The 288,358-nt window shown below is 39.1% G+C and overlaps 2 protein-coding genes across 5 annotated transcripts; one reads left to right on the plus strand and one right to left on the minus strand.

The window, feature by feature from the left end:
- The first annotated feature begins 29,240 nt into the window (after nucleotides 1-29,240).
- Nucleotides 29,241-60,161, plus strand: LOC104477658 (vasoactive intestinal polypeptide receptor 1). Its single transcript, XM_086742175.1, has 13 exons — nucleotides 29,241-29,273; nucleotides 38,962-39,061; nucleotides 42,765-42,872; nucleotides 43,573-43,682; nucleotides 47,505-47,602; nucleotides 49,144-49,276; nucleotides 49,706-49,859; nucleotides 52,066-52,126; nucleotides 53,280-53,349; nucleotides 54,228-54,319; nucleotides 55,367-55,496; nucleotides 56,851-56,892; nucleotides 59,973-60,161. The coding sequence occupies exons 1-13, from the start codon at nucleotides 29,241-29,243 to the stop codon at nucleotides 60,159-60,161; spliced, it is 1,320 nt and encodes a 439-aa protein (XP_086598301.1).
- A 14,322-nt stretch (nucleotides 60,162-74,483) lies between these two features.
- ADCYAP1R1 (ADCYAP receptor type I) lies at nucleotides 74,484-205,822 on the minus strand. 4 transcript variants are annotated; one of them, XM_086741451.1, is made up of 17 exons: nucleotides 205,123-205,822; nucleotides 174,729-174,895; nucleotides 153,643-153,748; nucleotides 125,959-126,066; nucleotides 113,896-113,931; nucleotides 113,207-113,248; nucleotides 111,320-111,423; nucleotides 110,669-110,766; nucleotides 110,062-110,194; nucleotides 107,717-107,870; nucleotides 104,379-104,439; nucleotides 100,082-100,151; nucleotides 98,982-99,073; nucleotides 85,048-85,131; nucleotides 77,968-78,097; nucleotides 77,717-77,758; nucleotides 74,484-74,867 (listed from the first exon to the last, which is right to left on the minus strand). In XM_086741451.1, the coding sequence occupies exons 2-17, from the start codon at nucleotides 174,777-174,779 to the stop codon at nucleotides 74,679-74,681; spliced, it is 1,500 nt and encodes a 499-aa protein (XP_086597577.1). In that variant the 5' UTR covers nucleotides 174,780-174,895; nucleotides 205,123-205,822; the 3' UTR covers nucleotides 74,484-74,678. The 4 variants fall into 4 exon arrangements, with proteins under 4 accessions (XP_086597577.1, XP_086597576.1, XP_086597579.1 ...); XM_086741450.1 differs by having other exon boundaries at nucleotides 74,484-74,880; XM_086741453.1 differs by lacking the exon at nucleotides 85,048-85,131.
- Nucleotides 205,823-288,358: the final 82,536 nt, after the last annotated feature.

The following is a 288,358-nucleotide window of genomic DNA, read 5'->3' on the forward strand; positions in this document are numbered from 1 at the left end:
GTGAAGTTTCTCCACCCCATGCAACTTTCTGAAGAAGGAAGTGAGTAGTTCTGCCCAGGAAAACTCCTCCTGATGACATGAACTGGAAACTAGGAGAGCTTAATGTGTTTCTCCATATTCCCCATTTCTGAGGTGGAACATTTGTACTATGTTGGTGCAGGGTCTAAAATTCATCACCCAGGGCAATGTAATAACTGCATGTGAGTAGAGTCTGGGACAGTGCTTACTCTGAAGGTTCAGATTCAGTTACTTTTCACGGAATTACTAACATTATTCTGTGCAAGCCACTTGGGACAAGGGTTTTAAGAGATTATACAGTGCTTCCTCACACAGTATTACAAGACCTGAGTAATCAAAATGCTTAAATCCCATTTCCCAAATACACTTTTTTTTTCTTCTTAAACAAGATTTAGAACCTTATTTGCAATAAATTTCATGTAAATATTTCACTATTGTATCTTTTGCAAATCTACTCTTCCTTTAAGAATCTGCTTCCTAGTTGGACTATGGTCCCTAAATGAGTGAATAGCTGAGTCAGAGAAACACAGTAGATTGAACATTGCCTAAAATAAATTAATAAATCCGGGCTTTATCTTACGGGTTTCAGCCAACTGTAAGAGAGAGACTATATTAAGGCCCTATCTCTTAAGAGAGCTGTCAAGATAAAAAAGAATTGAAAAGCTCAGATCTTTCATTAACAGGGTCATGGAAGTGTCAGAATTAGATAAGGAGGACTGACAATTTTGACAAACTATATAAAGATTGTATGGATATTTCAGCATGTCCCTAGAGATCCATTTAAGCAATACATGTATTTTCCTAGTGTTGCTCTCAGTAAATACAAAAATCAATCTAGCAAGATCAAATTGGATTTAGATTACTTGGATAAGTAGCAATATTAAAACAAAAGACAGAACAGAAAAAGGACGTGCAACTTCTGCTTTGTAACATTAAAAAGACAATGAAAGCAATGAACAAACAAATCTTTTTAAAATAGTCAAGCCTGAAGGTCTGAAAATGTAGGTTTCCTTACTTTTTGCAGAGCAAAATGGATCTGAAACGGAAGTAACACATTTCAAGCCTAAGAGATGATGAGAAGAGCGTGATTGTGCAATCTGTGTGCCATTTACCTATGCTAACTAGTTGCTTCAAAAGCAAAAGTGTTTGACACCTGTGGGGGTGTAGCAATACAGGAAACTCTTGAGGCTGTTAGCTCCAGCGGAGGGGAACAGGGAATGGCATAGCGATAGCAATAAACTAAGTCCTGCAGGAACAAGAACCACCCTCGGATTTCTGAGCCTTTTGTACTGTCAAGTTCATTGCATTCATCTTCACCGACAGCAGCCTCACCTGGGACAGGCAGTATTTTCAGTTACAGTGCCAAAAAGATCCAACCATATGTAAATATTTCTGTCAGCTTCCAGAGGAATAAAGTAATAATTGCACTGTAGTAATGTTAGTAGTTGTACCAGTTGTATCTAAGATCCTCAGTTTAAAAGCTAAATGGAAACTCCAAAATTCCTTGCTGAAGTGGTAGTGGAAACCAGTAACGCCTTTCCTAAAAGATCTTTTGGACCATAGAAGCTTCTATGTGCCTCAATCAACATCCAAAAGGGCAACATACAGATTAAGTTATATAGAAAATATAAGGGTCAGGGTACATCTTTTAGACCAACAATTATTACAACCCACACTCAGAAACCTATAATAACACACTGCCACCTCTGAAGCAGCATTAAACCTGCTTAGCAAACACTCATACATCTTATCTTATTGTAGTCTTAGAGACAAGAATAAAATCTGAGTTAAAAACAAAGACTCAAACTCACCCTTTACAGAACAAGAACCTCCCTGTGAGATCAGCTGTTATTTATTTCACTTGATCTAATCAACCAATTTGCAAGTGCTAACAATCCAATCAATACATATGTAACTTGGAATTAACCATCATACAGACTGTGTTTTCCTAGCATTTAGCAAGTAGAGGCTGGGAGGTATGGATAGAGGATTACAGTGAGGAGAAGTAGGTACTGTTGGAGCTGTGGATAGTCAGGGTTGAGGCAGAATCATGAGAATTAGCTCCATTGTTTAGGGAGAAAATTATTTTAAGCAAACAGGGGGAGTGCCTTGAAAGACAAATGCAGTAAAAAATGTTATTAAAAGAAGAAATAAATTTCTTATTCAGTATTTAAGCCCCTAGAAAAAAAAAAAGAGGTGTCCGTTAAATTAAAAAGCAGATGAACTACAAGTTACAGGGCTGTAGCTCAAGGTATTTCAAGGCTGAAAGTTTTGGCTTAGATTAAGGCACCTTGAAAGTGTCACTCCAGGTTTGCATAGAGCAGCAGAGACACACAGCAATACACTGGTGTCTTTAGCGCTAGAGAAAAATGTGAAAGGGATTTCCATAGCAAAACAACAGAAGCTTCTTCAGCTCCTATCCTCTGCAGCATTTTCTACAGAGATGGGAGAACAGATTCAAGGAGGCATAGTAGGGAACCAACCACACTGTGCCCCTGCGAACTCATGAACTCCTTCACATTGAGGGGAGAAAAAGGGACGTTCATGTAGTTATAGCCTTGTTTTAGAACATGAAACTGAGACACCATTTGACATGATGGATAATCTAGGAAGTATCCGATGTGCATTTCCAGCAAGCGCTTATCAGATGAAGCCTGTCAGGAGGAAAAGTGGGGTTTAAGACAGGCACAGTTCTCAGCACTGTCAAAACTGAGATGCTCAGGGAGAGACAGCCCATGAATGTAGGTGCCTGAGGCATTTCAGCATTGAAAAGTAGATTCAGGTTAGGCGGCAGATGTGCAAGTGTTTTCAGGGTGGCTGTTTCAAACCTGGGCACCCAGATGCTGCTGAGGTTCCGTTTCAGAGCTGTCCTTTGGATCTTAACTTTGCCAAAGGGTGAAAGCATATCAGGAGTCCTCACGGATCACATCCCTAAAATTAATCACGGGTATCATGACCACAAATGATTTATATTCCACTTGATTTCTGTCAGGACTTAATCCTCTGTGGAACCGGCCTTTCTTGCCTTTCATAGAAGAAAGTGCACAGCAATGTTTTGATGGAGATGACAATTATTTAACTGTCTCTGTCTCCTCTCTCTCTAAGTTTCCCTTGGGTAACATCCCTCTGCCTCTCAGAAATCAACCACTCTCTCCTTTCAAAATGTCTCATTGACCGACCTACTTGATTTAAACTCAGAGCAATTGCTCTTTGTTTGAAGTTTGCTGCTCCTCAGACCCAGAGAAAGGCAGGAGTGTCAAACACCTCTCCATCTATCTCAGATGGTCTGATAAAAAGCTAATACATCTCTATCCAAACCTTTCCTTGCATAAGATAGCCCAATGTTCCCCCTGTGAATCCGGACAGAACGGCACTACTGGATTTATTCAAGGCAGGTAGCACAAGTTTCTGAAAAGTCCTTTGATCTTTACAGTTATGTCCAGGAGCACGATTAATCCTGTTTGCATCAGTCAAGGGCTGAAATGGCTCCCTCACAGAGATGTTCAGTTTTTACTATGGTCCTTCTGATAAGGGCAGAAAAACTGTACAGATGCACAAGGCTACTGGTATTTTCCAGGAAGCACTAATTAGGGATGGCTGACTAGGATATAAATCACCAGAGGGAAGGAATATAGTTGTCTTACAGATTCTGACGGCTGCTTAGAGGCAAACAAATCAAAAGGCATGTTAATTGGTCATACAACAGATTCTTTCACACAAGTAAGATTTCTTTTTTCACTTACCTTGCTTTTTAGGCCATTTTCTGACAGCCTTACCATGCTTCGTTTAAATCTCATCTTTGTGCCTTCACCAATACAAGAAAAAAGAAGTTTAATAAATATTTCTAAATGTAATTAAATTAATGAGACTTAGGAATTTGGATCAAATTTAGAGCTAGTGTTCTTGCTGCATAACCCTTCTACTCTTTCCTACTTGGATTCGGTGGGAGACGAGAAGCCCACTCAATTCCTGAGCACATGGAGATTCAAGTAAGTCTTATACATCAGGGTCCATCTGTGTGGGGGAAAACAGTGAACCCTTGTGTCCTAGTTCCTAAATTGATGTATAAAATGTTTTCACAAGTGTAATTATGCCCTCTTCCAGTCTTTCTTTGATGGTATAAGACAGTTTCATGTTGGATTGACATTGGGCTGTATTGAGCCTATTGAGATTGGACTTCAAAAGAAGCTTGGCCAAGAGGTTGAGGGAGGTGATTCTGCTCCTCTGCTCTGCTCTGGTGAGACCCCACCTGCAGCACTGCATCCAGCTCCGGAGCCCCCAACATAAGGAGGACGTGGACCTGTTAGAGCGAGTCCAGAAGAGGCCATGAAGATGATCAGAAGGCGCCACAAAGATGATCAGAGGGCTGGAGCACCTCTCCTATGAAGACAGGCTGAGAGAGCTGGGGCTGTTCAGCCTGGAGAAGAGGAGGCTCTGGGGACACCTTATAGTGGCCTTCCAGCACCTAAAGGGAGCTGCTAAGAAAGACAGTGACAAATCTTTTAGCAGGGCCTGTTGTGATAGGACAAGCGGTAACAGTTTTAAACTAAAAGAAAGTAGATTTAAACTAGATCTAAGCAATATTTTTTTTTTTACAATGAGAGTGGTGAAGCACTGGCCCAGGTTGCCCAGAGAGGTGGTGGAAGCCCCTTCCCTGGAAACGTTCAAGGCCATGTTGGATGGGGCTCTGAGCAACCTGATCTGGTTGGAGATGTCCCTGCTCCTTGAGGGTGGTTGGACTGGATGGGCTTTGAAGGTCCCTCCCAACCCAGACCATTGTATTATTCCATGATAATAGAAATAGAATAGAATAGAATAGAGTAATAAAAATCTTTTCATGATTAAGGCAAAGAGGCAGGGACAATGACTTCTAATGCAGGAAAAGTTTGTTGATGAAGCTAATGTTTTTGGTTTTGGTTTTTTTTTTTTTTTATTAGAGCAAAGCATACTGAAGTCCTGAAGAGCTTCTCTATTTTTCCTTATTATAATATCCAGTCTAATAAAATTTTACTGCCACCCAAAATAAACCCTCAGCCTACAAACCTTCTACTGCTTCTCTCTGTAGAAAACCATAGATATAAAATGTTGCCACTATGACTTTAAACTTGTTTTTCATTGTTCCTGCTTAGTAATGATGTGATTTTGAAGCTGGTCACTGAACACCAGATTTTTAAAGGCATTTGTGTGCCTAATCATGCACATGTAGTGTAGATCATCATTAAGTAGATTTCAGAATTATGAATACACCTAATGTTTGGCTCCCATTGATTCCGAGAATGCTTAGGCAGCTAAATCCTTTAAGTTTTGTAAAAGTATCTTGTATTTTTAAATGCATGTCAGATTTGAAAGGCAATTCTGTGCAGATCAGCAGATAAAGTTTGGCATTAACACTAGCCAGTTTTGCACTTTTATGTGGATCACCCAAGACAGATCAATGTGTCAAAACAAACAAACAAACGAACAAAAAAATCTGATTATTAAAATGTTAAAATCCTGTAGATTTCAATATTAATGAAACATAGGGAATAATTGCTTTGACTGTCTCAAGTGGAAACCACTGGAGAATGGCAAAGAAAGAGTAAAGACATATTATAATTGTTTTTTAAGCATATTATACATCATTTCACTGAATTCTCTTCATCTTTTTTCCTTCTGTGCAACATGCCACAGATGAAGAACTCTGCTCTTCATCTTGTTCAGAATTTGCTTGCATCTTGCTTGTATTTGGACAAGGGTGAAAGCAATCTCCTGCTACATTAGTAGACACTTAATTCTATTACCATATTCATTGTTAATTAGTGGAATTACTGTCAACATTTGCTTTCCAGTGTAATTAAACAGGCCATCAAGCTATAAGTATGTGCAACAATAATTTTCAACCTATGGTCCACATATCTGTGAAAATCTTAAACTATTTCTAAAGGCTGCACAAGAAGTCAGGCACGTTGCAAGCTCGCTCAAATTCACTAATTAAAGTAAACACTCAGGGATGGCAAATCAGAAGCAAACAGAAAATGCAGAACAGAGACTTGTGGCTGTTTCCCAAGCAGGACACAATCTCAGCAGAGGAAACAAAACTGTGGAATAAAATTCAGATAAATAAAATTTAAAATAACAAAAATATAAAGGAATAAAATAAATAAAATTCAGTGCAGCTGTTTTAGAGGCAAGCCACAAAGATTATCAGGCCAAGTGAGGCCCTCACTTAGGGGCTAAATTAGAGTGCAAGGGAAGTTATTTAACAGGCAGAGAAACGTGCCTATCATTCCAGTGAATTTAATGCTACCTCTATACCCTCATTAATTGTTCTCAGCTTTAGAAAAGCTTATTTCAGGTTTGTTTTTCTCTACAGAAAACAACATAATTTCCTGAAAACAGCACAATGTTTAGACTTTCTTCTGTGTTTCCTGTGACACTGTCTAGAATACTTCATCTGGAGTAGCTTTCATTACCAACATTTAACTCCTGGAGTTACTATCAGGAAAGTAAATGCTGTTCTCCAAGAGGACAAAAAAATCTTGGATAAAATAACATAACATTGTGCTGTGAACTTAACAGGTACCTGGACCAAGAAAAGTCCTTTAAGAGGGGTACCAAAGTCAAGTCAAAGCTCAAGTTTGGTTCTTCTTACTCTTACCTGGCCAAGGTCAGACTCCTCTGTATCCTTGGGCATCTTCCTGAGACTCATACGGGGTTTTGCCCTCGTAGTCAGTATTTGTAATAGCAGATACTGTAAGGTGGGAAAAGAAAAAGAAAAAGAAAAAAAGGCAGCAAACACCAAAAAGTCTGACTGCAGCAAATGTTTGCCTGTAAACAAACATTTCATATCTTTATACTGTTCTCCAAGAAGTAAAGAGGAAAAGAAAAGAATTAATTCACTATTTTGTCTGTGATGTGCTAAACAGCTATGAACCGTACCCAAATCTGGAAGGAAACTAGCTCAGCCTCTGGCTGGGGCAGAATATAAACTGTGGAGATCTGAAAGGAGAGCTGCAAGGGGAAGATTCCTGGGTCAGAGATGCAAACACAACTTGTAATTGGAGGGGAAAAAATCAGAAAGAGCTGGAAATGGAGCAAGTTAACAACAACAAAAAACCAAAAACCAAACCAAAACAAAACAAAAACAAAAAAGGAGCACATATTAAACATTATTAAGATCCCCTGGGCAGCAAAGACCATTTCCCTGGCTAAATGAGCTAGCTAAGGAAATTATTATTATGACAATATGTAGCTGATAGGTCCGTCTCCTCACCATAAAAGCCTCAGGCAAGACTTTGTATGCCCATAGCCTAATTTAGAGCTGTCTCCTAACTCCCCGTGTGTCTCTTCTCACTAAAATACTGAATGCCTTAAACCAGTATGACCAAAACCCTGGAGACAGTTCACTGAGTAGAGCAGATCCTGTAGCTGATGGAGCTTTACTAAGAGAAGCCTAATGACCTGATAAATGACCCCGCTCTCCCCTCATAGCCAAAGCTCTCATTAGCGTCTGCGAGTGGATAGCCAGTAGGCAGCAAGAATTGTGGGGTGAGAGAAATAGTAATGGCAGCACACAGAAGGAGCAGGCTGGGATTTAAATGCCAAGGATGGATGTGGAGGGCTCAACTTTAAGTATGCAATGGAGTAGGGGTTGTCTGTTTAAGTCTGCTTGTTTTGAAGCCACCTATTGAATTAAAGAAAGAGTGTCCACATCGCAATGGCAGGGTGTAAATCATTACCACCCTCCCTCAGCCTCACTAGGAGACTGGGCACAAACTATCAGGCCTAATATCATTATTTATAGTCTAAAGCACTGTGGACATTAGTGCCAAACACTTTTCCTGCACTGACCTACTGCAAGGAGCTTGAACCAGTCACAGTAAGCCTTCTTTCTCTCTTTAGTGGGTACTCTATAGGATTCCTTGTTGGTTTTGTCTCAGAGGCGATGAGGCTCTAGAAGTAGTCGTAAGTTGACCATGCTGCTGCTTTTCTTGTCTGTCCCTGACAGCTCGCAAGCAACTTGTGCTAGAGGGCTGGCTGTGCTCACACATCCCTGGATCCAGGGATTCGGAGTCCCATGGGCATCCTCTTACAGTAGTAATAGGTTAATGAGTTATTAAGAGGCCATTAACCGTTTTTTTCATTATGGTGTGTTTGATCTTGAGGAAGGCATTTAGCTTGTAGGATACATTCAGCTAGTGACCCAGCTGAGTCAGATCCATACTTTTTTTTTTTTACACCAGAACCACATGTAAGTGAAGTGGTGCATGAGTGTAGAGTCTTTTTGTATCTGTTGCATCCCTGATGGTTATTTCTCATTTTTCCTGCCTCTGGTTAGACAGAAAGGATTATTCTGAAAAAGGCTACTGGATTTAATCTGGGGGAAAAAAAACTGTGGCTAGTCTTAGAAAGTCACTACAGCCCTCAGCAAAAGCCTTCTTTTCGCATTTGGAAGAGGAGAGAATGCCCTCAGCATAACCGGATATTTCAGGCAAGTGAGGCAGAAGTGAGACAAACCTGGGAGAAAGCCAGCTAATCTGGGTCACCAGATGGGATGCTGTAAAGCAAAAGGCACAGTAGCAGGAATTATCTGAATGAGAGCAAAACAAAAGGATGTAGCCATTATCAGCAGCTTTAATATTTTTAAACTAGTGAGGATGGCAACAGAAAAATCTGTAGCAGGCTTGTGTGTGCTTATAAAGCAACAGATGTTTAAGAGAACAACGTTGTACAAAACAGAAACAGTGTAGGCTATTTATTATCAAGGCAATAGTAACAAGATAGGAATATTTAGTTATTAGAAGTTGTAAGCCAGAAAAAAACAGCCTTTGCTTTTTAACAGATCTTGTAATTTTCTCCTGTGTGTGCCTTTTGGCACTCAGGCCAAGCTGACATATGTCCATCTTGGCAGCTTTGGGAGTAGAGAGCAAAATCCTCACTGTGAATTTCTGTGCAGGCATGCAGCATAAGTCGTCTAACAAATCTGCTGGACACCTTTTTCAGCCCCAAAAGTTCTTATTTGATTTTGTCTTCAAAATGAGGGTTGAAGGCACACATTTAAACAACAAATTCTGCACTCATCTCAAGAGCAGGTGATGGGTCTTGAGACCTTCTGACTTCCTTCTAAGGTGCTTCAAATTTCATGCTCTGTCTGAGCTGTTGGAAGCCTATCATTGAGGCTTTGGCATTAGTCAAGAAAATCCTCCTGTCATGGCTACCAAGAAGTCACGGGACACATCTGGATCTGATATGTTGAGTTACTCGGCTTGGCTGGAGCAAGTGTGCTTTTGGCGCTAGTGCAAGAGGAAATTAGCACGTAGAAAGATTTTACGGATATAGATTTGATAGATATGGACCTCACCATCCTCCAGCTAAGACAGAATGACTGCTGCATCAATCGTCTCCAGATACTTGCGCTTGGATGCGATGCAGCAATGATAAGGATTTCAACACTTATGTTGCAAAATGGAGATACGCAAATGTGTTTAGCACACAGTAGAATTTGAGTTTATTTGAAACACACTGGTCTAACCGCTTATTTTGGACATATGGGTGCTTTCAAGGATGCTTGGATTTGTCCATCTGCAGACATAAAACACGAAGTGCGAGGAGGACCATGAGAACATAAATGTTCAGACCAAGAGTTAATTTAACACAGCAGTCTGTTTCCAATACATAGGGAAAAGGGCACAAGAATTAGAAAAGGTTCCTTCCAGCGTCCAGTATGTTCACTGATACAGCTGGAAAAAAAAATGGACAAGCTTCCATCTATCTTCATCACAGCTGGAATAATAAATACTACTACTTTCCTCTAAAGACCTTGCATCCAGATATTATCCTTGGTACAAAACTGTTACTATTGCGTAAAACAAAGAGCTGAAATATGTCCTTCAGTATTCCTTATTCATTCCATTCATGTGAGAGGATGACATTTATCCCTGGTGATTTTTGGATAGAAATTGTCTATTTTTGTCCCAACTCTATTTTTCAAAAATAACGTGTAAACAGATCAAAATCTTCCAAAAATAATTTTTAAAAAAGACATTAACTGGGCCTGACTTCCTGCACCCCTGCCCAGTTTTACACAGTTTTGACATAGTTTTATGTCTTTCTTTGATGGTTACTCTGCAGGACTGATGTAATTCATATCTTGTTTTGGAGCAGCAGCTAACGGCTGCTTCATGGTTGTTTCACAAGATGGACTTGGTGTGAACTTTCAAGGTCTGCTCACATCTGACTGCATAAGGCTGTAGATACGATAACTGTTGGCAGCAGAGACAGTGCACATGAAAGCGGCACCAAAGCACTGAGAAAGACAAAAACGTTGGCTGGGGCTAAGGACATGAACCTTCACGGCTGTCAATAAGGGCTGCCGTATACATTAATTCTGCTTTTCCATTCTACTACTCGAACTACAGAAACATGTAGGCTTGTTTTGGGGAAAAAGAAATTCCCAATTATGGGCTAGCTGGACAGATTTAGGTTTCTTTGGCTTCAGTTCAGTGAGAAATGAAGATGTAGAGGACAATGTGGAAGACAAGCCTGGGCTTGGGACTCTGCTTTCAACGTGAATAGGAAGTTAAGGTCTGGCAACATAAAGGCAACGTCTTGAAGGGGACTTCACTAAGGAAGGAAATAAGCTGTGATGATCCATTTTTGTAGTATAACATTGTAGCTATGATGGTGTTGGGATGTGACAGAAGGGCTTTTGTCCTTCTATGTTAAAATATACAGTAAAAAATGTTACATCTCCATAAAAATATCAGCTTCCTGAAAACATAGGGCAGATGTGAAGGAATAAAAAAAAAAAGGAAAAATCAGCAAGATTGTAAAATTGCTTGCTCTTACAAAAAATTTATAAAAATAATAATGGTTAAATAGAAACATTTCATTGCAGGTTTTACAAAATAAAAAAAAAAAAATCAGTCCTCAAAGGCCTTGTTTTAATCAACTGTGCTAGTTTATGGATTTAGCTTGTCAGCCTCATCTCTTTCTCAGTCCCTTCTGCCAACCTGCCCTTAATCACCAGCAGGCTAACGGAAAAAAATAAATGATCTCTGAGAGACTTGCTTGCAAACAAAATCAGTGCCTGCCACAGTGTGAGATTATTGTAACTAGGGACTTAATTCCACTCCTTCTGTGATCAGTGGTCACCCTAGATTAAAGCATAAATGACTGTTTAATTCAAGGAAAGACTCTTAAACCAAGACGTTTTCCCACCTCACCAGCAAGCAGGTATACAAAAGATATTCAAAGGAATCAGGTGGAAGGTTTGAAAGAGAGAGTCGGGGCAGACATGTACGATTAGAGTTATAACAAACCATGACATGTTCCCAGATACATCACTTATTTGGTGGACCCTTCTGCCCAAAGTCTCTAGTACCCTTGTGTTTTGAGCACATCCTGTCTAAGTTTATTAAATCATTCCTTTAATTAACTTGATAAAATGAACTCATAGTTGGACTTACTGGTCAGAGTTGGATTTTGTTGTTTAATGTTCAGACAGTTACAAGAAGAAAACTGGGGAAAAAAAGTTCTTTCATGTTGAAGGAAGATCAAACAATTTCCAAATATTAGCCAAGCTTATTATGTAAAAGGCATAGGTGAAGTGTTCCAAAGACAAACAATATTCCTATACACACATGCAAATAAAACTAAGGCTCTGCTATCTGCTTGGCCCCAGAAGGGCAGAAGCTGGAGTCACAGGACCAGCCCTACAAGAGGGACACAATGCATTTCAGTAGTCCTTGCTACATTGCCTCAGGAGGACCTTTCCTGTTCTCCAGGAGCAATAGGAATAAAAACCCCAGTTTTTCTGAATCTCCCTCCGTCTGTTTCTTGGGTCTGTCATGCTGTGCTCCGTTTGAATTAGTTATCAGGCTTCGATCCTTCAGGAACAAGAAAAAACACCTGATTTTGATTGTACTACTGATGTGCCTTCAGCAACGCATGTGGCTTTTTAATGGTGTACTAGAGCAGTAGAGAAGTTAAAGACAGTAAACCAGTCTGTCATTAGTAGTTCATTAGTGTCTTTTTCTTTTTTTTTCTCCCTTTCCCTTTTTCTGTAGTAACTTTGTTTCTATGATTCATAGTTTCCTTGTCCAAAGGGCTTTACATAATGGAAAGGTAAATACGGCTTCAGTTGGTACAAACCAGCCCTGCAAGACGGGCCTGGAGACCAAAGTTGGGTTGATTTAAGACGAGTAATGACATTATCTTTTCTAAATCGAAAACAAAGATGAACACACTTGAGGAAAAAAAAATTCCAGGCATCTGATTTACCAGTAAGTGAATAAAGTAGTGCCTACAGATTTACATAAAGAATAATGATTTTTCTCTTTTTTTCCAGGGCCTGCTGCTGCACGCATTAAGGCTGATGCCTTAACACAACTAAGTTAAACACAAAATTTGTCCTCAAGCTCTGTTTAGGCTGAATATTGCTGCTACTTCTGTTCCAGACTTGAAGAAAAGAGGGTGCGCTCAGAACTGTTTTTTCCTGTTGTATTTGCCATTCTAATGGAAGATATCATCTCTGTTTCCAGACTTTTCTTCATTAAAGCTGGAAGTCATCTTGCTGTGGAATAAGGTCAGATTTTTAGTGTTGCCATCATACACAAAGTAGATAATGGACGTGTGAGTCAAAGTAAGTTACTCACAAATATGCCCTTTTCAAAGTAAGGCCTATTGGATCTCATTAAGGCAGAGACCTGTTGCGTATGAATCAGTGGAAAAAATGTCCTGAATGCTACTAAAGGAAGATTCTTCCAAAAATTAAATTGGAATCATGCTGTAAACAAGAGTAAAAGAAAAACCAAAAGTCTTCCCCAACAGCTGTCATATTGGCCTAGCTTTATTGCTATGGTAGACAGAACAGTAAAGAGTCAATTAATTCTCTTCCACAAACACACCTTCTAATTAGTGACTACGGTTTCTAAACTGAATAGGCTGTAAACATGGCAAAGTTTGTCTTCACTGAAAGGTAAATACGTACAAACCTATGAATAACAACACAGGGAGACATATATTCCCCCTCTACTCTGCCTGGTGAGACCCCACCTGGAGTACTGTGTCCAGTTCTGGAGCCCCCAACACAAGAAGGACATGGACCAGTTGGAGAAGGTCCAGAGGAGGGACACAAAGATGATAAAAGGGCTGGAGCACCTCTCTTATGAGGACAGGCTGAGAGAGTTGGGGCTGTTCAGCCTGGAGAAGAGGAGGCTCCGAGGAGACCTGATAGCGGTCTTCCAGTACCTCATGGGGGCCTACAAGAAAGATGGGGAGAGGCTGTTCAGTAGGGCCTGTTGCGATAGGACAAGGAGTAATGGTTTTAAAATAGAGGTGGGTAGATTTAGATTAGAAATTAGGAAAAATTTTTTTACACTGAGGGTGGTAGAACACTGGAACAGGTTGCCCAGAGAGGTTGTGGAAGCCCCATCCCTGGAAACGTTCAAGGCCAGGTTGGATGAGGCTCTGGGCAACCTGGTCTAGTTGGGGATGTCCCTGCTCCTTGCAGGGGGGTTGGACTAGATGACCTTTGAAGGTCCCTTCCAACCCTAACCATTCTATGATTCTATATATAATTTATATAGGCTGTATTCTATATAACTATTTACGCAAAGTGTATGGCTTACCAGGGTCATCTGCCATTAAATCTCATCACAGAACTTTTGTCATCTGATAAGGAGGAAGTACATCTGTTTAATTTACTTCGGAGATAGGGAATAAACTTTAAACATTGCTGTAGAATTGCCATTTTGTGTATTATTATCCTCATGCAGGATGTTATTAGGACAATACTTGGAAGCGTTGATCAATTTGTGGTCCCCCTGTTGAAGCTGCTCCACCTTTTATCCAGTTCCCTTAACTACACGGCAGGGACACTAGAAATGGAGCTGAGTGATAAGCAGCTATTTGCTTCTGGAAATGAGCAGCTCTGGTATGGTTCAGTCTTTAGCTGGGAGAGCACCTGGGATTTCTGGAGACCTTGTGCACAGGTGAAGGAGCTGAGGGTGAACATTAGACCACAGCATTGCATGAGCTCATTCTGTAGTTTGGTAGGAAGTGGCAATTCAGGGCTGACCCATCAGCCATGCTGGTGGTAGGAAGCAAGGAGGAGGGATCTGTCTGCTTCCTGCATTTCTGCAAAGATGTGGCTTCTCAAAAGCCATGATTTTAGCAGTATTTGCTTTCTGATCTTGTTTTCTTAAGCTTGGGAAAACATCCCGAAGCCATGCTTATAACAGATACGTTACACTGACAAACTGCTGTGCACCTTATTGACTGTTCCCATCTCTGCCTACTTCCAAAAACTTGGATTACTCAAGACCCAGTATAAAAAAAAATTCCCCCTTGAGGCCATCGTTATTCAGAGGGATTGAATTGAACTTGTTGCCTGGCTGACCTCTCCAAATCTCTGACTCATGTCTCACGGGACTGAATTCACCTGTTCTTGATCCCCTGCTAGGACCGGACCTACGAAGAGCTTGGGTGCTCTCTGCGGGCAGGAGGAGAGACGGAGCCCGGTGCCTTCAGCAGATCCACAGCTCCATCTACTGTCACCCAGCCGAACAGCGAGGGAGCGAGCCAACAGCCGGAAAGCGAGGGAAATACCACAAGGAAACCCTTTGGTGTGTGAAGCACGACTTAACAACAATAGAAAGGGTTTGCTCTTTCGGGAAGGGTTGTCGTGTTAACGTATTGCAGCTACAGGTCTTTTTTTTTTTTTTTTTTTTTTCCCTTTTTTTTTTCCCCCCACAGCTTTGCAAGGGATAATTGATGTCTCTGGGAACTGGAGATACTGAGCGGTTCATAGGAGCGCTGTACCATCGGGGATGAGCTTTCCGAGCTGAGGGAAGGGCTTTGGTCCTTTGGTGGAGAGTACGACAGGAGAACTCAATGGGAGTAAAGCTGAGTACTTGGGTTTTCCTCTCCAGAGCTGAGTATCTTAAGTATGTTCCAGAGAGCTGCATTTCAAAGAAAAATATTGTAAAAATGCAAGTACCAAAGTCTGAATTACAGTTCTAAAAATCTCTGCACAGTATGAGTCAGAAGGACATATGATTTTTTTTTTCCCCTGCTTTTAATTATTCTTCTGGTTCCTAGAAGCACTTAGCCTTCATGTGTTGTGGGAGTTTTAGCCTTCCTCACAGTAGTCTTCAATCAAGACCCCAAACTTGACACCTCTCTGACACTGGAATTTCTTTGACATGATTCTCAGAGGCTTCTAGTGGTCTTATTCCTCTGTTCTCCCTCCAAGTGCCCCCAACAAACTGGATAGAGGAAAACAACAGTGCCTCAGTGCAAACACAAATAAAATAATTTCCATCATTTTCAAGTAACCAAATATTTAATGACTAACAAGGGTGTCTTTACAGACAGAGCTTTATTTTCTGATGTATATGATACTGATATGTGATATTTTCTACCCCAGCAGTGTTCCCTGGCCAAAAAAATATCGCCCTTTACTCAGTCTTTAGATCTTTTAGATCCTAAATAACACAGATAGTTCTATGACTAGTGGAAACATTTCTTTTTTTTTTTATGAAAATGAGCCTGAAAATTTGAACTCTCATGTTATTTCTGTGATTTCTAAGTTTGGTCTCGTGCACTGTTCTTTCCCTCAATAAGAAGCGCTAAAGAGGTCATGCTCCACTACACGATTCCTTATTTTCATTAAACTGGACAAAAAGTAATGCTATTCAGACTCTGTTTCTTTGTCAAGAGTGGCTGGAATGGGACATTAGATTTCAAAATTTTGGGGGGAAAACAGGTAAGAGCACACAAGTAGATAGCAATCATGCATTTCATCTTCCATGGCACCACTGAAGCGACCACAGAGCAATTTAGTTTTAAGATGCTTGATACCACTGATTTCAGCACTGAATTTTGCTGTTGCCTCATGGATTTTGTTCTAGTGTCTGGAAGTTATTAGAAGGTGTCGTGTTTTAACCCCAGTCAGCAATCAAGTGCTACACAGCCACTCACTCACCATCCCCCTCCCCAGTATTATGGGCGAGAGAATGAGGAAGAAAGGAAAACTCATTAATTGAGACGAAGAGTGTTTACTAGGACAGCAAAAGAAGATTATAAAAATAACAAAATATGCGGATAATAAAATATACATAATGAATGATGCACAATTTCTCACCACCCAGCAACCTGATGACTGATGCAACCTCTCCTGAGCAGCAACCAGAGCAACGAAACAACCCCAGAGTGATCCTAAGCAGCAAGAGAAATACCTACCCACTGGCCAATCTCTCCTTATATGCTGAATGTGATGTCCATGGTATGCGAGACTTCCTTTGGTAGGTTTGGGTCAACTGTGTTGGGAACACCCATCCCAGCTTTTAAATTAGTCTGTGTGATTTCTGTTAGCAAGTGCATGCTAATAAACGACCTAACTATTTTCTTGCACTTTTCTGAGCTCAGAACACCTTTCTGAGTGCTTGACTTCTCTCAGTTTTGCACACATATGTAGCATTTATGTTCTAGCACCTTGCAGTATTTGGCCCTTACTTTCTTGTTCTAGCTTTTGCTGAGGTATGAGGAGATAAATTAAGGTGATGGATATATCAAAAAGGATTTTTAAAATGTTTTTTTTTCATTTACAGTATGTTGATATTTATCATGCAACATTTGGCATGTTGTGATTTCCCATGAACTTTACTTAAAAATAGGGAATTAATGAAACAAACTATTCCTATTTGTTCTGACCTGGTTTGTTTGTTGGTTTTTTTTCGGTTCACTGGTATGTTTAAAGGGGAAAAAACAACAAGGACAGCCTGACTATCTTTTCCATTTATAAGAATTAATAGTGAGCTGAAAAATCAATTGTTCCTGCTCCTCCAATTCAAAAATCTTGGTTCAGGAGTGCACTGACTTGCACACTCTTTTTCTTTTCCTTCGTAACCAACAGCACTTGCTCAATTCTCATATGAAGTCAGCTCCCTGTCAAAGCTAAGACCTTTGTCTCTGCACAGGCAGATGAGTACAGAACAGCACAAAGCTGTTAACGAGGCCATACCAACCCACCTGCCTGTCAGGTCTCACTGCAGAAGATAATGTATGGGGAGAAAGCACCTTGAGTAGCATTGAGGGAATCTGCATGTGTTGCCTGCGTTATCAGCATCTTTAAAGGTTATCAGTGACTTTTGCCACCTTTTTCTCACTAGATCCTTGAATCCTCTGCCGTATAAATCTCTTCACCATTGCAGCTAGTACACCACCACGACCAACGCATGGCACATACCACCAGCCCCTCAGATGCTTCAGGCCGCTATTTAGTTTCGCATTCAACAAAAGAGGACAGTCTTCCTGTTGCCGCTTCGTGTTTCGTGAAATGTCTTTTTAATTATGATGATTCTACCTCGATAGCTTTTCCACTATAATTAGCCCTCCGCTGTCAGGAGGAGAAAGAATAACAACAACAAACCCTGCATTAGGAGGAAACATTTAAGTCCTCGGTACAAAGCTCACTGCCATCTATTAATTAACAGAGGCCACAGGAGCTGTTTTTGTTGTTCTCAGAAGAGAATTGTATTTGCAACTGATAGTTACATCCCTTGTAATAGGAGGCTGCAGAAATAACCTCCTAATCACCTGATCATTTCAACCTGAATTAAGGTGGTGATGTTTCCAAGAAAAGATCTGAGGATGTGTACCCAGGCAAGACCTGGACTCAAGGATGTAATCATAGATCTTTTCGGGATTCATATGCCCATCTGAAAAGCAATTCTAAGAACAAACTAACAAAGCAGAAAAGCATGTGTTGCTTTGCGCATTCACCTTCACCTACCTTTTGCTTCTATTTAATTTGATTTACTGGTTAGAATTTGCATCAAGAGTTTCAGATTTAGTAGCAAGTGTAAAAAAAATTGTTGTTTTATTTCCTTAGTAATATCTCAGAGAAAAAGTCAAGGTCTGTTAATGGCAAACATTAACATAATAAAACATTATTGCTCAAAGAGCTTTTATTTAAATAGCAGAATCAACCTTCCAGTCCTGAAATATTTAAAATGAGAACATACATTGGCTTGTTGTTTTTTTATTTTTCTGTTGTTTGTTTTTTAAAGCTTAAGAGCATGAAAAACAGCCGTACCATTCAGCACAAAGGCATTAATAGCCAATTATTTTCTCTGACAGTGGCTGTAGCAGAAAGCTCAGTAAAGGTATAAGAGCACAACAACTATGCAGTAATTCTTCCAAGAATATCTGGCTGACTTCCAACAATCTGCAGCTCAGCAACTTCTGAAAAATGTTCTGGGCCAAATTGGTCAATGGCTTAATTATTCACTACGCAAGTCAATCACTTTAAACACAAAGTACAAAGCTCAGCTGGCCAAATTTGAATGCCTCTTGACCCATTTGCCCCTACAAACAGACAATTGACTGCCATTAAGAGTAGATATTTTTTAAGGATGATATGTCATTTCAGTTTTTTTCATCTGTTTGCATCATCATCTTCATCATCTCCTCTGGTATTTTAGCTGACTTGTGTGTAAATCTTAACTCTTCTTACAGCTTAGATCAACATCAGAATTTTTTTTTCACCAGCTCTATTGTAAGGATTTTGTGATGGATTTGTTTTCTATTTTCATTTTTCACAATTAGTTTCCCTGGCAGAGAAAGAAAAAGCCAGGAAACAATCACTTTCATGATCTCTTCAGGTGAGTATTGAATTTTACAGACACACACAAAAAAAGCCCAAGTATTGAAATAGTCACTGTATTTCTGCATCAGGAAACTAAGACCAGAAGCTAAGTCAATGTGATCAGAGAATGTAAAGGTACCGTATGCCTGAAGCTTCAAGTCAAAGTTATGTTGTCAGTAAGCAAGTATTGTTCACCAGTTTTTCAAATAATTATTCTGGGAGAATTAAAACCTGTCTATAAAAAATTAAGTAACACGAAAAAGGAGTCAGTGATTATGTATAAATGATGAGCTTTTCACCATGTTCAGCACAGAAAACTAGCTGTTATAAATATAAACAGAATTGTCCCTGTTCAAGAGGAATTATTTTTTTTTATGGTCGCTGGCATATTTTTTTTGTTAGAGTTAGGCTTTAATTTATGTTAACACAAGTGTAGCAGCACCAGATAATTATCATCTTACCCTCTGATACTTAAGTGCAAGAGGAAAAATAGGATTCCGTATTATTTTTGTCATGGATTTTTCAGGAAGAGATATTCTGCCACTAACAAATAGACTAATTTTATATTAATTCTAATAAAAATATATAATTATTAACCATTCTTTGATTATTAGTTTGAATTATCATTTTAGCTAGATAAGTTTTTTGAAATACAGTTTTCACCAAATCTAAAAGCAGTTATTTGAAAACCCTTTGGCAGCCCGAGTTGTCTTTCTCAAAAAAAAAACCAACAAACCAAAATCACCTAGCTGTTGAATTACATGAATCCATGACAACAGACAACTGTACAATAGTGAGTGTATTGCACAATTGTATTCAGAGAATTAAGTTTGGCAGCCATAAGATTTTTTTTTATGTATTTAATCTCTTCTGGGAGGGGAAATCATTTATACCAGTAAAGGAAAGAGAAAGAAAGGTAAGGAGAGAAGTGGGAATAAAGAAAAGAAAAAAATGAGAAAAAAAAGACTCCCTGTAGTAGTTTTCATAGCCAAAGTTGATGGTGGTTTTTTTGAATATATTTTATAGTTGATCCTTTTCATTATTAGCCTGTCAGGTACTATTTGTGAAACTGGAACCAATTCAGCTCCTAAGAGTCTGAAGGGATTACTGTTTCGGAGATGTGAGGTAGCGTAGATTGTGTGGTTACTTACATGTGCTCCTCGGGGTAGCATTTAGAGAATACACTTTGCAGCATTCACTTTGTCAAATTTTAGGTATGTTACATAGGAGAGGGTCTCCCTAGGTACCCCGTAGTCAGTAGAAAAGGACAGACACCCTTCCACAAAGTAGTTCAGAGCAGAAGCCTAACTTTGACATTCCTGGGGATTGAGTCCCATTGGAGAAAACCAGTACAAGGCTTTCATCCAAGATTAATGTAATGGAGATACTCCACAGTTCTTCTTCCGTAGGCCAAATATGTATGTTGAAGGGAGCAGGCTAGTGTTGATATGTTTTACATAGATACCGAAAGAATTATCTTTAATCCTAGATATTGACGGCCCTTCTGTTTTCCTGAGGTAGTTATTTTTTTTTAGGGCAAATACTAGTTCACTGATAACTACAACTTTAGCTGAAAGACCTACAAGAAAGTTTCATCTGTATAAGACTCAATTCTGTCCCATTTGAGAGTTGTGACTCAGAAATCTTTAGCTACAGTATTTTACAGTCCCAGAGATCGAGTCAGCTCATTTTCCCCTACACATAGCTTGCAGTGTTTGGCCTTGAGTACACAAAGTTTCCCTCACAGGAAAGCTTTTGGTTCCTGTTATGATTTCATTTTTCTTTAGTTCTCCTTTTCCAAAATGCCAGGACTCAGAACAATGAGTCTTCAGGGGCCGGATCACATAAAGGATTTGTGTGTTGGATTCATTTAATCAGTATAGTCAATGTCATAGAGGATGCAATTGGTCTAATATTAAAATAAAAATATAAGGAAAAAATCAGAAAAAGAGACGCTTGGGCATGTCTGCTTTTCTTTCATTACAAGTAAATACAATACTTTCTCATGGCATGAGAAGCTAAGCTGTATATATTTACAACATAAAAACTTAAAGAAGGTGAGAAGAACCTCATGCTTTCTAGGATCTGGGATGAATTAATCACCTAGGAATGGTGGCTGAATATATCTCAGAGTTGTGTCTTTGTATTTGTTGCTATTTAGATATTTTGCACTATTTTTCTAATAGCTAGTGACTAAAAAAAAAAAAAAATCCATGCGTTTACACAGTGTAATCTTGTCCTGTGTGTAGTTCTTAGCCAGTCATCCTCCTAGATGGCTTTGCTTTACACTGTCCTATGACTATTAAGAAATTGGCCAACTCATCAAAATCGTACACACCCACATATCACCTTCTTTACACTGTTGCTCCCCGAAGTGATGCTTCTTCTAGACATTAAAAACTTCTGTGAATATATTTGCACCCTTATCCTCTCCCAAAAACACATGGGTGTATTTGTCTGAGTCAATTGGCTGAGTAGTAGCAGCACACGCGTTTGCCGCAATGCTCACTGTGTTCCTCTGTCTCCCTCCACAGGCTTTGAAGGGTGTAATAATTCTGCATCCGCTTCAGTCTCCCTTTATTGATTCTTTGCCTTCACTTCTGGCAATGTCAGATTAGGAAGGCATTTTTTTCAGAGCAGGGCGTGAAATAAAAAAAAATAAGGAGGGCCAGGGATAGACAGAAGCATTGGTGTGTTTGTGACTTCTATGTTGTTTCATTGTTAGCATGTACATGGCATGATTTGGCCTAGCACGTTTCTAAATCACGCTTGGGCACAACTCAGGTGACAGTACAGTCTAGAGACTGTGTCCAGTGGATGGGAAGGATGAGGCTGGGCTCTCTGTAGGGGAAAGTGAAGCTTGCTATATAGACAGAAACCGTCTATACCACTTCCTCCTGTAGCCACAGAATGGGCTTTTGCCCATTTTGATTTCCCAGGGCAGATGGAATCTTTGGACCTGATTCAACTCTCAAAAAGCCTTTCCCATCGGGTTGAGCTTTGGGTTGAACTGAGTGCGATATGATACTTCCACAAAGCTGAGAGACTAGGAAGAGAGGCTAAGAAGATAATGTTGAATGACAGGAAGAACTGGAACACATGAAGAACATTTTTGTTGTTTAGAAAAATTAGTAGTGGAAATAGTCTTCTGTTCATTGTTCAGAGAAAGGTTTGTCTCTTGGTGTATATCCATAGCACAACTGACCACATTTCCTTATGTTTAATGTGAAGAGTAACACAGGAAAGCACAGCAACAACTGTTTTACCATAATTTTTTGACAGCAGAGAGTCCTGGCTTGCCATGGCTGGAAAAGTTCTGTAGATCTCACAGATTGCCTGATTCTGGCTAGGATGGAGTTAACTTTCACCTGGGCTGGGAGAGGAACTGGAGCTGGTGGCACCTGTGGCTGAGAGATAGTTTACTAATTAGCCAACAGCTGGGATAGTTTATCCAAATAGCCAAAGGACTACCCAATACCATGTGACATCATGCTCAATGTATTAAGTGGGGATTGTGCTGAAAGAAGGTTCCTGCTACTCAGGAGGAAGCTGGGCATCAGGATCCACCGTGAGCTACTGCATTGTAAATTAAATATTTAAGTATTTTGTGGTTTTGGTTTGGTGGTTTGTTTGTGTTTTTTTTTTTTTTTTTTTTTTTTTTAACTTTCCATCTCTGTTTTCTTTTCCTCTGTTGTTCTCTTAAACTGTTTTAATCTCAACCCAGGAGTTTTGCTTTCTTTTCTTTCCTGATTCTCCTCCCGGTCCCACTGAGGGGTGCAGTGAGTGAGTGACTATGTGGTTTTTTAGCTTCTGAGTAGGGCTAAACCACAACACGGCTCTTGTGACAGATCTGCTTTCCTTATTATCTACTTTTACAAAGCTTGTTTTAAATAGCCTTAATGCATTGGGCTAGCAGTGAGGTCATTAGAAGTATGCAGTAATATCTTCCATAGAAATAATATAAATTAATGACATCAACAATACTTATTCAACTGCTGGCATTTGTATTAACATCCATGCATCTTTAAAATCTCCACAGAATCTACTTTCTGTTATGAGTGGGTATTTTACCACACCTAGGAAGCTGAAGAAGAAAATGCAACTTTGGGACCCTTTACATGTTTTCAGCTCTCTAGTATATATGAAGAGATTAGCAGTGTGCTCATAAAGTCATGGACATCACCCCTTTCTTATTGGGACTCCAACTGTGAGGAGCACAAAAATTAGTTATACAGTTCCTTGTAATATGCAGAAATACATCAAGCAAGAAACAAAAATCTCATTATAATGTTCCTTCATCAAAAGACTATATATATATATATAAACATAAGATTAAAGGATTTGCTTTAAATAAAGGAAGGAAAATCTTTGAAGTGTAATATAATCAGATACAACCATGCAAGAAGCTTACCATCCTAAGGAGAAACAGTTTGTGATAATGTGAAAAACAGGTTTAGGTCAAGGAGTGCAGCCAGGTCTTCTTGCAATTCAAATCATTTTTGAGAAATATATAACATGGGATTCATCTTACTGAAGATGAATGTTCAAAGTCAGCCAAAATCAGATGTCTAGTCTGGCTCAGATTTATCTTATTTGATTTCAGGACTTGATTAATTTGGCCACGCAAAGGACTCTAGTTCTATACGCCCGTGTAGCCTCAACCTCCCAGGCTTTCAGTGCCCACATTTCATATCTGCCAACTTCCTGTGAATGTTAAATGTATTAAGGCACCTTAGTTGGCACTGGTCACTTGGTATTGGGCAACTTAAATGAGTCTTGAAGTACTTGAGGTATATGAAGTTGTACGGAATCTTAGCCAATACAGTCAATGGAGTTCAAAGCACCATTCAACAGACTAAATGAAAGTACTATTTTAGATTATTATTGACTCCAAAGGAAGCTTAAGCATCCAATCTGCATCTAGACAACTAGATGTTGATATCTAAATACCTCAATATCTTTAACAAACTCCACCTCTCATCTCCCTTTGAAGTCACTTAAAAGAGATAGAATGGCTTAGGACTCTTTACCTCCCACCACAACATAGTACAAATGAGTTTCTAACAGGAACTTTCCGTGTCATTCCCATAACTGTAAAGAAAGCCTAGCTAATTAGTCTGGAATGGCTATTAATCACAGTGGGAGCTCACTTTTTCAGCTTGCACATCCAGATAGATGCCTACATTAGGTATCCATAGCAGTGCGTGGAATTTTACCCCAAAGTAAACATCTACATCTGAGTGATTATTCTTTCCTCCTTTCAGAGATGCTGGAGAGGAGCACACCCTGAGGAATTGATTATCTTGTCCTCTGTAGACATCTAGGCTATGTCAGGCAAATAGCATTCAACAGTGTCTGTGACTGTGAAAATAACCTGGAATAATCAGTTCACATTTGTGCTCTTAATGTCTGAAATTAGATGAATCAAGTGCTACTACAAGGAGGTGAGATGAGCAAGCTGTCTGAGCCCCCTCTACAGCCAGTGGAAAAACTGGCACAATCAAAGGGAAAAGTCTGGATTAAAAATATCCTTTTCTCTGTTAAACAGAAAACAAGTAGAGACCAGCATACACTAGTAAGTCTTTTAACAACTATGTTGTTCAAAATAAGCCACTCATGTTTACCTCTCTCGTATTTCGTAGGCTCAACCTATACCTAGACAAAACATGGATCTTTTTTTGGCTCTTATAAGGGGAGCAAACTTAGTCTTAAAAATGCATTTTAGTGAATAAAAATCAGTGTTGTTCTACTCATCTTGAAAAACAAGCAGAACTGAAGTTGAGTTGAAACGGCCAGAGGAAAGCAAGAAAACTGATGAATAATATAATGCATAAAACTGTTTCTGAGGACGGGAACAGCTGGTTTGTCAACTCTTTACAGGCTTTTAATAGGAATGAAGATTGCATTGTGTGTCACTGGGAAAAGTAACTTCCCTTAGGTCTGAAAAAATGACTTTCTTACTCAACAGATAAAATACAATAGAAATAGAGAAGGGCTCACTGACAGAGTTATCTTTTTTTTTTTTTAAGTAGAAATAATGAAAAGCTGAAGGAGTTTATTTTTAACAGAATCAAAACAGTATGTTTGTGGTAGATAAGTACAGACAGGATACGTTTTTCAAATTCAGAAAGCATCTTAGATGCTTGGGTGGAATTAAGTTTACAGATTAAAACATGTGGTACCAAGTTCACATGAGCCAAGTGTCCATGACTGCGTGACAAAACTGGACTGCATCTCTGTGTTTTTGTGTTGTCCCTGGAGTAAGGCCAGGTAACAGTAACAGAATACAGGTACATATGGCATCAGTGCCCCAGGACAGAGCAGGAATCAAAAAAAGTAATAAGCAGATAACACAGATAGTGTATAGAAAGAAAATGAATTGGACAAACTATCCTCATACAGCTCTAAAGTACACGTTTTCTGACAATTAGTGCTTTACCTCTTTAGTATCTCAAAAATATCACATTTCCTTAGTTGTTTTATTTTCCTGCTTTCACCTCTGTCTCTCAAACATCACACAGAGATCACCCTCAGGAATAAACTTCCATCCTTTTTACATACCCTCCATTTTTTAAATGCAGTGGAGTTTCAATTATAGTTGTAATGTGTTTTTCAGTAACGTCATGTTCTAACTACTGGGTTACTAGTTTTCAGTAATTCCAGTCTTCTTCCCTGTTGTAGTTCAGCCCCGATTGGGACCAGATTATGCAGTCTCTCTCTCGCTCCCCCCACCCTCCGAGAGAACAGGGAGAGATAATATAAGAAAAACGGCTCAAGGTTTGAGATAAGGACAGGGAGAAATCCTTAAAGTTAACGTCATGGGCAAAACAGACTCGACTTGGGGAAAAACACTCATTTATTTCTAAAACTAGCAGGAGAATGAGACGGGGAACAAGATAACCTCCCCCCACCCCTCCCTCTTCATGGGCTTAACATTATCTCTACTTAGGCCCCCCCTCACCAAACAAAACCAGAACATTCCCATACTCCCAGGGTTTTATGCTTTGCATCTTTAGTCAAATTTATCAAAAGATTGTTCAGAAATGTCAGTTTACCTTTATTCTCTGGCTGATGGCTCATTTTGCAATGTGGTGCTGGTATTTGTTGTCTAAGAAGGTACTCGTAGAGGAAATGTAGTTGCATTTCAGAAAGATTTTTGTTATGGAAAAGCCTTATTCAGGTAGCATCTGGCATTAAAAAAAAAAAAAATTCTCTGTCTTCTACAAAAGTTCTAAGCAGCTCAGTAAATGTCAAGTCATTTTCATTAAATGGCATCAAGTGATTCAAAATATCCATGGTGGGGATTAGAAAGAATCTCAGGTCTATTGCTTCATTGATTAAGTTTCATATCATCACGGTAGCTAGATTGTTTGTTGATGCTAACAAGAGGACATTTTTATGCACATCAGAGTTACATTCTGAGCCCAGGTTCGTGTTGTAGAGCAGCAAGAAAACAGCTGGTCCTTGTCTTAGATTAGTTATCCTATAGTTGCTGAAGAAAAAAAATAGTGGCTTAGTAATAGCTAGTTTATCAGTCAAGGAACTATTTTTTGATAAAAGGTAGCAAAATGCGTCAAAGCATACAAGAGATTCTGAGAATTATGGTTACTTTCCTGTATTGTTCCTGTATTTTGGATCTTCTTTGGGTACATACAGAGAAAACAACAAAGAGTAGAAGGAACAAAGTAAATTAATATAATAACCATAAATTAGGTTTTAGCCTAAACAAGGTTTTAGCCTACAAAAGGATCTATTTAAAGTAATGAAGGGATATAAGTAAACCAGTGAACTCAGATCCTTTAATGTAGGTGAGGTTTATAACATTAACTATAGTGAGATGTTACAATAACTGAACAAGAGCAGGCTTTGTTTTCTTTATTAGCGCAGACAAAAGTGGAGAGACTATGCCTACTCAAAGAAGCAGTGCCTTCTCTCCGCTTATGAACACTCATGTGAAGGAAATACACAAAAAAAACTAGCAAAAAAAATATTATTCTCGCTTGGTTTTGCTCCAAACTGGGAGATTGGTTATGATGACCTAAAAGACTTCATCAAAGTGACCTGAGAGGCCTTAAATAATGGAATCCAGTTGAAATACTGTGGACTGGAATATCATGCTGTTATTAATTTAATTGCATCTTTATGTTTACAGTGTGACTACTGAGAGCAATTTTTTTTTGGAAACACAGCAACCAAATCCCTGAGCAACATGACCCGACTTTGAAATTTGACCTGTTTTGATGGGAGGGGGTGATTGGGGCCAGATCTCTATAGGTCCCTTCTGACCTAAATTATTCTGTTATTCTATGATCTCGTATACTCAATTTGTTTGAATACTGTTCAGCAGGAATTATAATCTGCTCCTATCCTGGGGATATTTGGTAGGCCTCTACTTGACATTTTCCTTCACGTTAGAATTGGGAACTGCCTCAAACCGTGTGGTGCCTGCCTTGTAGCGGGATCCTAAAAATTATTCCAGTGTGACGAGGACCACCTTATTAGCTAGTGAGAGTTGGCCACAGCTTTAACTCATCCATTATAGATGGGGAAAAACAGTCAAAATCAGACTTCAAATGAGGTTCTTTTTTTTTAAGGTTTTAATCTATTTCATAATACTTGATTTTTGGAGTAGCATTTGAGGCTTATCTGTGCAGGTAAGTGATCAGATGCCATTATGCACTAATGAAAGAAAAGGGGAGGTAAATATAGAAAAGGGGAAGTAAATGAGAATTAAGTTACAAATGTTATCCCACAAATCTATGCCTTTGCCTTCCTCTTTATTCTGTACAGGTTCTAGAACTGACTGTCTCTCTAGCATGAGCCTGGGAATACTATTTGATTTTATACCAAATTTCCTTTGATTTCCAAGACTAAGGTGGGGTACATCCTGATACCAAACATCCGCATTTCAACATTTTAATACGACTTGCACACATGTACAAGTTGTCTAGATTCCCACAACAACAGTGTGATTTGGTCAGGACTATCAGGGTACAAAGAGAGAATTTAATAGATACAACAGACGTGACTCAGTTTCTTAAACATAACTAATTCCACTCAAGGTGCCTTTGTGTATCTGAAATATCTAGGTGCAAGCTGACAAATACGATGTAAGAGTTACGAGAGAGCTATACATATATGAAGAAAGCTGAAAAAAATGTTTCCTCAAATGGCATTAGATGCTTATTTTGGGGTAACTTAGCTGAGCCCTGGATCTCCTCTGACTATCCAGAACTCTTATGCTTAACACCATTGGGAAATAATGAGTGATAAATAGGATATGAAGTAGCACTTAAACTTTATAGAGAAAAAATGCTTTTGTCATGTCCACAATTCCTGCTCTCCCAGGCCCTGGAAATAGCTTGGTGCAATATTTACTGTGGCAAAACCCAGAACTATTGCCTAGGTCCTAAGAACGTTGAAATTTGAAAAATTAATATCATTCCTTTTTTTGTTTTCCCCCAAAAAAATCCAAGCATAGGCAAGAGGGGCTTTAGCTTTTATCTATTGCACCAAGAAATAAAGCTACATTTGAGGTATCTTTGTAACACAAGGGCCAGAAAGACCTTATGCAGTTTGCAGAGGAAATCTTCTGTTACTGCTCAAAACTTTCCATCTGAGTGGAGGAAGATGCCAAAACCCAGAAACTCCATCTCTAAGAGTCCCCAGGGAATAACATGCTGTCAGACACACTGAAAAATCAGATCCTTTGAAGACGTGCTGCCACCGCCACAAGCATGGGCCCGTTACCAGGAGGGAGTGAATTCTGTTGGAGCGAGTCCAGAGGAGGCCACAAAGATGATCAGAGGGCTGGAGCACCTCTCCTGTGAGGACAGGCTGAGAGAGCTGGGGCTGTTCAGCCTGGAGAAGAGAAGGCTCCGAGGAGACCTTAGAGCAGCCTTCCAGTACCTAAAGGGGGCTGATAAGAAAGATGGGGAGAAACATTTTAGCTGAGCCTGTTGTGATGAGACAAGGGGTAATGGTATAAACTAAAAGAGGAGAAATTCTGACTGGATATAAGGAAGAAATTTTTGACAATTAGGGTGGTGGAACACTGGCCCAGCTTGCCCAGAGAGGTGGTGGGTGCTCCATCCCTGGGCAACATTCAAGGCCAGGTTGGACGTGGCTCTGAGCAACCTGATCTGGTTGGAGATGTCCCTGCTCCTTGCAGGGGGATTGGACTGGATGGCCTTTCAAGATCCCTTCCAACCCAAACCATCCTGTGATTCTATGATTCTGTGAATGTAACATCTCTTCTCACACAGAGAACATCTGCTTCCAAATCCGCCCTAAAAGACCAGTCAGTGCTTCAGCTCCCTGCAGTTTTACAGGTGGCCGGAGAACAGGTTCCTAGAGGTGCATCCAAAATCCCAGGAGGATGCTGGAGAATCTCCTTCCCTCCTCTGCAAGCCTGATGCTTCAGGGACACGAAGATGCCGGGTTTCCCCAGTAGGGAGCCGGCTGTCCGGGAAGGGAGGTTCAAGGCTCTCCGAGGCGGGTCTTGGGCAGGTGGAGGCGGGCTGAGCCTCAGCTTTTGGCAGCTTCACAACAGGCAGAGAGAGCGGGGAGGACTCGGCGGCTGCTGCGGAGAATGCTAAGTTTGCACTGGCTGCTGCTGCCGCTGGTGAGTGCTCGGTGGTGGGGCTGGCAGCGGATTCGGGGTGGGGGGCAGGGCACTGCACATCTGACTCCTGACACTGTTGGTCACAGCTGGATGGCTCTGCAGCTGCAGGGTCTGGGGGTGGCGGTGGGAAAGGTTGGGGCAGGGGGGGTGTCCACAGAGGCAGGGTAACTTTTCTCAGGAGAGGAAGCAGGTAGAAAGAAAGAAAAATAAGGAAATAGTTTTTAAAAGGGGATGAGGATGTAGAGAGGGGTAGGGAAAAAAACATTTCTGAGTTAGAGTTTCGACCCAGCTCTTTTGTTTAAAATTTTCCAGCTGTAAGATGCTATGACTAAATGTCTTTTCATTTACACTGATTAGAATTGCAGTTTCCAAAGGACAGAAAAGCATCCTGAAACCAGGCTAGCTGTAGCATGGCTTTAGAGGGACAGAAAGGGACAGTGTGCTGTCCCAGTTGTCCTGAGAAAGGCAACTTTGCTGAAGAAGGAAGATAACTAAAAAGGCATAGTTCCTCCTGATGGATTTGGGACGTTGACCTCTTTGAAAAAGCACTGATGTTTTCACTGCTGAAGGCATCTGCTTGTAGTAGTGCCAAGCAGCAGCATGAACTGTTTTCTGTCTGCTGTTCACTGGAGGCGGCAGGTGAGACTGTGACACGAAACATCAGGGAAGATGTACGAGCACAGAGAGATGATGCAGGCATGTGCATCCCTCCTAAGCCCCATGGTCTTCTGCTGGCATTGCCTGGGCTGGTTAGCGATAGCTAGTCGTAAAAGCTCTTTCCCCTCAATCTCCAGCCTCAGAGGAGTGCTTGGAAAGCTTCCCGTGGTTAGGATTCCTGGGGACTCATTAATTCTAACTTTAGCCATTTCACAGTTAAATGTTTAGTGTAGGCTGGGATTCAGACTCCTGCTGTAGTCAACAGGAAGACAGTCACCTTCCCAGGAGGCATCTCATCTTGTCCTGAAGAGACAGACGGGGTGAGCTTTCCTCTAGGACCTGTTTTCTTCCTATGATAACAGTGAGAGCCTTGGCGGTTACAGACTGGTCTTGACCCTTCAGCTTTAAAAGGTAAAAGATGGGATGTAAATTTTCACAGCTGCACCTCACATCCTCTGGAACTCTATTTTTCCTATCTGTTCACACAGCTTTATGTACAAGTGATAGGATATAAGTCCTTGCTATGTGAACCTTATAGAATCATGACATCATTTAGGTTGGAAAAGACCCTTAAGATCACCAAGTTCAACCATTAACCTAACACTAACCTTGTCACTTACAGTTATTAGCGTATGTAATACACTTCTTTCAGGGAAAACTAGTCACCTTAAAGTGTTACATTTCTACAAGTAGAATGACTTTGGGATCTGGACTGGACTTTTTACACATAATAGAGGCACAACTTATTTTTGCGGCTGTCAACAGAGTGGAGGTAACCTGAAGTGATGTATCGTGCACATCTGTGGGCTGCCACACATCATTTTAATGTTTTAGCATATTGCAGCAGTCTGTGCCCACAATAAAAGAAATCCCTGTTTTCAAACTGCATGCTGTACATAGCTTTTGACCTCAAACTATTGCTCATACACGAACTCCAACTACATGTCTGGTGAGAGTCAGTGCTCTAAATATCAGTGGTTTTCACATCTCAGACCAGGTCTCGTGGGAAGCTTTGCACCCTAAGTTAAACAGTCAGGCAAGGCCAGAGACCTGGAGGATGTATTGAGCAAACAGTCCCTTCGTATTTAAAAGGATCACGTCAGAGCAGAGAAATAATTCTAGTGTGGATTCTGCAAATAATCCTTTATTCAGATATGAAAATAAACCAGAAGGGTAATTTTGAAAACCTCTGTGAAACTGGGTACTTCTACCTGCTAGCAGCTCCACAGGGAGCTGTATGTTGCAGGATATATGTTGTGCCTTGCAGAATAGAGTCCTTGACATTAAAAATTACCATTTGCTTGTAAGTGACAAAGAACAGAGAGCAGTGGGTGCTGAAATGCATAAAAAATGTCTTTTCCTGTCTTAACGAGTTCAGAGTCTCAGGATGAGGATGGGGAACATAAAAGACTCTGCATTCACTGTCCTTCATGCTGAGCTAAACTACTTTCTTCTTCAAACACCTAACAGCCTTTCATATTTCTGGGGAAGGAGCTCAATCTGATCTAATGAATGGAGGTGAGAAAGGAAACATAGACGAGTTATCGTTGAGCTGCACATTTACTTTAACATGAAGTTTCTTGTGGTAAGCGTATGGATCAAGATAAGGCATAAAAATGTATTATGCATATGGTTCTAAGTAAGGCATATGGATCCAAATTCGAGGCAAGATGCTGAGGTCCCAACAAAACAGAGTTAGATGCCTAAATTTCTGATTTAGCTACTATTGACTAATTTGTGTTGGAGGGACATACATACTTCTTCTAGGGATCCTATCCCTGCAGACCTTAAATTCCCCTCTGTAGGGAACTGGAATTGTGGAAGGATCAGTCTGTTTAGGCATTTTGTTAGCCTGGAGGGAGTTAATGGAGGGAGACAGGCTCCTGTACGGTGAGTCACTCTGTCCTCAAATAGGTATCTGAGAGAGGTAGGAGGGATTCTTCCCTGGAACTGCTCATCTGCCTTCATTGATCATTAAGGGAGGCTTGATGGGGGAGTTTAGATTAATCATCTAAAATTATCTACCTAAAATTAGGAATCTTGTCTAAAGCTACTCATTTATCCTCCTTCAGTACTACTGGGAAGAGGTGGAAACACTCCAAGAACAATGGCTATGGCCTTAGTTGAGTGAACTTCCTAATGGACTTTGACATCTAGGTTCCAGTTCTTTGGGATTAGGTGACATTAACCCCATCTTTAGGCAAACATACTACACGCGCAGAAAGAGAGAAATTTCTCTTTAATATGAAGGAATACTTGCAATAGTGGAAAATGAGGATCCTCAGTTACTACTGTTTCACTATTCTTTAAGTGTTAGTGATAATTAAATGTTCTACCAAATTTAGCATACCGCTGATAAATTAGTTTTCATTTTTCTCAAGATGATACTAATTGCATAGGGTTTTTAAACAAAATAAAAGAATATGGCTGTATTGTCATGTACATAACACCTACGAGTAAATACAAATATTGATATACATGGAAATGTATGTATAGCAAGTGCTGTTCTGTATAAGGCTATGCAGTTCAGTACAGTCAGATAAATACAATCCAATACACAGAGGAGCATTCAAACATTACTCCAATGTCTTAAAAACAATCTTGAGAAGATATTCCTCTAAATGACTGTAAGGCAATCAGCATCTCAGCTTCTCTTGTTCCATAGGTAATTGAGTTAGAAAGAGAAAACAAACACTGAAAATGTCCTCTAGGTAGTCATTTTTAGCCAAAAAGACTCCTGAAATAATCTATTTAACTGGCTGAAGAGAAAGATTGGAAATAGGTGTTTACCTCTGGGGTTGAAAGCTTCTGGGATCAAGACTATCAGAGCTTGCAAGTTGAGGGCAGGACTTTCTATGATAACTAAATAAGTTGCTGGTGACTGAAGTCATGTCACTGCTGTGGTGCCCTCGTGCTTCGCAGTCAGTCAAATCAAGAGTGGCAGACATGGCTTGGATATGGCAGAAATAAACAGGTTGCTCATTTATTTTTACAAGCATGTTTGAGCGGTGGACTTTTTTGCTGCATAAGAAATCTGTGCTTATTTTTCATAGTTTCTTGTAGTTTTCTGTCAGAACATAGTACTACACTTATTATATTCCATTATAAATATCCCAGAATTACCTATAGGGCACAGTGGACTGGAAGATCCTTACTATGGTAATTGTGGATGCAGTTGTATTGTAATGGGCAAGAGCTTATGGAGCTCAAGGGTGATCCCAACTCCCTTCAAAGCACATGTGAAAATTGGCCCTGACTTCAGTGATCTGTGCTTCCCAGTCTCAAAGCTTTCTAATTAGCACTTGGCTTTTTGAGAAAGGAATTAAGCAGATGTAAGGAGACAGTCCTTATGGAAGATTTTGATGAGATATATTCAACAGACTGAGAAGTTTATGAACAAGGCTGAAGTTTTTTCTGTTTTCTTCAGCTAATCAGCCTGTGTTCTACATTTTTCATGAGCCTTCTTCCATCCTATAAGCCTTTCCCATTCGTCAAAATTTCAGTTGAAAAAAGAAAAATATGCATTTCAGAGCTTATCCTGGTTCTCTGCACTGTGTCTTTGGCATCACTGGCCAGCTTTCAGGACTGACTTAACGTTTCATTTCACAGGTAAAAATGGGCAGGGGATGCAGGAGTTTCAAATGTCTTTGCTGTGCCTTTCTGTGTCCTAAAATACCACATGTGCTTTAATCCTCCAAGCTGGGAGCCAGTGTATGACATGAATGCCAGCCAACTCTGGTTTTGTGGAAGGGAGAGCTAAAATATTCAGGCATCGGAGTCATGTCAGAAAAACTGAAGAGAGGACCCACAGACAGGGAGAACAGGGAGCACAGAGATTATTTCAGAGCAGACCTGAGATGTGATCTGATACACAAATGCAAGCTGAAGAGGCAGAGGCAAAAAGAACACTGACAAATACTCTTAGCAAATGATTTATGCACTTGATGTAAAACCTATTTGTGAGGTTTTAGGATTGAACGGCGTTGGAAACTAAACCGGGTCACTGGAAAGACCATTCAGGTTCTTAAAACCTTCCCATCTTGCCAATGAATTCAGCCACTTCTTTGATTTTTTATTAATTTTCAAAAAGACTAAGTGTTACCAATTTACTGCTGGCTCTTCAATCCCATTGAATTGCTTTTTCAAAAGTGACTAATATATTTGGTGCCCGGCTTTGAAGCACTTGCCTTGTTTCCAGAGAGCGTAGAAAATGTCCCTACTTTTCACCAAGTGTGCTAATGGACTTCTTAATGAATGAAGACCTGTCTTTTATGTGACATCTAAATTACAGGTTTTCTACCACCACAACAGCCTAGGGGCACTATCTTTAGATAGTCTCTCGGGAAAGATTGCTTTTAACTAAGTTGCATTAAGCGCGGCTTGAGGATGTTGCTAGAAATATTCTCTTTGTCTTGCTTGCTAAGTCTGATGTTGTTCAACATGAGCAAATCAAAGCCCAAAGCACCATTAGCTTTTTTTTTTTTTCTATTCAGATTTGAGCAAATAAATAAACTACTGTGTAACGGAGGAAATAGAAAGCAATGTTATACTTACTGTCAGTGAGTGTACCACTAAAGGTTTCAAGGCAGCAGCCTTACAGGTGTTAAGGAAAGGAAGGCTGAAAGTAAGCAGAGTAAACTGTCTCAGGTTTTTAGCATGTCCGTGCCTGTCATAGGTGACTTTTTACCATTCACTATGTGATTGCTTTGTTCCAGGAAAGATTGTTTCAGATGTTAGGACTTAACAGTTAAAATGCCCCTGTCAATTTTGGCCTGTTACTAATGTTCAAGCCAGCAAAAACATCTTCGTGTTATGATGCTCAGCAATGCAAAGCTCTGTTCCTTGAGTGCTGTCTGCAACACTGCATGAAACCTCTAAGTTTTCTCTAGGAGCCTTGGGGTGAAGGCACTGCACTGTGATTTTCAGTGAAGTTCATGCCAGGTTACTGCCTAGCTGCTAGGAAATGTTGATCCAAAAAAGTAACATTTTAAATCAGCCTTTTACATTTATTACTGTGACAGGGAAGACTCTGCCAGATTAGACATCCCTGCCTCAGACATCTCCACTTTGTTTTGGTTCCTAAATTATCCCTTTCTAAGGTGAACAGGAGCTACTCTTTTCCTACAAGAGCTCAGTCGTTGTAGCCGATGTCTCTCAAATTGCAGTACTATGTCCCTGGAACAAACACAGAGCCCCTGTTTTCTAGAAAGCCTCATCACCTAACCATTGTAGGTAGAGAAGAGCAACAACATACCCTTTTCTCCCAAGGCATTGTGAGATTAATATAAAAAAAAAATAAGTAAGCCATAGCCAAAAAAACACAAGTAATATTCTTCCCAGGAGGCTTTTCTTTAACCATAAAATGGTGTAATGTCTGTCTTTTTCTTAAAGCCTGAGGAAAACCAACAAATTGAAGCATCATCACTGTTCTCAATTTCTTGTATATATGTCATTTTTTTCTTTTTCTTGTTTTTTTTTTTTTTTTGTAACAATATTACTTCCAATGAGGCTGCACGATTGTAAGTTAACAATGCCAACCTCATTTTTGTTTGTTACAGGATAGTCCGTAGGTTACATCTGCAATTGCACTTGGTGTTGATTTTCAGACACTGAAGTGTCAGTAATATTTAACCTATAACAAAAACTCTGGGTTCTAGTGGCTATAGGCACCCCCATCTTAAATCCAGGAACTCAGAAGCAAAAAAAATGTGAGCATGCTGATCAATTGCTTATCTATTGGTGGCAGTGGGATCGGCTACAGTCTCACTATTGGTGAGCATCACCAGAGGTTGGTCAAGATTTGTAGAATAAGTTGTGAAATCATGTTTTCCTGTGATTCCTCACTGCTTTCAGGGGCATGAGTATGGACTAAGGATCTGATCTCTTATACAAATTCCTCCATAGTGTGTAAAGCCAATACAGTACAACTTCCCAACGGGTAGGGTATGCGCTTCCCCAGCCATGGTAAACAATAGCACTCCACTGATTTCAGTGCAACTGTGCTGAATTATGGTGACTGAGGGTCTGGTTCAGCAGGTGTAGATTTACCAAAGGAGAGAAAAAAGGAGATGCAGCCTACTTTGAGCAGAGGCAGTCTGGCACACGTATTCATTGTTTGATGTACCATTAGGGAGAGCTCAGCTGCTTAGTCCCTCATTTATGTTCCACCTGCATCAGCTGCATGTGTTGCGTAAGTTGACTTTTGGGGAAAGATAGCTCTTCCTCCTCTGAAACTTTTCAGAACTAATTATGTGTCTGTTTCCACCATTCCCAGAACCTCTAGCATGACGTGGGAGTTAAGCTAACCCATCTCTCCCAAGTGCTTGTTTCTCAAAGGCATTTCAAATCTCCTTTTGTGGTTTTGATTTTGTTTTGGGTTATGGCTGACCTTTGCTTTCAAGTCTTTTACCAGAGGACTCAGTATAGATGGAAGTTGGATAGTATCATGTCAAGTTGTCATGACTTTTAAATATCAAGCCTAAGAATATTCCCAATACAAAGTTTCTCAGCAGTAATAGAGTTCAGAAACTCCAGAAAGTAGAGAAATTACTTCTTTCCTGTCCATCTGAATCTGTCTTTATAAATTGAAATGGCGAGGGATTTATGTAGCAATCATTTTGTTACTATTACTTAAATCACCCATTTGTTATGTAGGCCAAATACAAAGTGAAATCTATGTTAAAATATAAAGCTATGAGCAGGAATCTTATAAATACCTGAAAAATTTCATTTCAGAATTGTGTTACTATAGTTGAAGAGTAAGAAGTACTATTTTAAGAGTCACTCATGCTGATTTATAAAATGCATTTGAAATTACCCACTAGAGGAATATAATGCATGAAAAAGCCATGTCTTAATTTTGCTTTTAAACAGTGTCCTTAACCCTCTTTCTATTCTAATATTAGGATGTATGAACCATCTCTAGGACCTCGTAATTAAAAGTAGTCTGTCTATGCTACTTTAAAACGCAAATATAGGCAGAATTTTTAAAGGTTTTTAAACATAAAGTTGTTTCGTTTTTTTCCTCTAGGCAGATATGATGCTAAGATGTAATAGTCTACGTCACTTCCAGTAAAGTTTCTGTGAAGACTAAAAGAAGTCCTTGTTGCACTGCTCACTGAAAACATTCTAAAGGCCAATAAATCAACTTCCTGAGACTGCAAAGGCAATATAGCAGTGATTTTTCCATCTGTACAGTGTTTTCAAAGTCATTAGAGCTTTAGAATGGTCTACAGTCTTCCTCAGAAATGTCTCAGAAAGCCTTCAATCCATCATTTCAGTTAAAATCACTACCCTCTGAGCCCCTGGCTTTGCCTTGAATACCACAGTTTGCAAAGGAGCATATCCCCTGCTCTATTCCATGCAGGACTCACTATCTTGAAGATCCCAGTATCCCAAAGGAGGCTTTGGTGCAGTATTTGTTTGTCTGAATGGAGTACAGTTGTTTTATAGACTCTATTAACTGTGGGTTTAATTCAGTTATCTAAACATGGGGATGTAGAAATATCTGAGGCATCAAATAATTCATTTCAGACTTTTACATGGGGCTGGCAAAATTAGTGTGTAACCTATACAAGAGGGTTGAGATACCCTATAGCATCTCAAATGGCACTAACCATTCCTGGGTGAGTGAGATATTCTGTAAATTTCCATGGACTGCACAAGAAAATAACAAGATTGTACGTAGACACTGACATTGTAGATTCTTTCTCAGAATTTAATTGCCTTTCCAGAAGCAATAATTTTGGGATGTTCTAGGGTATTAGGAACATCTTAACAATCACAGCAGATATAATGCAGGGCTATACGGGACATGAAATCTGGAGAGATGGCCAAGCAAAACACATAACAGCACCCAAATGACACCAAGTGTCTGTACTTAAGAAGATGAATATGGACCTTATTCAACAACTGATGTCTAGAAATCCATTCAGCTGTTTAATTGTAGGTATCTTAATCTGTGAGACAAATGTAATTCCTTAAGGTCCTGAAACAAGTCATTGTTTTATTCTCATTTCTTCATCTGGTAAAATGGTTCCTCTGTCTAAGTAGTGTGTAGCATCCTCAGGTAACATGTTGATAAAATTTTATGATAACTCAGATTGAACTATGGTCAAGGCTAACTTTTTTTTTCTATTTTGTCTATATCATAGACTTCAGTATTTCATATTTAAACCCCAATGTACATAATGTTTCTGCTCCTATTTATTGCTCCTGTTTTTATAATTATACCAACTGCATTCAAAAGGGAAGAGCTTACACCATGCTCTCTCAGCACAGTGATTTGTATGGTATTATAATCTCAAGATTTCAGAGAAGATCAGGATCCAATTCTCTTAGTGTCGGCATCAAACCAGAGTAAGCATACCCTCCTCAAGAGTAGTTAAGACTTTATTGTCGCGCTTAGGATTAATTCCTCCAATAAAGAAAAGTCGATACTTGGGGCCTCCCAAGAATCACAATAGGAATATTTTGCCAATAGGTAGTTCTGAACACCCAAAATAATTAACTAAAAAAAACCAACCCTCCAACATATGTATTTAAAGAAACGTATTTATTTCTATTTGTTTTATGGGGAAGACATATGTACGTGGTCAGACTGCATATATGTTTGGGGGACTCAATGTGAATATTCCAGTAGTTGATGGATTCATCCAGTTTTGGCCAGTTGACAAAGAGGTGGAGATTTAAAGACTGTGAAATCCATTTAAGTTTTCTGAAAAACATAGGCATAAAGGAGAGATTATATAAATGTCCAGATTGGAGAAAAGGTGCTATATGACCTTGACTATTATGATACACTGAAGAAATCATGTGAGTATACATATCCAGACACATAAGCACGATGATAAATGTAGGAAATTACAGCTTCATTCTACTGTTTAAACATCCTATTTGCAGAAAAATCTTCAGCTGGAGTTTTCACATTCTTAAACCTCAAAGTGTTAGCCACAAGGTGCAATCTGGAAGGAAACTTGGCTTTTCTCATTCCGATGATCACAGCACTTCTTGGTTTGTTTCTCTCACCGAGGTTGCGGGAATCCATCCGGAATGCAAGATATTCCAGCAGGTGGTGAAAGAGGAGGCTCTGTGCTTGGAAAAGAACGAATCAATTTCACAAGATCTTAAAGGTATCGGTCCTGATTGTCAAGCTCTGAGATGAATATCCCTTGTATATAATTTCAGGGGCACAATGTCAAGATACCTTTTGTTTTCCTGTGTCAAGATTTGATTCCTGCTTAATTTAATTTCTTAATAATTGGAAGAGTTTCTTCTGTAGGCTGGGGCTTTACCTTATTTCACTTTAGACATCTTAAAAATCTCAATATCTAAGTCAGGACTTCTCTTCTTATACTCCCTGAAAGTAAAAGGAAAAGATAAATGTCCCTAGAACATGTTTCATTGCCTCTGGTTTAGACGCTTACTTGAGAACAAGATGAATAATTTTCTGGGTAGTATTTCTCTTTACTAACTACAGAATGAAACTCAGATCATTAGTTTAGATCCTGACTAGTTTAGATACTTAGTTAAGCCAGGAAAACCCTACTTTGAATGTCTTATATTCCTGAAGTATTTGGTGCGTTCTTTACTTATACCCAGAACTCCAAAGAAGCTTCCACGGAAGACATTGAAAAGCATGCTGAAATTATATTGTGCTGGGGATCATTCAAATCTGATGAAAATGTTCTTTGCAAAAAAAAAAAAAAAAAATGAAACCAGCTTCTTAAAAATTATATTTCTACATTTTTGGTGGTTCTTTGTTTCTTTGATTGTTTGAAAAGATTTATGGTGGTGATGTTTAGAAATCTATTACATGCTCAAATATAAATTTTGAAAAATAAAATTAGTATTTCCAAGAGCCTGTAAAATATTTTTTAAATGCTGTATATGGGGTTCTCTTCGGTGGAGTACTGGCATTGCGGAGACATGTTTTGAATTGATTCAAAGTGAGATTTCAAAATGTTCAAATTCTTTTGAAAGTTCAGTCATATTTTTTTTTCTGACCAACTTTACTTAGAAAAGTATGAATTGACCTCAGTGAAATTTTTCAGTTACATGAATTATTGGATGTTTATTTTCTACAAAAGAGTTCTGAAACAAAGATGCCTCATGCCCTTGGTATGAAAAGAGGTATTGCAGCCACCTGGAAGTCTGCCTTTAGCAGCCTATTAGAATTTAGAAACTAACCCCCAGGATATTTCCTTTATCTTCTTGTTTATTTTTCTGTAGCCTTTACAATAACTCTGATGCCTGATATCCTTCTTATATTTGCTTACTCTATTTTAGTAGTATTTTTCCCCCCTTTAATCAAATCAACAGTATCTCTTGGACACATTTTCCTCTTGGAACACCCAATATCCCACCCAAAAATGTTCTGCCAAAAATCAGGTGGTTTTGATAATGATTTATTATATGCATTGCAGTATGACATCTCAAGTATTTTTATCCTTACAAGAAAAAATAATTACATGATTTTGGAATCCTCTTTGTAGCAGGGGCTTATCTAAGAAATAAGAATCCATCAAAGTTCTGATAAACTATTTAAAAATCTTTGACCTTGTAAACTCTGGTCTTCTCAAAGCCCTCCTTTCCACCTTTTGTTCTCTAGAGATGGAAAGACTTTAATGAAAATGCATTCTGGTATTTACAGCCTTTCTCAATATATTTAAAAATGAAACATTAGATCTGGAAAAACAATTCATCTCCAATATTTTATCTGCAGTATTCTAAAACTAGGCTAAGTTTGGTAAAAGTCCCTAGCTTGCATTCCTTCCAGTTTTCAAGAACTGAATGAGAGAAACTAAAGGGTCATAGTTTGTACACTGTTACTTCTCAGAAGTCACAGAGAATGTGTGCTGGAATTAGTCTATGTTGCAGACTTTAATCTAAAGTAGTTCCACATTATTCTCATTGTACAGAGCAGCGTCTAATGAGTGTCATCAGAAGAGTCCAGGCTGCAATTCCTCTCAACTTGAAGTAGATGTGTAAGATAGGTCAATAGAATCAAGTACTAAAAATGTTTATTTTTCTCCATTGTCTAAAAAAAAAAAAAAAAGAGAGCCCTGGGTTACTGAAAAAGAGTTAAATATTTATGATGTTAGCAGTACTTCATATAATTCCTACTACAGTTGTCTTCATGAAGTCGCAGGTGACTTGGACAGTCACTAGTCTCTTGAAAACCTCGGTGTGTAAAACTCTCTGTCTGCCTCTGCTCTCAGCATCTTCTTTGATATAAACTGTAGAAGACACTGGAAATTATCTAAGAAAAACATAAAAAACCCCTGAAAACATATAATTTCCACTCCTACATAAGGTCATCTCATTATTGTTTTTAACCCCACACTGCCAAATACGATAGATTTTCAGACCCAGCTCCTCAAAGGTACTACAGTCCCTCTAAGAGGGACCCTTCAAGTTCCTGAGTCTAAGTGTGTGGGCCACTGCGTGTCTAAGTGAGACTCATATTACCTGACTTTATTAATTTGAAAATTAACAGCCTGGTTTAGGTTATAATCATCAGAGAGACCTAGGTATTTGCAGCGAGTGATTCATCCTGTCCTCAGAAAGGAGCCACCAATATACAGGATGAATCGTGCTGGAAGTCCCTGTCTCTTCCTACTGATTACAGAGGGAACATAGCTAAGATCAGCTAACATATTTTAGACATTTAAAATTAGAGATAATGAGTCAGGGCTTCTATTTTCCCATCTGGCAAATTGGGGACACCGGGAATTTCGTCCGTCCAAGGGTGATGTGAGGATAACGCTGTGGGAGATTCTCAGGACTATCCTGCCGGAAGCCAGACAGTAACTTTGCTCAGCTACAGGCAAGTAATATTGCTTCCACATTTCAGCTCTTGACAATTTTAGATTTGCCTTGTCATCAGTCACAGAGGAAACAGAAAAGAATCAGTGCAAGAAAATAACACCTCCCAATCGAAACTCATGCACTGCTTTATATCCACCTTATGACCATCTAGAGATCAGTTTCATTTACAGCACAGTGCCTTTTTTTTATTGGTTCAGGAACCTTTACACGCTGATAATTTTTCTGTGTTACACCCACACCTACTTGCCAACAGACGCTGTGTGACCACAGCCTGAGTCTCGGTGTGATGCATCTGTGACAAAGCTGTGATTAACTATAACTTGTGAAAACCCTTTTTATCGGACTCATAGCTAGCAGCATTCCCTATGTCATTAGCTGTCAATCTTTGGCTTAGGAAACCTCGTGAATGCCAGCCAGTCAGACCTACTCCTGATGATGGTTATTTTATAAGATGCTGGGAGATGTTCTTCTCATTTGGGATGAATCTAATCCCCGCTGAAATCCATTGTAAAAAATGCCATTAATTGCCTAAGACTAGGACTTCAGCCCTTATTTCCTTTAAGCCAGGTGAAACTGGTAGACCTTAAGTATGGAATCAAGAGACTAAGGCTGAATTTTTAAGTCTGATGTTTTTCAGTTAGACTCTGAAACCAGTAATGAGAAATCTCAAGTACTAATAATTTTTCAGTATTTTGGTTTTGGTGACTATTGTTTTGACGATACAAAGAGCTACAGTTGATTTGACTTTCAGATTGTGTGTGCTTAAATTTCAGGTGCATTCTCCCATGAGATAAGGTAGGGGAAGGTCCCTATATGTATAGGCCCTGCGTGTATATGTGAGCGACGATGTATTTGAGGGGAAGAGGAAAACAATATAATCCTTCGTTTGCAGAGCCACATGTCTTGTGAATTACAGGGAAAGCCACAGACAATCTGATTATGGAAGATCAACTATGATGTTCTGTATGTGTTTCTTTATTTAGAGGCACTTTTTTTTTTTTTCAGGATGTGCAAGAGATTGGGATGGTCTAACCTGCTGGCCCAGAGCCACTTTTGGGGAAGTAGTTAAAGTTCCCTGTCCAGGATTTTTTGAAGAAATCACCAATATCCATGGCAAGACTTTTTTCCTAGTCTTTTTATCTCTACATATTTTTTAAAATAAATTCTAATAGTTAACGATTCAGCAACTTGCATATTTTCTTGATTCACAATGCTGTCTTATGTCAGTCGACATACAGTAATTATCCAGATACACATCTTGGCTGATGGCCAATATTTGGCACTCTTGCTTTGTGTTATGCTGTACTGAATTGTCTAGTCTCTTTCGTGATCTAAAAAATATAAGTAATTGCACTACATTTCTATGGATATAAGGGAATATAAGTATGTCATAGAATCACAGATTTATCAAGTCATATAATAATTAATGTTAGAAAGGGCCTCGTGAGGTCATCTAGTCCAATGCTCCAGTCAGAGTAGGACCAAGTAAAAAAATTTTATCTAACTTCAAAGCTAGATCAGCTGGATCAGGGCTTGGTCCAGAAGCACAAATAATGCTGTAAATGCAAGATAGACTGCACAATTTGTAAAAGTTCCACTGCATCTTGAAATGAATGGGAACATCTGTCTCAACTTTTTGAACAATAGATATATAGAATATTATAACTCTATACCTAATCTTGTTGAACATGGCTGGACCTGAAAGTGCTTAATTTAAGAATCAAAGTAGAAATAAAAATTTGTTGTTTCTCATCAAAACTTAAAGAGCACCTCCTCCCTATAATTCATTCTCTGATGTATTTTACCATTAAAGGCTTCCTTCAGAGAAACTGTACACAGGAAGCGTATTGGTCAGAACCATTCCCACCATACACCATTGCCTGTGGATTTGATGAAACTTCCAGCAAAGGCCCTGAGGATCAGGTGAGTTCTTTATTTTCTGCTTATGGACATCTCCAGAGCACCCTCTTCTGATGCTCCCACACATCTGAGTACTGTTAGAATCCAGTAATTACCCATATTCAGTGCTAAGCTCAAATCTTTTCGGTATATTTAAAGCCTGTTTAATGAATTAGGCTTAATAAAAAGCAAGATAGTAGTAGGTAGCATTTTCCTCTCCATCCAGTTGTCTCCTCTTGGTGTTAATAAGTAGACTCATGATTAGTTTATTTCTCCTTCCGGTAAAGACTTTGTTTCTTTGACAGGTGATTTGAATCCTCATCAAGCACCCATCTCCCAGAGAAGACATACCAGTCTGTCTCAGGGGAATTATTCTGCGAAAACTCCTTTGGATCTCTCCTGTTGATTTTTTTTAGATTTTCCTTGAGTCAGAGAAAAAGATTCCTTAACTTTATAGCATGATGGTCAGGGCAGATCTTTAGGAGGGAACTCCCAGAGGCCACTGAGTACTTCCACACTTTATCTCTGGTGTTCAGTGCGGTGGGAAGTGAACCTCTAGTTTTACTATCTCATGATATCTCATTATACTATCCCTCATGACAGCATTGTCTCTAAACTGGAGACACATGCATTTGATGGATGGACCACTTAGTGGATAAGGAATTGTCTGGATGGCCACGCTCAAAGAGTTGTGGTCAACTGCTCAATGTCCAAGTGGAGACCGGTGATGAGTGGTGTTCTTCAGGGGCTGGTATTGGGACTGGCCCTGTTTAACATCTTTGTCAGCGACATAGACAGTAGGATTGAGTGCACCCTTAGCAAGTTTGCTGATGACATCAATCTGCGTGGTGTGGACAATATGCTGGAGGGAGGGGATGCCATCCAGAGGGATCTTGATGGGCTGAGCCCATGCAAACCTCACGAAGTGCAAGGTCCTGCACATGGCTTGGGGCAATCCTAAGGACAAATACAGCCTGGGCAGGAAATGGATTGAGAGCAGCCCTGAGGAGAAGGACTTGGGGGTAATGGTGGATGAGGAGCTCAACATGAGCTCGCAATGTATGCTTGCAGCCCAGAAAGCCAACTGCATCCTTGTCTGCATCAAAACAAGCTTGGCCAGCAGGTCGAGGGAGGGAATTCTGCCCCTCTACTCTGCTCTGGTGAAACCCCACCTGGAGTACTGCGTCTGGTTCTGGAGCTCCCAACATAAAAAGGATATAGACTTGTTGGAACTAATCCAGAGGAGGCCACAAAGATGATAAGAGGGCTGGAGCACCTCTCCTGTGAGGACAGGCTGAGAGAGTTGGGGCTGTTCAGCGTGGAGAAGAGGAGGCTCCAGGGAGGCGTTGTAGCAGCCTTCCAGTACCTAAAGGGTACTGATAAGAAAGATGGAGAGAAACTCTTCAGCAGGGCCTGGTGTGATAGGATGAGGGGCAATGGTTTTAAAATAGAGGGAGGAAGATTCAGATTAGATATTAGAAAAAAATGTTTTACAGTAACGGTGGTGGAATACTGGCACAAATTGCCCAGAGAAGTGGTGGATGCCCCATCCCTGGAAATATTCAAGGCCAGGTTGGATGGGATTCTGAGCAGCCTGATCTGGTAGGAGATGTCCCTTCTCCTTGCAGGGGGGTTGGACTAGATGGCCTTTAAAGGTCCCTTCCAACCCAAACTGTTCTGATTCTATGATTTTATCATCATACAATAGTTCTATGATCATAGAATCACTGAATTAAGCTCCAGTAGCATTTCTTTTTCACCCACATCTTCATAGGATTCAAATTTCTATGTTCCTCCTCATCACACTTGGCACCAGGATAGGAAAGCCTCACACTACGTTGGTGGTGGTAGTGCCTCAGTGGTGAACTTTGCCTTATTGGTGAAAGTGGTTGATTAACAGAGACATGATCACTGCCTCTGCTTTTGAGTTCTGACCTTTGCTAAATGGGACAATTCCAGCCAGAAAGAACAGAGGTATCTCCATCCCCTCATCTCCAGTCTGTATTGGACAAGGCTTATACATCTTACATAACTGAAAATGGGGTACCTCACTGCCTCCTTCTCCTGTTGTAGTGTTTTGAAAGCAGCGATGGACTCCCTCCAATCTGTGAAAGAAAAAACTAACTCATATAGCGCGTTGTGAGTGTGCAATCGTGACTTAACAGTGGACAATGGTCGTTTGTCACAGGCCAAAGCAAGACATGGAAAGAAACTCAAGCACAGCTGCTAGAGGCAATATAGATATCTGGAGCTCAATTCCCCACCTGTGAACTAATATTTGTACTTTTTTACACTGTGGCGAAGCTAGAAAGATAAATGCTTAAAAAAACTGCTAGAAAGATGCTGGAAACCATGCAAACAATTCAGAAGGGATGTAAGAGTCATAAAGTGGCATGTATTCTGGAGTACAGCTCCAGGGCCAGCTGTTTGTGGCATGGCTCCCACCCACAGAGCTAAACTCTCTTTCTCTCCAGGGTGGCTCTCTACAAGCAGTCCCTGGCTTGTACTAAGCCAGGAACAGTTTCTAACTGGCCTGGGCTGAAGTCAAGCAAGAGACTATATTTACATTTTAACTTTATGGAAGACTTCATGGCAGAGCTCATGTCTGTGCTGCATCTGTGTTTAGTTTGTTATTCTAGATCTATTCTAGATAACAAGATCTACAAAAGAAAGATAAGATCAGTAAGTTCTACTGCATTGTAAACATAGAGAAGTAAGTATGAAGAATTCCACTTATGCTCAAGGAGAATCACTTGTTTTGTGTTTTGCGTCTGCAGAGGACTTATGATATCTTCTGCATACAGTGTTGTTTTTCTAGCTACCCTACAAAAACAGATAAAATGCATCAAAATACTTAATCTTTCAATTGAAGAACCTATTTTCTAATTTCCACCTATGTTTTGAAAATACTGTATAAAAGATTAAGACTATTTCAGAAAAAAAACCAGGATAATTTCTAGGTTGTCAGAGTTGCATGATTTATTTATGGATCTACGTAAAATTGCTAATTGATTGTCTCAACCTAGAATTGTTGCCTTTCGGATAAAAAGAGTTGAGATCAATTAGAGAACAAAGCATCCATTGCATATGCAAGGAGGAAATTTGCTTGGATTCAGAGAATTTAGGCTTCCTGGCATTTTAAATAATTAGGTGATTTTGTAGCGAATCAGAAAAAAATCTGCATAGATAAAGTAAAGTAAGTGTGCTTCATTTTTCTTAGGACATACGGTGTTTAAGCACAAAACAAATGAATAAATGAAATATAAAGAATTTATAGTGCTACGGTATAGGGCAATTGAATGAATTGTTTGTCCAAATAGCAAGATTATTGTCTTGGCTTTGACTTTGCTACTTCCACAACACGGTGTGACTATTTCAGTGTTTCAATTTCCTCACCTGCAAAATGCAAGTTTTATTTCTCTTTTAGCTATAGCTGTTTATGAAAACCAATACTTATCAAATCTGGCCCAGGTCTAAAATGACATATTCACAAATCACCCATCAGCAGGTTTCAGTGCCCTAGAGTCTTTATGTACCTATAGAAGAAAATGTCGTTACTTAACAAGGTTAATATTTTCCTGTTGAACACACTCAGAGGAGTCACTATTGCAGATGAGCCTGTGGGCTCTGAAACCTGCCTCATGTGTAAGGTTAACTAAGATTCAAAAGAAAAAAAAAGGTGTGTTAGTGATGGAGCGAAAAACCTGAAGCAGATCTCAAGCACACAAAGCAGTGCATAGGTGATGGGACGGACTAGTAAGGGAAAATGTATCTTAGTGAAATGAGCACACCCGCATGCATGCTGCATAACCACTAGCATTGGTCTGTGTTCTCTTTTTCTCATAGAAATCATATTATTCTGCATTTTGGGGAGTCTACACTGCTGGCTATGCAGCATCAGTGACTTCACTCATCACAGCTCTAATTGTCTTTGCTGCCTTCAGGTAAAAGAAAAATGATCTCTTTTTCAGGATGCTTAAGTAAGTCTCAACCTAATTCCTCTCAAACCCTCTGCATTTTTGTTTTGTGGGATTTTAAAATTATTATTTTCAAATCCTTCTCAATCATAACGCCATTGATGGCAATGGGTCCTTCCCATGGTTCATGTTACAGCATTTGCCTGCCGATATTAAAACAATAAAACTGGCTGGGCAGTCTGTCTTAGTCTCTTTAGTAACACCACACAGTGGAAATACTCCAACCTGTTATCACTATTAACATAAAATAACTATTCCTCCGGCGCGTAGCAGAACATACTGTGCAGAAACAGTGTCCCGTGCCCCTGAACCAGCAGTAACTCCAAACTATCTGTTCCCTCTGTGAAATACTGTGCTCTGTGATTCTATTCTGTTATTGCTTCCATAATTGGGAGCTATAGAAAGAGTTTTAAAGAAATTTAAATGTCATGGTTGATGATGCTGGATATTATGGAATGGATCCTGGTTTTCATTGGTTGCAATGCACTTGGACAAAAACCTTAAGCTTACTCTGCAGGCTGAAGTGCAGAGCAGAGAAGCAGCTCTCTAACTGGAGTGGATTGGCAGTTTCAAAGGTCATATCACTTACAGAGGGACCCAGGACCAAGAGGCTGACATGTCCAAACTTTGAAGGAGATTCCTTCAGCTGAAGATAAAACTGTGAACAAAACCTAGGGAAATAGAATCATAGAATTATTATGGTTGGAAAAGACCTTTAAGACCATCAAGTCCAATCGTCAATCTAGCACTACCAAATCCACCACTAGACCATGTCCCTAAGCGTCATGTCTACACATCTCTAAGTACCTCCAGGAATGGTGACTCAATCACTTCCCTGGGCAGCCTGTTCCAATACTTGATAACCTTTAGGTTAATAATGTTTTCCTAATATCCAACCTAAACCTTCCCTGACACAACTTGAGGCCATTTCCTCTCATCCTATTATTTGTTGCTTGGGAGAAGAGACCAACACCCACCTGGCTACACTCTCCTTTCAGGCAGTTGTAGAGAGCTACAAGGTCTCCCCTCAGCCTCCTCTTCTCCAGACTAAACAACTCCAGTTCCCTCAGCTGCTCCTCATGAGACTATTGCAGCCTAGGGTAAGGCAGCCATCCCACAACATGTGACAGACACCCATTCAATACTCTTCTCCTCTGGACAGAAAGTGAATGAAGAATCTGTTACACTTCATTGTTTAGTGAAAAATGTTATTTAAAATAATTTAAAGGCATTGTTGTAATACAGCCCAAGCGTCCCAGAGTTACTCTCTGCTTCTGGAATCTCCTTTAAATGTGTGGTGATTCAAGGACAACTATATTAGCACTTTTATTAGCTTAAAAATACAATAACTGCTCTGCTCCCTTGTGTCTAAATCCCTCTCAAACAGTGATAGATCATTTATTTGCTTTGGAAAGTGTCTGCAGTCACGTGTATTCCAACTTGAGTTTTGATGAGACCATGAAAAATTTCTCTTGAAGAACAACTTTTATTTTCTCTTTCCATGTCAGAAAATTCCACTGTACACGGAATTATATCCATATGCACCTGTTTGTCTCCTTTATCCTGAGAGCAATTGCTGTTTTCACCAAAGATGCTGTTTTGTTTGCAGATGAAACCGTGGACCACTGCCAAATGTCAACGGTACTAAACTTCCTCTCTGTCTTATCCTTGATTCAACTTTTAATTCTTTACCTGAAGACAACATGGAAATTTTTTAATACTACTTCTCATTAGTTTGCTAGAACTGAAATCTTAAAAGAAACAATACTACACAAATCCAAAGACCAGTTGCTATGGCTGCATTCAGCTTTGATGTATAATGGACAGGTCTTTCAACTCTGATGTAAAAATTTCTATCAGTAAAGAATTTCATCTATGAGAGAGGGCCAAAGTTTCCTTTCCAAAAAACTGCAGTAAAGTCAGTTGAAATTATGGAATTCCAAACCTACTGAAATCTTGTAATAGTTTCTTGATTCTTGTGTGGTGACGTTAACTTTTGCATATACTTTTGGAGAAACCAGACACAATGGAGAGTAGACCTAATAGTTTTTTCTTCCTCTGCATTTCCAGGTTGCTTGTAAGGCTGCCATGGCATTCTTCCAATTCAGTATTTTAGCCAACTTCTTCTGGCTTCTGGTAGAAGGCATATACCTACAAACACTGCTTTTGCTGACCTTTGTTTTGGACAAGCAGTATGTATGGTGGTTCATAATTACTGGCTGGGGTTAGTACTATTTTCCTCTTTGTGCTGTTTAGTATTTCCATTTACTTTCAGAACTAGATAAAATATTTGTCCTGAAATAAAAAGTACCTGTCAAAGGTACCACCTTTCTGATGAAAGTTGCCCATTCATCCAGTACTACTACATCAAAACCATACCATTATACTGTCTGTCTTCTTATCTTATTAGATGTTTATACTATTCAAAACTTTGAAGGAGAGGACAGTATGGATTACTAGAAGCACTATGATACGCGTACTTGAAAGACTGCAGCACTCATCTACGTGACTGGAATTAATTTCATGTAACTACAATAATTTAAACTATCTCCCCAGGTTTCTCCTGCAGTCAGTAGAGTGAGGTATGCATGCCAGGGTGGTGATTAATCCAGTCCTCACGAAGATGACTAATATGGCTGGATAACGTCCTGGAATCATGTTGCCTTCCTCCACTGACTAAAGAAGTTTGGGTGACTAACTTTAAGAATATAGTTTGATTTAATAAGCAGAATTCCATAGATTAATCTTAAATCATTTGAGTTCAGGCCTGGGAATCAATTGTACTTTTTTTACAGAGACCTTTTGGCTCTAAGGAATCTTTTGAGTTTATATAGCAATTGAAATTTTCTCTGGCTGTCAGAATATATGCACATAATGCATAAAATTTCATTCACTGCAGAGAATTATTTATTGTGACTCTCAGATATTCTTGTACCTCACCTTAACCTATTCTAAAACAGAGGCACCCAAGTGGAGTGGTTACATTGACATTTTTGGCTTAGGAGGGAAATCCAAGTTATCTTGAAGTAAATAGTAATTTATCCTTCATTTTCAGATTCTCAGACTTTTTCTTATGTAATTAAATTTTAAAAGTCTAAATTTTATAAAAGGGAGGTTGATTTGGAGCTATTCCAATTATGATTGCCTGAAACTAGATGCTTAGACCTTGATTAATCACAGCTAACTTGAGACAACAAAGGAAACACCTATATTAATAACGTAGCAATCCTCCTTCTATAATCAATGACAAGTGAGAGACATCTCAGGGGCAGCTCAGCTCTTAGGTGATATGGATGTAAATATTTCTCTTCGTTAATTAAAAAGACAACTTAATTTGAACATGGTCCCAGGCTAAAGGCCTTGAACAAAGGTCTAAAATTAGGAAGGGCAACTTCCTAGCCTTCCTATAGATCTCAAATGATACTTAGAAAGCTATTACCTATATTTCTACAGATTTATCTGTGAAAAATGTCACCTGCTTCAGATTAGAGTCCCTTTTATGGCAGCTTTGAAAGTCACTTAGTCTTTGGGAATTCAATTCCGCAGAAGGAGAGCAAAAGTAATTGCTAATTTATAGGCCTGATTATAAAAAAAAAAAAAAAAAAAAAAGAAGAAAAGAAAAAGAAAATAACTACAATAACTATTCCGTCATAAAAGTAGAAGGATAAGCAGTGACAAAGTCAGGCTAGAAATCACCAGTTCCTGAATTTATCTTAATTTTCATGGAATGCTAATCAATTGATGGCTCCTGTGGTGGATTGACGCTGGCTGGACACCAAGTGCCCATCAAAACCACTCTGTTACTCCCTCTCCTCATCTTGACAGGGGACATAATATGTAACAAAAAGTTTATGGGTTGAGATAAGAAGAGAGGGATCACTCACAAGTTACCATCACGGGCAAAACAGACTCAAAACAGACTCAACTTGGGGAAATTACTTTATTTTACTACCAATTAAATCAGGGAAGGGTAATGAGAAATAAACCCAAATCTTAGAACACCTTCCCCCCACCTCTCCCTTCTTCAAAAGTTTAACTTTACTCCTAATTTTCTCTGCTTCCTTCCACCAGCAGCTCAGGAGGACAGGAAATGAGGGATTGTGCTCAGTTCATCACACGTTGTCTCTGCTGTTCCTTCCTCCTGGGGGAAGAACTCCTCACACTCTTTCTGAAAACATAGTTTCATAGCATCTCCTATTCTCCTTTGTTTTGATTTAATTATCTTCCTTTTTTTTTTTCTTTTATAATTTGTTTTTCCTGAACTGTAAGTTAAGTTCTTTCATAAAGTTATTTAAAATTGTCTGGCCCATTGTCTTAACTTTATTGTGCATCCAATCTGTTGCACTGTGAACATTCTTGTAATAATGTTTCCACAGGGCATGATAATAATAATAAAAAAAATGTATTGTGTTCCATGTTGATTTTTCCAGGAGCTCCCACTGCTGTGATGTTTGCTTGGGTCCTCACAAGAATCCATCGACAAAATACTGGGTAAGTCAGAGCTTGGGTAAGGGGATCAAGGGTGTCCTATTTTGATTTACTGACAGGGAAAAAAATAGAGATTAAAAACACATCAGAAAAAAAATTTCTTCTGAAGTAGTTCCTCTAACCTTTACACTTCATATGAAAGCAAATGAGAAAATAATTTTTAGTCTTCCGATTTTGATAGAGTAATAAAAGCCAGAAATATCATAGTAGGTTTTGAAATTTCATTTAGTTTCCTAATGTTCAGTCCCTGAAATAGTTATATTTTAAGAAAATCACTGCTTCTTTTTAAAATTGGCCGTAAATTACCAACTTTAATATCTTCAAATAAGTATTTCCCAAATGAAAACATTATGTCCTGGTGAGTAGTTTCTTCTTTCATTTCCATTCAGTTCCTTGAGTCTTCTTTTATTTTTTTTTTAATTTTTGTCTTTTAATGTTGGATCCAGGTCCAAAGCACATAATTTTTACTAAGAGGTACCCTGAAGCTCTTCAGGTCATTTAATGTGGATGATAGGTATTATTCTACACCTACTTGGTCAGGACTCAGATTAATGATGTAGAAGCAGTAAGTTCTATGGTCCACCACATTTGGCAAATCCTATTTTGCTTTCTTCTTTTTTTCAGGAAGAGGGAACATGATATAACATAATATGTATGGCGCTTGACTGGAGTGAGCTAAAATTGGTCTGGTTTTGATGTTAAATACACGCACAACCTCAAAGCAAGGACCAAAAGCCCACTCTGCTCTCTCCCTTCAGAGTACCTCTACTAGGGGTCTGGATTTTTCTTGCCTACTTTCCTCATTATCTCAAAGTCATTACATCTGTGGATGCGCTGTAGCTGAGTCTCTGATCTTTAACCCATAAACCAGCCACTTTTTCAACAGAAGAGCAGGAAAGAAGTTTGCAAATACAAATGTACATTCCTTGACTTCACTTTGCTTCTTCAACTGTTGCCTTTTGCTGAATAAACTTCCTTTAGATTGAGCTGCATGGAAACTTTTAGGGAGGTATCGGTACTGACAGAAGCATTTAAATAATGGTTTAAAACTTAGTGTCCATCACTTTCCTGTTCTGTGACCGAAATACTTTTGTATGTTGTGAAAAGCTCACATAGGACAGATAATATAACCAGGTTTTTTTTTTTTCCGTTTCAGATGCTGGGATGATGATGAAAACGGAGTAATGTTATGGATCATCAAAGGCCCTATTCTGCTAACTGTATTAGTAAGTTTTTTTTTTAATTTTGTCTTGAGTATCTTTTGAAATGTGAAAGTTAAGTTAGTGTCTCCTTTCAGTAAGTCGTAAGAAAAGCAAGAGCACATGTTATGGTATTGAATTTCAAACAACTGGAAATTATTGTGTAGCATGTAGTTTTGTTGTTGTTGTAGTTTTTGCTAGTTTTGTTGTTTTTGGTTTTTTTTCCCCATAAATCACATCCTGAAGGGTAAATTCTGTATTTTCTGAAGTCTTGCTAGGGCATAAAGGAATCACCTTGACAGCTCCGTTCCTCTTACCACAGACATGTCTGTGTCTCTGTAAGTCAATTCTGAAGAAAGGTGATCTATACTGGCAAGATTATTAGAATATGAAGCTAGTTTAATACAAGAAAGACATATAGATCATTATATCTAGTATATTTTTAAAATTAGGTCTTAGGATGTAAACTGAAGGCAAAAAAACATCTCCCTTATGCACACATTTATTCCTTCTAAATTTAGGGTGGAAACATTATGTTATTTAGGACTTTATCTGTTATAATCCTTGTCATAAACAAGGAAGGGAACAGGGGAGACTATTTAGATCACGTAAGATCTGCTAGGTGCTGACAACAAGCACAAGGAATTAATATCAGACATAAACCAACATTGAGATATGTAGGTCTACAATAATTCAACATAACCTTCAGCATATCTGTATGCATAAATATGTAGTGGTGGGAAAGACAAATACTATTTCTAATGGTATTGATTTGATCTGAGAGTGGATTTGCACCGGTTTATAGTAGTGTAATTTCTGTGACTGGAGATTTTTTGGTGATTTGTGTCAACTGAAGATATGTCCAGATTTGTAGTAAGTTTACAGACTTTGTCTTGTCTTTTCAGATTAACTTTATTATCTTTATTAATGTGATCAGGATTCTAGTCCATAAATTGAAATCTCAAGAGAGAGGAGGGAGCCATTCAAGCCACTTTGTGTAAGTATTTCTGGGTCACTTGATATTGACCCACTCTAGCCGCTAAATAGCTATTTTATGGGCAGGAGCAGAAAGTGTTCTACTCCTTACTAGCAGAAAGAGAAATCCCTAGAATAAATATCAGTGTAAAGTTTCTTTTTCATCCAAAATATTGCATCTCTCTTTTTCTTCAGCAAAAGGAGGGTGGGGTGGATGTGTTGGGCACAATGACAGAAGTAAAATACAAAGTATTACAACCCCAACAGGACCCAGCTTGAAAGTGTAAACATGTGAGGTAGTGCATCAATCTTGCTTCCAGTCCTTTCCACACAAATGGCCACACATAGAAAGATTTAGATGATTTTCTTTAAAATCTTAGCAGGAACATGATGCTGATGTTCTGGTAACTGAACCTAGTCCTTCCTGTTTACAGTCCCCTTCACAGCCAATGGGGATCTCATCAATGCAGTCAGAGGACTCTAGTGAGCTATTTGACTCATCCTAAGATATGCAGGTATGGCTGTTAGCTATCGCACAGGACCTAGTGTAAACCTGTCCCTTCTGGAGGAGTTGAAGGTCAAGTAGGATACCCTAGAACGTCATTGACGGCTCTCACACCACTGATTAAACAGTTGAATCAAGACAGTGACCATTAGATCTCCACAGCTTTGGAAGTTGAGGCACTTTGTCCTGATTTTGGCAGGGATGGTCTGGTCCCAATCAGGGCTAAACTATGACACACTTACATGGGGATACCTACATGTAATTGAGATTAGTCTCAGGAGAGTAGATCAGAGTACTTAGTTTGGTGCCTTTGGTTTTGCATGCATAACAGGGAGAATAATCCTTTAAGGTCAATCCAGAAAACTTGCATGCTGATTTGTTCATCTTTGTTCACCAGGTGTTGAGAGTGTGGCTGGCGGAAAGTAATCTTCCCTTAACTTTGTTGGTTGTAGTTGATTCCATTATGGAGCTGTCCTCTGTATTAAAATTTGTTACAACATATAACTGTTATCACTATTTCCATATTTCTAATGATACATTTTTCTTTAATTCTTTGTTTATCAGGAGACTTGCTAAATCCACATTACTCTTGATCCCCCTCTTTGGAGTGCACTACATTGTATTCGCATTTTTCCCAGAAAGCACTGGTCTGGAAGCTCGCCTTTATATTGAGTTGGGCTTGGGTTCTTTTCAGGTAAGCTGAAGAAAATCTTTACCAGTCCTAAGAGCTTTGGACTGAAACACCACACTATCAGGAGTTTTACATTTTAGGTTGGTTATTACAGCAGATGTTAATAATGTGTCTAAATTCAACACACACATTCCATCTTACTCCTTCACAAGTTCTTCCTGTTAATTATTTGAAATCTCACACTAAGTTTGAGTTCTGACTCAAATTTGACTTTAATAATCACAAAAAAAAACTTAACAAAAAAAAATCTACCTTTATTGAATAGAAATGACTGAGTACCATGAAGACCAGTCTACAGAGTAAGGTGAACTGACTGAAGCTAATTCCACATACAATAAAGGTGATCGTAAGAAGAATGAAAAAAATAATGTGTATATACATTAATATATAACAATCTGTTCTACTCTTATCCTTTATCAGTAATTAATCCATCATGTTGATACTTCTTCATTTCTCTTATTTTGCTATACCAGTGTTCAGAACAGTATCTTGGATTCGAGAGGGCCAGGGCCTGGGTATGGTACACATTGTCATAAATAGTTGAGGTCTTTTTTCTTCCCCTATCCCCTGTACCCACAACAGCTTGTCCACATTGATATGTGTTGAAAATAGTCGCTCTTCCATGCTTATCTCTCAACTATGGCCAGATATTTTTGGGGAAAATACTTACTGGGAATATACTTTGGGAAAACACCCAAGCCAAAGTTGTGTCACAAACCATCTTGACATTTTGAAAACATAGAGAAGCAAAGGCCAGTATTCAGGGTTGTGCCTTGTTTGATTTACAAGTTCCCATGTAGTCTAGCGCTGTTCAGTGATTGCATGTGTTAGCACAGTCTATGAAATGGCTTGGCTCCTGTCTGACTAACACTGCCCCAAACAACACGTGACTGTGGTTCTGGATGAGTATGAACCCAAGATCGTTCCCAATAGGTTGTTTGAGCACAGCCATGGTCTTGTGAGTGAAAGAAGGTAGTTTAGCATAAAGATGTAAAACAAGAATAGGTCCTCACCCAGATTACTCACTACTGTAAATACAGACTGGAACAAGACAGAGGACGCTAGTACCTTATCTGAGGAAGAACTTGTTTGTAGGATACAGTAAACAGAAAGTTAGTCCTTAGTGTCTCCATACAAGGGCAATAATACACATATAGTGTCACCAGTCCATTGAGGAATTTAATCTTATTATGAAAACCCAATAAGTAGTGCCACATCACCTAAATTCCAGTGAAATAATGAAATATATGTGTTTTTTGCTGTCTTACTCAAATTTCAAATGAAATAATGTCTTTTTCCAATTCTATGCTTTAAATCCTGATGGTTGACTCTTTTCTCCCTACCTTCCTTGTCCTAGGGTTTTGTTGTCGCTTTTCTATATTGCTTCTCAAATGCAGAGGTGGGTAGCAAATACGTAAGTTTATCAAAACCTTTTAAACTCATGGGCCTCTCTTGTTTTTTACTTTTTTTTTTTTTCCTATTTCTGGAACAGATCTGTGCTTTGATCTACTCCTGAAAGCATGAAATACTCATATCATTTTCTGCCCTGGTACTTTTGTAGACTTTATTTGTATTCACACAGTACTGACAGAAGGGCACAAAATAAGCTTTGAAGCAATGACCCGTTAGAAACAGTTGGTGATTTTCCTATCAGGGACTTTTTCCCAGCTTTGTTTCTGTTAGTTGTCTTGATGATATCTCAATGAAAAACTTGTAACACTCCTTATTTTCTTTAGGTTGATTTTCTCCTAGGGAGTTTCTTCCCTTTCTCTTTCACTTTGCCTTTGCCTTTCCTTTTCCATGTTCCTTTCCTTTTTCCATGACAGCCTGCACATTTTCAGCACTTCTGTTCAAATATTTTCTTTCCTATTTTTGTAACATTGTTAGAATTTGGATAAATTCCCTGTAGTACATTTTAGAAAGCCTATAATTTAAAAAAAAAAAAAAAAAACCAAACCAAAAACCAACTAAATTTGTTCGCCTTTTCCCCAAAAGAGCAGAATGAAACAAAGCAGTGAGAAAATGCATCTCATCCTCAGAAAAGTGGGTAGGTTAGCTGAGAAGGATGACCCACTAACAGTGCCTCAGTCTCCTCACTAGCTTAGACTGGACACTTCTCATAGAGATGGCCTAATGTAGGTGAAATTAATCCTCCCCAAGGATGAATGATGCCTAAAAAGCATTTGTTACTTAGAAAAACAGTTTAACATGGGCATCCTAGTGCTGTTCTGAGGGAGTGCCTTCATGACTAATTGTAAATACAGAGCGGTCTACTTTCCACCTGCCTTCTGTCTGCATAGACTCCTTGCCGACAGCCTTTAAACAGCTTGCATATTGTGTCTTCCAACACACAATTCTACTAGGTGTTAAAAAAGGGACAAGCAGAGAGTAATCTCCGGCCCCAAGATTAAGTGGCATGGGTTGGCTTGCATCCGAGGTGCTTCTGGAGCAGATTGGCCACTCATTACAACTTGGCAGTGGATCCTTCCTGCATCTGTTATGGTTCCCTGAAATCATAAAACCTAATTAATGTTTTTTTGTAGTGTGTTTCTCCAGTTTCAAGTATCTGCAATAATGTGAGAGACTGTGCTGCTGCCAAGCAGGGCAGTATGTATAGGAGGTGAAAGTGAGGGCTGACATTGTATGTTGTGTTTTTGGAATAAGGTGCACAAGAGCACTGAAGGGTCTTAGAGCTTGCTGGGATTGTACTGGAGTACTGAGCTGGTGAAGGGAAACCTCTTTTATTTACCAGAGTCTTGAAAGCTCCAGAGGGCATGTTCTGTCCATACTTGAAGTTACATACAGGGAGATGTCACCTCAATGATAAACATTGAGAGTGAATTTCAGGGAGCCCTGATGTCCAAGATGTACTTCTGCATGTCCCACCCTCCTTTCTGTATGTCGCTGTAGAGGGTTAGATAACAGAATTACCGGATGAACTTCTAAATTCAGAGTATTTAAATCACATTTGTCCTCAACATATGTCACCTATAAGAATTAATAGTGTCACTTAACGGTTTATTTCAGCATTTAATTTGGAGTGAGTTTGTGCTAATGATGCTATAGCCATAACAATGTCATTGATTCCCAGTACTAATGCCAGCCACAGACAATGGCAGCTGTGTGGTTAGAAGCATTTGGTATATTTTCTTAGTTTAGGATAACATTTGTAAATTACTTCATAGACATTACGGAGACACACCCCCCCCTCTTGCAGGAGAACCAGATGGAAGTGAACAGAGGTAACAGGGCACAAAGAGCAATTAATCCATAGGAGCAGACTGCTCATGTAAACGGTGGCAATGACTTAGTGTTTCTTCTCTCCCTTTGCTCACACTCACCTTGAGTGTGAGCTGGTTTATGTAGACCAACAGAACCTACTTTCCCACCGTCCTTTCCCCTTGGTCCCAGTAATGTCAATAACAGGCTGTGGACCTTCAGGGTTGTTCAACCTACCTCTTAGTTTTGTGTTAGATGGAAAAATTCAGGTTTGCCTATGCTTTGGAAAATCCCCAAAACCTCTTTCAAATGTGATGTGTATTCAAGGTGGTTCAGTAATTTTAAGAGTCAGTAAGGGATCTTTAAGAGGGATTTCAATCTAGATAAACTGAAAACCTGGAGAAGGACCCTGATTGTACACAGCAGGTCACAGCAGGAAGAGACAGAAGACTTAGTATGAGGAAAAATAGGAATTATACAAAATGGTAGAAATATTTATGAAATAGACCTACAACAATAAACAAAGAAACTGCATTCAAAAACTTACTTCTCATCCTCTGAATTTTGGAAATTAGAATCATGGAATCGTAGAATGGTTTGGGTTGGAAGGGACCTTTAAAGGCCGTCTAGTCCAACCCCCCTGCAAGGAAGAGGGACATCTCCAACCAGATCAGGTTGCTCAGAGCCTCGTCCAACCTGGCCTTGAACGTTTCCAGGGATGGGGCATCCACCACCTCTCTGCGTAACCTGTTCCAGTGTTCCACCACCCTCAGTGTAAGAAATTTTTTTCCTTATATCCAGTTTGAATCTGCTTCCTTCTATTTTAAAACCATTACCCCTCATCCTATCACAACAGACTCTGCTACAGAGTTCCTCCCCATCTTTCCTATAGGTCCACTTTAGGAACTGGAAGGCCGCTATAAGGTCTCCCTGGAGCCTTCTCCAGGCTGAACAGTACCAACTCTCTCAGCCTGTCCTCACAGGAGAGGTGCTCCAGCTCTCTGATCATCTTCATGGACTCCTCTGAACTCACTCCAACAAGTTTATGTCCTTCTTAAGACCATTAAGTCTGTTTATTTTCAAAAGTGAATGTGGACATAGTTTAAGTTCTAAAGTTGTGCTAAGGCTTAATCCTGATTGATTTGGGTACCTTTGTCCCTCCAGGTTAAGTAGTCAGGCAGACATTTTGGCATATCTTACCTTCAATACCCACTAAGTCTGTATTTTCTGCTTCTTTGTTTTTCAATACCTTTTCTACAGGTTCAAAGTGAACTGAAGAAGCAACTGTGCAAATGGCAGTATCAAGAACACCTGAACTTCACATACAAACATAGGACTTTGTCCAGAGAAAACAGTCCGGTCAATTATGTCACTCAGTTATCACTGCTTGAGAAAATCAGTCCAAAAAGGAAAACATCTGTGTACCAGAATGGCGTAACTTCGGTCTGAGCTCTTCCAGCAGGATGAGTTACTGTGACATTGTAGCATACTACCTAAGAGATGGCCAACTTGGATCCTTTATGGCTTTCCATAGTGTCAAGAGCCTTCTGCGAATTTCTTGTCCTGAATGTGAGCTGCTTTTCTCACCTGGTACTAATCAGTCTCACAATCATGGTTCTCTCTCTCCTTAAGCATGTAAAATCCACCTGTTTTGCTGTGAAAAAAAAACAAAACAAAACAGACCTTGAGCTAGTGTGAAACAGGCTAGCACCCCCCAAAAAAAAGAGGAACTATGTTAATTCCTCCCAGGCCCAGCACATTTGTCAAGTCTTTGTCAGTGTTTCCTGAAATTTCCAGTTTTCAAGAGCACTATTCTGAATCTTAATTTGAAACAGTTATATGGTAGCAAAGGTTTGCCATAATGATTAGCAATGTTTTACTAATTCTTTTGACACAGCTTGAGCAGACATAATGGGAATTACATACAGAATCTTGCTAAGCACCTACCTGTGGATCAGTAACCTCCTTTAAAAGGGATCTTAAGGAGTCTCAAGAGTGACACAAAAAACCAACAAGTTACATTATCTGCTTGGTTTCATTTTCTTTCATGTCTGTTGAACAGAGAAACTAAATTAGGCCAGAGGACCCCAAGCCCTTTCTTGTCCATAGGAAAACATAGAGTAGCTGAACGTTAGGCAGATTATGTGTGTGTGAAGGAAGAACATAGAGCAAACCCAATGCAGTATGCCAACTGGGCTACCTTGAGCTCAGAATAATTTACAGACTTAGATTAGTGCCTACACGCTGGTTCTTATGTAGCTGGAACAGACCTTCTGTCACCGTAACTTTGAAGGCTGGCTGGATCCTGTGCTTTTGTGCTTTGTTTGGGACCTCTTTTTGAGGACGAATCTGTCATGATTTCTGTGGTTATCTCAGTCCTGTCCATCATTTCTCAACTTATTATCACTCCACTGAATGATGTTTCTAGGATCAGATTTATCAACACAGCAGTGTGGTCTAGTAAAACAGAGAGAACCAGTGTTGTGCTTGCATCACTTCTTTGGGTGGCCTTCCGCTTTCTTCAGGACTGAGTTGGACTCTACCTCAAACTCTCCAAAAGTAAAGAAAGGGCACACAAGGTACACCAGATACAGTTATAGTTCCTTTCAAGATAGGACCGTTCCAGGAGAATTTACGTTCAGACTTGGAAGAACTGCTAGAGACTGTGGCCATTCAAGTGCATCTTGGCATTCTGTAAACTGCAATGTCAGTTTAGCTTTAAAAAGTAGTGCTCCAGTTCCTCGTTTTACTCTATTATTGGTTAATTATTTAAAGCAGGAGACATTTTACTTCATGGAAACCTCTTTGCTGATTTTAGGTTCTTCATCTCTAGTTCCATAAATAGAGCAGAGATGAATCATTCAGATTTCTCTAAATATGATTCGGATTAGTCCTTTATTAATTAGGCATTTAAGCCATTTTCCCAACGAATCAGATGTCCTCTATAAGGTGTCATTTTGTCTAGTCTGACCTCCCTATCAGTTTTCCTTGTAAAAGTAACCTTTGCTCCTGTGTTAAATTTGTTACCTAGCACAGTGATGTGAACACATTTGTATGATGTATATCTATAAATTGCAAGCGATAATTACAGCTGTTGTGAGTTTGTAAATTTCAGTTATGGCAGTTTGGATATTTCATTTTAGACTTTATTAAAAAAGGACAGTCTAACAGTTGTGTTTACTGTGGATACTGTTTTGAAGCTAATGGATGTGTATAATTTTGACCTTTTAATCCAAGAAAATATTTGTATTACATGAACCTGCAGCCTGAGTTAATGCCCCACTCCCCTTCCAAGGCACTGTCACTGAGACATAGGTCTGTGATACCCTGCTTCTATCCATTTTTGAGAGAAAACTGTTAGTTCACGTATCTGACTACTTCTGAATGTTTTTGGTTTGTTTTTTTTTTTTAAGGAAATAGTTGTGATAAACGTTACTGAGTTGTCTATATGAAGGCATTGACCCATATCACTTCATCTGCCTTTGGGGAGGAACAAAGTTGAAGTGAATTCTGCTTCTGCTTTTGGCTGACCTGGGAACACGTCTTCTGAAAAAAAATCTGGCCTAAGGCTTTATATTATGGAGACTTCTCCCAGTACAATCTCCCTTTTACTTTCTCTCCTATCTAACTTCATCATTTATTTGGTGCATATATCAGCTATCTTGTGTCACACAGCAACTGCCACTTCCCAGCCAAGATCCCAGGATGGCCTGCGCTCGACTTTAAGATCACTCATCTCACTATATGTCCTTGTTCTTTATTACTGGGAAGATTCTTTACTGGACCAAGGATCCTGAGGAAGGAGAAATGATAGTAAAGAAAGGTGATAGGTCCCAGTATACCATGAAGGATCTTCCCATCAGTCATCCAGTGTTCAGTCTCCTCATAAAAATTCAACGGCTCTAGCAACCCCACCATTCCTACCAGACCTCACAACCTCGAACCCGTTAATGTGCACATTCAGCTTCACTCCCCGGATACCCCCTTTTGCCTCAAGCTCTTTCTAGTTACCCTCACAACTCATCTCACAGATATCCAACTCCATGCCTCAAAAGTTGTCCAGCAACCTCAGCAGTACACCGGCTACCAGCTCTGCCTGTCCTTTGTCCAAAGTGTGTCTGCATCCCTCCCAATGCTATTAACATTTCCAAGCCTTTTACTTTTGAAACTTTTTGGCTCAGGATGTGTAAACCACGAGCTGGAGTTCAGGCCTATATGAAGATATTCTGCATATGCACAAAGCCACTATTTACATAATTTGTATAAAGGGCACACTTGGAACAACCTGGTGATGAAGTTAATAATCCTGGGGAGTGCAAGAATTTCTCAGATCAAGATTTTTTTTTGGGCTGTGAAAAAGCTGCTGATCCCTTCCTGATGGCACATCTGAGGACATGATGGTGTGTGTAGGAGTAGGGAATGCTTCAAGGGTATATTGCTTCATAGCAGGCCTGCGAAAGCAGTAAAGACGTTGTCAAAAAATGATGTCGAGAAGTGCAGAGTGGTCTGCGTGGAGGCACTGCCATCTCTTGGTGTGTGGTGTGGGCTGGGCAGGCTGCTGGCCTGGCTGGATGTGTGCAGTCCAGAAAGCCAAGCAGTGCTCCCAGCCAGCACGCCTAATGTGAACCTGAGATACGCCCTCTCCGGAGTGAGATTTAAATGATTACCAAAGGACATTTGCAATATATCATTAAGTTATATCAGCTAGGGAAAGTTGCTTTCTGGCTTAACTCTTCAAGTACTATTTTTAAACCCCTTTACAAGCTGCATGACAACCTGGAAAGATTAAGAACATCTGTTCCAGCTGTTTTTCCTGATGTTGCAGCAAAGACATGTTGCTAAGGTAGCTGAAATTTCTCACCAAGAACAGATTTTTAACTCTTACGGTGTCAGTGTATTTTTACAGAAAGCTTGATTGTGTGGACCCCAGATAAAAAGAAACCCTTCCAATGGGCAGCTTTGCCTGCTTTGCCAATGCTGAGCTTCCCCAAGGCTGCCTAATCCAACTAGAGCTGGATTTTCAGAGCAGTGCAGAGTGATACCCTTTCTCTAATGCAAAGGTGGTGTTCAGCTCACAGGTTATGATAGCAAAATTTAGGCATCTGTATGTTGCAGGCTATGTATGATCTTGATGTCTAAGCCAGTGGACATATTAGCAACACAGTTAGTGAAATCCATGAGCCACTCAGCTCTCCTAAAAGTAAGCACCTACATTTAGTCAACTGTACAGCTGTCTAAACATCACTGACTATTGATCTGGAGTCAGTTTCTGTTGCATAAACATAGCTACCAAATGCCATTTGAGGTGTTTTGGGGCATCCAAGACATCTGCACTGTCCTGGAGATACAATTCAGATTTTTGGACACTTATAACTCCCCAGAAAAGTAGCTGGAGGCCAGGCAGGACACCACAGAGCTCCTGAAATCACACTAGCTACTTGCATTTAAGCATGCAATTCCTGCTCTTGGTGTCTATTATCTGTAATGAAAGCTTGGCCACCCAGTCTCTGTGTGCATGCCTTCCTATTCCTTCAGTCTTACTCCATGAGGTAAACTCCATTCTATATCTAAAGCGTAATAAAATAGAATCATAGCTTGATTTGCTTGTATCCAGGCTACCTATGTGGTTGCATCACAAACACATTATGACCTTCTTGTCATTTACTAAGCTGCTGTGCAAAAATGGCTCCCCTCCAGCAAACTCAATCTCAAGTCAGGTCGTACGAGTGAACAAAGTTGATTGAATCCACACCTAAGATTAAAAACTGACTTGAGAGAAGCCAAACCCAACTAATGGATGAGTAACTAAATCTTAAAATGCAGAGATGGGTCCAACGTTTTTGGAAATCTAGTGGTTACTGATTGCTGAACTGCTGGAACAGTCTGCAGAAACTGCAAGAAACAGTTTGATGGCTGTGCCCCACTACATAGAATTTGCCAGAAATAGTCCTTTGGCACAGTCACAGATTTAACCTGTAAGTCTTGATAATGTAAGGTTTAAAAGTGCTTTAGAATAAATTTAAACCAGAGATAAGGATTTTTTTTTTAAAAGGAATTATATGAGTATCTGAGTGAGAATTTTTTTTTTATTTCAGAAAATATAGCTGGATTCAAAGCAAGACTCTCCTTGGTGTCTTGACAGACACCTCCTACCTCAAACGAGGATGCAGCAAGGTGGATGTCAGTCTCTTCTACGAGTAACAAGTGGCAGGATAAGATGAAATGGCCTTGAGTTGCAAGGGGAGGTTTAGATTGGATATCATAAAAAATTTCATGAAAGGGTTGTCTAGCATTGGAACAGTTTACCCAGGGAAGTAATTGAATCACCAACTCTGCAGGTATTTAATAGACACTTGGATGTGGTGTTTATGGATATGGTTTAGTGGTGGATTTGGTAGTGTTAAGTTGACATTTGGACTTGATGATCTTGAAGATCTCTTCCAACCTAAATAATTCTATGATTTTATGATAGTGATGTAGTGTGCTAAACACCTTCTTCACGTAACTCCACTGGTTGATGGTGAAGGAAGAGTGTGCATGGCCCACTAATGGCAAAGACTTCATACCTGGTTCGTCCAGGACTGACTTTGCCCAGCAGAATCCAGGGACTCCTTCCCACAAAGAAGTAAGCTAACCCTTTTAGCCTAAAACAAATCCATTCTGCTGTCAGGAAGAAATATGCTACCCTGTAACTTCATGGACAAAATTTCTCTTTGGTGCAATTTTATATCAGAACAGACTTATACAAAATGATAATACATTTATTGTGTCATCTACAGCAGTATACATGTTAAAAACAATTTCTCGAAACACAAAAAAGGTTAGAAAGCAGCAATTTATATCTGTTTCCACCTCATAACAAAGCTGAATAACCCCAGATCCCATTACCAATTAAACCAGTTTTGACCAAAAAAGGTCAGTATTAGACCCAACAGGCCAGCAAGTTTGTACCTTGACACAGTCAAAAGCCAAAATACAGCTTTCCATCCAATAACTCGGTACTTCTCAGAGCTACAGCATGTTGCATTGCCACTAAATTGACAAGAAGAAGGGAAAGAGAATGGACACACCAAATATTCATTTTTACAGGTTATACTAGTACACAAAGGCCTCTTGAGACTTCTCAGCAATCACAAAGTCCATTGGAAAAGGCTTATCCAAAAGCCTAAGTTATTCCAGACACTGAAGAGTGTCATATCCCACAGTGTCATATCACACAGTAATTCTTTACATAGATGAATTCCCCAAAAGAATGACAATGGGAAATTGTAATTTTAATTGTAAGAAGGTGAAAGACCACGAGGTTCAAAACATTGTTCAAGCTCTGCTGGTGTGTTCTCATACACAAAGTACAACGTGTATTCAGCTGGAGTTAGCTCTTTAGTACAGATATGCATGGAGCTTAATATCAGAGCATCATTATTTATTCAGTATACTCCGTATCTTCCTGATATTACTCTTAAATGCAATTCTGAACTGGTTGCATATGCCTGGCCGCTAAAAGCACAAGGATAAAATCCTAACCTTTTTTCACTGCATGTGCACCATGATTTATTTCTGGATGCAGAGGCACTGGACGTATAGACACAATCTGACAGAGAAAACAAGACTTCCTGAAAACTACACTTGGTGGGAGCTACTAAGCCTTTATCAGGCATGCATCTCCCCTGAAACTGGTTAGTAATACCCAGCAGAAACCACCCTTAAGCTTTTAGAGTCCATTATTTCTCAGCATGCATGAAACAGAACAATAGCGGCTGGGCAAAGTTGCCAGGGGAAAAGTCATATACATGTAGACTTCCACAGTGTCAACATCTGTCTCTGATCTGGTCAGCTAGACTTCCTGGTGGAAAGAAATAGACACTTGCAAAGAATGAGTCATCTTGCCCTTGAATAGACATCAAAAATATGTTTGATGCTTGTACTCTAAAATTGCTCATTTCTTTCCTGTGAGTACAAAGGCAAAGTAGAGAAACTAGACCAAAGGAAGGTATCTTCACTGTTGACGTTGAAAGTTAAGTGATGTGGGTATCTCCTTAGTTGCCTACTTAGTGACAGAGCATCTTTTCCAGGATTTTGCCTATGAGCCAGAATGTCTAATGCTGAAAGTGCTGGACGTTGAAAGGGATCCATATTTAATATAGCCCTTGATACTTAACTCTCTAAGAGAGACAATCAGGTAAAATCAGATATTTGGTTGTATCTTTGCTTTATGTACATTTCTACAGTTGTAGACTCAGATGTTGCCTTCACATATGTATAAAAGTCTAGCTATCTCAGTTTGGAACTAAATCTCACCCGGTGAATTTAGCTCAGTTTCCTAGATATTCACACAGAGCTCATAGATATGACATATGAACTACAGGAGACACTGATCTTCTCTGGCAGTTGGAGACCAAGCAGGATCCCATGTGGTATCCCATATATCCTGCGTTATCTCTTCTGACTGCTGTGTCTCGCTTCCCTTTAGAGCTTCCATGCTAAAATAGCTTTGCTGAAGTCATATTTATTGCTCTGCAGTGTCATGTGGCAGATGATTTTAAGCATCCTACATTTTTCCGGAAGCCTTGCCCACAGGAAAAAAATCTCAGAACAAAAAGGAAAATCTTAACATAATGAAATCACATAATCAAACCAAGGAGGAAAAGCTTCATTTGTTGAACTTTGTAGGTGCCTTCAGCGAATGTGTAAACTATGAGGATTACCTTTGGCATTTGGATCTTATGCTTTGTTACTTAAGAAGGCTTCATAAGACTTCATAGCAGCTGTGAAATCACAGTTTGTGTGTTTTTGTTCATGTTGAGGACACAGAGGAGTAAGAACAGTAGCTTCATCCATGGTGCAGTATCTGTTCTACATGTGTCTTCTCAAACCAATCACTCACTGTGAAAAGGCTACAAAGAGACCTTTACACTGCTCTTTCAGTCAAAAGGATAGGACACTCTCTTTCAATCTGGCCCTTCCGTAATACTGAGATGTAGATACCCCTTGTGATTATAGCTGGCTTACAGTGGCCATACTTTCCTCACCATCTCCTCGCTATCATAATTTGTCAAAGTGGGTGTTGGATGCAAGGCACTGAGAGGTTCATCAAAGACTGGATGACACTATGTGCAGAAAGCTGGAAAAACACAGTCGTCTAGATTATCCTAGGAGAATAGCTTGTAGTAACTTACCCTCAGCTGTTTACAGCTGTACTTTTCAACCTTTTTTTGATCTATGGAAGCCTACACATAACTACAGATAAGACAAAAGACCTTCAGGAACCTTAGAAGCATATATTGCTATGAGAATGAACTTATCCTTAATCACCTTCCATGGTGATTTTCATCATTATCATGTTCAATAATTGTCTTTGAGATCTGAAGTCTCCACAGACCACAGGCTGACAACCTCTGCCATAAGCAACTGTTTCTGAAACACTACTGAAAACCAATTTCAAATTGCAAGGCAAATAAAGGCAATGAAATGATTGAGTTTTGCATTTATTTTATTGCCATGGTTTACTAAAGTCATTCTGGACACTTCTTTTTTTTTTTTTGCTATACTCTGAATTTTTTTATATCTAATTTCTGGCAGAGGTGGACTGGAAAGTTAACATGAAGTTAGTTATCTACATGGTTCACAGGTGAGATTCAGTAAGGGTTTAGTAGCAGTGTCAGACACATGAGCACCAAAACCTCCAAGCTGACACAATCATTATATTTTTGCCCATTTGAATGTTGATTCCCTGCAGCATGTTGACTAAATGAGTGTCTTATCCTTTTGATTGCAAACAGTGGCAATACAGCATCTCTTGCAAGACTGTAACTGAAGCCAGAAAAGGACTGGAACTCTTTCTTTTAGTTTTTATTGTTATTTTTTTTTCAGAGTGCTTGGCACGCTACTTTCAGTTAATTTTCCTGCTGTTCTCCATGGCTTTGGATGTGTCTGTTATTCACTTCTTTGCATTGTTTTTGCTGCCTAAATTGAGATTAGAGCTAAAACAAACGCATCTTAACAGCATGATTATTTTTAGTCTTATCTTTCAGATGCGTGATCAAAGACAAACTGTAAACTTGATCAGAAATAAAGCTGTTCATATGTCAGGAAGGGAGAAAGGAACTGGAAGCAAGATTAGTATGACAAGAAGCATAAGTGAGCCAAGAGTATTTTAATTTTGAATTCAGAAGAAGATTTCTAAATGCCAGAAGAGTGAAGTTTTACAATAACTTTCCAGTGGGAAGAGAAGGTGAGAAAAAGAAAACCCTACTGAATTTTAAAAGGGAAGTTAATCAGTTAAGGAGTGGGAGTAATACGCTGTGAAAAAAATAGCAATTACAGAGTTTCTTTGAGATTAATTGTCCTTATGGCACTGTGTTGCTCTGGAACACCTGAAGATCAGAGACCAGCAGCTCTAACTCTGCTAAACATGTTTTGTTCTTGATAATTTTGGCTTTGCACATTTTTAGTTACTGATTTCTTTTGTCTGTGGGATTTATGAAAGAAACTGAATATTTGAGCTAACTAGAGGTCATGCATAGCTCTTCATATGCAAGCACAGAAGTTATAACGCTATGCAGAAGTAGAGTTTTGTCTATCATTGATATGACAATATTATGAAAAGCCACAATTTTGGAAAATGACATGAAGAAGGCAAATTATGGCAACTAATCCTTTCATCACTGCTGAAGAAGATCAGATTCTCCCAGGTCAGGTTTTGTGCAGGGGTCTAACAAATACTATATTGTGTCCAATTCTGGTCCCCCCAGTTCAAAAAAGATGCGGCCAGACTGGAGATGGTCAAAAGTAGGGCCATGGAGATGATAAAAGGGATGGACAACTTGCCCCATGAGGAAAGACTGAAGGAGTTAGGTCTTTTCTCCGTGGAGAAACTCAGAGCAGGACCATATCACAGTCTTCCAGTACTAAAAAGGTGGCTACAAATAGGATAGATGCCGTCTCTTCACAAGGATCCACATGGAGAAGACAAGGGGAACAGATACAAGTTGCACCAGGAGAGGTTTCATCTCAATATAAGAAATAATTTTTTACTATGAGAACAATCATTCACCGGAACAATCTCCCCAGGGACATGCTAGAGTCCCCATCACTTGAGGTTTTCAAGATGTAATTGGACAGGGTGCTAGATAATCTCATCTAGGCTCCCTTTCTCAATAAATTTTGGACCAGATGGTCATTGGTCTCTTCCAACCTGGACTGTTGATTCTACAATTCTATGAATTGCTCTGCATTCCCTTCTGGAAGGTATCTCACATTTGCCATTGATGACAGAGAGAGTCTACATTTCTGCAAATGTATTCTCAAATTATCAGCACACTCGGTTCCTGCCCACTTCTGGTTGTTGTTTAGCCTTGTAATTGCAAGACACATTTCTTTAGTTGCAATGATGGACAGATGCTGAAAAGGAGGAGCTAGACACCAAATACCGTGTCTGAATTTAACTTCCAAACCGCACCTTTTTCACATTTCACTCTGGACTCACCTACCTTCATCATCTCTTTTCCTCTACCACCACCCCTTTTTAACATCTGATTTTCAAATACAAATACTTAAATGAAACAGCGGAACCTGGGTATTTTTTCCTCTAAGAAATAAAAACTCCCACAACTAAACATTTAAGTGTCATTACCTGGGCTCTGAGTTCCAGATATACTAAATGTAGGTGAAGGCGGAAGGAGGTGAGGTCACCATGCAGCAATGAAACTAGCCTTGTCCTTTGAAATACAGATTGCAGTTTTCATTTTGGGATGTTAATTATCCTTTAGTACCAGCACTCCTCATCAGAAAAAGTCAATAATCAAACAGTGGTTAGTCACAAAAGCTGCAGCACAGAAACTTTTTGTGCATTTAAAAATGCAAAATAAGAAAGTTAGACAAGAAATACATTACAGACATGGTAGAAAAAAATGGCTCAAGGAGCACTGCACACTTGGGTTTTTTTTTTTGATTATGTATTGTTTTTAATAACATAGCCTTTCTAGCTCCAAAAATATATTTCACAGTGAAAAAATCAAAGAAAGCACTGTTACACTCAGTTGATATCTACACACACTTAGAAGCAAACCACCTGTTGGTTTCTTCCATCCTGAAACAAATAGAAATGACAGCCACTGTGAATGGTGGCCACGCATGTCTAGCATCTTCAGCTTACATTCAACATAAAGGTTTCTTGAGAGCTGATTTGTGCGACAGCATCAGAGTTTAGATAACTATATACACCTGAAGTATGATCTTTCCAGTAACACTGAGAAAATTTGAGTGACTAAGGAGAGCCACATTTGCAAGTGCATCAACACCACCAATTAAAACAAACAAACAAAAACATAATAGAAGGCTTTGCTTGTATAATATACTGTATATTAAATATGCCGAGAGATACTATTTCTTATAGTAAATTCAGTGCTGGTGAAAGGTACCAAAGACTTCAATTTGTCCACTAAACAAGAAACACAGCGATTGCAACAGCAGAATTTCCCCCTCCACTGCCCTTCATCTTGTCTTGCTCCTGAGCATTGGCTCTAGGAATTTAAGGGGCAAATCCAAATTTTCACGACTATGCAGTCATTGCTCTCTCTTTCTGATACTACCAAAAAATAATAATAATAATGTTCTGAGGCCAAATCCCAAGACAAAGTGAAATAGCTTTGTTCTAACAATAGCAACAATTTTCTGTACTGATTTTAATTTAGCTGAGGACCTGGTCTCCAGTGTGCGTGATTGGAGGGTGGTTTTGGTGATGTGGACGTTTGCCCACGAGGCACTGGACTGAGATCCACCAACTCACGTTGCAGGGCACTGCAGGACAGCCAGGAAAACAGCAGAATCCAAAAGTAAGCTCAGAAAATGCCTCAACAATGACAAAAAAAAAAAACCAAACACTTTCTTGTTCTGGACTGAAACATGATAAAAAGTCTCCAACTAGAGGCAGTTATTCAACACGTTTTTCTCAAAAGTTGTAATTTATTAATGTTTGAAGACTGGTTACTAGCCATTCATGCAAAATACGCTTTTTGATTTTTTAAAATAATGAACTTACAGTATTGTCAGTGTAATACCTTGTGAAAGCTTGTACTGCAGAAAATACAAAAGTAAATGCTATCTGTTCATCTAACATTAGATCATCTCATTTAAAAAATATCTAAGTATGCATTTATCTGATAGATCTGACTTTCCCCACCTCCCATGTCTTTCTAGACTGCAAAGTGCATGGATCCTTGGGAAACTTTCTAAAATAGCTTTTGGCAGCATCTAATGAGAGAGGAAGCTCTGATCTATCAGTTAAAAATACTTCACTGACTTTTGAAGAGAGTCTGGTAGAGGGGAACAAATTTTGCTCTCAGAGGAGCAAATCAGTGCTGAAGACTTAAAAAAAAAAAAAAAGGTGTCTGGATCATTTAACTCCCACTTAAGATACTGGAGTGTGATGCAAGTGATTTAAACCTTTTTGCTGGTCCTCAGTGCAAGGATAGCTTTCACCTGAACGAGGTGTAAGCATCTCAAAAGAGCATGATTCTGTACAAATATGAAGTCAATCTTAACATTTCTGCCTATTTGAAATTATTTTTACATTCATTTACACTGCTACAATTGAGAGCAGATTATGTTTCATAAAGCACTGTAGAAATGTTAAGTATTATAATCAGTATTTTTTTCACAACTTTCTGAGACCTTTTTTTTCTCCTTTTAAAAATAAGGAAACTAGCATTGTTTTTAAAAATCTATTCTTAAAATGACATTCAAACTTTTTTTTTTACCTAAACTAACAAAAACCAGTGAAATTAAAAGCTCACACTTAGCTGACACTAAAATTCTGAGTCTTCCCTTTTTTTTTTAGTTCATGATCATGTCAACTAACACAAATAACAAGCCTGAATTTTGAATTTCCTGGTTACTATTAGTTTCAGTTCAAAACTTCACATTTAAAATGTCATTTTCATTTTTGTTTTTTTAATATATGCATACACATACACGCACATATATATATATATATTTGTGTGTATATATATATCAGTTCATAGATCCAAAATGAAGTGAGCACTAGGATGATCCTTTATGCACTGTATAAAGACTTAAGAATTGACATCATCGACATTTGATTGAAGTAGATATGCACCAGTCGTGGCTTTAACTACAAGGCAAAGGTAGAAAGAACATTTTAGTTCCTCTCAAAGAAAAGCAGTAAGACCAATGGTGGTTAAACAAATGGACTATCCAAAGACAGAGAAAACTGCCAGGTCTGGGAAGGCATCCAAAGTCTTTATCTTTTCCTTCCGTACCATCTTATTGTTCAGTTTAGTTGCTCACCAAACGCAGAGGACTTTTACCTTCCAAGATGATCATGCCAGATCCCTCTTGTGCCTCTTGCTCTGGCAGGAAAGAGTCAACACACAGAAGTCAACCAGGTTGCAGAGGCACCACACTCTGTGTGACAGCACTACCCAAAAACATGCCACATTTGGACATGGATGCAGAGGGTTCACAGTTATCTGGAGGGAGAGGACATCCTGGAAATGACATTTGCTCTTAAGGTGGGAGGGGACAGTTATTTTTATTACTCAAAGAATCTAATCACTCAATCAATCAATCAGTCAATGCCAAAAATATAGATATATCTCAACTTCATGGCCCTTTGAGAAAATTCACAGCTTAGCTAGAACATAAAGCATTCTCAGAAGTGTCCCTGGGTGTAGAAAAAGACAGCTGATCCCATCGCTCTTGCCTGGAGTCCCCCCACTGGTTGATGGTAGCTATGCAGCTTCACATTGGCACTTAAAGAGTCCACTGGGAACATCTGACTAAATCCAGCCGTGAACTTAATTTATGGAGTTCTTCCTGAATCGGCTGGTCTGAATAACCCAAGGATATTAGCTCCATCCTAAGACTCAAAAGAGAAACACTGCAGAAATTCACATGCCAAAAGACAGGGACAGGCTAAGATACGTTTGACTACGGAAAAAAAAAAAGGCAAGTCCAAACCAAAATGGAAAACAATTTGAAAAATAACAATGGTCATGTCCATTCACAGATTAGTATCAGTTTGGCAACCAAGGATCACAACTGCACAGCAATCACTTGTTACTTTTGACTGAAAACAGATTACTTGCAGATGCTCTGAAATGAAAATCATTGAGTTGGTGGGCTTGGCCTGTTGTTTATCTTTTAAACATTTTCCCATTAATGGCCTTGAGTACAGTTGGGTATTTACAGTGATTGTTAAAAAATATATATATACACATTTCCTTTGCTTTTTCACCTCTACAAACGTCAAGGAACTGTTGAGAAAGAGAGGAAAGGTTCGAAGAGGAGAGGTTCGGAGAGGTTCAGAGAGGTTCGGAGAGGAGAGGAGAGGAGAGGAGAGGAGAGGAGAGGAGAGGAGAGGAGAGGAGAGGAGAGGAGAGCAGAGGAGAGGAGAGGAGAGGAGAGGAGAGGAGAGGAGAGGTTCGAAGAGGAGAGGTTCAGAGAGGTTCAGAGAGGTTCGGAGAGGTTCGGAGAGGAGAGGTTCGGAGAGGAGAGGAGAGGTTCGGAGAGGAGAGGTTCGGTTCGGTTCGGAGAGGAGAGGTTCGGAGAGGAGAGGAGAGGTTCGGAGAGGAGAGGAGAGGAGAGGTTCGGAGAGGAGAGGAGAGGTTCGGAGAGGAGAGGAGAGGTTCGGAGAGGTTCGGAGAGGTTCGGAGAGGTTCGGAGAGGTTCGGAGAGGTTCGGAGAGGAGAGGAGAGGAGAGGTTCGGAGAGGTTCGGAGAGGTTCGGAGAGGTTCGGAGAGGTTCGGAGAGGTTCGGAGAGGAGAGGAGAGGAGAGGAGAGGAGAGGAGAGGAGAGGAGAGGAGAGGAGAGGAGAGGAGAGGAGAGGAGAGGAGAGGAGAGGAAAAAAAAAAGACCTACACCACCACCAAAAGTATGATTATTTTTTCTCTTTTTAAAGGGATGGTTTTTGGTTTGCTTGTTGATTGATTTGTTTTCCTTAGCTGCTCATGTCGCTAGGTTCTCCGCATTTATGCTGGACATCCGAATCTGAGAGCTGCTCTTGCTCAGAATGGAGAGTTGTGTCCCCCCGTTCACTCCGCTGCTCGCTAGAGAAGGATGACGATGTTTGAAATCCACAGCAAAATACCGGTTGACTTTCCAGCTCCTCCATTTTCTCTTTATTTCTGATTGCACCTTTAGGGAGAAACTTCAAAAGGTCATTTTTTATGTACTTAGCTGCTCGAGGACATGCTGACAAATTATCAAGTTTAGAAAATAAACCCACAATTTGACAGAAAAAAAAATTGAGACTATTAAACTTCTCATTTCAACAAAATCTGAAGTGATTTCTTCATGTCTGAAAGAGGTCCAGGCATGCAATGGGAAGAGCAGCCCAGGTTCTGTGTCTCTGACTTCAGATAATTTAGGATCAGCCCAGAGGTGCATAGAAGACCTGTTCAACACTAACTCCAACATGGTTCTTTAGCTAGATTCTTGGAAAATATAACCTGTTTACATCAATGGCCAGTGGCAAATAACTAACAAGGAGCCAAAGAACCAGGAAGAAAAGGGTACCAAGGAGTAACGAAATAACCTATCTACAAAGGCAGTTTGCCTCTACTTGCCATTAATGGATGAATGTCTACTGGAAATTCTGCCTCCTGCTTTCAGATCACCTTTAAGCAGATGACACCTCTTGGATTCATATACACCTATGACACGTTCCTTTCTCTTAAGCTTTTTTCGTGGGCGTTAGCAGTAAATCAGCAATAGTAAAACAATCTATGGTCAGAAGCTCAATTAGAAAATAAGCAAATAATTCCATAGCTTTTCTGCTTTTCATTCATCACAGATTTCCTGGTAATCTTGCTAGGCGTATGTGCATGTGTGTATGTACGAACTTAATGTAAGAAAGATCATACTAGCTCAGGCTAATATTTACCCATTCCTAACAGTAGCCTGTAGCATATTGCTGAATGAAAGAACAAGGAAATATGTAGAGATATTTTCCCAAAATATTTTTCCAGTCTCAATGAGCTACTGTGTCAAAGGTGGTCTTGTCTTTAATAACCATTGCTAGATTGTCCTAGACTAATACAATTGTCAAAATGCTAAACAAGTGCTTCAATTGTATGGATGCTAACTACAGGTAGGAAAAGTCCAACTGGAAAACTTACATAGACCTTCTAGTACCTCTAAATTTCTGGTTTGGTTAGAGTATGGATAGCTATAGATTAGAGTATGGAGGTATATGACCTCTGCAAAAAGAAAATAGTGTTTGCATCTGTAATGTTGTAATACACCAAAGGTGAACCCTTTCTTACCCTAAGTGACTTAGTGGAAGCACAAGTCTTTCTCTAATGTCTTGAAAGGTAAAGTGGTTTTAATTAATCTGGCTGTGTTTGAAGCATAAAAGTTATCACTTCCCTATCCGAGGAGTTACAGGTGATCTGACACACTGTGCATATTACCTTGGAAGGTGCTTATCTCCATATTAGTTTTAGACAAGACCTTCTGGTTATTCTTTTAGCACTCATGGAAGACAATACAACTGCTGTAAGCAGTAGAGGTGGATATCCAGAAATACCAGCTGGTAAAGTATGAATGCAGCCACTAATTCTAGCAAGGCATGATCCAGAATTCACCTTTTGAGCTACACTGGACTGAGCTGTGAATAATGCTTTAACATTTACCTATGAGTCCTTTAACAGTCATCTTGACTAAGGCCATAAGCAAAGATGACCTATAAGATTGTTTAATGAACTTCAAGAAATTGTTATCATTACCTGAGAAGAAAACACCTTGGATCAAGGAGTTAAGAGACTTTTTGTACTACAGACCAGCTGTTGCACACTACATGTGAACAAGTGTAGAACACCTACTGCACTAAAACTGGTAGAAATAAATGGTATCAACCTCCTTGAAAAGAAAAAGAAAAAGAGATTTTAGGATAAGTCTTCTCCTGTTGGACTGCACAATAGATGTATTTCATTTTAGGAGACAACAGGTGAACTGTATATATTCCTCAAGGCAGTCTTGAGGAAGGAGTCTTTTTCCATTAATTCAGGAAATTATTCTCTCAGATATTCAGTCTGATAAACAAAGGCAGGGGAAATTCAATTTGCAGATCAGAACAGGTGAATCAGAAAAAATCTGGGCTTAAGAAGCTGACTCTAGCAGCTGCCATGTGCTGAGAGGAGTGTGAGGCTTGCAAGGTACCTGAGGGGTTTTCTGGGCCTCTGACACCCTTGGGCTGTGGGTGTGGAGGCACAAGCCAGCAGGCATCAGGTCTCATGAGAGGAAAGGGCAACAGTTGGGTGGTGCCAGCTGTCCTCATGGTCAGGTCAAACTTTGGGAAGCTGCACATAACCAGCTTTTGGGGAACATCCAACCTACATTCCTACAGCCTTCTCTTAGGCAACTGGCAAGATATAGATTAGGTGAGTGGTCTGCAAGATGGGTAGGAAACTGGTTAACAGGCCACACTCAGAGGGTGGTGAACAATGTTTTTTACTCAGGCTGGCAGCCTGTCACTAGTGGGGTCCTCCAGGGGTTGATGCTGGACTCCACACTGCTCAACATCTTCCTCAATGATCTGGATGATGGAATTGAAAGCACTTTCACCAAGCTGGCTGATTATACCAGGCTGGGTGGTGAGGTAGACATGTCAGAAGGGAGAGACACCTTCCAAAGAGAAATGAACAGGCTGGAAGAGTGGGCTAGCAAGAACTATATGAAGTTTAACAAAGAAGGCAAGCACAAATCTCTGCACCTAGCATGATATAACCAAAGAGCCCGGTACAGTCCCTACCTCTGTTAGGGAGCATTGATCTGAGCCATCATCTCTGGCAAGGCCAATATTTTGGTTTATAAAAGACATTACAAATCCTCTTTCTTTTGCTGAGACAACGTGAGATTTAGCCTAAAGTGTTAGGGGATAGGGTAGATGATGAATTACAGTGAAGGATTAGAATGGCAGTTACTCCCACAAGGAAATGGGATGGAGATGGTTGATGTGGGAGGTTAAATATTAAAAGTCTTACCTCCCCATTCAAGAAACAATAGAGAACAGCAACAACAAAGCCCTAGGTAATGGGAGAGAAAAAAAATGTAATTCAAATCCTTCAGTAAATGCTAGAAAACAGCTGGAGTTAAAAAAAAACAAAACCAAAACCAAAATCCTGGTATACAAAACATATACACAAATAAACACATAGTCTGAGAACTGTGCATGCAAAGTAGTTAAAATGAAGAGATTTCTTTTTAACAAAAGGAGAATTCATGTTATAATCACCTGGAAAGATCCCAGTCCCAATTCAAACACTAGTCTCTCCCGCTTACTGACATTTTCAGGAGAAAAAGCAAACACCGTGTAGTGAATTCCAAACAAGGGGATAAGCAGTAGTGTAGAGCGAGCCAGTCTCCTGTTATAATAGAGTGAAAGAACTTTAATGCAGCCTTGTAATAAACAACTTGTGCTTTAATTAAAGACGAAAACACAGAAAATATTTTGCTGCCTCCCTTTTGGGAAATACATACATTATATAATTATACAAACAAATGCACAGCATTCCCAATTTGTTACCAAACAATGATTTCACACACACTGTAGCTTGCTCCCACTTCTTCACACTGTTACAATAATAGCACATTAGTAATGCTTAATACTCTGTACTGTTATTCTATTTTACGTTATTATAAGCGGAGACTTTTTCTACCGTGCCAAGCATGAGGAGGGTAATCTTGCTAAGGGATTCAGACTGCTACCATAACACAATAATAAACTTCTTACTCGATTGCTTCATTCCAGTGGAGTGTTTGAAATAACTTTTGTGTGTATGTGTGTAAATTTTTCTCTGCGTAGCAAAAAAATCCAAAACAGCAATATAAAGAAAGCTAAAATATCCCTGTATATTCTTATACTCAGGACTATTCTTCAAGGTCTGGATTTTGGCCTCATTTATACCGTTGGAAACCTAACTGTAACCCCGTGATACAACTAATTTCCACTGTGTCAGAATAAAGAAGTTTCAGAGAGAAATCAGACTCTGTAGGTATAAACAAAAGGGCTGGAAAATCATGTGTGTACTAGTAAGCACTTAACTGAGCATGAAAAAAATTCCCCAAAAGCAGAGGTCCAGCCGAGACTTATGTGTTAGTTTTGGTCTGTGTCATTTGCTGATTGAGAAGCAAAAAAGACCCAAGAGAGAACAAATGTTGATCTGAAAATAAGGCAAGTGCCTTATTACAAAGAAAGTGGCCGAAAATAATCTCCAGAACATTTTCAAAGGGGGAAAAATAGGATTGATTTCTTTCAAGTTAAGGAGATAGATCGAGCACAAAAGAAGTATGTCCTGCACAACATCCTTGTCTACCGCATGGTATTTTTGCCTCTAAACTACAGAGACATGGATTTGATGGACAGACCACTCCGAGGATAAGGAATTAGCTGGATGGTCACACTCGAAGAGTTGTGGTCAACAGCTCAGTGTCCAAGCGGAGACTGGTGATAAGTGGCATTCCTTAGGGGTCGGTATTGGAACCAGCCCTATTTAACATCTTTGTCAGAGACATGGGCAGTGGGTGCACCCTCAGTGAATTCCTCAAAAACATCAAGCTGTGTGGTGTGGTCAATATGCTGGATGGATGGGATGCTATCCAGAGGGACCTGGACAGGCTGGAGAGGTGGGCCTGTGCAAATCTCATGAAGTTCAACCAGGTCAAGTGCAAGATCCTGCACATGAGTCAGGGCAATCACAAGTACAAATACAGTCAGGGTGGAGAATGAATTGAGAGCAGCTATGAGGAGAAGGACTTGAGGGTACTGGTGGATGAGAAGCTCATCATGAGCCATCAATGTATGCTTGCAGCCCAGAAGACCAACCACATCCTGGACTGTATCTAAAGCAGTGTGGCCAATAGATCGAGGGGGTTGATTCTGCCCCTCCATTCTGCTCTTGTGAGATCTCACCTGGAGGATTGCGTACAGCTCTGGAGTCCCCAACATAAGAAGGACATGGACCTGCTGGAGTGAGTCCAGAGGAGGCCATGCAGATGATAAGAGGGCTGGAGCACCTCTTCTATGAGCACAGGCTGAGAGAGCTGGGGCTGTTCAGCCTGGAGAAGAGAAGGCTCTGGAGGGACCTTAGAGCAGCCTTCCAGTACCTCAAGGGGGCCTACAGGAAGGATGGGGAGAGACTCTTCAGCAGGGCCTGGTGTGACAGGACAAGGGGTAATGGTTTTAAAATAGAAGGAGGTAGATTCAGATATTAGGAAAATATTTTTTACACTGAGGGTGGTGGAACAGTGGAACATGTTGCCCAGAGAAGTAGTGGAAGCCCCATCCCTGGAAACATTCAAGGCCAGGTTGGATGGGGCTCTGAGCAACCTGATCTGGTTGGAGATGTCCCCACCTCTTGCAGGGGGGTTGGACTAAATGACCTTTAAAGGTCCCTTCCAACCCTAACCATTCTATGATTCTAAAAAGTCATAAAGATTTTTGGAATAGCTTCATACTTTTTGAAATTCAGATCTTCACTCTGCTTACATCTATATGGTATATTGCAGACACTTTTGAATTTGCTAATACGTGCTCAACAATATCATTAAAATCATGTGATTCCCTTACTGAAAGTGACGACTTAATTAATGGATCTCCAAGAATTCTGTGAACATATGCTATTATATCCAGTACTAAACTGGAAATTGGACATCAGTTCATTGCTGATGTCCCTCAGTCATACTTTGTGCACTAATGATGACAAACATACCACATCTCTTGACTTTAGATTGTACTAAACATACGTGATGCATTAGTCTGATGTACACCAAATCTCAAGTCTTGGTGAAAGACCCCACAAACCAGAGGACATAGTTCTTCTGAATGATCAAGGTAGATATTGATCAAAATATTTTAACAAAAGAGGAACAACCTTGGAACAGGTTGATGAAGAGCATACAGTGTCTCCAACTTTGGTGATCTCTAGAACAAGTAAGCTATACACAAGAGACCTGGTGTAATGGACTAAAAGACCTTTCAAGGTTCCTTCTAGTCCTCTTTTCTCTATGAGCATGTAATTATATTAATGAAAAGGCATAGAAATATTGTGGAAAAGATTGTAGAATAACAGTATCTCCATAAAACAAAAAAGGATATGAAGAGCATAAGTGTCTTAAACTAGCTGTGGAATAAAAAAAAAATTTAAAAATCGAATGAAGATAGTAAACTGAAAAAAGAAGTATCATATCTCAAAATCTGTTCCCCTTTATATACAGAATTAATGATGACAACAACAAAAGAATAAATGTTATTTCAATTTAAAAGTCAGAACAGAATTGTCTATTAGTATATTATATCTCACTACAGTCACAGGAGATTAATTTTGGGAAAGATGCAGAGGAAGACTTTTTCTATTGTCAGTCCTCTAGCATTAATTATATCTGATTAATTTCACAATTAGTTTGTAGGATCTTAAAATACAATGTCATCATCAACTTATTTGAGCTACTGTCTTCAATATTGTCATAAAAGTCAAGAAGAAAGTACATGAAATGTAAGAAGTAACATATTCTGAAGTTTATAGATTATTAAGATCCATAAAGAGGAAAAGATTTTAATCACAAGAGAAAATTGAGTTATACTAATGACTGTATGGATGACGATGAATTGCATTTTTTTTTCAAGAGCATTAGGAAGAAAGAAGAATTAAAGCAGCACCTGTGACACATGCAAGTTTGTGTGCAATGGTGAAATGAAGATGTTAAAGAATACAGCAAAATTCTCAGGAGTATGACAGCGAAAGGTATTAATCCTCTTCTCTTTCCACACTCTTTCAGACAAGTAAGAAACACAGGGTACAGATCTTAAAGTTTTGAGGACATTAACCACTCCATTGGGCTCAAGTTGAATGTTTTGAAGAGGTATGATCTCCAAAATTTCTAGGAAAAAATCTTGTTTATATTCCAACAGGTAGAAGAACATCTTAAGGGTAGTTTATAAAATAGTAAGTTGTATTTCAAATCTTGTTGAGGCTGACATTCTATTTTTCATCTGTTATTTTCCTCAAAAAACACAGGTAATGCTGTCCTCTGTTTTTCCTCACTCCTCTGTTGAATTATGGAAAGATATCTTTGTATTAAAAGGAATAGAAAGTAGAAATCTTATCTAACCTTGACCAGTATCTGAAGGAACCATGTCTTTATTTTTCCATTGCACATCCACACTCATTAAGGACACTGCTGAACTGTCTATGGATATTACACAGGACATAACTGGGCATGAATTGGAAATGAAAACACACATCAAATTGCATTGCTGAGTAGAATTTCAAGGCCAGGCTGGACCAGGCTTTGAGCAACCTGATGTGGTTGAAGATGTCCCTGCTACTTGCAGAGGGGTTGGACTAGATGACCTTTAAAGGTTCCTTCCAACCCAAACTCTTCCATGATTCTATAAGAATTTCCAGTGATTTCTACTGAACGTTCCAGTGTGTTCCTATTCTGCATGTTAAAACAGGTTTCTAGGAGACAAATTAATGCTGTGGTCTAAACAAATACAATAACTGTATATCAGATTAAAAAAAAATATTTTGAGCTACTGTGCAATAGAACAATGATCAATGGGCTCTAAATGGCCTAAATAGATTCTTCCAGCTTCTGTGAATGGGATGTAACAAAGACGTATCTCTAGATTCAAATCTTGCTGATACAACTATAAGAACTGAATGAAGGAGACCATCAGAAAATATGGGTCCTCTACATCAGGGGACCTGAAGCTCCAGAAGCAATTGTGTAAGGAAACTTGTGGTTGTCATCCTTTTTTTCTGTCTCCAAGAGAGAGGTAAAAACTGTAGCTTAGAGCTTACTCTCTCATCACTTCCAGGAATCTCCACCACACTGATTATGTGTCTTGTGCCATTTCTGCTGGGACTGTAGCTGCTTTTGTTGGGCTAAGTGCAAAGTCATGCACTTCAAAAAAGCCGTTGTAACTTACTTAAGATTTGACAGATGACACTGTGTGCTATTAAGGTGAGGATAAAATATAGAATAACTTTTAGCCTGGTAAAGAGTTTATTGCCTTTGTCTTAGAGGTTCTCACCACCCAACTTCTTTGAGACAAAATATCACATACTGTCAAAAGAAGGAAAAGATCTTCAAATCATAGCCTTTAAAGAAAGACTATGTAGTTGTTTTGCTGTTTATGCCTGCCTTTTCCAAGCAATAGAATTGTTCAGTCTAAATGTTGAGTCTTAAGTGAAATTAAATTGATCAAATATAAACTTTTGCAGTGCAGACATCAAGGTCTGTGGTAGTCACATAGAACAACATTTGTCTCACCGAGATTTGGACATACAAGCTGTAGATATCTACATCGAAATTATTAACATAATGTCTCTAAAGCCGACGCAGACAAAAATGCACTGTAGCAGGCATAGTTCTTGCCTGCTATAGATGCCTCTTCGAGAAGAGGTGACTCCTGTTGTAAACCCATGGATGTGTACTGAATGCATCTATCGATGTATTTATTGACTAGCTTAAAGTTATGAGATATCTGCAATGATGACATCTGCTTTTAGTTAAATTAATTCCATACCTGCATTGCCTTTATTGTCAATGAAGAGTAACAGGCACTTACACACAAGAACAAATGATCTGTCCCTAGGGAAGACGTTATCACATCCCAAGTCTCTCCATTGACTACAAAGGGAGTCTGTACTGAGTTTGTCATATAAATTACTGCACAGTAAGCTTGTAAAGTTTAGATTAGAGGAATTCCATATCTTGGGGCAAAACTCAGTGATGAATATGTACAAAAAACAGTCACGGCTATTTTAAATAGAAGGATAAAGAGCAAACTATGAAGATACTAGATGTCATTAGTGATGAAATGCTTAATATAGTTCATGTTTAATAAACTAAAGTATGTTTTATCAAAACAACGCTAAACATAGTTAACATGTGACTTTCAGGAACCTCAATAATCTCCCTGACTGATACATGTCTTTTCCAAAAGCTTAACTAGGTCTCCAGGATCACTTTCAAGACCTGAAGTAACAAGTAACATCTAAACACAGTAATTGATTACAGCTTTTTAATTTTCCCATGCATAAATTGCATATTCAGACTTGAAAAGCAGTGGGAGCTTACTGAGACTTTCATATTTTAAGGCAAAAAAATAAAGTTTAATTATTTTTATTGGAAGTATATAGAGTTTTTCTGTGCTCCTATTTAGGCTGAACTCTTCTTACCTTTGACTAGGTAGAGGATTTCACCTCAGATTTGTCAGTCTGCCATCTTTCTGAAACACTGCACTTACTTAACGTGGACTTTGCTTCTCTACAAAGGCCCAGTATAAAAACTATACTGCATCGGGTTGTAGATTAAGTAGTGAACTTTATATTTCAAACTATCTCCTCTTAAGTGTAGGTCCTAGTTCTTAAACTTCAAGCTTCTCTCAATGTAGAGTATGGACCTGCTGACTGCTCTTCTATTCTCTATTTCTTCTGTCTGCTTTTGCACAATATCAGTCTGTTGACTGAGTCTTTTGAACATCTTCCTTGGTATATTTCATAAATACGTTGAGGAGATGTAAAATCAGAGAGAAAAATTATTATATTTTTAAATTGTTTTTTTCTAGCTAACATAACAAAATATGCAGCTATATGTTACAAAACTACTAAGCATTCTTCAGTAAAATGCTGGACTGTTGGATTTGTGTGGCAGGACGTCTCTGAGAGTGTTGATTTGCACTCATAAGACTGCTATGAAATTCAGGGGCAAATTCATCAGGAAACCTTGTATAACAGATTTCAGAAAGGTATGCCTCATCTAAATGAATTCTGTGGGCTTCTTGTATGAGTAACAGAGACTAAGGTGCACTATGAGAAAGTGATTAATTTACATGTCTCTAGACTCACTCTCCATAGGCAAATCTTTGACAGAGACTTCTTACTAGACCCATAATACTTTGACATCAGGAGTATATACATGGACATAAGTTGTTTTACACCAGCTGAGAGTCCGATTCACTCAGTCCTGCACTGCCCATGTTCTAGCACACTTTCAGGTGAAACATCTACTCTCAGTATGACCAGCGTTCACATCTTTGCTGTATAACAAAGAGTAACTATTTATAGTTTCTATACAGACACTACCCAAAACCATAAATAGCATCAGTGATAATTACATTTTTTTTTAAATAACCTTAAAATCCTTGATCATGTTGCACCAGCACAGAACAACAAAAAATTCTACATGCAACAAGAACTAATTGAATGCTTGCTCTCTGATTACTACCCCTCTGCTAATACCCATTAATTTACTTGCAACATGCGTCATACAAACACAGGAATGTCACAGGATTGCGTACACTTACAGGGTAATGGTTGATAGTTCTGACATCTTGCAAGAGTGCTGGTTAGCCCTCTTAGGCTTACAGTAGCATTTCTGAACGCAGCTGCTAAATATGACAAGATTAGCATTTTTTTCAGCATATTGTGAACAGGCCAAGGTAGGTCACTTTCAACACATTTCATGAGACACATCACAAAGATGGAAAGCAGACACGACAGAATGAAATCACAGCACAAACCAGCTGCTTGACTAAGCAAAAATAAACAACAAAAGAAATCAAAATGCACTGGCTGTTGCTGGCAATTGTGATGAGCTGATTCACAGACAAACCAAAGACTGAACAACCAGGAGGCAGGCGGTCAGCATTACGTGTAAATAAAATATACATGACCTTTGCAATCTGGTGTTGTACAGAGGGTAACGGAACAATATATTAAATGAAAGTTGACTGCACACTTGTGGAGAACAATTAAATAGTAACATAAACTTATAGGATGGAGATTAATCTAAGATGAAGCTGGATCAGATGTTCCTCATTTTTATGTGTGTAAGCATCCCAGATATTGTGGATCCCTTCTTTCTAGTGAAGAGTACTAGTAAGGACACCAAAGCACTTTTTCGCCGAGCTTCATTGATGCATAGGGAGGGGAGTTCAGTATGGAAACTACATGTCTGACTGGTAATTCAGAGGTATCATTTATTTTTTGTCACACACTCTAGGATAGGTGTGGTCATAAAAGCAACAGGCACATACATGATGGACCAGGACCATGACCTCTGCATGTTGTGTTCTCGAAAGAGCTCCTATAGAGAACAGAATGTTTACATTTACAATTAGCTAGAGAGAGGCTAATTCTAATCAGCTGTCAAGAAGGGTCATCTGAAACAACATGGGAAGGCATTTTGAGGGATCTGAGGGATTTTGTATCTGTTATGGTAGCCTGAAAAACATGAGAACTGGAAATAGTTTTTGTCAACCTTTGAGGGAAGATTTTTTGTGGTTTTTTTTTTTGTTTGTTTTCAACACATGGTTGTTTTGGTGCAATTCACCTCAGTGAAGGTTGGATATTTACAGTATAGAAGTTTAAGTACACTGGACATTCTTCGTCCCTTGAGAATCAACTGAGAGAATAAGTAGCCAATATAAACTTATTGGCCAGGGTGTATCTGACCTATTTCAGATATTCAAGTGAATCAAACTCTGTTTCTGTTGCTCTGCTAATATGCACAGTCTATGATTTGTGTCCACCTACCCACAGACGGAAGATGCAGTTTATAAACTGGACAGTAAAATAGAATAAATTGAAAACAGATGAAATTGCTCCCTACTGTTAACTCCTTTAAGCCAATCCCATTTACTAGAGGTTCACTTTATTTATTTATTTATTTATTTTCTTTTTGGGTAATAAAAACCTGACAGCTGCCTTGTGATTAAAGTTTGTATCATAAGAACTGGAAAGAATAGAGCATCGTGACATGTACAGATCCAGCAAAGAGAAATAGTAATCATGTTTAAATTTGCAAAATTAAATTTATTTATTGGATGATGCTAAGGAAGTAAATATGAAAATGACTGTTTCTTTTACAGTATCGGTTCTGTCATAAAATTTTGCACAGCCTCTGTTTTTCACAGAGCTGAGATGAGTTGTGCACTAATTGTCAGCTAAGACTGATCTAAAACAAGGGGGGAAGTTTTAGAGATAGTTCCTTTTACTATGGCTGAGATTTTCAGAAGTGACTATGGATTTTGAGTGTTTCATTTATTTTTTGATCATCTGATCTGAAACACATTTTATCAGGCCGATTTTTGCCACAAGAGGGCTGCTCACCATGTGTTGAAAAGCAGTGCTTATGAAGGCATTTTAAGGTACATAACCTGAACATGAAACATCTGAAAATCAGTAGTCACTTTGAAAATTCTTAGTCATGGGGTGTTGTAAGAGATTGTGTTCTTCAGTAACATGCTTAATGTTACTGCAGTAATCTGAGAAAAAAAAATCCTCACTCATGTTTCCTTTATTCCTTATGGCCTGTTTTATTTGGCAGGGATTGATTTTTATCATAGGTTTTCTAGTGAGTAGAACTAACATGACAGCAATTGATGTTTGCTAGAATTATCAAAAAGGATAGATTTGATTTTGAAAATAATATCTAATAATTAACTGCTGCTCCCCACCCAATGAGGGTACGTTTATACATGGGCTTGTGATGGAAAGCTTTGCTAGTACTTCTTAGGAAAACATTAATATCTTAGTCCTGTTAACATTTTTTCTAACATCCTATATAACTTAGGTAGACTAATCTCTCTGATGTAAGATGTTGTGAAGTGACTCAAAATCTTTAGAGTACAGAATTGCTAGAAGTTTACTTTCCTTCCCTGCCCTGGCTCCTTTTTTAAAAAAATCTTAATTTAGCTATTCATTTATTTATTTATTTACTATCAAAGTAGAAACATTGGTGGAAGGAAAAGGAGAAAGTGAGAAGAGACAGAGGAGGTAGGAATCAGAAAGAAATGGGAAGGATGAAAAAATAGCCACATAAGAGAAAATTAATATAAATGAGATTATGATTATCAAAACACTCCATGCGTTAGGGCAGGATCCCCAGATCTCTGTAGGCACACACAGAATGGAATTGGTCACATCTAACTATGTGTATCTAAGACAAATTTGAACTGAACTATCACTTTTAACTCAATAATGGAAAAAAATGGGCACTTCCAGAGGCTGAGCTGACCTGTGTAACAGAGGCATCTAAGACACACAGGATGCTTTGTCTTACTGAGGTGCCCTGGTCTCTCAGTTTGACCGTAGACAACAACTTAGACTGCTTAGATTAAATACGAGACTTTAGACAGCTAAAGGCAAACAAGCTGAGTCTCACCGCATGTGTCCTGTGCATGGACTGCAGCTGCATCTGGGAGGAAGAGGGAGGGTGCTAGGGTGGAAGGGGAAAGAAAAAGTTAAAAATTCCCAGGATTAAATGAGTGATGTATGATGTGGCTGAAGACCATCTTGTCAGATGGAACACCTTGACGTCTGGCAAGTTAATGTAAATGAGATAGTACACAAACTTGAGGCAAAGGTAGTTGAAATTAAAGGCTTCGTAAGTTTCTCAGAGGTGCTTAAGATAAGTAAAGTGAGCAAGTTGATTCAGGGGAATGAAGTTGTGCTCTATTACCAAGGCCAAGTAGATCCCTAATGAAAAAGATCAGGGTTCTGGGTTTGGGCCACCAATAGCACAAAGGGAATGACAGAGTTTGGGTGCTGTCTCTAAACATACTGAAGGGGAATCTTTTGGAAAACACAATAAAGGTAGAATTTGATTCATGTAAATTAAAACTGTGCCTCATTAAGAATCTTTGTGCACTCTGCCCAAGTAATTTTGTGTAACCTCACTACAAATAGGATCGGCAACCATGTAGCAGTAGGAGAAGGAATGTATAAACCAATCAATGAAATAAAGTACTGAAAATACCGTTAAAAATTTAACCAAAGTGAAAATAGAAAGATTGTATGGGAGAGAGAAAAAAAAAAATTGAAGTATTGAGCCATACCCTCTATTATTTATGCTACTTGCCTACCTACCTATAGTTGATATTGTTGTAGGTTATAGGATTTCTTTTCCTTGCTATTCAATAGCTAAGAATTTCATGAAGCTAGATTTTTTTTTCCTGGCCAAAATATCAACTACTTTTACAAAACCCCTGGCTTAAGATCAGATATAAACAGCCTGGAAAACTGAACTCGTTCCATAAGCAGAAAACAGACTATACAATTCCATCCTGCCGCAGTGACTGCAGGCCCTGATCCACTGTGTGCAAGTAGACTCATTCACGCCTCTTATCCAGACACAGAATAAGCATTGGTGCTTCTCAGCAGTCATTGTTTAGTTCCATCTAATTTAATTTTTGAAGTTTACAATATAGGCTCATGCCTTTTACCTTGCTAGCTTTGCAGTCAGTGGGGAGAAACCGGCCTTAAATGATGATTTATCTGGCCTATTCTAAACAATTTGTTTAAAATGAAATATATTGTACCAAGGATTTTATTCTCTAGACTGGGTAGATCTTTAAGGACTATGGAAGGAGCTCAGTATGATTATCTTCTTAAACCAGGTGAATCCTATGTTGTCTTGCTAAAAGTATAATGATTGTTGTATGCTTAATTAAAAAAGTAATTCTGTTTCTCTACTCTTCAACCAAAAATAAGTCCAAAAGTCTTAGTCTAGTCACCTTTTGTCAAAGTCTTAGTCCTGTTACCTACTTTTTACTGCTAACACCACCAAAATAAAACCACTTTTCCCTGACCTCTCTAAGGGGTGTGGGGTATTCCAGGATCATCTTCTGACACCTGGGAATAATCTGAAAATAAGTTGGAAAAAAAAGAGAAAGTGTGAGGCCTCCTTTACAGTCCTTGTCCAAACCACATTAAAATCAGTTTACTTTAATGGGTGGTAGTCATCTTCTTCCATCTGACTTTTTGGTCTCTACCTCTTTTAGGCCTTTTGCATTGGTTTAAAATGTGAGAGGTCAGTTTTGTTTCTCTTTGCTCTTTTGAGTAGATGTGTCTTACACAGCTCAGTGGATTGCTTTTTTTTTTTTTTTTTTTAGAGTGATTTGAAGGAACATAAAGAAGATTTCCATCATTTTATCGTTTTGTGTCTATGTACTTGAAAAGTCAATGAACATCAAGCTAAAAACTAGGACTTATGTAGGAAACCTCAAGAGCATCTTCTACAGATTACAAAGCTCTTGCATTATAGAGAACATTCAATGTCCTTTACACGCTTTACAGAAGTGTACATTTAATTCCACCAAAGTTAGATTTAATCTATTGTAACTGAAATTTAGCATGGTAACTACAACAATAATTCGACACAGAAACAGTATGCCTCTGAGGAAACCACTACCACCTTTCCAGAGGATGAGGCTGGATTACTTCTTGCAGTGGCTATAGATGTAGATGAAACTGAATCTTTAACAAATATGAATTTGAATAGATACTTTTTGTCCAATAATTTTGATCTTTACATAGAACTGAGACTTAAAGGTTAAACAGAATGGTCAAAGAGAGCCAAACATCATCTCTACACTGTTCGTTCTTGGCTTTACTAACATCTATCGGCTGGACACAGCCGTTGCTAGAGATCAAATAATGGAGAGATAAAGCTTAATGTTTAGCTGTCCTCAAGGGAAGAAAGCTGTAGTAGAAAGGAGAATACTTCCATCAGAAACAGTCTTTAAATGAACTGTAGCTTCAAGGTTACATGTCCTGATCCTTCCTCTGTATTAACTCTGGAGACCCTATTTGAACAAGCTACATTAATTATTCTCACTGACTCCAGAGCACAGACTAATGTCATGCATTATGGAATAATTCTGATGGAGGTGCAGTAACACAACTGTAGTGTAGAAGACAACAGCATGTTTAGTGAGAAAAATGTACCACACCAAATGAGATTCTTAAATGGTTTTGAACATAGGTTTACTGTTTGAAATGAAGAATATGCATGTGCAGATATAAAATACCCAAGAATGTGATTAGCTCATTGTCTTTAAACCAAACAGATGAGCAAAACACACATAGTATTTATTGTCACAGTCTGGCACAAGAAGTGGATGTTCAAGCATTATAGACAAGTCTTAGTCTTGTCAGCTGGCAGAGCTCAGCATTGGTGCAGCTGCACTGAGTCTCTATAATTTGCAGCTCTCAAGCTTCAGTTACACTGTTTTGCCTCACCTGCTTTACATCTCATACCATATCTCTGCAGAAAATGACCCAACTTTCAACCCATCTCTATAACCCTCCTTAACAAAAAAAAAGAGAACGCTGCCTTTGTTGAAAAGGCCTGGGCTTGCAGACGTCTAATCAGCTGAACAACTCAGGGTTTTCACTGCAAATATGTAAGAATTACAGTTTGGAAATCTGTCAGTAGTGTTACAGAAGCACAACAAATGAGGTACTAAGACTATGATCTGGACTGTATGCACAACTTTGGATTGGTCCAATCTTGATGTAGTACACATTTGTTTAATAATCTCGATTTGTTTAATCGAGGTTTAATTAAATATTAAGCCATTGTAACCTGGTGGCCTTTGAGTGTGTACTTGTACTCTCCAAGGAAGGAAGAATTTGTTCCTGAACAATTAACCAATTATCCAGTTCGCACCACACAGTTCCTTTTATGCACAGTATTAGTTACAAGAGCCTCATGAGAAGTTCACCCTTCCAGATAAAAAAAAACCTTCTGTACTGTGACAGCACCATCTTTCTTGCCCCTTCCATACCTCAGGCTCTGAGGAGTACATCCTAATTGCTTGGAGTACACCCTAATAATTCTTCAGATGTCAAACTAAAACTACTGAGTGTGAAGGATGTTAGTTGCTGAAGTGAGAGACAAAAAAATCAATGGCAAGGAGAAGCAGAGACACGGAGGGGAAAATAAACTCCTTTTGTTCTCATATGGTAGAGGCAAAAATGTGAATGGCGGCAAAAAGTAAATGGAAGACCATGGACATCGGTGTGCATCAAGCTTTGATGTAAGTTGAAAGCACATTCAAGATCAGAGATGTCAGAATTATTCTCCATTGTCTGCAGTCTCGCAACAACTGCTGCATGACCAGTTGCTTCAACTCCACGTTTATCTTTACACTAAGTGACCGATTCAAAGAAACAAAGGTGCAAACAGATCTGGGGACAAATAAAGTTCCAGATCTATCCCTTCAGCTTAACAATGCATTCAAAACAACAAACTTAGCTATGAGCCATGGGGGAAGGAAAGGGAAAACAGCCAGAATAGTTTAATTTGAATGCTCCCAAGTTAGCTCTTAGTTCAAAGTTTCTGAAAAATTATCTGAATCTCCAAAACCATTCTCTCCCAGCAAGTAAGCTACCCTGATAAGGGATACAACACTGCAGCCAAATCTGTAGGTAATTTGTAAAGATGTGTGGCCTTAGGCACTGGACTTTTGCTATCCTCCTGATCTCCATGACAACTGAAGTTTATCAATACAAATCAAAATTACGTTATTCACTTTGATGAAATGCAGTGATTTTAGAAAGTCATTTGAGGTGTGTATCCCATTTTTTTTTTAGGAAGGCTATCTTACTTTTGCTAATCAGTAAATTCGAATGTGTTATAACATTACAGAGAATTTAGTTCAGCGTAGTCAGTTTCACATTAAAGTAAGAAGCTTTATATTATGCACATTGCTAAAGTATTTGTGGTCTTTTAAAAAGCACTGCTGGAACAATTTTAGATATATATAGCTTTTCAGAGAGTATATGTGTAAGAAAAGACATAGATTTACACAAGTACGCAAGCACAGATAGAAACATTTATATATAAATCATGTTGGCTTGAGCCTTCATCTGTTACAAGTGCTGTTCCATACCACTTATGGCAATCAAGCCACGATATTTTAGGTACTGGCTTTGAAAGATGTTTAGGTCTGAAATATCCAGATATATGCTACTAACATTTCAATGGGAATTCATAAGAGACTATTTAGCCCTTTTTTGTGCCTAAATCTCCTCAGAAACAGGGTTGTTAGGGTTAATCCAACCTGTGATAGAACTGTTGAGAGTGCATCAAGCTTTGCATTACTGTTTCTTCTTAAAAAAAAAAAAGAAAAAAAAAAGGAAGAAACATTTCTATAAAGAGAACTACATTATTCAATAAAACATGGCATTGCTCACTCCCTCACCAACCTGCACACACCCTTGATCTTTCTAGAGAAGGACTGTCTATTATTGGCTTCTCTTTAATGCAAACAAGCTTTTTTTTTTTCCAGTTCATGGCTTGCTCTTGTGCAAGTGGGGAAAAAGTCTGTACTTTGCTCATTTAGGAAAGAATCTCATTCTCTAAGGCTGCATAGAATCAAGTGGAAATTTTAAGTCACCATTAGAGAACTGTTAAGCATGAAAATTAGGCAGACTTCAAAAAAGTCATCTAGTTCATCAACCACATAAATCAGTGCCCTGTCCATATATCCATCAATATCAAAAATTGTCCATAAAAATACTTCACAGCAATGTGCACAAATAGTGTATAAAGACAAAATCATCCTATTTTTCATTACTACTTCAAAATAGAAAGTAACAGGAGTCAGCCTCCAGCATACAGACACCACCTGTGCAGGTCAAGGCACACCGCACTTGCGTTCTAACCACCTTCTAAGGATTTCGGAATGACAGAAGTAAAGCACTTTTAACATTACATCCATCATAGATGATCTTGTAGCCACAAGAAAAAAAGTTTTGTGATCAATGATTTCAAAATCAGAGCCTGTCAAAGCTCCAGTAAAGCCCTTGCATATAATTGGAAATCGATGGAATTTCCTTTAAAAATACAGATTTATTTTTCTGGAATATCCCTTTGGCAAGTGGCCCATGAAATAACAAAACCACTTTCAGTGTGGATGTAGTTTTAGGTCTGATCCTATCATCTGGTATGCAAAAGATGCATACTGGATGAAAGGACAGCATTTAGGTTAGGGAGCTAGATTTGACAACCGAAGACCTGTGTTCATGTTCCTCTACTTGCCACAGGAACTGGGGATGGGATTTTGAGTAGCCCTCTTTGCACATCATACTCTCAGCTGTTCAATGGGAATAACAGCTCACAGGAACATTATAAACACACTACACATTCTGTGCTGTTTGATTTTACAGTATTGAGACCACAGTAAATCTATAGGTAGATAAACAAAGCATAATAGAGTTTTCAAATTATAGTAATTATATTCTTGCTGATTATGATACATAGCTTACATGAACATACATTCCTATGGAGTAAACCCATTTCTATTTCCAATCCCTACCTGAAAAGATTTGACACAAATTAACACGCCCCCCCCAAAAAAAAAAAAACAAAAACCCAGAGAAACCAGAAAACAAAAAACCCTCAAGCCAATACCCAAAATAATAATTTGTCTTGGGAATGTAGGTGAAAAGTATAGTAGTTGTGAATGAGAACTTTTTCTCTAGAGTGTTAAATAAATCTGTCAAGAATTAGAGTCAATAAAAGCAGCAAACATCTACTCTCCTAGCATTTCTTAGAAATGCAGACTAGGTCCTTGCTGATCATGCACTGACACCAAATGATCATCGTCTCTGTTTTCCATTGTATTTTCTTGTGATAGAAAAGGATTAGTCCAGGGACACAAGTTCCTTGCATTGCTGGGTTAGTGGGCATTCCAGCACTCAACTGATAGTACCTAGAGTTAAGAAATTAAAGTGCCATGCTAAAGAATATACTGTTCATCAAACATCTGCCATTTTCGTGTCAAAAGTGAGACTTTTGGCGTGAAGACCCTGTCAATGATTATTAATGCTGGCAGTCTGAGCACTCGCAGCAAGACAAAGCGGTAGCAGAATGAATCACTGAGCGTTCAGTGGCTTTGTAGGTGAGCTGTAGAGGAGTGTTGTTTACCAAAACGTTTACGTTACAACATTGTTTCTCCTGCCCTAGCCCTCTAGGTCGCACTATATGTAAAATCATACCTACCTATGATATATGCCATGTTTCTCCTTTCTTTCCAGCAAGATGCTGATTGAAGGAATGACGTAGACCTGAATTAGCTAGATATATGTGGGGTTTATTCTCTTTTCATTGAGTTTTCAACATGTGATACAAAATTTATGAAGAATCTGTTAAAGCAAAAGCAGAAACAAGCTTCCCCCTCCCAAATTATACTATTACTGATAAACTGAAAATAATTTTTTTTAAAAAAAAAGAAGCTTTGTCAATTAAATGTGTTTGATCCTTGAAAATGAATGAATAAGCAAAGACTTGATGGAAATGTGTGACCCTTTTTAATTTTAAGGGTTGTTCCAGCATGCATCTACATCATGCACACCTACTTAAACACTGCAGTGGTTTATGGCAGCGATACTGTAAGATGATCTTCTGCCTATAATGACTCTTTCAGCAATGCAGCAATGCTGATGAGAATAATAGCAGGATTTAAGCTTCGTGTAGGCATTTCTATAGGAATATGGGGGTTTTTTTGGAGGATGAATGTACTCTCTCTACAACAACTTGACCAAAACCAGGATGCCTCAAAGCAGATGCTGACATACCGTGCTACACACTATTGGCTGGATTTCTCATGGGAAAAAAAACAATGAAGCCTTGCCAGATCTATTTATTTTCTATTTCCTAAAATTCCAGACAAGGGACTGATGTATGAAAATCCATGCAAATAATTTGGGCCTGATATGATGCACTGTGTGCTGAACCAGCCATTGTAGGGTTGTGACTATGTGTTTCCAGTCCCCAGAACTGGGAGCTCACATTGGATTCATCGACTTCTGATGTGGTCCTACTTAGCTTTAAGCACAGGATGCAACAGTGTCCCTAAATAATTTACTACTTCTTCAAAATACTTACAAACAGCGCAACAGGAGATTGCTAAAAATCAGGCTGTGTTTTCTGTTTAGAAGCACGTGAAGTAAAATCTGACTGGATTGAATATACAGGTACAAATAAAATGACAATATATTTGTACCTATATATTCAATCCAGATAGTTGTCTTAATTGCACTAGGAACACAATCAATATTACCTCCCGCTTCTCCAGCACCTGAGCATCTCAGAACTTCTCACTCAGATAAAAATCCATTGCATTTGCATTATTGGATTGTCTTTGGTTTGATGCTTAATTTGGTGGAATTATTCAGGACTGACACAAGGTTAACTGAAACTGAACATGGTTCAAGAAAAAAAAAGCTATGTATTTATTATGCCTTTGGCAGTCCACTTCTAACAGTAAAAAGTAAATAATTATTATGATGGCTACTGGGAGGAAAAGTGAAAGCTGCTTAAGGTGCTTAGAAAAAAACCCCAACAATAATAATAATAATAAAATTAAAATTAATGTTAAAAATGATGTCTTCTATTTCCTTTTTAATTCCTGCCTCAGCTGCTTAGATATTTTTGATTAATCTAGCCCCTAGTTATTTCAGCCATAATGAGGAGTTCCTAACTAAAACATCAGTAAAAGAAGGATGGAGTTATTGCTCTCTCAGAATCTGATATATTTCAAACCATTCATTCTGAAATGGGACCAGCAGCATGCAGACAGCTTTGAGAGGGAACAAATGTGTGAAGGAAGATCGATTAAGCATGAGATTGGTAATGAATGACTGAACATACAAGTTGATAAAACAGAAGCTTACAATCACTTAAGCATTTGACTGCTGCAGAAAATTGTTAGGAATTAACTACGTTTCGAAGTTTTTGTCAGCCTAAAGGAAAAGGTTACTGCATATAATGATCATCAGGATATTTAAAGAGAAAGTCTGATTTTTTTTTTTTAATGGGAGTAAACCACTCATTATTATTCTGCAAATTATACAAAATATTGTTTGGATATTTTTTTAAAGCAAGTCTTACAATTTCTAGTGGCTATATTAACTGAGCATTAGATCCCCAGAAGTGCACTCTTCTGTTATGTTGCTGTCATAGCTCACAGCTAACTTCAGTAGAGGGAATTTTTATGAATGAGGGCAGAGTGGTAACAATATATAATTAATCTTGATTTTAAACACATCCCTGAGGCTTTTAAAGCCAAATATAGGCTTAAGTGGTTTGCAGAACCACAGCCATAGTGTTTATAAAATAGAACTGGAGGTAGATTTTCCTAACAAAAATAATAATTAAAAGTGCCTGAATATAAACATGTATGATATATATAGGAAGAAAATAAACCCTACCTCATATCAGTAACTAAATTTTTGTAGGGTCTTATATTTTCTTTTTTGATGATGAAAGTCCTGGCTAAAGGGTTGTTTTAAAGAATGTAAGGTTAATACCAGAGTAAACCTCAATCACTGCTTCAGATATTATGTGATATTACCTTCAGAAACAGGCTGAACATACTTTCTCGACCACAACAGATCTGCCTCGTGTACTAAAGGCAAAGTGTTTAAATATACTTTGTAATAAAGTTCTGGATGGAGAATTTGGTCTGATAGGATGATGTTTAATAGTTTGAAACAGCAAAATAGGACATGGAAAATGCTTAATATGGACGACAGTCTAAATGCCACGGAGGTTTCAATATGGTGACATAACCATACTATGATCTATCTTTTTTCTTCATTATAACAGCTCTCTTTTTACAGGATATGTGCGCACAAATTTCAAATATGCCTGCTGTGTTTCTGCATAGTTATTTTACTTCTTTTTATAATTTTGTGTGACTTTCCTGCTTTCAAATCTGTTTGGATAAACAACACTCCACTTCATAACACATACATAAATGCAAGATCAATTTATACAAACCCATTTACAAAGTTGCAAAAAAATATGAAAAATAATGGCAGCGAATGAAACAGAAAATATGGTGTTTTCTCTTGATTTTGGTGGCTAACTATACACATAGGAAAAATATCAGTAAAACCCAGTCACCATATTGATCAAAAATGACAAGGATGTTTCATAATCTAGTTAAACCACTGGAGTCTATGGCATGCTTTGCTTCATATGTGAGAGATATGCAGCAGATGCCAAACATGCAATTAGCGGGTCATAATCAGAATTCGTTCTGCACATCTTGAATGCTAATTACAATCTAAGATTGAGTGGATGACTTCCCAGCAGCACATACATGGGAAGTCTTCATGCAAGCCCTCAGCAAACCATGCATAGAGTTAACCTGTTCACTACAATTCCTCTCGAGTTTTAATTCTGAGACATATCCACCTTCAGAATGAATTTAAAACATTATATCTGTCTGTGGAAACACAGTTTAGAGCAAGCTTCAAGGGCAGCGCTTTCAGTAAGTGCATGTCTGACTACGGACATGAAAAAGTGATGCATAAAATATTATCCTTTCATGTAAATGTAAATAAGACAGTAGAAAAGAAGGGAAGAAAAATAGGCAGCTGCAGGACATATTTTTCCCTGAAAATTGTCATTTAGATGGATGACAACCTTATACTATGAGTGTGGTTACTTTGGGTTAAACTGATCACTGGATATTTTTTTTCTAAAGTACTAAAAAATAAGGGTCTTCTACTTTATCTTAACATCTTCTGTCTATTTAAGGTTTGCATGACTTGCCTTTTTTTCATCATGAATACAGTGCTAAATCATACAGTCTTACCTATGTTTATGAGTGCTAGAAATCACCAGAGCTCATAAAAAATTGCAAAGCAAATATGCATGGTGTTTAGGCTGAAAAGCCAAGAAAACACCAATTGTGCTGCCACATTTCATAGGTATTGAAAACAATTTTGTAATTTTTATGTGGAGAATGACTGCATGGACTCAAAATGGGAATGAGGACCATTTTAAATAGCCAATCTCTGTCCTCTAATGAGGTGGAAACTAATGAAAAGAATGTTGACTTTAGAAAAATTTAAACCACAAAAAAAGCTTTAAAACTTCTAAGGGAAAATATTAGGATTTGTTGTGTATTTTTAAGCAATTCTAGCTGTGTCGGGGAATTGTTTGGCTTAAGTTGAATGCATTCAAGGTTATCAGAAACATGAAAGCAAGCAACTTTAGATGTTCCTACATTAGAATTCAGTCCAAAGGTAATGAAACCTTTTCACCAAATCTCTTTGCTTTCAATGAACTTTGGACTGTGTCCCTGGAACGTATGAAGCACAGCAGACTGCCCCATGAGTATAATAATATTTATGCCTGGTCAGTAAGCTAATTTCCAGATAATTGACCTGTAAAAGAGTTTTGGAGTTTTTACTTAATCTTGTATTTATGCTTATTTTCTGGGCCTTTTAAAGAAGGGTGAAAGCTTGCATTAAAATGTACTTTAGTGGATTTTGGATTAAAAAAATAGTTAAAATCAACCAAAGCATTTTAACAGATGCAGTGATTCTTTTTGAGAATCAACTTAATTCAGCTGATGAGTCTTTTTGACTTTATCTTTTTTTTCCTATGTGTATATTAGAAATCTAAATTGATTATTTTTTTATTTCTACTTACAAGTAAATGCTGGATTCATTGCCCCCGATATCAGGTGACTGCAGTTTCTGCACAAGTATCACAATTATACCGATAAAAAGCACAAAGTTTATCTAGGAAGAAAAGAAAGGAAAAATGATGTCAATTATATATTTTTCAAGTGTAAGAATAAGATATTCCCAGTGACTTGCTGGCTCTGCTACATTATTCTTCTACAAATTGCAGTCTAGAAGTTTTGTTGGGTCAGGAGCAATGGGATGAGTTTATAAGTGTCTTATCACCACTTTTCCAGTTAAAAATATCCCCCTTGCAGCAGCTAAAGTAAGGCAGAATTTCTTCAGACCCAAGCATCAGGTAAGACAAACATATTTTTTATCATCAACCAGTGCAAGGAATAAAAAGAAAGATTTCTGCACATCAAGACCATATAGAAAAGATCTCAACAGTAGAAACATCTTTATCTGCCGTTCTCTGAAGTAAGGCGTCTCTCAGTTTAACAGCATCTATCCATCACGGTTTAGTGTCTCCCTTTTCCTGGAAATCCCAAGTTGTGTCACTTTGCCTATGTTTGGTTGAATCTGACCCAAGACGAGATGACCTGTAATTTTTTTGGGAGGGGAGGAGTGCATGTATGTGTGGTAGGGGGTGTTTAATGTTCTTCTTCATGTCTTTTAGTTTCCTGTAATCCTGGGCATCTTCTCTTTTGCGGAATCATGTAATTATAGATATATTTTTAAAAATTTAGAGACTAATAAAATCAGTTTATTTCAATGCTGTAGCTTCAGATTAATGACAGAAGAAAACAGTGGGAAATTTAAGCTGGTCTTTTACGCAACCTTTTACTCCTGTAAGGGGATCAGGAACTTAAACTACATGTGTGCATCTCTTCCAGAACTATTTTCTATATGATCTGAGGATTATAAATTAATGAAGAAGCCTGGTCGTCCCTTACCAGTGTAAGAATTACTTAACATTGTGGATGGCAAATGGTGGACACTCATACATGCTGTCCAATAGTCCAGCTCAGATACGATATTGTTTGTAAATCCATTTGAAGCTATTTGCATCGGTTATTTGCCCTCAGAAGTGTTGAGCAAGTGCCTCCTCCAAGTGCTACTTACCATGATTGATCCAACCACAGGACCCTTGATCACCCACCACAAGGCAGTGTTGTCATTCATGTCCCAGCAGCTGCAGTCGTTAATGAAAGAAGCGGGTGGGCAAAGAGAAGGGAAGAGAAAGACAGAACAAGGAAGTTAATAAACTTACAACGATTTTTAGCGGGGTAGAAAGTTGGAGATTGGTCTTGTTGCTAAATTACTTTATTTGGGTTCAAAGGTACTAGTTCTTTAGACTGTCCCTGTTGTAGCTTCCTTTTACAGCCTTTACCCAACTTCTGTGAAAATAAAATAAGTATTTTAGTGGAAATTTCAATGGTACTCCTTGCTAAATAGTTCAGCCATTTTGGAAAAATACCTGTATGCATGTTTCTGTGTCTACAGACAGTGCAATTGTAAAATTATCCCTTTAAGCTAACATCTCAGTAGTAGGGAAACAAAGACAGGGATACCTCAAAGAGTAAGAGATGATAAACAGTTATGAACAATGGTTCCTGACCCTGACGTGAATATTCTTATACATATCAAGTACATAAAGAAGATGGTTATATTCACATATAGGAATGATTTTCCAGTCATTGGGTTTCAAGTCCTACCAAGGAGCAAGGATTCATCTAAGAAAGTTCAAGTACTGAACAATACTTTGGGTCAGCTCCTTTTTTTTAAGCTGTTAGAAGTGAGTGATCATAAATAAAATGACATTTCTACCTCGGCATTTAAAATCTTTCTCCAGATTCATCAAAGGATTCTGCTGAAGTTTATTTTGTAGACGTGCATTTGGACCCATATACACGAGTTTTTAAGTATAACATGTATTTTTAAAGCTAGAAAAAAAAAACAATGAAAAAAAAATCTTATTTCCCCTGCCACACCACCGCCGCTACACTATTTTAAATCATTAAGAATTTGATTGTCAGTTTAAAAGTGTCTTTTGTTTGTCTCTGCTTTCCTACCCTCATGCTTCCCTCTGGAACCTATAAAATCACAGAAAAACGTCTACGTTGTACCTGCAGTTCTGAGGAGTGTTCCCCTCCCACCAAGACAACAGCCAAATGTCCCAGCAGTGGTTGTCGTGGTACATTCGTCAGATGCCAAGAAAAAATTTGAAAGAGCATACAGGAATAAAACACTGTTGATCTTAGGAGAGCTTAATGCAACTTCTGTGTCATTTAAATGGTAGTCTGTTACCATCTCAGAGAAAAGTGAAAATCTTTACTTAAAAAACCCCTATATACATGGTGTAAGTGTGAGGACTCAGAGCTAAAATTCCATCATCAAAGTGCATATGAGAGAAATCCCAAGCAGCTGAGTAATGTTTGCTTTAGAAATTTCAATTTCAATTCAGTTGAGCTTATATTTTCAGTTAAGCAACATTTATTATACTTCAGTTGAACAACATTTTACTAGATTGACATGAATCCCACAATAAGGATGTGTGCTAGAGTTAGTGAGAAGAGAGAAAATTTAGAGCTCGGATGTCAAATCTGCACAAAATTACGTATTTTTGTTTGTGCTTACAAAGATTAGAATGTTAAAATCCCTCCAAACTTATGGGACTATTGGCTGAAATTTTCAATTGTAAAGTAATATTTTTGAGTTGCCTTACTTTGGATGACCAACTTAAAATATTTTAAAGTGGAAAAATGTTCAGAGAGAACTCCTTCTCACACACAGTGTGGAAATCAGCCTCTTTTCAGTTATCAACAATTGTATACCACAAAACAATAGTACCTAAAATCATTGATTATCTTTTCAATTCTTTGTATGCATTTATGAATTAGGTACCTTCTTCTGAAAATTACCCATTATTTGCAGAGCTTGCCCTCTCCAAGATGCACATTAAATCTACCCTAAAATTCTTGAGTGAGTTGACCAATGCTGGAAGAATCTGGGCAAATTCTAATATTAATCTATCTGCACAAACAGGCATTGATGTACAGCAATTTGTCTGTGTAGAAATTAGAAATCACGGGGGATAGAATCTACCTGCTCTAGTTCCAGTCATCTGTATTGAAGACCTGGACAGCCCAGCTGATTAACCTGGACTCTGGTTGTGACAAAGACACACTTTGAGGTTTGTTTTTTTTCTTCACTGATGTATTTTAAATATGTACTCTAGGGTGATGTATCATCCCCTACAAACGCTTATTCTTCTTAGACCTATTCCACTCCTTTTACAGGATTTGTCCCCAGAAAGTTTATTTTCCCCAATATCAGCCTTGTAGATGTCAACAATGAATCAGATCAAGCTCACACAAAAGTTTTTCCAAGGACTTTTTTGGTCAGTCCCCGTGACATCTATAGGATAGATCTGGTGGAAGAAACACCATCTTCTCCTCAGATGAACATGGCCAGAAAGAAAAAAAAGCAATGTACAACAGAACGGTCTGTATGATCAGTCAACAAGCTGTACTACGTAAACAGGCTCCCAAATTTCTTTCAAGTGCACTTGCTACAGTGGAGGTCAGACACACAGGACCCTTTTTCAGGATGGATGAAGGGAAGGGAGCCAGTGGGCTGGGGGAGAAACGTGATTTCCGTTTGAAAAGGTCAGAGTCTAATCTCTATCACATCTCTGGTGTACTTCTGGAATAACTCCGCTTAATTCAGTAGCACAGCCCTGGATAAACATAGTCACATTTATCTCCACAAACCTGTCACTTACAGTGAGGTGAATCAGGAGCTGAAGTTAAGGGAGCTCTGCCAGCTTCATACGGAGCAAGTAGGAGGAGGCTCAGACCCAGAGCCTGTATTTTTGTTCGTGCCTTTGCGACCATGGTTTCCCAGTTCAGTAATTTCTGCAATGTTTTCAGGCTCATGCTGGCATCTCCCCCACCCCCAGAACAATGCTTGTTGTTTTTTATAAAGAAACCACTGAGACACTCAGCTAGAATCTGTCTAAATGTGTTGCATGCTAAATAGCTTCTCTAAGGAAAAGAAAGGAGAGGGGTTTTGGGGTTCTTTTCTTCTTTTTCCTTCTGTGAGACATTTTCCCCATCTGCAAAACGCAATGACTGTTTGGGCTCCTAAGAGAAATTAATGCGTCTAAGACCAGTGTTGTAATCATAATAACAACACAACAGGGGTTTCTGGCTTATTTTCCATGGAAATAAATGATTTAATTTGTCTTAACGTCAAAATAGAACGTTAGGTCAAAGCTCTGGCAACCCCTGTGGAGGAAGGGTTTTATGTGCTTTCCAAAAAGAGCATGAAAGAACAAGGATGAAAAAAAAAACCTGATAGGACAGTGAGTCCTGTGCAAATTTTTGATCCAGGTATGTCTAATAGAAAGTACAATTAAAACATAAGCCTAAATCTCTCAGAAATGGAACCTGGGTACATAAAGGCACGTTTCAATCAGATCAAGGTTTTCAAAGAATCACTGCTAGATTTTCCAAATTTTATTTGGTCTCCCTTATTCCCAGCATTTTTCTAACATCTCACCAATTGCAAACAGAGCTGCCCTGAAAACACATTGTGAAGTTTGTGTTTTCAGGGTGTACATACATGTCCATTCCTACCAGCTACATCTGCTGCTCTATCAGACCAGTCAGTCTACTGACTACCACAATGTGCAGGACCATCTCTGGGAGCAGCCTTTCCTTCTGATCCTTTAGAAAAGGATACAGGATATTTGCAGGATGTTTGCCTACTAAAAGAGACATTTTGGGTAGAATCTATCCTCTTGAATTCGTTCTGAAATTATTCCATTTCCCTGTTTGTTTTTTTTTTTTTTCATATAGAATACAGGATGTAGATTTCTGCATCACCCCTACTCATCTCCCCCGCTAGATATGTGGAAGAAAACTCTCCAAGTGGAAGATAAACTCCTAATTGCCTTTGTAAATCAAAGTCCAGCTGCATCTTGTGCAAATTTCACTCATTGTATCAGAGATATTTGCAAAAATTTCTACGGTTGAACTCATCACTTTCATGTTTCTTCGTAATCAGTTGGAGAGAAGACAATCTCGGGTATGATTCACCTGACTGGTCTTTTATGATGAGGTAATCCATATCCTGGGCTCCACTAACTTAAATGAGCAGGGGCCATTGGCTCAGTTGAATGTTTACAGGGTAGATGCCTACATCTTCTTTCACGAGTTCACCAGTGCAATAGGGACATGAACATCAAACTATGGCTATGTATGCAGCTGAACGGGAAAGCACTCGAGGTTGAACACTGGACCTAAACGACTTGCATACACTAATCAATGTCAGAAATGAAAAGAGAAATTAGTCATGTCCTCTGATCACTGCTGCTGAATGCACGTGAAATTATCTCCCACGCAGCAATACCTACCCAGTATCATCAAAATGAAGTCTCAGCACTGCCCAGACAGTGACACAAATTGTTGGGGTACCTGCAGAAGACGAGATGGTGATATCATTAGCAGTCTAGACACATTTAGTACTCAGCAATGAGCACTTTTTGCAGCCTCTCCACTGAGGTTTTATTTCCTAATAGCACTTGTGCACAAAACAATGCAATTAATTACATTAACTCAGAGCTCTAGAAACATCTGTCTCAGTCACAGGATGGGTTAGTCTTGGTGGGACCGGAGAAACAAAGTTGTTGTTTTACATCTTGTTGCATTAAATGTAAAACAGTCTGTACAAAATAAAGCATCAACATCAGCTTCCCTGTCTAGAGTTACTGTAATTATGCGATAATCACAGCGTGGCAGATGTAGAGCTGTAATGGCATTATTATACTCAATGTATTCTTACGTGGTTTTGCCATAAACGATTTGCATATGTTACATTTTCTCTGTTATTGTGTAAATATATGATTTTGCTCTACTGATTCAATCAAAACAAATCAGTATAAGGTAGTTTTCCTTTACTCACAGTAATATTTCTATTTTTTAATGGGGAAAAAAAAGAAAAGAGAACATTGGGGGCAAGAATTTCATTTTTGTTTCAGACATTTCTTTACTCTTTAAAAATTGCACGTAAAATAAAAATTACATCAAAACAGTTGGAATCCACTGAGAAACCTGGATGTATTTTCCTTTCTGAAAACAGTAAAATACAGTTTTTCAGTGGAAATATTTTTTAAAAATAATACAGTCTGGCAAGAGAACTCCGGGTAAGTTGGATCTACATTTGATGGCAAATAAAACCTTTGACTAGGAAACTGTCTACATCTATTCAGACACCACTGGAAAGATAAAGTGCTAAAAAGCAAACAAAACAAGGACCTTGATAACCCTGGCTTGCAGTGGTGAGCAAGACTGTCATAAGTTGACAGGAACAAATATGTTTCATACATTTTGCAAGGCTGTGTTGATGTCACCTTAATTAGTCATTCAACTGAATCCATTTAAGTGAGTCTCTGTCTAATCTCATGTTCCTGCTATCATAATAAAAATAGCCCTGTTAGACCTAGATGACTGATGAAGCCCTCCTCCTTTAAAAAGTCACACAGAGAAATATTTGAAAAGAAAATGATAAAAAGAAATAAAATGACAGGCTTTTGGGAGAAGAAATCATGCATATTTAATTTAAATTGACGTCTCCTTTTCCCACATGAGAATACCTAGAAAACATTGAGATCTTTGTGCCCTTAACAGATGTACAATAATAAAAATAATCTTTGAATATCAATCAGGAGTATGACGTGCTATTTAGTTTGCAGTGATTCACAGTATATAAATTTTCATGGTATTAATAGGGTTCCAAGTCTGAAATACGGACAGAAAGGCAGAATTAGACTAAACTTGTCATAAAAATAGAATTGAAAAAGCACTATTCTGATCAGCTTGGAGTTTTGAACCATCTGCTATATGAATATACATATATTCTCATTACTTTTCTTTGCCTCAAAAGATATATATATCACCGTCATCTTCATCTCAGCTTCTGAGTAATGTTAGAAAACAGACAAGCCACAAAGGCTGAGAAGAGAGCTATTCTTGCTGACTGCGTTTCTCCCCTGAGTAAGGAGCAGGCATTAGGAGAGACCTCAGGAAGACAGCAGTCTATCTGGAGAAGTTACCAGCAGATTGCATATTTAAGCAGAAAAAAATTGTCTGGATTGACATAGCCATATGTAGTTCTCATTAATCAAATGAGAACACTGATGTACTCAGCACATTTTAAGAAACAAACATCCAGATGCTGCAAAATGCTGAGCTCTTGCTTATTGATGCTTCAGTGCAACTCCCTCCCCACCAGCGCTGAGCTGAAGGGCTGCTCTTGCCCTACATGACTTGCACTCAGAGTCTGGAAGTGCTTGCAAAGTGTCGATTGCTCCTACCAGGTCAGAGGAACTGCTATTCAAGTTGAAATATGCTGGAGCTGAGATTCTCTTTGTGTTATTAATGGATATTATTTACACTGAACAGCTAGATCTTATTTATGGTGTTCAACTGAAGACCAAATATTCTGAGGTTACAGGTCAGAATCAATCCATCTGGGTAGTTCTTTCGTTACTGAGACTGTTTTTTTTTAAAAAAAAAAATATTCAGTTAATAAGCTATGTTGCAAAATTCTCACATTCAGACAAACTTGCAAATACGAAATTTTGCAAACTTAGTTAAAGAAACCCAGCCTCTGGCTTATGTTCAGATTGCAAAGATTTACAGACTGTTTTCTTTTGTAATTGTCACATGTTCACGTACATAACTCCCAAGTTCTCTTTGAAAACAATCTTGTATTTCAGCTATAATGTGATTGTACATCTGTGGACAGTACAAGAGGAACTTTGAACGTCCTTTTCCAATAGTTTATTTTCCAGTAGACTTTTCCAATAGCCATCCTTTTCCAATAGATTTATATGTTGTAGGGTTTTTTTCCAATCACTTGTTCTCTTCTTTCTTTTCTATACCTTTGTTCCTATTGCAGGGAGTCTTTGCTAGGAGACCAGAATTATTGTGTATATACAACTGCCTCAGGAGGGAAAAAACCAAAAACAGCTGTGGATTACTTGAAGGTTTAAGTTACATAAGGATTTTTTTTTTCAAAGGAGAACAGTTTAAGCTGTATGGTTTGTATGTAGACATTGCACATAAATATACAGGATAATTTCCAGATTATTTCAGAAGTATATTTTTTTTAAACACAAAAATTGAGCTTAACCTGCTCAGGGAATATTTAACATGCACGGTGAATGTATTCTTCTGCATTCACCATCTGACTTCTAAAAAAAACATCAGCAAAGAACTGTTTGAGTTAACATGTTACAGGAATCAATTTATCTCCTGAAGGCTGGCATGAAAATTATTATACTGGTTATCATCACACAACTGGCCTTTCTGAAACAAACCCAGGTATGATGACCATATGTGGATACTCTTTGTATATGTTTTCCCATCTGGAAGGATGGGAAAAATAAATTCTTAGAAAATGGACTAGACTTAGCATTGCAGATTTGATTAAGCTAAAGAACGTGGCATTAAGATCATATCTTCTAGAAGGCAGTTCTAAGTTGTGGACTGCATCTCTGCAAGAGATGCAATGTCCTCCGGATTTGAGTTCAAGCTTATTCAGACAAAAAAGCACATCACGGTTGGGTCTACAGTAGTACTTCTATACAAAGACTAAAACTATACTTTGAAACTCTATGTGGAAATACTAGATGGTTCGCGGAGTCGTCTTGCACACTGAGACACATTTTAGACAAGAAATGTCACGTACCCCAGCCAATAATAGTGTACCAGTAGAAATATCTCCTCTCTGGGAAAAATGTTTCTACTAATAAAGTGAAAAGGTACAATCCCTCGATGAAAAGCCAGAAGTAGTTGGACATGACGCAGTAATGAAAAAATACCATCACTGCTTTGCATTCCACCTGCAGAGAATCAAGGAAAACAAAGTTATTTCCGTGTTGTTTCCGCCTAACAGATAGAGAAAATGCTTTCAACCTCTCAAAATCTCTTAATGGAAAGGAACACAGCTGGGACTGGTATTATACACTTTTAATAGTAAAGTGTCAAAAGCATGAGAAGAATGTGAGGTGCCACTTAGAAAGCAAAGCTTGAAAGGGCAGGTAGCCAATTTTAACAGAGGGAGGTTCTTGACAAGTGTCTGCAGACAGCTTGAGAATGTCTTGCGTTAGTGGGAGTTCACATCATCAATGGACGCTAATTGCTAGATTTAAGCCCCCTTCCAAGAATTAAGTGCAGAGAAGAAAAGAATCCAGTTGTGCATTAAGAAAACTAAGGAAGGATGTGAAATGACAGGATGATTGTGGAAAGCGCTGGGAGGGGGATCAGAAAGGAAGCACCCTCCTGTGTGCAGCTGAGAACTGCAGTTTCTTGCCATTTGTGGGTGTTGTCACTCAGGGATAGAAAATGAATGTAAGTGTAAAGACAGCAGGGTGATTTACTGCAAAAATGGTAGAAGTTTTCATTCATTTACTGAGAGAAAAAGCAGTGGACAAAACAAAAGAAAAAGAAAAAAAAAAGAAGGAACTGGGTTTTTTTTTAGTCTGGAGAAAAGGAGGCTGAGGAGAGACCTCATCACTCTCTACAACTACCTGAAAGGAGGGTGTAGCAAGGTGGGTGTTGGTCTGTCTTCCAAGTAACAAGTAGTAGCATGAGAGGAAATGGCCTCAAGTTGCTCCGGGGGAGGTTTAGATTGGATATTAGGAAAAATTTCTTCACTGAAAGGGTTTGGAACAGGCTGCCCAGGGAATTGGTTGAGTCACCATCCCTGGACGTATTTAAAAGACGAGTAGACACGGTGCTTAGGAACATGGTTTAGCGGTGGACTTGGCAGTGTCAGGTTAACAGCTGGACTCGACGATGTAAAAGGTCTTTTCCAACCTAAATGATTCTGTGATTCTATGACTCTATGATTCTGTGATAAAAGCCTTAGGTGGAAACTGAGCTCTACTCTGACTTTGTGAGAGTAGGATACACTTGTCTTTCCAGTGTTGCATCCTAATGAGACATCATTAGTCCTAGAAAAGTAGGACCTTACAACAAATCAGAGCAGAATCAGTGTATAAACTGGATGCTTCTGACTGGGGTAGTGAGAGGCTGACAATTTTTACTAGTTCCCACTTGCACTCCATCCTCTCTGATAAATCTACAACCAATATGTTTCAACCATCAGATCTTGAGTTTATCCATGGAAGCTCTACCAGGGATGATGATCTGGTCATTAGACAGCTGGTTTTTATGTAGTTTATGCTTTAAGTGTTTTGAAATAAAGATGCAGATGCCACTATTATAAGAGTGATGCAAACGAACTACAGATCTAACATGGCTTCAGCTTTATCATGGAGAAGAATTAAAAGCAAAAACTGGTTTCAATGATAAAGAAAAGGCTGACTAAGAAAGTACACAGCTGCACTTTCCTTGTGGAAGTGACTCACAGCGAATTTAGCTATATGGATAAAGGAGATCTCAGTTTGGGAACTCACTGTAATTCCATCATAATTACACCCAGTGAGCTGACTTATCAAATCAAATACTAGCCTCAAATACAAAAGGAATTGGGTTTACTTGTGATATATAGCTGAGAGTATCTGTGAAAGAGACTGCTTTCCATGAAATCACACACTTCAGAGACAAACAGGTGGCTAATACTAATGATTTTTTGAGAGTGTGACCATCAGGGGTATTTTCTGTGTCTGAACGGTCACCCTCTCTACGCATGGCTGCCTGACATCCAGAATAAAAAAGGGTCTGGAGAAAAACCAGACATTCAGATGAAGAAAATGTCTGCTCTAATCCCATCTATCATTATACAGATCTGTGAAAGGGAGAAACAATCTGAGTAGAGTCAGAAACCAAAACCTGCAGGTTTGTGCTGAATGACAGACCAATGGACACTAATGACGTCATGAGACAATACCTTCCACAGTTTTGCTGTGAACTGGGAGGGAAGTTTACCACCAATTACCTTCTCTCCCAATAACTTCTCAGCCTACAGTACCCAACAGGCTGCTGCCTACCTCACTATTTTTTGTTATCTTATGTTGAAAAAAAAAAAATAAAGGAAAAGGGTTTGGCTTTGGCTTTGATTTTACTTACCGTTGAGATAAAACAGTGGTTGCCATCCTGTTCAGCATAAAGAACCCCATCTTTAATGAACACAGATATTGCACGTAGGATGAATGAAACGAAGAGGTTCATGTGGATAAAGTTTCGAGTGCAGTGAAGCTTCCTAGAGTGGAAAGAGCAAAGCAGAGGAAAAGAAGAAAAAGGAAAAAAAAAAACAACTTTTCTTTTGTGGAAATACCACACTAAGCCTATCTGCACACATGGGCAGAGCTCCTAGCACCTTGGTGACAAGAATAGCAACATCTAAGAGTCAAGAGTGCGGGTAACACTGATCCTAAAGCTGACCAAGAGGAGGATTTGGGGGTTTTCCTGTAAAAGCATGCAAAGTAGCACAAAATAGACCCAGTCCAATGCAGCTACTGCAGTTACATAAAACAGACTCACAGCTTCTGCAGTTGCATCTACTGTCTACCAAAATGTGACTACTGGAGTCTGTCCAAGCTGGACAAACAACTCTATTGAAGGGTTGTCTCCCTCTTATTCTATATCTGGTGAGACAAAAGTTCAAACATTGTTCTGGGCTGATGAGCTCCAGCCTCTTTCCTCCAGTGACTGAACAGCTCATGTCCTGACTCACCTGAAACGACACAGGATAACCATGGCGGTGGTGAGGGAAACAAGAGAAGTGCTGTATCCCACTGTGTACAGAGCCTTCACAGAGAGATAGTAGTAATCCTTAGGAGGCAAACAACACACGGTTAAATGGTTCGTCTACGGTCACATCTTCTTTACCCTGTCAACATGCAGGGGGAATCGTAGGTAGGATTTGCTTCTTGAACAGCCTGTTTTCTCTTCTTGGTCCCCCTGAGATCTCACTGTATATTAGAGCATTGCTCTATGTCTGGCCTTCCCTTGGGTCTGCATACTGTGAAGCTTATTTGTCAGTGAGCTAGCAAAGGCTGGCTATATTTCTTTGACCACTGTGCATGTTATCTGTAGAAAAAAAAGTACTTGGCTAAGGGACTCTTTACTCAATAAGGGAAGAACTGGGGGCTAAGTTGTGCTTCTAGAAATTACAGGCTGTGTTGACAGTAAACACTCATATTCTGAAAATATTCAGTACAGAGCTAGGAAGGATTTAACTCTTGCTTCTCACGTTTTTATGCCCATAAATATGTGATTCTTTCATTCTAATTACCATCAAACCAGAACATGACCAGAGGCTGGACAAAAAGCATCCTGCTGCTCCCTCCCTTCATTTGTTTTTAATTATAAGATTAATTCCCACCTGGTTATCAGACTCTGTTTCATTTTCATCAAAGCCGCAGGCATCATAATAATGAGGAAAAGGTTCAGACCAGCCATCTTCAGTGCAATTTCTGCTGATGTCCCCTATGTCAAATACAGTTGGGAATGTGACATTGTTGAAGCACACCCCAGGACATACCCTCCCTCCTCTTGGTACGTGACCAAAGAAAATCTCACAGTACCACTGGGGGTAGTATTTATCTGGCTATCCACAGAAGATTTCAGTGGCATCTTGAAAGTTCAATGACATCTTTAGTGACCCAGTTCTACAATAGGCACCTACAGATGTCTACTACTACAGCTCATCATCAGAGAGCAAAAAAGTATACTCAGTGCCTCCAGGCCACCAACAATCTCATTCTTAATTGGGTAACTAAATCAGGGGTCATCTAAATGTCCATTGCTCTCCATTGACTCTGAAAGGCACCTGGGGAACACAGCTTTGATGTAGACATCTACACTTCAAACGGTTAAAGGTTAAGTCCAGTGCTTAAATATAGGGAGGTGCTTTGTGCTATTTAAGATGATCTGTATATGAGGCATCTGCAAGAAAACTGCAGATGGCGAGAAAACACAAGGCTAACATGATTTTTTTGGAGCAGTTACTGGAAGCCAAGCAGGATACTGTAGGATATGTAAAATAACCATTATATGCCTATTCTGAGGCAGCTAGATTGTTCTCTTACAGTCAGACAACATGTATCCCACTCATTTATCTTCAAGCCTAGGCTCTGATCTGAGAGTGGCTTTGTGAGAAGGGTCTGTAGGAAAACAAAGGAAAGGTGGAGTGGAAATCTCTTCCTCATCTCTGTCTCCGTAACAATAAGTTAATTTATATCTCTAGACGTCCAGTGTGGCTTCAACTGACAATTTCAAACCTGTTTCAAAGATTCTCACTTTCCTCTGCCAGTTTCAGTTTATAACCTTACCCTAAAGCAAGTGTTTGCAAGGAGGCTCAAAACTGGATCAGAGAAAACCTTGTTTTCTTTTCCTCTCTTTTTACCCTAATTGTTTGGCTAATCTCTCATAAGGACTAGCTCCTTGTCTTTCACTGACAGAGTCAAGAGGCTTAACACTGTACTGGGAAACAAGAGTTGGCAGAGGAAGAGGAAAGTGTCTCTCGACACTCACTTTGTTACTGAGGCTGCCTAAGGTGGGATGGCCCCCTGGAGCTCTTTTTAAGCACCCTTACCCTTGCCAGAGCTCGGTGACCTGGTTGAAAAATTGCCAGAGCTGGCCGTCGGCTGCACTTATTCCTCTCCAGCACAATAGAATAGCTTCCATTTATCGAACTATTACAGGTTTTCGAGTTTGAGCTGTGCCTCAACCAAAATGGATGGAAATTTCCAAGGCTGGTTTTGTTGTTTTTGGTTTTTTTTTAAATTAAGGTTGTGCTGCTTCACATTCTTAGAGTAGTTTAGTCAAGTAGCTCGTAACACTAGCAGTGACCTTATTTTAGATTATCTATTTGCCATCCATGCAGCAGAATACATCTATTTAATCACAGCATTCATTTAAAAACATTGCACTACTTGGCAAAACTTGGTAAATTACTCTTGCACATTTATACCTAGTTTTCTGTGGAAAATAACCACTGAATCATGGTCTTGACTTTCCTTAACACCATTTGGTAATTATTGTTAAGCAGGTAGATACAATTTATAACAACATACTTGCTAGATTGTACGGCTCAATAGTGGGGGAATAAATTTTCAGAATACAGCTAAAAGTAACCCACCAGAAAATGTGTCACCGTAATTAGTACTGATTAGAAAACAATACCTAAATGGTAAGAGAAAACGCTTGGAGCTTCCTTTTTAACAGAGCTACAATAAAAAGAGGAACATTCCACGGTTCTGCTTCTTACCTAGGGGAGACTGAGCTGTGCTTTCCAGCAGGTCATAATCACCTATAAAAGTGGAAATTTGGTATGAAATTGTTTTGATTGTGCTTTCTGTTAGGACTCAAACTGGTCTCTGCAGAAATCAGTGAATAGAAGCCAATTGACTTTTATTTGTTTGGATCAGGTTGAAAGGCAATAAATAATTGATTCTGTCTTTTCAGGAAGTAAACACAGCTTTACTTGTGAGTTTATATCAAAACTGAAAGTATAAAATTAAAAAATCGCTACTGCAGGCAGCGAGCACATAGCTAAAAACACGTACAATCAAACTAGGATGAATTTTACTGTAAAAATAAAGAAGTCAGATATTATATATTTAGAAAATTGAATTTATAATCCACAGATATTTAAATATGGTCAGTTTTCACAGAATTCATGAAACATTATTTTTATCCATCAATGACAAAAAACAATAATTAATTAAGTAAGACAATTTTATTTAGTGTTTTTAGGTTAGATTACACAGATTTCTAGAAATTTATCAGATTTTTACTTTCACTTTTTATCAGAGTGCTACAACGAACTACAAGCACTCATTATCCTAATTGTTGATACACAAACAACTTTTCAGTGATCTGATATTATCGTGTGCTCTACATACAGTTCTTGAGAACAGAGGTACATAAGAGGTAGTGAACACAATTGTTTCTTACCTGCATGAGTTTGCCCCGAGTTATCTACCTCCCAACCTGAAATTAGAAGAATAAAAATAATTAATTTGATCTTGATAATAATTTACTTGCTATAGGAGGAGAGAATATAGCAGAGCCTAGAGAAGAACAGCAAGAAAATTTTGTTTAAATCATTTTTTTCCAAGACAGATATTGTATATTTATGGCTGGAAAGTGGTTTTCAGCAGATGATGCATTGCATTGTATTAAATCTCTCATTATCACGGAGTTTCATCAAACTCTAGAAAGGATACAAAAAAGAGATCAGAGTTTTTTGGTGGGTTTTTTCCCACCTTTTTTTTTTTTCAGAATAAGGGAGAATTCTTAAATATTTCCAAAATACTGTATTGAAATACATGCTGATTTGTATAATAAAATTTCAAATATTAAAATAGAAAATTGTAAAAGTTTGCGGTTTGTCCTGGTTCTGGCTAGGATAGAGTTAATATTCATCTGAGCTGAGAGGAGAACTGGACCTGGCGGCCTCTATGGCTGGGGCACCCAGCTGGGATAGTTAACTCAGGTGAATATTAACTCTATCTTAGCCAGAACCAGGACAGGGTTATATTAAAAAACTCCTTTTTCTTTCTTCTGTCCTTCCAAAAGAAAATGGTGGAACGATCGGAAACCAGTCTCCCACTCACTTTAGTAAATATTTCACCTGAATTACACTGAAGTCAGACTTTCTCAAATGCTCAGTGGATTTTGGCTCAAGCTTAGTGTTGGGAGATGAATGAAGCGGAGCTTCCTTAAGCCACCGAGTGGTGCTGCTGCATCACACACAGAGTGAGAAATGTTTCCAACATTTCATTGGATGCTACAGCCAGCTAAATATTTAGATTAGCTTAGTTCTGTATCTCCTGAAGTAACCATAGGGCTTCAGGTTGTTCATCTTTAACCCTGAACATACAGTCAAATCTTAACTAGGGATTGGAAAAAGCCATTCCCCAATTTGTATGAGAGGGTTTTTACTAAAAGTGAAATGCAAACAAAGATTGAGTTGGATCCTATAGCAAAGGGGAAAGGACACAACTAAGGAAATAAAATAGTAAAGAGAATCTTTTCAGTACAGCATAAAATGCGTTTTAGAATTTTTATTTTTTTTCAAATTCCTTATCATGTAATAATTTTAAATCCATCTATCTCTCTCCTCTAAAATAAATCAAATGTGCTTTTTGATCTTGTAAGACAGAAGACAGAGGATTTAGCATGAAGATGATGATGGGAGACAAGAAAACTAAGCTGCAGCTTCAGGTAGGCTACACTGTGTCTTTGAATGGATGTATTCAACACCAAACCTACACATTTAACCCACCAGATACTCTGGAGGGTTAATCCTGAACGCCAAGATGAGAACACCCTTGGTCTCCTGGCTTCTCTGCTAGACTTCAGGTGTTTTCAAGATTTCACATCTGAGAATTCTTGGATATTTGCAAGTATTGAGTAGGTGTACTTATTCTGAAGAGAAATCACCAATGCTCAGAGCAAACATTTTCCAGTGAAGGTTGTTCACCCTACTGCTTCAGACTAAACTACCAGACGCTGCAGAAGTGCTATGTCTGTGCTCTAGATTCTTGGCAGAATAACAGGGATGCCTCTGCAGAATATTTTGGACAGAACTGTTTCCCTCCTGTGCCCACCAAAATCCCGGTTTATTAGCAGTGATATAGCTCAGATATAGATGCCTAGGTGGCTAAAATACAAGTTCAGAATACCAACTTTAGGATATCCCGTGGTTTTGTTTGGTGGAGAGTCAAAGAGTAAGCCACTATTCCTTGATCACTGTGTTTCATAGCGTCTCTCATAGCCTGCTGCCACGCAAATTCATAGCTCATAATGGAACTGGTTCCTTACATGAAGTCACCTCACTCAATAGCCTGACCCACAGAAGCAGAGTAAGAAGACACTGTAAAAATCTTGCAAAAAAACTTTTTGACTCACTCATAAAAATCCAGTTTTAGGTTCTCAGTTGTACAGTGTGGCTTAAATAATGAAATGTGATATTACAAACTTTCCAGAATTCTTGTTGGAGAATTGACCAAGTCAATATTAAGTAGATTGAAGCCTGATGTTCCTGTCAGCCTGGCCTGTTACACTGATTGATCAGAAAAAAATAACTTTTTTTTTAAAAAAAAAATGTAAATTATTCAAATTTAGCTATTTTATTCCTATAAACTAAAAAGGAAGAAATAAAAATTACCATTATTTTACATTAAATATGGGTGGTAGTTGGTCACCCTGACGTTGAAATATTAGATTTTAGTTCATTTTTAATTTCATGACATCAGTAATAACAGTTAAAACATTATATTAATGTAGGCTTGTGAAATGAAGAGGATTTTTTTTTTTTTTAACATACCTGAATTATTGTGGTGTTTTAACTATGCTTGGACATTATGAAGGAATTCACATTTTTTACAATGCTAATTTTCTGGTTTCTGTAGGAGCAAACTTGCCTTTTATTAACATATTTTTCTACATCTGAGTCCTTGCTAATGTACTGAAGAAAGTTCCAGCACAACCTTTTGCTATACAGGCTTTTAGGCTTGATCCATCAACCTAATTTTCACTAATGAGTGAAGCTACTGGAAAGTCAATTAGATTTACACCGAACGTTATGCCCTGAATTACAACTAAAAGTTAAAGTTCATCTAATGAGTGTTGGGATAACATACACACATAGCCAATTATATTTGTGTGTCTATACACATATACATATAAAAGTCCAAAATGAGGGAACATACAGCATGCTGCTAACTCTGTTTATCTACCCTGTACCAGAATATGGATGTTTACATGACAGATAGCTGTGCCAATTGCTGTGCCCTCACATGTACGAGGGCATGATGAAGTAAATTTGGATTATTTCTGTGCTTAACATTAAACATGTCTGCATATATAGGGCCAAACTCTGAGCTTGCATTTGAGCTGGAGTTGTAGGAAGTACAGACATAAGGCAGTCCCTCTCATTTTTTCAGACTATTATGCTAAAACTGTTGTGTTGGTTTCCACCCCCCCAACCCCCCCGCCCCGAGTGTTTTTCTGACTTTAGAGAGACGTCAGTAAATTTACTCTGGTGTCAGTGATGTACTGTGCAAAGTTGTAGGGCACCTCACTGCATGGACTTTCACACAAGTCCCCTCCTTTCCTTACTCTTAGGACATAAACAATGAGAAATTTGTGCATCAGACTTCACAGATGAAGCAGAGAAAGTCCATCAAGATAATAATGCAACAGGCTAGATGAAATGCAACATTCTCCCAGAAATGAAGAATAAATAAAATGTGCTTTTCATCTGCATTTTGACTGGAAACCTATTCTTCAGGGTTTTAATTCAAGGTTTATAGACATGACTTACATTGACACCTATGCTCCTCACATGTGTTTAAGTAACAGCACAACCCAAACGACAGAAAGATGGACCCAAGAGCAGCTATTAAACAGCAACTTAGAACACCGTTTTTTTAGATCCATAATTGCTCACATCAGTCAATAAGCTCCTGAGGAAGCTAATGTTATCTTTGACAAAGGATGGTTTACCCAGTATGTTGACAGTGTTGTTTTCTGTTTGACCAGACTGAATAGGTAAGCGTCACTCTTTGGGAAGTAAAGCAAATCTTCCATTAGTGCTTTAACTGTCATTTTTAATTAGGTGCTATTCACAGTACTGCTTAGAGACCCTATAGAAGATCCATCAGAATGCTGAATTGTCAGTTCCAAAGACCAAACAGAGAAATCAAACACAGAAAATATTGCTTATTTCTAATTTCTACATGAAGGGGTGAAAGAGAAGACAAAAAATAACCAAAGGACTTGCCAACGGCTACCTACAGATCTTTCACGCCCCTTTCTTGCACATTTATCAGACTTTCTTCCTTAGTTTTCATTTGCCAAGACACAAAAGATGTAACTACCTTTTCACTATTCTCTGACAGATGAGAAATTTGATGCAAGCAATTGTTGCTTCTGATTTAAAGTGAACAGGACTGGCAGAGCTAAAGCCAAGAAGCAGCCCATGTACGATGAGCCTCAGAACTCGGTTGCAGCCTTTTAGATCATCTCCTTCCTGCGGAATTTGCTCTGGCTGCTTTCGGTGTCAGCTGGCATGGCAACTGCTTTATCTTCCATAGATTTGTTTATCTGAGCACAATTTGCACTTAACTCTTTTGTTGCAGCATTTGTCCCTTATTAGTGGCAGAGGGGGGAATGAAAGGCTTCTAAAATCATTCTGTCCAGAAATGGTTTGCCCACACTTTTCCCTTATTCCTGTTGTTCCCATCTCAGTATTATGTGTTGGAGGACTGGTCCACATAGGTAATCCTCCCAAAGGCTGGATTTTGGCAGCACTGAGATCAGCGTGCAAAGCTTGCACGGGTTTTACCTTGTGTTGATTCTGTCCCTTCAGAAAGTGCAGAGGCTGGGGCAGAGAGAGGTTATGGAAAACATTTCCTGCAACCGCTTCTTATCATGCTGTCCAGCTATGTGGATATTGAGCTGGTTAGGCAGGAATCTGATTTTTTTTTTTTTCCTGTTTTATATAGCACTGATTAGAAGCTGCACATTTAATTTATGAGTACGAAATAAATCGGCAAGCTCTCGCGCCTGACTCTGCAGCATCACCATGCTGTGTCTTTTCTCTCCCTTCCCTGATGCTGCATGCTGCTCTCCCGCACCAGCAATCTGTTCTGCCGGCTGGCAGAGCCGTGGTTGGGAACAGCAGCCTGCTTAGCAGCTTTTCTGGGGCTTTCTGAACACAGCTACCTCTTCCATGCTCTGCCTGCTGCTTCTCACGGCCTTCGTCCCCTCCTGTACCTTGGCACCCGTGATCCCACATGCATACTATCCAAACATCCCAGTTCCTTAATTACAACTCTTTTTTGTGGGAGTGGGGGGAAGTGATCCAGAAGCAGCTGCTAGATCTTTGCAATCTCATTAACAGGATCTGCAGAAAGTGGCAGCCAGGCAAGGTGACAGAGAACATGGCCTCCCAGGTTCCTAGACCTTTCCCTGTGCCAAGTGCTTCCCTCCACTCCTTCCAGGGTTTTTGGTCTCTTCAGCCTTATGCACAGACAACACTTTAAATTATGGATTGAAAGTCATTAAGCACTTGGCATTTACTGTATATTGCCATTTGCCTGGTCAAAGGGATTTTTGAACATAGTGCTCACACAGAGACAGTACAAAATTAAGCGGTATTGCTCACTGAATGTAGAAAACAGAAAAACTGAGGTGAAGGAAAATTAAGGGTAACATTAGGAAGCCTGGTTCATATTTGGATGTTTGAGTAAGAATCAGTGACTAAGGACATCTGAGGAACTGATCCGGTTGGGCAAATTCATCCCACCCTATTTGCTCACCTGAAGATCATAGAATCATCATAGAATGATTTGGGTTGGAAGGGACCCTTAAAGGCCATCCAGTCCAACCCCCCTGCAAGAAGCAGGGACATCTCCAACCAGATCACGTTACTCAGAGCCCCGTCCAACCTGGCCTTGAAGGTTTCCAGGGATGGGGCAGGCACCAGCTCTCTGGGCAACCTGTGCCAGTGTTTCACCATTTCATTATTAAAAATTTCTTCCTTGTATCCAGCCTGAATCTGCCTCCTTCTGTTTTGAGACCATTACCCCTTGTCCTGTCGCTAAAGGTCCTGCTAAAAAAAGGTAAGTTCATCTGCTTTTTAAGTCTCCTCCCATAAAGAGCAAAGAGACTGGCACTTGCAGAGGGTGACTTGTTTTAGACATCTACCATAGAATGAGATGAACGAGCTTCTGCAACTTCTTTGTCACACAGTGATTTGTGCAAAACATTGCAGTGAAGGCAGTGATGGAACTGATATACAAGTCATTTCTTCCTATATCCCATACCAACTTCAGGGCACATGGTTTAATGATACAGAGAAAAGAAGAGTCAGGGAATCATGCCTGGAGATCATGTGAGAATATCAATGAGGTTCCATATGGAGAACATTAAGGACAGTATATAGGGCTGGCTGAAGCAGGTCTGAGGTACAGATTTGATCAGTAACATGTAAGGGAGATTATGACTTTCTTCTTTTCTTCATCTTTCTCATCAAAGGATATGAAACTAGCAGTGGACTGAGGTCACCATAGCAACTGCTAGGCATCATCTAAACGTTATGTGCATCCTTCCTGTGTGGCTGACTGTGACAGAAGCATCCATCAGCGTGCAAGATCAACACAGACACTATTGAAAGGTCTGCTAGCTCCGAAGAGGGCAGGGGTCATATTTCAGAGAAAAGCAAATGCTTTTCAAATAAGAAACAAGGAGGATAAGAAATGTAGTTCAATAGAGATTATAATTTATTAAATAAGTCTAGTAGAAGAAAGCACATTAAAGCGCTCGCTTAAAGGCAAAAATGAATGTGTGCCCATCGCACATAAAATCTTGCAATCAGCTAGAACACCTTTCTCAGTTATCTGAGTCAAAAGGAGAAAAAAGAATAGAGCAAAGACTGCTAGTAAAGGTTGATCCATCTGCCTATGTTACACCTACAGAGATACTTCTATGTATCACCTTTTGCTGCCCAAGTGTTCTCCAAACTACTCAGCAGCTCTCAGCATATTCCGCTCTTGAATACTTCCCCAGTAGCATGATTTTTTTTTTTTATTTTCCAAGGCCAAATTAGCTTTCAGATCATATTGACAAAGGTCTTAAGCTGCGTTACAGCTTTGCCCTGGCCACTGCAGGATGTTGTCTTGCAAAGGACCAAGGATTTGATCTTTAGCTGAAATGTTCTTGGTTATGTTGCATGCTTGAGTATCAGAACCACAGAGACCTATGTCTCCATAATTCGGTGGGAAAGGCCGTAAAAGATCTTTTTCCTATTAAAAGCGTCTTATGAGGCCTTAACTACTTGATTGGAAATGTAGATGCACTTGCTATTCTTTGATGGCAATATTTTCCTCCCAGTTGCCTCTGCACTGCAGATAGACTTTGTGATGCTGTGACTGAGGAGGCATGCTTAATTATAGCTTGTCCTCCTCACTTTGGAAAAGCTGAGGTAATTCCCTGGCTTTACTGCCTGTGGAAAGGCTAGAGATGAAAACCAGCAGGAAAGGACTTGTTTCCTAGCATGCACTATCATTTTGGTTATTTGCAAGAATTATTATTTGTAACGTCGACACTTGGTAGGTCTCCTGTATCCCTCCTTTATATCACAATTCTTTCTAGGACTTGCTGAACATTAAGCAACAATAACATGTATGCAATCTACAGACAGCTTTGAAAGCTGTCTAAAACCTTTATCTGTTATATATATATATAAAACAGACACCCTTTCTTCTGAATGCTACATAGGATCCTATATGAAGTGAAAGATGAAACTAAAGTGAAACAACAAAGTCCTACTTGTTTCAAAGACTAATTAAGCTCTGATGGCTCATTATTCTCCCCATGATGGAAATGCTATGGGATGGGTCATGTCTGTTTTTCAGAAACTAGTCTTCTGTTCCGGTGTTTTTTCTTCCCTTGGTTTTCAAGCAGGATGCTGATATATCCACCAGGGGTGAAATATATCTGAATTAAAATCTAGACCTTTGCATTGATCTTTTGCCTTGCCTATTTGACAAGCAAATGCAATTTCCAATTTCAGTCTGCTGCAATGCTGACCTTAATTTCAGTTAGTAGCAAAGAAATTCTGCATCTTCTACCTCAGTAGAAAACACGTGCAAAATCTTCCAGATGTGTTTTGTTATTTAGAAGGCCCTTGATCTTTAACAGTCACTTTTTCCTTTTTCTACGTGAAAAAATACCAAGACATAACCCAAAATAATAAAAACTGTAACTTGCAAATATTGTCAACAGCTTTCACCTTGGGAAGACAATGGCTCTTATTGTCTTTTCACTTGGTTTGGGAGGTACGTACCATCTTCACAGTGGTGTGTAGTCAGCACTTACAGACTTTACTAAGACTATTTCCCCAGAAATGACACAGAAGGGCTTTACACACATGGACGTGTAGTGTCACTTCCTCTCTCATTAACTCTTCCCTTGTCATCTTGTTCTGTTTGATTAGGGGTAACACCTAAACTCAGACAGGAAAAAAAAAAAAGCTACAGATGGTTTCCCAAATCCAGTTAACTCTGCATTCATAAATCCCATTGTCCATCCTTGATATCTCTAGTCCAGAATATATAAGGCTTGTTGTTCTTGTGACAAAGTACTTGAGTGTCTCCTAGTGTTTTAATGGGATCAGTAACAGACTATTTTCAATTTCTTTTTCTCAGGGACAATAAAGCTTGTTGGCTGAGTGCTGAAGTCATATAACTTCCAGAGCAGCAAAAAGAAAATTACTTTGGTTCAAAAACCAAATGTGAGCTTAGGATATAATTCCCTCTTAAACTTTGTAATATCTGGATACACTCTTGATTCTACTAGATTTTAATTAGGAACCTTTAATCTGGGTATCGACACAGAATGTGTTTTATGTCTTGTACATATTGTACACATTGTACAAAATATGTACATTTTCTCTGCCTTACATAGTAAATCATGCTTTGTGGTAATGCCCTTTTGGGTGTAGCAGATAGTGTCCTAGACTGAGCACCAGACAAACATTCTGAATTGCTGGAAAATTCAGTAAGAGCTAATCATATTTGTTATTTGGATTTGTGAATGAAAACATCTTTTTCAATGTGGAGCATATGGCAATGCTCAGAAGCTGCCTATTATCATTTGTACTGTTTTTTACTGCAAATCAAAGATCTAAAAATATGCTCATTTCTGATCTGGCTATTGGATTTCTTTCAATGGTCCATTTGAGTAATGTGGCTTTGTCGGTTCCAGAATATCTCAACCATGCAGGGCAAAGCAAGAAAAGCACAGACTTGGCTTCTGTAGATTTCCACTGCTAGGCAGTATCACCTCTGCCTGGAAAAAAAAAAATAGGCAAAGCAAACCAGAAAATTTTCCAGCTGAGAGTGCAGATCACTTGTGTTGGGGCCATCTCTAGGTCTTGCTATGTCGTACTGAAATGCAACATCGCAGCTTGACACACTTCTTTTTTCTGTTCAAAGACACCATAGAATGCTTTAAGTATACTACAATTTAGAGTGGTTGTCTCTGGAGTTGGTATTGGGAAGGCACTGCAGAAAGAACAATACACAACAGTGACAGCATGGAAGTTATAGCTCCCAGTGAAAATAAAACTGTGAATTGATGAATACCAGTCAACGAAACGAATGTTGAAGAGGAAAATAAATTCATATTTAGGAACCATCCAGAAGGAAAGCCACTGTAAATCCTGTTAGAAAAGACTCAGGAGCTAATATGTTTTTTTTTCATGTGGAGAGATTTTGAGAATGATCTTACTGTTCACAGTCTGCATCTGAAAGGAAATTAAAAATTCTGATGATTGTGAAGGAGCAGAGAGGTGAAATGAAATTTCACAAGGAAGGGTCAGAAACCACACAGCATGGGATTTAACATTAGGCTTTCTGTATGGCATTGACACCAGTTCAAACATTACTTCTGAGTTCAATTGTAGTGAAGGTTAGAGCAGGGTATATTTTCAAATTAAAAACAGTAACAGCTGGTATTTTTAGCTAAATCCATAGATAATTTTTTAGCAAAGCATCTCTCCAGAGGACAGCTTAGTTGGTTAATTTTATTTTGTAGGTTTTGGAGTTTGGTTTTGGTGTTTTTTTTTTTTTTTTTTATTTTACTGCATATGAAAATCAGACATCTAAGTCAAGGCAGCCAAGTTCCTTTCTGAAGTTCATAAAATAAACAGCCCCCTCCAGTGACTTCATTCATCTCATAAGCATTTGAGATAGGTTGGAGGAGACATCTTCTGCAAGTATTCATTAATTTCCATTTACTGAAACAGAAATCCATGTGATCAGCTCAGACGTTCACATATACTTTTAGACATCCAAAGCCAAGTAAAGTAATTCCTATACCTTCTTTAAGATTAACACTTCCCTGTCATATTTTTTGCCTGTTGTTATACAAGCAGCTGTACCTAGAGGTGCTTCAGTGCTTCATAGAACAAATATTTTTTAAAGTATAATTTAAATCTATTGCTACTGTTTGTAAAAATAATGTATGGTCATATAAAAATTTTGCTGTATTGAGAATGAATATGCTATTAATAAATATTTGTGTCCATGCATAGCCTAGTTATGTATTCTAGAAATATAGCAGCAGCTGGAGGATACCTTAACGATCTGTAAAATGGGATTAGCTGTGTCTTAGAAATATTTTAGTTATCTAATAACCCTTTAGTTAAGGAACTGTCATAAAATGTGACTTTTTTCATTAAGTCCTCATTGAAACAAATATATTTGGCTAATTAAAACTAGCAGCAGTGATACAGAACACTCGTGCTGATTCACCCAGGAGAGTGATTATGGATGTAGATATTTCGACCTTGGGGTCACTAGTGCAAATCCAGCTGGATCCACAGAGGTTTCGAACTACTCCAGATTAAATGTTTATTTGTTTATCTAATGAATTATGAATCTTGGTTTTGTTCCTACTGAACAGATGTCCAAAACCCCCTCAAACCCAGGACTACAAGAATTAACAGCTGTCACTTTTGTCGGTGATTCTGTAAGGAGATAATGAAAGCAGGACATATGTTCACACTGGACTGACTACTCCTCCCCCAGGGTCGTACTATCACCCTGCTACAGGTCAAATGTGAAGTACAGTATGTGAACAGGTCTGTAAATCCTAGGCAAATAATTTTAAAAATATTATTTCAAGCCTTTATTTTACGTAGCTCTATTTATAGTAGAGCTTTTAATTTTTTTTTTCTAAAACATATATTACTTTTTTTTTTAAAAAAAAAAAAAAAAGTCTTTCCCATTAACAGGTAACAGGTTAATGAGGCACTGGAACAGATTGCATTGAGCTAACCTTGTCTTTGAGGAGGGAGATAGACTAGATGATTTCTCAAGAGCACTCCTAGCCTTAATTACTTCAGAAACGATAGCACCATGGAAAAGAAATTTCATCAGTAAAAGTGAAAAAGCACCATATTTGTGGGGGATATAAATAGAAGTACCAGAGATATTCCTTGAAATAAAGAATACTTAAAATGTCTATAGCAGAGCTGCGTGGACAGGACAGCAGTGGGGGAGATTTCCTGAGCTGTAGATGTACATGGCACCGCTCTCCGTAGTATTGAACAAGAAATATTCCTGAGCATTGCACCCAAAACAGTCAAGGAGACAGAGGAAAGTGCTATGTCGGCATGTGATAGCACTCTGTAACTTGAGGGTATGTATGGGGTGTAGGTTACAAGCCACAGAAAATGGAAAAATGGTCCTAATGGAAATTCGGACAGGCACTGTATTGACCAGCAGAAAAGAGAAAATGCACCAGCCTAGTTGATCATCTGCAGTAGTTTTTGCAAGAACAAGAGACAACTCTACTAGGCACCAATGCATGCTGGAAGCAGAAGCAGCCCAGATTTCCATTCTTTCATTTGGTTTCTTGGTTGCTATTGTCAGCTGCAAGAGGTAGAAGGATGGTGATGGCTCATTTCTATAGACCACAAAAAAAAAAAAAAACCCATGATGGAGCTTCTGCATCTCTCCAAGAATCTTTAACTCCCACTGACTCTTTTCCAGTCTTCCAGCATGGAAGGTCCTAATGTCGGTCAGCTCATGTCTATGTTCTCCTAAGGCGTGAGCAGACTCCAGTTTTGAATTACAGTTATTTTCTAAAATAAGTTTGAATTGTGATACTTAATTATGTGAGATCCAAACAGTTTTAGGTCTCATTGATTTCAGTGGAGATCTAAGGGTAGAACATCCCTTTAGTAATTAGAGCTGGTGATATTTTAATGTTGTACAGACTGTGAAGGCTTTTTTTTTCACACATTCCCTGCTCCCACCGCACACACACACACACATCTACACACAAACTGGTTTTATGGAGTATTTTTCTAAATTGAAGCCCAACTCCAGACCTCTGTAGAGTTTTTTGTTTCCCTGAGTATCTAAGTGAGGTTTTACATTCATGTCAGCTATGCAGCCTTATCTGACAGAGGCAAAGAACAAAGAGAAAATACTTTACCATCTTCAGAGATGATAAATCTGAAGAGTGCAGGACACTTGACAAAGACAATTTCACCCACACTTGCAGGTTTCCAGCATGTAATATTGTCCCACATTCCTGGGCAACCTACAGAAGAGAACGAGGGATAAAATACATTAGTGATGGACATCCATTCCTTAGTTATTATTGTGCTTTACAGTTGGTTCTTTCTTCTATCAGTAAAAAATGTCCTTGTGTAGAATAATAAACAGTATCATTTTCCAATAAGCTTTCCCTGGAATAAAATAGTCATCATTCAGACGAACAGCATAAAATACATAGTTGCATGGCACAATAATGATCAGACTTAACCTTGGCAGAAAATAACATTTCTTAGTCCCAGTTAAATCACCCCAACATACACTAGAAACAAATCTTCCCTTGATCATGAAATCTACTGCCATGTAGTATCATTTAGCTATCTTTCACTATTGCTAAGATAAATCTTCAGGCATGTTTGATTTAAATTCTACAGATTTCTGTTTGCTCTCATCCTTGTCAAAGGGTGGGTAGTGGCACATTTTTGAATTTGACCCAGGGAGATGACTGGAAACTGAAAAACAGATTCTGCTTCATCCTACAGCCAGTTTTGTGGATATGAGGGATGCTCACCTCTTCCATGTTCTTAATTTTCTTTAAAAAAATATATCTATTTGGAGTAGAAATGCACTTCCTTAGTAAAGAACAGTTGTAATATCATTCACTATCTTTACTGTAGTCTGTGCAGTAGAGAATATAAACTCACAATGTCAAAAGGATGATTTTGACCTCTAATGGTTTCTTGCATGAGCTAAAGACAGAATCAGACCTTTAGCAACTGTTCAGAGATTGGGCTTCAGGTAACAAGCTTTGAATTAGAGATCTGAGTGTTAAAGAACCAACCTCCAGTTACAAGCATGAAAAAAGAGAAGATAATGGGATTGTGGATGAGAGGTGTCATCTTTTAGGATATTAAAAAAAAAAAAAATCAGGTCCCATGTGCTCTTGTAAATACAATAAAGGAACTCAGTTCTTTCTTCTTTCTGAGCAACCTGATCTGGTCGGAGATGTTGTTGTCCTCCCTCCTTGCAGGGAGGTTGGAATGGATGGCCTTTAAAGGTCCCTTCCAACCCAAACCATTCTGTGATTCTGTTCTTTCTGACCATTGTGTCAGAGACATGGCAAACCATGACTGACTTTCAAGAAGCAGCTATCTATGCATGACTCCTCTTGTAATTCTGTAAACCACCATCTTACTAGCCCATAAACCTAGAAGACTTAGCCAATGTACAGAAAAACTTAGAATAATCTCTCAAATTTCCTGCTTATGTCTAAAAAATGACTTAGTGAAAGAATCTCAAATGGGGATCATCTTTACCTCAGTAGAAAAATAAAGAAAAACTAAATCTGTATAACTCCATTACTTATTTGCATTTGATGTTGAAATCAAGTACATAATCTTATCAACTGTTAAAAGCCGCAAGCTCCACGGTTTTCTAAGAGGTTTGCTGTTGGTATGCTCTTTGTTTGACTGTGTGCCAGGAAAAATAAGATTTTCAGTAAAAGCAGATAATACTTCAAAGTGTCATACTTTTAGTCTGGCACAAGTACAGTATAATGAGGTTTGGGTGATCAACTTGTAAAAACAGTGTAGGCTTTATCAGCTTTGGTGATAATAGCAGATTTCCATCAGTGGAGAGTGTATGCTCACAGGACTGGACTTGGTGTATTTTTTCCATCAGCTTCAGTGGGAAGCCCTATGTTTTCTCACAAAATATAAGCCAGGTATTACCACGTGTGGTGGATAGGGCAATTTCCAAGTGACATGGTGTTTGAAGAAGTAGGTCAGTCCCAAACACTGTTACAACGTTATAATGATGGCATATGATAAGAGTTGATAATCATTCTTTCAAATTAAAGGATGCAGCATCAGATTACGTAATATAAACTAAGAGCCATATAAAATTCAGATCTTATTAGCTAAAAATTCCTCAGCTTTGCCAGACCCACCAGAATACAATATTACTGCAAAAATCCTCATTAAATCACTGCAGGAGCTGGAAAAAAAAATTGAATTCTTTACATTTCTCTCTACTTTCTCTTTTTTTCCACTCCAACCCCAGATTGTTCTCTTTGCCAGATTGGGATCTCATTGTATGCATACTATGATTCACTAGAACATCTTCTTAAGCCTCAAAGACTGGGGTTTGAAAAGTTTTGTGATACAATCAGTGTACTGAAGATGGAAATCAAGATCACATTAAGCGCTATTAAATTTTACCGTCTTTGATAGCTAGTGTCTGTCCACGCAGTAGGAACTGTATTTACCATGTAAATCTGAAGGCAAATAGTAATAGGTTTACAGTTTACTGATGTATGGTACTCTGTACAAAAGTAAAGATATGTAAGTATCGATGGTAATGAGACATTTGCTTACAAAAGGTGTTACAGACAGTAAAAGTGAGATGAGATCTTCTGAGAACTGCCTCCTAGCCTCACTTGCTTAAATTAAATGGGTTTGATAGGACTAGGGAAAGCTTTCTTATTTCTTGTTATTACTTCGACAACACTTGTCTTTCAAACACTGTGATAGGAATTGATACTGCACACCAGCCTAGAGAAATGCAAGGAAATCCTCATACTGCAGAAAAGTAAATGTAGACATGGAATCAATATTTCCTAGCACTGTGTATCAAATTCAGTTATACCAGGTGGCTGTTTTTCTGTCAATACCACGCAGAGCTAAAAATTAGCCCCATTTAAAAAGACATTATAAGTTCATTGCACTAGAAAGCGCTGATGTGCTGACATTGGAAGAGAGGGATAGAAAAGCAGAGAGTCAAGTAATTTGCCTTAGTTATAAAAATAGACGAACTATGGAGATTGGAAAGAATTCACTATCAATGAGAACAGTGCCTGATCCAGCCTGGAAAAGTGTATTTGAAAGAAACAATTTAGAAGAATGACAGAAAAATTAAATGGAATAAAGACCAGCATACAAGATCCATTTACATTTGTAAACCATGATACAGCCAAAACTCCCACCGGGTGAAATCTGCCCACGGAAATCAATGTGACTTGAGTGTGAAACTGCACAGCAGGGTTCTTCTCTGGCACTGATGGTATGTCTCCATTGTCGTGTGACGTAGATATGCCCAAGCTAGCTTTGAAAGACATAGCTCAGATACTGCAAGCAGCAAGGTGCAGCTTCAAGTGGGCAAATTTTCCTGGTTCTTAGCATGTTAGAAATCAGTAACAACAACAAAACAGTTTTAAAGAATAGGATTTCATGTGGGGCAGAGTGGAAAAGGAAAAAAAAGGTGACTCTTAATGAACGGTCTTGAAAAAAAGGACATCTTGTGGAAAGCACAAATTCTGCCTTCCCTTCCCATGTCTGAACTGCAACCTGCAGATTATGTTTGGTAAACATTGTGGGATTCCTCTCAGCTAACAGAAGTGGTGTAAAGCTTGGCATCTGGTCTTGGGTAAGTACTTACACCGTCTTCATAGCATGGCCAGAACAGTGCTTAATCTTTTTCAGCTAGTTATCTCTTCTTCGATGGGATGGATGATCCTTTGGGAGCCCCTAATCCTTGTCATTGACTTTTGAGGAAACACAAAGTGATCATTCAACTATAGGACTAATCAGGATTGGTTTAACTGCTAATATTTACCCTTTTATCCTTATTGAGCTAAGCAAAATATCCTCTGTAGTTCAAGGACAGAGACTTTCCAGTTAGGAATAGATCTATTTTAAGATGGCAATTGTCGTGAATCGTGTTGTAAGTGTACTTCCGTTTTTCTATTAACTAGACTCAGTAGAACAAGGCTAAAAACAAGCTTAGCCTAAACAACTGCTTATTGAATGGCTGAAACTTGTATTCCTCATAGGGTTTATGTGGTCTTTTGGAGCAGATACAAACCAACTCTACCTTCTGGACAGATGGCTGACCAGTGGCTTTGCAGCCTCCCTTAGCCGCTTTCCGATCCCAAGTGAAGGAGTCCAGCTGAGGGTTGGGACATATTTCTGCAGGCTGCGAATGGTGCAGCTCTGCAGCTCCTGAGCCGTTCAAACTTCAGGCAAACCACAGTGACTGTGTATGAAAACCTACAGGATCCGTCTCTACATCTCTTTCTCAAGCTTCTTCTTGTGAAAGCGAGATAAAATTCATGTTCAGACTGCGCGCTCCCTGTGGCAGGATCCACCTTGTACTTGTTCTTGTGAAATGTACGTCAAAAAGCAGAGTCCTGATTTCAGCTGAACCACAATATGGATTTTATATGAATTTCATATGAAGGCCCTGACACTTGAGTTTAAATTCAATATTGTTGAAGCTGAGGGGTTGCCTCATACACGTAAGGATGGATCTGACTTGGCAGCCACTGAAAAAGACTTGCTTTTCTAGAGAAAGCCCAAATTTCTTAACATTGCAGAACTTCTGATGCAATTTTAAAATTATACCTAACACTAAAACCTTTCTTCCTCCATGGAGGATTACACAAGCATAGTTCCTGTCCTATGCTTCAAATTAAGCCTTTCAGAGCAAAATGCTTTCGCTCTAACCTGCTACTCCTCGTAGCTGAAAGGCTTCCTTCTTACCTGAAATTTCTGGACAAAGATCAAGAGAAAAAAAAGAAAAACAAACAAACAAACAAACAAAAACAATAAAGAAAGCCATGCTGCCAGAACAGCACTGACAAACCACTTTTCTGAAATTGTTTAGAAATTGTTTATCTTACTTTTCTCCTCTGTCTAGGGGTGTCTTGAGAGTCCCAGTTTTGACAGAGGCTAGATATAAAACCAAATTTCAGGCAGCCCCATGGCTGAAGTCTCCTAAGTTCAAGGAATGAACCTCACTTGATATCCACTGAGAATGGAGCCTGCTCTATTCTGTCTACAGAGAGTTACTATGTCACCAGGACTGTGTACAAACTGTTCTTTTTCTATAGATTTGTGTCCTGTTTTGTCATGGTGCTTCTGCTGCAATAACCTTATTTACACTCTCTATATTTAAATCCTCTTTACAGCATCCACAACATTCTTCCATGTCCTTATCCTGTTCTTGGTGCAACATGCCTCCTTCTCATCTCTGCTAACTTGTTGGCAAGAGAAGGTGCAAAAGCAGAGACAACGCTTTTTGGATGACAAGACCCTGTGCACTAATTTACTGCTCACTCATTCACTCCTACTAACAAATTAGGCGAGTCTTGCACGTCCCTCTCTCCATGAAAATAATTGCTTAGACATCTTTCTTGTACTCAGCACACCATTTTTACAAAACAAATAGCAATTTTCAGCTTTGAGACTGCTGCATCCCTATCAAATGTTGTTGACTTTATTCAGTGGACACAAAATTACTGGGTGACAGCAGGGGGAATAAAAAAAGGAATGACAGAACAACGGACAAAGGGATTTATGGATCCATACACAGACAAAAGAGAACAGATAAGAAGTTGTATGAAATTTGTTTCCTTGGGAAATCAAGAAAAATATAAATACATAAATGTTATACTTCTTTATTTTTCACGTATGAAAATAGAGGCTTGAGATGAAAATCCATCCTTTTGGCTTACAGCATTCAGTCTGATTTTCAGTTACTCTCCTCATTTATTCGCTTATAATATCACCTTCCAGGTCATAATGCCTTCAGGAGAGTAATATCAAAGGAAATGTAATGTTACAAGCCAGCATATTAAACTGAATTATTCAATGCACAATAAATTTTAAAGGGCATATTACATATAAAGCCTTTCAGAGAGCAGGGAATACGAGATAGGTACTGTCTGTTCTTTCATAAATCTAAGTAAATATCAAAATAAATAAAAGCTTAAGCAAGGCCTGAGTATGGGGCCTAGATTTTCAAAAATAATTGACATTTCAAAGTAAAGGTATCTTATAGGAGTTTTTATTACAAAAATGGTCCTTCTGTAGGTGTAAGCAAACTTACAGTACTGTCAGATTCAACAGTCTCTTTTGAAAGTCCAGGCCACAAGAGAGTAGAAAAGAAAAATCAACAGAAATTCTGAAGTTCTAAAGAGTTCTAAAAGAGAAAAAATACAAAGGGGAGAAAAAACACTGAAGGAAGATATTCTCTGTTGGAAAAGAGAATACTTGATCATACAGAAGGAAAATAAAAGTTATTATTCCTTAATATAAGGTTCCTCAGATAATATTATGCAATACTGTATTCTGACCATTTAGAATGCATTGTTTATATAATGATAATTACATCCATCACATTACATGTTTTCTACTGGTAAGTCACTAACAGTAAAGTCGTTTGTTTTATGAGATGACATTTTCAGAATTTCATATTTCTGAAATGCATTTTGAAAAGCATTGTTTTCAAAGAACTGTTAAAAATACCAGCTTAATTTATGAAAGAGAACTTTGGAAAAAGTTATCTGAGATATTTCACTTCTTATCTACCAATTTAATCCTAGATTATATTAAAAACTAGAAGTGAAAGAAACAGAAACAGTATGTTTTCTTTGATTGGAACGGTGGTTTTCATAGCATAGCAGCAGAAAAATATGGGCTGAAGATAGCAGGCTTTAGCTCTCAAGAGATTAAGTGCATGTGCTCTGCATCTGCCAAACATAAATTGTATATTTTAGAACTGGGAGATAGTCTTTTTTACCAAAGTTCAGCAGAGAGGATTTCACCTGATTTGAATGTTCTGCATCACTCTAGAACTTTGGTTGATCATCCAGTCACCTAAGGAGTGAGACTCACAAATTATAAATTAGAACACTATTTTTATTCCTACTATTTTGATGGGGGGAAAAAGTAGATACAAACACACACAAATCACTCTTTGACCGTGGTCTATCTCAGAAGTGAAAAGAGAATGAAGACCTTCTTATTTGTGCAAAAATTCAACCATTAGGATTGGTCTTCTCAAGAGGGTGAAAGGTTCTTGTCTACGTCTCTTGTGAAACACAGCTCAAAAGGAAAGGTTAATACCAAATTATTGGGGTTTTTTTCCTTGAACATTTAATACATGGTAAAGACTAGCTTTTAAATGACAGGAGCTCTTATCTATAATTAGAGAGGTATAAGTCTTTTTACTTCTTTTAAAGCTGTTTTATTCTTTACATTCACAGGATATTTATTCTAAGCTCACTTATTGCTATTCTTGCATTATTGTCTGCCAAGAAAATCTCATCCAAGAAAACCTTCAGAATCCTTTAACTGCTGCCAACTAAGTAGCCTTAGGTGAGCTTTGGAGAGTTTTAAAGAGAAACTTCAGTTTGGCAAAATCATTGGAACGTTTCTTTGTTTAATTATAGAGAAGAGTAAAAAGCCAACAATCTGGGAAATTGAGATGTGGCGTTGTTTTTTTTTTTTTAAAAAAAAAAAAAAACAAAACTCCTTTCTTTAAATATAATAAAACGTTTTGGTTGTTCATCTATAATAATGTCACCATTTTGCTGCTCTGCTCTGCTCTGTGAAATTACTCACAAAACAGAGATTTTACTCCAACACTGCTGGAGGACAGACTGATACTTACAAGCTGCCAGAACCTGAGCCAGTGCCAAGCTCGCCAGCTGCAGATAATCTGGCATCACTCAGGACACGGGTTATGTGAGATCATGAGGCACTGCTGGAGGCTGCCTTGCCTGGCAGCAACTGGTACCCCTCACTTCTTTTATTGCTGGTGGCAGCTGAAACAGGTCTCATCATCCTACCCCATCACCACAGCATTCTGACTCACTTCCCTCTCTTCTCAGAAGAAGAGATCATGCACTTTTCTTTATCAATTCTATCTTCCATTAATTCTTCATACTGAGAGAGAAGGAGAAAGGGAGGTTATTCCACCAGTGCCTGGATGGCTTTGCATACATCACAGTGCTACAAATCTTAATCCTTAAGTGACTGGGAACAAAGTCACTGGGAAAAGAGTCGTGAAGATACTGGCTGAAGTTTGCTGAGTTGAGATAGAGTTTGAGAATAAAGCAATGGAGTAAGAACCAAAAAGATGTGTTCCTCCTCCACAAAGCCATACCTTCCTCTGTTGCATTCTACCCAAACAGATCCTCCCCTTCACAGGCACAACCTACCCGTAAAAAGTGATTTACTAAGGACATCAGGGTGGAGCTCTCTCAGCTGTGTCATACCTTTTTGAAGAGTTTCAATTATCAATATCAACTCAGCCTACAGTTGATTGAGGTGATGGAATAGCTGGATAGAAATATTTTTCTATGTAATTTGGATAAAATTATATATTTATAGATATTTTATATCTATAATATTTTATAGATATATTTTTCCCCACAAGTATTAATGTGCCTTACAGAGAACCCTAGTTTTCAACTAGGGTTGAGGGTAAGTAACCTTTCCAAGCTGTACAGCTGCACAGTTCATTGTCACTTTTGCCACCCATGGAGAATGGTGATGTTTGGCCCGTTATGAGATTTATGGACCTGTGAAGAAGACATCTGCACAGATCACTATGATAACTAGTTGCCATGGATACAGAGAAAGTAGAATTTTTTTCAGCATGTCTTTTTGGTGTTTTGGAGTCTGCACTCCTTTGAAAATGGAGAGAGGATTTTGTTGCATGGAAGAAGACGAGAAAAATATTTGGTAGCAGATCTCTTGAGCATTGAGGTTTCTCAGTGATAAATTCAGGGCTTAAAATCTGTTCTGTCACAAAAGAAAAAATGATAATATATTTCTTTGATCTGTTAATTTCTAACTAATCTCACAATAGAATTGAAGAGGGAGTAAATTGGGATACAAACCTTGAAACAATCTCTGGGTTTGGGATTACACTTCAGTCTTAAAAAATCCCAATGTAGTAGAATGGGATTTTCAGTGGGATTTATTCAGGCAAAGTCTGAGGCCAACTGTTGCCTAGTCAATAACAGTTTTTGGGAATTTTGACTCGTTTCTTAAAGGATAAATAAATCAAACAAAATAGGCATTAAACAACTGAAAATAGCAACTGACCTGAAGTCTATATGACTGATAATTTCAGGACATGTATTAAATTATGTTGCACATATATTAAGCTCCCTCAAAAGAATTTACAAATTATCAGATTATTTAAATTTCATGGTAGTTCCAGGGGTAAAAAGATTTTCTACTCTTTTTACAGCTGGAAAACAAAACAAAACAAAACAAAACAAACAGTGACATTGAAAGCTAAACACTCTCCAGAGCAAGAGTTGTAATAGAGCTCAGAAGAAACCTGTCCCTTTATGTTCAGACTCCTGACCTCCCCACTTTCTTGCTTTTCTATTTTTTATAGAGTTATCTCAGTGGAAAAAGCACGTCTCTAGCAGAAGATAACTTATAACAGATCTTGGGCCAAATTCATTCCTGATGTAACCACAGTGACGCCAAAGTGGATGCTCTTGAGAGACATTTATTCTTTGTTTACTCCTTCAAATCTTCTGAGAATGAGAAATGACTGAATTAAATAACTTAATTTCTTCCAGTGTGCAAATTCCATAATCTCTCCTCGAAATTGTTCTAGTGATGAGTCAAGCAATTCCCTATTAGAGCCCGTGGGACCTTATGATCTAGTGGAGGAAACAAAGGAAATAAATACATTATAAAAAGACAGTTCATACTCTGTTAAGAGACATATTAACACATTGCATTTCATAATTCTGAACAGGAAGACAGAAGCTATTTTTTGTTCAGCTACTGAAGTAACTGAAAAAGAAATCTTGAAGCAAATATGTGATTCAATAACATGTCAGAGTTTAACAAAGCCTGTCTCCTGTTCCATATTGAACTTCTCTGACTCTGCTCAGAATGTATTCAGAGAGTAGAAAAAATAGCACCAAAAAATACATGCAATCCAGACTCAAAAGGATTTGCATACATCTGGGAAATTTTGGTCACTATAAAAGAGCCTAAAGGAAATTATGCTACTATTCAGTATGTTCCCAGCTACTAGATGCCTTCCTGTCAAAAGTAAAGATATATAAAGATGCATGGGGGCAGGTTACAATCCGGTCAGTGAAAAGGCAATGATGTGAGGGGTATCAGTAGATTAAAATAGGTAGAGTGCATGGTGAAGAAGGACAAAGGAGATGATAGTGAAGCATGGAGAAATATCATGATCATTCTCCTAGTAAGAAACAGTGAATATTTTCAAATTTTTTTATTATTTTCTTTTTTTTTTAATTGGAAAGATTATTTTGCAAAGAGAAAAGTGAAAGAAATGAAATGGAATGTAGACTGGGAAGGAACCACCAGTGCCATCACACCCAGACCAGCACTATCATCAGCAAGCAGAGACCATATAAATTTAATCCAGAACAAGTAAATGTGTACATGCTGCTCACAACTCTATATTGTGTAAGGTAAAAAATACAAAATACAAAATTTCCCAACAGTCTATAGTAAAGTACAAAAATCCAAAACCCGTAAACACCATGAGACATAGGAAGAGCTCAGAAGTATTTCTAACATCTCAGATACATGAAACGTTGGTGAAAATGCCCAGAAAACCATAGGAAGTGGACACAGGAAGGCCCAAAATTACAGTGCTATCAGTGCAAAATCTGAACTGCCAGAGATAAGATATTTCCCTTTTGTTTGCCTTTAGATCAGAACCTTACAGAATGGGTGTGGTGCATGTCTTTCTTTCCCTAAAGACTGGAAGGTTACAGAAAGAAATCGGAAGCAGTCAGGGAGTGCTGAAGCTGCCATCACTACTCGGTTTATGGCAGAGGTCTAGTATCATCAGTTTCAACTTCCAGACATATAGACATATGTATCAAACATCCAACACTGCTGGTTTAGTCACTACCTCCATCAAAGCTATTACAGCAGTCATTGCAGGACGTGATATTTTGGGAAGAATGTGGTTTTTAACCATACTTGGGGAAAAAAAGTGTCTGCAAATTCTCATTTTCGTTTTACTTACTCCTGTAAGTAAGGAGTAAATTCCAACAAAGTTAATGAGTTTCTCCATGTGTAAAACTACTATAAGTTGGTGTCATGGTTTAGCCCCAGCCAGTAACTACGTTCCACACAGACACTTGCTTACCCTCCCTCCTCCCAAGAAGGATTGGGAAGAAAATAATAAAAAAAAGAAAACTTGTGGGTTGAGATAATGATAATTTCCTAGGACAGCAAAGGAAAATATAATAATAATTATCTATATATTAATAATGATAATTTTTAAACTGTTAATACAATATATAAACCAAACAATGAACAACGCACAATTTCTCACTGCCCAGTGACCCAATGACTGATACAGCCTCTTTTGAGCAGCGATCATGGAATGGAATTAAGATCTATCTTGGAATGATTCAGAGAGAGAGAGAGTGCTGCCCCTGGCCAACCCCACCTTATATACTGAGCATGAAGTCCCTGGTATGGAATACTTCCTTTGGCCAGTTTGGATCAACTGTACTGGCTATACCATTCCCAGCAACTTGCACCTGCACATTAGCGAAACCTGGGAAGCTGGAAAAAGTCCCTGGTCTCTTTAGCAAAAACTAATAACATCAGTGTATTATCAACATTCTTCACATACCAAATCCCATACTAAATCCAAAACACAGTGGCTACTGAGAATAGAGTGGTCTCTATTCCAGTCAGAACCAGGACAGTTGGAGACTGATTAGTTTAGATAATCTAGAGATAGGTTAAAAAAGAAATATGAAAATGGATAAAGTATATTACTCCTACTCTCTCTTTTCCCACCATGAAAGGTTAAAGACTTAGTAATAAGATAAATTGTTCTATGATGTTGCTCACAAATATGTGTGGGCAGGTAATTACCCTCTCATCTGAAGTAATAAATAACAATGAAAACTTGCACACATATAATCAATATTCTTTTACTGGTGGTGTTTATTGGAATGTGGAATATTTATGGAAAAAGATCAAATAAGGCTAAAGGGACCTGTGGAGATCATAAATATTATTCCCTCCACTCAAGTAAACTAAATCATAACTAAAATATCTAAAAGGAAGTTTGAGAGTTTTCATTGTCTTTGGTATTCTTATTACCTGGATAAAGGAAGAGAAAATTGTGTTACAAGGCACAATTCTGCATGCTTGAGTTACAGAGTAGAAGTCCAGAAACTTGTTTATATTTCTATCATTTGATAATTTTTGACTTGCAGGGACTGTGATAGCATCAGTGTTATATATAAAGACGGTAACAAATTTATTCTTGATATTCTGAGAGCGAACAGACATTGTATTACTTTGCAGATAGAAAATTAACCCCTGCTGTAAAACCCTGTTATCTGTAGAAGTTATTTATGGGTATAGGCATGTACAGGTATAGAATATAGGTATATATTTATATATATGCTCGGTTAGGTTACTCTGTCCATAGACTAACTTTTTAGGGTACATGTAGAAGAAAAATGACAAAATGCATAAAAGATACTCAATTTGTAGCCTAAGTGAGAACTTTTATTCATGTGAACAGGAATAACTAGCTGTTGTAACCATACCACTTGATCTTTTCTTTGTCAGTTTTCAATCCAGAAGAATAATGGGAAATAAATCAGTGATTCTGTTATATCCTCTATGAAGACAATTATGAAATACTTCTACTGACTGGGAGTACTATATTTAATTTTGTTCGAGCTTATTCAATTATGATAACAATAAGTTCTGTTTTAAGTAGTTTGCAGGTTGGCAGAGAGGGGGTAGAATTATATTAGTCATTTGGCTGCATGACCAAAAACCTGGAGCAGATTCAAGTACTTTCATGTCTTGGGAACAAAGATGAGGCATGATCTCAAAAGGTATACAGTGCTTTTTAATTAATTGTTTGTGGCCATTATTTCAGTTTGCCTTTGCTCTTGTCACATGGTTTGGACATACTCTTGTTACAAACTCTAATAATAATTTTTCTCTTCTAAAGGATTTCATTGTGCATTGACTTCTATTTCCAGTAATATTTTTTCACAGGTCCTGCTAAGTTGCTGAATTATGCTACCTACAGCTTCCTCCTCACTCATAAATTAATAATTATTCTAACCTTGCCTTTTGTTTTGGTAGAACACAAACAAACCAAAAAATTGGTTTCCTTGTTGAAGGAAATAAACTAATCAATCCTAGCAACTGTGTGAGCACAAAATGTATGGTTTGATTATCAAAAGTGCAAGCTGCTGTGGAAAGAAAGTCTGAAATTACTTTTAGGTTAATCAGAAAGGCAACAAAAAGGATCAATAAGAAGAGGACATCCAGGTGCTTGTCCACAAGACTCAACTATCTGCTCTTGAAGGGTGAAAAATGCACCATCTGACTTCAGACACGTGCTTTATCTGGCAAAGCTAGTTCAATAGGGTTCTCGTTTGATTTACTTAAAAAAAAAAAAATCCAGAAAATAAAAATATTTGTGAATTACGGAGAAAGAGGAAATCCAGGACTGGGAAGTGAAACAGTAGCTAAACTCTTTGACATTATGGATATGCCTCGAGTGGGACTCAGCTTGCATATTAAGATACCTTAATTTAAGTGTTTTAATATACAAACTGAATGTAAATCTCAGTGTCTATCAGCTGTACAAGGAGTCTTGGGAGGCTAGCAAACTAATTTAGCCAATAAATCAGATGTCTACCATGCCGTGATGCAATTTTTCCCCAAGGAGGTCATTTTCCCCTATAATTCAGAGCCCGGTGGATTTCCCTTTACGGAAACACGTATTGGAGATGCCTGTTGAGCTCAGTGGGAGTTGAGGCTGCAAATCGGCAGCAGCAGAATCACGTCCGGAGCAGAACGGGAGCTGTTCGTGGTGCTGAGCGCAGAGCCCTCCCATCGCCTGTTGGGCACCGGCTGCACTTACTTCCGTAAAAGGTGTGTTTCGTTTCAGAATTACCAGAATCTTAAAAACGTGACGTGCTAGTGATCTTTTCAGAAAACAAGCTAGTGGTAGCTATAAATATGTTATTAGCTGAGAGGTGAATCTTTCTGGATATTTCTGTATGGCCTGAGGCTCAAAACTGTTAAAAGCAAAAGTGCCTCCAAAATACATGTTTACAGTATGGTGCAAGACGCAAGTAGCTACTTTGATTCATCTGTAAATAATTTACAAGACACTATGTACTCAGTGAGCTGTCAAAATCATGCATCTTCATGCCAACCAGGAGCAAAATTCAGAAATTAAAAGAGGAAGAAAGAATATTTATTTTAACTGAGATCAATCTCAAGTCTGGATGGCAAGCTTTCTAAACTCTATTCCTTTCCAGCTATCTTGCAGGACATAATGCATATATTTGAAAAAATAAACAAACCCAAAAACTGGCTTAAAAATTGAGTCTAACGTTCAATATTCCTGTAGATATGAAATGAGGAAAAACCAGATTACAGATCAATAGGAGAGAACGTACAATAGCCTACTTCTGAAGCATCTGAAATGAACAAATTGTTTTAAAATAGATATCAAAGATAGGCTGGTCGAATCAACATTTTTTCTTCCTTTTTTTTTGGTATGGAGGAGCCTACATGTTCACGTATTCTGCTTTCAGCCAGCTAATATAAGATTAATTTCACTTTTAGACTTCAGCATGATGTTGCTATAGTATTCCTACATCACAGAATAACCTATCTGTGTCATGGAATTCATATTAGAAAATGAAATCTCAATCTGGGAAGCATAACAATGGCACAGGCCAAGTTCATTTTTTCTACTATAGCATGCAAAATTCTTCTCTCTAGAATTAAATATTTTTACACATTAAACTTTATGATCCACAAAACAAAACAAGTGAAAAGAGTTCTTTGTTTCATGTCTTTTATAAAAGGCTGGAAAACTGCATGAAATTGAGAAAGCTCTCCCTTCTTCCTTTCTTGTTCCTTCTATTTCACAGGAGGAATTTGGGGAAGTAATTGCACATTTTCTTTCCTTCCCTTTTGCCAGGAGCAAACTACCTGCACATTCTGAGTCAGTACTGCTGGCTAGCAGCTCATGGGCAAAGCCAAGGATCTAAAAAAAAAAAAAATACAGAAACTTAAAAAAAAACCCCACCCAATGAATATTGGGCATGCAGTTCCTGCTGCCTTGGTCTTCCAGTGGTGGAAGAGGTGATGAAATTCAGCAGATATTATAAGGCTGTCTCCACTTTCTAAATCTCGTCAGCATCCTGCAGAGGAGATCAAGATCTGATCCACTGTAATTTCCAACAAAAGAAAGGGCACAGCTTAAGTATCTAATGAAGCAGAAAATATTAAGAACTTTGTGGAAAAAAAAATAAGGCTTAGTAAGGGCTCAGGGAATTGATATTCAAGGTGTTATTATGCATGTAAGTTACTTTGCATGTCTACTTTTAGAGTAAATAAAACTGAATTTTCTTATTTTTACCATGGTGAAAGGAGTACATACAGATATTTTTCTACCTCTTAGCAGATGGAGTAGTTAATAACTTGTTGTAGTACTGTAGCTTGTTTGTCTGTCTGCAGATGATTTAACTTACTGTTCTTCAGTTTTATTTTGCTGAGGAAAAATCAATATGCACAATCTGCCAAGAGTCCAGATTATTACACTTATTCAACCACATATATTATTGAGTAGGCAGTTTCCTGTAATGAAGTTCTTGGCTTAAGTTTGCAAGGTATATTAAGAAGTAGTGAATGTAGCTCAGAATAAACTGAAACAAGAAATGGAATTGTACAGTTGCACAATTTTAGTAATTGGCCACCTGTGTGAGAATATCTGTGCTTGGTGAAATCTCATCAGAAAAAAACATTTCACGGTAAAGAACAGGCTAAAACGACTCTCTTGAGCCTTTGGTTTAAAAACACTCGATTGATGACTAAAGCTTTCGAAGTGATCCTACAATACATGCAGATACCAAAAGGAGTGATTCTAAATGTAAAAAATACAGGGAAGTGACTCTTAAGAGTGTTCAGAAAATCTCCCAATTGAAGTTACTAACAGAAAGCCATTGGAGTTGGTTCTAAGTCTTTCTTGTACCCATTCCATTTACTGTTCTCCCACCAGTGGTCTAAGTACAGGCAACCATTCCCATTAACAAAGCAAGCAGTAACTGGCAAACATGCTTACCAGAGTGTGATTCAACTGACCAATTGTCAACATCTTCATTTGAATAGCCCTCAAATTTTTTTGTAGTAATAGAGATAAATAGGCAGTCCTATAGAACAATATCTCTCAACTGAAAACGGACATTTGAAATAGGTTCGACGAGTCATTCCCTCAAACAGACAACTTTTGTCCATTTTTGTCCATTGACCATGAAGGCAGCTTGGAGACAACAGGCAAAAATAAAAATACCCATGGCATTGAAATCTCAAGTTCCAGGAGAAAAATTCAATGCTGTCTCTTGCAAAATACCCCAAAACCCAACCCTGATATTGTTTTCATTGTCATATCAAGGTACAGACAAATAACGAAGGAAGTTCCAACAATGCCACCTTCATAGCAGGCTCACAAAAGTTCCATTGTATCCCAGGAAATAAGGTCCTACCAGTTCAATTCTGGGCTGTGTCACTGCTAAGCCTGTCCAATCTACCTCTAGTGAGAGGCTGAATGGATTGGATAGAAACAGGGCAGAATGGAAAAACACTGCATGATGCTTGATGACTGTCATCCTCGTCACATGCAAATGATGGACTGGGTGACCACAGTCTCCACGTGTAAGTAAAAGAGGGAGTCTGGTCATCTTTCTCTGCAGCAGATCCCAGGCTGGAAGATTTTTCCCAGCTCACACTTGTCTTGGAAAAGCTTTGTGTTTCACAAGTTCATAGCCCTGTCAGCTGATGAAAAACCAGTGTAAAATCCTGTGTCTCTGCTATAGTGTCTCTATTCCCTTTTATGTTTCTTCCCAATGCAGAGCCAGAAGAAGGAACAAGGATCCTGACTGTCATTACCAGCAACAAGAAATGTCATTACATAGGAGGAGCTATTGTGGGGTAGAATAGGAATTAGCAGGTGTATTACAGATTCTTCATCATACCAGGGTGAAAACACATATCCTTAACATAGCCAGGACTCCTACTTTCAGCCTGTACTGGTAGATCCTGTTATATTCACTGGCCGTACTTTATTAATTCATTAGCAACAGAAGCCCAAACCTCAGTAATTACAGAAAGGATCAACATTTGTATTTTGTCTTTATTAACTGTTAGCTTACGAACCAGTATCTTTTACATCCTTCTAGGCTTTTATAAGCTGAAGTGGAGATCATAAATTATTGCTATATTCTCCTTTCCTTGCCTTTGGGTAATTTGACTAATATAGCCAAACTCTGTGGATGTATGTGTACAGGAATCCTGCAATTTCTCTGTTAAAAACAACAAAACATGTCTCTGTTAGTCAGCGCTCAGAATACTTTACTATTTTTCTTTTCTCTGTCTCTATAACCAATACAAAAAGATGGGCATTTTTTCATAGGCTGATTAACACCCTTCAGTAAACAAACCTTCCTTTATTTATTTAGAGGACTCTTTTAGGAAATGACTGGTTCTCTATCTGTCTCTTCCTATTGATATTAATGGAAACATAGAATGGTTTGGGTTGGAAGGGACCTTCAAAGGTCATCTAGTCCAATCCCCCTGCAAGAAGCTGGGACATCTCCAACCAGATCAGGTTGCTCAGAGCCCCGTCCAACCTGGCCTTGAATGTTTCCAGGGATGGGGCATCTACAGCCCTCTGGGCAACCTGGGCCGGTGCTTCATCATCCCGATTTAGTGAGTCCTTAGGTGCATGCCTGTATGCAAACTGAGGAGGGCTTCAGTTGCCTTAGCGCATGTCACCAGTGCCACCTGAGCTGTAATCTGACCTCCTGCTTCCATTCCAATGTTGTTACTCCAATAAATCTGTGCCACATCCTCCAGCCCTGTGTGGGTGTTTCAGATACCCAAGGCATCTCACATGGCACTGGATATCTGTCTCTATACAATAAACTCCTTTCCTCAGTGTCTCAGCTTCTACTATAGTCCACAAAGTCAATATATTTACTTAAGCCTTGAAAGCAATTCCAGTGATAAAATGAAGAATGTCTATAGGTAATGATCTGCACTCAGAAGTCTTTTGTTTTTCATCATTGATCACTGAGGGAGTCTGAGTGACTAACTTAGAATGTACACGAAATTTCTGGGTAGCTACATCAGGTATTTCCAGTATAAGGTTTTAATTTGTTTTCACAAGTATAAGGTTTTTAATGTAATTTGAGATGCGTCAGGAGATCAAGTTGTCAGTTCAGACAGACACAGACCTTCTGTAGGCCCCATGTCTGAAAGTCTCGATACCCTAAGGAATCTAGAGACAGTTGCTGTTTATGCACACCTGAATCTGGTCCTAAAAATCTCCAAAGTAATTCCTTAATTCTCTTGCTTCAGGAACTTACTGCACACTAAAATGCAATTTAAAGGCAAATTCTAGGGTCCACTTAGGATTTCTCTGAAATGCAGTCACTGCCAATGCATAGAAATTCAAAGTCCATCAGTGCTGTCTTAATCCATGTTCCGTCACTAGAAATAAAGATTCTAGAAACCAGTCAACTGTGCCATTGATTTCAGCAAGAATCGAATTCACGCTCTTACTGCTGTGTTTTTCTCAGCGAGACTAACAATCTAAAGAAGCAATAAAGACTCACTTCTGTCAGAAAATGCAGCAGACAGCCACAGAACATGTCATGGGAATAGGAACAAAGGAACATTTTCACAGAATTACCTTTTAAAAGAATATCCAGTTTTCTGACACCTGACTCACTCATTTTTACAGAAATACAAGATGTTTTTAGTGCCTTCATGAAAACACAGTTTGCATGCAAGGAAACATTTTAATTCAACACTGAAATGTATTGGCTTCTGCTGAAGACTGCAGCAGCTGCCTGATGGGATACAGCACAAGCACACGGTTTAAAAGGAGCTGGAAATATCTGATGAAAATCACACTAAAATAATAGATAGTCATTCAGTTATATCGCAGATTACATGTTAATAGTCTTTTGAGATTTTTTTTTTCTGCCACGGTATTATAGATATTAAAAAGATAAAAGACTGTAAATTGTCACAGCTTCCAGCTGTCCATGACTCTGAAGATACCGACACATCACAGCAGCACATGAAAGGCTATCACTTATTTAATTGCAAAAGTTTTACTGCTCTTCATTGTTCATTTTTCAACTGCAGTGACCTCGTATATCACGCTTGCAATTACATATGATGCTCACAGTTGCAGCTTGAGGCAGCAGGAATTAAAACATCCCCCTATCCCAAAGGTAAAATCCACTGCAATGCATCTACTACACTTGACATTTGAAAATGGTCATTTAAAAAACAAAATAAAAGAAAATCAAGAAAAAAAAAAACAAAAGCAAGTACTTAAATATACCCTCGCTGATAGCCTCTACATAGACTATAAAGAAGCTGTCCCTGCGTACTCCAGATCAGCTTCTCCTTGCACATCCTGTATCTCATGTCATGAAAGGTAAGACTGGGCTTCTGGATGCTATTTAACTCCAGACAAAAAAAAGAGAGGTAGTGTGGTTTAATGAACCATCACCATAGAAACAAGGAACTCAGAAGTGGAACTGTGTAAATAATTGATACTTTGTTTCAATAGTTAAACAAAAAAAAAAAAAAAAGGAAAAAAACCATTCTGTTCCATCCAGTAAGATTTTTTTCCTTCTTTTTGGCTGGCATGAAATACAGAGATTTGGACTGGCAGATAGGAAATATTATTTTTAGCTTTTTATTTTTCATTCTAACAATTCTTTAATTTTTAACCCTGATTAAATTTAATTAGCAATACTTCTGAAACAATGTTCTCCTGTGAAAGGTCAATATATTCTTATTTTCCAAATATGTTAACGGTGATTATATTTCATCCCAAATTATTTTAAAATTTAACCTGAACCTGCTTTTCTCAATGACTATACTACTTGCAGAAAAATACTTTTATTCAATCCTGCTTCCAGAAACTAATCTTATCTGAGTCGATATCTTACCCAGCTACCTGGACAAATTCCATTCCACCTTTTATTTTCTTTTGACTTATGTTCCTCAGTTATTAAAGAAGGACTTCCCGACAATTCCAGATATTATGAAAGTAATAGCTTTGAAAGAACCAGGTGGGAATTATTACTATGATTATACTATGGGATGGGAACAGTAGCTCATACAGAGGCGTTGCAGTTAATGGTGTTTTTAGAGGTGCAGCCATTAAACTCCAGTACTTTTCCTTCCCTTTGTTCCCATCTGAATGGAAGTCCAGCAAATGCTGAGAAGATAACTAAACTTAGATTTATTAGCAGGACTTGCAAAGGAGGCTGTCTTCATTTAAACCACCAAAAAGCTGCTGAATGTGTCGGCAGAATGTGTTCGTGCTGCCCAAGGAGATAATAGAAATATCTGCTTCATTACAGCAATTTTTGCATCTTTTCTCTGAGTCGTGTTAACTGACCGTTCCCAGGCTGATGATCACCTCACCTAAGTTTTATCTATCTTACAGAGTCCACATAGCTCAACATCCTCTCCAGCTTCCCTCTTGAGACAGTAGAGAGAAAAAGGCCATTCCAGAGAACAGCTGATCCGACAAATGTCAGGAACCCATAACAGGAATAGCTCTAAGGAAGGACCCACAGCTCTTCAGTGGCTACTTAGACTTAGTTTAGACTAGACAATTGAGGTGTTAGCTGCTAAAATCAACAGTGACAAACCGCATCCCTGGAGAGTAAACAGTGAATAAGAACTAGTACGATTTGGAGTTAAGAGTCTTAGGGCAGAGACTAAAGCATCCATATCTATTGTATGTGCTGTGTAAAATCCATCACAGAATTCTGCTCTGGTATTTTATGATGCACCTATCTCCAATTTAATGGCAACCCAGATAAATCTGAAAGTGAAAGCTATAGGATAGCACAAGCATCTCACTGCCCTGTAGCAAATTATTTCTGCTCCCAGGACTGTGATCTCAGCTGAGAGTTACAATGCCAAGTGAATATCCCTGCTCAGCTGGCATTAGCATGTGCACCTTCATGTTATGTCTAGAGTATATTGTGGATGGGATTTTAATCCCTGTTACCAGGAATCCTTGGCCAGCAAAATTTCTGTTTTCACACCATTTGTCTTCCCAGGCAGACTGAATACATATGAGTACAGCCTGGCTGTATGCTGTAGAGGGATGAGAAAGAAGTATGCTAGAAGCTTTTCCAAGGAATAGGAACACACCAGTGGTTCACTCGCTGGAGTTCTGTCTCGTCTCCAGCCGAGACTAGCAATAATTTTTTCTGTAGATCATTCCAAAGCAGTTTGTCTGTGACATAGCATCCTTTCTTTCCCCTGCCACAGCTGATCCTGAACATTTTCAATGGCAATGTACTTCCAAGCTTTCAGCTTCGCTAATGTGACTGTATTCACAGTAGGCTCCCCAAATCCCTTTTAGCTGCTGCTGCTGCTCCATTGGAGAACAAGACTCCTTCTAGGCCCTGCAGTTTGGTTTGTGTCTGGATTGTGATGGTTTTGTTCATTCTGGTACTGTTACATTATTGTCAATAGAATTCGTGCCATCTCTACTGCTTCCATAATGATTTCTTTAGTAGGCAACAGAGAAAATGGGCACTCGTCACACAGACTTCTGAACATAAGATGGATACACAAAACAGGACAAGTTTAAGTCCTCTAAGTGTTTGTGCATGTAAGTGACTTCTAAACGCTTAGTTTGATCTATTGACTAGAAACACAGTCTAAATAACTAGCATTAATAAAGGCCCCTGTACTTTATACAACCATATTTAGGTGACATGAATCCATCTATTGTTTCTGATGAACAAACTTCTAAAACGCCTGTTGATATACTCAGAGGCATTCAGCAAAGATCTAAAGTATGAGTCAACGCTTGGAAAACAGAGATTAGTGAAGCTCTTTTTCTTGCATTTGCCTGAGAAAGAGTAAAGCTTGATCACAGCTCAGTTACCAAGGATTCCACAAGTGTCTTATTCAGATAGAGATCTCTACAGTATAGATGTCTGAAACAAGCACAGATCCTAACCCTGATATCATGATCTCTGTGTTCTACCTTGAAACTCTTGCTTGTTTCTGCCATCTCTAGCATTAGATTAGTAGAAGATGCTTTATGCAATGTCACATGGATAAATCCATCAGCACAAAAAAGCATCTTTGACCTGAGACAGATATGTTCAGGCAGATCAAAGCTAAGTCAGTATTCTGGCTCAAATAGGAGTAAAGCAGAAAACACTTAGGTGTAGAGACATATTCATCTCAGTTGTAGGAATTCAATAGGTTTTGACAGCTGAGTGCCAGAAGAACAATCCTAGTCCTATTGTTCTTGTGCACCGCTGCATCAACAAGGGAGGCACATGCACACACACACACACAGGCACACAATGAAGTAATGTCTTCCCAGTGGTGTCAAGGGAAATAGGAGCAGATAATTAAAAAGGCTCTGAAAGAACAGGAGACTGGTGAGACACCCAATAAAAATCTAAAACAAAAAAAAATCTGCTCCATCTTCAGATAAAGACAGGAACATTTTTTTAAGTCTACTCTGATATTTTCTCTCCTTGCATTGTCAACATTACTTTCTAATTACACCTCCTATCCCTTTGACACCCCTATCATTTTCTTTTCTGTTGATTTACAGGGTAGCTTGCTGATAGGATTCCTCTTAATGAAGACCATTGTAGGCATCGCATTTCTGTGAATACTTACTTCATTTGAATTTTTTTTACTTGTCTGGCAATGCTCCAGCCCTTCAATATTTTCCAGAAGAAGGACAGAAGAAATGGGACCAGCTAACTAGGACTACAAGTTAAAGATAATTTGACAGTGATTCATGAACCACATAAGCACCAAAGAGTCCTCGGCATTTCTATTTCTATTCAAATTCTTACGCTGTGTTCACTATTATCATACCTTGGCTCATTTCAGATTAGTCCAGCACTATAAACATTAAATCAGAGGCCCAAATTTGAGGATCACTCAAAGAACTCCCTCACCATTTGAGGGAGTGCCACATTCAGGGGACAAGTCCAGAATATCAAGTTTCAACAGTGGAAATCAAGTCAGGTAACAGGCTGGGAAAATTCTATCATGTCAATCTACAGCTGGAGAAATATTCTACTCTTCATTAGGATGGCTTTTTCCAGGGTGAGATTTCTCTTAGTGGTGTATCTTATGCTCCCATGGACAATATCAGATGCAACTGGTCAGTAGATCCCAGCTCAAGCCAAACAAAAATATAAGACTCTTGGAGTTACCACTAGGTGAGATACAATCCCACCAGGAAGCAGAAAACTGCTGGGAGATTCTCTCTGTCAATACCTACATGCAGGCTGCTGAACACCTACCTGTCTTTTGAAGTCACAGCTCAAGGAAGCATTGATGCAAACGTTACTCACACAAGTATAAGCAGATCTACTACAATTAAGTATGTGGAAGGTGTGAAGAAGACACCTAAATATGAAAATATCCTATGGTAAAAATCATGGTCCAGACTTTTTGGGATAATCCAGACCTCTAGCATGACCTAGTCAGTATAACAGAACCAGATGGTCACCCTTACTTCCATGTATATCCGTAGAGAAAAAAAGGTATCATCTAATCTACTTTGAAGTTGAAATGAATTATGTCTCAGGCTCTTCTTATTAGATAGCTGGAGCTACAAAATGAGCAAAGTGACTTGCTCTATTGTAGTATAGATGCATTTGCAGGCATCAGCATTTAATTAGATGAATCCCATGCAAAGTGTACGTGACCCAGGGAACTGTCACTCAGCATCTGAGTAACTCATGTGCCATTCTTTCCTAACCCCAGGGGTGGGAACAGGTCAACAGAGTCTGGATGGGAAAAAAATAAAAATGAAAAAGGGTGCATATGGATCAGCAGTGAGTTTTGTCAGTTCTTATCAGCCAGAAAGTCCTTTGAGGACTGCTGACAGCTAAAAGAGGGTTCAACAGGAACTGAGGCAACTCTACACTAGAACAGGGACAAAAACTCAAACAAGGGAAACTTGAAACTGTGATGCAAGAAATAGCCTGGCTCCACTGACTGGAGCTGTTGAGTATGAAGTAATCATTCCCCTTCTTCCTCTATTTTCTGTCTTTGCATTTTATTATTTTTTCTATCACTTTAATTCCCTCTCCAGAGCAAAGGAGTCAGATTCCATGTCCTGTTAAAATCTGATTTTCTGCAAGTTCTCTTTTTCGTTCAGGCTGTATGTGATGGTCGAACAGGGATGGACACACACGGTCAGCACATTCTCCATATTTCTTCTTATATAAAGGCTCCTGAAGAATTTAAAGCATTTAAGATGAAGAAGGCATCAAAAAAGCCATGGAAAAAAAAACAAATAGAAAATCTCAAGGCAATCATTGTCTCTGAAGCATTATAGGCATTATACAGCAGCAGGAGGGAAAACAGTGCTGTGAAGAATAAAATAGTAATAAGAACAACATCTGGGCATGAGAGGCAGAGGGAAAGAGGAAAACATCGGAGCACTAACAAGTCAGGGCTGGATACTTTCCATAGCATAGTGCCAGCCTTGCTCTTCAAGACCTGGTTGCAGTTGCAGCATCAACATTGTGCTGGTGTTGGACCTCACCCAGAGGAGCTCTGGGGAACCATTTAGTTTATGCCTATGCTCACAGACGCTGAACGCAGCAAGGGGGCAAAGTGAAGCTGGGAGATTTGAATTATTGCAAAATGTAGGAACCCATAAGATGCTCTTCCACTTTTGACTTCAAAGTGCATTGCTTTCCATGCAGTACTTTTAGGCAGGAGAAATACCAGTGCAGAAGATGAGGTCTCTATACAGAAGCAGAGAACCTACTATTATTGTTATTATTTTTTGCACCATGTGAACACCTTGGAGTAGGACCTGTGACATTATTGTTCTAGGTACCATAGAAATACAAATCACAAGGACTGATCACCTCCCAGATTCAAGTCTTATATGTGATCGTTCGATTTTATGTCACCTTCAACAGAAAAACGTGGAGATACCTTGCTTACAGAGGTTACTGTAGTTCAGCTGATTTGGAGAATTATTTTTCAAGCTACAGTAACATAATCATGTGTTTGAGCCTCTAAAGCCTCCCTAAAAACTCACAATTCCCTTTTATACCCTGCAGACTCTTGGAGGAGAAATAAATCCTCAGAAAATTCATATATTGAATTGTTCTACGGAATTTGCATTCAGAAGCAGTCAAAGGAGAAAGAGGTAGTTTTATGCTTCTCCTTGCCCTCGAATAAACAGAAGTTTACTCATCAACCAAGAGGGATTTCTTCCTTCTTTCAACTGTTTTTGACATGCAAGGGAGCTATTTCCTCTGTTTCTCTTTCTTTAAGGGAAACAAGCTAATAACATATTTCCCTACTACCACCATCATTAGTAAGTCTTACTGCTACAGACGAATAACAAAAAAACAAATGTTGGGCAATTTTCACTTCTCCCAAATGAAAAATATGTTGTCTGCAGCAGATGAAAACCCTGTACATATGACTGCTTTATTTATGGGCAGTTACTACCTCTTCAGGGAGATTCGTAATGAAACTTCTCCAAACAATCCTTGATAACTTAACTTAACCTAAAAGCCAGGTTCAGCTGTGGTGAATAGCGCTCCATTCCACCCATAGACCTGGAGCAAAAGTGTTTTTGGAGTAAACAGACACCTGTGGTATTTTCCCAAATACTGTGGAGTGTGAATCCATCATGTGTGGCGTATCCCACGTTGAAACACCTCTCGTTAGCAGGCAGCAACAAGGTGTTGTTCAAAACAGAGTCAGTATCTCAACAGTATCTCAATGACATCAAGCAAAGAGTAAGAAGGTGGTAGAGCTCTGTTGATGTCTCATCCTTTAACTATGGAGACAAGGCTTTGTTGGGAATGAGGGTGGGAAGATCTGACATGAAATAAGTATCATATAATGAAAGGTGAGTTTGGAAGGTCAGGACTTAGATGACAGAATGGAATGATATAGTCCCAGAGGTGAAACGAAATATATGTAAAACACGTCTAGAATGATTAAAAAAGGTAGAGGGAAAGGGTGATAAACAGAATGAAAAGGCTTTCAAACAAGAAAGATGCCAGAATTCCTCACTGGAAAATAAAACATCTTTGAGGGGGTGTGGCTTCTTTATCCAAAGCCACACAAACTGCGGAACTCATTGCCACAGGATGTGGTGAGCAACTAAAAGATGCACAATGAGCCTGGGAAAATCTTCTTTACAGTGATTCAATCCCAAAATACTGGGGAACAGAATAAAGAGCAGCCGGGTTCTGCTGCTGAGCTAGTGCTTGAAAGGATTCAGTCCCTTCCCACCTGAGTGGGTGATACACTTTAATCGCATTGAGATGCAAAAGCCTTTCCGATGGCTCTGGACCTCCTCTATCTCTCAGCTGTGCTCTTTGAATTTGGAACAGGCAGCAGGGAGGAGTTCAGTCTGAATAGTCCCCCCAGCTGCCAGGGTTCTTCTGGATTCGAGTGATAAAGAGCAAACAAGCTGGTGAAATGGGAAAATCTATGAATTCTTGAATCCAAATAATAGTCGTTGCATAATCATAAGAAGTAGGGCTCACAGTCAGCTTCTGACATCATTCTGGGGGTAGGGGAGGAGAAATAGATTTTTTCCTTTTTGTCTTTCCTTATGCCACTTCTGGACCAGGGAACAATTGAGAAGCTGATGTACAAAGAGGTTCTCAAAAACACATCCCTGGGGCTGAAATGAACTGCCTGAAGTACATGCTTTCCTCAATTCCACCAAAACACACAGTTCTTTCCTCTGAAGTTGGGAAGCAGAACAAAAATGAGCTTTCGTATGAGATGAATAGCAGGACTCTGATGGAAATACTCCTAGCAGCTAAAATGCAGAATGGCTCACTTCAGAGGGTGCTCTGGTAACACAGAGATCTGCATCCTGGCCTCCCTTGCTTTTGGGCTAAAACATGTGGCAAGGAAAAGGAGAGAGAAATCATCCATCTTTTATCACACAGACAATGCATTTTATCTCCTTTTCTCTGGAGTTTTACCAATTCTAGTCACAGCAGAAGCTGTTTGGACAAGACTCGGAAAACAGACCCTGATTTCCAATTAGTTTCTTTGTCATTCTTTGCCCTTCTCTCATTGGTGCTGGCCATAGGCGGCTCCTGCTGCAGTCAGTGGGAAATGAGACAGGATATTAAACCATCAATTTCTTCTTTGCTGTCTGCCTCAGTTTCTTATCTCAGCAATAGCACCATTATTCTTTATCGAGATTATGGCCATGACAATACTAATCCTTGTAAAGATCTTCAGATCATGTGAGAAAGAGGCACAAATTGTTACTGAACCTATAAGGGGGAACGAGCTGTTACAGAACAGACTAGTGATGCACTCATTCTTACATCCAGTCCCCAACAGCTGTTTCAACCTGCACCAGCAGAAGGCATAAACGCTAACAAGGCTTTTCCATGCACACTGTTTCTTTTTTTCTTACCTTTTTTGCTTGTTGTTTTGGATTTATTTTGTAGGTATATATCATTCATCACCTAAAGTGCAGAAGGAAACTCCTGACCTCTGATAATAACCAGCAATTGTTCTGGTACCTCCCCATTGATTGATTTTTTTCTTTTGTCCTAATGTTTCTCTAAGCTCATTCAGCTGCAGTGACCGCACTTCTTACAGTAATATGTTTGCATTGACATTTCTGGAAACCCCTGCAGATGTGACAGGAAAGGTTTCGAAACCATCAGTTCAATGGACTTGATCTATGCCAAGCTGAAACTCACCCGGAGAAGAGTCATTGAGAGGGTTCAGGGCAGCTGCCCTCCGTATCTTCTCCAGGCAAGTCTCCTGCTCCTTCTTAATGATGCAGTTGGAATGGGTTGCTGCCACCTGGAATGTGGGAAAAATGTGGAGAAAAAACAGTTACAAACTTAAAATAGTGAATTTGTGATGAAACATCAGTAAGTTTTGAGGTAGCATTCCAAAAAGAAAAAGATACAAACATATCCTTAGCAGATGACAGAAGACTGTAACAAACTTCTTTTTTTTCCTTTTTTTCCCTTCTCTCTTCTTTTTTTTTTTTTTTCTCCTCCAGAAGGCTGAAGGCCAAACTATGGAATATAACGCTCATAAGTTGTTTGGTTTTTTATGTTGTTCTCCCTGTCCAAGTTTAATTTCTAATGTGTTTACTTTATTTTATTGCATTCCTTCCTCATGGAAGGCTGAAGCAAAGGTGCCTCTAAATAGAGAAGTAATTTAAAGAGGAATCTGAAATCAATTGAGCCTTAGTTTTGTCTTCCACCAGCTTCTTATGAGTCTTACACAATCCATTAACCTCACTCGAGATTCAAAACCAAATTAAAAGCTCTTTCTCTGTATCTTTCACCCTGTCCATTCTTTAACGTTTCCTTCTTTCTTTATTCCCAGTGACTACAAGGCAACTTTCTTGCCAAAAGAGAATGTAGTGCCAATTAAACTTAGATAACTTGATACAAATATTTTCTTTTCTTCTCTTTTTTTTTCCTCCTACCTTTGAGGCTTTAACGCAGATCACTACAAGCAAAAAAAAAAGTGGAGGTTAAAAAAAAAAAAAGATAGATGAGTCTGTAACAGGAACATTGCAACACCAGGCAGGCATTCCCAAAGCAGCAACAAAATGAGAACAAGACCCATTCTGAGAAATCAATATAAGATTTCATTCCTGTTGCAGAAAGTGTCCAGTGGATATCAATATGAGGACAATACAATCTCAGGTTTCACGAGATCATCTTATAGAGACATTGCTAAGGTTCAAATCACACTCAGTGGGAAGCACCATGAAAATCAGTGCACTGTCTGAAGATGGGATAGGTCGCCCTGGTTCTCTGCAAGTAATTTTGCTGTTTCTTCTTTCCCATCTCATTTCCTTCACTCTTGACAATGGAGAACTACAGAAGTAGAGTGTTTTACAAAGATTATGTGTTTTCTCTCAACTGCTAAGTAAGAACACGCAGAAGGGAAAGTTAATTCCAGATTTCATAGAATCCTAGAATGGTTTGGGTTGGAAGGGACCTTCAAAGGTCATCCAGTCCAACCCCCCTGCAAGAAGCTGGGACATCTCCAACCGGATCAGGTTGCTCAGAGCCCCATTCAACTTGGCCTGGAATGTTTCCAGGGATGGGCCATCCACCACCTCTCTGGGCAACCTGTGCCAGTGCTCCACCACCCTCAGTGTAAAAAATTTTTTCCTAATATCTAATCTGAATCTACCTCCCTCTATTTTGAAACCATTACCCCTTGTCCTATCACAACAGACCCTGCTAAATTGTATTTCTATTGTATTTCAATCTACCTCAGTTTATTTTGAAGCCCCATCTGCACAGTTCAACTTTAATTCCCTCAGATCCCAATAGCAGGAATGAAGGAACCATTTGGTTCACAAATGCATCGAATTGCCACCACATACTCAATCCCAATGCAGCAAATCCCAAAGTACAGGTCATCCTAATTCAGTGATGCTTGTGTTGTGCTTTTGTATGTGCTTGAAGTCAGGGAGCCATTTGCACAGTTACGAGCCATCATCTCTATTTCAAAGACAGAGAGGATTTCCTAATGAACCTCTACTTTACCAGCTTTGCTCACAATTTGTAGGAACTGATAACTCTACAGTTTCATCTCCAAGATCCCAGTAATAAATTTCAGCTATTTTCCCTGTGGGATATACCAGGCATAACCATATTAGATTTGTTTATCTTCAAAACAAACACTGTTCTGTTCTAAAGGCTCTCAAGAGCCTGGAAAATATATATCATCACTGATCTCTGGGATCTCCCAAGAACATAAGGGCTTTAGCTATATTACCCCCTAAACCTCACCAAAGATTGGGAAAATTGCGTTGGCTGACATTCAAGTTCTTAGAATATCTTTTAAAAAGACAAAAGAGAAATAACAAGTAAATCAGGCTTCTGCTGCTAGTACTGGTTCACTCTCCACAGCTGCCCAGGTCTGAAAGGTGTGTCCAGGGGTTGCCTCAATGCATGAACGTGGTAGTTTCTATACTGTTCAGTACGTGTAGATTAGAAAAGCTGTATTATTATTGTTATTGTTGTTGTTGCTGTTGTTACTATTGTTAGTATCATAATATTATTATAAATATGATAATATGGTATTAATATAACATAATTACCCAAGCAGGATATGAATAAACAAAAGGAAAAGTTTCACACACTTATTGTTAACCTGCAGATATTGTGGATGTTAGATGTTATAGGAGCTCAAAACAAATATCTATATGTCTGTATGTAGAGTCCACCAAACTATACTAAACACTAAGAAAACTATGATATCCGACTTTTGATGTCCCATGGGGTAACCCTACGCCTTTGAGAAGAAGGTTTAGATTCAATCTACAGTAAAAAGACAAAGGAGTGTGATTTCTCCTTACTATTCTTGTTGTCTTCTTTAGTAAGAGGTAAATCAAAGCCATGACTTGATTGATTATAACAAAAACCTAAGGTTAAAAGTTCTGTCTTATTGTTTTCCTTGCAGTCAGGCCCATCAGGTCAGATGTATCTGACAAAACTGACTAAATTTAGTTGGTTATATCTTTCTAAGTCTGGCTCAGGAGGTACTTGAAATGCAAACTGCTGGTCACAGAGAGAGCATTAGAGTAATGTGCTTCACCCATTCTGCAGCCTTCCTTAAGATTTTGCTACTGGCAGGATATTTTGATGTGATTTCTTATAACCCTCTTCGTGTTGTTATGTAGCACTCTTCACCAACAGACTCCAAAAAAAAAAAAAAAAGGGATATGGAAACTGAGACAGAAAACAAAGAAAGGGAGGAAAAGGTAACCTCAGCACCAGAGGAGAGAATAGAAGCTGCCTATCATCTCCACTAACTAGCAATGCTTTATCTGAGAAAAGAAAACCAGGTTTGGATTGTTTACAACAGAAGGTTTCTCTGTTGAATGCAGAGATGCATTGACGCTACCATGTCTTCCTAAAAGGCTCCACATGTTTCTCCTTTAACTACGTGCTGGTAGAGCCTTTAATCTGTCGAGTCAGTCTTCAACAACTGAACAGCAGAGCACTATTCAAATAGAAGTGTAAGCTTGAACTTCACGGCCTCCTGATTTCATTTCTTTTGCCTCAAGGACATTTGCAATTTCCTGAGTTCAGCAGAGACAGTCTGGCTTCAGTTTCCCAGAAGATATCAGTGATACGTGCAGTTTATTTTGACACATAGTAGAAAAATCAAGAAACCAAGTAGATAGTGCATGAAATTCGTTCTTTTTTAAAAGTTTATTACTCTCAATAGAGTGAAGCAGTTTGATTCACATCACTTTTGAAAAGGTATGTATTTGTATAGATACAAATACAGCAAACACAATCAATGTCTCTTTATTTCTGAGAGAACATAAAAAGACAAAAGCAGCTACCTACAGCACTGTAGATGTGTAACAAGTTGAGAACTTTCATTTTTCTTCATTTATTTTTATTAAGGTGGCCACCACAGAGATAAACTGGCACGTGCTGTGTGTAACTTGCAGTGCTTAACTCTTTGTTGTTCCCTTGACATTATGGTAATATTAATAACAATCATGTTATTATGTTAACACCTACATACACTCAAGGTGCTGCTTTATTATGAAAATATATTGTCCCATTAAGAAAGTCATTGTTAGTACATGGGATATGAACTTAAATTGAACGCAATGCTTGGGTAGCAATCCTGACTTATTCACTGTGTGCATGGCACTGACACACAGCTACACCCAAAGTGAGCAGGTCAGGAGTCCAAGCACAGATGACTAGACCATTTGATGTGATTGAGGGTATCTCACTTGACCTCCAGTTGCTGCTGCCTGTGTGGACCTTTATATTCACCCTTTGTTACGATATTTTGGATGCTGTAGGTTATGTCTAACGGCAAACAACATTTATGTTTCGGCACTGAATCATTTCCTCCGGTAAATCAAGTGGATTTGGGTCTCCTCAGAGGAAAAATAGGCCATTCTCTATGAATGGGACATTATCCTTATGTCACACCCATAGTCACTGATAAAGAGCTGTGCAGAAGAGAGGAGGTTGGGTGATTGGAAAGATTTGGAAAGTTTTTAACATAAAAAAGCTAGGCATTGGAAGAGGTCTCAGTGTTATTCAAATTAGTCATCCTGTGGGCCAACAGTGCAGAGCTGTCTAGCCAAGAAACCTGAACTGTCTTTGACTACATACAGTCATCCAAAAATTTCTGTTCTGTTCATTTTACTCTCTGTAAGAAAATTCTCAATTGCTTTAAAATATGACTTCACTATACAAGTTAACTCAATGGATCTACAGAAGTGAGAAAAGTCACCAGTATTCTTGAGAAATTCCAAGATCAGAAAATATGCTTTCATGTCATGGTAAAGATGTGATAGCAAACTGTGCAATTCACTTAGCATTTTCATTTCTACAAAGAACTGACCAAATACAGCAATTCAGTACTGTTAGCTGCTCCTTCCTCTTCTGCATTTCTGTATTATGCGTGTAAAGTCTGGATTCCTTTTTTGCAAAGTGGATGAGAATATTTCCACTCCACTCAGGATATGTCATATCACATCATGACAAGACGGAAAGGGGTAAAGAAATACAGATAAGAAAAAGCAAAGAAACAACAACAAAAAGTCCATTCATTAAATGTCTAATGGTCAATGTTTTACATCAACATAGAAATGAAATAGAGTTTGATTCACCTTTGTCTAAGTATTGTCTCTAAAGTAATGCAAGGGTTTAATCCATTTGGTATATTAGATCATTCACTTCATATCGATTACACTTTTCACTAATTCTATTATGAATTCCAGTTTTAAAAAGTTAGCTTAAAAAATGATACATTATTATGTGAGCACTGCAGAAAGAAGCTTACTTTGTAATGAAAACAACATTACTAGATTTAATCTCTGCTCTTACCAAGCAATGATTCAACTGGTCAAAGCAGGGCCAAGACTTGCAAAACGTCGTGTTAAAAATAGAGGTGTTTGGGAAGGAGCTCTGATTATCTGGATTTTTTCAGAACTGACTTACATCATTACTGGTACCTACAACACTGGCTTGGCAGTCGAACAAATTGTTTTCTCCAGGAAGGCCTTACGTTGTTACTTGATTGCGTTTTTGTCTGCCTGTGTAAATGGCACCCAAACTACTGTAATTTCAAAACACTTCAGACTAAGTGAAAGGGTAAAGCGATTAGAAACTTATTCAAACCAAGGCACAATTGTACAATGTGCAGCAGAGTTTTGACACCATGCTTTAAACAAATTCTGCAGAAAAAAAAAAAAAAAAACAAACAGAGCACACTGCCAAAAAAAAAAGGCATTGATCCCTTTCAAACTGGCTGACATAAATTTAAGATACTGTTACCTTCTAACACTGATGGCTCCTGGAGAGATGCATGTCTCACTGCAGATTAGAAAATAGCAGCAGCATAATCAACAGCTCCCTTCACTCAGTGAATACTTCCTGAAGTGGTAATTCTGGACAAAAGATGTGTTATGCAGCATGGGGCAAAGTCATTTCTGAGTTTGCTTTAACTGTTTTTTTATCTTGGACATCCATCGAAAAACCTCTCTTTGAGCAGGGTGAGGCATTCCCAGCATAGTTGACTTCCACAGGAATGGACATCTTGAGTTAAACCACAGTATACCTTTATCTTATCTCTAACAGCAGGCAACACCAAGCAATATTTCTCAAAGCCTCGTACTGGCAGGATGCAACCACTCATTGGAAAAGTATTTAAAAATCTTGCTAGATGGAATGCACTTGAGGTGAAACTAAAGGTTGAATAACATATTATAATATAATATGATATGTTTTATCTTATACTGCTGGTCCAGTGAGATAAGCTTGTAGGTGACAATGATTTTGCTTGTCCAGCTGCCAGATTTTCTCTGTTATATTAGTCCCCTGTCTTGGCAAAAAAAAAAAAAAGACTAATCTAGATTAAAGCCTAAAAGTTCCCACCTAAACTCTGAATAGGGGGTTACGTTGCTGCCAGCTGATACCTAAGAAGGTCCCCGACCATTGCCCCTACAGTTGCCCCATACTTAGAGTTGCCTCTTCTGAGAGCAATAGCAACAGAAAGAAAGGCTTGTTTCACTCTCCTATTACCTCCAGAGGATTTTGGGGATAGGAACACCTCTCTTTTGCTCTTCAGGCAGCAGTGGCAATGTAGGAATGTTCCCTGTTTAAACTAGATTTGGAAGGCTGTACCAGGTGTCAGAACAACCCAAAACCAATAGGATATAAAACATAGCCTAAAGCTGTCTTAACCTTCTTTTCCTGGTTTACCGATTTTGTGTTTAGGTCTTCAGTTCCTCACACACCTTTACCTTCACTCAGACATCCTTACCTCTGGTGGCTGCAAGATCATGACAAATATCTATGCCATGTATTTCAGATACAATCAAGAAATCACAGGATAATTCAGGTTGGAAGGGACCTCCAGAAGTCTGCAGTTCAACCTTTCATTCAAAGTAGGGTCAGCAATTGGATCAGGCCAGGTTTCTCAGGGCTTTTTTCACATGGGTTTTGGAGACCTCCAAGAATGGAAACAGCACAACCTCTCTGTGCAACTTACTACAATGCTCAACTGTCCTCAGGATAAAAAGGCCTCTCTTTACATCCAGTATGAACCTCCCTTGTTACAATTTATGTCCATAGTACCTTGTTCTCCTGCCATGCACCATGATGAAAACATGGCTTTCTCTCCACCATGTAAGGCTGCTACCAGGTTCTCCCAAAAGCATCCTTCTACCAACCAAAAAAAGCCTGTTTTCCTCATCTTCTCCTCACAGGCCATCTTGGTGCCCCTCCTCTGAACTTCTCTAGCTCATTGACATCTTTAGAATATCTAAAACTGAATGTAATATTCTAGAAGTGGTCCAGCAAGTGCTGCTTAGAGGGGGATAATAACTTCCCTGGATCTACTGGTCTTGTTAAAACAGCCCAAGACACTGTTGGCCTTAACCTGCTTTCCTTGGCACCTACATAGAGTGTGCAGAGTCAAGGCTATCAAGCATCCTTGAACGGTTTATCACACTCATGATGAGTTTCACATTGGGAACAGAGAAGCTTTTAGAACTCCTGCATTTGTCATGTTGCCAGATGCCACATTCATTTGCAAGGCAAGTTCTTGTTATTACTCATTATTATTTGCCCATTTATACTTCATTACATTTAAACAAAACCCTAAAGAGAAAAGATCTTAGACAGGAAATTTGTTTTGTGCAGGTTCCCAGCAAGCTCAATAGAAACCGCGAGTCACATTTGGAACAGAAATGCATGATGAAAAGCTACAGGAGGGTGCAGAAACACTTTCTCCACACACACATATACCCTACCCAAGGGAGAAAGCTTTAATTAATCTACTAATTAAATTAAAGCTATTTGCCCTCAACTATCGCACACATTCCTCCCTTTCACTCTTCCCCACAGGCAACTCCACCAAGTGCGTCGTGCTACAGCTCTCACTCTAATATTCCCAAAAGGGACTTTGGGACTGGGGAGAATACTGAGGAACAGAGGCAAAGAGTTCATTACAACAGTGGTAATGGGAAGTACTCAAGCTCATTCTCAATTTCCCTCCTTCTCCTTTCAGTGCTGAAAGACATTGGTTTAGAAATGGTGCCAAAGTGGAGTGGGAAAAAAAAACCACAAACAAAAAAAACCCCACTCAAATCCCACAAGGAATCAAATCTTTGCACAAAAGACTGTGCCTAGAGTAGCTTTCTCAACAAACCCTTCTTTCTCCTTCCCGTCTATGGAGGTTTTCACCACTATTCCACTGTAAAAACTCAAGGAGGGGAATAAAGTACATATTCACGAAAGAAAGAAGGGAGCAGCCTGAATGGTGTGTCAAAGCACCAACACAGTGAGACAAGCCAGCATGGACCTCAGCAGAGGGGATTAGAGAGAAAGAGATGCAGTGTAGGAGAACTTCCTAATGATGATCAGTGAAGTCATACACAGAAAAAACACTGCCAACAACAACAAATTACCAGAGAAAGAGAAGAGTCATCTTAAGAGGTCATTATGAGCAGCTTTGGTTGTCCTTGGGCTATGGACACTGTCCTGGGGGAAAGTACAGCAGTGGGTGTAAGGAGATTGCTGGTAGAGCCATGGTACATGAGCTGCCTTGTTCCTCTGATGTCTCAACTTATGACTGTGAAGAGTATGATGTAGCTGTGCTTTCCCCCACATTGGCCACATTCATAGCCATTTAACATTGATACAAATACAAATTATGATATAAAATATTGCACTGATCAGTTGAGGAACCAAAGTGTCATTCAAGTAGTCCAGTTCAGGGGTAAGGAAAACTTCTACTCTGCTTAAAGATGTCAGTGGGAAATATTTCTCTATTTGGGAATAAAAATTTTAAAAGGTGATGCAATCTCCTCAGGTCGAGGAAAGGTTGGGGGAAAGTCCAGGTATATGAACATATTCCTGGAGGATGAAAACAGGTATTGAAAAAATTGAGTTTTCCACATGATAGAAAATTTCAAAATTTGCCTATATAAAGTTATTAAGCACTATAATCCTTCAGCCTAGGTTTATGCCACAGTAAATGATTCTAATGCTACTTTTATTAAGTGATCTAATAAAACAAGATTCTTATTCTTATGATTGTATGCTTAATGATGAGTACCTTACCTCTGTATTTAGCACTGTATCAATTCCATGCTGCTGAGAAGCATCAGCAGACACTCCTCTCTCAGCCAGTTCATGGTTTGGACACTCAGTGCCGGTCTGTATTTTTGGCCTAAATTATTTGGGTGAAAAACATAGTACGGAGAGAGACTTGCAGTGTCAATATTTGTCTCTTGCTAGTAACAAAAATGAGAGCCCAAGGTGCAACTTGTGCAACTGTAGATATTGCACTAGTGAATCCCATTCCCATCCAACTTCTTGGAAATTTTTATCTGTGTGTTGCTTTTCCACCTTAAGTACACTAGAATTTACAGGCCAGCAGAAGTATTGCACTGTTATTGGGCACAAGATCTAACCACGGCTGACCACCAGTATTTAATGTATGGTGCTTATCTCATTATAATAAAGGAGTCAACTCCTCAACCGACGTATATTGACAAATAATGATGTACAATGGGAGCTTTGGCCTTTGTCTTTAGCCTTATAACCTGTATTTTCAGAACCTGAGAACATGCAGCTCTGAACTAGAATCATGCCTTGTGATTTGAGTGTGCATCAAATGTGCCCCACTCAAGAACATGCAGTGAACAGGTGACGGAGTACAATTTTGCACCTCAATTCCCCATTCCTGATATTTCAAAAGAATAATGAAAACATATTGCTTTCATATATGCCATAAAAGAGAAGCCATCTCAGACTCACTGTCAGCAGAGATCCATGTATTAAACACAATAAAAACACAACAGGTAGATAGCAATAATTGACATTCTCACTGGAGCTTGAGATATATGGAAACACAGGCACACCCAGCTCCTTTCTTTAATCACAGGAGTTGAAATCTGGAATACTGCAGATGAGGTTTGATATGTAGTGGGATTTTCTTTTTACACATTATACAAAATGTAGACCCACCAACCTAAATCCATTTTCTGAGGAGTTGAGCGCAGCAGCTGTATGGAAGGAGAGCAGAGATAGGAACCAGCAATGTGTAATGAAATCTTCAGTCCCCATGACATTCGGGGCAGAATATTCAGCAATGCCACCTACTAACAGAGGGTCAGCTATAGCCTCCTTACATCCCAGGAAATCTTCCCTGTTAGAAAGCAACCCTGAACATTCTTGCGTTTTAATTTTTTTTTTTTTTTTTTTTCATATTGCTGTGGAATAGGATCCCCAAAAGTAAAGAAGGTGTTTTGGAAGGGTAACACACTGTACAAAACATTTGGGCTGGCATGGAACAATGTATTTGAGATCAATTACAGTTGTGGGTGTGTTAGGTATTGAGTTCCCTCTTTCTCCATCCTGAAGTTTCCTCTTTTAATTTTTTTTCTTTCCTAACATTTTGTGTGCTAATACTGTTATTTATCAGTTGCTGTATCAAAAATACTCTGCCGTTATAATCCCTAACTCACAGTTCTTCTCAACCACGATGTAAGAATGCTACCATCTCTGGCAAAAAGTGGGATTCCTATCCTTGTGTGACTCCTTATTCAAATGCTTTGCTTCACTTTGTGTGAGGACAGATAAACTGCACAGAGATTTCCCATGAGACACTTGTGTGGGTAGGAGATAGGTGAGACCCTGACGCTGCTCTGCTGACTCTGTTAAATAATAAAATGCGGGCAGCAATGAATTTATCACACAATCACTGCTCACAAGGTGTTAGAAATTCCTACTAGCGAGTACACTGTATTTCATGAGCTGGACCTCCAGCAGGTTTCAAGAAGAGGTGTTACAAAATAACATTGCAAAATTACTAGAAAACAAAACAAAACAACAAAACACAGTGCCAGATTGCATACCCTATCTCGAACTCCTATTTTACTCTCATATCACTGCAGGGTATGATTTGGTTTAAGGAGGGCCAGCATACAGTGATAGAGCTGGTCTTCTTCGAAGAACAGATCTCCCCCTTAAAGGGTGACTTCATTCCAAATAAACCTGCAGGACTTGGACGCATTTCAGACCCTGACAGATAAGCCACAGGTCTCACTTTCAGAGTCTTGTCATAACCTAGATTCTGCTCCAGCATTTTCTGCTCTGCTACCATACAGAAATTTGCTCAGATAAGTGATATCTTACTGAATAAGAACAAATTCAGGATGCACTTTATTACCCTGTTGTTCTCAGCTGCAACAAAATGCAGCAGGCATCTGAAGTGTGAAGCCAGTCACCTCAGTCAGAAGGTACAAGGTCATTCTTCATGCAGAACTCGGTGGCACAGGGGCTCTCTCCCAGGGTAACAGATGCTTCAGCTGTGCTGTTTGCAGCTGACTGCAGTTTGCAGGCATGAGGAACTCAGAATCTTTTGCATATTTAAGCAAGAGACACTTTTTTGGTGTCACAAAAAAAAAGAAGAGGGGCTTTAAAGCCCAAGCATACACAGTTCCTACTCTACACTAAAGATAATAAATCTTGACCAATACATTCAAGCCTCTCTTCCCAAATTTAATTTGCTAAATGGGTGGAAGCATCAATAAATTGGCATCCTGGAGAAAGAGATAAGGGTTCAGCTGGGGTATTTATGCATGCCATATTTAATAGAGTCCTTATATGTTGACTAAGAGACAGTAACATTATGTAGTTGGGCTCGAAAATCCTGGCTCCTGCTTCATCAGTGACAATGACCACATCATAGCCTCACTGCTACCTAGTGCTGAAATCTTCAGCTATCCTAGATCCCCACATGCCTTGACACATCTTGACGTAGCACACATCCCAGCAGTGCAAGCCAAATTTTGCCCCTATGATTAAAAGTGGTGGCTGGCGAGACCCATGCAATAAATGTAACACGACCTCAGAAAAGAGGCCTTGCTTTGCCTGGTAGCCATGAGTTCCTGCCTGTGTCTGTCCCTCAATTGTTGTTCTTAGTAAGCTAAAAGCCTCAGAAAAGGTTGTTGCTCAGGTTCAGATGAATTTCCCCACATGCACTGAAATGGCCAGAATTTCTGATATTAACTTTTAACGGTTTCATTTTCAGCTTCCTACTCATATCCTTTCCTTCCAAAAAGTTAATTTTCTTTCTGCTAATATATTTCCAGTTACAGAGAGAAAACTTCCACCATGTGTACTACTTTTACTTCTCAGGGAGTTCAAGCCCTTATTGCCCCATATGTGCAATGAAACAGAGATGGAAGGTAAATGCTCTAAATTTTCATAACTACACTTATTTCTGAATTGTAGTATGACTTATACAACAAAAAGAGGTACAGCTGTGAAGCCCTTGAAACGGTAATATTAAATTGCAGTAATCTTTTAATTTGGTTCAGATTGAAATCAATAGAAAGAAGGTTTCATTTTCCACGACGAAAGGTAGGATTAAAAATGAGGGCAGGTACTTCGGACTGTTTTGGTTTTCCTGCTATCAGAAGAAAACATTAATACATGTAAATACTATAAATCTAATGCATACTGAAGAGAGAGAAAGAGAAGATATTCGTTTGCCATGAGAGCAAATGGCTGTCATATTTAAGGTAAACAGACTTGAAAGTAAAATTGGTGGAATCTATTTTATATTGTCCCTCGTGGATTATTCTGGGTGATTCTAATATAGGTTAACTGTCATTTATTTGATCCTCCAGATTACTGTGTTCAGAATTTCTACATTACACCTTTGACAACAGATATAAATATTTCCCATTTTCACTTACGACAAAAATAAACAGAATAAAACCCACTGCTCCAAAATGCAAGCAATCAGTACTGAAAACAGAATTTTCTCTAAATTAATTCTATTGATACACATCCCTGTCACTTTCTTTTTATTTTTTTTTTGTTACATTACATTAATCTCAGGATTTCATTTGTCCACAATTTTGACAGTCTTATTTTACAACGGCTTCTGGCAGCTTCTGCAGCTCTTTGGTGTTTTTTTTTTCTTTTTCCCAAAGCCATGAACACAGCTGGAAGACTGCCACTTCACATTGCTCAACATCCAAAAGCCTCCCTTTGTAAGCAGTGCCAGGTAGTGGGAGCTGACCTCAGTACAAGGTGGCTTGCCCCTCGAATACTAATTGTCATCCACAAGGTGTGATTTTGGATTTCATTAAGAGATATATAGGAAAAATCCATGGACATGAAAGAGAAAAGAAGTTGAATTTTCATCTTTGTGTCCTGTAATTAAATATTTGCAGAATTAATGTTATAACCAATAGATTACAGTGTGAAAACCAAAGCAAAATAAACGTTATCATTTCTGGTCACCATGTACTCCTTTAATTCACAGGAAAATCCCTAAAAGATCAGCAGTAACCACTGCAATAAATAGAATAAATAAGCTCCTGTGAAATGGAGAAGGAATAAGAATGCCAATGCAAACATGAAGACATTCATCAGATGAAGATTTACACGGGACTTCACATCAGCATTAGAAAACCAGGCAGCACTGCGCCATGCCCTGGCTGCCCTGATCTGTGCTTTTCCAGAGCACCCAGGGGTGGCCCCACAGCTGCTGTGTCATGTAGAATCACAGAGTACTTAGGGTTGGAAGGGACCTTCAAAGGCCATCCAGTCCAACTCCCCTGCAAGAAGCAGGTTGCTCAGAGCCTCATCCAACCTGGCCTTGAACGTTTCCAGGGATGGGGCATCCACCACCTCTCTGGGCAACCCGTGCCAGTGTTCCACCACCGTCAGTGTAAAAAATGTCTTCCTGATATCTAATCTAAATATATGTCCCTCTGTTTTGAAACAATTACCCCTTGTCCTAGAGGAATGGAAAAATAAATATATATGCATAGATGTGATCACACTAGTCTACTTTCCTTTGGGTATCAAAAGCCCTTCAGCATCTTACAGCAGTGAAATTTAAAAATTATTTTAGATCAGCATACAGCTTGCTCACCTAGCATTCCCATATTATTTCAGACATAATAGGCAACACATGATAGCTAAAAATTTTTAGATTTTGCACACCTACGTTGCTGGAGGAGGTACTAAAATGGACTAGCTTACCCTGTAATTGCTTAAGAATTTAGCTTCTATTGCACTGCAAAAATGTAATGTATTTTATTATGTTTTTTAAGTAATGGAGCAAATTATTATATAACAGAAATATAATAATTAAAAACAGCTCAGCCAGAGGGCAGCAAGAAAAAAGAACATTTTATTATTTGTGAGGAAGTAAACACAAACGTGTACCCTTGAGCTTCAGCATATCTCTAATCTCATCCAATATGCATTTTGCTTTATCAGTTATCTGGCAAGCCCCGAGCAAACAAGAAAGCCAAAATAAAGGTCCAAAAGAGTTTGACATCAATATATGTAACATGCTTAGATGTGGCTATCAGGTAAGAATAATTTAAAAAAAAAAAAAAAAAAAAAAAGCCTCTGTACTTTCCCTTCCCAAATCTGCAAATACCAGTAGCTCAAATTATTGAGGAACTGGTTTAGGAGTCTTCAAACAACCAAAACAACAGCCCAGATTTAGCCTAAACAACCTCTGAATAACACACTTTGGCCACAGATGCTGAGTCAGAGTGAGATTGTGGTACTGAGAGTATTTTGAAAGAGTACACAGAAGCTGAAGTGTTTCTTTTTCCATCTAAAGCTCTTAGGAGAATTAATAGGAATTTTACACTCCAAAAAAAGCCTACTGAGCAATGTTTGACAGAAAAGGACATTGCATAAATGTGTTACCAGGAAGGCTGGGAACAGTAAAAAATTTTATCGCTTTGCAATCCTCAACCGAATTTTTCATCATGAGTGTACATGGATAAAGTACACTGGAACCATGAGTGCAGCCACCGAGCAGGTACAAATGCTGGGAAACCATTAAACCCACCGACAAACAGAAATGAAATCTGGCTAAAAGGTGTTTGTTGAGACAATTTTCCCTCAGGAAACAACATGTTGATTAAGTTTACAGTCTAAACTGTACTGATAGCAGAAAAAAAAAAAAAAAAAAGGCTGTAATTTGTTCCTTTTTGAAAAGGAGGAGGAGAATTACAGAGTGTTTCCTTTCCATATTGTTCTGTTTGAAATAAATATTTATTTAGAAATTTTCTTTTATACAAAGAAAGTGAACAAGTGTTTGGAATTGAGACTAAATTCTTTAAACTTTACTAGAAAGAATATTTCTCTCAAAGTGCTACATAATATTTTTTAAATGTTATTATGTGAGGAAAATATTTTTCCTGTTCCCTCTAAAACGGATCTTATTTCATTTTTTTTTTAGGATCCTGAAGTATTTAATGGTATGCTTTTTCTTTTTTCTTTATTATGGACAAAATGATCCATTAGCATCTACCCTCACCCATAAAAGAACACACATTCAATACCTCATTTTAAAAATATATTCCAGGAAAGGTAGTGAAGATGAGTTCCAAGATGTTGGTAATGCAAGACAATCAATTGGGCAACAGTGACTTACGGTCATCTATTAATCCACCACATGGCATTCATAAAAGCGATATTCTGCTCAGTAAAGATGAGGCTTATAAAAACTAAAGAAACGAAGGTCTACTTTAAGCTAATTTTTAATGACCTTGCAGCAAAGAGAGCACTGGGGAGGAGGGGGTAGAATGAGTTATACCAGTATCAAAAGGTGTCTGTCCCTTGCCACAGGCTGTAGGAACATCATTAGTATATATTAATATAGATAAATAGCTTAATCTAGACATCCAGCATTTAGATGGCCCAATAATGGTCTAAGTACATTTCCTGACATCCATTAGGTACACAACTCAGCTCTAATGTGCACGGGAATGTACAGTGGCAGGTCCCATTCATTAGGAAGGTGATATTCTCCATTTGGGGCACAACTAGCATTATATGGCATGGAACAAATATATCACCGAGATCACCATAACTTAGTACAGAAGGCAACCCATATCTAAAAAATCCTCACTTCCAAGTGATCTCCATGTGGGGAAGAAAAAAAAAAATCTGAAAGAAATCCAATCCTAGCCCTACGGCTACTGCGTAGGCAATCTCTGGACATGTCATCTGAAAGGCCTTGCAGCGTGTAACCCTGGGGCAAGCACTGATCCTGCGTGCTCCCCTAGACAGGCTTACTGCACGGCTACTTGATCCTCAGGAAGACCCCAATTCTTGCCATATGACACACATTCAATCTGAGAAGCAGCAGAGTTTATTTCACAGATCGGGAAGAAACTATTTATTACAAGCCATGGTGAGAAAGGCAGGAGGGCATATAAAAGACCAAATCCCTGAGAGTGCAGTGATGCAGACGTGGAAGTTTTTTCATATTCTTTTCCTTTCTTCCTGCTTTTTTGCTTCCTTTTCCCTTTCCTTTTACTGTAGCTGTGGTTCTGCATAGCAGCTATCTCTTCAAGCTGACTCTACAGTAAATCTTCTTATGTTGCTGACTCAGCAAACTCAAGGCAGAGCAGGCCAGCAGTACACTTGCTAGAGACTTTAATAATATCCCTCCAGGTGCTGGATATTAATAGCTGAGCAACACGAAACATCACTGATTCTGATTTTTTTTACAAGCTCCTTTTCTAAGTGATCTTTTTTTATTTCCCAGTTTGTTATTTGACTGCTCATCCAACGCTCCTCCAAGCTCATGAATACAAAATCAGCAGGGAAAAGAATCATATTAATGTCCTTAAATCAGTGTTGTCATCATATTATTTGCCTGTCCCAGAAATTATTACTACTACTAGAGGGCAAAAAAGTGAACACATAAATGTAGGGCAACCATTTTCTGCTTTGTAACCTGCTGCCATGCATTTCTAAAACTTAAATACCTCATCTTTTTTTTTGTTGTTGTTGTCATCCATGTTTTGTGCAAATAAGCTTAATAAGCTTAAAAACATTTTAACCAAGCGTATCTTTCTTCAGCTTCTTCAATAATCGTAACTGACACCTGATGTGCCCAGGGTGAGATTACAAATGCCACTGTACTAGACAGTGCACCAACATGACATCACGGTCTCCTGCCAGCTTCAGGCATCTTAGACAGGAGTGTCAACGTGCTAGGCTTCCTCAGAAAAACCCAGGGACTTATAGATATCTCAGGTGGAGACATCACCTTGAGATATCTATCACTCTGTCACTCTCTGTAAGCACTTATCCCACCTAGCTGACAGGCTAGGGACCATCTGGAACGTAGTATCTTAATTTCTGTGCCTCTGAAAGGTGCTTGAAGTTCACTGGTAACAAGGGCACTGTCCTTGTTTTGCAACACTGATTTTCTCAGATGCTTTTTGTGATACACCTTACCAGAAATTCTGAATCTTCTCTTTGAAGCTGCCTTACTCAATATTACACATCCTAAGACTGGTTTTTTTTTTTCTTTTTCAAACAAGGCACATGCTATTAAGAGGCTGTTATATTCTGCTGATTGCTCCAGCACCATCTCCTTATATTAAAAAGGAAAAGCTATAGCAGCAGTAACACCTTGGCTAACTGAGTTTTTTCTCCTCTGGAGAGTAATCTCAGCAGTTTCCCAGGTGTATTTGTACATATTTGTATTTGCATTACATAAGTAACAGGGAAGTCCCATGTAACTGTGCGTTGTGTTAGAGATGGTTGCAATCCTACAGAGAACTTGACTTCTCTAGTAGGGTTATGAGATGTTACAAATCATAAGGCAGACAAACTCGTTAAAAGGTGTCTCATTAAGTACTGCATGGAAAAAATATATTGCTTAAAGAGTAGGGACCAACACAATTGTCTACGTTTGTGCCTGAGGAACCTTGCATTCGGGCTGCAGCAGAAAATGGATGCTTTAACAAACACAGCAGGGTTGGAGAGAAACTAGTAGAATAGTGTATCTGAATACACTGTCTCTCATCTTTAAAAAACAACAGAGACTGAAATGTAAATGATCCTGTTTAAACGTAGCCTGGCACTGGAGGTGACAGCTACAGATGAATAATGGAGGATACAGGCTGCTCTCTGCTCTGTAGACTACACACATCCTTAAAAGACTGAGAAACATTAACCCCTTCAGTAAACAGAGTCTGAGCAAACAGATCTAATTTCGCTCTTCACCTCTTAATTAATTTCTCAAATACAATCAGAACGAGATTTCGTTTCCTGATCTGTGAGATACTGTCTGCGCCTCCAAATCTGTATTTGCCCATCTGATCACACTTCAATATTGGTATACAAGAGGCATGATTTACACTTTTCTTTTTCATCTCTCTCTTTCTTTTTGTTTTTTTTTTTTTTTCAGAAGGAATTCAGTGAACATATGTTTGCCAGCTAATGAAACACTGTGAAGAATTTCTTATCATCCGAAACATTTAAGCTTACAATATTAAAAATGTATCCACAAGAAATTCCAAGTATTAGCTGAAGAAATACATCTAGTTGAATTATTACAGACAGTTAGAATACCTGCATTGCAGTTACATTTAAAATTCAGTTCATATACTAAGCCAACTTTGTGAGTCATGAATTTCATTGTTTCTCAAGTACATTTTGAACCAGACGAAGGAACCATGGTTTAGGATCCTCTCTCCTCAATATTTTTATGATGACTTTTGTTAATATTTAAAAAAAAATAAAAGCCCACTGCTATCACAGATGAATGGAATGAGAAATCAATCAAAATGGCAGTGAAAGTGAATTCACAAGCAAAAACAAGTAGGATGAAGAAAACTGATGTGCAAATTAAAAGAGCAGCAGTTCAGACAAAACAAAGAAAAGAATGACAGCGACTGAAAATAAGCAGGCAAGCTAACAAAAGATGGTTAAAACCAGCAAAAATAGCAGAGTAGGCATTTAAAGTTAGGAAATTTAAAATTAGGAATTTAAAATGAAAGAAAAAAGCTCAATAATTCCTCTAAAAGGCTTGGCAGGTATCGTGATTCTAGATCCTGCCTCCAGTCCCAAGAGATTAATAGGAAGGTGGAATATCTTTGCAGTGGGCTAATATAGAACAGGCTGTTAAACACGTGAAAAACCCATTCACTGTAATCTCTGACAATAAGAATTTGCTTAACATGCTAAATTTCTAGATATTTATTAGGATATTATTTTCTTGTTGTCTGATCTGAGTTTATACTTGAGGCCACCTAGAATTTTCCATTAATACACTTTGTCCTCTTTTTGCCTTTTCTTGACCTGTTTCTAAATGCAGACGTTAGTTCAGGCCCTTTGGTTTCCTGTGGGTAAAACAGGTCTCTCTATTGGCGAAGCCAAAACTGCAATCCAAGCAGGTGTACAGATTCAGGAGCTAATGGAGACACGCTAACTGTGAGGGATGCAGACATGCCACAAAATGGGGAGCAATCTCAACTGGAGAGAAAACAAGAGCTGTCCTTAAGAGTAATTGAAGATTTCTTGAACAGTACCAGATTTCTTTAGAGGAAAGATATGTGAAAGAGACTTTTTTTTCAGGAACTTTTCAGAGGCTAGGATGACATTCAAATTTACTCTAATTCTTTTTTTTTTTTTTTAAGTCACATCTACTCCCTAGGTAGAAAATCTGAAAATTTGCATGACAGGAAAGCATCAATTTAAGGATACCAGCACAGAATGTTAGAGGTGGTTTGAAGACAAAATGTGTCCCAGTGGAGAGAAAATGTGCTATCACAAGCACTACAAAAGAGTCCCAGCAAGGGAAGAACCATAAAAAACACTATACCATTCCTGAACTCCAGCCTGTGAAAAGAAACTCAGGGATGTAATAAGGAATGAATACTATGCACAAATTATGGTGCAACCTCTGTCATAACCATCAGTCTCTTCACTGACCAAAGAAGCCTGGCTGTATATACACAAGTTCATGTGTGTAAAATGGTTACTTTTAGTACCTGAGTTCCTACAAGAAACTATAATAAAAACCTTGCACTCATAAACAAGCTCATAAACATTGCAGAAACAGTATCTATATAAAAGCATATTTGTTCTTATTGGCTCTGGTTTGCTTCATAGTATTTCATTACAGAATTGTTCTTTCCAAAAGCTGGAGCTGATCACTAATTATCCAGCTCAGTGATCACAGTTATGTCCTGAAATGCTAGGAATTGGAAACTTGCTGTCCTTCTGCACTTGCCAGGAAGGTCATCCATCCGAAAGCTCAAGAGATATGTTCAGTCACATTTATTTCCCTTAATTAAAAAGTGTTCACCTCTAAATATGAAGAGACCTTTTGAGTGTCTTAAGCTGAACAGCAAAAATCTTGAAAAACTGAAGATCACTGGTTGTTTAAAAAAAGATGTCTTTTGCCTTTCCATTTATATAGCATTTAACTAATTCTGTTCCAGCCTGAAATACATGCTTGCATACCGGCTCTATCAGTCTGCTTTCCAGTTTCACCTGGTGTAGGCTGCATCTCACCAACACTTAGAGATGGGGAAAAGTTGAGGTTATCCTAGGCTTAGCTGTAAGATGGGAGCTCCTAAGAGAACGAGACATGACAAGTGTCATTTCTGGGTCTCAAACCAGAAGCAGCAAGGTGTGTTTAAGTAATGTATGTCCAAAAATATAGCATCTGAATAAGAGCTAACCTCCTTTACAGTCAAGAAGACTTTCAGTGCTTAAAGGGGCTTATATGAAAGGTGAGGACAGACTTTTTAGTGGGCCCCATAGCAATAGGACAAGGTGTAACAGTTTCAAACTAAAAGACAGTAGATTCAGACTAGATATAAGGAAGAAACTTTTTATAATGAGGGTGGTAGAACACTGGCCCAGATTGCCCAGAGAGGTGGTGGATGCCCCATCCCTGGAAACATTCAAGGCTAATAAATCCCTGTAATCTTCATGAATAGTTGAAGATCTTAAGAAAAGTGACAAAAGAGTTCGAGTGCCTGTATCTTTAGAGGCCCACTTGTATGGTTTCTTAAAATTGGCCCTCTGAAAATGGAGGCATCCAAAAGCATTGACTGAAATATCTCAAGGCTTAGGTTTCACAGGCCTGATGAGAATCTCTGATTTTATCCCCTCTGCCTGGAAAAAAAATATTCTTAAACTAATGGATTTGAAACAGGAGCCCCACTATTTTTTTTTAAATTATTACTTAAATGCATTTTCTTTTCAATCTCAGACACAAACAGTGAACAAATCCCCTCAAGGAATTGACTAGTGCTTCTACAGGATGAGCAGTGATCACAGTTCTATTTCATCCATGAAGGAGGCTAGATAAGTCTTAACTTAACCTATGGGGCCACACAAGCCAGAACTAACCAGAATCTGTGTCAGCAGCAGATCCTTCACTCTCAGCAAGGGCTGGCCTTGAGAATATGCATTTATATCAGCACAATGTAAATAAAACCATATTTCCTTACCATGGGAAGCAATATGAGACTGAAGAAGCAGATCTTCACATCGATGGCCATCTTTGTCTTAATTTTGAAGTTCTGTCAAGTTTTGCTTGTTAACACTATTACTAGGGCTGAGGCACACACTCTTCGCAGATCTTTTGGTTAAGGTCTTCACATCAAGGCTCGGATTTCTGCAGTGAAAGAGGAATATTATTATAAATATGGAAAATATTAAGAGAATGAGAAAGAAATGGACAGAAAACAGAGAACTCAACACTTGAACTGTGAGTTGTAAGTATTAAAGATCAACTATACTTGTCTGGATTGCAGCTATTATCAATGGTCTTGAATACTTAATTTAAAGCCAAAGGACATGTAGCTCCTAAGACCTAAATTGTACCCAAAGGAAAAAGTAGGATGGAATATTTGAACCAGAAAAAGGACATTCATTTCTGAAATAATGTTTTGACCTTGATGATTTCCAGTAGTGTCTCAAAAGCACAGCTATATGAGGTCTTTTTAGGAGACTGTATGACATAATGATTTACCCCCAGAGACCGTTTGTCAGATAACAAAATCCATGACCAGAGTTGTTAATAATTTGTTATCTTCTTGAGCACTCAGCAATAGAGTCACCAAGGAATGAATTGTACTGTCAGGCTAAATATTCATCCACGACATAAGACAGGATTGACTTATATGGACAACAGTGTCATGCATATCTATGACTTCCACTGCTTGATCTTGGTCAAGGAGCTAGATAGAACATCAACAGAATTGCATATCTGACACAAGCTCCATCCCACTACCTCCTGCCATAACCCAGTATTTAAAATTTCCCATGCACCATGGGAAGCCAATGCTGGAGAAGGCTCCTGGTAGGAGCTGTGACCCTGTGGAGAGAGAAGCCCATGTGGGAACAGGTTTACTGGCATAACTTGCGACCCTGCAGGGGAACGGTACTGGAACAGTTTGTTCCTAAAGTACTGCATCTCATGGAAAGGATCCATCCTGGAGCAGTTTGTGAAGAGCTGCAGCCCATGGGAAGGATCCACAATGGAGAAGTTTGTGGATGACTGTCTTCCATGGATGGGACCCCATGCTGGAGCAGGGGAAGAGAATGAGAAGGAGAAAGGAGTGGCAGAGACAACTTGTGACAATCTGACTGCAGCTCCCATTCCCCATCCCCCTGTGCTGCTCAGGGGGAGAAAGTAGAGAATTCAGGAGTGAAGTTCAGCCCGAGAAGAAGGGAGGGGTGGGGGAAGGTGTTTTGAGATTAATTTTTATTTCTTGTTATCCTACTCTGATTTGATTAGTAATAAATTAAACTAGTTTCCCCAAATTTGTTTTGCCTGTGACAGTAATTGCTGAGTGATTGCCTTTATCTTGACTCATGGGTCTTTTGTCATACTTTCTCTGCCCTGTCTGGTTGAGGAGGGGGAGTGATAGATTGGCTTGGTGGGCACCTGGCATCCAACACACCATACCCCTTCAGTGTATCTCTACATTATAGACCTAGTTCCTGCAAGATAAGTTCAAGTAGAGGTCCTTTGGCGATGTCTGTAGTAGTTTAGGTGCAACCTCTCTGCTTAGGAAGGTATGAGAGTTTAGCTCAACAGGCATGAGCTATGCCACATCAGTTTGTCTCAGAGCCAGAGAACTGTCTCTCAGCTGTTTTATTTCCAAGTGTAAATGAAGCTTTTGAATGCCAAGGCCCCTTTTAAAAGCTGCTTGTCTGATGTAGGTTTCCTACCTGCCACCACCTATCACCCCCATGGGCATAAATGCAGCTGACATACATACATCTTCACAATCAGAGAAACGCTTAAGCAGATAAGTAAATAGTTGAGAAAAGAAAGGAAAGTGATCATAGATAATAGCAAATCAGGGATACAGGACACATAAACAATTAGAGAAAGAATAAAGCAAGGGTATATTAGAAAAACATTTAAAGAAACAGAGGGAATGTGAAGAAATATAACAAACGAGAAAAGACTGAAAAGAAAACAGACCAAGGGCAGAAAGTAAATAAAGGAAGGACAAAGACAAAAGAACTTTTACAATCAGGGGACACTCAATTTTTATACTGACTGCAACATACTGTCAAGACACGAGCATTTAGAAATAAGAGTCTTTAAATTAAAAAATTTAAAAAAAAAAAGGAAAATTATGCTCTCTCTAAATTTTTGTCTTCTCTACCCAACCCTGACTAAATGGAGAACAATGATTCATAAAGTCCCCTCTGAACTGATCTGTTTTCTTCCATCCTTACTCAACCAGTCACTCCCTCTCTGCTCTGGTACTGAATTTAATTACTTAACTATATTTCTGATGGTTTATCAAATAATGAGAGATTGATAAGATCTCAGCTGAGGAGAACAGCAAACATCCATGGTGACATTCAGCAGCGAGGAGCTGGAAAAAGAAAGTCACTCCATTAACAGAAGGAACAGAAAACCAGACAGATGCATTAGCAGACATTGGATTTGAAATTATTTCTTGATCATTTGCACTCCTGTGTGCAGGCCAGTCCAGAAAGGCCAGAAAGTGGCATGGAGGTTGAATTCTATCCTTGGATTCTGCCACTGTAATGCATCAGAAATACAATTTAAATAAGGGCAGGAGATGCCTGACTAAACGGATGGACAGATACCCTCTGGGAACGTCATGACCTTTAGAATACACTCTTTCCAATTTTGAAGATCCAGTTTTACTTTAACCTGGCATTCACTAGGTTTGAAAAGTGGAGAGTGGATGTTTTCTGTTTTATCTTAGTTTCAAAGGAACTCCTAAAGAGACAAGAATATCTGCAAACCATTTCATTGCCTTTCTTTCACTTTTTGCAGAGAGAGTAAAGGACTCAGCTTCACTTTTGCCTTCAAGGTAGTCATGGAAACCTGCATCAAAAACTGGGCTGAGGCCTTCATATCGTTCACAGAAACTCAAGTGTTTATTAGGTAATAACAACCACTGGTTCTGTGAAATGACACCCCAGACCCGCAGCAGAATCTGTATATATTGTTTAGCAGCTCCTAGCAGGTATTGATACACACAGGTGCAGAGTCCTCCTATTACCAATAAAAGGCTAATTTTCTCATAAACCTGTACTATCAGCAAAGTTTTACTAGAAAAATTAACTTTTTAACAATATGGGCAATGTTTAGAAAGTATTTCCATTTCCATTCAGTACTGGGAAAATAAATAAATACATTAATATAGTATTTGAAAGGGAAGCTTGAATTATCATAGTCTTTTGATGTCACTGGTAGCCAAATCCTGGAATTTCATCAGTAAATTAGGGATATTGGTGCTTCATGTTGTTTTGTCTGCATCTGCTACTATAATTAAAATTAGTGAAGTGAGAATAGCCAATAGCATGCAGGTTACACCTTTCAGTTGTGCATATACAGTTCCCTAATATAAAAAAAAAAAACATTCAGTTATCTATGGTGAAACAGGAAGTCTATTGAAATGTCTGAGAATCTGAAAATTGGTTGATTATTACTAAAATGGAATGGGCTTCAGGGAATTATTTCAAGCATCGCTGAAATACAGGAAGAAAAAAAAAAGATTTGCTTTGGTCAGCTAATGACTTAAGCAATTCATCATCTACGAAGATGGATTCATCTGTCCACTGTAGGCACTTTCAGTACACTTGTGGTAGTGGAAAATCATAGGTACTGAAGGGCAGATTGGAAAAGCTCCTGCAAAACATGTGCTGCTGCAGGTGCCCATTTCTTTCCCCTACCTGAAAAAGAGCTCTGGAGCACTTAGCTTATAGGTGGACCATATTGCAGAAGCCTAAAAGCTGCTGAGGAGGATTGCACCATGAGAAGCCCATAAGTGCCAAGCACACTATATGATGTCAGCAATCAACAAAAACAGATAATGAGTCCTTTCCAAGTTGGAGTGGCTACTCCCAGGGAGGAATAAAAGAATCACTGCTTACAAGAATCAAAGCTTATCATATAAAGTAATGGATGGAATTGTTATACAATACCTCAGACAGAAAGTACCCAGGTAGGATGAATGAAAGAGTATTTTTAGTAGCTTCATAAGGCAGTTATGAGCTGTTATTGAGATCTCAACTAAAAGAAAGAAACAACCTGACCTGCTAGACTTGTTACAGTCTCCTGAGACCTGTGGCAGTGGTTTGAGAGGAGAGCAATAAATCGTAAAGCCAGCCCACAATGGTTTAGACCAGTGGTGATCAAATGTGAGTTCATTACTTACTTAATCTTAATTCAGTGTCTAGTCGGGGCTGCCCACCATATCCTTCTCCTGCACCATGACTGAGCTACTACAGAAGTGTTGAAATCTGAAAGCCTCTGACAACGTGCAGGATCAATTGAGCTTTTGCAGACTGAATAATCTATGTTGCAGCAAAGTCACACACTCCATGCACAGTTATCCCAGTACCTCCTACTGACTCGAACAGTATTCCCCTAGGCAGAATAAGCATGGATGAAGAATGACGGGATGCAAAAGAAAGAAGATGTTGAGGAGAATACTCCATCCATCACCAGTTAGTCCGGCACACAGCCCTCAGCATTTCCAAGTTCTCCCCAGGAAAGGGAACTCCACAGCTGTTTATGGCACAAAGTTTGCTAAAATTCCCCAAATGTACTACTTCAGCTTCATAATTTATTTTAAAGCACATAGTGAACCTACCTCATGTCAACTGAGACTCTTGCTGGCAAGAAATAACCAGAGTTGGAGAAGCAATCCTTCAGTGACCTAGGACACGTCACCTAATTTTAGAAACCTAGAAGATGCCTACTCACATATGAGCTCATTGTCAAGTGTCAAGTCAATGGAGAGAGGTAGACATATGAAGAAAGTAATTTGTCTGACCTATTTTAGTTGCCTACTTTAATCTTTCTACTTCTCTCTCCTGAGTGTAAAGGAATTCTTAACAGCTAGCTCATATGTTGACATCTACATTGTGGATATCTACATTAAGATAGAACAATCCCACCCTCAGTCTCCTCTGAAGTATATGTAATATGAAACCCAAAATAGCAAAGTTTGACCTACCACAAAGGCCTGAGAAGGAATTGGATTGTTAAAAGAGTTAATAACTTGAAGCTGGAATATTTAAGGCAACAGAAATACTAAAAGAAAATTCAACTGAATACCAGACAGCAAGAACTCCCATAGAAAGCAGTCTGTAAAGAGTAATCCTATTAAGACAAACACAAAAGAACAACATCATGGCCTTTCTACTGTCTTTAATATACCACTTATTATTCTTGGAGTTTAAATATCTTGAGTTGTTTTTATTTGTTTGATAAATCTTCATAAATTCACTGACATTAAAGTATCTGCATGGATCACAGCAGCTGAGAATCTGTTTCTATCTTTCTTTTAAAAACCAAGAAGACATTTATTCACTTTCCTCCTCTTGCATGCTTAAGTGGAAAAGTCCCTAGTGTTGTTGTTTCCAGCTACCATGTCTATTCTTAAGGACAAAACAGAATTTGAAGCATAATTACATCAGGAGGTCTAATAGGTGGATTTTCAGAAAGGATTTACTGCTACAAGGAATAAGTCAGCCCTTTTCAGCTACACACGAAAGTCTTGAGGGCCTTATGCAGAAATGCCATATTGTTGCCTGAAAGAGCTGGCAACCAGCAACTTGAATTTTGTCACAGAGCTGTCCACAAGGAAGGACGCAGTCCGCAGGACATCCAACCATCATTCTAACATGTGGACTGATATGTCCACGTGTCATGTGCTGCAAAATGTCCATTAATGACAGATGCAATCAGGTAGCCTCTTCTAATATCCAATGTTTTCAGTGTTCAGCAAAATTGTTTATTTTGACTTCAGGAAATAATTTTTTTTAAAAGAGCTGATACAATGCTCGTAGTGATTTTGCATGGAAGTAGTTGAAAGAAATGTATATAACTTGCTGCCTAGCTTAGACACTTCAGTATTAAAGAATAATCAAGCCTGTCAGTAATACTCAGGAATAGTCCCTTTTCTATCTGGAGGAATAGGTTTTTTAATCTTTTTTTTTTTTTCCTTGCTGAGCATGCAGACAACATCTATGAATTTTACTCAAACTCTTTTTAAAGATGAAGGTAAAGGCACAATTACAAAAATAGCAAATGGTATATTGCAGATACTGTGACTCCCATACGCAGATGAGAGTCCAGGTGTTTGAATGCTTCTACATTGACTAGGATTATCAACTTAATTGACTTCCATGAGGAATTTCATAGGGAAAAAAAAATTAAAAACCAACATGGTTTTACATGAAGAAAGAATAACTGATAAGGGTCATTCACAGAACTAGAGGTTGGCAGGGACCTCTAGAGATTGTCTAGTCCAACAGCCCTGCTTGAAGCAGGGTCACCTAGAGCAGGTAACTTAGGTTATTCAAAGCCCATTTCCAACCAGGCTCTGAATATCTCCAAATATTGCAACTCCACAACTTCCCTGGGCAACCTGTTCCAGTACTTAACCAGTGTAACAATAAAATTTAAAAAAAAGTGTTTCCTCATCTTTAAGTTTAATTTCATATATTTCTATTTGTGCTTGTTGCCTTTTGTCCTCCTCATAATTCCTTAATCATCTTTGTGGCTCTTCACAGGACTCGCTACAGTGTGTTCACGTCTCTGTTGTACTCAGCAGCCCAGCACTCCAGATGTGTCTCACCAGGGCTGAGAGATAGGAAGTATCATCTGCCTTGACATGCTGCCAATGCTTCTCCTCATGCAGCTGACGATGCTTTTGGTCTTCCTTGCCATAAGGGCACATTGCTGGCTTGGAATCCACTTTGTGTCCACCAGGAGCCTTAGGTCTTTCTCTGTAAAACTGCTTTCCAGCCAGCTGGTCCCCAGCCTGTCCTGATGCATAGGATTATTCCTCTCCAGGTTCAGGACTTTGCATTTCTCTTTCTTGAACTTGATGAGGTTCCTCTCTGCCTGTTTCTCCAGCCTGTCCAGTTCCCTCTGAATAACAGCACAACCAACCACTTGGTCTATCAACCTCTCTTCCCAAATTTTTATAATCTCCAAACTTTCTGAAAGTGCACTCTGCCCCATCATCCTGGTCACTAATGAAAATGTTAAACAGCTTTGGTCACATCCAAATGTTAGACCTTCATAGTTCAACCCAGTCTACCCAGGCTTTCTTTAGAGTCAATGGAGAAGAAGTAAGTATCCTCAGGGACCAAATTCTAGATGACTAAGATGCTAGATGCTAGATGACTAATTTTGGACAAAGTGAGTTACTGCTTTGAAAAAGTCTATTTTTTTTTCTCTGCTTACTTAGGCTGATGAGGGCAAAAAAAAAGAAAATTCCATCTCCAAAATTTAAGACACCAAAGCACTAATGGTAAACAAAACAGAGCACTGGCTTCCATCTATGTCATGGCCTTTTCTGACTTTCAGTACTATCTTTATTCCTTTTATTAACACAGCCTAATAACTTCCATGTATGTTTTACTTCAGCTGTCCCCGCTTATAATTTTGGTGGAGCGTTTTTTTTTCTTTTCCTTTGAGTGGTTTCAATTAAATTGACATTCCCCGAAGATGTAAGAGTATTATAATTTGTCCTTACAACATACACTCCTTATCATTTCTGTATAACCTGACAGCTCTTGTATTTCCTCGTCCTCCAGTTTTATAGAATTTTCCTAACATTTCAAAGAAACCTCTCAAAACTATTCTAGAAGAAATTTTAATAAGTGTCACTCAGCCAATTCAAGAAAGATATCCCAATTTACCCTTCCTGAAAATCTGATTCATTTCTTGATCATCTGCAAATTTTGCTAACATATTGTTCACTTTCAGACCCTACAGAGATTAGACTAGCATAGCTCCTGTGGCATTCGCTATTACTTTCAAGAAAGAATTGTATACTTCTGCTTTTTTTTCCTCTTTGTTTAGGGGTCAGATGCACAGTGAAATTTTTACAGCTTATGAATTTATCATGTCGCAGCTGATACATGGAAAGTGTATATAACCCTCTTGGTTCATATCAAATTCAAGGCAGTATAATTTAATTTTGGTTTTGTTTTGTCGGTAAGCTATGTTTCATTACACTACATTCACCATAGGCAAAGAGCACACACAAGAAGTTACCATAGGCAAATGTATCTGTGGAAACCTGTTAAATTAAGGTAAATCGGTTATGTTTGAACTACTCAGCTCTTCTGGTCTCAGATGATGTTTGCTTTCCTTCAAGGTAGAATCTTTCGTCGTAAGGACATTATCAAAAACTTTTTGAAAATCCAAATCTATTATATCCCGTCCATTCATATGCGTGATCATAAAGCCTAGCCTTTTGAGCCTTGAAAGTTTATGCCCTCCAGGAACATAGTGTGTAAAACTAATCGACACTTGATTTTTTTAAACAAACTCCAGTTAAATGGCCTGACTTATAAGTAATAAAAATTTTCATAATAGAACAATTCTTCTCCTTCATATTATGCTACTCCATCCATACAGATATGATAAACCATTGAAGGTTACTGACATCTAAAGGATTGTTCTGGAAATCTGAATATTTTTACATTATAATGACTTTGGAAGGCTGCTTGTTGGAACTGTTGCTTCAGGCTTTCTGAAACTTCAGATGAACATGAGTAGCTCATTCACCCACAGGTCAAATTTGCTAACTCATCTTTGACACTACAGCAGCTATAGGCTTATGAAAGCAGAGACTATGGAATACAGTTCATAACTCCCTGTGCGCATAATTGCTATTCTTGGCAGATTTCCCATATAACATCACCGATAAAATTAATCCAGCAATTCTTGCCTTGATTGGCATTATTTTCCCTACTGTATTATCTACCAGATTTATTGTACCCTTACAGTGTTGACATCCCCAGAGACCTGGTGAAATGACATGACTTCTTTAACTAAGACTATGGATACTCAGTTGCAGGGAAATATTTATAAACTACTGTGTATTTAAGAAGCATTAGTAGGCAAAGTGAAAAATTATATGAGAAGTTTTCATCTTCACAGGCAGGTCAGTTACCCTTTTGAAGCATCTGTGATGTATGTGGTACTTCATAGTTAATATGCAACTAATATGGGATCATAAAGGTAACTACGTGCTGCTCCATTCCAGCAGAGCTTTAAGTGCTACTTGGCAAGGTCCTTCAAAATCATTACTCTACAACTAGTAAAATGTGTTCTCTATCTGGCATACCAAGGTTTTGCAAGAGCTACTTGATTAATTTGCTTTCCTTTACTGGTGGTCTGCATTTCCTGCCTTGGAGATAGGTGTAACTATTGTTTTTCAGTATTATACAGGAGCTCATAAGGACTCTGTTACCTACCCATCAACATCGGTCTCTGGTTTGAACCCAGCTGGCTGGATATATGTCTGTTCAACAGCATCACTTTTGAGCAGACATCTTTCACAGTCGGATGAAAGAGTAAGAGCAGAAAAATACAGCTCTGGATCAGAGCCTTTTATTACCATTGGGTCTGAAGATCATCCCAAGTGCAGTACTTGTACAGTACCTTCAAATCAACCCCTTAACTCAAAATAATATATTTACTGAAGTGTGATGCCACTCTTAATGCCCTTAATTAGCTCTGTTGATGTGCTGAACTGATTATCTTGAGATAAAGCTGTCATTATGAAGCTGTTGTGGCTCCCCAGACCCAAACTAGTCTCTGTGCAAGGTGCTGCATTCTCTCCGCTATGAGGAAACACCAGGAGTATCTTTAACAAGGCATTCTGCTATTTATCAGGCATATGCCAGAGGAGTGGCCCCGTAGCTGGCGATGGATCCACAGGCAAGACACAGTCTCTGAACTCCGGCAACAGCACACCAGCATCATATTGTCTCTGGGAAACAAGTCTACCCTTCCTATGTGAAAGTAGAATCAAAGTAATAAAATAAACAATGAGAGTTATTCATTGCTTTAGAAGGTAGTAAATACAATGAGCAATTGCCTGATGCCGAAGGAGTAAATATGTGATGGTCTGCAGAAAACCATCTGGTATAACCTTGACATTGACGGAAGGATGTTTAGAAGTGTGGAAAATTGCCAGGGAGTTCAGAGAGGATGACCAAATGATCTTTCTTTGCCTTACACGCACAATTCCTTGTCATTTTCCAATCCAAAATTCAATTTTCCACAAATGGCAGAGCCATTCTGTGTATTACAGCTTGTGCTTCATTGAGCATTTTGATTTGGCAATCTATGGTGATGTCCCAGATGAACATCCACTGGCCTCCTCTACACTTCTGAACAACAACATAGAAGGCTTTCTTGGGCCAAAGTTCAACCCATCTTGCTGAAAAAAAAAAACCAGATATAATATGTTTCCTGGTTCCTCACTGGTGAGAGAAAATGATCCTACTACTGTGATTCCTCAAGCACCTATTATCCAGTTCTTAGGGTAATGTATCCCAGAACAGGCCTGGGACTACAACCCTGTGTCTTCTGTCCTTGGGGAGATGAAAATATTTTTTGGGTTTTTTTAATAACAGATTCATTCTTACACTGAAAGATAACGTTAAGTCATTGCAAAAGCACTAGCAGTTGCATAATTCCTGTTTTTTCCACCCACATTTCCCATTGTCCTCCTTTTCTATTGCACCTTGAACAGCCTAAGTTCACCCAGCTGTATCCCATATTGTGGTTAATAAATTCATTACATTTGGAGAGTATTAGGACCTTCCACTGCACGTGTTCTTGCAACACCAGGGATGGAATGCATGTCGCATAAATTTGGCTGTCTAAAAGTGAAACATCCATATCCAAGCTAGTTTCCCTAAGCTCCCTCCATAGCGAACAAAAGATGAGCAATTCCCTTTAGAAGCACATGGGTTTCCTTTGCTCTGGGAAAATGTGCTACTCATCTTGGCAAACAGACAGCTAAAAAGCAGAAAACCAGCTTGATTAGCTCAGAAGGATCTGTGTTGAGTAGGGACAGTCCTGAGCACAGCAGAATTATGAAAAAAAGGAGGAAGAAAAAGCTGGAAATCCTAGCATCTTGGGTAGCATTGCAAAATTATTCCACACTATAAAACTGATTTTCCAAGCCATGGTTCACACCACTTACAATGTCTTAGCTGAGCTCACATTTCAGAGTGGCCAGTGCTTTAAAAAGGTGTGAGTACCCATGACTTATAGCAGTGAAGCTTCTTCGTGATTTGCTTTTATTTCCATATGACAATTCTAGAAGATAAGTCAGACCTATGGTGCCCTATAAGGTGCCAGAAGATGGCCCTAAGTGCATATCAGGGAAAGTTTGAACAATGTGGGATCAAAACAGTTTATAATATGTAAACATACATACATAGATTAACATACAAGACATGCAAAATTTGTTGGCTGAGATATAGGTTTTCTTCTTTTATTAATTCAAGAGCTGTCAAAAAACAAACAAAAGAAACCCAGAAAAACACAACCAGAAGAGATCAGTTATCTCCATTATAGCATTGGTTTTGCTTCTGAGGAACTTCAATTTACTACAGAATTCTTCTTATATACAGAAGCTACGTGAATAGGAGTCAGTGAGATGCATAAAGAAGTGGGTTATTTTGTTGTACTAAATGTGGCTGTTGAGGAGAATGCTGATTGTAGGTATTAAGATGTATGACAATGAAGTTTATAAATTGACAGAATGACCATCAGATCAGATGCAATTGAACTTCGTATGATTCACATTTTGCTTTACAAATCATAGGGAATTGGAATATCCCATGTGGCCCAGAAGACAACCAAAACGTTGTTTTTTTCCATTGCATAGCTTTCGCATCTTACTGTCATGCATACCAGTAAAACCTAGGATATAACGATGTAAATTTGATCAGGCTGAAATCCTCCTCTTCTCCAAAATGTCCACTGCTCAGTTGTAAATAGGTTGACTCGTGTTTCAAAGACACAGTGAAAATGCCTCTTCCCCATGGGTGGTCTTTCAAGGCCTTGGGTGAGAGTCATTTCAATAAAATTTATACCTCTAAAACTGAGAAAATTTCCACAGATTCCTTTTATAGTCACTGATACATAGCCAGGACAGCCAGTAGAGTTCAGAGCACAAGTTAGATCATCCTAAATTATGTATCTCAAAGCGTCAGGTGAATTGTGCCCTGTTTCACTACATTTTCCATCAGGAAAGAGGGAGGACATGAGGGAAAGGAAGAGAACGATTTGAGATAGACATATAGCATAAAAAAATTCATCCCAAACAGTAAATGTTTGCCAAAACTACACTTAGCTCATTAGTAGCATCTTCTACTGGGAAACAAATTAAAGTCAAATAGCATGAAGTGTCCAGTAACAGAATTTTTTTCTTATTGCTCCAACTTTCTCTCTTTACTTTCCTCACATTAGATCAAGCCTAAATTCTATTCAGATCTCTATTTGCACCTAGATTGATTTTAATATGTAATTTAAGCTCAGCAGAAATGGCACCAAAGAAGTGGTGTCTTGAGAAGCAGGTGGAGCTGTCATGAAAAGCAAAGATTATTTAAGTTAGTTTCTCAAAAAAACCAAACTAAAATCTGTGGCCTTAAAGTGCTGGTACGGTTCTACCATGTTGATCATCATTATATGCCTATACGAGGATGAAACTTTGACCCTTTGGAAACTCATTAGGTAAAAAGATTTTAGCCAAAGACTTCACAATTTCACCATAGTATCATACAGCATTTCTTAATTATTCCCCTATTTCCTTGTGTGCTCTGTGGAGAGGATTTCTTCTAATCTCTTAAAACAGCTACAATAATATTGCTTTAGGTAGGCACAGCTTCACAGGTTGGTTTCTCACAGAAACACAGTACCCGCCCATCCTAGTCAGCATTTGACAAAAATGTTTTAAAAAGAAAAGCAACGTAAGAAAAGGAAAGCTTTATTGATCTCCAGCTCTGGGAGATCCACTTCAGCAGCCTCTGAAGGATGCAATTTATTAAGACGAGAAATAAAGATGTCCCAAAGCCCTCGTTTCTACAGGCTACATTATTAATGACTCTCATGCCTGCAGATGGCAGAGAGCTACATGCAAGTAGTCTTCCTGGGGTTTCTCATCCCCCGTAAAGTAAAGAATTAAACGTGGACCAAGACAACAAAGTAGAGACCACCAGTAGTATGTGAGAGCCAGCTAGAAAAACATAGACCAAAGTTTAACGGTTCATTTGTTCATTGGCTAATAACCTGGTAACTTCTGAGACATCCTTGCTTTTAAACATGAAAGCAATCCTAGGAACTAGGTAATGGTAGCACAGAATAGCTCTGAGTTACCTCCACATTTATTTTCTGGCTCAGCCCAGTCTGGTGAACTGGGTCTTTCTTTGTTGTCCGCTGGGAGTGTATTCTGCAGGAAATACCAGCATTTCATTCGAGACACCAGGAAAAAAAAAAATACCAAAAAAAAAAAAATCCTCCACATAAAGTAGGAAAGGTGAGTTCACATTTTACGGCATTTCTTTCCTCCTGTCCCAGAGTTCCCTTTCGTCCCTAGAGTTTGTTGCCAGCTGGAGTAAATGAAGCATGGGATAAGTTTGTACGTTGTTCTGAAATGTCTAAGTCACTGGGGAGACCAGGGTAGGGACACATAAGGTAAAGGAAGACAATGATCCTCTCATAGCAAATAAAATGAAATATCTGATAACCTGAAGTCAGCACAGTATGAGGCTGTTTCAGACAAGTAGAATAAATTTTGTGATGGAGTCTGGATAGGATAGTACACAGTCACTGTGCAATGAACTGGAGGACCCTCCAGGGCACAGTTTGGCTGTTATCAGATATGCCCAATATTTTACTGAGGACTGCCTTATTCAGAAACAGCCATGAAATTAGAACACTGTGTGAGGCAGAGAATAATTTTTCCTATGATATTTTGCACATTTTGGGTGCGAGCATGTCTCCTGCTTAGATGAAACCAAAATTTTATGACATGGATTGAGATGTCCTTTGGATTGTTTAATTTCATCCAGCATTGCTTGGCTCAAATCTGTCACAAAATCTTCCTTGATGGGCAACAACCTCAGGTTTTACAGAAATAATTCTGGCTTATGTTCCACGAAGGAGCAGTTGTATTCTGTGTTATCTTCAGGCCAGTATGAAAATAATCATAATTTAAAAAAAAAAAAAATGCAGGATTGCATTAAAAAACTCTGCCAAAAAAAAAACCCTAAACCAAACTAGGATATCAGGACTTACAAGTCATAAATATGTGGGTGAATAAACCCTAAGTACAGCAATATGTTATTCAGTGTCAGTCATCCAGCTCCAATCCAAGAGGACAGCATCCTCCTTGTCTTCTAAAACAGATCAGCATGTGGCTAAAATGGAAATTAATGTGGTTGGGTTTTTTCCTTTGCATTTTTAATCTGTTTTCCAAAGCTAATCAAACCCCTTCCTTTGCTCACACATGTAAAGACACCCTAAAGGCAATCTTAGTCTTGCAGGTTATTTTATCTACAAAGAAATACACACTGGTTTTGAAGATATAATGCATATTTGCACTAGGACCATCAGCCCTGTGTTGGAGTACTACCAATGAAGCTATAAAGCAATTGAAAGGCCCGCATTTCTGAAGACATAAATAGCAACTTCTGCTCTGAGTGACTTGCTTAAGTAATGAGGGTGTTCAATATTTCATGTCTAGATAGCTTCAGTATTACAGATATACACAGGATTAATTTAGCTCTGAGTACCAGCTGTATCTCCTCTGATCACTAATATAGGGAATAACATAAAATTCTTTTTATTATTCTTTCACAACGTTTTCCTTGTTAAATATTTTCCAGAGTTTGTTTCCATTAGCTGAAAGGTAGTTGAGATCTCTGCAGGAAATCATGTGAATTATTTCCTTCTGCTTGCCCTCTGTAGAGATGAGATGCCCACCACTGTGTTTAAATCCCACACAAGTGCTTCAAACAACTGCCAACTCTTGACACCAGCATTAGGCTGTGGACATCTCTCTCCCCAGTTGAAAAGACCATTACTCCCAGTCAGCTTAGAGATGCTAATCCATGCTGCATGGCCTCCAATCTGCCCGCTGAGCTGATCGTATGGGCATTGTCTAACCCAATTTACTCCAAATAAATTGGGTTAGCTTAAATAATAAGGCTTTGCTAACCAAGGTCAATGAGATACAATCAGGTTAGGAAGCACTTTTGCAAGCAGCTCAGCTGGCAGATTTAAGAGGTGATGACAAGATGGTGGAGTTAGCTGGAGGTGGTGGTCTCTTCAGACAGCTGCAGAACTTCCCAGCAACTGCATAAACCTCAGACTAAAGAACTCATAAACTCAAGGTCTTCCTAAGACACAACTCCTTTTTTTTCCTTCCTTTTTCTTGTATGTACTACTTCTGCCTCTTGATGCTCATAATTTTAACCATCAACTGGTAGATTAATTCCACCATTCTTGACAGAGTAGGTGAAAATGGGTCTTAGTAATGCATATAGTCTAATTTTATGATGAGAAACATTTTTCAGTAAGAAAATATGCAGCAATGCTATTTCATTTGCCATTTAATCAATGTATTCTTATCATGCACATTAAATGGTGCATTATCAATTTAATTTGTTAAACTCTTATTGTGGTTCTTTTTTCATCACCCCTACTTTCCCCTTCCTCAATACATAACCAACATATCATTTTGCATCCCATGTGGGATTTCTCTGATTTAACCTAGTAAATCCTTTAATTCCTAATTTGGTATTCTGCTCGAATACATTCACCCACAAAAGATCCCAGAAGGCTGAAGCTGAGAAAAATAACTTCCATTTTCTTAGATACTACAGAGAGGTTTAATGCAAAATACACACGCAGTGCACAGTTTGTGATCTCAGATTTTATCATCCATGCGTTTCAGAGCTGAGTCAATCCTGATCAGCGTTTTGATGAAAGGATAAAGATTCAAGTCTAGGCTGGAACCACTTAACAACAGTGAGTTACTGAAAAAAGTCGTTGCATAAGAGCAAGCAATAGTTCACTAGAGAGACTGAAATTTGGCTCCAAACTACTGGTGAGAAGTGTAGATATCAACATAGTAGTCCAAACCAGGACTTTGAATTCAATTAACCATGCTGCTTAGTTATCAGGCATTTCCATTTAAATTAATGGCTCAAATCAAAGTGTTAAAATAGCAAAAGGGCAATCCATGTTTTAATCATAAGCATTATTACCATTTGTCATTTATCTTTTTAGTTTTTTCTTTTTCCTCAAAAGTATGGTTGATGATAACTGATAACAGTTTGGAAATACTTTTTTTTTTTTTATAGCTGGGGAAGGTACTTAAGAAAGATTTTAAGTGGACGTATATTTTCATTTTTATTTTACATTCATTTTGCTATATTAAACTATGCCAAATGACACATTCTGATTTGTTTTATAACAATTCCTAATTGAATCTTGATTTACTGTGTCAAAATTCAACAGAAATCAGAAACACACTGGGAAATGCACATACATCTAGCATTTTGAGCCCCACTGCCCTCACTGAGGAAGAAATAAAAAGTTCCTGATGACATCGAATTTTATGTATGATTACGTGATGTCCTGAACAAAGTTATTATCATGTGGTGTTACTGAGCTGACTGTACTGCTCCTGGTCACCACGGTTTAAGTTCTCCTCAGTTAATTACTAGCATTTAAATTATAAGCAGAGATATTTTAAACTCTTCTTACTGTTAATAAAAACAGCCAGACACCTCCATTGCATGAATCATATTTTGACTTCAGTGACTCTTTGCAGATGCCCAGCCCTCTTCTTCAGTTAAAGAGGAAGCCTATACTGACTGCAGTCCCAGTTCAGACATAATAATTTGCTTTTTAGTATCATCTTTGTGCTTTCACTTCTTAGAGATTCCTTCTCTCACAGCTCAGAAGTCCTTTCACTTTTTTTTCTTGTTATACCCCTGTTTCACTAGCACCTTGTGATCTCTAGAAGTTCTCCCTGCTTCCAAACTATACATTTTTGGGCCGGTTTCAGTTAGTCTTGTTTTCTTGGAAATCAAAGCTAAACTCTGATTGTGCTTAATCTTTAATTGTCAGGAAGCAGAGTGGGTGTTCATCCTACAGGTTTTCTTCATAAAACACTAAACAAAAAATTAGTCTCATTGCTAGAGCAGTATCATTCTGCAACAAATTTCTTTTTTTCCCCCAAATCAGGTTGCATAATTTCTGTTCAAAATCTACTGTGTATAATGGCAAATATGGAGGCTGATGGCTTACATCAAGATTTGTTTCTTAAACACACTTTTCTGTTGGTTTTTTGTTTGTTTTTTTTTTTTTTCCCTTTCCTACTCTTTCCTCTTACAAGCCTAGTTTTGAGAATTGGTGAGTACCTTCTCATTTGAGCTGGGTAGGCTTTAAGATGTGTCTACCCTACACGGCTCACAGCACTCACATTGCAGAGATAACCTCCCAGTTTACTACCATGTACAAGACACATCAAGAATTATGTAAGATCTGTTCCTTCAGTTCCCACGGTGTCTGTGGATTTTAAAATGCTAACCGTTTTAAGACAGGCATATCCCTATTATAAACAAGAATTCCTATGTGCCAGTGAGAGCTACAAAAGAGAGGAGAAAAGAAAAACAACCAAAAAAAAAAACCCCTTTCTGCAGTGAAGTGCCAGTTGTACTCTTTGACTTCTGAACATATTCAAAACAGTAAAAGCAGGAATGGAGAAAATACTCTAAAATTGTTCTTGTTGTTATTGTCACTAAGGAAACGACTTCCTAGGAATGTGCAAGTTGTGTATACAGAGTCTTTGATGTACAGCCAATTCTCTTTCCCAACACACTTCCCAACTCTGGAGAATCACGTCTGCCCAAGGGAGATCTTTCCTGCTCTGTCTCAGCTGAATCCTTATTTCATCTGGAGACTGAACTCTGAGGCTCCAGAAAAGCTACTGTCCAGACTTGCCACAACGTGAGATATCAAAGGGTAGAGTCATAACTGAGCCAAGAGGTTTTGCCTTAGGATACTCCCCTCTGCAGTGTAACAGCATTGCCAGGAGACCTAGAATAGCACAGGAACTAGGGAATGTGGGAGGCACAAGAGAGAAATCTTTCTGTCTATTCACTTGTGGTGCCGTTTTCAGCCATACTTTACCTGCCGCTCACTCCCCTTGTGATAATTTAGATGTATACTTTTTTTTTGCATTGAGGCCAATGGGGTATGTGTAGCTTGTTTAACCTCTTTAGCCCTTCAAATAGAGTGGCTTCCTGCAAACTGCTTATTGGGAATGATGTATAAACTTCGATGATCTCTGAACTGTGCCCAGGTGTTGTAAATAAGAATCTTAGTTGACCTGTCTGCAAATCTATTCAACATTCCATGCAAATAATTTACATTAATTTAATAATATTTTAATAACTGTTTCGTGATCAAGTTCCAGAGGTTCAGGATGTTCTCTGGTGGTCTTTAATACCTTAGCATGGGCACAGCCAAAGTATTCCACAGTCACAGAGTCCCTTGTAATCCCATAGAACTTAATAAACAACATATTCTGCTGATGTACATTCGAACAGGTGCGTACATGCAGATATCCCGTATCACCAGTTCTACTGCAGACTAAGAAGCAAATAGTGGCTAAATTCATTGAAAAGAGACATAGATTATAACACGTGGCAACTAAGGAACAGGATTATTTGTTTAATCACTACAGACTTAGGCAAGAATTGCAGAAAATGGGCCAAATGAATACATGGAAAGACTCCACTAATATAAAATAATTTCAGAGCATTTGGTCTTTGCAAATACTTTCTCACTAGCCCTGACAGATGTCCACATCAGATCCTACTTCCTAACGTTCCTTGGCAGTGTCAGAAGGGCTTATGTACTGTTACATTTATCCAAGAACCAGAACACCTCCCACAGACAAGTTTACTTCTGATGTGTCCCTAGCTCCTTGCAGTCTCTAGTCTTCTATTTGTCTTCCACTTGTCTAAAAGCGTAATCTGGCTCTCTGTAACTCTCCTTTGTGTGGCCTCTAGACCAAAAACGCTTAAAAGGTCTAAAAGCAAAGCTGTTCTGTCCAAGTCAACAGCTGGATCACAGTGAATCCATCTGTCAATGCCAGCAATTCAAAAACCACTGAGCAATCCTCTACCAAGGTAAAAGTCTATCTGTCCAGCCAGCCAGTAATCTTTGCTTTTATGTTAAATTCATCACCGAGCTTTGTATCAGAAGTGTTTTGTCAGCTACTTCTTCATGAATAAGGAGCATAAGGAAGTGAACCGAGTAGCCAACAACCACCAATGGTGGTTTCATAGCAGGGACAAGGAAAATAAATGGATTTTAATGTTACCACTACCTTGCTAAACACATCAGGTCTGGGACCCTTTCTTGGCCTTGAGGTCAGGCAACGTGTTATCACTTTTACCCACTCTGCTAAACTGCTTTACTGCAAATTAAAATGGCCTTATCCAAATTGCCTCTGAGAACAGTCTCTGGGCCATGATTTTTCCTGAGTATTGTTTATAGTTGTGGTGTTGGCCTTTATTTGCTAAATATCTTATTTATTAAATGTTGCACAGAGAGCAACTTATTTGGAAATCAGATTCTCCCAGGTTACAGCAGATTCTTCCTGTTTTTCTCCCATTACAGCAATGTAAATGATTATCTGTTTTCCCAACCACTTCCAGCCTAATTGGTATTCATGCCAGCGCTGAGTCAAGCAAATGCACTGTTGCTGAACAGATCATACTGAAAGTAGTTTCTTCCACATCAAGGAAGATTTATTTTATCTCAAAGAGACAACGGAAATTTCTGTCATTACACATCATAAAAATAAAAAGGTGCATTGCAAAACTTAAGCAATTGTTAAATGTTTGAAGATGAGACTGTGTTTCCCTGAGCACATTAGTGCTCTGAGGTTGTGAGTTTTCTGCAGATCATTCCTTATTAACTACCAATTTAGGATAATGACAGTGATACTTTTAAGAAATCCTATGGGAGAAGCAGAGTAAGTATTCATTTTTTAATTTTATAAATCTATGAAGGAAATATATATATATATACATTTTACTTTAGATCTATTAACTCCACTATCCCGTCCTTGACATGGAAGGCCTTTCTTTCATAAATCCTTATATCCCTATGCTCCTTAGATGTATCTCAGATATAGATATGTTGTAGAAAACTCTTAAAATATATGTTCTCTGGGTGTCTTGTGCAGCGTGCTGTGTTTTTTCAACAGAGCTTCATTGCTATTGGAGCAACATATTGAAGAAACCACCAAATGAACAAATAAGTTTCGATATACAGACTGATCATTTAAATGATTTTAAAAAATTCAAAGAACATTGGTAGAATAGGCTGAGATAGGTATTAAGAAATCAGAGTCATCCCTTGTTGATTCTATGATATTGTAGTAATACAAGTTGCAATAAGCAGGAAGAATATATTTGACAAACATTTCAACATCACTGACATTAAAAACAGAGATTTCTTCCCTTAGCTCATTGCAAAATATTGTGTAGGAGCTCTTTCAAAACTGCTCACAGGAAACTAAGAGGGGAAAACTCAAAACAACAGGTGGAGCAAAGAATAAGTCACACTGTACTTCACCTGCTTTGTATTATTACTTATAGGTCGCTAAAGACAACGGTTTGCTGATATAGACAATAAAGAATAAGGAGTGGAATCATACAGAACATTTTGTAAAGCCAGGAGTGAAAATATAGAGCTGCCAGCCATGGATCTCATCTTAACTTTGGCTGAAGTCATGGCATTGGTAAGAAGAGCCTGAATCCCAACTGAACAAAGAGGACACATTCAAAAAGGGTACTGAACAAGCATGGGACATAGGGGAGCAGAAAGTGCTTGGAGGAATCTGCCTTTTTTTACTCTTTTCCTCATTTGGTTATTAAATGGGCTGGCAAATCAGTATCATTCATTTCGCTGAGTATGGAAGAGTTCATGTCTTTTTAGAGACCAGCTCTTTGTTGAAGGCTAAGGTCAGCTTCAGATGATGTCACTACTACCTGTTCAATTTAGAGCACATTAGATTTTTGTTCTTTCTTCAGGTTCCCTTACATCAGTAATTTTTCTTAGCCTCCTTGATCTTAAAGGAGAAAAAAAATGCCACAAAGGTTGATACAATGTTTAGAAGTGCTGAAAGTCAAAACAGGAGGATGACAGGACAACATTCTGATCTAAGTTGTTCCACTAGCCAAGGAAGCTAAGTCTTGAGATGCATTTTGAGGAAAGATGGAGATTATTGTATGTTGAGGGCAGTTGCAGAGGTGTGAAACAGTGAGATAGGTTCAGCCATCTTCAAGTCTGTCTACTTTCTTTTTGTATCATCTCTGATACAACTGCACATTGTTTTCAGTGGCATGTTATGACCTCTGGTCTGATCTTTCACCTGTTGCAGGCCAAATGCAAACACTGAGGCGCTAAAGCTCTTGATTTTTGAGGATCACACAGAAATAGTCGCACAGTAGGGTGATGCATTTATGGAAATGATAAGGACACAGCAGAAAGTGTAGGAAAATTTTGCAGGTTGGGACCAGCTCATGAATCACAAGCTGTAACATTTTGGGTCAAAGCTCTCAAAGCTGATTTATAAAATGCAAGTTTGAACATGCTGCTAAAGAGAGTGATATGGATTAGCTTGGACATGCAGTTAGACATGCCTGCATATTCTTTTCAATCTGCCAAGTTTAGATGAAATGGATAGATCCCATTTAACATTTTTAGATCATCTTGTCTGGCTTACACAGCTCTCACTGCCCAGTGTCACCACATACTTAATGGAGGTAAAAGGGATGTTCAATTTACGTGAATTATTTTAGAAACCTACTTTGGGATCAAAAGTTTTGAAATCTGGACTCCACTGCCTATAAAGGCAGCATGTAATAAACAGCCATTTAGTCCCATCCAGAAATCTTCAAACACAAGAATATTGTATGTTTAGAGAAAGCACTTTTAAAAAGGAAAAGGGAAATTATGTAAAATTATACATGATTGTCTGAAAATTTAGACAATCTCTGATTTAAATGAAAGGATTTTAAAATTTTGACATTTCAGTACATGACATGCATGTTCATTAAGCAGAATACCAGGTGAGAGTTTCTCCAGTCAACAAAGAAGTGAATGGCATGTTAACATTCAGGCAAGTTTCCTTTTCACCTTTTAAGAAAAATAGCCATGTGTTACGAATTATCACATCTAAGTTGTGGAGTTGAGCAATCACACTGTTGCTTTCATACCAGTATTTTTAATGACACTTCACGCACTAAACTGTTGGAGGCTGTGAATAGATCTGACAACAGGTCACATCCATTGTACTGCAGAATGCAGCAGTGGTGTACATGAAACTGCTGCAAAATATACATAATCTACTTATTGAGGTCTGCCTCAGAAACTCTTTGGGAATAGTAGAGTAGCTAAATTACACCCTTGTTCTAATTCAGTAGGGATAGTGAAGGAAAGCAAGAGGTCAATTTAATCATCTATCAGAAGAAAAAAAAAAAAAAATCAAGACAATAGAGTCAAAAGGGAGGCTCTTAGTCTGGAGAATCTTTGATTGTTTCTGCTAGAAGGATGTGAGGCTTATTTTGACAGATCAGGAAGCTACAGATAAAATGGATCTTGTAAAGTTAAAAAAAACCCCTTTTTCTTTCAGAAAGAGTTACATCAGAGGTCTTCCAAACTGATGCACAGAAAGTTCCCCAGAAGAGCTTGAAAAAGCTGGCCCTATCAGAATAATTTTAAAGCCTGGTGCATCAAAGAGTTTTGCTTTAAATAGGTTATGTTTTGCTTTAATCACCTTGGACCTAGCTCCCTGTTTTCTGGAGACAGAGAACATGCTAGAGAAAAGAAAGGAAAGAAAAGCAGTAAAAACCTTCAGGAAAGAAGGGATGTGGCTGACATTCTTCATTCCGAATGTGAGAATTCAGAGAAACTGAGACAATCAGGCAGTAAAGTCAACAGCACTAGGGAAGTTGGACAGAAAGTCTTTTTGCATTAAAGTCACAAAAACTTCAGGGAACCTACATCTTAAGACAGCTGGGAAAAGAAGCAACAACAAAAAACTCCAGACTGAAGCTACTGAATCACAAAGACTCAAAGAATCTAGAAGCGACAAGGGAGAGAAAGTTGTACAACAAAAGAGCTGTCTCTTGGACACCTGCAAGTGTCCAGATAATGTGAGGATATTCAGTCAGGCAGTCATAAGGAGAGTAAAAAAAGATCATAGGTATGACCCCAGCACATCTGCCACGGCTTAACCTTTTTGTTTGCCTAAGCTTAGGACAGCGACGATGCGCGGAGGAAGGGAGAACGGCTAAGGTAACAGGACACAGCCAGCATGGACCACTGAGCTGTACAAGACGACATACTAAAAGATGAAGCACAGACTACAATTGCTTCAGCCATAAATTGTATAGACAGAAAAACACCTTCCAGGAGAGGATTCAGGTTGCAGATTAAACCATCTCAGTGGCATTTATCGAAGGCTTTTCCGGCTAAAGAGTTACAGAGCTCACTCTACAGTAGATACCTATATTTATCTACATTGACTGGGCATTGGCCTGGGGCCAGAATCAGTACCCTAAACGCTGGTGCTTGGTGTCACCAGTACCCCAGGGTATCTTACCTTCCCTCGCACAGAGGGTAACAGATCTGGTGCAGATAAGCACCATACCTACAGATCCTTAGTGGAAGTTAGATAACCCTGGGGGTCTCAGATGGCACTTACCACCTATGTTTAGGTGACTGAACAATGTCCTAATTTTCCTTTGACTATAACAGGAGTTTATGTGCTTAGATACAAGTAGACACTTCAAAATGCATACCTATCTTTAGGTGTCTTAGTCTGCAAGCTCAATCTCATTTCTGGTCAGCATGATAGAAACTATCGTAGCTAAAGAGACCTGCAAGTCTTCCATACAGAGGAAAAAGAACGAGTCAAATACCAGAGGCAAAAATCTGTCAGGAGTACACTTGCTGGGGGAGCCAAAAAGGCTGTGACATTCACTTCTTCTCCTCTCTTGAATAACATTAAGTCTTTGGTAGTCTCTGAAGGCTCTTTTCCATGGCTATCATTACTATATCCAGCTGTGGTCCAACCAGCAAATCAGGAACAAAAAGCTACAGAATATAGAGCAGTGTCCAGAGACTTGAATGCTGCAGAGAAGCATCTTCAATGTGGCTAATAACGGCTTTTCACGCCGCCCTCTCCTCTGTTGTCACCAAGGACTGTTCTCTAAAGAAGTTTGTTCCAGCTGTTCGCCCACTGTACATAATCATCTCGGCTAACTAACCCATTCACTAACACAAAAACACCATCCAAGCTGTCAAACCTCATGCAACTCAAATGAATGTGTGTGGATCACAGAATCCAAGACTCCAGCGACAGCTGTGACACATTCACAGCCTTAGTCATGAAGAGCTTAAGCATCTGCGGTATTTCTGATGCTCTCTCATCTCCTCTGCATCTTAAGTTAGAGCACAAAACTCCTGGAAGAAATCCAAAGATCCAGCTCTCTAAAGCACAGGAAATGAGTAACTTTACTAACTTTAACTTGGGCCTTTATATAATGCACTTGTGCTGGCTTCTTTATGTAATTTGTTTCTAGGCCAACCCTAAGAGAGAAAGTTCTGTTGTGCGTCTAAAATCCTAGAAACACACTGAGCCCAAGCTCATATTTGGTTTTTGGTATTGGTTATAACAATTTAAGAATTTAGATATATATAAATATCTTTATTACAAAAATTACTTTTTAAAAGGAAATGCTTTTTATTTATGGCCATAAATGTGCCATGGTATATTTTTGCCGGAAATAAAAAAAAAAAACTTCAATAAACTTACTTTAAAAATGTGACCATACGAGCAAAACCAGAAATGTTATGACTTAATAAAGTCTTGCCATTCCAGGAAAATGAATTAATAGTTAAGGATATCTTAGTTATTTTAAACTCCCTTTCCAAATAAATACACTCCTCCACAGCAGAAGGAGATTATATCTCTTACTACTACAACTTTAATTTCAGTCTACACATCAATGTGTTCTGAGAGGTTCATGAGGTTTTTTTTTCATTATTTGGATTTCAGTAAATATTTTTAAAGGCCATAGTTAAGGAGGAAGGTGTTAGTTAAATCCATTTATCAACTAACAGGGGAATTTTGTTAGCCTAGGAGAGAGGGTGGATGCATTATAATAAGAAAGCATTGAGCTATTGATCTTTGGCAAAAAGCTGCCTTTCAGGTCACCTAATTCTCAGCACGCCAAATGCTCCAAGCTGGCCCAAATGTGTTTCACAAGGCACCAACCCTAAGCTAATGAGGTCTAGTCAGAATTCATCTCCATCTTCTTGCAGCTTGCGGTGCAGCTATTGGCAAGTAAGGTTTATCAGATGAGGCTTGGAGCACTGTGCAGCTTCTGGCTGGCTCAGAGAACAGGCAGAGCAAGCTTGCATCTGCCTGTAAAAAATCATGTTGCCATCCTAGATGTCTCCCTGTGTTGATATATTCCCACCTGTTCACAAAATTACGTACAAGCTTCAGCTGGCAAGTCCCTCTTAGTAATCCTTCTGAAGACAGAAAGTATTGATACACCAAAGAAGTCTCTGAGATCTAAAATAATCAAGGGCTAATTTAAAAAAAAAATAAAATTTAAAAACAAAACACATATAGTTAGGGAGTTGCCTGGGACACGTGGGAAGATGGAGGTCAGGAAGATGTTGGGTCCACCAAAGCAGGCTTGGGCTTTCCAGAAAAACTTAACATCTATCATGATTTACTATTGCTATGAGCTCACAAAAAAAAAAAAATTACTAGTCTTCTTCCCTGAGCAAAGATGGGAGCAAGAGAGGAATTACACTTCACAGGAAGATCTCTGAGGTATCATGGAAGGATTCATCTCACTGATTTTGGACACACATTGAGTGAGTTGCTGCAAGAACCTCCCTAGGGTGATTCATCTGACCTACTTTAGGATGAGATTCACTTACAGTGAATTGGGGTGATTAGCCTGGATATGACCATCTAGTTTTCAGATGCTTAAGTGAGAGTAGATGAACGTCACCCAGGCTGAGGGAGACAGCCTTCCTCCACATGAAATGAATGGTCGTTTTGCCAGCGAATCCTTCTGGGCCAAGTTTTCAACTTGACAATGTTGAAATGTAAGCCTCCTCAACTCCTCAGAGATGGACCTAATGATACATCTACTCCTCATAAAATAAGAACTTGATTCTGTCACATTTCCCTTCAATAAGGCATTTTTCCTTAAGAATCGCCAGTCAAACACATAGGACAATATTCTGTCCCTTGCAGGAAAAGAAAGTAGCAAAACTTGCCACATTCTGAGGAACTAAAGAATAAAAATTAAAAATCTAGGCTATTAACCCACCACGCAGATTAAAAGGGCTTTGCCTGCCCTAACCCACAGCTCCATTTAGCAGGCCAAACAAATCATAGATAACGGGCTATAATTATCCTTCCATTTGCAGCTCCTAAGCAATAGTGACCCAATTGTCTCTAATGGAGTGCAAAAGATGCTGTGATTGAGGCTTTTTGTGAGATACCACAACACTGGACAGACAAACCTGCAAATATACGTGGCAGAAGTTTCGTGGTTTTTTTCAGTAAGGAGCTCTTAGACTTCAATATTCCCAATGTGTTATAAAAGAAATTATTATTATTATTATTGCTGTTGCCATAACTATTATGAAGAAGAAGAATTTGACCATATAAATATTTATCCCCCTTTCTGTCAATGTTAGAGTGAATTATGAGTTACGCTAACAAAAACTAGAATTACTGAGTTAATTTCTTAGGGTTTTGGTTTTTTAAACAGTGGTATTAAGCAGACATTTTCACATATTTGTAAACTTTTTCTAAAAAAAATAAGCTGTCAAATAAATAGACCAGAGTAGTTACAGAACATAGTCCCACCTTAAACCATCCAAGAGGTGACACCTGAATGAGAGGGAATGAGACTGTCAGGATGTCTCCAGGGCAGATAAACTCTAATGTAAAATGTAAATCAGCTCACTTCATAGGACGAGAAAAATTCACAAGACTTTGGATTCAACAGCGGCATAGAATCAGAATAGCAAAAAAAAGTCTCTGCAACTGCGTCTACATATTTCTGCGGGACCTTTTCCAAGGGAATAGTCCTCAGCGCAAGAGCTATGCTAGCTTTAAATGCTCTGTGTGACAATGCTTCTACCTTTTCTTCAGGAGATGGAAGGATTTAGTGCCTCCGAAGAAGTTCTACCCTGAAATGATTAATCCAGCTACGCTGCAGATCAGCCCATCGTGTGCACAGGGATACAATCAATGAACTGCAGTGAATTACATAAACAAAACTTGAACAACCTGACTTGTTTTAAACGAGTTCCTGGTTTTTCTTGTGGAGAAAAAAGTTCAAGCCTAAGAAGACAGATCAATAAACTGAGAGAGCAAAAGGTGGTCAGAAATAAAACACAAGCAAAGCAATGGGATGAGGGCTGGACATTCTGCCGTGAGTGTTCTGCAAAAAAAAATCTGCCTTTCTTCCCACATATTTGTGCACCCTCGATTACAATCCAAACAGTGTTTCAACAGCCACCACAGACACATGAATCCTAGTGCTCGTTCGTGTCATGGAAAACTACCAAATACCTTTCTGTATGCAAAGCGTTTCTTAAGAACAGAACAAATTCAGCACCAAGGGAACTGGAAAAGTTTCTCATCAAGGGATGCTGTACATGTCGGGTAGCGGGAGTACTCCAAAAGAAAATGGTGTACAGCTGTCCCTGACGATACACTAACAGCAAAGATTACTTTAAAGTGGTGGATAGGAAAAAAGAGGGAGTTCCTCACTTGTGTGTTTCACATCTCTTTCAGTAGAGTTGTTCCACTTCTGCACTGATGTGGAAAACTCACTACAAAATCCTGTTGACTACAGTGTGTACCGAATCCCATCCCAGCCGTCTTCACAGGTGATACGAGGTGGTTGGATGTGAAAGGAGAACACGGAATGGAAACAAAGGAACATGAGCCAACACAAAAATACACTTTGCTGACTTAAAGGTTGAGGTTACACTCTCTGGGGTGAAATAAAATTTAATATCTGCACCGACTTCTATGTCCTGGTATCCGTTTACCTCTCCTGAGAACTGAGTTATTATTTAAAAGAATTCCTCTGTTAAATCAGGGCTAACTGTAAGACCTGATATTTCTGCAGCTCTTTCTGTCAGATATGAGTTACAGCATGATCCTGTCCCAAGTTTACTTTTTCTCACTGCTTCCTAGCTCAAATGCTCTGTTTTCATTAAAAGATAATCTGAGCTAATTTAGGAATTAGACTGTTTGTACTAAGTGTGCTCAGAAGGAAGGAAAGGCAAACAAAATCTGCCACAATGAAATGAATCAGCTTGGGGACATGGTTCTCAACTTATCAAAGGCGTAGGCACATATGGAATTCAACCCCAGAAAAATAATATATCTCCAGGATGTTGGCTCAGTCAGCCAAATGAAGAGAGATATGATGAACAAAAGTCTGAACGTGATCAACAGTGCAGCCCACAGCCTCAGAAATCTCTGGTTTTCTCTCCCTGGTAGCATCCCACAACAAAGCTTCTGCCTTCGTGTTTATGAGCTTCACATACACACCGACAACAGCAGATCTGGAGAGCTACATGCGGCTGTGGTACCACCACGCAAACAGCAGACATCTTAAATCTACGGGGAGGAAGGAGCCCTCTTGTTTTCTTGCAGGGACCCCAACAAATGATGCAACGCTACACCCAAGGAGCAATCACAAAGCTAGTTCCCTTTTTAAAGATAAATACGTTCATTTATCACACATAAAGCCCCCCATGACCTTGGAGTCTGTTCAGTGCCAACGGTTATCCTTCCAATCACTGCGCGCATGCCTTCGATTCGAGAAAAAAAAACAACAGAAACCTTCCACTCTGCGATGTCCGAGACAGATTGCCGGTACAATAGCAGATAATTGTAGCTGTCCTGAATGAATAGCGAAGCAGCAACCCTCAGCACATAGAAACATAGAAACAGCAAAAGACCATAACCCAGAACTGTAACCAAGACACAAGCAGAGACATCAACTTTAATCCAACTCCTATTATTGCACTGAATAGCATTCCTTAATTATTCATCAAATTGGAGCAGTGTTGCCTTACCCATCCTATAGGACAACTTCTTTCAAGACAGCTCCTCTGGTGTGTTTTGCATTAGCCAAACACAGATGCCTCTTTAATGCGTTCTTTCTCTGTAGCTATATGAACACCACTTTAAGGAGTTTGTCTTCATGCTATCATTCACAGTCACCTTGAGTAATCATACATCTCCTTTGATTGGTGTGTGCTAGCCATGGAAACGTTTCCCCGCTGTAGCTGCCCCGCGCTGCATAGGCTGAACTGAGAAGTGAGATGGCTGTGTACCCAAATAACATCAAACGAAAATCTGTTTGTTGTTTGTTGACTCCGACAGAGGAAAAAAAAAAATGCCAAAAGCTAACATTCAGTTACGTTGCATATTGCCATATCAATCCAACACTTGCACTGTAATTATCACACACAGGACGGATGGTAATCCATAATATCCTAGGAAAGAATCAGGTCACTTTGCTGCCTTACTCACTTTGGTTAATATTTTTCGTTATTATTATAATTACCTCCAGTGCTACTCCAATATATTGGCCAAGCTAAAGGCTAGATTCTGTTTACCAGCAGATGAGATGCAGAGAAAAGCCACTGACTTCCAGGGAGTCCTTCCAGACCTGCTTCTGTGTAAGTGGGATGATCATCTAGCCATAAACACGAGCACGCCACTAAACAAATCTACCTCTCTTTTTTTTTTTTTTTTCCCCCATGCATTTTCCAGTCCTGAACAGCTTGCTGCATTATTTTCCCTCCTTGGCTGTCAACTCTTCAGATGCCAATACATACCTGAGCTGTTCACGCGTTAAATTCACGGCATAGCGGTGCAGAGCCTGTCCTGTGTGCTGTCCCTCTGACTTGAGATGTGCTTTGCATAAAGATGGCATTACCAGAACCAGCTGTTCAAATACCGATAAGGAGAAGGGCACAGAGACATGCAAGCAGGGGTCAAAGGCACGTTAACAATGATTTTTACTACTACCCCACAGTGAAAATAGAGAAGCGCACCGCTGGAAGGGTGAATCAGAGTTTCTGCGGCAGGTGAAGATGCAGAACTGCAAAGGGAGCCTTGAGCTGGAAAATGCCAACAGCAGCACTGGGGCTGTTAGCAATCAGGTTTTATTTACCAGCCATATTGTGTTAAAACCAGGCGTGATTCCCACGCCGAGCACGTTAACCTGTCACCACTTGCAGAGGGAGGTTGATTTATTTCTTTGAAATGAATCAAATCCATCTCGCAGACACATCCTCAGAGCCTCCGGTAGCGGCTTGAAGGCAGGAAAAAACATGCATGCAATTCCCCCCCCGCTCAAAAATAAGAAGTATTCCCAGGACGTGAGGAAGATGAGGGAAGGACTTACCATTGCAGCAGGGATCCGTCCCGGTGCTGGAGATGCTGCATCCCCCGCCGTGCCGGGGCGGGGTGGGTGATGGTGGGGTCGGAGCCAGCCGGGGGTGACGGGGTGGGGGGGGGTACAGGGACCGGTTCCCCGGCAGAACGCGTCCGGCTCCGGCTGCCCGCGGTGGCAGTGAGGGGCCGGGGCCGGGCTCCCCGACTCCTGGCTCGGACCGGGCGGAGGAGGGGTCGGAGCCTCCGAAAGGAATCAAAATTCCTCCTCCCTCGCCTGCCGGTCATGTCCAGGCTGCCTTTGCTCAGGGGATGGGCCAGGTCCTGGCCGTCAAGGAATTTGCCATGGCTAAATAAAAAAAAAAAGTAAATAAACAAACCACAAAACAAACAAACAAACAAACAAAAAACCTAACCAAAACAAAAGACCAACCCCCAAAACAAAAAAAAAAAAAAGGCAAACAAGGAGGGAAGCAGGAGATTTGCAAACTTTTTTTTTTTCCTCTCTCTCTCTTTTTTTTTTTTTTCCTCTTTTTTTCTTTCTTTTTTTTTTTTTTTTTAAGGGGGATTATTCGTGCTCGGGGATTAGGCGGTGGGGTAGGAGAAGGGTATTCAGGCTGGATGTGATGCTCTGCCTGCGAGTCAAAGCTCTGCCGTGCTCGCCCCTGTGTTTCTGTGTGTGTGTGTGTGTGATTCTCACTGCCAGACAATGCTCTGCAAAGCGAGCTGGTCCTGCGGAGAAATGCAAACACCTCCTCCCTTAAGTGCCTGAGGAAAGGCAAAGGGATAAGGAACCAATAGATTTCCCTTGGCTAGTCTCATTAATATGGAGGAAGAGAAGAAAACCAATGAGGAGGAGAGGGAGGAGGGGTTTATTCAAATTAAATTTCTTAAATCAAGCACTTTTTTTTTTCTCCCCCTTTTTCTTTCCTCCTCCTACCTCCTCCAAATCCTCCTTCTCCCTGTCACCTAAGCACCGTTTCAGCTGTCCTAGAGATTTTTTAGTTTGTTTGTTTTTTTTTAATTAGTGTGACAGGGTCAGCAAAACACGATGATGGGAGGGAGGATGGCATCGCTGCTGAAAGGGAGAGGGGGCTGTGGGAGGGAGGGTGAAGGGAGGCAATTTCTCCCCGAACTGCAGAAGAGTTGATTGGAAAGAAAAACGAGAAAGTAGCTGGAGTTGGCAGGGAGGGGAACTGAAGGGAAGCGGAGCAGGAATTTCACCTAGAAGCAGCATTTTGCAGATGGTATTTGCAGATGGCCTGTGTCCAGGATGAGCCCTCTGAGCTTGTGGAAAAGATTTCCTCCTTTGCCACAGCAGACACACACAGGCACCCCAGGAGGGAAGTGACTGCATAGGAACAGTAGCATCTGCGCTGTCCTGCATTGCTGCAGAGCTGCACAGCACCAGCATCCCTGCCACAGCACTGCAGAAGTGGTACCTGTTGCTGGAAAACCAGTGGGAGTGGGGCTGTGGCGAGGGCCGAGGTGGTTGGTGAGAAGGGACGGGATACCCAGCTGGTTCATTTGACTGATAGCTGGAAAAGTGGAGGGTGGCACACGTCCCCTGCAAGGCAAGTGCACAAAAGCATCCAGTCACCGCTCCCTTCTCTAGAGAATAGCAGTCAAGGGAAAGCTCTCCAGACCTGGAAAGTGATTGCTAAAGGAGTCTGAACATCTGCAGCAGGCCTAGAGGAGCCCTCTGCCCGGGCACCCCATGGAGGCACTCGGTACCACGCTGCTTTTGCTGGTCCAAGTCGTAGTGCTCTCAGGAGCGTGAGACGCTGAATGCCTGCATCCCTACACAAATTCCCTGAGACCTGTGCTGTACAAGTAGCTGCTTGCTGATGAGGCTTTCCTAATCACCCTGAAATTTCACACCTCCTGAGATACCAAAACTATTGCTGTTCCGATTGTGGAAGCCCTTCCTTCTGCTTATCTTTTAACGTTTCCCCTTCATTCTTTGCATCTCCCATCTTCCATTTCCCTTAGCGTGTAAATTCATTTCAAAACATCCTTGCTTTTACCCTGCTCCCAGATTAAATAAAGGAGAAAAAAGGCAATTTGCTCATAAAAGGAACTGAATTGACACCTGCCCAGTGTGAAAATCCCTGACCCAGTTACTTACTTGTATGTTGTAGTCCCTGTGGCTCTCAGTCCAGGCGCAGGAGCCTGAGGGGACACAGCTCCGCAACAGAAGCACTAGACCAGACAACCCTGCTCCCTGTCCCTTGCACGGTAACAGCCCCATGCCTCCTCCTGAGAAAGGCATGCTCAGACACATTGTGAATGCATCCAGCTCTGGTTTTTATCCCAACACCATGGAGCAGTCCAAAGAATCAACTAGACTTTGCAAAGCTTTCCTTTGCACATTTTAGTCCCGTTATGTCATCTTCTCTAGCCACATCTTTTAGTAACCTCACTAAATATAAGGGGGGTGGGGGAGAAAACAAACAAACAGAAGATTTTGATGTTTACATTGTACAGCTGGGCTTATCACCCTATGCACTCTTTATAGACATTAATGAGAGAGAGGAACTTCTAGGGTATCATCCACTGCACCTACTTTAAATGTCTACATAGAATAAGACACCTGGCTAGATTTCCATGAAGTATAAGGGGGACCAAGTGTAACTAAATCAGATGTAGAAACCTGTTTATTAATCAGATGTATCTCAGTAAGCCTTATTTTTCTTTATCCTAAAGGGTAAGACACAGGATAAAGAAACATCCACAGCAAAATGTTTGTTCTTCCCACAAAAACAAAAAAAAGCCTCTGTGTCCACTCTGTAGACTTAAAGAATGCCTCACCTCCCAGAAAAAAAAAAAAAAAAAACAACCAAAAACGCAGCTGTGTCTTCTCAAAACTTCCAGAATTTATGTCAGTCCTACCTCAAAAAACAGAAGCTCCACTATGAAATCTTGTACTGGGTTGCTAAGCATGGAAGAAAGCTCCCAGCTGTTCACTTATTATGTGCTGCTCCAACATCTGCTCCCTATCTTTCCCAGGAGAAGGGCAATGGGCCAAGGGAATCATCTAGTGGCCCACATCCAGCTGTAGTTGGACTGCCTTAGATGATCTCAGCTGACACTCCTATCGGGTTTCCTATTGAAGTAATAGGAAAGTCTGTCTAAGAACTTTGTTCTCTGAAGAAGACAATTTTCCTTAGGAGAAAACAACTGAGCCATTTTCAGGTAAACGATTCTTTACTGTAAACCTCTATTAAATAGATCTTAGAATCATACAACAGTTTGGGTTGGAAGGGACCTTTAAAGGTCATCTTCATTATTTAAGTGTATGTAAAGCATAATAGCCATTATCTTGGCTAGCATGAGAGACTGACAGGGACAGGAGAAGGCTTCCTGGGAGAACAGTGTGAGTTACTGCTAAATGTCCTAGAAAGCCAGCCATAAGTCATCCCACACAGGGGCAAGACACTGGCAAGCTGGCTGCAAAAGTGTTTACTGAGACTGGGTTAAAAGTGTTCTGTTGGAAGGTCTTTCTCCTCTTCTTTTATTTTGACACCTCAGATGTGGTTTAGTTGACCAAACAGCTAGGTCTGAGCTGGCCAACCACCTATCCCTTCGTATTAAGGCCAGATCTTATCAGTGCCGTCACTGGAATATAAGCCGCGATCCATCTCAGCCCAAGGAGAGAGAGAAAATGGCTTGGAGGAGCTGTGTCCTAAGTATGCCAGTTTCTCTCCACTGACATTGGACACACTGGGAACACTAGCCCAGCTTGCCAACAGCAGCAAAGTAGACCTCTAAAGTTTAATGAGATGAATCCCTCTTTCACTATCAGGTTTGACAAGCCTGACGTATTGAGACTCACTCAGTTGGCTTGTTCTCCTCTACCAGGACAAAAAGTACTCCCAGATGGTGCCACAGTCTTCCACACTGAGGCCTCACCTGTCAGACCCTCTTGGCCTGTAGATCCTCTGATGTGGTGATCAGCTGTGCCAGGGATCAAAAGGACACTCAGAAGAAAGGAAAGCTCTCCTGTGCTGCAGCTCAGATGTGAGGTTGGGAAATACCTTCCTGCCAGATGAGACCCTCTGGTCTGCATATTCCTCAGTCACTTCCTACAAACCAGCAGATTTCTAACAGTCGTAGAATCATATAACAGTTTGGGTTAGAAGGGACCCTTAAAGGTCATCTAGTCCAACCTCCCTGCAAGCAGCAGAGACATCTCCAACCAAATCAGGTTGCTCAGAACCCTGTCCAACCTGGTCTGGAAAGAGAGACCTCCTGACTGCGGAGGACAAGATATGGTGGAGGCAGAGAGTGGGAGAACACAGCTATTTATACAGGCAACGACAGTAATTTGTTCCCTTTCTAGCTATGGAAATGAGCTGTACTGTTTTAAGACATTCCTACTAGTAGAACTGTGTCCACAGCCAAGAATAATGTAGTACACTAAATACCCCAACTGCTATGATTAACCAGGACATACCTGGTGTGTAAGCAAATGTCTACATCACCTTGTTAAAAGGCAATAACTCAAAATGTGAACTTAAAGTAAGTAAGTATCAGTTGTGTGTATTCTGTTGTGTGCCCATTCTTACCTTTTAGTAAGCTTAGCCTAGAGAGATGTGTACCTCAGGATGCTGGAAGGTGACATAGCAGCCAACAGTGAAACACTGAGGTGCTGTCAATTCACTCACAGCTGACTCAACATGAGGCTGTTGATCTGGCTATCCTCAAAGGGAATTTAATTGAATCAAAACCCTTGATTTCTATATCCAGCCTTTCTCTGCCTCCCCCAGCACTGTAATGAGGTTCATGGGAGAACAATACTGCAGAAGATGCTGTAGTTGACTACTCAGAAAAATTAAGTGAGGGAGGACACACATTAAGCTTGGTTTGCAGTGCATGCAGGTAAGGCTTACCCGCTTCTGACTCAGGCTTTTGCAAATGCAGAAATCACCCACCAGAAGTTGGGCATGACAGGAAGTCATGCTCTGCTAGACAGCTTGCAGGCCAGATATAAAGAAGGGCGTGTTTATCCAGATGGTGGTAGCCATACCTGACCTTGACCAGCTTGCACAGACTGCCATATAAGAACGTATATCATCCCAGGGACAAAGGACGGGAGTCAGTTTGCAGATTGACAGATGAATGTAGGTATCTACATGTGAGCTAGGTGGTATGCTCCCACTATAGTCAACAGAGATCGTCGTTATAGTCAGTGAAGACTAGGGATATGCTGAGCTTACCCTGCCATAGATACTCAATCAAACTTCTCCCTGGACTCTGTTTGCTCTTTCAATATCTACAGCTTAGGTAACATTTAGGTAGCAATCAACTCCTTAGGGAAAAATATCCAGTGCCTTTTAAGATGACCTAGAGGACCTTTTCTTGTAACAGCTGCTGCTTCAGGAGACTACAGGTCTCCTGCAGCTCCTGTTGTAAAACATTCCCTCAAGGGAATGTTTTGGATATATACATGGTCTACTAACAGAGGTGATCAATGCAAGGCTCCATTATCCCACCTTTTTTGAGTTCAAGAGTACAGTTACCAATAAATTCAGAGTTATTCACCAAGGGCAGATCGTGCTTGACCAATTTGGTGGCCTTCTATGACTGGGTGACGGCAATGGTGGACAAGGGATGAGCAACAGACATCATCTACCTGGACTTGTGCAAAGCTTTTGACACTGTCCCGCATGACATCCTTCTCTCTAAACTAGAGAGACATGGGTTTGATGGACGGACCACTCGGTGGATAAGGAGTTGGCTGGATGGCCGCACTCAGAGAGTGGTGGTTAACGGCTCAATGTCCAAGTGGAGACCGGTGACGAGTGGCGTCCCTCAGGGGTCCGTGCTGGGCCCGGCCCTGTTCAACATCTTTGTCGGCGACATGGACAGTGGGATAGAGTGCACCCTCAGCAAGTTCGCCGACAACACCAAGTTGTGTGGTGCCGTCGACACGCTGGAAGGGAGGGATGCCTTGACAGGCTGGAGAGGTGGGCCTATGCCAACCTCATGAAGTTCAACCAGGCCAAGTGCAAGGTCCTGCACCCGGGTCATGGCAATCCCAGGCACAAATCCAGGCTGGGCGGGGAATGGATTGAGAGCAGTCCTGAGGAGAAGGACTTGGGAGTGCTGGTGGACGAGAGGCTTAACATGAGCCGGCAATGCACCCTTGCGACCCAGAAGGCCAACCGCATCCTGGGCTGCATCAAAAGAAGCGTGGCCAGCAGATCGAGGGAGGTGATTATCCCCCTCTACTCTGCCCTGGTGAGACCCCACCTGGAGTACTGTGTCCAGTTCTGGAGCCCCCAACATAAGAAGGACATGGACCAGTTGGAGGAGGTCCAGAGGAGGGCCACAAAGATGATAAAAGGGCTGGAGCACCTCTCTTATGAGGACAGGCTGAGAGAGTTGGGGCTATTCAGCCTGGAGAAGAGGAGGCTCCGAGGAGACCTGATAGCGGTCTTCCAGTACCTCAAGGGGGCCTACAAGAAAGATGGGGAAAGGCTGTTTAGTAGGGCCTGTTGCAATAAGACAAGGAGCAATGGTTTTAAAATAGTGGGGGGTAGATTTAGATTGAAAATTAGAAAAAAATTTTTTACAATGCAAGTTATAGAACACTGGAACAGGTTGCCCAGAAAGGTGGTGGAGGTCCCATCCCTGGAAACATTCAAGGCCAGGCTGGATGAGGCTCTGAGCAACCTGACCTAGTTGGGGATGTCCCTGCTTCTTGCAGGGGGGTTGGACTAGATGACCTTTGAAGGTCCCTTCCAACCCTAACCATTCTATGATTCTATGATTTTCCCTATCTGACCTACCTCCTCTTTCTGAAGCCCTAGCTCCAGTTGGCAGGAGGGCATAATTAGTTCTTTTATCTTCTCAGGTAAATAAGCTAAAGATGCCCTCTGACAAACACTTGTGATTCATGATTAGCTGTTTAAAGAAATTATATTGTGTGAATCATCCCTCCAGTGAAAGTTACATCCTCACAAAAGGGAAAGTGAGCTTTTGTGATAGAGATAAAATGGGTAAAGCAAGAACAAGAAACAGCAGGAGGTCAGCAAGGGGATTAAATGTATAGGATGAATTACCTATAATAACTGGCTAGATTAGGATTCTTCAACTTTCAGCAGAGACTACTGAGAGGGAAAACTGTGGAGGTTGATAAAAAATGGCACTGAGAAGGTGAACAGCAAAAAAAAAAAACCCATCCACTGTCCTTCCTAATACAAGAATGAAAAGATGCCAAACAGAAATCAGGTAGGCCTGGTTCAAAACAACAAAAAATCTTAACCTAAAATGTTATATGATCTGGCAGATGCTAGAATCTTCCAAGGATTCAAAGCAAATCCATGGAGGAAAAGTCCATGAAGGCAATTAAATACCAACAGAACACTTCTGGCTCAGAAAGTCTTTGAGACACTTTTCAATAGATGCTGGGAGATGATTCAGGACACTTGTACCTTAATGCTCACCTTTTTCTTATAACCTTTCTAGGAGCTTGCAAGGCTACATGCTGATTTCAGGTCTAACTTGGTGCAAACATTCTTACATTTTCTGTCTCACACCTTGCCACTCAGTCCATTAGCCAAAATTGCTGATTTTTTGAGTCTGGTCACTGGACTGCAATATACACAGCTCACACAGCCACACTGGCATCTGGGAAGCTGAGACATACTGGTTTCTGTCAACTCTGTTTGGAGAACAGTTGCTTCCAACAGATGGTTCAGGTACAGATTTGCAAAGTAATAATATCTTACCACTCCTGAGTATGAATAGCCAGAAACTACCAAGCAATGATTTAGAGATTAGATATCGTAGAATCATAGAATGATTAGGGTTGGAAGGGACCTTCAAAGGTCATCTAGTCCAACCCCCCTGCAAGAAGCAGGGACATCTCCAACCAGATCAGGTTGCTCAGAGCCCCGTCCAACCTGGCCTTGAATGTTTCCACGGATGGGGCATCCACCACCTCTCTGGGCAACCTGTTCCAGTGTTCTACCACCCTCAGTGTAAAAAATTTTTTCCTAATATCTAATCTAAATCTACCCCCCTCTATTTTAAAGCCATTACTCGTCCTATCGCAACAGGCCTTACTAAACAGCCTTTCCCCATCTTTCTTGTAGGCCCCCTTGAGGTACTGGAAGACCGCTATCAGGTCTCCCCGGAGCCTCCTCTTCTCCAGGCTGAACAGCCCCAACTCTCTCAGCCTGTCCTCATAAGAGAGGTGCTCCAGCCCTTTTATCATCTTCGTGGCCCTCCTCTGGACCTTCTCCAACTGGTCCATGTCCTTCTTATGTTGGGGGCTCCAGAACTGGACACAGTACTCCAGGTGGGGTCTCACCAGGGCAGAGTAGAGGGGGATAATCACCTCCCTCGATCTATTGGCCACGCTTCTTTGATGCAGCCCAGGATGCGGTTGGCCTTCTGGGTCGCAAGGGTGCATTGCCGGCTCATGTTGAACCTCTCATCCACCAACACTCCCAAGTCCTTCTCCTCAGGACTGCTCTCAATCCATTCCCCGCCCAGCCTGGATTTGTGCCTGGGATTGCCATGACCCGGGTGCAGGACCTTGCACTTGGCCTGGTTGAACTTCATGAGGTTGGCACAGGCCCACCTCTCCAGCCTGTCCAGGTCCCTCTGGATGGCATCCCTCCCTTCCAGCATGTCGACGGCACCACACAACTTGGTGTTGTCGGCGAACTTGCTGAGGTTGCACTCTATCCCACTGTCCATGTCGCCGACAAAGATGTTGAACAGGGCCGGGCCCAGCACGGACCCCTGAGGGACGCCACTCGTCACCGGTCTCCACATGGACATTGAGCCGTTAACCACCACTCTCTGAGTGCGGCCATCCAGCCAATTCCTTATCCACTGAGTGGTCCGTCCATCAAACCCATGTCTCTCTAGTTTAGAGAGAAGGATGTCGTGCGGGACAGTGTCAAAAGCTTTGCACAAGTCCAGGTAGATGATGTCTGTTGCTTGTCCCTTGTCCACTCATGTTGTCACCATATATATCTGTTTTTAGAGATTTAGATATCCAAAGCAAAGTTTTCATTTGATGTCTTTCAGAAATGTGTAATATTATTGACATACTCACCCACCTCAATGTACCTCAACATTCAACTTTTCAGCCCTAAGCTCTGAATCAGGACAACAAAAACTTGGGACAAATTAGGACAGAAATATAATTTTGGAAAAAAAAATGTAGCTTTACAAAAATAAATTATTGTGTAATCAGAATGTACTTGATGAATAAGGAAAAAAAAAAGGATGGAGAGATTTCATTTCAGTACTTTCTGAATGAAATGTTTTGACAGTTTGGTCTCCATTTTGACATGTTTAGTAAAATGCTTGAATCGATCTGGAAAGAAATTTTGTACTTTTTTCCAGACTGTGTGGGCAAAAATATGCTTTGGACTGATATAAAATCATATATATATATTATACAATTTTATTTTATAAATAGATCTATAAATATATGTTCTATAATTTGTTATATAAAGTACTATTTCGGTCTGAACGGAAAGCTCCAGCATTCTCGCAGTTCTCCTTATAACCTCGCTATTGCTATGTGGCCACAATCCATCCTACTGCATTTTAGACAGATGAATGAGTTTTCTAGGACTTTTCCTGGTCTATTGTCTCTATTTCTAGAGACAGACCCCTCCTGTGATTGTCAGGGTACTTCTGAAACATTCCTGTCTGCTCATCAACTGTTAGAAAGAGCTCACGGTGTCTATACTCTATATTGCATTGAAGTGACTTGGGTTATACGGGACAAATCTGTAATATGGTTATCACATATGCAATCCAAGTAGTACCTTCAGGTATGAGATGTAAGTATTACCATTGAGGACAAAATTGTTTGGAGAGGTACCATCTGTAAAGGCAGGTCTTACTTGTTATTAGGCATGAACAGATAAATTGCAAACAATACTTTTACTGGTGGGATTTCTGGTAGGGCAGTTATCTTCTTTGAAGATACTCGAAGATGTCCCTGCTCCTTGCAGGGAGGTTGGACTAGATGACCTTTGAATGTCCCTTCCGACCCTAACCACTCTATGATTCTATGATTCTTCTCAAACAGATACCTGTCTCTCAAGTGTTTCACTTCCTTGAATGTTGTTCGTTAGTCTACTCATTTTTCTAATTATGATCTCTAAAGATTTCTGTGAGTAGAAAGTACTCAGGTGTCTATGTTCAGGCAATAAACTTTCTTAAGAGAACTTGTTTTGATTTTTAGTTGAATCTTCCAACAATTCTGTTCCTTGATTGGATCAACAAATGTCCCTGTGTGTGGATTTAAGGCTCATTATCCATGCTAAACTGCAAAACAGTCTTTTGACCCACCAAAATTTCTGCAGAAACTTTGGTGAAAAAAGGATCTTCTGAATTAAAAAAAAAACAAAACATGCTCTCAAAACAAATTAATTGTTAATTATTAGAGTGAGTATTCCTTAATTTCAGCCTCACTTCATCCTCTTCCTTAATGAGATTCGGGGGGTGTTTTCTATTTTTTTTTGCATGAGGAATGAAGTGATGGGAAACATGAGTAGCATAAATAAAAACAATCTGATGTGGATGCATCTTCATTTTAGATGGTAAGAGCCATTTTCTTTATCAGAGGGCAGGAGGAATAGATACACAATGCTTCAAAGAGCAGGGGGCACAAAAAGATACGTTACTTGCAAAAAACAAAGCTGATGATGAGAACCTTCAGTACAAGAGTGTAGAAAGAGTCTATTGTTCAAACTGCACTTTAAAGCCAGACTAGGCCTCTGGATTTTGTCATGATGAGCCTATGAACCCGTTGTTGTCATATCCGAAGTCACACTCAAGTTTCCTATAGAAGACAACAGCTGATATTACGGCTACTCAGCTGAGATGAGAGCCAGCCTACCGATTTATCTTCATTTTCTTTGTTCCTGGAAGTCTGATTCTCAGGCTATTTGCATCCAAGAACAAATAATCACAGATGAATTAACTCTTCAGCCTTCTAGGAAGGTGGGGAAGAAGATGCACTGACCATTGCTAGCTCTGGTCAGAAACAGAAAGCAGCAACCAAGTGCTGAGAAACTCTTAGCGACAGCCTCTGAGCTGTGACTCATGTCCTGCTCAAATACATCACAGAGCAAATAAAGCAGGCAGGGTTGCAGTCCAAGAAGTGCTGTGCGGAGACAGGCAAGGGATCACCACGGCTATCAAGGCTCTTGTTAGGGTCACAGTCCTGAGAACACTTACTCACGTCCTTCACTTTGCTATCATGAGCTTTCCTACTGATCTAGTGGGTTTGCTCAGAGCTAGGCACAATCTGTAAGTGTCAGCGGGATTTTTAGGAAAGACAATGACAATTTTCAGTGAAATATTCTTATCATCTTCTTGGCTTGTTGTGTTTGTTGGGAGGTGGTTGTGGAAGGAGTGGTGGGATAATGTGATGAGAGGGTTGTCTTTAGCATCAGAAGTTAATGATTTGATCAGGGGTTTTTTTCAGTTTCCAAAACAGATATAAGAAAAAATATGTACTGATGTATTTGTTATTTCTCAAAATAGAAATTCAAACCCATTTCTTACTAAAATTGTTACCACAATAAATTCATTTGTCAACCAAACATTTTGACTATCCACAAAAAGAATTGGAAAAAGCAGCATCATTATAGCAAGGCATATACATCTCTGCCTCCTCTCATAGTCTGGAAATCAGTAGCTAGCAATCTGCAGAAAGATTTATTGACAACTCTCTCTGACTTTCCATCTACAAATTTAAAGAAGCCCAGCATAAAGCTTTTTTAACAGTATTTCAATAAGAATTTGTGGTTGTTTCCAAAGAAATCATACAACCATAAATAAACACAGGCGTAAGGATTGTTACGTATCAATATTTATCTTAGAATAGTGGATATCATAGTGAGATAAAGAACCTAAGCCAAAAATGTTAGAAGAAATAAGTGTCTTCTGAAGGCTGAAAGTTGTCTGCAGTTTCTGCTTGTCAACAAGAGTCCTCCACAGGCATACAAACCTTCATGGACTTTATCAGAATGTTACTGATAAGCATAAGTCTCCTTCCAGAGGTTCTTATTCCATCCCAAGAGTGTGGATATCTATTAGAATTTCTTAAATCTTTTCTTAAAACCAAAGCCACTTGAGAAAATTTTCACTTCGAGCTTCAAACCTAAAAGGTGGTTGAAGGTGAGTCCACAAGAGGATCCTTACCCTGCAGATTGGTGGCTTGAGGATTTGTGGCCTAAGCCCTGACCCAGACAACTTCTCCTGAACTAAAGCATAATAAAGCTACTAGTGAAGCAGATTTGAGGAAGAAGTCACTGATCTATCCGGATTTCATCTCAACTGACGCACACCTTCCTTCCTCTTTCAGACAGTCTTCTTTTGCAGCAGTGGAAAGATGCATTACATCCTCCTTAGACAGTTCTTACCAGAGTAATTAATGACCAGCTTGTGGCTAAATTCAAAGGTCACACTTCCCATCTGAACTATCTTGATTTATCAGCTGGTTTTGTCACTTTGGATCATTCTGTCTTCTTTTATCTTTAGGCATAGACAGATGGCTTTGCTAACCCTGTGGTCAAATGGTTTTATCCTAATTTCTCTGGTAGCATGTCATGAGTTAGATTCCTTGCTGCACTCCTCTTTGTGAGGGGAGGATCATCCCACTGTGGTCATTGTCTCTAATTCTGGCACTCAAAACTACTTACTTCTAATATCTGGTGTTCTTTTCTTGCATGAAATACATTTGGAGGGAGATTCTTCTCTCCTGCTGAAGGAGAACTCTTGAAAAAAAAAAATCACCAATAGAAGGCAACCAGCAAATCTCTTTTCATTCAAAAGAGGGGAAGATGGAAACAATTAGCACTCTACTGTGGACTGTAGAAGGTGTACGGTTAGCCTGAACATCAAATCCTTGTTAGCCAAGCCATAAAGTAAGGATTTTAATGGAAGGAGCTTACTGCTGCATCTGCAAATGCTGCTCATGGAATTTTCTCATGTAGTACTGATGTCTGCTGATTGTTTCACCTCATACAATTCTTTATTTGGCGTGAGGAAATAATCATGTATCTAGAGAATGAAACTTGTTTGGTTTAGATTTCTTTCAGAACTTCTTCAACACCTCAGTTTCCTATTCCTTTTACTACGTATATTTGTTTTTCTTAATACATTGTCTTGGGTCCTAGATGCTACATAGCATTTACTATGTGAAAGAGTACCTTCCAGTATGAGCCATTGGCAGTGAACAAAGATGGGTCTTTAACCGTTACAAAATACCTCCTACTTCCACTTGCACCAAAGGAATAGCTATGACTGTTGCTAGTAGTAGTTTGTCATCATTCACTAAGCCAGACTCTGTAATAATGAACATGCTTTGTCACTGGAACATAACTAGCAATTATATTCAGATATGTTCTTTTCCTCCCTGCTTTTTCCCTGTGTATGTATTTTTTTCTTTTCTATTTAAATTGTCTTCTTCTACTTTTGGCTGAAAGCCAGTTCTCTTAAATCAAATATGACAAACCTAGAAATCTTCTTCCTTTGACTTCCAGTAGATATCTCTTCTGCTGTTCCCATGTTTCGTGGCATTCTTTGCAGTCTAGTGCACATTGGTATGCAATCTGATCCCCTACAGCCTCTGAGCTTCCCTTCTCTGAGCAGGAATATACTACGCAAACAATCAAAGGCATGTTCATACAAAATTTCTGTCTTCGTCTCCTTTAACATGAGCATATGAAAATATTAGCATATATTAAATATTTGCAACAGGAGTACACTTGTTCCTTGGAGTCTGTTAAATCTAGCAGAGAAAACAAAAATAAAAGCCAGTGATTGGAAGCAAAAGCTAGATAAAAGCAGTTCAGAAGTTAAAAATAAGCTCTCTTAAATAATTTGGAAAAGAATCACTGGAACAATGTAACAGAGTAACTGAAAGGTTCTTAGTATCTAAGGGATTCATCTAATCAAAGGGTAGACACCTGTAGCTGAGCTAATCCTTGTTTCCCTTTATAGTCAAAGGAAGTCTAGTTCACACAGTCACCAGAAATCAGTGCATGAATCACCTCAACCTAATGGAGGTGTGTAAAATAAATGAGAAAAATTATGTCCTAAAAGTATTGTGTCTCCCTGCTAACTTCAAAGGAACCTTGGGTCAGAAAAAGGTACCTACGTAGTCAACATCTAAAGATAGGTGAGATGAATCCCACTCTGGATGTCTTCAAGACAAGTCCATTTGTCACTTTAAGGAGATGCTTTATCCAAACATAAATCATTGGCTTCAAAAACTGAATAAAATTTAGTAGCTTTTGGTGGTCAGAAAGATGAAAAGATGGGGCACTCAACTCTGACAAAACGAAATACTTTTAAGATAAGCTTTCAGTGATGGAACACATTTCCATAAAAAAATAATGATAGAGACTGAGAGTACAATTCAGAATGGAAGGAACTGGAAAATAAAAAAAATGCCAAGGTTATAGAGAGGAATCATTAATAATGATGAAAGAAATTTAGCAGGATATGCTATTGCTTGAAAGCTTTAATCAGTTTGCAATTACTAAAGGGCAGGACAAGAATAACACAGAAAACTTATTATTGTAGGCAGCAGGTTCTTACACTTTTGTCTAATATGCCTTGTCTTGGGGAAACTGAAGACTAGATTAGACAGGCAAAGGATCTGAGGGAATCAGGAGATCCCTATATTCTCAAAACTTCCCAGAAAACAAAACCTGCCCGTCTTATTTTATGGTGTAAACAATAATAATCAACCAACCAACCAAATAAATAAAAACCTCACCCTCTGTTCATATTTGTATCTGGATTTCTAGTCTTATTTATCATTTTGCTTGTTGAAGTTCTTGCAATTTCTTTAAACAGGTTGTGGGTTTTTTTAATTTATCAGTTCTCTTTCAACAGTAACAAGGAGTGTTATTAGAGTTACACAGAGAAATACACATTGCAGACAGCACATGTTTTATAATTACTAAAATCAAAGCCATGATGAACAGAAGACCTCATACTTCACACCCTAACATGGCAGAACCAAGGCATGGTGGAGTGTCACCTCAGGGAAAACTAAAAAAAATTACTATTTAGCATCTTTTTTATTTCTGAACTGTCTAACTTCCAGTTTTATTAGTCATTTGTACTTGTTTTATATACTCTTACAATAAAAAGTGCATAAATTCAATAGACGTAATATAAATTCTTTTGTATTTTTGTCACAGAAACACTATCTCAGAATTTAGCTTAGCTCTACAGACATTCCGTATTGGAAATATACAGTTCCTCACATGTCGCTTATTTTAAATACCAGCTTTGTTTTTGCTCTCTGTTCAATCAAAGCGCAGTCAGATCCTAGCAGGCTTACACAACATAAGGTAGATATAACACATTCTCATCCTAAAAAAAAAATGGTGATTTCTGAGGTATTTTTTGCCTGCAAATATCACCTCTGTCCTAGGCAAATAAATATTTTTCTTTCTTTTTTTTTTATCAACATTCACTAAATGTCTGTCTTCCAGCCTAATTCCTTTCTTACTCATTTTAGTCTAAAACCTTGTATAAAGGTTACAGCATCCCCTTTTCAATCAGTTCTGATCTTTGCACTTTATCTAATTGTAGCTGCTTGCATCTCGCTTTGATTTTTCATTCCTCTGGCTTCTGTCCACCTGTGCTGCTACTTTAAAGACGCTAGTTTCATCTGCCTGTATATTGTCTTTCACTTCTTTCTGTTATCTTCTCATTCTTCTGCGGACCGTTCCAAAGAAAAGGCTCAGTGAGATGTTTATCAAATTCACTTATCTTATCTCAGAAGCTTCTGCAGCCCTCTGCAGTGCCATATCTGAGTGTCTCTCAACCTTCAGGAGCAAATTTACCACCATTCTTACAAGAACAAAAGTTTTTAGAAATACTGGCGTATGTAAAAATCTGAGATTCAACCCATTTCCTCTTAATGAAGGGATTCTTAAAACTGTTTGTCTCTGCCAAAAGTAAAAATATGTGTTGGTTCCATTAAGTGAAGATGTCTACAGTCTAAATGTTTACATGTATAAATGTGGAGGGACTATCACTACAGCCTTCTCTTCCATATGCACACATACTTAGTACAACTAAGGTCAATAATTTATGTTATAATACACATTGCTGGTGCTGCTTTTAAGTGCATTTAACAGCCAGAGATAAAACACATCTCTCTGATGTCTCCCATGATATCCTTGGCTTTTCTCCAAGTACATGCACACTTAATGCTATTAGATCTACATACAGTATAAATTTACGTATTACAAAATCACTATAGCACCATTTAATCTTCTGAAGCGGTTTCTCCATGTATTTTTTAAGTGAAAAATAACACGTCCTGCAAATACATTAAGAATCAAGCCAAGGTTGTTCTTTTTCTGAAGTGATGGCTATGCTTGATGTATCAAAGACCTGAGCTGAAGTTGTGACAGTGGCCTGAGTGACTCTATTGTCTTATTGTCTTATTGTCCTTCTCTTCCTCAGCTTTCCCATTAAAACTTGGCGGTTATGGTACTGGTCTCACCTGGAAAACACCATCAAAACAACTATGAAAAATAGAGTATTTTTCCCCCATCTCATGCAAACACATGATCACACATAAACACGAGTTATAATTACACAACCCCTGGACTCAGGTCTTTTCTGAGGTTCTCGAAAACAGCACTTCAGCCCAGGGCAACCCACATTCCATTAAGACTTTAACATCAGCATGGAGAGGCCAAAATGAAAGTTGTTTTTCTCTCTATTTGTGACTACCACAGATAATTTTGAAGCATCTATTTTGCTGATAAATATTTCAATGAACCATGGAGGCAATAACATCGTAGCATTATGCAGTTTTCTGCAATAATCATGAAAACACACTCCAGCTGCAGTGCCTCCGAACACTAAATGTTCCTGTTATCCACTTCTAGTTCTTTTTTTCTTATGAGCAATAAAGCATATAGTTCCATTAATTCTGCTCTTTTACACTTAAGACCATAATGAAATGCTCTGAATGAACATGGATTGGAAATCTAGAAAAAAAAATGTCATCACTAGCAATAAAGACATAATAAGCTGTAGAGCTGCAATTTTTGTGGACATCTCTTTCAGTTTTTTTTTTTTTTTCAAAGAGCTTCCCAAATCAAGACAGGCAAGGAGATTGGCTTAACACAATCATTTCACATTACATGGCATTGTCTCCAAGTAAAATTGCCAGTGATCATTCTCATTTGAAGTACTTCATAGAATCTATGAGGGAACCATAGGCAGAAATTTGCAATATGAATGGGAATTAGCTCTATGGAGGAACCAAACAGCCCGGGGAATCCTGAATAACAGACAAAGTGTTAGTGAAATAATAATTATCCCCTGTGCTTGCAACACGGTTCATCACAGAGCCCTGCAATGCCCTCAGGCCGTCAATACAGGGTTCATATTCTGCGTCACTGAACGGCTGTGTCTCTGAAGAGAAGCGTAGTACCTGCTAACAGCACATCACTCCCTGGATAATTTTGTATTATAGAAAGGATAGAGACTTTCACAGTGATGCTTAGACAGCCTCATGCCCTCTTCCCTTTGTACTTAAATTGTTTCCAAATACAAAAGTACCTTTCCTGCGCAGGTGATCTGTGACTGTAAATGTTGACCTAGTAGAGAAAAAAAAAAAAATAGAAGGGAAGGGGAATATTTTATAGATTTGAGATTGCTGACAATCAGACAAGGCATTTAGGTACCTAGCAATTCCTACAGGGTGCTACCTAAGCAGCCTTGCCAGGGAAACTAGAAGTAGGGTTGCCTATGCAGACTTTTCATCCTGAATGAGTCCAGAAAAAAAAAAAAAAAAAAAAAGTAAGCTGTTTGCCAATTTTCTTGTTTCTTTCAGTGTAAGTCTAAAGCAATGATTTTCAATATCTTCTCATCTGTGAACCCCTGTTTTTTTTCTCCCTCTACTGCTATGTAACAAATTTAAACCTATAAACATTTCAGCTGCGTTCATTACCATAAGCCATCAGGGAAAATGTCATTCTAGAGTAATTCAAAATTACTACTTTCCAGGCCACTGAAAAACCAAATGGATAGAAAAGGAAGAGTGCAATGACACCTGCCCCACCATCAGGTCAGAAAGGCTTTGAGTGCTAATGAAACACAGATGAATTTAACCTCGTTAAAAAATAAAATCACATTTTGAATGGATCTTGGTAACTATATATTCATGGCTGCGTAATAGGACAGCATACAGACTGGAAGAAGTAGTAATCAATGGTGGAAGATGTGGAAGAGATGAAGAATAGACCAGAAAATGATGGCGTCAGCCCCCAAGCCTGCCCCTTTGAAGTTATCTCAGGTCCATGTGCACGGCAATCACTCCTTCAGCTGGATCTGCTTGACATGGAGAGACATCTGCTGCAACTCATCTGTAAAAAAAGGCACCTTTGCTTCTTGTGATGCTCTTGGGACTTTTCACCTTTAGAGGTTTGTACGGTACCTTGCACAATGTTGCTCTGCTCTTACTTTCTCAGCACAGTGCTGTTCCCCCTTAATCTTATATACTTGACCACAATGTTTTCCAAGGAAAAGGGGGAAGAAAAGGACAGGAAAGGAGGGAGGAATACTGCTTACATTTTTTTTTTCTCAATTCTAGATAAATCACACTCAGACTGTGAAGGAAGAGTACCACAATCTGAACATTGGCTAATTAAAGGGAGATGGGAGGAGAAAACCTCACAACCCAAGGCATTGAAAGGATCTGACATAAAGTATGAGAAAGCTTTTGAGCATAGAAGACTTTTTCTCTGGGAAACAAAAATCTAATCATGCAAGATTTGCTCAGTACTGTAACTTAGGGACCAAACTTTATGTCTTCATCATCTCTTCATCAGTAAAACATCTACTTCCAATCATATTTTCTTATAGCCTCCTCTTCTGAGATCCGTTTAACACTTCCAGTATGTCTAGAACACCTCTGATCTCAAAGAAATATCAATCAAATAGGCTTAATTTCCTAGCACCTAAATAAACTTTATCTCACTCTGGCAGATTTCTTTTCAAGGATTAGGTGTTTGTTTATTAGCCAAGGTCTTCCACTTATGGCTTGAGAATCTCCCTCACTTCCCAGTAAGTTTTTGTTTTACAGAATCTCTCATTACATTTAGTCATGTCTTGCTAGGTAATAATTACTCATCCATAAATAAAGCTGGCATGAGGTGGGTAGTGGTGAGACATAGACATACATGTGTACCTGCATCTGCTTCAAGAGAAAATAAAAAACATCCAGTTGTCCTCCATGAGCCTTGTAACACGCCCCATGTCATAAGAGTCTCTTTTATCTCATGCAGTGGATGGTTGCAGCAAGAACCAAGGAATCACAGAATAGTTTGAGTTGGGAGGGACCTTTAAAGACCATCCAGTCCAACTCCCCTGCAAGGAGCAGGGGCATCTCCAACCAGATCAGGTTGCTCAGAGCCCCGTCCAACCTGGTCTTGAACGTTTCCAGGAATGGGGCATCCACCACCTCTCTGGGCAACCTGTGCCAGTGTTCCACCACCCTCAGTGTGAAAAATGTATTCCTTAGAATTAGGGAATTATCCCCGTGATCACTCTGGAATAGCAAATAACTATGACACGCAGCAAACTGAAACTGGACTGCCCCTGAGTGCCTTGGATTTGTCCCAGTGTTTTGCTTGCCTGGTTTCTGGCAGGTTTATTGCTGGGCCTATTTTCTATACCTTGCTGTGTCCTTCAGCTGCGTATCATGTGCCTGTGCAAAGCAACACAGGGAAGAGCATCTCATCCTTTCCTTAAGCTGAGGGAAGACATTGACTATTAACTTATTCTCCAGACTCAGACTTGGAAATCTTCTGAGGGAAAATGTTGAATTGAGTAGAGGTCCTCTACTATCTTCCTTATTTTCATGTAGTAGCCATGTGATCATATTATCCCCAATAGCAAGGAAGGATTCAGTTCTTTGTTCTCTTGGATGGAGAGGGCTTGGATCCACCAGTCCCGGGAAGATTTCTTAATCAGTAGCCCATGAGTTCTTTTAAGAGGGCTATGATGGACCTGCCCACTTCGATTTTATTACATTGCTTGAATATCTGGAGTGTAAAAGACACAGATTGTCCAGTGAAGACATTAGTGCTGATCAGACCAACAATCTCTAAATTTTTACCAGAATTTATGGCAATCATCATATCTTGCAAATACATGAGATATTAAGTTCATATAGAGTATCATCTTTTCAAAATGTTTGAGTCTCTGAATCACATAGAGAATAGGATCTTGCTGAAGTGAACGGGTTGAGTTCTCCCTAAACCTACACTTATAAAGTCTTTTCTTTGGTTAGAATTACTTCTGAGCATTATTACACAGCATATGTTAACAAATATGTTGAAAATCTCCCAAACAAAACCAAATACAAGACCAAAACAACTATTCAGGACGACTTTTTGTAAATCGGGAAAAAGTATTTTCTGTGAACAAGCGAAATGGATGGATGCACTTCTGTTACACACTATGTTAAGAAAGAAAGAGAGAAAGAGAGAAATAGAATAAGAAAGAAGGAAAAAGGGAAAGAGGGAAAGAGGGAAAGAAGGAAAGAAAGAAAGAAAGAAAGAAAGAAAGGAAGGAAGGAAGGAAGGAAGGAAGAAAGAAAGGAAGAAAGAAAGGAAGAAAAGAAGAAAGAAAGGAAGAAAGGAAGAACAAAAGGAAGAAAGAAAGGAAGGAAGGAAGAAAGGAAAAAAGAAAGGAAGAAAGAAAGAAAGGAAGAAATAAATAAAGAAAGAAAGGAAGAAAGAAAGAAAGGAAGAAAGGAAGAAAGAAAGGAAGAGAGGAAGAAAGAGAAAAAATTATCTTTATTTCATATTACAGTATTTAGCAAAGTTGGAGATGAACTAAATTGGAAACGTAACACTTTGATTTTTAACCTTAATTACAGGAGGGCAATGATGGCAGTAGATCACGATAATTGTGCTGTTCTTCTGTTAGAATGTGCATCCTATTATATATGGGGGAGGGCAATATAAAGCTTTCACAAGGAGTGCTTAACCTCATAGATGTTAAGGGAAAAATTAATAAAGTAACATGATTTTTCATTACCTTATATGATACCAAATCCCACCTTGATACTACTAGCGTTCATATATGGTTGATAGGCTCGATATGCCGTGTCTTTATTAATAACATTACAAGAAAAACAAAAAAAAAGATCACAGTTTCTTCTTGGGACTGCATTAGGCACACAACGAAGAGAAATTAAGCTAGTGAAGAATCTAAAGCACCAGTCTTTTCTTTGGTTCTAGTTACTTCTGGGAGTTGTTACACTCCACAGTTCAACATTCTATGATTCTATGAAATTCCACCCATGCTGAGCCTGCACTCAATGCTTTGTGGCTGGCCAAAGCATCCCCTCCAGAAACACATCAATCTGGATTTGAAGACATCAGAAAGGAAGAATTTATGGCTTGACCTAGAGTTTACGTACTAAAAACATGCTTTATTTCCAATATGAAGTAATCTGACTTTAACTTCCAGCCACTCTTCCCTTGCCTCTTCCCAGTAGCTTATAGAGCTGAACAGAAGGCCTTATTTCCCTCCAAGATAAGATATTAATATCAGACCATTATCAGTCATCTCTAAGTAATTTTTATTATAATCAAAACAGATTTTTTTGTCTTTCGGTCTAAGATTTATGCAATTATATATATATATATATATAATTATTAATTTTTTTTTTGCAATAGAAGTATCTCCACTGGAGTTATTCCCTCTTGACTCTTGCCAGTCACTTGAGAGCCAGTGAAAACAGCCAGTGGAAACCAGGACACTATTTATCTCACCCAAAAATAAGTATCTGAAACATGACTGGCACCTGAAAAGTACCTATTTTTTCCTACTGACTATAAAATGAGCCTGGTATGACCAACTCAGTAGCAACTGCCTGCTTTGCAGATAAATAGTGTCAAAGTCAAACATTTTCTGTAAGCTTTAGCAATTTTATTTTGGTTTTTTTTGGGTTTTTGGTTTTTTTTTGTTTTTTTTTTTTTAGCAGTAGTGAACAAGGGCATGCAGTTTTCCTGGATGGATTTCACAGAAACAGCATAGAGAGCAAAAATGACACATTATTCTTCTCTTCATACATCCACTAACTGCTTCCACTCTTTTTTTTTTCGCATAGACAGGGAAAGATCATAGCGAATCTTATCTTCTCTCCCTTGAAACCTTTTTGAAATAACTGCTTGTCAAAACACACCCCCTGTTGTCTCTTTCATTCTTAATTGTCAGATGTGTAACTCTGCAAATCAATAGAAATCATTGCAGTGGTCCTTGGATTTAAGTGCCTCATCGGCTGTCATTACATTATTTGCTGCAAAATAAACCACATGAAGTAACTTTTTTTTTCCTTTTCATGAAAACACAGATTTAATAATGGTCAGCATGCTTATTAATGTTGGTCATTAGAGCTGTCTTGCTCTGGCTGTCTCGGCCTGTGTTTCATCTTGCGTCTAGGCCTTATCAGGATGCTGCAGCTGTCAATTAACCTCATTATCTGCAAGAAAAAAATAGACTCAGAACTGCTGGCTCATGCGATACCTTTCGTGGTGATTAAAAGAAAATTTGGCCATCTGAAAACAATTCTGTTTGCAAGTGAAGAGTCTGCATTTTTATTGCAGTGCTGATCAATCCCTCCATGTGTGAGTGAAAAGGCTGCCTCTGCACTGTATGAAATTGTATTTCCATTTATCATCAGCGAGCTGAACAGGAATCCCACAGTCAGCTTCTAGCCTTCCTCCTGAAAGCTCTTGTATTTGTTGGCTTAGGAACTAAAATGCTTTCCACATCTGTAATCTCCTTTAATAGAGTTTTAAGACTGTCTCTTGCCAGTTAGGATGGACAGTTGTAATATTTTCATATTACCCTTTATTATATCTAGAAAAACCTCTCTGTTTTGCTTTAATGGGAATGATGTCTTCATTCCTTCCAGACCTCCCCCTTGCATCATTAAATCACTGCACACAGCAAGTAAACACTGCTACTGCTCATGAGTGATGTGAAAAAAAAAAAACCAAACCAACAAACAAACTTGTCTGGGGCTTGGGGATCCCAGGCAGCATTTCTGTGCTGTCATGTGCTCTTCAAGGAAAGGAGCTTCAATACTGCATGCAACTCAGCATTGCCTGCTTATCCTCAGAGACTGTATGAAGAAATTCACAGGGTGTTTTAGACTAATTAAATCATCCTATTTGGGTCATACATTTTCTTCTTAGGTGTATTTCAACATCTCAGCTAAACATCTAGTGTCTGTAGCCTGTCTTCTGCTTTCTGTCACTCCCTAGTGTTATCAAATCCCCTATAACCTTCTACATCTAAATTTTGATCATTGACTTATGAATTATTTACAGCAAAGGACCTTGGCTGTGATCTAAACAAAGGATTATAATTATGTTATAAATCATTAATTAGGAAAACAGTCTCATGTTTGACAAGACTATTTTCACCATTTTGTCAAACACATTAATCTTGTTAGAGGTATGCGCTTGTTTTGTCCTGTTATCCACCAAACAATTGCAACATCAGTATACAAAAAAGTTTTCAGTCTTTTGTTTGCAGAAATATTTCCTTTTTTTTTTTTTCCCACTCATGATATCTCAGTCTTTCCTAAAAGTCTTATGAAAACAAGCAATGCAGATTATGGTTATCTCTGACTGGTCCTCTCTATTCCCACGACACTGCTGTTTCAGGTCGTTTAGGTCACTCAAAACCCAATCTGTCTGCAGATCATAGAATCACAGAATCATAGAATTATAGAATCATAGAATCACTGAATGGTTAGGGTTGGAAGGGACCGTCAAAGGTCATCTAGTCCAAACCCCCTGCAAGGAGCAGGGACATCTTCCAACCAGATCAGTTGCTCAGAGCCTCATCCAACCTGGCCTCTGTCATGCAGAGAAGTAACAACTGGTGCTGGTTAGGGATGGACTAACAAGTAACTATTTTAGCTAATTTTATGTGGATGGGAATATGAGCAAATGTATCAATATGAGCAAATGTATCAAAGTGAGTAATGCGGATGGGAATATGGGTGAATGTATCGAAATGAACAGGATCTGAGCACGGTGGACAAAGCGAGAGTACGTGCTAAGAAGCAACAGTATGATGGACAAAATAAGAAGCACGTGATGAAGAACAATGCTACAATGTTAGCCAAGAGCGTGAAGCTGATTGGACAAATGGTGAGGTGGTAGAGCTTGTGCAAATAGTTGCCCTATAGGAATAGAAATCGTAGACAACAAGCATACTGGTAAAGAGTGTAAAACACTGCTTGTAAAAATAAACTTTGTCTCACTTGCACCATGAGTGAGTCCGTGCGGTAATATGCCACAATTTTAACTCTTTTTTTTTTTTTAATCATCTATCCATTGATCAAAATGTTCTTCTGAACAAAACAAACTTTTACATTATATGCCTAAGATTAGTCTGCCTGTGGAATACACCTGCAAGGAGAGAGACTGCATGGCGCAAACAGTGAAACATAAAGAAAAAATTATTTGCAGATTATTTAATTTCTAATGAAATATCAAAAAAAAATCTATTGGTCAGTATTACTAATTAGTAGCATAGGTCATGATCTTCAGCTGACTAGATTAACAATATATTTGCAGATATATAAGAACAGAACACTTATAGCAAGATAATGAAATATTGTAGGTCCGTACAGGAGCTTCTTTCCAAGCACAAGGGAGATCCCAAGGAAATGATCACAGGGGAAGATCATTCCAAAGCTTTGTAAATCTTCATCACTTCTGGGTGACAGTCTCCACATGTGGATTTTGGAGATTAGGATCTCTCTTTTTCTCCAAAAACCAGATTTTTTACTCTATTTGCAGAACAAATTTACAGATCTTGTGACCTTACAGTTCTAGAGTTTCCATTCGTAATTATGACAATATAATAAGAGCCCCTGCTCACATTCTTTCTCCTGTTCCTTCTCTCCCTTTCTTTCTCTGTTTCCCTTGGTCCAGAAAATATTTTTTTGGTTGTCCATTCTGTTCATTCATGTAACATTTCAAATTTCTTATAAATTTTTCTTTCATGAAAAATTCAGATTGTGGCCATCAGCTCCATTTCCCTCTGAAACAAAAACTTACTCCAAAATATTTTCTGGTACTAAAGCTTCTCTTCCTCACAAAAATGTGAATTTTCAACCAGAGAAGGCTGTAAACCTCATCCAGAAGTGAGTGGTTTTATTCAGTCTATGCTGTGCACAAAAGTTTTATTCAGAACATATGACTGCAGAATAGAATAGCAAAAGATGTTGTCATGCAGAAAATGTCCTTGGTTTAAGCAGTCTTAGAATTTTTTTTTAAGCCCCTCAGCAAACACGTATACTAGGGAAGAACTTGCTGTAGCCAAATGATGCTGTATACAACCTTAAGTTCAACTTGGCCTTAGTGGGCACACCTTGAATTTAGCGGCTCATTAACACTGCTGATGTCAGGTCAAGCTCTTGCTTTTGCCTAGAAATGGTCTTGCAGCTTTCTACTTGTATACAGATGAATAGTCACTACTGTCAAATCAATGAGTGCTGAGACTGACCTGGTGGCTGATCTTTCAGCAGCAATAGATCCCAAGTCTTGGCAGGCAGGGCCGCTTGCATACATTTGTAACTGCCTTTCTACCTCTGGAAGCAAAACATCTGACAAAAAAGAAAAAAAGTCCACAGATACACACTGAAACAAATGAGCTGCAACAGTGTGTTGAAAGGAAATGGCTTCTTTTGCGGTTTTCATACCTCCTTTGTTCTATAAAATGCCAATAATTTGACAGCACAGTACATAGTTATGGTCAGTACTCTAGACACCTCTGTAAATAACATTTACACTGCCAAATTTTTGACATGCACACAAAGTTTTTTATTGTCATCATCATGATTCCCTTGTGTGTCATCTCTACCTTCCGGCAGGTTGTCATTTTTATTGTTTTCCTTTGAAGAACTTCCTCTTATTTCTTTCTTCTTTTCAAACTGAAGTCCTATTCTGGAGGAAAATAAGATTTTCAGGACTGGATAATACAGAGAAATCTTAGTCACATCCTTTTTTATTTTAGTTTTGCAGTCTTCCTTAATTTTGATTTTTAAGTTTTCCATAATTTTAGTTTTTGCTGATGTTTTTATTAATCCCTGCCAATAGGGCTCACAATCAGACAATCAATCAGAACAATCTTTACTAAAAGTTTAATCGATGTCATTCAATTCTCAGAGCTTTATTATTAATGCAAGCTTTAATGCTTTTTCAACGGTCCTAGGTTACATGGGACATCCGCATTGACGTGTGGAAAACAGACTCCACAATCTGTAAGCTTGTAAAGTAGTTACGTTTATTCAGCGCTGGGCAGCACGGGGGATCGCTCCTCCAAACGTGCGCGCCGTGTTAAGTAACAGGTACAGTATTTATGTATCATAGACAAGCATATTCATAGAATTCCCACGGACTTGGTTATATATTAATTAGGCTTCTGAGAAATCATTATCATAAGTTTCCTCCCAGAACAGGTTATTCCCCGGTCTCTGCGTCCATCTCGTGCCTGTGCTCAGGAGTCACAATCTCTCTGGTGGTCATTCTCTTCTTATCACTATGTCCAGCTGCATGGATTCAGACCTTTGTCCTGCTTTGTTCTTGCTGCCAGGGTGGTTTCTTGCTGACTTATCTTTGCTGGTTCCCAATTTCCTTGCTTATTCCACCCTATCAGTTGGTTCTAAACTTCTTAAGTCCCCTTATCTTGGTCTCAGCCAGTGTGTCTGTACCCCCTCAGGATGTTCCCATCTAACTTATCTTAGCTCTTGCTAAAGCATCCTGAAAGTATCTTGTTATGTTAAGTTTATGACTCTACTGTTCTTTCTCTCAAGATTAGTAAGTCATTGATCACTATTTATCAGCTTGATTCCTTGGTATTAATCCCTTCTTTCAGCATGGGGCTGGCAGATACTACATGGCACCATCAGGTGACCAATGCCTTCTAGATAAGCAGTTTGAGGACATTAGAATACCCCTTAGGACACCAAAAAAGACATTAGAGAGAGAATTAGTTGCTTTGAAAATGACCTTTAATGGTCACTTGTGCTTGTCCATTACCTACCAGAACACAGAGGCACAGGTTTTATATAGGTCCTGCAGCAAAAGCAACTTCACTGCACAAGCATTTTAGATGTCTAAGATGATGGTATGTAGGCAACTGTACCCTACCCCATCGCTGATGTCTTATGGCTAACCATTCAGCCTCAAGCAAACCACTTTAGACTCCTTTCCCACTTAACAGAGAGTGATTGACTTTCCAAAGGGACATTCATGTAGGGTTTTTACATAAAACACAGCGCCAACTTGCATAAGCAATGGTGATAGAACATAGTACAGGACAACTAGCTGACATCAAAGACTAAATTTTTCATCAGCAGCTTGCAAAGACCAGCAGAATCTGACTGTGAAACTGCAGTCTTGTTGAGAGCTGCAACTCCCAGCTGAGATGGGAGAAGAAGCATCTTTTTACACAACCCTGTTTTCAAAAACTGCCCAGGTATGCTGTTCAGGTCCTTTTCATCACTATTAATGGTGTATCTTAAGAATAAAAAGTAAAAAAATAAATCATGATCCTTGAAATAATTGCAGGGGAAAAAAAATTACATTCTGGCCTTTGGTTGGTAAAATCTAGAGGACTCTCAAGCAAAGAGTGATTTCACCTTTGTTTGCTTTTGTTTTGCTGCTTATTAGAGATGGCTTTCTCTAAACTGCTGGGAAGGTCATCATCCTGGTCATCCTGGAGCAGTCAGGACAGATCAGTCAGTCATTCTGGATCGATCAGTCATCCTGACCATCCTGACTTCCTGAAGTACATTAAGACCTTCTTTTTTTCCTATGTGCATTCCTGGGCTTACATCCAAAAGAAGCCAAGGTGTATAATGGGACAGTTTTGTCCTGGCATGTAGTTAAGGTGCATTAACATGCAGTTCCACATCACATCTGCATTTTCTGGCACAATCAGGGTGGTGGACAGGTTCTAGTATGATAATGAGACCAACAGGAACAAAATGAATACAGATAAATCCACTACGCTGTGTGCAGTGATTCTCAAGCAAAATATTGCAAAGGTCCTACTCTTTCTACAGAGGAGTTGTTTTAATTAATTGCTTCATTTAGTCTTCTTGTGACATTATCCTGAACTGTTCACTAAAGTACATAGTTTCTGCACCTTAAGCTGTATTTTGTAGGGTTGTTTCATGAAATACACTGAATATCTCATTTCCATGAGAAGTACATAATTCAATGTGATAGGGATGATTTAACTATATGAAGTGATGACCTAGAAAAGCAAAAAAAAAAAAAAAACCTTATTAATTCCTCCTTTCCTCCAATTCCTTGGGGAAAAAATGTTTTCAGGAAGAAAAAGGAAGGTTAGAATTACAGCCGTGACTATTTTTTTCACCAAAAACTATTTTTAAATGCATTCCATTATTTAAATGAGAAAGCCTTTTCACTAGAAAAATAAAATTGCCAGCTCTTCCAACATATTAATCACATCTGTCATTGTTAAAATTTCAACTTGTTTCCCATGTCATTCAGAGAATCCTTTGAGAATGGAATAAAATAAGATCTTAATCAAAGAGCATTTTTTTTTTTCCCTCTGACAAAACAGGAATCTTATTCTAACCATGTGGGGACCAATTAAAGACATAGTCAGGAATGGGAATGAATTAGCACCTATGTGGGTAAGATTTACCATGCCAAACTTCAGGGGAGAGATTTATTTACCTACATGGATTCACCCATTGGCATTAGGGAAGCTGTCAGGTTGTGGGTACCAGACAACTATACAGGTCAGGCAAACATGGCAGGATGGATAGGAGGTTTATGCCCTTCTGGGGCACAACTATGAAGCTGGCAGGACGTCAGCAAGCAATTTTGTTTAGGAAACAGAATCCTACCTTACATCTCCATTGGCTGTAAAGGGAGTAGTCAATGGTGTCCACCAAATTCAGATGTAGATATAAAGACTTTTTTAGGCCATTTAAAAATTAATTCAATATTTAATTTATTTATTTTTTTCTCATTAACACTTCAACAGCTGGAGGAAGAAACACTCCTTCTCATATAAACAGCAGGAGGCTAAAACAAAGAAATAATCCTCTGGACATCAGTTTCTTAGGGGTCACCTAACCCAAACCACATTTCCTACTGCTACATTTTGTGGGAGAAAGCACCTGTACCAAACTGGGAACTCTTAGTTCCACCAAGCCCAGTAGCATTCCATGCCCTCCCCCACCCCAGCTGCTAATTCCGGTTTGGACTGTGTACGCTGGGAAGAAACTTCTCAAGTATGGGCAAAACCCTTGCCAGCTGTGACTCCTCAAGAAGCCATCAGAAATCAAGAGCCCCCAGAGTGTCCTTTGAGTGCAGTTAAGCATCTATAATGTTAGTGTCTACTTTTAGAGAGTTAGATCTCACTCATCCTCTCCTTACAGCTGTATGTAATATCAGATGAAGATTACAGACTAGAATACTTTTTAACTTTGGCCTTTTCAATCTGCAGCATTGGCACAAAGAGGCCCAAACTGAAGAAGGCCAGTTCATCTGTGAACTCTTCACTACAGGGAGTGTTCGTCTGGTGTAAAATAAATGTACTGTGCTCCTATGCTTCTATCTCCCTTCATCTCAGGCAAGAATTGTTACTTTTTCCGTGGTGTCCCAAGACAGAAGAGGGTGATTTCAGGCCAAGCTGCACTTTATGGTTTTACTTGGGTGTCCAACAGCCTTTGAGGGCTATGTGCCAGACGGGAGAAGAGAGAACATGCAGGGAAGCTCTCTATTCTTCATTGACAACTGTAACCACAACCCTGATTTCAGGCAAATATTTGGACCATGGAAGGTGGGCTAAACAATATGCCACATTGACAGACAAAGCCTCTTCTCACCATAAGCCATTTTCTGTCAAGCACAGGTTCAGATGCTCTGTAGGGACTAAACAGAGAAGTAAAATTAGCTTCAGTCGTGCTATGTGCCATGTCAATCCATTTCACATGCCTCACTGTGGTGACCTGAAATAAATGTATGGCTTGCTGCACACAATTTTCATTCCATCTGGCTTGTTTTAAGATTGGGAGGGGAAAAAGGAGAAGGGGTGGAAGAGGTGGACTGAATACATGCAGCCCTATGTGTTCTCAATAGAGCATTAATTGAAATGTTGTAGATACTGTTTGCCTCAGCTGTGACTGCTCATAATAATTAGGTTGATGGATTCAGAGAGGAACAAAAAAAAATTCTCTTCTTAGAGAGAAAGAAATTCAAATACTGAGTTGGGGAATTGGTAGTCTAGTAAACTCAGGAACCTGGTAAATTGGACATGTACAAGTCCTGGAGCCAGACAGGATGTATCCAGCAGGGAAGTGACTGACAAAACGCTGCCACTCTTCATCTTCTTTGAAAGTTTTCAGTGATTAAGAGAGGTGCCTCATGTTAAAAAATACAGTAAAAAAAACTATGTTAATCCTTACAAAAAGAAAAGGAGAGGAGTATAGAGACCTACATGTCTTACCTCAGCCCCTGGAAATAAAGCAAATCCCCATACAAGGCATTTTTAAGGCACATGAAGGAGAAGCTTAGTTGAATTCTGCATGGACTATCGTAATCTAAAAGTTCATCCTTTGTTTGTTCAGGGGAAAAAGGGATCTTGAAGACAGAAGAAGTGTGTTTTAACCATGTGAATAACAGGAATAAGGATCTGGTCCCCAGGACAGGTATTGGGGAAGCTGGGTTCCTCAGCATTGCTTGGGACAAGTGATTTGTTGTCACCCTTCTTTTAACACCAACACAACGGAAGGTGAGGTATACTTTGTGCAGAATGCAAGATCTGATACCCAAGAAGAACAAAAAGTTGTATTTTTCAGGGTACTTTCAAGACATTACACACAAATAAGTCAACATAGGTATTTAAAAAACACCACTTGCCACTTTTGAGTATATTCAGATCTCAGACTGTGACATCTGAGATGGTCTTTAAGTAGTTAATAGCTGTAATCTCTAGGAATAGGATCTTAAAGAGTAATGTAGAAGTGCAGTGGTGATACATGACCGGCAAATTTATATGTGATTTAGGTGTCTATCCATCTTGAAAAATACTCTCTGAAGCTCTCTTGCTGGCAGCTATAATAAAGGCAGTGATCTCCTCTGTGAAATGGCTTCTGTTATTCTGTTTTTTTACATGAATCCTAACAGCAGGTAGACAGGGATCCAAGATGAGATTAGTGCTTTGAATGGCCTCTCCACTCCACAGCCATCACATGCTTTCCATTTCTGTTCTGCCTAGTATTCTTTTTCCATAAGACCCTTCAGCATAGAGTTTATTAGTATGAGTAGGGAAGCAGGGAAATGAGGAATAGTAGTACTCCTTCTCACAGTTGAGCCAGATAAATATCTAATCTTGTCCTTAGCTGAAAATATTAAATTCTTACCTTATCTGGATCTAAGCATTTTTTGCACTGGATTTTTCTTTTTTTTTAAGACTGTAAAAGAGTGAACTCTTTCCATTTCCAGGAGTTTCAGAGTCTCAGAAATATTGTTGTTGCCTATGCAAATGTATAGAAGAATTACTGATAAAATTCTTTGTGCGGGAATAAGCACAGTCTTTGATTATGGGTATTTATCTGGATGAACAGCAGCAAAAGGCACAGAACGTAATTTCATTCACTATTTCCTTACGGCTAACAAGCACCAGGAATTTGCATAGAATTTTCATGCAGTCCTGTTTCTCTAAAATCAGCAGACGTTGCCAGCATCAGGCAGACTTGCTGTTCTGAAATCTCCAAATCTACCACTCTACTGAGGTCTGCATCCAACCTAGTTTACCTCTTTCCTCCTGGGAAATGCTTGTTTCTGTGAGTTTCCTGTCTTAAAATATGCACAGACTACAGAACCCACATCCTTTATGATCAAAGGAGACACAGTCTGCCCATCTGATCTACCCTTTCTCGCACTGGACTAACCCTCCACTGGTTGTTATCTGTTTCTGATTCTCAACGTTCTTGATTTCTCCTTTCTTCCTTGACTTCAGCATATTGAAGCTTTTGAGTGGTTTATGTTTTAACTACACCTTGCCTTCGTTCTACCAGACTTCCTAAAGCAACTCAAGAGGGGTGTGGGATTCCCAAAGGTCTTTTACCCTCTCTGTCAAGCTGACGAAGTTGTCTTGGTAACAACATGGATGGAAGGTGTGGGAGCTGAGAAGCTACCGTATCCCATTCTCTGAGTGTCTGAGATGTGGTCTCTGGTCACAGATCCACACAAAATTTAGGTGGATGAGCTACCTTTAATAGCTGAGATGTGACTATGTACAATGTATACGCCTCTATTTTCTAGTAATTCAAAGTAAATAAGGCCTTTTCAGTCCCAACATGACAGATTCGGACTGCAGGGCCACTGGAGTAACAGCATACAGTCAGCTGTGACACTGCAGCAAAAGACATAGTAACTTCTCTAAACGCAGTCACTCATGATCCTCTGCCTGTGCCTTAAAGCAGTCATTTCACCAGAGGTTTTACAGCTTGTTAGACTGCCATTTGCTTTTACAAGAGCACAGATGATACAGGATCACTGTATGTGCCATTTCCCCTTGGCAAATCTCCAGGAAAGCTGCATCTCAGTAGCCGTTTATTCAATTTGCCAATGCCCTGACCACAACTATACAGGAATAGATAATTGCTTTTCCTGGCAAAATAGATGACCACTACAACCTTTACCTGATATGTTACTTGTTTCTCCAGCCAGGTCAGCATGCTGTCTGCTGAACAGGAAATTACCCTAGCAAACTTTCTGGTCTCCCTGTGAGATGTCTCACAAATTGCAGTTTAAAGAGAATCTGGGTCAAATGTAGGGTTTCATTCAGTGACATCAGGGGTAAAGTCCATCAGCCACCACCAGTGTGGGAGGTCTTCATCCAGCTGCATCACCAATTCCCTGGTCACTCAGATCTGCTGTAGTAGAGGCACTTCTGTTAGGCGTTTGGAGTCTGAATACAGTCAGTACTTTTTTTCTAACTCAGACACATAAATGTGCTGGTATGAAATGCCTAACAAGTGGTCAGTGGTCCCTTTTGACCACCTGGGTCTCAGAGATTGACTTGTGAGGTCTGGAAGGGAAGTGATGGCTCCAATATAGTTTGATCCAGAGAACTGTTAGTCAATGTGTCAACGCTCCGTCTTATGGTCCTGTTTCACTGTCAAAAGTGACCTGGATGGAGATACTTACTTAGCAGTGGCACCCAAAGATCTTGAAATTATAACAACTTTTTATGGGAACACTCCCACCTCAAGGCACCACTGAAATAAATAATAATGCTTCTAAAGTAATAAATACCATATTTACCTTTATTTTCTTCTTATTTCTACAGAGACATCATGGCATGTTTTAAAGCCTTTCCATGCCAATCAGGAAAGGTGGATACTTTTATTTTTCTTTTCAATGATAGCTAGTTTTTTTCTCTATTCATATTGACACAGAAACTGGGAGGCTCTAAGAAAAAGAAAGATGAAAATTTGAGGTTTCATTTAAATTTAGTCTTTCATCTTAAGGGGTAATTTTATATTAGATACAAGGTGTCCAGGCAAAAATCACACACTGGACATACCATTCTCTTTTCACTGACCATAGTGGGAGCTGAAACAGGCACTTTGAATGCTTTTATATAGCAAGGTGAAACAAATTTCACCCTCTTTTCTAGGACTTACAATAAATATCATGGCAATTTGGAACACTCTAGTTCCTTCATACACAGCAAGTATTATTTTTTCATTCATTGTCATTCTGGTGAAATGTTAAAATTATATTTTTGCCTTTCCTGGCTAATGAATGATAGGCACCAGCTTCAAAACTTACCCCTTCCTGACTATATCAGAAAAAAAACTGTTTATAAACAATTAGATATCAATGGTGGATTATCATTTTTTTTTCTCATTTGAGCAAGGAGTTCAGATTTAAATTTCAAGCTCATATTTTAAGATTTAAAAGCTTTTCTTCAGCATTTACTGAATTGATGATTTTTAGTAGCAAGAATATGTAAGAAAAGGGCCATGGGCTCAAGCTGACATTGGAGAAATATCTTTTGAATAAAATAGGACAGAGGATACTCAAAACATCTGAAAACCAGACCAGATATAATATCTGCTGCCGCAGTCATGTATCTGTTTCTGCTGCTTATTTTTCAACTGAAATAACAACCCTTTGTTTGAGAAACACCATTAGTTGCTGTGGAGATAATTATGAGTGCGAGAGGAAAAAAAATGGCAATTCTAGGTGAGGATATGAAAAGAGGAAGAGAGAAATTCCTGGAGCAACCGAGATGTTGTGTTCAGATTTCTTACTAATTAAAAAAAAAAAAAAAAAAGAAAAGAAAAAAATAAGCAAACAGAAGGCTTTGGGCTAAAAATCTGACTCTAGGCATTTGTATGAAAGAGAAAGAGACCAGATCTATCACAAGGGAAAGGAAAGGATTTACCTTTACTATTCATAAGCACCTGAGAAGTAGGTATTTCTCCCTGAGTTAGTCCCCCAGGGCTCTTTCAGAAGATCTAATTAATTCAGTCAATGGAATTGACTTCAATTCATCTCATCCTTAACTAGACATCTTATGTAGGTGAGATGAACCGTGCTGCACAACTACCTATTTTTGTTCATTGATGGTCAGGACAGCCTTGAGGGAAGCTCGCATCCATGTCTGCATTGCAGGCATCTGCTGAGAAGTGCAGGAAATCCCACGCAAGGGAAGGACAGCAGAGCCAGTAAATTCAACACTTCATATGCAAGGATTATCTGATGTCTCCTCTCCTTATGTCTCATGTTTCCTCACCATGTATCTGTGCTGGTTGCAATGAACATGCTGGTAATGAAGCATGGAACTATTTCTCCTGCATCTGCTATGTGGCAGGCCCAGCTGCTAAGCTACCAGTGAAAAAATAGATTTGATATAAAAGATTCCTGCAAAGGCAACAGACGGTGGCACTACGTAGCAGCCACATAATAGACGTTACTTTGCAGGGCTCTGTGCTTACAGGAGCCATCACAGTAGCATTACACTTTCACATAACTGAGTTCATGTTTTAACTCAGGTAGAAACTGAGCAGCACGGTCAAAGGTTGCAGAAGGGCCACCATCATGACCAACCACCTGGGAACTGACTTGAGGAGTTCCCAAACTAAAACCACAAACAATAATATACCTTGACCTGCAAAATCAAACCCCTCCAGCAAGGGAGTAGAACAACTCTTATCTTTTCTAAACTGACCAGAAACTGATGACTTGCATCTACATGCCTTATAAAGAACAGATGAAAATGTATTGTATCTTTGATTGTGTCTGTGTAACAGAAACACAGGCCCTGGTCAATAAAACCATGCTGGAATTCACATCTTAGGGTACAGCTTATATATAGAAATATATCTTGAGATAAAGCCTGGATGAAGTAAAATGTACTCCTGCATAGCCACCTGAGGATTTAAGAATGACTAGAAAAATACGCTATCACACAACTGACTAATTTTGAACATTGCTCCCACACACAGAAGTTGACCTGATGAAATAATTTTTTTCATTCCAGGGCCTTTGGGCCACCAGGTGCTAAACTCCAGAGCAGTCCTTAGGTCTGAGAAAGGGAAAGGGAAAGGGAAAGGGAAAAGGAAAGGGAAAGGGAAAAGGAAAGGGAAAAGAGGAGTATTCCGTCCCAGGACAGGGCTACCTCCTTCCCTCCTTCCTCTCTCCCCCAAAAAAGATTCTTTGACATTTTCTTTTTGAGTCAGGCTGTGTGATAGAACCTTGTTGGATTTGTTTTCACATTTTACCGGCTTCACCTCTGGAAATTTCTCTTTCTTGTAAAAATGAAATTAAAAAGAGTCATTGGGGTAGATGATACCCAGATTAGCAAATGGTTCTGCACATTCCCAACTGTTTATCAGCCTAGCTGTCCTTTGTCAATTAAGCGGGAGCTGAGAAGAACAAGGACAATTTATAGATAAGAGTGTTCCAGGAAAAAGGTCAAGACCTCTTTGAACCATTGAAATCGTGCTAGGTTTGTCAGTTTCAGGTTTGCTTGCACTTTTGTATGAAATATTTGATTCTAAGCATTTCAGTATATACAAAACTGATCAGACAGGGTGCAACTATGGACTATTATGATTTTTCAATTGTAGAGAGCGTGTTCTGATTTTTACCAGGCATTGGGAATTTAGCTGATACACATTCTGCTACGCTGAATTCTTCTAAAGGCATTAGTTTTTTCACAGATTCAAAAGAGTGTTTGTAGCTCTGTAAAGTCATTCCTGGTGGCCTCAGTCAAGCCTAAACGCTTCTATCAGGAAGCAAAACCTGACACGTTAACCTTTGTTGCATTGACTGTCTGCAAACAACAGGGTTTAATAAGCTGTGAAAGAACATATTTAATTAAAAAAAAAACAAAAAACAAACCAAACCAAAAAGCCAAGGCAACAAGAGACTACAAACTGCTACAGTAAGAAGAAATCAGCGCAGGCTCAATTCTCAAATAGGGTAAATTGGTGTGATTCCAGTAAAATCAATGGTGCTGGGGCAAATTACACTTGTGGATCTGAACCCAAGAGGATAAGTACGTGATAGTACTACTGAATCAAAGACAGATGAAAACACTGCTAAACCAAGCTAAGTATTCCTATCTCCCTCCAGAATAAAGAAGGCAGGGAAAAACAGGTCATGTCTCCGCTGTCTTCCCACAGCTTCCAAAATAATCATGGTTTACTGCTAATACAGACTGATGAATTTTAGCACCACGTACTGCTGTATTTACGCACACACACACACACATGCATGCACACAGCACCATTTTTATCTGTATTTTTCTTTTCTTTCCATTATCACAAATTAAATTACAGCCTTGATGACTCTGGGTAATGCACGGTGAAAATACTCTCCTTGAGCTGTGATTCTAAATCCCCAAATGTATTTGTATAAATAAAACGCTGAAGTATTATTCCTCTGTCATTTGAAATATCAAAAATGAGAATATATTTTTTCCTGTGTGCTTCTCTGAAGCAGGAAATAATTTTCTTCTTCCTTAGCTGTACTACAACCAAAGTTTGTAGGCATCCATTCAGTAGTTTAGCTTAATCATACTTATGCAATTACTGTCAGAGTATGACATTTTCCTTTCACCTTTACTATTCCCTAGAGATTAAGCTATCAACCTTTCAAGATCATTACAGTTGTTTAGATGCAGGTAGCAAAAGGAGTCTCAGAGAGCTGGAAATCTTAATCTCTGGCTGTAGCACGACCCAAACTCTCCTTACTTTTGGGATTTTTCGTTTTGTACCCGAGAAGCTGTATCCATACCTGAGAAACGGACTAACTAGGGCAACACAAAGGTTTCTCTCTCAAAACAATCATACAGAAATTTAAATGGAAGGATATTGGGAAAGATGTTCAATTTTCTGCAGCTGTGGCAGTAACACACATGTTGAATTTAAGGCCAAGAGATATCTTTACGGTCATTTATTATGGAAAACAGAAACACCAAAGTTTCACTTTGTAGTTCCCTCATACAGTGGGTCTAATTCTCTGCTGATCTATTTCTTCAGGTCATTATTTATTTCCTGTAAATGAAAAATAAATTAGTTTAAAGAAGGAAGGTAGAATGACAGGTTGAAAATGCGGGAAGGTGCGGGAAGGTGCGGGAAGGTGCGGGAAGGGAGGGGAAGGGAAGGGAAGGGAAGGGAAGGGAAGGGAAGGGAAGGGAAGGGAAGGGAAGGGAAGGGAAGGGAAGGGAAGGGAAGGGAAGGGAAGGGAAGGGAAGGGAAGGGAAGGGAAGGGAAGATCAAAAGAAAAAACTCAGCTCTTACTTAGATGCCTTCAATAGCTCTCCAACTTAGTAGTCAGTAGAGACACAACAGTATCTCCGGAGGGAACTTCTCTCACTGAAGAAGATGTGTTTAAAATTAAAATGAATATTCTGGATATATCTTTCACTCTCCAAGAACTATAGAAGCCAAACTAACTAGATTAAAGTCAGTGCTCCTATTTTAGAGGGTAAACACATATACACACCAATCCCCACCCTAACTTAAAGGAAAGCTTAAATTATTGCAAAGATCACAAGCCTGCCTTAGCTAGACAGAAAAGATGAAAATGTGGGTTTTTTTCTTAGTAAACAAGAAATGACATTGCAGGCAGGCAAATCTGTAGGGAAGCAATCTCCGTGGAACAGAAATATGTGTTCTTGTTGGCTATTAGTCCAGATTCTAATCTGGAGTGAAGTCCCAATGTTCCGGTTTTGAACAAAATTATATTCCCCTATTACCAAATCCTTTTGAAGATACGAACCCGCTTTAGTATCAGAACAGATTGGAAGTTTCTTAAGACTAAATCAAGAACATTGAGAGCTTTTGGAACAGCTACAGGGAGAGTAGGGTAAAAGTTGTTTGATCCCCAAGTAATGTAATGTAATGTAATTGATTTGCATGTTAGAGATATAACCTCCCTTTCTGCTCTTAAAAAACACAAGCCAGCCACAGTATTTGGATGTCATCATGACTGCATGACCATGCAAAAGTATCTGAGACAAAGAAGCATTTTGTGCGATTTGGCTTTACGCAATTCTTCTTCCTGTTTCTGTATCATCAGCTTAAGAGAGCAGAGACATCTGTAAATGTCAGATCAGCTGGCCCAATTATGAAACGAAAGACACATTGCAAATGGAAAAGCTTTATCCTTTTCCTTTATTCTTCTGGAAGCTTCTGTGCTACCTTATGGAAGCACAGTAGTGTGAAACCCCACACTTGCAACATAAGGTACCAAATTAAGTTTAAAAAAAAAAAAAAAAAGAGTGTGATGTTGATTCATGCTTTATAGCCACTTCCAGCCAAAGGTGTCCTCACACCATTATACCATCAAGAAGCATTGTTCCACAAATATCCCAGGATGTATGTTTACACACCTAAAAGGATAGGAACCATCTGAATATCAAATAATACTTTACACCTTTCTTCCCCTATTAAGCTGGCATGCTTATGCTGACACAAGTGTTGCTCTCAGAGAAAATTTAGCGGAAGTGTCAAGTAGCTAAGGAGGAAGAAGGAGCAGCAGAAGAGGCTGACATGTTTTGATTCTCCACTTTTGTTTTTATGCCAATAAATCTTTACCTTCTGCAGATGTTTCTGCCTCTGGGGAGGCTGGGCAGAGCAGTTTCTCCAAGTTTGACCAGAACTGAGGCTGTGTGGGGTTTCTGAAATGTCAGGTTTTGAAAACAGCAGCTGTTTTTGCAAAGCTCGCACAGCTGAAAAGAGTTAGCAGAGACTTATAAAATCTGTCTTGTTTCTCAGCTCTCCCCTCACTTGGTCTTTAGAAAACAGTTCTTGCTCAGGTGCGATATTCTTACAGACACACACACAGATTCTAGCAAGTCCCTAATCTCCATATGTATATTTCCTTATAAGGAGAGCCATATAATATAAGCCTAATTATAAACCTTTTATCTGTTAACTGCCATAACAAAATATGCTTTCAGTTCCATGTTGACCTGCCCAACACCACTAGCTTACAAAACGCAAGATGCAAAAGAAGTCTTCATCATTTTTTAATTGATTTCCTAAGGAAAGGAGGTTTCCACAGTCTTGCTGTATGTTTGCCTGTCCCCACTATTCGTTAAGTGTGTTGGCCAGTTTCAACGATCATTAGACAAGAGATATATGTTTCAAGGATATTATTAAGTCTGCCAATGATATTTAGGAGGAAAAAAGAGATGGACTACAGCTGGTGTTGCAACTGTAAGCATTGGATGTTCAGGATTTCAACCATAATATTTGGCATCAGAGAATCTACAGAATGGAAACAAGATTTTGCAAAGCCTCCTGCTAATGAAGATCCTTATTTTTTTTTCTTTCGAAATTCCTTTGGCAACTCGTGCAGTCTGGTGAACATTTATCTAGTCAACCTTGGTGTTGTTGTTCATACTGCTTAAACATTAAGATTATTTTTTTAATTACTCCCTCCAGTTGTTAAAACTACATTAAGATACTTTTCCTTTCTCAGCATATTACATTCTGCATTTCATGAAACTGAAAAAGTTACATAATGCTTGCAATGTTCACATTCAGGTCTTGACCTTCAGCTGGGGTAGAATTACTCCAACACTCCAACAGACATAGAGATCAGAATTACCTGAAGAGTTCTCCCTCTTTCTATCACTACATAATCGTCTCCTTCTTTACAATGTAGGACTAAGTCTTCTATTATTCTTATAGAATATTTAAAACCCATTCAAAAAGCTGTCCAGCTTGTTTTCTAAGACATTTGGAATGAAAATCATCAAGAAAGCCATTTTCAGAAATTTCATGAACTCTATTTCTTCCCTGAATTTATATTTTGGTTTGAAAGGTGATCATATGGTTACATAAGTAAAAATTACCACAAATGTAATGAACTGCACTGCTTAACATAATAGAAAAGCTACGTGTTAAAAAGACATTTCTTAATTTAAGAATGAGAGAAGATGATAATATATTCTTAACTGCTTTTTCCAGTGAAAAGAATGCAGCAAACATTTCACTTGACTGAAACCAAGAAATTAAATGATGAAGGCATTGCTTTCTACCCATGATTCGGCAGACTATCACAACCCATATGGATAACTAGACTCTAAGCATACACTCAATATTTTTAACTAAAGCCACATATTCTGTTCTGTGCAGTTTTCAACCTCTCCTAGCAGCTGAACTTCAAGCACAACAAAGTTCCCACTTAGAAATCCAAGTAGATAATTAGTGTCTTCCGGGCTTTCGTTAAGAAACCCTTTATATAACAATGGTGGCTAGGATTTCAAGATTTGATATTTCACACACAGAGATACAGGAGGTTAATGGAAAAAATAATTCTTCCCAAACTCAGATTAACAGCTGTGCTATTATGGGATGCATAATAAATAAGTGTAGCAGCAATTTGCTCACTCTCTGATAAGAATAGGTTCACCATGTCAAAGAACAGAGACAGACACAGATAACAATGCTCTATTAGTATCTGCCATGAACTGTCACATTAAATGCATGTGATTCTCCTGTTTATTTGCACAAACGTTCCCCATTGTCTTTGATTGCAAAGACCAATCTGGCTGGAAACAAATCCAATCAGGTTGCATTTCTTCCCTTGCTGTGCAATACCTTGTAAAGACTGAAGATACCCACTGTCAGCATTAGAATGTTGTGAGTATCAATGGTATTTCTAGGAGAAGCAGTTCATTAAAGGGTCTTTAATTAAAGTCAGGAATCAGGACCTGCCTATCTTATAAAATTCCAGGAGTGGCACACTCTGAGTCTCTGGGAGTCACGATAGCAAGAGCTCTTGCAATACTCAGGACACACATCTTTGGGTTTAATTTTTAGGCTTTTATTTCTTAAAAATCTTTGGTAAAAGCATTCTACATAAGTGCACTCATTTCCTGTTTAATTACTGCTTTTTTTTGGCTTCTGGCTCTGTACAATGAGAAGTTAAAGAATTTGTTCTGAGGACCATGAGCTGTTTTACAAAGAGATTAAAAAGCACAAGCAAAATGATCATGAGCAATGTGTTCAGTGGACTCAGTCCAGTTCCCAAAGGACCGTAACACTGCATTAGGCAAAATATTTGTACAACTTACAAAGCGCTGAGCAGGAATAGAAATAAAATTAACTTCCTTTGATCTTTCCTGAGGGTAAAGATAAAAGGAAACACATAAAGGTGTGGGAATTCTCACCTTGCTATTGCCAATACCTTGTGAGTCACAGGTTGTAGCTCCACCTTTCACACTAAGCCTTGTCCTGTATGTTTCCTGAGCATCCATTTGTAAAGGATTTTCTCAAGATAATTTTTTTTTTTTTTTTGCTTAAAATACAGCTAACTTTAAACAGATGGTATCTAAGTAATTCCTCCTCCAAAGTAAACAAGACAAACATTGAACCAGAATAATGACTCAATGATTTGCTTAGGTCAAGTTATTTAAGATTGCTACTTTGGTATTAATTGTTATTTTAATTACACTGACAATAAGTGTAGTTTGTAAATGAGACTTCTGCAGGGTGATTCAGAAAAATGTTGAGTTTGCTTCTGGTTCTGCCTTTAACTCTCGATGATATGAACATCAAATCATCTGAGCATGGTGTCCCAAAGAGTGGTCAGGCTCTGGAATGGCGTCCCCAGGGAGGTGGTGGAGTCGCCATCCCTGGCAGTGTTCAAGAGGCGGCTTGATGAGAAGCTACAAGATATGGTTTAGTAGCTGTGGCAGCAATGGTAGTGGGAAGACGGTTGGACTAGATGATCTTATATGTCCCATCCAACAATGTGATTCTATGATTCTATGATTCTATGATTCTACGATTCTACGTTTCAACCACAAAGCGGCTAACACTTCATATCCCTTAATTTGTATTCTCTGTATTTTTCTGCTCCTGTGCCTCAGACTGGCATCATCCACATCTTAGAATAACAAGAGATGAGACTTATTTGACTAAATGCAGATATGTGCAGTGCAGGTCTCTATCATTGACCCAGTGATTCCTGGGTCCCTCTATAATAGAAGGAAAGCAAAAGGCAGTTTGAAGACACGTAAATACTATAACAGGGCATATGAATTATTCCCCCAAAGTGCATTTGTTGGTTAGAAGGAGAGCCTGGGATGACTGGTGCAGATCTGCATGTCTACATGTTTGGTATCAAAAGCTATGTGACACAAATCCCACCTAAGCTAATAAAAAATTTTTACTTTAATGACTGCAAGAGATTGATTTGACATGTAACTGTTTTGAAGAGCCAGTGAAAGCAAAAATATGATGTGTACTTATGTGTTTATAAATACATGTGCACATATACACAAACACATAGAGAACATATACATTTATGTCCATATATGTAAAAGTATATCTTATATATATACTTATATACCCTTTAAGGATATGTTAAAGGTTTTGTTTTCATCCCATACCTTGTACCTACGGGACTGGCAGGAAAATAGTTCATATTCTTTTGTAGATGGTACAGATATAGGAGAGTTGAGGTTGTCTCCTAATCATCATCAGACTCAAAATCCTCAATCACGTTATCCTCACAAACTATCCAGGATTTAAAGGCTGACTCTTCCATTCAGCGCAAATGGATAATGTAAAAATTGAGTAGTTTTATTCAAGTTAAACAGAGAGTAAAGTTACTTTCCCTAAGATCCTACAAAGTAGAACTAATAGCTGAATTCATTTCATCAGGCACTATCTAATTTTCTGCAACATGAGCACTCTCGCTTTCCAAGCCTCAGAGATGAAGTGGGCTATCCACACCACGTATTTTCAGGAACACTGCACTCAGCCGGGCTGTAAATTATGCTTTCACATCCTTAAGTATAATTGTAGAGGTCCTTGCTATAAGAATATGCAAGCAGGCACAAATGTGATGGGCATTTTATGCGAGATAACCTCCTGTGCCTAGTTCCTGAAAATGAACAGCTAGACCGCTGGCAATTATCTCTAATTACAGATGGTACAAAAGGGTTTTCATAATGCACTTTTGTACAATGTGCAACCTTGAAATAAAGTCCCGAGGCTGAAACATTTGTTCTCCTTCTCTATTAAGTGCATTTAAAAAAAATAATAATTAGAAGATCATTCGGGAGGAAGGATAACACTCTGACATGGTCACTCAGTAAATACATAAGACTTCTTATTTGCCTCTCAAGAGGCCTGATCCTGTCCCAATGATTTCATATTAACCATTGTATAACCATTTCATTATCAGAGCTGAAAGAAGAGAGGGAAGAAAAGTATCATTAAAGCCATTTTTCAGATAAGGAAACTGCCACAAAAGGTTCTTTGCATATTGTCAGCGTCGAAGAAAAGAAACTGGTCAGTCTGCAAACTCCCAGTCCAAGGGTGAGCTGTAGGAGCTCAATAACTTTGAATTTGTCAAAAAAGAAAAAAAAAATCTATCTATATATCAGCCTCAACTGTAGTTTGTTAAATTATTTCTTCGGTTTAGGATTTTGCCCTGTCTACATTGTGGTGATTAACTGTAAAGCAAAGAAATCAAAGCCGCTTGATAAGAGAGCAAAGGGATAATCTTCCTTCAGTGCTTGGAACATAAATATTAGACTGGTCTTGTCAAACACATCCTATTGGAAGACCCTGCCAGGTGCTTACAAGTTTGTCAATTCATTAACCATTCTGACCAGGACTTTCTTGCTTGGACTGTTTTCTCACAAGCTGAGCTCTGTTGGTAAACAACTGCTTCTGAGAAAACCTTGGGATTAAAATTCTGCCTTTTCTTAAAAACTGTTGATAGGGGACATAAGGGGAGCTGAGCTGAAAACGAAAAATAAACCTTTATTTACCTACTGGGTAAAAACTGAATTCTTCAGTGCTTGCCTCCTCACGTACTCCTTATGTTACCACAGGTACCATGAAACCCTCAGCATTTACCAAATTATAACATTTACTTGACCCTCTGCATTTACTGTGCTGAGAAGCAAGATTAATTTGAATATTCAACTAAATGTAACCACTGGGAACAGCAAATATTAAGATTTTAACAACACTCTCTGTATCTCTTTGTTCTTAGAAATGAGTTCAAATGTCCATTTGATTAGCCAAAATATAATAAAAGAGAAGCAGAAAAATAAAAATACTGTCTACCAGTTCTCTCATCTTGCTATTCTGTCTAAGTACTTTAAAAAAAAAAAAAAACCCCTCATTAAAATCCTTCAGAAGCAAATTACTTTCAGCATATCAGTCTCAGACAGTTAGGTGATTTGAAGGGTCTGATTCTGTGGAGGGCCGGTTCTGTCTTCTTGCCTTCAAAATCAAAATAAATTTATGTCCCTTCTAACCTTCAATGATCAAACGATTCTCTTGAGCCATTATGTTAATTGATCTCACAGCACTGAATTAATATAGAATACTTCATACTTGCAAAAGGCCTTGAGATCTGCAGATGAAGGTACCTATATTATCACCCCCATTTTACAAATGGGAAAGAAAAGTGACTTATCCAAAATAATCCAGAAGTAGATCTTTCAAGTCTCAGGTCAGTGCTCTAGGCATAGCAAGGCAACATTATTTCAAAGCGCCATTCCTTAAACAGGAGCAGACATGGTCTCTGGTGCAGTTTTTACATTGACATGTTAATTATTTCACAACAAACATGTTGTAAAAAACTGTTACACCAGCCATTAGGGTTAAAAGAGTATTTAAAATTAATTTGATTATTCATATGAGTACAAAACTATATCATGCAAGACTGAGCTGAAGGAGAACAGCTTAAAGCAATGCTGGGAAAAGTAGCCCACCGAAAATGATGATTTCAGATAACAGGTTATTTAGGTTACCCCAGAGAACTATTATAGCTGTACAACAGAGCACTGTGTTTGCTTTGCTCTTCATTATCATATTTTCAAACCAATGAGCATTAGGATATGTTGTGTCTGATCTTCAGCTTTTGTCAGCTTCAGCTCTGATACTGTAGGTAGGCTGAATCTAGACAGTTTGCTAAATCTTATGTACAAAACCAATGAATAAGACACAATTAAAACAAACTTTTATATATATCTATATAATTTATTTTAGAAAACTTAGATATTGCCTGTAGGGCTCAAAACAGAAAACTTTTTTAAATGGAAAATTTTGTGGAACAGGAGGAGATGTGTACTTCATGTTTTTCCTCAGCATCAAATATGTTGCCCTAGAAACACAGCAAAGAATATGTTTGACAAAGGTAGTTTCTCTGCTGTACAAAAAGATTAGCTGTCTCCATTGTGGTCCTGCTTAGTGTAGTGAGCATACCAACACATTTCAGGAATCTCCCAGGCTGGGAAGCTTAGAAATGTTATATATGTGCTTTTCAAACAGATAAAGGATCAGTTCTGCTGAAGACTACAAGAGTCCCCATCCATCATTGAGACAATGACTCTCAAACAGGAATGCCAGGTATCCCCAAATAAATGGTCAGAAGATGGATCTGTGCAAGTGGCTATGGTATCAGTAGATAAGATACTGATCACTAGCATGTTGCTACCTCTGTGACAAGAACAAGCTCTAAGTAGAAGTCTTGGAAGCTAGCCTTCATGGTAGCATCTACTAGTGGCATCTGCTGCTTTTCAACCCTGCAAATGAAAGTTGGAGGAGTTGTTCAGGCAGCTGCTACGATCATCAACTTGTAAGGAAAGTGGGACATTCTACAAGTTGTGGTTAGGGAATATTAAGGAAGAAACTCTTCTCACTGGGCTGGAGAGAGTGAGTTTTGCAAGCTCTGTTTTTTTTTTTTTTTCAAAATAACAAGTGTAATTTTACACATGCACTATCACCAGCAAAAGTTAACTGTGGGTTCACAGAAAGACAATACATTGCGCTGTTCTGAAGTTGCCCAAATAGGGGACATAACCCTAATAGGGCTTCCCTAAATCACCTACCAACTATTATCCTGGTTCCTGATGAACAGGATTCTTTTCTTTTCCACACATTCCTTGAGTCTAACCAGGCTGTAGGACAGTAACGATGCATACTTCCTGGGTGTCAACTGCTCCCTCCTGTTTCTCCACAGAACAAAGGCTGGCTCCTCTCCTTCAAAGCTATCTCTCTGCCATGAACCTACGAAGTTTCACCTCCTCTCTGAGCTCCACTCCCAAAGGTTCACTGGGAGATACATTAAGAATGTGCACTCAGAGGACTTTACTCTTCATTCCAAGCCTAATTAGTTTCATTTAAGTAGTATAGTAGATACATTAATTTATTCCAGGAACAGGCATTTTCCTGCCTTAGATTCCTCACTAATATGGGCAGTTCTTCAAGTAACTTTCAACCTCCTTTTTCCTCTGAGACAGCCTTACTCTAACGCTTTCCTTCCTCTTTTTCCTTGCTTCAAGTCATTTTCATAATTTCTGTTTTAAGACTCTTTTCTACTTAGTGCTCTCTGCACAGTGACTGACAAGAAACTTTTCCTTTTATAATCTCCCAGTCAGGTGACCCCCTGATTAGACACCTTAGGTGGTCAAAGTGGCCTTTTAATTATGTGTTGCTAAGTTACCAAAGGTGAGGTCTAGATGTTGTAGCATGGACTCCTAAAAAGTAGATATCTGATTTGGAGCTGATTATCCTTGTCACCTTTTTAAACAATAAAAGGAGATATGTAAGACATCTAAAAGTCTAGTGGTGTCTGTCTTGGATACTTAGGTGAGCACAACCTGAATTATCCTCTGTTGGTGATTATTTAACTCTAAGTTGAGCCTGTAGTACCATCTGAAATGTTTAACTTCTATACAAGGTTGTAATAATCCCACTCCAGTATTATGACTCAGAGCTGGGGGAATGTATCTCCAGGAGATGAGCCCATGTCCTGTTTTAAGCCTTTCAGTGCAATGATTTTGATTATAGTTTCCAGCACCAGTATCAGAAAAAAATAATACAGAAAGGTTACTAAGATTTATTCACACTGTACTTTAATTAGAAATCTGAAAGAACAAAGTGTCTGTTGAATCATAGTGATAATGCTAATACATGTATAATAAAAATAACTATATTTCTGGCCAATTTCAAGCACAAATACAGGCTGGGCGGAGAATGGATTAACAGCAGACCTGAGGACAAGGGCTTGGGACAGCTGGTGGATGAGAAACTCAACATGAGCTGGCAATGCACCCTTGCAGCCCAGAAAGCCAACTGCATCCTGGGCTGCATCAAAAGAAGCATGGCCAGCAGGTCAAGGGAGGTGATTCTGCCCCTCAAGTTGATATAGGGAAAAAAATTTTTATGCTGAGGTTGGTGGAACACTGGAAGAGGTTGCCCAGAGTGCTGGTGGATGCCCCCCATCCCTGGAAATATTCCAGGCCAGGTTGGACGGGGCTCTGAGCAACCTGATCTGGTCAGAGATGTCCCTGCTCCTTGCAGGGGGGTTGGACTGGGTGGCTTTTAAAGGTCCCTTCCAACCCAAACTATTCTATGATTCTATGATAATCAACTACTGAGAGGCTTACTTGTTAACTAATTTTGCAGGGAAAAAAACCAGACAGTAAATACTTGACATTACAATTTTCTGATTTTTGACTTCCTGATAGTTTCAAGACACCACCAAAGGAAAATTATATTCTCTTCTCTGAAAATGCATTTTCAAAGTATAGACATGTGAGAGTCACTTAGCCTCTGAACTGCAGAATTCAAACACTACATAATTACTTTCCTTGTATAAAAAGACATACCAGCTTCCCTGAAGGACTGATTGTCAGAAGCTGAAACAACATGTCAGGACAAGGCCAAGGTTTTGTTTGCCCTGTTTCTTTTAAACTTTGTCAGACACGATGCTCATTTAGGCGCAACCTCCATCCAACGATAGCAAATCTTCTTACAGTGCTTCCAACAAGCCATTAAACACAGGTGTCAGTAACAAAAGGTCACAAAAAAACCTTTAGTCATTTTACAACAGTGATGGAGTTAGGATGAAATATGACTAATGTAGTGGTCAAAAACTTACATATTTTCTACCGATAGAGATTTTTTCACTCCCCTCTTCTAAGGCCAATACAGAGAAACATTATTGCTACAAGTTAAGAGTATACACAAGGGACTGACAACTGCTTCATGGCATCTTTAAATAGCACATGTATGACATGATATGATATGACATGATATGATATGATATGATATGATATGATATGATATGATATGATATGATATGATGATATGATATGAACCAAAACTTTTCAAATATATTTAGTTTTGGTGAACCAAAAATTAATCTCTCTGGTGAGGAACAATCTCTTGTCATAATTTTTTATAATCTAATAAATAAAATAGATAAAAGTCTGAGGTAAGACTGTACCATGTCACTATTTACTGGTGCTGCAAAACTTTACCAAACATGATATTGTTTTTTATCCAAATAGAACATTTTTTATTTTCATCTACAGTAAGATATTGCTGGAAGTAAATGCTCTGTGAGGTACAGTGGGATTCAAATTTTTCTTGTGCAGTTTTTTTCTTTTTCAGAATTGCACAAAAGCAAAGATTGAAAAAAAACTTCCAGCACCAGATGTTCAAAGATTTAAAGCACCTATTATGGACTTGACAAGTTGCAGACACCTAAATATTTTTCAGAATGTTAATTTCCTTCAGTCACCACCATAAGAAAGACAGATGCTGAAGAGGAAAAATAATTCTAAAGCCTGCAGTGGCTTTTGGTCAGCTGAACTACTTGCAAGATTCTTCTAATCAGTGTGTAGGTTTACTTACACAATCAGGCAAGAGCTTTGGAGGCTAGGATAGCTGAGATACCCACACAGAGCTGGCAGACATGACACTGCAGCTATGGAAGATCCATGTCCTCTTTAAACTAAAGTTCAGGCAAGATAACCTATGGTATCGCAAACAGACACAACGGTGTAGGCAACTAAAACAGACCTAGATATCTACTTAGCACAGAGAGAAAAGAAACACACTCCTCATGTGTGAATACCTGACTGATTAGTTAAATTTAGTTGTTTTAATCTTTGGCTGCATCCCAGTCCATCTGTTGTGCTTGTAGGTGGAGTCAAGCAGGCAGATCCAAGCGTAACACACTCTGTAGCTCCTAAGGCTGGAATTTTTTTTTTGCATAGAGCTACTTTGTTATTTCAGCATGGCAAGTAAGAAGGGCAATATTTGTGCCTCCCAAAGAAGCCTGTGTGAATATCGCCCATTTTCTACAGCATTGCTAAGACACATTCATCTATTGTGGAGGTGGATATGTATGGTGACTGGGCTAAACAAAACAACCCAAACAAACACAAAAACAGTCTCTGCCTTGCAGCAGAGAGGCGACATGGGCAGAATTGCAATCAAACAGAGCAGCTGTAGTAGAGATCTTACCACGGGAAACCCAGCAAAGCCACAGGGAGGGTGGTGGAGCAAAGTTAATCCTATTATAAATTAGCTTGTGCTTCCTGCTCTGAATGCTTGGGCTACCCTCTTTGTTTCTAGAAAACATGATTTGGGAAGCTTAGTTCGCACAAACAACTGAGTCAACAAGTCCTGTGGCTGCAGGAAAGAAACAGGAGAGCTCTGATTTGTGCTGATTCATGGTTATTTATTCAAGGTTTAAAGCTATGGTCATAGATCATCAGAATCTAAATTTCTCTTTGGAAAGAGAAACCTTGAATTAATTGGTTGATTAAGTTGTTCCTCTTTAGCATCTGTCAGTGAATCATGGCTTACCAGATTAGCTGTATTTAAAACATACATCAGAACTGCAGACTCCAGTCTAATAAGAAAATAGGTCCTGATGCTCATAAATCTTACTTATGCGTATCATCTATTGAAAAGAGTCCCCTAACCTGTAGCAAAAGCAAATAAACCCTAAAAATGAGTGAGGATAGTTGGGATTGGCTAGAGTCAAAACACAATTAATGTGCAAATTCTGCATCCTATTTGTGCTAAAGATTACATTTGCCTTTTTTTCTTTTTTTTTTTAAATATATTTACTTAAACTTTCTGACATATGTAGCTGACTTTAAAAAAGAATACATCTACTTGTTTTGTAGAAATCTTAGGGTGCTTAATAGATATCAACGAAATTTTGAAACACTCAGATCAAAGACCTTGCCCACCTACATATAGCTGTATAAATATTATACATGCTCTTAGGTATAAAAAGATACTCTATGGCTTAACCCATATGCAACAGACACAAATGCTTAGCTGTGAGCAAGTGTGTAATCTTGATTTAGCGAAGAGACAATTTTAGGTTTCAAACAAGTGCAAATGTATTTGTTAAAGAAGAACATGGTGTGTTGGGTTTGTGTAGCTGGTGGGCTACAGCGGCAGCTTCTACAAGAAGCTGCTAGAATTTTCTCTGTTGTCTGTTGAACCTGGCCTGCTCCAGGGTGGACCTGTCCCTGGCCAGAGCTGAGCCAATTTGTGACAGCAATAATGCCTCTGCGATAACGTACTTAAGAAGGGGAAATGAAGCAGAAGTGCGGGCAGAGAGAGGGAGGCACAAGCTTTGTGGGCCTCACCCTCTGGCCTCCCACCAGGCGGCTATCTGGGCCTGACTTGGCTCAACCCAACCCAGCTGAGAGAAGATAAGAGAGGAGATGTGAGAGAACCTGAAAGGTGTCTGCTTGAGCCTGATTATGAAGAATTTCTTGTGAGAGGGACGGCTGCAGACGCCAAGGTCAGTGAAGAAGGAGGGGGAGCAGTAATGTGGCTCCTGGCCAGAATTCCCCTGCAGCCTGTGGTGAAGACCATGGTGGAGAAGGTTGTCCCCTTGCAGCCCATGGAGGTCCACAGAGGAGCAGAGATCCACCTGCAGCCCGTGGAGGACCCCACGCTGGGGCAGGCGGATGCCTGAAGGCGGCTGTGGCCCGTGGAGGGCCCACTGGGACAGCTGTTCTTGAGGGACTGCACCCCGTGGAAGAGATGACCCACGCCGGAGCAGTTCACGACGGACTGTGGCCCATGGGAGGGACCCCACGATGGAGCAGGGGATGAATGTGAGGAGTTCTTCCCCCAAGGAGGAAGGAGCAGTAGAAAACAATGTGTGATGAACTGTTGGCAAGCCCCATTCCATATTCCCCTTGTGCTGCTCTGAGGGAGGGATGTGGAGATAATCTGGAATGAAGTTAAGGGAAGAGGGGACGAGTGAGGTGAAGGTATTCTTAAGATCCGGGGTTTTTTTCTCTCTCATTATCCTACTTCGGTTTTGTTGTTAATAAATTGAATTAGTTTTCCCCAAGTCGAGTCTGTTTTGCCTGTAACAGTAACTTGAATGATCTCTCCCTGTCTGCATCTTGAACTTTGAACCTTTTGTTACATTATCTCTCCCCTGTTCCCTCGAAGGGTGGGGAGGGTATGTGAGAGACTGCGCAGAGTTTAGTCCCAAATGGGACTAAACTACAACAGTCAGGAAACTTAAAACAGGAGAGTAAGATATGAGATATGAGCTCTCTGTGAATCACAGTGCACTTTTGTTTGCCTATGGATCATCTGGCATAAAGCCCCCAAAACTGAGGATAGTGAATTCTGGTCATCATTTGAGTGTTTGATGCCTCAAAGATACTCAGAAGATTCAGTGTTTTTTACTTTTCATAGTAGGAACTAATCTTCCAAGTATAAATGACTGGACATTTATATTACCTAGCTGCTTTGCTACATTTTCCTCTAGTTTTGTAGTCACTTAAAGGCATCTTTCAGGCACAGCCTGCAGAATGATTTGAAGGTGCAAAGACATCAGATATTGATCTGTGGATCAACAGAGGAGAAATGGTGGTCAGCTTTATTTTGGACTGATCCTCTATGTTACCTCCTGTATTTGAGATGCTTTGTCCTAATCAGGTGATTACTAGCAAAACTGTTGCCTACTCTCTGTGTTCCTTATATCCATGGAAAATCCCTTCAGAGAGAAATTTTTGAGTGATTCAAAGGGCAAAGAGTTGGCCACCTCCTTGCCTGTAAATGGTGGTGGACGCATTTTCATCCTATGGCTGGAAGCTCACACAACATACGCTCTGGGTAATTGGGTAGGGAGGGATACTTGAGATTGCTTTAGTCAGCCTCAGTATCAATAAATGCACGTGACATGCATTTCCTTAAGAAAACCCAAGCTAAATTATAATAGTTAAATACTGAGTCCTTTATATATGTCTGACAACTCCATTCCTCTCTTACAAAGTTGTGAATGTTTTTAAAAAAGTTTTTACTGCTCAGCATAGATTTAATAAGGCAGTTTTACATTAGGTGAATATTAAGTAATTGCTAAATGAGATCTTCAGGCATGAGAAGCAAATAAGAGCTTAATCTACTTGCTATGTAATTATCCTAAAATTATACGTGCAGCAATATGTAATTAAAACTATTCTTATGGTATAAAACGAAGAATGAGAGCCACAGCTATCCTTAGAAAAAAAATGATTCACCATTAATTTGTTTTATATATTCATTTCTACAGACTTTAATACATTTAAGTGAATGCTTAAACACTGAACAAGAAAATGAAATACTGCAGAGTCTTGACCTAAAATGTATTGGGGAGAACTCCCTCAGGTCACATTTTCATCTTAAATAAATTACTGAATTAACTGATCTGTAGACATCTACATCCTTACTGTCTTGGGGTACACTCTATGCCCAACAGAAAGAGAAATATGTCTCCTGAAGTCATTCAGAGTACCTATTCAGGTACCTAACCCACATGGTAGCGTACAAAAGGACCTGTGGAGAATGTAAACAATTAATGTCAAGAACTCTTTTTAATGTCCAGTATTGGCTGGAGTATCTGTAGGCCTAAGTGACCATCTGCCAAGGGCAAATATTTAAGGAAGCCACATTTAAAAGTGTTGTCTGCAAGTATCTGAGTATCCAACGTTATCATTTTAATTCTAGAGAGGCTTAATATTTTTGAGTTGTATTCTAGAAGCATGACTGAGTTCAGAAATTAATTTCTAGACCATAAACTCTAAGTCTGAAAGGAAAAGCATTTCAGATATGCACAAAGACCTGACAGCACAAATTCTGATATTTTTTTCTGACAAAATATATGTTATCTCTAACATTCAGCTGATTCTTCGCGTAGCAAGGAGATTGGATATACAGAGAATGACATAGAATGATTGAAGTTGTCAGGGACTTCTGGAGAACATCCAGTCCAACCCATCTGCTCAGAGGAAAGACAACTACAGCAGCTTCTCTAGCTGGATTTTGAATATCTCCAAGGTGCAGGATTAGCATTTCTCTTTGCTGACCTTAATGAGATTCCTCTCTGTCCATTTTCCCAGACCAACAGGGTCCCTCTGGCAGAACAACCATGTGGTCAACCACTTCTCCCAAATTCTTACCATCTCCAAACTTGCAGAGGGTGCACTCTGTCCTATCATCTATGTCATTAGCTATGGTATAGTTTTATTGACTTGCCTCCTGCTGAACTTTGTGCTGCTGCTCACAATCCTTTGATCTCAGTAAGTCAGCCAGTTTTCAAAACACCTCTCTGCGTATTTATCTTCCATGCTCATATGATCATACTCCATGCATCATTGTTTCCTGATTTGCTTGTGGAACTGCTTAGCTGCCCCAACAGTTGCATACAGAGAAAATATATTAATCTAGACTTTGCAGCGCTAAAGATCATAGAATCGTAGAATCATAGAATGGTTAGGGTTGGAAGGGACCTTCAAGGGTCATCTAGTCCAACCATTCTGCAAGGAACAGGGACATCTCCAACCAGATCAGGTTGCCTAGAGCCCTATCCAACCTGGCCTTGAATGTTTCCAGGGATGGGGCATCCACCACCTCTCAGGGCAACCTATTCATAGTGATCCCAGAACCAGAAACATACTGGCTCCCATTGAGCATTTAAAGTACCATATCTAGCTGTGACTTACTGTGAGTCAGTCTGCAAGTCGCAGTAGTGCAGCTGATGCTAGGGTTCATCTAATTTAATTTTAGCTGCCAAAAACTTAGCTGTCTACTCTAGGCCAGTCTTTTAGGCTGACTCTGTTGTCAACACACAGAGATAAGTACCCCCAGAGGGCGATTCATCCAACCTCTCTCTTTGCTTCAGCTCCAGAGAGAACATAATGAATGGCTTAGATTAGATGCCTAATTATTAGACGGTGAAGGTTAGGGAAGAAGAATCCCATCAGAAAAAAACCCATGTTGTAGGAAACATTATGCAGGCCCTGTGCCAGCTAAGGACTCCTCTGTGCAGTGACACTTGGTAATATGCCAGCTCCTTTCTCTTCCAAGCAGTGTGCAAAGGAAGAACCAGAAGAAGGGAACAACTTGACTTCTATATTCCTGGAGCAGTTTGCTTGGGTTTTTTTCTGCTTGCCCCTATGGTGAATTGAGAAGAAGGAAGTGCTCTTTGGAGAGACATGGAGTGAGTAAGCTGAGGTCAGTGTGCCCAGGCTTGTTTGCTCTTCCCCATGCTGCTATTTTCTTGTGTTGTCTGTTCTGCTAGTTTCTTGCATGGAGACAGATTGCATTCTCCTGCTCTAATACTAACAAGGCATTTATAGTATTCAAATAGCATGCAGAGAATATCCGTAGAGCGAAGTGAGTGTAAAACCAGTTTCTGTACGAACAGCACAAGCAGGTTGACTTAGGTGTCCAGAGTAAATAAAACCTAAATCTTCTTGCATGTCAATGCTGTGTCAATACACAAATAATCAGAGCACCGAGCCATTGAGATCAATATCTGAGATATGATCCATGCCGTGATTACCATGTGAGCAGATTCTTTCTGTCAGCTTTGGGTTCACTCTCCAAATAAAGCCTTTTATCTTTGTTTCCATATCCACAACCATTCTTTGTAACATCCAAAGTGAATAAGGGATTGAATTATTTTTTTCAGCATAGTATCTTAGTCTTGATATGATGTGTTAATTTACTTTTTTTTGCTTCGTTGTAACAAAGATAGTACAAAATGATGTTCCTACTGCAGCTACCATTGTGAGGCATTACAGAGAAATTTAGATAACGGATGAAAAATCAGAATAGACTAGAGGAAGAAACATTTGATATGCTAGCATACCCTGAAGATATGTTAGGTTTTGTCACCAGATGTCTATCAATCTTGTCTTCTGTTTCCACAGTAAGACCAGCCTTCACACAGATCATGAGAAAGTCTGGAAACAAAAAAAAATATGTTTTAGGATCTACTATTAGACTCAGAAGCCACTGAGCCAGAGATGAAGGCATGGACAAAGTCACAGAGCAAGAGATTAAAAAAAGTTATCCTTGGAGCTTCCATCTTTTCTTCCAAATCTCTCCTCTTTAAAGACTTAGTTGAGCTAAAGGACTTTGTTGAAGCAGTAGTGGTCACGCTCCATAATCCTGGTGCTCTATGATTCTTACAGTCCCTTCTGGCCCTCTTTTCTCTGATCACAGGTATCATCCGTGATTTTTACTACCACAGTGTAAGGACATGGGTATCCAGGCTTTGTTTCTTTTGTACTAGAGAGTTACTGATAGGAAAAAAAAAAAAGTATACTGTACACATCTATAATAAGGGACCATGCCCATCCTGAAGAGTTTTCAGTTTACATTGTGTATTTCTGTCACCTTCCAGTTTGTAAAGCATTTCAGAGTGTTAACTATATTGCTTTCACCCAGACGTGATGGCTTTTATCCAAAATGTTGATATATAAGAATATATATCCTCACTAATGTGCTTTGAAGCAGGAAACTTCAGATGTTTGAAAATTAGATATGTAAGTTTAAAGCAGTATCTTAGCCTTCCTTCACAAGAAGAGGAGAGATAAAGGGGGTAGGATTAATTTGCCTAAATGTGGGGTTCCTTTCACTATTGGAGACCTCTTGTGTCAAAGACTTCCATATGCAGAGATGGCAAATATGACTGAGAACTTTTGGAAAATTCTGTTTTGGAATGGCACCTGGAAACAAGAAAGGATACCCCACAAAGCCTAAAATAACTCTGGTTCAGTCCTCAGAAGATTTATACCTACAATTGTGGTTCATGAAAGGATGCATTTTGGAGTCACTATGAAATCTTGTTGTAACTTCATAGTGTTCTTCATGCTGAGCTCATCAGACGGGTGTATTAGGTGTATATGTCTCCACAGGTGGTATGAAAAACAATTTTCATAGTACAGAAAGTTATAGCATCTCAAACTTTTATTTTAGTTGAGAAAAATATGTTGAGTTTCCAGGAAGGTGATTTTTTGGGGGGAGAAAAAAATAAGACTCTTTTTTTGTTTGTTTGTTCGTTTGCATTTTTGGAAAAAAATGTAAAAGTGGTAGGGAGTGGGTCTAACAGCTTCACTTGATTCTGAGATTCAGTGTAAGAATGGACCATGTGGGCTGCGTGTTGAACAGCCTGCCAAAGCTCAGCAGCTTCTACCTTCTTTCAGGTTGAGTCAGATTCAGTGATCTCCTCTATACAGGTAGATCTCAGAGACCTGGTTATGTCTCTCCCTTTCAGATCCTTGCAGTTTGATGGAGATGCTTCTTAGTGTCCTCCCCTGGATACAATTCAGAAAATGGATGACTTGTCCAGTAAATTGTTATTTGATTTCCTGCTGGATGTAATGCATTTCTCCATACACTTGTTTGTAGAAGTCATTCCCAAATCATGTGTAATACTTCTCAGTGATAACTTGGGTGGTCTTCTTCAAGTCCTTGTTCTGCACATTTCCTGTATGCCCTGCAACCAGATTAAGAATCCTGTCATAATGTTGATTTAGATTACAAAATTTCTTTAGAAGTATCAAATACGAAACATTTACAACCATGTTTACAATGCTAATATATTTACACAACAAACTTGTCTTTCACAATTATAAAAAGATATTTCCCCAGAGGAATTTTTATTTAGCTGACAATGCATGTTTAGATGAGAAAAGCAAATCCACTAAGCCTTTTTCGTAGAAGTTAGATAAAAACATACCCAAAGATGTACAAAAAGAGAGAAGCCTCTTAACTTTCAGTCTATGTGCCTTTGCTTTGAAGAGTACTTAAATGGTATTGAGGCAATTCCCAGCAGCGGTTTGATGCATTAATCATAGTAAGATTTGTGATTGCAAACAAACCCATTATTTCAGTCCCTTGACATTTTGGAAAGTGGGTGTCAGACACAGAACCTTCAGTTTTCAAATGACTTTTAAATTACTTGAAATTAGAGAGGCGAGAAAGGAGAGAAAGCAAGTATATTTATGCTATGCTTCAGTAAATTGACTTAAAAACTCAATAGGCCTTAAATTCATGGAAAACATACCAGAAAATGGCACCAAGAAATACTGTCGATTTTACACGCTCAGATGAAGTCCTGTTTCCACTGAAGTTTATGCAAGTTTAAACACTAGTCTTATAAGTTTGCTTCTTGCTTTCTGCATATCCCAGCCTTAACTACCCAGAGCACAGTCTGAATATGAATCCCAGTGGATTCATATTTGAAACTGTCTCACCTAGCCAAACTAATGTAGGTATTAATGATAACTCTTCTTCCTTTAACACAATCTGGAGTTAATATTTAGACCTTACTTCACGTTTTCACATAAAACAGAACTACCATAAACAGCATGAGAGAAACAACCTTTCCTGAATTCTTATCAACTCCTCCAGCAGGTCAAAAGGAGTAAAAATTCCCAAGGTCCCTAAAACACCACTGAATCATGGAATGGTTTGTGTTGGAAGGGATCTTAATGATCATCTAGTTCCAGCCCCCCTGCTCTGGGCAGGGACACCTTCCACTAGACCAGGTCACTCAAAGCCCCATCCAACCTGGCCTTGAGCACTTCCAGGGGTGGGGCATCCACAGCTTCTCTGGGCAATCTGTGCCAGTGCCTCACCATCCTCATAGTGAAGAAGTTCTTCCTTATATCTAGTCTGAATCCATCTTTTTTTCAGTTTAAAACCATTACCCCTTATCCTGTCACTACATGCCCTTGACAAAAGTTCCTCTCCAGCTTTCTTGTAGGCCTCCCCTTTAGATACTGGAAGGCTGCTAGAAGAAGCCTTCTCTTCTCCAGGCTGAACAACATCAACTCTCTCAGCCTTTCTTCACAGGAGAGGTGCTCCAGCCCTGATCATCTTCATGGGCCTCCTCTGGAATACATCAAAACTATTCCACAAGCAGTAACGTTCATGGCAAACTTATTTTGCCAGTAGTCTGATCATCAGTCTGATCCTAGCTGGTTATATAAAAATATCTGTAGTCAAAGTGTAAATAAGAATTCAACAGTGATTTAAAAATATTTAGTAATATTTATATATATTTTGGTCTAACACTGACATCATTCCCCTATACTCTGCTATGACTGTATGGAAAGACTAATTGTTCTAACTGCCCAAGAGAAAATAACACGATCCTGGGCTTGCAATGCTGTGCACTGTACCTGCCTGATATCTGGCTGCCATTGCAGAAGATTGTGACTATCACCTAAATCCTGTATCATGTATACTAGCAGAAGGCAACTGCAATGTAAGTCTTCAGTGTGCAAAAATCAACATGCCTTCTCTTTTTCAAGAAAATGTCATTTTACTCCAGTTGAGTAAGGTCAGACTGAAGTGTCTATCAAGTTAATCATTTTTCCTAAGCAATCTTTTACCAGTGATCATTAGAAAAACTAATAATCAGAAAATATTATTTACAGATTTCCGTCCTTCACCTACTGCCTTCTTCATTATAAAATTTTAGATTTTTCTTTATAATTTGTATGATTCATAGTTGTATTTATGCAAAGCATTTATTTCTTTTGTATGTTTGAATTGCTTAGCTCACCTTCTAGCCATTGCAAAATCAAAACCTTTGAAAGACATGCGACACAAAATTAATAATATCAGAGGACGGCAGTGTGAAAGAGTCAGACTGTCGATTTCTCTGGATAAATACTTCAACATAGCTTGCAGTCTTCTGCTCAGAAAAAAAAAAAAAAAAAAAAAACCAACCAAAAAAACCAAACTTGAAAACTTGAAAAAAGCCTCTCATGAAGTGATATGGTTTGTAGTCACTTGTCACAACAATGTGAATAATAGTCGTGTCCTGAAAAGATAAATATTCTGTTCCTAAAGAGTATGAATTGCCATTTAACTTCAGTTCAAAATAAGACAAATTTATGCAATTATATAGCATGATGCCAGGAACTGTGTGTACAGTTACAAGAAACCTTCAAGTCTTCTCTGAACATATCTGCTATCATCTCATTCTCCAACATCAACTTTGTTGCATCAGGGAAGGATACACTTCAAGGGGCTTCATTTGTTCACATACAAGACAAGGAAAGGGAAGGAGCATTATTTTCCACAAATGTAAAGTCTTTAGTGCTGTATTTTTGTTTGTGATAAAGGAAGATCAGGGTGAATGACTCAGAGGTAGGTACCTAACATTGTCCAACACTGTTCTCATCTTTTGTGAGACATATGTGAGTGACATGACCCCACAGCTTGCTAGAGTATACAGCCACAACTTCATCAGTTTGTGGAAGAAGCACCATTGTGATTTTTCTAGAAATAAACACATTCTGTGCATCAGAAGAAGCCAGCAGGTTGAGGGAGGTGATTCTGCCTCTCTCCTTCTCTCTGGTGAGACCCTGACCTGGAGTACTGTGTCCAGCTCTGGAGCTCCCAACATAAGAACGACATAGACCTGTTGTAGTGAGTCCAAAGAAGGGCCACAAAAATGATCAGAGGGCTGGAGCACCTCTCTTCATGAAGAAAGGCTGAGAGAGTTGGGGTTGTTCAGTCTGGAGAAGAGAAGGCTCTGGGGAGACCTTATAGTGGCCTTCCAGTACCTAAACGAGGCCTACAGGAAAGAGGAGGAAAAACATTTTAGCAGCTGCTTCTCACAGGACTTGCTCTCTAGACCCTTAATCAGCTTGACTGCCCTTCTTTGGACATGCTCCAGCACCTTAATGTCTTTCTTACAGTGAGGGGACCAAAACTGAACATAGTGTTTGAGGTGTGGCCTCACCAGTGCTGTGTACATGAGTCAGCAGCAGCTCTGAATGCTTAAGCCCGTGGCTCAACTGACAACCTAAATATGATTCTTGAAGACAACTAGCTGGAGGATGTTGATAAGCACATATGCTCTTATCCCCTAGTTTTTTTTTGTTTTTTTCCTCATAAATCTGTGAGAGATTATTCATTTACACTGGGGAAACTCAGGCATGGACACATATGAGTAACTCACAGGAGCTCTGCTGAGGTTCTTCATCTCTGCTTTCTGTTTGTAAACCTTCCTGCATGCCCCACACAGATCAGAATCTACCTGGCATCTAATTCCTCAGAAAGCTTTTGTCAATACAGCTGCTTCCCACTTTTTTCTTTCCTTGCAGTTTCTCAGCATCTCTGGAGGCAGGGATACAACTGGCTGTTAAAGAGACCAGACTGACTGGACAAGATATGAGCAAGAAAATGCCACAGGAACACTTGACAATTATAATTGTAAGAATCAAATTTTGTAAGGCCAACAGGAGACTGTTAACTCATAAGAGTCTTTATGTTAAAGAGCCAATAGATCAGCAAACAACATCAAACACAGAATGGGTGGAGTGACTACTCTAATTAGCAGCTAAATTGTAATTTTTCCAAAGTTTCCTACATTAACCCTTGTTCCCAAATATGGTTAATTCCTGAACTTCTTTACCTCTCTTCAGCTGGATCATAATCAGTCTTTGGCTTGCTATCTAGCTGAGGAACACACGTACATGTCAATTTATCCCAGCTCCTCTGCAATAAACATGTGTGCTGCTAGTTTTTCTTTCACAGCACGTTGAGCAGCTAACTGGGCAGCTAGTGAGTTTATAGTGAAACATTTAGAAAGTGATTTTGTTGATCGGTTTTCTGCATCTATGCTAAGATAGAAAAATCACACCCTCAAAATCACTCATGATGCTGATCTGTCCTTCTTTTTACGTACCCCACTGTAAAAATATCTGAGGTAGGGACATCTACATTCAGTCAGGTGAATTCTAGTCTTAGCGTGGTCCCATAGAAGCAATGAATAAGCTGGATCTTCAGTAATAAATACTGACAGAGGGACCTGGAGCGGGCTTTCAGCAGACTCCTAGTAGAATGTTGGCACATGGTTCAGAACACCACGGAGGGTATTTAACCTTGTGAAGATGTGAAGAGTGGCAGTGTTCTCAGTACACTGTCAAAATAAAAGCAATCTTCTACAGGCTCAAAAAAAATTGTTATGGATGGTTGTATTCTCAAGTTTGATGTCATACCTTTCCTCGGTTTTGCTTGCATATCCTGTGGGCATGGTTGCTAGCTTTAAGAGCATGGCAGTGTTTAGTCAGATGTTGGATGGACTATCTTTTCAGTTGCATGCTTCTTATTTGTGTCACATGCAAAGAGATAAGCCTTTTTTCTCTAAGAATCTTAGGAAACACATGTGTATCATGCTCCTTTCCATGTCTTATTGTACAACTAACTAACATTTGCCTGAGTTAGTTACTTCTGGTGAGTAAAACTATTAATAGTAACTCAGAAACAATATTTAAATCATGTATATCAGCATCTTCAACAGCCTAATAAGATGGCACGGCAACATGACTGTTGATTCACAGTACCTTTAAAAATAAATATACAGTTTGCAGCTGTTGATGTTTCGTACAATTTATATTGTACTTATTTTCTTTTATTTATTTAAAAATATTTAATTTTAATTTATAATTAAAATTCATAGTTTTGTTGATGTATTTTTATCTTTCATCTTGAACATCTTCTTGCCATGAATAAGCAATAAAGCAGCAAGCTACTGAGCATCACTACTGGAAGAGAAACTCTGAGAGCATCATTAGAACTTGTAAATCTTATTCCATGTTCACACAAACAGATGAAAGAAATTGATCCAATCTACTACCTTCCCCTACTATTCTATTCCCTATAAATATGGTGAGATAAGGTCTTGGTGTGCAGGAAGATTAGATAAAACTATATCCTTCTTTGATCTTGGGTAAGGGGAGGAACAAAAGACATGCAAATCTCCGTTATCGACCAAGTAGGATTTAAGCAAAAAAGACATCCATCCACAGGCTGATCTTTTTCCATGTGCCTTTCCTGAAGGATTCATACACGAGCAGCTAGAAAAAAAATACCAGCAGTGCCGATTTATTATTTTTTGTTAAAACTTTCAATACAGACTTCTTTTACAGTCACTGAAAAAAAAAATAGTTACCTTTAGAGATGATTTGTTTGATTTCTCCAAAATTATCTGTCTTAGAATAAGATAAAATGCTGTCTCTCTCTCTCAAAAATACCATTTCTCTCTCTCAAATCCTGAATTGATTCCACCCTACATGTCTAATATTCAGGACACAGAGCTCAAGAGTTGTGACAATTTCCAGACAGCTTCTAAGTGAGATAAGAACTTAGTAGATGTTGTAACACAGCATTGACTTTTCAGTTAACAAAATAATTGACTTTCCTCGACTTGGCAGTCATGCAGGAAGTCATTAGTCAGTGCCTAGAAAGCCGTTGATTCAACCCAACATCAACAGGCACCTTGAAGAGGCAAAAGTGCAAACAACAACAGTGGAAAAGGTCAGGTTATAAGGCTGAGTTCCAGATTTTGCCTTTCACAGGATTTCAGATTAATATGGTTCACCTCTCTGTTGGTTTCACTCATCAGCCTAATGGTGGTGTCTCAAGGTAAAAATATAAATGATGGTGATGTCACCAGAGACCTGAAGCTGCCCACATTGACTGGTAATAAATAAGTCCTGCCTACTGTCATGACACATCCTTTGGGAGAAGCAGAGGACAGCTCTCCATTCATCAGATGCTTGAAACCTTAATTCTGCTTTAAGTAAAGCATCACCTCAAAAAAAAAAGTGAATTTCTTGTAGATGTGTCTTCTCTCTGAACCGATTTTTCACAGAAATCCCCATCTCAGGGTCAGCCTCAGTCTTATCCACCTAATCTAGAAAAAAAAATAAGGATCTAAATCCTAGCGCAAATCACTTGTGCCAGTAATAAAAATAAGTTTCTAGCAATCTTAAAACACTTTTGGACTGATCTACTAACTGCAAGTACATGCAGATTAGGTTATTTCTTGCCTTGTCACACAGCGATGAAAGGAATGGAAAGTCAAACAAAGAAAAAGGACTGATTCTGATTTCTTTACTAGTTGTTCAAGCACGAACACAAACAATAGAAATAATATCCCTGACTGTGTCTCCCGGTTGTGGAAGCGAAGGTTAAAAATAAGAAAATCTAGTGCTCTTTTAGTGCATAGGGCACAGCTTCTAAGACTCACCAAGGAAAATCAACATAGAGACTAGCAATGCAGTATCGTCGTTCTTCAGAAAATAAAAAAGATAACTTTCAAAATCAACATTCTGGATTATTAGAGGTAAAAATTGTAAGTTTCAGGTCCTGATGCTGAAATTACATTCTCACAGCTAAGAGCAGAAGCATTCTCTTCCTATTTCTTTAGGAGGATGTAGCATACAAGGCATTTTGATGCAGTACTTTTGTATAAATCCCATTACCTTCCTGCTGAACACAATGAGTAGTCTTGAAACAGATGGAAGGAAAAGCCATCTTTGTATTTGCATTTTCCCATCAACTACATTAGAGGAAAATTCTTTAATTACTGCCTCTCTGTGTGATTCCTTTCAGATCAGTAAAGATTCTCCTTAAATTAAGATTCACATGAAAAATTTAAAGAAACATAGAGTAGCAGAAGAGCAATAAGTTAAAAACTCCTCCCTGGTAACTGTATTTTGGGATGAGGATTATTGTGGTGTTACCACAACCTCTTGTTTGGCAAGGAAATAAGCTTCAGAGGAATAACTACCTCTGTCTCAAGTGCAGTTAAAACACTCAGTTGCAGCCTGCAGGCACTTAAGAAACTCTGTTTTTTCTCTACTGTTCCCATGTTTGCTGGTTTTCCAGTTGGCAGCTGCTACCTATAAATAGCTGGAACGATGATTAGTCTGAACGATGAGACTAAACGATTCACAAATGAAATAATTACACTGCATCTGTGCAGAGCTCTGCAACTAAACTCGTAACAGTAGTCACGGTGCTTGTTGGGCATAGAATGGGAAGAATAGAAGATAAGATCAAGACCTGTTTTATACCACTGTTCCTAGCATGCTAAAGAAGTCATTCATGCTCCATGGTTACTGTTTTTAAGGATTTGATCCAAAGCCCATTGCTTTCTAAAAAGCTCGAGACTTAGTTCTGCATTCTCCTACCAGCATGTCTTTTTCATGTGTGTTTGTAGAAACTCAGCTGTAGACAGCAACAGCGCAATTTGGTTTCATTAGGTGGAAAATCCAATCTCTTCATGCACTGATCATACTGCTTCCTGTCTTTCAAATAATATTATTACTGGCCTTGCTTAGATAGCTGAGTCAGAAAAAAATTCTTGTTGGTTTTGCACACTGACTCCTGTTGTATTGATTTCTCTCCTGTGGTTTGTAAAACATTCTCCTTTTCCCTGGCTCCTAGGATTACTTCACTGCAGGAAGCAATGCCCTAATGCAAAAGCCTCTCAGTGTTGCTGTAGAATGCCTCCACTTGGCATTGTCTTTTAACATCTTTCTTACAGGAAAAAAAAAAAAAGAAAAAAGAAAAAAGGAAAAAAAAAAAAAAGATCATTTTACAAGATCAAGATCACCTTGCTTGAAAAGCTAGTAAGAGCCAAGTGTGAACTGAAGTGTATTTATTTGGCTGCCTTATAAATAAAGACAAAGAAGCTCCGGTGTTTTGTGAGAGGAGGTGATCTTCATCAAACTCAGAATCATTCAGAATTGCCATCAGACAGAGGTTATTAAATTCCTCTATGCACTATTAAATTCCACTACCAATCCATGTGGTCTTACCTCAGTGAGTTTTTAGAGGTTTCTAGCATGTCTGAATTCAAGACAAAAATCACAGTTCAGCCACAGCAGAAGTATCAAGTTGCAACACAAGACAATCTTTATCACGATGCTGCTTTCCTTCTCCCATCTATCACTGGTACTACAAACAAGCTGTGGATCTATGAAGGGCCAAGTATCCATGCGTATCAGTCCTTCAAACAGATGCTGGCACAACTCTCCATTTCCAAAATATGTGCCAGAAGAATAAAAAAGACAATTACAAACTCCCATAGCATTGTTTACCCCCATCTCATTCTTCTTCAAGATTGCTGGGGAGCAGAAGGACATACCACGGGAAAAGTGGCAATGACAATAGATTGCGTAGCAGGTAGCAAATATGACCTGGATGAGGACAAAAGGGCCATGCACTCACCTGAGTTGAGTGAAATTCTTTGTTTCAGAGCCAGAAGGGCAAAGGGTGAGTACTCCGTACCTTACACACTCAAGATAACTTCTCTATCTGTCTGCATCAAAATTTATGGGTCTTCCATTGCTGTGATAGATGTTTGGGTGCACATAAAACAGAGTGCACCTGCTATTATTTTATCTATTTAAAAGTCCAGTTTGAGATAGGCAGTTTTAGAGATCAAATCATCATACATACTTTGGCGCTTAACATACAGAAAGTCTATGAATGTGAGCATTTAGAAGACTGGATACTTAGTCATCTTTGCCTTCAGGGAAGTATTATCCCAAGAAAAGCTTGACTCTTGCAATTAACTCTGTAGGACAAGGAATTTTAGTTGATATAAATCCTACATACAGATCTCAGTTTGACAGCAAAGAAGTCAGATATTGTATGCCAGCCAGCCCTTAATCAACTAGCATTAAGGTCATTCCTAAGACAGCACTCAAAATAGTCTCTTAACAGTATATGACAGCTGTAATTGTGAGATGAAGCCATCTCCATCCTAAATATTTTAAGCTGATTTGAGACAATACCTCCGCATCATGACTGCTGGCTAACATTTTGTTCTTTAACATCTCTATTTCTTTTCCCATTTGGACATGCCCAAAGTAGTAGATCTGATCCACCGAAAGGATAAGTGAGACAGTCTGTGTGGATCATGTTCTCACATATAAAAATAATAAAAAAAAATCCCAAACTAAAAAACCCAAACAACTCAATTTGCTAAGACCATATTGAACTGCTTGGAAATCACTCTATAAAGAAGGGAGAAATGCTCAAAAATCAGGACTGCAGTTACTTACTCAGCTTCCCCTTCTTTGTGGTGTCACTGCCCTGAAATACTTCTCAGGATGATCTAGACACTGCTGAAAATGTTACTCAGAATACAAAAAGTCATTCCCCTTATCAGTCATCAAAGGTAAAGGAGCTAGAGGCCTCTACTCATAAACACTCTAACTTCTTATTTAGAGCCCAACTCAAAAAAAAACCAAACCCAAAACTGTTATTGTACAGGTTTTTGAAATAGAAACAGGTCTAGGAGCAACACAGATACAGGTTAATATGTATAGAAAAAAAAATTAATCATTTATACAGGGGGTAAAGGACACATGCATATAATGAAAGAGTTCGTTAACATTCTTTTTATCTCACAATACTTTGCAATGTGGCAGTGTGAACTCTTTTTCACAGTAAGGAGCCTCCTATCAGGAAAAAATGACAGTAGCACATGAGGAATTATCCTGCAATATGGCATCTGCCTCTAATGATTGCTAATTTCCAAGCAGAAAGGACAAGTGGTCCATCCACTATCCCATTACAAGGAGCAACAGCAGCAGGGGAGCCCTACAAAGGAAGGTGATTCAGGAGCTGAAGGTGACAGAAAGGCAGGCAAGGCATCGCCCTCACCAACAATGGCATAGTCCATCATTATCTGAACAAAGCACGTCCCACAACAGCAGCCATCATCATCGAAGAACCTAGATGACCAGCGAAACCTGTAGTGATGTGGCAGAGCCAAGATCAAGCCAAGAAAATGTCAGCAAGGCAGTGTACGTGACCATGATCAGCAGTGTACAAGGCTCAGCACAAGGTTACTTTTCTCAGGCAAGGATCTGGGACAAGGGCCTGACCTTAAATGCAGCTCCTACAGATCCCCAGGGAGGTTTCTCCTAGACATATATATTTTGCTGGTAACCTCACAACTTCCTCTTTAAGAAGGGCAAATCTCATCTTCCTAGGGAAAGTGCCTTAAGAAAGGAAATTGGATGCTGAAGCATATCAGGTTGGATTTATTAGTGGATAGTTACAGTGTGTTAAATGGAAACCTAAAATTTGTCTTGCCCTCTGACTAAATCCGTTAGAGAAATCCATCAGGCTTGTATCACGCCCACTCAGCAAAGTGAGAATTGCAGATCTATAGATACGTAGAATTGCAGAGCTGCAGAATTGTCAGCTGTGGTCATGGAGCTGGAAGAAATTATCATCACTCACGGCACTTTTCTTCACTTGGAGTCTCTCTGGGCTTGCCAGACAGATCCTAGTGACTTGACCTCATTGTGGGGAAAATACATACATGGTAGCCATGGGTGGGAAAAAGTTGAAGCAGCACGTTGCTGTGGTATGACACTAAGGCTGCTACAGACTAGAAAAATGCCCAAACAAACAGCAAAGTGGAAATAAAATTGCAAAACCAGAAAAGTAACTGCCCACTGGAATGGAGCTGACTAGAAGAAGTGGTCTTGATTAACAATATATATTCAAAATTAAGAGTGAGATCAGTGAAATGCTACACAATACACAAAACATAGGCATATGTATTTGCCAGAAATTTGTGCACAATTGAAACAGATTTAAGAAATTACTATGGAGGAAGTCATATGGCTAACCAGTTAGAAGAAAAAGGAATAAAGGAAATTGGAGCTGATGAAGCTTCTCTGGGTATGTGGGACATGAGCTAAGGACACCAAAACACGACAGAGGAGTACATTGAGGAATAGGTTAACGAATAGTTACATGGTCTTGTGGAAAGGCAGCCTAAGTAAGACAATACTACTAAACCTCTCGTGTGTGTCTGTAAAACAGGTGTTGCCACAAAAAGGCAGCAGATTGTAGAGTCCAGCTCAGTTCCATAGGGCAGTTCTCACAAATGTCAGGAGGAACAGAAAAGTTAGTGATGGAGGACTGTTTTCTCACATATTCTGCTCATATGGCCATATGCATCTTCTTGCAGCCATCAAGTCAGGGAATCTGTTGAACATGTTAGCAGATATTACAAGAAAATTAGGAATTACTGAATTTCAATTAAATACCACGATCAGAATAAATAAAATGAGACAGAAAGGGAATCACCTTAACAGGCAGGTGGGACAGTCCTCACTTCTCTGCAGACAAAGCACATGAAACCGAATGCACCTGAGAAAGAGGACATCTCATCCTCCCAGCATGAGGAAGTACAAGAATCAATTTAAGACCAACAAAGATTGTATCAAGGCGTATCCTCCCTTGAGTCAAACTGTTTCTGCTTACAATACCCAGGAAGAATTAGTGCTTTCATCAGCAAAAGTCATTTGGAGAACCTCCAGTCAAAAATATCATGTAAGACTCGATTTATAATAGTACAGAATAAATTCAAATTCAGTGCTTTTTATATGTTCCTGATGTTGTCTACTTGTTAGCAACAGAGTATACGGGCCAAGAGACAAAGCTAAGAATGAGCTCTTGCAACTAAACGCAATGCCTCATAGTTGAGGCAAAATCACGGTTCTGTGAGAAAATGCACAAGTCTTGCAATGCTAACAGACATGTTAATAGCTTAATAGAACTTCAGAGAAAAACAGAAAACAAACTTGTCAATTTGTCAATGGGGCACCTATCTTTATGATCTCATTTGTCTGTGCTCTGTAAGCAAAATTGCATTTGCTTATACATATGCCTTTTGGATAATTCATCAGTAGTTAAAACCTAATTCACAATTTCCAAAAGTACATGCCTACTAAATCACGACGGAATTCTCTCCTGACAAGTTGCTGACATATAAAACCAACATATACACTTCATCTTTAATTTACTGTCTGAGACTGCACTGCATATTTACAGAAAGCTCTCACATGAGTGGCCATGTTGTGCCACATATCAAGTCATTGGCAGCATCAGTCTCGGCTCAAGACTCAACGTTGACAGCAGTAACTATGAGAAGTAAAGCCCATCGAAGCACTAACTGTAAACAAGAAGGCAGAAACCTCATGAGAAATTTCTCAGGCTAAATTGAAAGTAAACAGATGTTAGTAATTCACTGTGCATTCACGAGCCACTTTCAAGAACTGACTGGGAAATGGGGGACAGATATCAGCACAATACAGCAGCTCACATTTTATCTGATTGAAAAGAAATCCATTCAGCACTAAATGTCAATGTGAAGTCTTGCCTATTACAGTGCCTATGACAAGCTCATGCAAACCTGCAGGCTAATGGTCCTTGAGTAGCAAGCAAGGCTTTGAAGTTTGTCAAGCAGCCTGGGCTTTCACTGAAAAAAAAAAAAGTTATTTTGCTGAAGGCTAGAGCATGGAAGGAATAGCAACCTTTAGGGACATTCACCTATTGAAAAATGTGGCATTATTTCATAGTCCTGAAAGCAGATCAAGTAATTTTCATACCTTCTTCCATTAGAGCACACAACTACTGACAGGCAGTGTTCTGATTAAAATTTTCACGGGTAACCATCTTCACTTCCTGAAAAACAAAATCTGCCAGGCATATTCTGACTCTGATTCAAAACGAGTGTGCAGTCTGGTGCACCAGGTCATGCATGTTCTGGAACAGATTGCCCAGAGAGGTGCTGGAAGCCCCATCCCTGGAAACATTCAAGGCCAGGTTGGATGAGGCTCTGAGCAACCTGATCTGGTTGGAGATGTCCCTGCTCCTTGCAGGGGGCTTGGACAGGATGGCCTTTGAAGGTCCCTTCCAACCCTAACCATTCTATAATTCTATGATTCTAATCATCTAGTCCAACCACCCTGCTCAAGCAGGGTTAGCTACAGCAAGTGTCCTAGGACTGTGTCCAGTAAGGTTTGGAATATCTCCAAGGATGGGGCCTCTACAACCTCTCTGGGCAACCTATTATGATCTTAGACAACTCTCATAGTAAGAATTTTTTTCTCACATATAAAAGAAATTTCCAATATTTCTGTTCATACCCATTGCATCTTGTCCTGTCACTGGACACCACTGAGAAGAGCCTGGATGTATCTTCTTCCCTCCCTTCCATCAGGACTGAGTACACATTCAAACAGATAGGTAATTTCAGAACAAATATTAAAGCATATTACGCCAACATTTCTACTTCAAGAGGTTGATTGAGTACATAGACCTGCAAACAGACATGGACAGCATGGGAATCCAAATTTGTAGAGTAATATGCTGATATTATATTGAAACATAATACTTTATTTATATACACACAACCAATACAAATTATAACAAGCCCTGGGTTTGTTGTAGCCCCTCACCACAGGTTTGTTGGTTGGGTTTTTGGTTGTTTTTTTTTTTTCCTAGTGAACAGGACAAATGGCAAGGTTTACCAGAAAAACAGGCAGAAGTTTTAGAGCTTAATTGGCTTCTACATTTGGCTCCATAAATATTCCTGCTACAAAGCCAGTGAAGGATTCTTGCAACTTATTCATGTTTCTCACCAGCGCAACAGCAGTTAAAAAGATAGGCAACCATGGCTACTGTCGTGGGATCAGCAAACTTCTTTTCACAGCTGTAAATATTTGTAGTGGAGCCAATTAGAGGCAGCACACTTTTGTCAGCATTGCCTAGGAAACATCGATACCTCCTCCAAAGAATCCCCCACTTCTCCTTATCCCGCTGGCATTTACTGAATGGTAGTGTCAGCTCTGGTGGCTAATGTTGCCTCCTACACACGCGGCGTTAGCAGCTCTGTTTGCATGAGGTGAGAATCTGGCTCTGACAAGGAATGAAGCTGCTTCTGGAGACACTGAGAACCTGGGTTCTTGCTCCTCAGCTCTCCAGTGGGTGTATAAAACCAGTAGGGAGGCAGCTGAGAAATATCCCAGGCAGTGTTCTTCATTTTAAACTAAGAGATTTCAGGATCCTTTTATATAGCTATTTGTATGCAAAATCCCTGTTCTGAGCAAATACATTTCAAGGGTGTTTGGGGACTGATATATCTACTCGCAGAGAGTAGAAGAGAGCCACTTGTATAGAAGTTCTAGGTAAAATGCCGTTTCCTTTAACTCGGAGTGTAAAAGCAAATATAACCTCATAAATCTGGGAAGCATTCAGAGGACAATTCCCTTACATCCTTCTGTGCAAGGTATCCCCAAACAGACGGCACCAACCTGCAACACACCTCAGCTATAGATTTTTCAAAATAGAGGGGGTCTGTGTATCCTGTCAGTTTTACACAATTTTTACCATGTGTAAACATCCTCAACGTGCACTTGTCAAGCACTTCACAAATGTTCAGGACAAAATCTAGTTCATGTTAAGAAAAGGTGAAGGTGTAGCACATGGAGTAGGTCAGATGGTAATCCCAAGATTGATTATGCAGTTACATACCACGTGGATGACACTCCATTTGAAAAACTTCCTATTAGCTACGCACTAACATCTCATCTCTGATTTTTGGAAGTTTTCCAGGTCATTCCCAGGATCTACAGCATAGTCTTTCATGGCAAACCTCATCAATATAGAGTACGGCTATAAACATGTCCATTCCTGTTCAATAGCTATTTCTGTGCTTCATCTCAGTTTTCAGTACTTTCTCTGCTTTCCTACTTTAAAGAAAATATCATCCATACAAACTGCCAGGAGATCAGACAAAGTGGGCCCTGGTTCCACAGAGAAGCCACATTGGGTTGGATGTGTCACGAGAATTTCTGCACTATTCTTGCTCAAGTAAACAGCATCCAAGCCCACGGTGAGTACGGTACAAAGGCTGTGATGCCTGCCCCACCACAGTAAGTATTAATGCAAGGCGTTTTCCACTGCCCTGATCAGCCCTGCATTCAGCAATATTGCAGCTGCTCAGCAGACACTGAAGCAGGTAACAGATACAGCATAAAAGAAAGTGAGTAGGAAAAACTGAGGTAAAAAAAAAAAAACCCAGCTTGTTAAACAGCCCTAATACTTTTCCTACTCTTAAGTGAAGAAAGACAAATGGAGGGAAGTTGTCAAATGGATCTATTTCTTCTGCAAGCATTTTGGAAGATGGTTAGTGTCTCTTCCTGCCCTTAATACCGATGCACTGATTGAAATTTCATAGTTTTCCAGCCAGAAGCAGCTGGCAACAACCACAACTGCAGCAGAAATTCTAAGCTATCAATGTCAGAGTGATGGAGCAGGAGTTACCGGCACCCTGCTAACATATACGAACGTGTCTAGTTTTACAGAGAAGTGGTGCAGTTGTTTACCATCAGATGGGATAACAAGATCATTGCTCAGGCACGCCAGGACGCAAACATCATCGACTGCCATGAACAGAAAGGTAACAGCTCATACTGTGGTAACTACTATGGTACCTCAATTCTCATGCTGCTATATAAATCCTCAGGAGAATAATGGTCAACAGGCTTGCTCAGAAGACTGAAAAAAAAATTCTGGGATGTCAGTGCATCAAGATTAGTTTAATATTAGTTTAATTCTGTAACTAGGCAGATTCAGATAGAACTGCAAGAAATATACCTCCAGACTTAGCAGCCTAACCAAAACCTCAATACTCTTAGAAATCTCCTGCACATATATGGCTGTCCAGGCAATTTGGGAGCTGCCATTCACTCGTTTCATTATTATAGAAGATCAAGTGTCTTGGAACAACATGGAACATAAGGCTCTTAAGCTGCCAAAACCAGTATCAAGTAAGGCTGTGTCTTAGCAAGACTCCTGCCTAAAAACTTGAACAAACCAATGCTTCTTGTATCACAAAGAGAAAATAATCGAGGACCTCATGTACAGTATCGTTTTGTCAATGGCAAAATATTGAACTACAGAATAGTAAACCCATTATCAAATCAGGGGTGAGAGAATTGCCAGTCCAGTAATTCTAACAGTAATTGAGCTCTACAGATTAGAGGAAGCACAGCTTATTACTGACCACAATGTTATGTTGTCAAATGACTCAGTTTTAATAACACTATAAAAAAAAAAAAACAGAGACACTGTTCCAGTAACTTCAGTCATTTGGAAAACATGTGCATGTAGCAGTTTATATCAAGGGTAAGATCTAAAACCATGGGCAAATGTCCATGTAGCTGAAGTCCTGCAGAGTAGAGTGAAAGCTGTAAGAACTTGTAGGGTTCATTATATGGTTCAACCTTGCAGGATAATCAACCATTTGAGGATCACCACAAGAGCATCTCCAGTGCTTAGTGCTCTGAACATGTAGCCTCAGCCACTCACCAGCCTCTGTAGAACACTTACCACAAGGCAATCCATCCTTACGTAACCTGGTAGGCAAGGCAAACTCTCAGGACTGCAGTTTTTTTGGTAGATTATGTTCCTGCGGGCATCATGTTTTGACACATCAGCTCTGACTTGCCACAGTACAAAGAACGTTGCAAACACTGGAAGAAGATTGCATTTCATCTTACTGGTCCACTTGAATGCACCATGATAAATTTCTGCTAGGCTGGAGAGCCTGTGTTAATGATCTGAAAGTCCAGCATCCCAAAGAGCTGAATCTCCATGTAAATATGACAAAAGCTGAATGAATTCTAAACATTCACTTGATGTTTCTCTCTCTCTAGGATCATCAAAATTAGGAGACTGAACACAGTATCACTGCTCAGTAAGTACAGGATTATTTCACTTATTTCTTTCAAAGGCATTTGTTTTTTTTTTAGTCAGGGATTCCACAATTCATATCATTCCTATCTTTGACACCTCTAACCTACAACAGAATAAAACATATCGACCTTTCACTGTGCTACTCTGTAGGTTGTACTGATAATAGTTGAACACCGCAGTTTCCGTATCACCCAATTTTGTCCTACTGCAGAAAAATACCTATCTACCTTTTACAAATTCAGACTTTTCAGAGAATGGGTAGCCAACCTGTGGATCACAGCAGGATCCAGCTGGACCTGGGGAAAATGCTCTATAGAATATGAATTCAGCCATAACATGAAGAAACCACTGAGATGCTATCTCTGCAGAACTGAAGCCATTTGGGACGTGAAGATCTGACAAGCAGTGTAAAGAGGGATGAAAAGAGAGAGACAATTGATAAATTAAGAAAGACCTATAAGTTTGCATAGTATTAGTTTAAAAGATTGATATTATATGATGTTCAAGCTAGCTTCTACCACCTACAGGGGATTCAGGCAAATGCACAGGTCACACTGAGGTACTGCAAAATATTACTGCCTCTCTTTCTAAGCCATGCTCAGAACCAGTTCTCTGCGCCCAAAATCTCCTAAATGCTATTCAGCCAATTTCATTTCTATTGCTTATGAAACGGGGTTTATTTGATATTTGAATCTGCCTAACAGTCATGCTTCTGTAATAATGCAAGATCTAACTCTTCCTACGTGGTGTTCTCTTTTTGTGCCTTATGGAGAAATAGGACTGGAAGGGGTAAGGGAGATGGGGAGGTCAGCATGCAGTGGGAATTACTCTGTGACAACTTCACTGCTAAGCACAGCACAGAGTGTCTATGAATCTTGTCTTTTCTTGACAAGCACAGCTTGACAAGCACAGCACAGCTTGTACCTTAAGCAAAACCAATTTCCATAGCGCTCCTCCTCAGCTAGCCCAGCCTTGCTTCTTCCTGCAGCTGGGTGCAATGGCAGATGCCACCTGTTCAGGAATCAGATTCTTTACCAAGTGAACTCACTGTTACTTTATCCTTCGCCTACGGAAACTGTGTGCTAGTGCCTAGGCCATAAACACAGCACTGAACTATACTGTCACCAGCTGTACATACTCCTTTTCCTTCCTCCCTCCCTCCTTTTCCTTCCCCCCTCCTTTTCCTTCCTCCTCCTTTTGCCTTTTCACCTTGACTCAACAGAACGTTCTCATTTATTGGTCACTTTCACGGTGAACCTGCCATCTCTGCCTGCACATCACACCAACGCATGCATTTCAAGAGAGGAATCCAGATCCTCTCAGCCAGTGACACCGACTATTCTAGGTTCTTTTATGTAAAATGCACCTCCTACTTCATCCATTACCTGTGCATTACTGAAAAGGAAAAAAGGAAAGAGAGAGAAAAGTATGGCAAGTACTGTAACAGAAATGGCCTTTACAAAAGTACATTCCACCTACCTCTGTGACTGGCTGGTGTGTCATTACACCGGGAGTCTGTGACACAACTAATTCCTCCTAAGTCCACTCTCTTTTCTTTCATAGCTAAAGGCTCCATTTCCAAACCTGCCAGTTCCATCATCATTAACAACTTCTCTGCTATATTCAGTCCATTTGCAGACTTTAATTTTCTTATTTTTTCTAGGCAGAAATATCACAGATATTTTTACAAGCATACTTTTTCCTCATAATTTTGAAATCTGAGTTTCATTTTTCAAAGTCTTACACAAATTCCTAGCACTGGGTAAAATGATGTGACCCATTTTGTACAAGAGGACAGAGTAGAAGCTGTTAATGACCCCCCTTAAAAATACTGAATACCAGGAGCAACCTTTGAGTCTATGCCTCAGAAGTTGGCTAATGATATAATCTTAGGCTTTTTGGTGAGTGGTTCATGTATACAAACTTGAATGTACATCAAGTCTACTCTTTATGGAACTGAGAGTCAGCAGAACAAGGGCATCTCTGCTATTTTGAAGAGAAATGAACAGACTGCACAAAACTACTTCAGTTATTTATAAATAAGAAGTAAATTCAATTCTTGGTAAATAAGAGTTACCACAGAATCATAGAATAATGGAATGGTTAGGGTTGGAAGGGACCTTCAAAGCACATCCAGTCCAATCCCCCTGCAAGAAGCAGGGACATCTCCAACCAGATCAGGTTGCTCAGAGCCCCATCCAACCTGGCCTTGAATGTTTCCAGGGATGGGGGAAAACCAGTGTGGATATAATATCATGGGGCCTGCAAAAAGGAAGTAAATGCTGATATGAAATTTATCTGCCAAATTGTCTCTCTCATTCAACAGCTTCGTCCTCCAAGGTATGCTTTGGTTCTTTCCTGTAAGCCTTTTACAGAACTGGAATATAGGGATAAGTGAACAATTCAGTTACAATTATGCACAACTCAGCTGTAAGTGCAACCTGTTGTCCCCTGTAAATGAAGTTGTGGTTTCTCTGGGGTCTCAGTAAAATTACTGTTTCAGAGGCCACTTATGAAAGTGATGGATCCCACTCTTCACATCCCTCAGGAGGTATTGAAACCAAGTTATAAGCCTCTGTTCTTCTCTCAGCTTTGCTAGGAAAGTATTTTGGTTTGTATACAAGTCCACAGCCTTCAACCATGAGAGTTCACATCTTGATGGATAAGGAATGTCAGCTTCCAGATGACAATAGAGCAGGTCCAAGTATTGCAACACTTGCCTGGATCTTTTCTTCCTAGCAAAGTAACAAGTAAAAAAAAAAATCTACTTTTTTTCCCAAGGTGCTCTATATACATAAATATATACATTTATACTTAGGAAACAGTGAACCAAAGAGACTGGATTCTGAAAAGCAGGAAGACGATTCTCTCATGAATCTGCATTTCAAGTTCTCTGATCACCAGGTACTGTTTAGACATGGTTGCAGATCTATAAAAGGTTTGTCTCCTTCATGGAATCTTCTTTTTAACTTCTCAGAAAACCATGAGGGCAACCTCAGACCGAAGATGTCTCCTGCAAAATTACATTGCAAATTTTCTTCCAGTACTTGTATTTTTCATCAGCTCCTTTTCCAATGTGCAGTAATGGCGTTCACGGCTCATTGTTCAATCTAGTTGTACAGCACACTGAATGCAGTAATAACTTGCAGCACTTTTAAAATTTAACTGGTTCTGCCTGTTGTGTCTGATAGCTTTTTTAGATTACCAATTAACACTAGTCCTTGACAGTAGTACAAACCTTCTCAAAAAAAAAAAAAAAACAAAACCCAAAAACCAACCAACCAACCAAACAAAAAGAAATGGTAAAACCTGTTTTTTTCACTCCATGGTCAGTTTTCAGACTGTGCACCCTTCCTTCCCCCTGTGAATTCAAGGCACTTGAAGTTTGCTGACCCTGTTAGCAGAACTCTGTTGGGAGCCACACTTTAAAACTGAAAATATCTAACTGTATATATTGATTGAACAGCCCACTAGTCTTCTGAGAAACTGAATGGCCTTTAGGAAAAAGTTAAGCTTGTCACTGCATACTGACAAAGCAAAAAGCTCACTGGTTAAGCTTAACAAAAGCTTTGTCATCCTCCTGTAATAGGGAAAGTTAGAGACTGTCAATTTGGAAATTGGAAGAAAAATATACTGATGGGGAAGAGGAATAGCTGAACGACAAACAAACAAGAGCTGAACAAGAGTAGTCCAGGATGAGAACAGTGAAAAGCAACTGTGAGTTCAGATGTAAAGAAAATGTGAAATTTTTAAAGAGGTGAGCTGTAGAGAGGAGGACAACGGAAGTAAACATTGAAAAGGGGGTCATTTAGACCCTGGCTAAAAAACCATGAATTCTTGCAATAAGAACTGCATGGCAATGGAGTTTGGACTTTGCAGGGAATGATTGATAAGAAACATCTGAGATGATTCTTGCTGGATACAGGCCTCTGAGAAGAGTAAGTGTTGCAGACACTGCCAGCAGATTTTCCTCTGCATATGCTGCTATTTGGTGAGTGAGGCTGCCAGCGCAAGAGGAGGTTTGTGAGATGAAGCTTTCTCTTCCATCCTTACTTTAAAGACGAGGGAAGAAACTGTGTAAAATTCCTCAGGGCACAGAAATGGCCATTGTCAAAGTTAGAATTAGCGTTACTGCCCACCTTGCTCTCACCCCCTCAGTTCTGCCTCATTCTTTCTCTCCTGCTGTATCCCATATATCTACAGGCTTGCCCAAAACACCCAGCTACTGTTGCTACAGAAATAATCGACAGGTAACCAAGGTTCATCTGGAAGAATGGCATTTATAATGTACTGGCTATAGCATTGATCCACTGTTTCAATGACCCAGAGGAAGAAAATGGAAAAAGAAAGAGATAATTTATAAAAGTTGTTTTCTGAAAGACAAAAAAAAAAACAACCCAAAAAAACCAAACTGAAATTAAAAAATAAATCCAATAGAGTCACTCTGGAACCCAAAAATGCTAATGTCAAATGGAAAGTGCATGTTCAGAGCTAGCTTTGACTCGTAGGGCTGCATTTGTGCCTTTGAAGTGCCTTTGGACTGATAATGAAACCTCTCTCAGCAGGTAAAAGGAAAAAAAAAACAACAGAATTTCTCAAAGAAATGAAAAAGCTTTCTACTATCAGGCTGGTAACCAGAGCCAGTGGAAAACTGAATGTAAGGCAGAATGAAAGTCTGTTATGTTTTCTTTGTGAAAGGCTCCTTGCTGATACTTCAAAGACAAGAGATGACATTACTTTATCCCCAAGATCATATGCATCTCTCCAGCAATGTCCCCTCTTGAGAAGGCACATCAGTGCCTACATCCTGAAAAATACTGGGGCATCAGAGGGAATAGCTTCTATCAAACACCCTGCACCTGGCCTATGTAACTTCTGGCGCTCTATGACAGACATATGAGCTGATCGCTGCCAGGGGAACAAGCTACATCTGAGAAGACATTTGTTCCCAGTAAAAGCAGTCTAATGTTCATGGAAGAGCAGTTCATTGTGTGGGATAGACAGTGTGGTGGGACAGAAACTGACTGAGGACTCATGGGGGAATGGGAAGGGCTTTGTGCATATCACAGCAGAGCTGCAGGAGTTGAGGTTTTAATGAAAAACGAACTTCTGCAGGGGCCCTCACCTTATTCCAGCAATGGCAGGGAGAATCACACTCACAAAGGCAGCACGACCTTCTATGAAACCCTCAGGACACTCCTCTGAGATCCCAAGAGAACTGGAGAAAGACTTTGGTGAGGCACTAAGTGCCTGAGCAGCCAGAGGAGCAGATCCTGGGGCACTGCACGGTGAGATGAGAGGAGCCAGAGCAGTGAAAGGTAAGGTTTGGGACAGGGGCACAGGTCTGTAATCATTGAAGGCATAAAGAAACAAGAAGATCGTGTGAAAGAGAGAGAAAATGTTGTGGCTTTTTGTTTTTTTTTTCACCAGAGAAGGGTTTGAAGGTAGCATAGGGTGGCTTTAGGCTCTAAGTCACATCCTGACCCAGACCAGCCAAGGACAGAGATGGCTCAGTCAGAAAGAGGATAGGATATAAGGGAGAGGCGCTGAGGTGACTTCACTGGCTTTGACTGCTGAAATGAGGAAGGATCGAGCGAATATGGAGTTAACTCAAAAAAGAAAGTGCAGTGGAAACAGATATACCAGTAAAAGGGTGTCCCTTAGTATGTGCCCATCAGATGGGCTCCCTACTTCCCTCTCTTCAGACGGGTCATTACCACAAGAGCTGGAGCTTTGTTAGCATAATGTATAGCCCTCCTAAAGGGGGTTTATAAGGAAAATGGGCAGAAACTCTTTAGCAGGGCCTGTTGTGATAGGAAAAGGGGTAATGGTATTAAAATAGAAGGAAGCAGATTCAGACTGGATATAAGGAAAAAAAAAATTACCATCAGGGTGGTGGAACACTGGCACAGATTGCCCAGAGAGGTGGTGGATGCCCCATCCCTGGAAACATTCCAGGTCAGGTTGGACGGGGCTCTGAGCAACCTGATCTGGTTGGAGATGTCCCTGCTTCTTGCAGGGGGGTTGGACTGGATGGCCTTTAAAAGTCCCTTCCAACCCAAACTATTCTATGATTCTATTCTACGATTCTATGATTCTAGCATCCTTCAGCTTTTCTGCAAGTTGGGTTGTCAGTGGAAATCTCTCCCCATATCCTCTGCCAAAAAGCTTGGAAGCTTTGTTTTTGCAGTGTTTTCCATTTCATTTTATGTACTTATTTTCAGCCCCACCATCCAGCTCACAAAAAAAAAAGAAATGCAGAGCTATGTCTAACTACAACAAGATCTGGGCAACCGTTAATGGGCTTTTCTCCTGTCTTGGTTTTTAATAGGAAAGAAGAGAAAGACTATAAATATGATAAATATGTAAGCATCTACAGGAAAAGTTTCTGACACGGCAGGAGGAAATCACAGCTCCAAACTTTTACCTTTTCCACAAAGACAATAAACATAATTTAACTTAAAAAATAAGATATTTTGAGAGGAAAATGCTCTTGCTTTCCCATCTTTTAGAAGAACAGGTTGTTCATGCCTGAATATTTCTCCCTAGATTTCCTTATTGCCATGAATGTCAGTCAAAGTCCACTTAAATGTGTGTCCCATTTTTTATTCAGCACAATGCCTTCTTGAGGAAAAAAATTTCTTAAAGGTACGCTAGGTACATTTTCTATGGAAGGGGTGTGTGTTGTAAATTATTTACTTATTAGTTGTCCTCAGTAGCAGAGCAAAATTAAAAAGTAAATAAATAAATAAATAAGCCTTTATAGTTTCTTCTTCTCCTTCTCACTGAATTTACGTTCATCAGGTGGGCAATATTACAGAATTGTAATGCAGGCTTGTAGCTGCAAATACAAAACATTGCTTGTGTAGGCTAGTTGTTAAGAATTTCAGCTTCTGACAAATGTCTCCTGCAGAAGGTGAAATAGCTGAACAATGTCACCTGGAGAAATCATGTTGAGTGAGGAAAAAAAGCTAGACTCAATCTTGACAGAGGACAACACATTAATACTTATTAATAAACCACACCCTTTTGTTTACACCTATGAGTACTATTGCTCTTTCTCTAATTGCCTTCTCAGTGCTGGATGTGCAGTGTCAGACACTTGCACAAAACATCTTGTCCTATTAATTGGTGCACCCTGCTGAGGGGATCCAGGCATCTCTCTGTAATTCTGTGCAACAAACTCTTGAAGGACGACAGGTACCACATTTTTATTAAGGACCTCAAATAGCAAGGGAAGAGATGAAAGTTAAGAATGAGAAAAGAATATATGATTTTAAGTTTAGCAGCCATTAGATACTTTACAGTTTTACCTTTGGCTTAATGAATTCAGACCTGAACTCAATATTCACAATGGCATGAATAAGTGTATCTTTTTGCAGGGAGATTGGACTTTATGACCTTTAAAGGTCCCTTCCAACCCTAACAATTCTATGATTCTTTTTAAGTAAATAACTGCATTAAGAAAAATGATTAGTGGTTATGGAAGCATAAGGCAGGCAATATTCCATCTCAGTCTGTACCAATATTACTTACTCTTTATAGAATCTATTAAAAATATGTCTCTTTAGCTAAGTTTGACCCATTTAGAGTGGACCAACAAATCTAATTTAGCCAGCTACGTAACATGATTTTTGCACTTCTGCTGCAGCCTTAATGGCCACATTCAGCATTTCATAAGCAAATTGGTCTTCAGTGTGAAAGTTTCCTTGTTTCCATGATCTGCTATTTTCTTCACCTCAGGAGATGTGATCCAGTGAGCCTGACACATGGGAAAAAGCTAACGCTGCTTAAAAGCTTTAAAAGAAAGGAAGTGACAGTTATATATAGCAGTAGCTGAAGATGACAAAGATACAAAACATGTTTTGTTGTGTCCTTGGATGGAAAAGATTTTATATGTGGATCACAGTTTCATTCCCTGCAGAGCAAAGAGTGAAAACATCACTGTAAATCATAATCGATGTGACAGCTGTAGTTAAACCATAGGTTGTGTGTTAGCAGGTGTGAAAAATCCAGACACCAATACTCAGCCCAGGTTTGTGACTAACACAAACCAAATACCAACATCGTAATATGCAACATATGTAGCATACGGCATCCATATGGAACAGCAGCATACATGGAATATCTTCAAAATTGCTGAATGTTATAAGTATGGTAGCAAGGAAGAGGTACCTTTTCAAGCAGTCCAAGAACTGAAGAGAGATTTCCTTATTTCTCTGACTCATTGCTACTCCCCTGAATAAACTGTGAGTCTGTACCTAATGAGGAGAGGACAGAGGAGTCACTGAAGTCTCTGAATTGCAGATCTGATAGCAGACTCCCAATGAAAGCCAGAGCACTCTCAGAGCCAGAGAAGTTTAAAGTTCTTCGGGTTAGAATAATGTGCTCTAAAAATATTATTAGGCCAAATATCTCTTCAAGCTTCAGAAATAAAATCAGCTGGTGCGTGAACTGTCATGTCTTAAACCAATGCCCTCTCAGCCTCCGTCTGCTGAAAGTTGAGGTAATCATCTTGAACATGACTTGAATCTCAAAGGCTCACCTTTATAAGGAGAAGACGATCTTTGGAGTCTGAGGACTGTTATGAGGACTTGCTTTTGTATTGTGAATGGGTTAATTTTCTATAAAGTCCTAAAGCTCCATAACATTTCTTAACCATGTATATGGACATGTGTATGAGTGAAGCAATAAAAATTTGGATAGGATCAGAGAGGTCCATAAATACCAACTAGTCAACAGTTAGGATGCACGGAATCTTTTACTATACTCTCTTAAGGACTATTTTCTGGCCAAGCGAAACAGCTCAGATCCACAGTGTTTAATTAATTTCCTTCCCTGGGAATTAGGTGGCCATATGTGCAATCTGCCTGTTGAGAACAGACTTTGCATGGGCTAGCACCAAATTTTGCCTTGTCATTGTCAGGAGGAGAGCTAGTCAGCATAGATAAAACCATGCCAGGGATCATGATAAAAAAAATTAATTGTATGGCTTAGCGCCCACATTGCCTGTTTCCCACCACTGTTTAATTTTGATAGTACACATGTAGCCCTGGAGAACAAATAACAAGCAGAAAATTGTTTTCTTTCCCAGGGTTGTCTTCCTGTCCAGTGATAACACAGGAGAATGGCTGTCTTTTGTGACTGCTGTGCACCAACAGCCTGGCTGCTGTACAAGGCAGTAGTACACATG

The sequence above is a fragment of the Chlamydotis macqueenii genome, chromosome 2, assembly GCF_036417535.1.
Source record: "Chlamydotis macqueenii isolate bChlMac1 chromosome 2, bChlMac1.mat, whole genome shotgun sequence".
NCBI classification, from domain to species: Eukaryota; Metazoa; Chordata; class Aves; order Otidiformes; family Otididae; genus Chlamydotis; species Chlamydotis macqueenii.

Excerpts from the sequence above, each read along its gene's own strand:
- LOC104477658 (XM_086742175.1), top strand. The coding sequence starts at position 29,241 with ATGCTAAGTTTGCACTGGCTGCTGCTGCCGCTG. Across the intron at positions 29,274-38,961 it reads ACTGGCTGCTGCTGCCGCTG|GTTGCGGGAATCCATCCGGA; the intron begins GTGAGTGCTCGG and ends TCTCTCACCGAG. Across the intron at positions 39,062-42,764 it reads AATTTCACAAGATCTTAAAG|GATGTGCAAGAGATTGGGAT; the intron begins GTATCGGTCCTG and ends TTTTTTTTTCAG.
- ADCYAP1R1 (XM_086741450.1), bottom strand. The coding sequence starts at position 174,779 with ATGGCCATCGATGTGAAGATCTGCTTCTTCAGTCTCATATTGCTTCCC. Across the intron at positions 113,249-113,895 it reads CTCGGGGCAAACTCATGCAG|GTGATTATGACCTGCTGGAA; the intron begins GTAAGAAACAAT and ends CCACTTTTATAG. Across the intron at positions 85,132-98,981 it reads AATGAATCCAGCATTTACTT|CAGCTGCGTTCAGAAATGCT; the intron begins GTAAGTAGAAAT and ends TGTCATATTTAG.